The sequence below is a fragment of the Diplotaxodon limnothrissa genome, linkage group LG22, assembly GCF_057381915.1.
Source record: "Diplotaxodon limnothrissa isolate DT_005_m linkage group LG22, D_limnothrissa_male_GT1.1, whole genome shotgun sequence".
Taxonomy (NCBI): domain Eukaryota; kingdom Metazoa; phylum Chordata; class Actinopteri; order Cichliformes; family Cichlidae; genus Diplotaxodon; species Diplotaxodon limnothrissa.
In genome coordinates, this window is record NC_140616.1 from 7435062 (window position 1) to 7673151 (window position 238090).

Genomic DNA, 238090 nt, shown 5'->3' on the forward strand with positions numbered 1-238090 from the left:
TCCTTAAATAAAAACTAATGATAACAAAAAACAAGGAAAACAAGCTGGAAATATCACTTTAAGACCTGAAAAAAAAGTCAATGTACTCACAAAAATACCCCTAACTGACCAAGTGATGCTACCCATCTCACAAAATCAGCAGACTTTCATTTTTAATATCATGTAAATGAAGAAATATTATCCATTTATCGAGTGCAGTTATTATTTTTTTAAATGGTCAGTCATTCAGTGCAGGAGTATCTGACTCTCTGGTCTTTGGGAGTTTGAATTTAGGTGGGCGGGGCTAGTTAAAGCCATGCATAAAAGCCACACGGCTTCCATTCTTGCAGTGCAGGGGTCTCAAACTTCAATGAGCTGTGAGCCACTGCTGGCACGGTCACCTCATTGTTCATGCAGTACAAAAAGACCCCAAACAAACAAGAAAACTCCCACAAATATTTCCAAAAATCTAGTGTTTTGTTTTGTTAATTTTTCAAATATTGTGTAACAAGACAAAACTGCAAACGTGAACACATTTTTTCTCTCACCTCTTACTGAACTGAAGCTTTTCATTGAACTACTAAATAAACCAATGGCTACTCTTTCTGGCCAGACACGTGGCAGCACTTCTGCTATAAATTTGTTTGTATTTAACAAAACAAAAATGCAGACATAAGTGTGCACGTTAGTTTTGGACTCTCTCACTGAACTAACACGGCCAATCCCTCAACACGTTTGTGCTCTCTGCTCATGTTGCCTTCATATTAAATCATTTTTTACTTTTAAAGACTTTATTTTAACATTGCACTCAACAATACACAAATCCTCCCTGACAAAAAAGTTACTTCTGGGGCCAAATTGCATTACATTTCTTCAGGTCAATATAAGGGCCGCAAGTAGGGGTGAGGTGGGCCGAAAGTGGCCCCTGGGCCACAAGTTTAAGACCCCTGTTGTAGTGTAAAGAGGTATTTTGGGAGCAGATTTAATAAACTGCCCGTTTACAGATCAAATGATCAGAGTACTCTTGCCCTTAACAACAGTATGGCTCTTATTTCTTTATGACCAGAGCTATGAGAGAGTCCTGGCACTCAAACATCCCAGCTCAGTTGTGCAGTGGGGCAGATTTGGTGCTAGCAGAATAACCTCCAACTAAAACCTTATCTTGGGGCAGCTTTTAAATCAGGTTCGTCCAGTGATCATAAACGTGAAACCTTTATGTACGGATGATCATTAAAATTAAAGTTACTTTAGATGTTTAATGCTTTAAATAAGTGAACACACACATATTAGTGTTGCTTCTAGGACTTTGGATAAGATTAAATACCTCGTAGAGATCAGGAAACACCTTTAAAGGGGTTTTGTGTAGTTCATGCATTAGAACACACAGAACAGCAGAGCACTGAGAATTTTCTATGATTTATGATTGCAAAGTCTGAAATTTACAGCAAAGTCATCTGCTGATGCATATGAGCCACATGTTTGATGCCCCTGACCTGGTGCATAAATCAGGGCTTCAGTTCAGGTTGGAGTTGTTGGGACCGGTGACCTCTTGCTTATATTAATAATAACTAATAAGTTGTGGGTGCTTCGGGTCACATTCACACATCAAACTCGGCTGCTCTTACATACACAGACGCAAAAGACAAGAGGTTTTACTGCAAGCATAATTTTAATACAAAAACAGAACAAAAAAATTGTTTATAATTTTAGTTTTTTTTTGTTGTTTTAATTTTACACAAGTGACTCATAGTAACACCCCCTCCCCTCCCTCCATGTTCTTATCACACAGAGTAGCACAGCATCAAAAGGTGGTGGACTCGTCTCCCGATCCCTCCCCCCTCAGAGAGACAATAAATAAATAAAAATCACCTTATGATGTCTTCTTCTTCTTCCTTATTGTAAATTCATTAGTTTTCATAAACTTCATCTCTTACACCGAGATAACACAGAGACAAACTCGAGCCCCGCCAAAGATGGAGCATTTGGAAAAAAAAAAAGAAAAGCCTAGAAGAAGAGACGCTGGGGAGGGACACGAGGGAGGACGCCCGCTCTCATTGGTCCGCTCAGCCCAGGTCCCCTGTCATTCATATTTGTAGTTCTCTCTACACATGAAGGGCAACCCCCTTTGGTCGTGGTCAGGAAAACTGTAGTCATTAGCTTTAAAGAAAATGTAACAAAAAGGCTGCCACTAGAATCAGCGACCTAGTGAATGATGTCATGTTACAACAGAGTAGAAACACACGTTACACACAGATCACGTCGAAACAGCGGAGTGGGCATCTTCTCGGTACAAAAAAAGAGAAAAAAAACTTTCACCATAATACTAAATCACTCTCTGCCAACGGTGATATGACGTGAAAAATAAATAGATCTTTCTCTCAAGCTAGAAAACAAAACTGGATTATAAATTAACCAGAAAACAACGAGAAGAAAAAAAAACAAAAAGACATTCGCAAATTAAACGTTTGCATACAGTGACTCAAGTCATTGACCTTTATTCTTTCCTATAAGAAAGACACACGCGACACACACATGCGCGCACACACCTTTTGAGTTTGAGAGTGCGCGTATGTGCTGCTGGGCTGCAGAGGAAGAGACAATTAGTGCATGCTGGTTGTCGGACTCTCCGAACGCGCTCGTTTACGTCAGGTTACGCATGTCGTGTATTGTCAGTAATGTGCTGTTAGTTGAGTGTGTCGCCATAAAAATAGTCCTCTCTATTGCCAGTTTGTGATTTCTTATTTCTGTGTGTGTCGGATTGTAACGCAGACATGTGACAAAACCGCCGAGACGCACACCCGCGAGGCCCGTCTTAACGTTCCAGCGGTCGGGAGGAGTCGGCTCTGCGGCGTTTGAGTGTGTGAGAGTTTGCCCTCAGCTGCAGCAGCGCCACCGCCGATCCTCCGAGTCTGAGGTTGGCCGCTGTGGGAGCCAGACAGCGTTTCCCGCCTCCGTAGATCTGCTGAGGTGACTCTTTTTCTCGCCAACCAACGCAGGGGAAGCGACATGGCAGTCGTTGCATATTTTCTTTTTTAACTCATCGCTGAGGCATCTGGCCCACAAGCCAAAATAATAACCCACAAATTCCTTCTTTTTTTTTTTTTTTTTTCCTGAATGCCACTTGAGCTTTTTTTGTTTTTGTAGCTGTGGCGGCGGCGGTGGCGGCGTGTCCCACTCCCTGCACCGGCTCTGTGTTAAAATGTGTGTTTGTGTGTCTGATCGGGACAGGAGTTTGTAACACAAAGTAAGGCAGCATCACATCGGGTCGGTCTGTGTTTGGTTCCTCGCTGGTGGGGAACTTCTGAAAGACGAAGCAGGAGACTGGAAGGCAAACTGGGGTCGCTTCTTAAAGGGGAACAGTCTTTTTTTTTCACCCCACAGACTCTGGCCTGAGACCGCCAGACCAGAATCTTCTCCTCTTGTGCAGGTTTTCAGTCGGCTGGGGAAAGAACGAGACGGAGATTCACTCAGCTCATCCACCTCCTTCTTTCTCCTGGAAAGTATCAGTCATAGTGCACACATTCTAGACAAGCCCTATGGATGGATGCTCAGAGTGACGCTGGTACACCCAAAATGGCAGATAATAGTGGCCCACCCACTGCAAGTTCCTCCAGTTTCTCTGTGGGTGGGTTTATTTCTTCGCAGATCCCGGGGTTTTTGGGCTGGGGGTCTTCTTGGAGATGGTGGGGATCTTGGAGGGTTTGGCCCCACTGCCCGGTCGTCGCGGGGTATCTGAAGTGTCGGAGCAGACGGACCGAGCGTCCTGGAGCTCTGATGCGTCTGAGGCGTCGCTGCCACGGCGACTGCTGGCCCTGCTGCCGGCTCGGCTGCCGGCTCGGCTGGTGGGACCGCTGGCTGTGGACCCCCCTCGCTTGGGATCTAACAGGAGAAAAGAGGGAAACGAGAAAAAAAAAGACAGTAAAAATGTGCTGACAAAAGCAGAGCATGCATTTGTGCAGATTCACATTTAGTTTGCAGCACTGTGGCTGTGGAGGCTGCCATGTCTGTGGGTTGGCCGAGACCACAGACTGCATATACAAGATAGACGCAGCCTCTTTGATGTCACCCAGTGGTTTGTGAATTTTCTTTGATCTTCAACCACAGCTGTCATCATCTTGGCTTTTTGTGGGGTCAGAGTAGCCATATTTGTACGAAAAGGGCAGACTGCTGCAGACTGTTGGCTAACAGTAGCTAGCCTGGTTTGTAAGCTTAATTTATGGACTAGACACAGACACCCAATAATGAATCTTAACAAGCAAATAAAATACTAGTATTTCACTCTCAGTAACAACCTGTGCATAAACCTTTTGGACATGGCCTATTAGTGCAATTAAGCTATTATTATTTGACATATAACCGCGTTAAAATGCTGCAGAAGTTACCGAAATAATTAGTCTACTACAACATCAACAGGTGACTTCACAACATAAATCACTCAGTGAACAGCTGCCATGAAGGGGAAAACTATGACTCATGTTTCTTTCTGCTGTAACGCTGGACATTTTAACCCTGGAGTGCATGGAGGCTAACTCACTTCAGGGGACAGCCTCCAAGTGGCCGTTAGAGGAACTGCAGTTTTTGGCATTTTTACGTTTTAGTCTCAGATGTTGACACAAATTTATGAGTAGAACTGAATTCAGTTATCTGAGAGTAAATATCTCAGCAGCAACAATGCTGTGAATTGGCTGTGAATTAACACATTCGCTGACGTCTGTTGGTCACAGAAGTAGGAATTTTAAAACCTGCCCTGCATTCAAGGAGAGAAGCCCCACCCACTTTACAATCAAACCTCCTGGTAAGTCTGGTCTTAGCAGGGACAGGGGCTTACTTTGAACTGTGAGTCCTGCAAAGCTAATCTAGTAGAGTTAATGAATAAAAATATAGAGCTTGCAATTAGCAGGTCTTCCTTAATGAAGTAGATAAGTAGCCAGGACACATGGCTGGTGTCTCACCCGTCCGCGATGGTTTGCTGGTGTGCGTCGTTCCACCGTTCTCCCCGGTTAGCGAGCCTCGGCTCGAGTGGAAGGTCGGTCTCTTTAACTTGGACCCAGATGGCGCCCCCTGCAGGAGCACATGGCAGACGTCAGCTGAGGATAATTTCATTGTTATCACTTTAGACACGCACACAGACACACACACACACACAGGGGATTTAACACAACATATCACATCCACATGGACATGAACAAAAACAGATCTACAAATAAATAATAAACAACACAAAGAAACGTGTTAAACACAAAAACACCAACAACATATGAACACTATATTAAACACTACTATTAATTGTGAAGGTATGTGTTTATAAAACTATGTGACCACATGAAACTATATGTAATAAATCTGCTGATTAGTCCTTTAATTTTTTTTCTTTATTATTTGCTCTTTTTTTAATACAGAGGATATCTCATCAACTTGCTTTTATCTAATCAAGAGTTAAAAGCCACAAAATAATAATTTTACTGTCATTTCAGTTAAAGAAATGAAGCGACTCAGCTGAGAAATGATAAATAAATGCACTAAACTGTGCAGGTTTTATCCTTATTCTCCTATTTTGACACAAAAAAAAACAAAACAATTCAAGCAAAGCTCAAAATCACCCCAGCCAAAGTAAAGCTTCCCATGTGAGAGCACCTGCAAGTGTGCATTAGTGCATTAGCGCGTTCAGTGGAGTGGGGTTGGGTGGGGCAGGGGAGTTGGTTGGGTGGGTGGGTGGGTGTGTTACCTCGTGCCCAGGAGTGGTGTGGCTGTGACCGAGATCTGGGCAGCAGTGGCACTTGGTTGGCGTTGGAGTTTTACTGTGTGCCAGCCAGGGCTTGGCATAGTCACGCGAGTGAGTATGGGACGACTGAAGGGAGGAAGGGAAGCAAGGAAGGAAGGAAGGGTGGAGGAGAGCAAAGCAGCGTAGGGAAGAAGCAAATGAAGGAGGGGGTGTGGGGAGGAGGTGTGGGGGCATTGGATGGACAGTTCAGCGCAGCAGATTAATGTGTAAGAGTGGATCATTCATTTTTTTTCCCATAAAGAGAGACCGCATCAATGCAGGAAGGACACGTTTGCAGCGAGGTTAGCAGGGTTGAATAAGAGGAACGTGGGGAAAAGGCAAAAAGATGAAAGAAAAAAGAACAAAACATAAAATTTCACAGTTAGGGATGCGGTGATTTCTGACAAACAACAGGAGGATGACAACAAATCAACTATGTTACAATGCATAAAAACACAGTTACAAATGTGCACCACCTCGCACACACACAGCGTTCACATGACAAACAGAAACATCACTGACATCAGATGACGACACTAAGAAATAACAATGGTCTGTTTGTCCTGACAATGACGATGTTTCCATTTAACAAACACTCCAACACACAACAGAAGATGAGCATGAAAGACTGTGTGTGTGTGTGTGTGTGTGTGTGTGTGTGTGTGTGTGTGTGTGTGTGTGTGTGTGTGTGTGTGTGTGTGTGTGTGAGCTACAAAAATCTAGGGACCCTAGGGAAGGGTCAGGGAACTCCAGGCCTCAAGGCCCAGTGTCCTGCAGGTTTTAGATGCATCCTTGATCACAGCTTGAACACAGCTGATTTAAAATACCTCCTCAACATGTCTTGAAGTTCTCCAGAGCTGATAATGAGCTAATCATTTGATTCAGGTGAGTTGACACAGGCGGATATTTAAAACCTGGAGGACACAGCCCTTGAGGCCTGGAGTTCCCCACCCTCGCTCTAGGGGGAGACTCCTTGGAAAGGCCGATCAGCCAGCTCTGGAAAATTTAAAAGCATAAATTTTGGACTTTCCTACTGACAAAGAGCTCCCCCTTTCATATTACACCAAAGTTATTAAGTAATATATAGCAAAAATTACATTTGTTTTTCTTGACATTCCCTAACCAGAATAAAACAGGTGGTTAAAGTAGGGCATGCTTTAAGGCGTGTCTGACAGCGTTCCCTGATTTCTCAGTAAGATCAACGCTACGTTTATTACGTCTGAAAACTAACTTCATACTGCCAAGGCCATCTTTTATATCTTTAGGTCGAGGGCACTTCTACACTTCATGCAGAATGTTTGCTTTTAAGTAACAAGCACATTTCAGCATGTGCAGTGGGATTCAAGGCTTTTAATGTTTTGGGTAGATAACTTGATCAAGTAATAAGAAGTTTCATTTCCTATGATAGTATCAGATGTGTGTTTAACCATATTTTCTAGTATTTTGAATATTACTTAAAAGTGTTACAAAACCAACTTTTAAACCACTATTAGTTCAAAATTTACTGTAAATGTTTATTACTCAGTGCTTATATCCCTGCTCTGTCATTAATGCTGTGTAATGACTCGAGGGAAAAACCTTACCCTGGATGATGCAGAGGCCGTCGGGGTGGCTGGGGCAGAGGGAGCAGAGGGGAGGGAAGCTCCACTGTGGGAGGCCGAGGAAGAGGAGCGGGTGGGCGAGGCGTTCCGAGAGCCCGGCTTGGAGCGACGGCCCCGGGACCGGAAGGCGGCCAGACCCTGAGACGCTCCTTCAGGAAGGATGAACTTCTCCCTTAGCTCCAGGTTGGTGCGACCTCGAGCTGGACATAAAGAGACGGACAGGGAAGGGAACAATGAGTCTGGGTTCGAGTCGGCTCGGAGGTTTCCTCCAGTAGGGGGCGGCAGAGGGAGCGAGCAGAGTGAGGGAGAAAGTCAGTGCTTCCTTGGCTGCAGACGTCAGAGTCGGTGCATGTTTCTTTGAGAGTGCGCGTGAGCAGAGCAGGTGTTTGGTCGGGTGGGGTTTCGGGGACTGAGGGACTGTTAAGTGCACTTCGGTTGAGTCATTTTTAAGGTGGGAGGCGAGCGAGGGGCGTGTTTTGTTTGAGTGCAAAGGTGGGAGCAAATTAATTACTGCGATACGCAACGAAAGTCAGCTAGTCATCGACACTGGTGGACACGAGTTCGGAGACACAATGCCATTGCTTCAGAGAAAGACTATAAAACTTGGTGGTTATTTCAAACTTATTTTCCTTTATTGTAAATAACTTCTTGAGGCCCACCTGCAGTACTGTTCTCACCCAGCAGGGGGCCACATTGCAAATCATTTATGAAATAAAGGGAAACTATCAATATTATTGGAAATGTAATGTTTATGCCAAAAAAATAAAACTGAATAAACAGGTAGTTTAATTGTGTGGCTAAGAAGCAGGCCACCATGCATGCTTCGTAACACCTGTATGAGCAAACTTTACAGGTACTGACAGCAGCCCACTCGCTGCTTCCTGATGCTGTAAACAGAGAAATAAGACTGATAGACTATTCTATAGATCACATATAAAAGTGAAAGACTCCTCCTTAAATAACTCCTTAAGCAACAGCACGCGTCTCTGCTCTCATAATCTGCAAACTGTGACTGAGTGCCACACTTTCGTTGCGTATCTGCTTAAAATCGTCTGAGCGCGCTGGAAGCAAAGTGCAGCTGCTCTTATGCTGTTTGTCAACAAGATCTCAAGTAGTTTTTCACTTCTTGCTGCAAAGGAGCATCTCAGCTCTGCTGTATACACACAGATTGTGTATAAATACATGTGGGGGTCATGCCTGGTTTATGCTTAGCAGGAGAGAACCCAGAGATTCAGGGTTTCTCCCGTCTTCAAAAAACACTCAGCGGCATTCTTGGACAAAAAGTGGTGCAGCAGCCCCAGCAGACAACAGCAAGCCTGGAGAAGCCAGCCACAAAAAGAGAGAGTGGAGAGACCGAGGACAACGGGAGGGTTCAAGAGAGAACAAATAAATACAGAAAGAAAGAGAGAGGGAGAGAGGACACAGATTCAGAGTGGAGGAGAAATGGAGTGAAAGAAAAGAGTGGAAAAAATCTTAAAAAGAAGAAGAAGGAGAGGAGGGCTGCAGCTAGCTCGTCCCGAGCAACTGAATAGCAAGGCCAGTCAATTAAACGGGTGCACCCTGTAATTATGTCCCCCCTCAAAGCCAGCCAGCCAGGTGCACCCTGTAATTGTGTCTCCCACCAACCAGCCATCACATTTAAAGGAGCCGCGTTGGAAAGCCAGCGTTATTAGAAACCCAGGCTGGCCACGCCCAGGTCTAAGACACCAATATTTTTCTCCTACAAATCAAGAGTTTTTACGTTCTTCTCTACGAAGCAGACAAAAGAGCAGCTCTGTCTTTACTTAGTACTCATAGTGACCGCTGTATTTTTTTTCTGTGTTTATTCATTTAGTTTTACACACGCTCTCTTCTTGTCTCAATAATGTCTTATTTACGGATTTACTTTGTAAAAATCAGCAAACCTCGAGTTACATCTAAAGACCAGGGGGTTGGCCAAATCCTGCTTTTTACTGTGAGTGAGGAAAGCATGACGCAAACATGTGCCACACAGACGGGACTGACATGAATGCCTTCAACGCACAAACCTGACCACGGTTATAAAGAGCACACACACGTGAACAAACACACATATATAGACACACAGAGGACAGCTGTGGTTAAAGATGGAGATGAATGGATGGATGGATGGATGGTGAGTGAGAGACAGAGAGGAAGTGTAGATACCTCGGCAGCAGAAATAGCCAGGAGTGACTGTCACTAAGAGACACAAGAGACAACGTGAAATAACTGCATGCTGGAAGTGGAATGAAGAAAGTCTCTCTCTCACACACACACAATCCTAAGACTGTTTAACCAATCTGTTAAAAAACAGCTTTAGATACACACGAGCCCTAAACACACACAAACACACACACAGCTGAACTCTTGGGGTCCGGACGAGTGTCGGAGACCCCTGAAAGGTGTTGGAAAAAGGGAACAGATCAGGATTTCAGGGCTGGAGCCAGCAGCAACAGTAGGGGAGGAACAGTGGGGAGACATAATGTTAGTCAGGTGATCACAGTCAGCAAGGCACAGCAATAAGGCCAAACCACCAAACCAAGGAAGAAGAAGAGAAAGGGGAGAACGATAAAGATAAGAGCAACAAAAAAAGAATGAAGAAGAAGAGAAAAAAAGAAAGGTGGAAGCCCAGGGGAACACAAAAAAACAATCAAAACCAAACCAGACGGAGGAAACACAGGCAGCTAAGAGAAAGCGTGAGAGAGAGAGGAGAAATCCAACCTATACGAGATGAGATGGAGCTACTCGAATCGGAGCGGAGAATCTTTATTCCTGGATGTTGCACTGAGAAGAGAGAAAAAAGGGAGAGAGGGAAAAAAAGAAAGGGAATAAAGAGAAACTGAGGATCATGCACCATGCAATACTACGTTTTTTATTTAAGAAAGAATGAACAGAGAGAGGCCGAGGAGAGGACGTGTGTGTATACAGAAATAAAACGTGACGAGATAAGATGATGATGAAGATTGAGTCCTTTGGGATCGACAGAGGATGGGCTCGGAGGGAAATGACAGATTGGGGAAGAGAGATGGAGACAGGGAGAGAGAAACACCACTCCGAGGAGCACAACAATTACACCGACGTCACTGGAAGAAAACACTGGATAGAAAAATGAGACGGTGCGCTTCACTGCATCACCTGCTGACAGAAAAACTAAAGAAACTTGAGTCGGTTTGTGTGTTTTGTCCTTTATTTCGTGTTTTGTCTCCGTTTGCGTTCAGCCACTTGTGTTCGGCGTTGTAAACATGTTGAGAAACATCTTTGAGGGTTTGTTTGCTTTGGTGTGATGGTGTCTTAAGTGCTTGTGCCTGACCGATATATACCACTGGATATTTTTTCTCAAGATGGTGCCCCATTCATTTAAAAAAGCATCTTAGTCCCCATAAATGGCTTCAAGTTTTAATGATGAGGCTTTTTTAAAGATCCTTTTCAGACCTAAAGCCTACAACTAAAGCTAAACTAAAAAGAACTGATACTTAGTAATAATAAAACTGCATAAATGATCTAATCAGATTTTAAAAAGTTTTTTAAAAATAAAAAAAAAATATATGTAAAAGCAGTTAGAATCATGAGATAAAATAAATTGTCAACTAAACCTGACAGACAAATGACTAAAAGAGATAAAAGTATCAATATAAAGTTGGAAAATGTTAGCTAATCATAATGGAAGTTTAAACTGTTGCTTAAACATAACAGATAAACATTTGAAAAAGAATTAAATTAAAAAACTAATTAACACATGTGGTTAGGAGTTAACTGTTAAGAGATAAACAGTTACAAAAAGATTTAAGTAGGAATGAGAAGCTGGAAAATATCAGCTTAACGTACGAGCTAACAGTTTACTAATGCTAATGCTAGCTAAAGCTAAAAAGTTCATAATTACTAACTTGAAAGTTATAGTTAATGGTTTGAGTTAGCTTAAAATATATAAGAATCAAAAATTGTATTAATCATAACTGACACGTTTCTAAATAAAATCAGGAATAAAAAGTTATAAAAGTTATTAGCTAAAAGCACGATTTGCAGTTAAAATTCTTAGCCACAAAGCTAAAGTATAGATAGTGTATTAAAAGTTTTAGCTAAAAATAAAATGTTGAAAATCGTCACTACACATAATGAAAAGTTGTTTAGTAGAGTGCTAACTGAAAGTTAATCATATAAATTTAAAAGTTTGCCAACAAACAAATTCTGATTATAAAAGCTAAGAATAAGATATATGCTAATAACAAAGCAGATCTAATTTAAGTTTAATTGAGGTGAAAATGTAGAATTATTATGTCAGAATTATTTCCAGTGTATACACTAATCAATATAATTATTTTTCACAGCTAATTATTTACTTTTTATTATTTATTTTTACTTTTTTCCAATCAAAAATGCATGTGTCAAATTGAAATTGTGCTGATATGCCTAAAAAAAAGCCCCATTGTAATCCAGTATCAGTCAGGCTCGTGTGTGTGTGTATAAATGAGAGGAGGCTGATCTGTTTGTGTGCCCACTTTGCTCACCTCTGCATGGATCGTTCTTGACCAGAAACTCGTCTAGAGCCATCCAACCTCCTCCGACTCTCACCATCACCGTGCTGCGCAAAATCCTCACCAAACGCAGCTGCTGAGAGTCTCCAAACTGGGGCAGGTGACATAAAAACGGAGGGAAGAAGGGCCAAAAAGAGTGGAAACAGAAGAGGGAATCAGGGGGAAAAAAATTAATGAGTAAAAACAACTATTTGGTTTCTAAAGATTTACAACCATCACACCAAGAAGCCCAAGTACCAAATCTGAGCATCGTTTCTACTCCATGCACTGACAGAAAAACCATGCACTGACAGAAGTTACAGATCTCAGCCCAGTTCACCCAGCCACTCATATCCACGCATCGTCACACACAATATAAATCAATCATGTATTTATATTCAGTCTTTGAAGTTTTCTAACGTGTTATTGTTTTTCAAACCGCCCAGCGAAGCAGACCTCCAAGCGATACCAGCACAGAAGGAATTTTCTGGATCTCTCTCCAAGCAGCTTGATTTGTTTCCCAGCTTCAGTCCCAAGCACACTATATATCACCGAACCACTAATTACCCCTTCAGCCATGTCACTGTCGCCAGCTTCGCATTGTGCAATTTGTCACTCTCAACACCAAACAAATCACAGCAGAAACACGAGCGGACGGTGAAACCCGCTTACACGTTGCAAAGCCACAAAGGAGTGCTTCTTCCTTGAAAACGTAAAATTAAATAAATACAGATTTACTGTATCATAACGGTATTTTCTTCAAGTATACGGAAACAGGAAGCGGTGCACTCCTTCAGTGGAGAACGGGGAAGCAGCTTTCACACGTCCACTCGCAGCAGCGGACGTCACTTTACCTGGTTTCCGAGGAAGAACTACAATAAATCCAGAAGACACGGAGCAGAGGAAGACAAAGGGAAGAGAAAGAGAGAATGAAACAACAAATACCGACAACTTGAATCTGTGATGTATGAAAGGACACCATTTATCTGTGTGCAGTGTTTTCGGAAAACTCAAACTTGGGCTCACAATTAGTGGTGAAAGCAAAAAGAAGCCGTGTGCGGCAGTTACGTCAGCGATGTGAAAATGGGTGACGATGAAGTCGAGACAGGAGATGGAGTCAAAGACAGAGAAGAAAAGAGAAGCCAGACACACACAGAGGAGCAGAGAGACAAACACTGTGACGATTAGTATCCCCAGCGTCCTGCAGTCTGACGCTGGATGTCATTACCCACTGGGTAATGATGGAGTGGACACAAACTGTAGCAGTGGTAGTGATGGCCGATCCAGGAAATGCTGCTGAAAACGGTCAGAGCTGAGGTCTGCTGTATAATGCTGCACAGACACACACAGACTGCTGCTGTCTGCCACGTTGTGTGAAGTTCAGTCTACAGATAATGCAAGTGCACTCACATTTATATGACTTTCTAGTCTTACTGACCAAGCAGCTTATATTGCAAGACACATTTAACCATAGAGCGCCTCATCTACCTCATAACTACAGCCAATTTAAATTCATCAATAACCAGTGCTAACCCCTACACCAACGTCCGGAGAATTTTCCTAAAAGGTGCAGTAACAAGGCACCTCCTCTGTAGTTAGATTTTGGATTAAAATTAAATATATTCAGTCATTTTTCACTTAATCTGTTCATGTTGGTCCAGTTTTTTGGTGACCCGTACAGTTAGGTTCACATCTACTCCTCTATTTTGATTTTATTTTAGTTTCAAGCCAAGCAAGCATAGTTTCTGAAACTAGAAGAAATTACTGTTTAAACTGAGTTCTTACAGGTATTTTTGCTTTTGGTTCAATAAGGTTTTACTGTGTTTATGCCAAGAAAACACATCTTCCACATAAGAAGGCAGATTTTAACCAGGTTACTGGTGATCTATGAATGTAAAGGTTTATAAAAAAATATTCATGCATGCTTGGGTGTACCAAAATACTGGCTGTTACCTCCAAAAGGGTAAAGGATTACAATACAGCCAATGATCTCCCACAGCACAGTCTTTAAAGTCTTTCATCTTTATGGCGTTCATAAAAACAAATACAGGAAAACACTTTGGCTCCGGGTCCATATCAGCGGTTCTCAGACACTGAATAAACTTTACTCCTCACAACCCAGAATTTAAATATCCCCAACAATTAAACAAAAATGTATTTCAGTGACATAAAATTTAGAACGACATCATCAAAAACTCTGTTAACTAGTTTAAGATTCACTCCACATTTTTCCTGCAGAGAACCAGGTTTTACAGTCCAACAGTAATTCAGTTACAGCTCCTAATTCCCACCCTGCTGTGTGTATCTGTGCTGTCGCATTTACAGGATTATTAATGCTTTGTGATGAAAAAGACAGCCATCCCGCAGTTGTTATAAACATGTTCTATCGATGTTATGACATATTATGACAGCGACAGCGTAAACACTTAAATACACCATGATTATCATGATGTGAGATGGACACACGTGCGTGAAATGCTGTGAAGTTAAGTTGAGAAGTTAATGAAGTGCAGTCACAGTCAGTAATGAATAATGAACCAATCAGAACAGAGTCAAATGGGATTCACGGGTAAATCTTAGCAGTCATGCTTAGATTTCTACTTCCTTCTCTTCGTTCGCTTCACACATTAAAATAATCTTTGTTTAAACATTGATTTTGGGTGCTGTCACACCCACTCTTGTGTTAGGTGTAAATTTGAACCTGAGTGTTTGTTTATACTACTTCGACCTCATATGCACCTCAAAAGGTTGCATACTGCTACACAATCAAAGTAAATCCCCTTTGACCCAGTTTTTTAAAACAATTCCTGTTAAAATATCTTTTTTCCAAAAGTTATTATTTGAATCTTTATTTTATCTCTAACAGTAGATCGATAAATAAAGCTGAACTTACCCGGTATTTGTTCTCGCCTATCTGCTCCACCTGGAACCTCTTGGCACATTTACACTGGGCTACCTGCCGCGTCACCTGCACAACCACAGACCAGACAAGACGTAAATAACTGACATGTTTTGAGCTAAATTTATAGCGAGACGTTTTTCTAAGCTCCCTCTTACCTCATCCTCGATCTTGTCGGCGTCAGTGGTCGGCCTGTAGGCATCCTTGTTGGGGTGCAGAGCAGCAACAAACTCGTAGTAGTCTATGTAACCGTCTCCATCCCTGTCAAAGATGTCTGCCACGGCCGTCATCTCCAGCTTACTGGTTGGAAATTCTGAGGATATTAGATATGATATTTACCGTCTTTGAAATATAAAACAAAACAACAATATAAACACAAAACAAAACCACTGCAGCTTCGTACTCGAGGCCAAGATGCCGTCGATGAACTCCTGCCGTGTGATCTTTCCATCCTGGTCTTTGTCGATGCGTCTGAAGAAATCCATGACGCGGGACTTCTTGTGGTTCATCCAGCGCATGTACTTCTTCCTCCACACGTCAAAGTCAAAGTTGGCAAACTCCTTGAGCTGAAAATGGACAACAGTGGCATTAATTAGGATTCAAAGTACACAACAGATGCAAATTAGCTTAAGCTAACTCTGCTACAAAGCATTTAATGGCAATATTTATGTTAATGCTCTGCATGGTCCCTTTTCAAATAAAATTAATTAACAACAATAATAAAAAAAATACATAAAGTTTAATGTTTAGTGAGTGTGGGTAGCTTTGCTTGACCAAATTTAATGTACCTCCTCCAGCCTGTCCAGAGCATCGTTGAGTTTGCGCTGCCGGTCGAGAGCTAGCAGCCACACCTGCTGCCACCTGGCACACAGCTGGTTGAGTCGTGGGTTTCCCCCAGAAACCTGCATGGCCGCCTGCTGCTGTTGCTGCTGCTGGTGTTTTCCTGCAGAGAACAGGTAAAGCTAAACGAAACGGCACCTGCACCTTTCGACCACATTCACTAGCGTCAGTGTGAAACAGACGTGGGAGATGATAATATTTGTTCGCTGAGAGGTAAACACAGGAGACTTACGAGCGCCTCTCCTCTCCGCCAGGCTGCTGGGAGGCTCGGCTGGCTTTCTTTTGTAGGTTTTTGTCACTTTGTCGACATCCGGCTGCTTCCTCGTCATCTCCTCCATAAACATCTGAGTACAGCAAACAGCAACAGACAGTAACTCAAATGTGCGTCCAAACATAGTCAGTCTTAGAGTGTAATACATTAAAATACTACGTCTGCGAGTTTAGTAAAAAGACAAACAACTGATGAGTCACTGAGGCTACTGAAGGACTCACCTGATGCTCTGTGATGAGGTTTTTGAGTTGTGGGATGTCCTGAGGCAGTGGTTCAGTGTCTCTTTGGACCAGTGTGGTCTCAGCCCACTGTAGCCATGACAGGAGCTCCTCCAGCAGGTTGGCATTGTTGAGCACTTCGGTCAGAGCCGTTTCCAGCCGCTGCTCGTGCTGTTTAGCCCAAGTCAGCACCTGCAGATTGAAAACGGTTATTAATTAGTCAGAAATCTCAACAACAAAGCAATACTTGTGACAAATATTGATTTATTTCTTCGTCACCTCCTCGAAGCGTGCCCTGATGATAGTGATCCAGTGTTTGATGGTGGTGATGGAGTCGGGGTGACACACGGTCAGGATGCCCTCTCCCATGCCAGCAGCCTTGTTCACGTCAGTCCTCTTCTCCTCCACTGTGCCCATGAAGTCCCGGTGTGTGTGGAGCAGCGCCTGCAGAGTCTCCGCCTCTTCGGGGAGGACGCCGCGGAAACGAAGCGTCTGCTCCGCCTCTGAGAGCCACTCCAGGAGCAGCTGCACCGCTGTGCGAAAGTCCTCCGCCTGACAGGCACACAGAGCATTTTTTTATGGATCTGCGATTGTCTGATTACGGAAAAATGTGGAGAAAAGTTTGACAGTGAAAGCAGCTGTGCAGCCGCCTTTCTGACCTGTTTGAGCGCCTGCTGCAGGCGCGTCTGCTTGGTGACTGATAGGGCACAGACTGTGTCCCAGCGGTTGCTGAGCTCCTGAAGCTGAACTTTGACCCACGCTGTGTCATCGCGGCCGGTCTCCATCAGGTCACGGGCCGAACGCTTCAGAGCCTGAACGCTGCTGGTTCTCTTCCCCAGTTCTTTTTGGAAAGCCTGTAAGTGGGAAAGTTACCAGTCATGAGTGAACATAGCACACATGTTCACATAACAGTATAGTTCTGTTTGTTCTAATATACACACCTTATGCGAGTCCATGAGGTTGGACACCAAATCCAGGTCCCCGTGGACGGGCTGGTCTTCTGCTAGCTGAGGCTCCACTCGGTACAGCCAGTCCACCAAAGCCTGAAGAGCTTCAGCAAACTGACCAGAGAACAGCAGAGCCTCCTCCAGCTTGTGTTGTCTTGATGGAGAAAAGAAGATGACGGCTATTACTCAACAGATTTTATTTTTCACAGTAATGCAAACCTGTCCGGTGAAGCCGAGCACACCAGTTTCAGTGTTCATCTTCTCGTTACCTCTCCACGCTCTTGCCGCAGACGGTGTCCCATTTGTCACGAACTTCTCCCAAAAGGTTATCCAGTTTCTGCGTGTCTGCAGGCAGCTGAGCTTTGTCCCTCATGGCCCTCCCTGACCTCACCGTGGTGTCGTAGACTGGCTGTTTTGATCCCAGTGCTTTCTGAAACTCCTGGAGAGGCGGAAAAATGATGGGAGAGAAAAGACTGTAGCAGGAAATGGAGCAGTAAAGAAAACTGAATATTTGATGATGCATTTTTCTTCTTGTACCTTGTGCTTTGTCAGCTGTACTTTGATCTTATCCGGCTCGTTGGAGATCTCCAGCTCTGAGTCCAGCCTTTTCTCGGCTTCTTCTAACCAGTCTGTCAGCTTCCTCCAGGCCTCGTGGAACTAAAGAAAACAATTTGATGAAAACTTGTTTTAATGCACTTTTTTCTGAAGTTTTAGTCAAAGTCAATATAAGAGAGAAAACCACAGCGCTGAAACAATCCTCAGACTGACACAAAAGTTTAAATAGTCTTCATGTAGCCGCAACAAACCATCTTTAAAGAGCCTGTTTCTACCTGTTTGGCTCTTTTGCGGGCCTCATCCAGGTGTCGGCCTCGGTCCAGTGACCTCTGGACCAGCTTGTCCCAGCGGGCCTGGACGCTGAGCAGCAGGTTCTTGATCAGAACCACGTCCTGCTTCAGGCTGGCAAAGCGAAGCTGAGAGCCGGCCTTCTCCAGAGCCAGGACCTGCTCTCTGTGGGTGTTCACCTCATTGACAAAGACCTGGACAGACACAAAGGGTGGAAAGAGTTACACGCAACGCAAACAGCATGTTCATGACAATATCGAGAAACAAACAGGATCTGAAAAGTAAGCGATCTAAGATAAGTATTTTTAATGTTGCTACCTTGTGCTCATCAATCTGGAAGAGGACGGTGTCTAGTATGAGGCTGGGGGGCTGGGCCATGTTCAGGGTCTGCTCAGCCTGGGTCAGCCAGTTGATGGTGTCCTGCAGAGAAGTCTGAAAACCCGTGGCCAAAGAAACGGCCTCGTCCAGTTTTGCCTGGAAAGTTTCGAGAGTTCAGAGTTAACGAAAGAGCTGCAGAACACATGAGCAAAACAAAGAGAAGTGTATTCGTAAAGATTTACCCTGCGGTCGTCCATCTTGGTGTTGAGGCTGCCCCACTTGTTCTGCAGCATGGCCAGGTTCTGCTGGGTCTGGGTGGTACCAGGTCCTGCTTCTTCTCCTCCACGAGCCAGCAGCATGGACTCTCCCTGATCCAGCAGGCGATTGTACTGCTCTGCACGTAGAGTCACCTGGGCTTGGAGCTCCTGCAGACAGCGAGAGCACAAACAGAAGATGATGAAAAGGTGAGCTTCATCGTGTCTAACAGGCCGTTATAGAACAATACAAGCTATTAAACTTTTATAGCCTCCATATGCCAAGTGTCTCTCTGTGTGAAATGAAGAGTGCGTTTGTAAGTCGATACTCTGCAGCTGCACAAATTTTGGAGTCAAAGCACTCCGGCACTGTTACAGAATCCCGTCCTAACACTGAATTAGATATGTGCAGAAGACTTTTTTGCAACATTCGTTTGTGATCTGCGATAGGAAAGCATTCCTCAGCTGCAGTAACAACAACTAATGCACACGTGCATAATGTCACACAAACCCTAAAATGCTTCCTCTACACATGAATGTTTTTAAGCAGTTAATTATTTTGTTCACAGAGGCACCAAAAATACTCCAACATGTGAGACGTAAAACACTTCAGAAACATGCAAGAGAGACTTTAAATGGTGTAAATTGGCAACGTTGATAAATTCTAACAATTCAGTCACGCGGCAGATCGAATTCAGCTAGTTTCACTTTGGTTTTTATTACCGTGACGTGGATGTTATGGCCCAATCTCAATATCTGATAGCATGATAACACGTCACATAGACATCCCAGGCTGTACTTCAATGTTTATTTATTTTTTATTCTATAAAGTATTTTTTTTCCCTTTTTCAGAGTTATAACACCAATGTGTCTAACCACTGTGGGCTGTGACGTGTGCCTGTGTATTGTCCCTGATGATGTGAGTATGAAGGTGTAACGTTACCATGTGTTGCTGTAACTGCTCCCTGGCGGTTTCAGGGAGACCGCCTGTTGGCTTGGCGGCAGACAGCTGGCTCTCGGTCCTCCTCAGCCACTGGAGGAACTCCTCCAACTCCCCATGGAAACCTTCAGCCTACAAAGACACCAGTGAGACACCAACAAGCATGAACAAGTTGAACCTAAACTGAAAATCATGTCATGAAACAATCAAATAGACCTATTATGATGAAATTAATGACAGAGCATCACAATCAACACTTCACAACCATTCAGATGATATAAGATCTACATCTAGCTCAAAAACAATCTAAACAATCACTATGAAATATATATTTTGTTAATTACCAGTCAAGTTAAATCTAACTAAAGCAAGCACAGATCTAATTTTCTGCTTCTTTGCAGTACCTGCTGCAGGGCGGCCTCCAGCAGTTTTTGTCGCTCCTGGGTTTTGAGCAGTAGACTCCCCCAGCTCTGGTTGAGCTGATCGAGCTGATCCCTCAGGTTGCCCGCCTCATCGCCAGGAGAGGACTCCAGCAGCTCAGCGGCAGCGTTGTTCACAGTGTCCACTGTGGCATGATGGGACAGCACATCATTACGTAAAACCTGGGAAGGAAAGAGGAAGAAAGATTTGAATGCTGGGATGGAAAAATATACGCATAAGTGCTCTTCAGAAAGTTAAAACTGATTACAGAGATACACTTCCTGCAGGTAATAACAGGACATACATGGTGTTTAGCCAGCTCAATTTCGATGGCCTTGGGGTCAGAGCTGACGGGTCGCTGTGTGTCCAGAGTGGTGTGTGTGTGGGTCAGCCAGGCCTGCAGCTCAGACAAGGCATGCTGGAACTGACCCAGAGCCAGCAGGGCAGCCTCCAGTTTGTGCTGTGGTAGAAGAAAGACAGTCAAATACACGCAATTCTACAGGATACCAACAAAAAGAACAATATCAACAGCTTCCTCGGGAGAAACAGAAGAGCTGAGACGAAGAACAAATTTCAGATTTTAAATGTTAAGATGTGCTTTCAACACCTGTCGTTGGGTGATTTTATCCCCCAGGTTTTCCCACAGGTGTCGGAGTTCGGTCAGCGGCTCCTGGATCATGTCTCTGTCGGTCTGGTCTGACACTTTCTTTAACAGCAGCTCCCCCTGGTGGCTCAGCTTCTCCATGTCAATCTGCTGCTGGTAAACCTCCACCTTGTACTGCTGCTCAGGTCAGTGGAGGCGCAAGTAGAAGAGCGAGGTGCGAAATAAGACAGAGAACAGCTTGTTGTTAGGCACTGATATACATCTGACTTTAAAAAGTGTTTGTAAGATATCTAGATTTTATACACAACTAGTGAAAAATCCAACTATCATTCCAACCTTAAGCTCCTCAATCTGTTGTTTGACAGTTCCCAGGTCAGTTCCCACAGTTGACATTTCACACAGCTTGATCACTGCGTTGTCCAGATAGTCAAACATGGACTGGAAAAATTACACAGAAATTATTCCAACAGTAATCCACGGGAACGTCCTGATCGCCACAGTTAAACTGGTACAAAAACAACTGAGCTTTTTATGGTAGCACTGCTATACAGCTGTATCAAGAAAGGGCACAAACCTGCAGTGCATCCTGATACTGAACTGAGGCAGTCATGGCTTCCTCCAGTCTCTCCATCCTCTCTCTCCATGTTCGGTTCAGTCCCTCCCAAGCAGCATTCATCTGAGAGAGCGATAAAAAGAGTCACCGTTTAGTAAAACGTTTCAGAAGGAAGTGGTCACTTTTTCACAACAACGTGATCCTGGTTTAAGAATCAGATATACTTTATTAATCTCAGAGGAAATTGTGATTTCTAACCTCATCTATGGTCTTCTTGACTTCAGGCTTCTCAGTTTCTCCACAAGCGAAGATGAGGTCAGCTCCGAGGGTCCTGACAAACTCCAGCTCTTCCCTCAGGCCATCCGTCTCCGCCTTGATGGCCTAGCACATGCACAGAGGGACATCATAATGACTCGTTTAGCATAAAAATGTGGAGGACAAAGACAAAAACAAACATTTCAGCTGTTGATGAACTCTTTCGTCTTCACGAAGCATGTTTCTGCCTCCTCCATACCTCAGCAGCCTCAATCTGTTGTTTGATGAGCGATGGGTCCACTCCGGGGTCCTCCAGGTCTTTCACGATATCTTGGGAGTCTCGGAGCGTGCTCAGTAGCGCCGCCACGTCGGCCCAGAATTTCCCAGCCAGGTCCAAGACATCATTGAGTTTCCCCTCTCGCTCTTCAGCACGCTGCCGGATCTCATCCCATAGAGAGCGCAGGCGGAGGAGGCGGGAACGGACAGCTGCATGAAAACAGGAAAAGAGGGAAGTGACATTTTAAAGAGGTTCATATAGAAACGCTGCTGGTCAGACTGGGAAACACTTCTTAGGTCACACAATGCAGTCTGGTATCAGTTTCATATGTCATATTAGTTTGGATCCTGACATCTCATGTACTGCACTGGTATGTTTGGTCTATTCACTCCCACTACCAGTGCACAGTGAGGCCTTTCATGTTGAGGAGGGCTGCAGGGCATCAAAGCAGAAAGGCCAACACAACAAAGATGTGTGTGTTCTGTCTCACAATGTGCTGAGCAGAACTTCACTGCTGGTTCTCCTCTTTTCCTTTTCTTTTTAAGATTTGCGAACTGACCTGGTGACAATTAGAGACCCACTCTCTTCAGCTAGTGAACTTACTGGACTGGAGCCCACAATAAGATTGTAATGGTTTTTACAAAGGTTACAGAAGCCTCTTTATTCTGAACCACTCCGAATTTTGATGCCCTGTACTCTTAGACAGGGAAATGTTTTGTTCCAGTCAGAGCCTGAATTTTCCATTTCCAGTAAAAGGTGTCAGAGCTGCACTGTTCAGTTTGTAGCTTGTTTATAAGCCAGTTATACGGAGGACTGACACTGCCGAATTAAAACTAAATGACTAATTCAGTATAATCATTAATATGACATTAAATCCTTAATAATGCAATTATAATTGAATTAAAATATAGGCATTTGTTGATTTCTGAAATGTCAAACTGATCATTTTTTCTGAATTAATTAAATTACATTTCAGTCTTTTTATTTATTCAATTCAAATCATATACAGATCGCTCTCTCTCTCCCTCTCTCTATAAAAAACTTTTTATTTATTCAATTCAATTCATATCATATATCTATATCTATCTATCTATAAAAAAAATTTTGTGTGTGAATTGATCGTTTATTTATGATTTTGGCAGTTTTAGTCCTCCATAAACAAGATGTCATGAGATCAGTTAATCCAGCCCCTCATCGCTGGATGCAGAATATGCGACAAATACAACTTTGTGACCTGCCTGCTTCTTTTATGTCTACACATTGTGAAGCTGTCACTGACAGACAGCTTCATCCTCGAGTCACTCACCCTGAGCAGCAGGGTCGTCATGAGCCGCTCGGCCGATGAGCTCCTCGCCGCGGGCGCAGAGGGCGGAGAAGCTTGGCAGCAGTTTGTCCAGCTCTAGTCCCTGGGCTCGGTGCTCTGCCAGCTGCTCCCTGATCTTCTCCACCTCTGCAGCCACGGGGGGAGGCTGCCGAAGCCGCTGCACCGCCCCCTCCAGAGTCTCCAACAGTGGGTCCATCTTGTCGTGAAACTGAGGGCAGAAGGAGACGTGTAAGAGGACGTTTTGACGGAGGAGAGAATTTGATAGAGTTCGATAGCTGGGCGACATGTTGAAAGCGGGAAAATACTGAGATATCGCGTAGGTGGGCAGCCATCTGTGGCAGACTGCTCAAACTTTTTTTTAATTATAATTTTTATTATAATTTCATTTCAGATTTCAAGAGAAAATGTAATAAAATATCACTTCTTCACTTTCAACAAGCCAGCCAGGTTATGTAACTATGACAACGCGGGACTCAAACCTACCACACAAAAGGGAACTATAAATGTAGCAGACGTGTTACAGAAGAAAGAACTCGTGGTTCAATTCCTAAGAGGATAATCTTTCTAGAGGGAAATCAAACTGCTTGATTATGACAAAACAAATCTCATCTAACCACGAGGAGAGCGCTACATGATACAGAAGGACCTCTAGGACTTGAATCAAGCCTGGTGTAGACGCTTTATTCAAGCTTGCAATCATAAACCAAAGGGACCGATCTGATTCAATGTTTTGGTCACTCAGGGTGAGAAACAACATGATTCTTATGAATGTTTCAATCAATAAAACTGTAGCTGACACAAATCAATTCAAGTTAATTTTCCAGTGAATAAACGATTACTTTCAATACTGAACTTTAATCATTTATTTAAAAAAAAATCGATAACAGCTTTCATCCTGCAAATGTGAAATAAAAAGAAAGCCCAATGATTAGCACTTGATTTGTGAAAGTTTTATTGCTTTAGTATTGATTCATTTTTTGTTATTTGATCCAATCATGTGGCCCAAACACACCCTGAGTGTCGGTTTCATGTCAGTCAGGGGTCTTACCTCTACCAGCTGGGTGATTGCAGTGAGCAGTGACCGTGGAGAAAATGGTGGTGAGGGGCAACACGCACAGCACATCCACAATGAACAAGGGATGGAGGAAGGGATGGGGGTTGCAAGGATGAGAGGTGAACATAAGGTTAAGGATTAAAGAGGGAGAGACGAGGTGGTGTAGTTTGGAGTGAGGGATGAGAAGAAAGTGGTGGACAGTGCGGGTGGAGGGAGAGAGGGGAGCCACATGTGGATTGGTTTGAAGAGGGTGGAGAAACAATGCAATGAGTTAAATCAGAGTCATGCAAACGGTACAAACTGATACATCGAGGGCAGCAACACCCGTGATTCAGTGATGTCTCGTGAAATGAAATGCAAAGAAAAAGTTAAACGTCTGTAAAGAAGATTACTTGATAAGAAGATGAAATATGGCACAAAAAATTATGTTTTGCTATGAACGTATGATGAAACACAGTTACATGAGGCCACTTTGGCTAAACAACAAAAAAAATTCAAAATCTGAAAACGACTAAAATAAAATGTAGCTTTAACTGCACGTGTAAGTAAATGTAAATGTATCTCCATCAAATCGTGTATCATCTAGTGTAGAGCAGGCATTAGACACAAAAACACACTTGCATACATCTCATGCTGTTATCATGTCAGACGTACTCATTTAGTTGTGGGCTGCAGACACTGCATTAAAGCTCTAAACAGACCTGGGCTCAAAAGCACTTCTTTTATCTGTGCTGACGGCCACACTGGTGTAGCTACACAAATTTGGCACAGTTTACTAAAATTATTAGACCCAGGTCTGCAGCTGAGGCAAAAATGTCCAAACATTTAGTTTATCCTCCATACCTGTGCAGACTGGGACACCGCCTCATCTAGTACTGTAGCACGACCTTTGACCTCCTCTTTGATGGCCTGGTACCGTTTCTCGGCATCTGCGTAGCGCTGCGTCACACTCGCACCCTCCTGCAGGCTGAGCTCGGCCAGCTGAGGTCCGATTTTCAGCAGCTTGTCGATGTGTGGCTTGTGTTCTGCTATGGACTCCCTGAGCAGCTGGAGAGGAAATTAAAAACACGGATAGTGAGCATTTATTTTAATCAGAAAAGCACAACCAGGTTATGATATTCAAGGTCTTCGCTTACTCTCATCTGGTCCTGCTGCAGCCGGAGAGCATCTGTGTCAATAGCTGGTGGTGGAAGCTGGGCGATGAGGGTCTCAGTTTCACCCAGCCACGGCTCCAGTTCCTCGTAGGTTTCCCAGAACCGAGCCACAAGAACCTGGGCCTGCTCCAGAGCTGAGAACCGCTCGCTGTGGCTCTGACTCACTGCATCATAACGAGCGCTCAAAGAGCCCGTCTTGAGCTGAGGAAGAGGATGACGATTCAGATATAAGAGATTATTTCTGTTGCACTTCTTGAAGGTTCTCACTTTCCTTCCTGTTCACTCAGTACGCCCAGAACTGTGTCTGTGAGCATCTTACCATGAGTGCATCCTTCTGAGCATCACTGCATGCTTCTAAGATGTCGTCTCTGGTGCTGAGGAGCTGATCTACTGTGTCTTTGTGTCGGATGATGTCAATGTTGAACGCCCTCTGCACTTGCAGTTGGGCCACGGTCACGTCAGGCTCCAGACTCAGCGGCCCCAGAGATGCCAGTTTGCGCTCCGTCTCCCCAACCCAGGCCAGCTCTGCATCCACGGCCTCTTCATACTGAAGGGAGGAGTTAGCGTTCAGCCATTTTAACCAATCAAAGTAAAAAATAGAATGAAAATTTAGACTTATTAAACTACTTGCAGTACCTGCTGCGACCTCTGGATGGCAGCTTGTACCAGTTGAACCCGCTGAGTGATGGTTTCATCAGACTGTCGGTAGCGCTGGTTGGCGTCTGCGACGAGGCGGTCCAGGCCTTCCCGGGCTCGCCAAGGCACTAAATCCAGCAGAGCGCTGCCCACCTCGTTCACTGTATCCAACACCAGACGCTTCTCTGCTGACACTTTCTTCAACTCCTGCAACAGTGAAACTTTTAGTTTTATAGAGCACAATCTGCCAAAAAGCAGAAATATTTCCTATTTCAATTCTTTAATATGACCACATGCATCAACGTAAAGCTGAAATAAACTTGTCTAAATGGCATCGAGTGTATCATCTGTTTTTTTCTGCTGCTTGAGTCAAAATGAGAACACCGAAAATGTCACCGAAGAGTGAAAAAACTGGAACAAATTAAATGGCAATAATCCTTTCAATAGCTTTTACAAACTGTTATGGAGCTCCCAGAAATCAATGTTTCTATGGTAACTCAGCTGTGGGTAGGTTGAGATTGGAAAGGCTGAAAATGTCATTATAGACTGGAGTTAAATGAGCTTTTCAGACATTTTGTACAATTTCTTTATTATGAAAATGTTAAAAAATGATCTTTAAAAGCTGTAAAATGTGGTTGACTGAGCAGCGCACTGGTTACTAAAAAGCGCAAAAGCTGATCGTGTAGTAAAAAAAGATGACGATGCTTCATCGTAGCCTGTTTTAAAGGAGATTCTGGAGAAACTGAAAATCAGTGTGCACATAAGAATGCCTGCAACTGATGCATGCAGTGTTACAGCGATACTCCAAACACAAATTTTTGACCCACTCGCTTATTGGCAGAGGAACAAATACACGAGGAACCTGTGATTCTCGTGTGAAAAACTGGAGCACAAACATTAGATCATCGTGTCTAAATATTTAACTTAAGAAATCCAGTTAAGCTGCCTTTAATCCCTTCTGCGGTCTTCATGTTTGCACACGATTATTTTTGTGTTATTTTGGCTAAATGGAAACAGTTTACAACATCCATAAAAACACAATTAACAAAAAAGAAAAATGCTGCCGTTTAAATCTGAAAGTCTGTTTTTAAAAGAATAAGAATCGTAACTACACCCGACTCCTCCCACCTTTTGTCTCTCCTGGTAGGCGGGTGAGGCGTCGGGCTCAACAGTGTTAAGCTCCGTCTCCACACCGTCCAGCCACTGGTTGAGGTCGTCGTGGGCGCTGGCGAATCGCGTGGACAGCTGCAGGGCCTGCTCCAGGGTACGGAGGGCTTTACTGCTGCCGGCCGTCATCTCGGCGTAGCGAGACTTGATGCCGTCGAGCTTCTCCTGGATCAGGAGGACCTCCTCACCTGCAGGACAACGCAGAGGTCAGGTAACTGGGTTCAACCAGGATACGTCAACAAACCATGTGCAGAGTGTATAAAAATATGATCTCCTTCATTCCAGCCGAGCATATTATCTCTGCAGAATCTTTAGTGAGACACACAAACTTGTTCAATCTAAAAAAAAAAAAATCGATATATTCTGTAAAATCTCACAGGATCCTCAATTTGACAGCTTGGCGCTCCTTTTATGGCCACAACATTTGTCTAACGGCCTAAATATGACAATAAAAACACAAAATGCAGTCATGGGTAGACCAACAATCAACTCACTAAAGGGGAAACAGTCAGCATGGCTAATATCAAGATATACCAAGATAAACAAAAACCAGATGTTACAGTCTGGTTCACTGCTGATCAAAAAATATGTGGTTTGGATGCGAGTCTCTCCCCAAGCCTGGACTTTCTGCATCCGTAAAAAACACTGATTTAAGAGTTTCTTTATCCTTTGGCAGATTTAATGCACAACCCGACACCAGACCAACACTTTTAAGTACAAGCCGAAAAAGGAAGAAACTCCTGAGAAGATTCACAAAGACGTGAGCGATCACCTGTGGTCTGTTTGAGTAGAGCTTGTCCATTCTTGATGGCCTGGTCCACGGTTTTCTTCCTGCTCAAGATCTCTTCATTCAGAGCCTGAGGGAATAAAAGGAGTGAAAATGAACACTAACTGTTTTATTTTTGCAGCCAAAGACTTACTGGAAAAATGTAAGAAATAAAACAGCATCCAAGTTTTATTATACTCACTGAAACTCTGTTTATAATGTTTATTACACTTGATTTAAATGGGTTTAGCTCTGTTTCAGGCTTCTCGGTCCTTAAAGGAGACCTATTATGGTTAGGATCTGTCATATATGTACTGTTACAGTGATGGACGCTCATATTATAAATGACCTAAGAGGTCAATGTAGTCCTTCAAACTCTAAACCAGGGGTGTCAAACATAAGGCCCAGGGGCCAGAATCGGCTCAAAAACTGGAAAACATGAAGTAGTTAATCAATTTTAAACTTTTAACTTTATTTGCATAGGTTTTGCAGCTTTTCCTCATTGACACAACACCAAAGTAGGTAAATAATGGATAAACATGAAATGAAATGAAAATAATTAAATGTTTAATTAAACGTTTTGACACTGATAGAAGGGCAGCTGCACTGGTCTGACCCACTTAAGCTCTAAACGCTCCATTTCAGACAGTCACAGAGTGAGACTGTCCTTAACATCGTCACATGTGAACACTACTATTCACCCGACCCGCCTGCTTGAAACCTTTTGTTTGTGAGGGGCAGCGAGTAAGATGAAATGTGGCTTAAAGGGAGAGGAGTGGATATGAGGTCTTTTATAGCGGATGAACTGAGGGGCTACACCAGGGCTCAGTACGGGATAAATAAAGATTATTTTAAACTGTCAATTACACAAAGCTACTCTGGCAGAGTCCAATAATAAACATGTGGAGCTGGAAGCATAAACACAATAGGTCCACTTTAAATATTCATATTTTTTTATAGTATAAATTGTTGTGATTTTGGAAAATGTGTAACTGAAAGTGTTTAACGCCCATGACACAAACTGTTATCTTACTGAAGGGATCTTATATTTGTGCAGCTCTCTCAGAGACAGAGTTACTAAGTTCTTGAGTTTTGAGGAGATGAAGCGCTTCTAGTGACACTCAGCGTGTGTTCATCAAGTCGTACCAGAGTGTGTTTGTGCTGCTCGGCCAGCACCTGGGGCCGATAGCTCTGTACAGAGACCTGAGCCAGTCTCTGAGCCACCTCCGCCAGCCAGTTCAGCACCTCTACCTCGTCCTCCCCAAACAGCTGAGCGTTGGCCAGTGCCTGCTCCAGCAGGCCCGCCCGCCTGGAGCACCAATCAGCAAGCTCTGAGTGACCAGACCTCACCGATCCCACACGCTCGCTTAACCAATCGCGATCAGCCGCGCAGCTGAGCGGGCTCAGCGATTGGCTCAGCGACTCGAGGTGGTCAACCTCTGCTTCCCGGGAAGACACGTCATCTTGGAGCGCCTGGGAAGTGAAGGTGTGCGTGTGTGTGTGTGTGTGTGTGTGCGAGAGAGAGAGTGTTTTTGAAGTGAAGGGAGGTGAACAAAGAAAAGAAAAACACAAAGAACATGGATAAAAACTTAAAATATGAGCATGCAGATGATAAAATCATAACCGACAAACATCAATGGATGACTGAATGACTTAAAGAGAAAAAACTTGACACCACTGAAATAAAAACCAATAAAAGGAAACTCGTAGGAGGTCATGTTTTGATTGTAAATTAGTGCTTTGTGGTTCTAGGATGATTTTCATCAATGAAGATCGCCGACTCTGCTCGTCCGGATGGATGCGTCGTCTTTTCCCTCGACACACGGGGAATGAAAATCTATAAAATCTAAATGCAAGTCAGCGTCTTACCCTAATCGGGTCTCTGAGGGCAAACGGTACCTTGTGTTTGACGATCTGCTGGGTGATCTTTGCCGTCTGGGTTCCCATAGGCTCAGCAGAGCTTAGGCGTCTCTCCGTGGTGCTCAGCCATTCCCCGAGTGGCTCGAGGGCTTCGTGGAACTGAAGAGCCAAAACCTGCAGCTCCTCCAACTGCCTTTGTCTGAGAGACGAGAGGGGAGGAGGTGAGAAAACTCCATGATGAAGAGGAGGAGCGGCAGGAGGAGAGGGGTCTCTTTATTGCTTTCACAGTTTGTTTTTTGTGTCACTGACAGATTGGGTCTTGGATGTTTGTCATAAAGTGGTTATATCTTTGTTTATTAAATGTTTCTCATAAATAATTCAGCTTAAAAGTATTTCATGAAAAGATAAAACAGATTACTGTAGCTTGACTGAGGCAGAGGGAGGATTTGCAAAGTGGTAAGAAAACACGACTTTTGTGCGCAGATAAGTGAGAGTCATTGCCAAGAAAAGCTTATCGCGTGTTTGTACAGAAAGCAACACTGTGTGTGTGTGTGTGTGTGTGTGTGTGTGTGTGTGTGTGTGTGTGTGTGTGTGTGTTCAGGAAAGACGCTGTAATAAACTCCAGAGACATGTCAGAGATTCTTCTATCATCTGCTACAGCTTGCAGCCGGGCATGAATGTGTAGTAACATTATACATTATGACTCCTCTACTTTTCACGAGCAGACACATCAGAGGTATCAAACCTCTTAGCTGTGCTTTGTGTGTTGTGTATTTATGTGTATCATTTCCCTGGTGAACAAAAGAACCTCTAAAATTACACCACAGGAACCAAAAGTTATGATTCCAACATTTCTTCAGGGACAGAGGCGTTCGATGGAGCCACACAGAGATAACATGATGTTGAGGTAGACTTAAGTCACAACGTTACACGCAGCAAGGAACATCTTAACTCATAAATCATCTCTGCTGCGTTTTTCTTTAAAAAAGGATAAAGATTTAGACTTTAGCACTGACGACGCTGAAGGGGACTAAAAACAGAAAACACCATCAGAGCTTGGACCTGGGTTCTTCTCACAGAACCTGGTACAGTAGCTCTCAGGTATTTTGTAGGTGCAAAGCAAAGCAGACCCACATCTGCATGTTTTTATGTGGACTAATCAGAGCACTGTGTTGAAGATATGTGGACAACTCTTGAAAACGAGTATTAAACTATTGAAAACTGCTGCCAGTGTTTGTGCTTCTTGCATACTTTTCTGTTCAGCAAATCAGCGCTGGATTTAAGCGTATCGTCACCCAAATCAGGATACGCAGATCTGGCTTTTCAGAAGACCGCATGAGAGCGTCTTTCTGTCACCAGCAAAGACTGTAAATCCCACTTTGGGCCACCTTAGCTGTGAGGGGCTTTACCTGCCGCTGGCCTTGTCCAGCAGGTCAGACCATCTCTCTGCTAGACTCTGCAGCTGGGTCTGGATCTTCTCTCGGTCCTGAGAGTCTGCTGTGGCTGCAATCCTCTCTCCTTCAGCCTGGATCATGTCCACTGTCGGTCTGCGGTCATCTAACAATCTCTGGAGGAGCTGAAGGACAGGAACACACACTTAGCGAAGTTTGGAGTATGAACGAAATAACAGACCGCATTTCAACAGCAGTGGAGTCTGGAAATGGATCATAAAGTTAAGTAACACCTGATTAAAACAAAAACTGAACACAATAATGAAGTTGGCTTTAAAGCTTACGCATTAGAAGTCATCTGTTTATCTGCTCAATAACACTACCTAATTAAATTTGATAGTAATTACATTTCTGTCAACACGCTCTCATTTTCAAATCAGAACGTGAAAGCTAATCCGTCCATGTTTGTCAAAGGGCGGCGTGACTAAAATCAGAAAATATGCCTCAACAAAGCATGCAAGTCTGTGCTAATGTGTCTGAGGCATGAAAGGAGTGAAGGGAATCAGAGAAAGTCTCCTTTTTTAATAAAATCAATTTGTCTGATAGTGCAGGTTGGCCGATATCTTTTCCATCTAAACTGTTAAACATTAACAAAGGCTGTTGTCACCTTTGATCGGACTGTTTGCACATTAAGAAACGACGTCTCTCATTGTTAATTCCTTCCTGCTTAGATATCAGCCCCACTCTCCCTGCTTTGAACCTCTGCTGACAGCTCGGCTTCAGAACGCACCCCCCCTGCAGGTGACGTGACTCTCCGTCACGGAGGTAAACACATGTGATTGATCGCTGGCTGAGACTACGGCCCCATATGTGCACAAACACAGGAAATGTATGTAGGATAAACAAGGGAAGGAGTCTGACTGTGTCTCTGAAAACAATACAACTCCACCATGTGTGCACATATGTGTGTGTGTGTGTTTTTATGCCAGTCTCGCTGGCAGACGGTCAGCTGGGGCCGTTTGGATGCCAGTCAGACGGACCATTGACCGAGTGTACATGTGTTTGTGTGCATGCGCTCGTCATTCAAATAACTTTTTGAGGTTGTTTGAGGATGAAGGACACTGAGGACATCTGAATAGCATAAATAATGCTGCTTTAAATCTGTGAAATTTAAAATCAGAGCAGACGCGGAATGAAAGCCTCACTTATGACCTAAAGCAGGGGTGCCCAATCCCGGTCCTCGAGAGCTACCGTCCTGCAGCTTTTAGATGCATCCCTACTCCAACACAGCTGAATCAAATGGTTTGATCTCTACAGCATGCCATCATGTTTGGCAAAGGCCTGATAACAAGCCATTCATTTGATTCAGGTGTGTGGGAACAAGGATGCATCTAAAAGCTGCAGGACGGTAGCTCTTGAGGACCGGGATTGGGCACCCCTGACCTAAAGCAACTCTCACTGATGCTGCTGAGTGTTGTGCTGCTTTACTTTACACTGAAACTGTTCTTCATATTTTCCCTCCTCTCTCATCCCTCTCGTACCTTTTGCTCTTGGATCTGGGCCTTGACCACGCGGTACTCGGCCGATGGAGGCTTCTGATTCGCTACCAGCTCCTCTGTGTCGCTCAGCCAGCTGAGCAACGGCTCCAGAGCATCCTGGAATTTCCCACAATGCAGCAGGGCCTCCTGCAGCTGGGCGATCCGCTCTGCCACCTGAGGACAGCAGAGATGATTGTGAATAGGGAAACAAAAGTGATTCGTAGGTTTAATAGAGTCAAGAGGTTATATCTTGGGATAAAGAAAGAGCCAATAAGCTCCAAAGGAAGTCAATCCCTAAAGACTTTCATGTACTTATGCAGAATTAAAGAGAAGAAATAGTCATGTTAACAGCTTGGCACTTAACTAACAGATTTAAAGAATAGTGAGGCTTATGACGAGTTTACTTAATACAGACTCGTCCACTTGTCAGGTGGATTCTGAGTAAACTGCTAGCTGGTACCCTTCAACTCAGATATCTGGAGCCATGAACTGGACTGCATGTTTGTTTCTTGGTGCCTTTTGGAGCATTTTGAATCAAATTCACTCTAAAAACAGTTTTCACTGCTGTGTGGTTATTTATAGAAACACACAGTGCATGAAGTGAGAAATTCTTTTAACATCTTTCACCAGTTTGCACAGAATGTGGAGGCAGCTTTCTAACAAAGCTTCATTCACTTCACCCTCTCGGCAAACTATGATAACACCTGGCTCCAAAAACCCCCAAACAGCCCTGCTGAAAATGCTAAACTTAAGAAATCAAAAGAAAATCTGTGACTGTCTACATCCACCTTTTACATATACGGGTAAATATATATAGAGAAGTATAACAACAAGCTGCCACTGCAGCTACAGTAAAAGGCTGAACTCAAAATGTGATTTAAAAAAAAGGACAACGTTATAACTCTTAATTTTCTTAGTCTTTGATGTGATGCAGAAGACAGTGAAAATTAAACATCTTTGCTGAGATAATGAAAAGCACACAGGAGTCGAGACCAGTACAGATGCACCAGTGAGCTTTAAGTATTTGGTTTTACCTTTAAACCATCTCCAAGGCTGAGTGCTTACAGTGCTTACGCTGCTGATTTTGGCCTATTATCTGTTTTCCCTGCCTGATCCTGATGGTTTTGACCATCACTGGATCTTTTCTAGAGCCGTACCCGCTTGTTGAGTGAGTTCCATTGGAGGTTGGTGGTCTCCAGGTCGTGCTCCAGCGCCTGGGTGTCGGTGTGTTTGGCGGCGCTCTGGATGAGACCCTGACCCACTGCGTTGACGTGCTGCAGCTTTGGCTGAATGCTGTCTACCTGCTCTCTCTCCACAGCCTGAGAGGAGAAGGAAGAGAAAGAAAGGGGTTTGTCACTGACTGTTTGACTGACTTACTCCATCCATGAATTATTAAAAAAGAAAAGAAAAAATGCAGAAGGAAAGAAAGGGTTTCAACTGTTTATTTAAACACACAGTTCAGCAGCAGTCTGCAGCCAAAAATACACCACATACTCAATCTGCACGACAACAATTGGAAGTGAACCGTCCCACTTTATGTGCCTACATATAGAAGTGGATATACTGGATAGAGAGGAGTGGGAGACAGGAAGGGAACTGGAAAAACGAGGGTGGAGGGAGGAGGAGAAAAAAAGGAGGGGTGAGGGGGGGATTACGAGGATTAGAGGTTTAGACGAGTAACAGGATGGCTGGAAAAGGCTGAGTTGACAACACACACACACAAACCGTACCGTATGGGTGCACACAGCCCTCACTCGCTCACACCCCCAAATCCACACACAAACAGGCAGGCAGACCTACACCAACACACGTTTATAAAACATACACACACAACTTTGCCTGTCTGGCCACATTAATCACGCATGCACGTCACAGTGGAGGGCTGGAGCCATCTTGTGATGACAATAGAAGCAGCCATCCGACGCTAAAGACAACCAGACTTGACTTCCCAGGCCGAAAAAGACTGAGCGATAGCCAATAAGTCAGTCTCCCTCTCTCAGAGTAAAACTGTGTCACGGCTGTAAGCAAACACATTCTGCAGCGGTGACGGGTCCCGTTTGGCTCACCGATGGAAAACTGCAAAGCTCTCCAGCAGCTAAGGTGTCAGTAGTAAACTGAGCGATATTAATCTGCAAGTTATTTATCTCGAACTTGGGAAAAATAAAATATATTAGATTTTTGAAACCGTATATTGACAATCTAATATTATTACTCGTCCCGTGGTAACTGTGATGGGCGTTTTTCATATCCTACATTTCTTTCAAAGGCCCCACAAAAACATCACATGACAAACCTGTGTGACTTGACTATAATTTCCACATTTCAGAATCTGGAGTTCTTCCCAGACCTATAAATTCTTGTTCCTGTTTGGTTTATTAATGCTGTTTTTCTAGAGGGGTAAACAGTTTTCGCTGCAGCCTTACTGTGAAGAAAAATAGCCCCAAACCACGACCTAATGCAATAAAATGTCAGGACAAAAAGAATGACATTCTGCTAAATTCCAGTAAACCATCCTGTTATATCCAACAATTTGCCAAATCCGCAAGACAAGGTCGAAAATTTCACAGTATTCCACCAACTTTCTGACCAGTGGGAACGCTGCAAACCACCACAAAGGAAATCTTCTTGGCTGCCTCTGGGATGAAATCCCATCAAATGGGAATCCATGACAGTAATGCCGGGCTGAGGGGCGGGGAGGAGGGGGCTGTCGTGAAAACATTTGAGAAGTCCTGACATTTAGAATCGGTCCAAAAAGGGAGAATTAGGTCTGGTGGTGGTGGTTTGTGATGCTACTGCAGCCAAACCCCAATGGCCACACAAAGAGACACACACACACAATAACCAGATGTGCACATCCAGGCCACACATACACAAGACTGTGGTAAATCCAATGCCTGAGGGAAAATAGCTGGTGTTAAACACTGAGGAGAGGGGGGCTCACTTAAAGCGAGTGAGAGGAGAAAATGGGAAAATAAAGGTTTGGGTTTCAGGGAAATGCCACCACAGATTGGGAGCATTCACAGCTGAAAGTGTTACCAAAGTAATAATGTAATACTGTGTTAGATAAATGGGTCATTATTTTCACTATGAAATGTTAGATATGTTGTGTTTTTGTAAAATTGTAAGATGCAAAACAATCCTGCATTCATCGATTTAAAGTCAGGTGACAGTGAACAGGTGAAAGGTCAGAAAACTGAACTTTCCACAGATTTCTATTCAAAGTTTTTCTATTAGATTCACTAAGAATAATCAAAGGTTATCTTCAGATATCCGCATTCTGCTAAGTAATGTTTTTTTAACGTGATAAAATGTGGAACTAAAGAGTGAATTTTCTTCAGGCTTTTAAATTTATGATGAAAAATAAATCTCGAGAAGAAGAATTACCATTCAGGACATGATTTGTTGAAGTCTAAAGCTTTGAAATCCTTACACCCGGATTTATGATGTGCTGGAGACATTTACAGACTCGCTGTTGTAGCTGGACTGGAAGTTGTTGAGCTGCAGTTGGTCGTAATCAAAGGCTTTACAGGTTTCTGCTCATCTGGTTTATATATGGCATCAAACTACAAGTCGTCCATGCCAGCACGCACGTGTGCGTTTGTGCGTGTACTTCCATATCTGTGTGTTTATAGGATTCTTTTTTGTGCAGAAGTGCTAATCAGTGTGTGTAATTATGTGTGTGTGTACACGAAATGACTAAGTGTTCTACAGGTATTAGTCGCTGTGCATGATTAAATATGAATGAGCCGTTTTTGTGTGTGTGTATTCCCGTCCAGTTTGGACACAGCTGTATTGCGGCGATGGGCGTCATAGCTGCTTGGAACAGGAAGTCTGTCGGCCAGAACAACAATGACTTTAACCATGACCCGCTCCACCCTTCGCCTTATCCTGACGTGTGTGTGTTTGAGATAGAGGAGAGCAGAAAAGGAAAAAACAGGGAAAGTCCGCCCATTCATCACCTACACACACGCACGCATGCACAGAGATGTATATAAAAACGTTATAGGTTGTGTGCACTTGCATTTCTGTCTGCTCTCCCTCCTTTTTCTTTCTTTTCTTTCTGCCTCTACTTCAGCCGCCCTGCTCGCTCTCTTTCTCGCCAGCTCTGAGTAGCTGAATCTACTAAACCAGAGCTCTGGAAAATGTCCCACATACTTGTCATTCTTCTCTACCTCAGCCAGCAATGCAGCAAAAAAATAAGAATTAAAAATGCACCCAAACTCTCCGACTGATCTTACTTAGGCTTTACTGCCATACTCAACCTTTCTCCTCACGTCATGTCATCATTCATCTTTCTACCTCCTCTCATCTTCCTCTCGTTCTCCCCGCCATAGCCGCCTCCTCCTCCCGTCTCCCATACTTCCCCTTCTTCCTACTCAAACTCTCCATCTGGACTGCAAACCCACACTGGCTTTCTCACTTCAGCCGCAGTTCAGCGTGGACAGGCGATACAAAACACTGGGATGAAGGCGGATCTGAGTAAAGCTGGAGAAGGTTGTGAGGTGTTGATACAGGAGGCTAAATAAAGCTCCGTTTGCAGTATCTCAACAGTTTAAAGAGCTGGTGAAACGCTTAGAAATTTAGCAGCCAATTCCCAGATTTAAGTATTTGGCCTGTGCCTCAAAGGTTAACAGTTTGATAAGCGCATCTTTCAAAGAGGATAAATAAATAAAAGAAACTTGCCAAACATTAAATATTCACAAGTAAATAAGCAACAGAATCAAAGCTAAAAATACAAGATTTATAATTTATATATTAGAAATGTGACACCCAAAGACTCGCACTGTATCTGCTTCAACACAACCGAGTGGGAGCGGTGTGGTCACGTTCTGATTCAAACGAAAGCAGCTGACATCACTTTTTTCCTCCAAGGGAGCCACACCCAGTTAAAGAAAGCTCTGTTCAAACTGTTCAAATTATTTGTCTGTATGTGCACCCCCACTGCTCGCAGCTGGAGTCTGATTGAAAAAAAACATGCTTTCAGGCCCTCAAGGAAACATCCATCATGAGATCACAGGCAGATACTGTCACTTAGTGATTAGTAGATTAATGAAATCATGATTTTAATGACTCCCAATGACTATGAAAATGAGAAAATAGAAAAAAATGCTTATGTGCTCAATCTGTCTTGTGTCATTAATCCCTTTCAGCCCTTTCCCCCCTAAAAGCCCAAACTCACTCACCGTGGAGATGAGGGAAAAAGAGAGCCTTTGTTCAACAATAGTAACCTAGAGGTTAGCAAAAGCTTTAACATGGTTTCCAAAGGAGAATCCATGTTGGAAAAGGATTATTAATGATCGCCTGCTTGCCAGCACCTGTTGATTTTTCTGCACAAAAACATTCCCAACTCTGGGCATGCCTCCTGACCAAAACACCACAAAACAAAAACCCACAACTTTAACACATCCACTGGTTTAACTGGGCTGAAATTTATGTTGTTGCTGAAGTGAGCAGTCAAGCTATGATCTCAGTTCTGACCAAGAATAATGGCGAGCACAGTGAACATGTGACTGTGGCGCTGATGTTTAACAACACGGATGCAGAAAGAACTCGCGATCCCAGCAGGAATATTCTCACTGGATCTCGAACTGGAATTTCGCATCACGGTAGCTGCACGGCGCATCGATCGCACACACGGCTCAGATTTGGAGCTGTGCGATGGCATATGTCGAGAACATCAATTTCAGATCGCGGACATGCTGGCTGTTAACACACAGCAGCTTTCCTTTAACTGTTACCATTACGGTTACAAACATGCACGAAAGAAAAAAAAAAATAAGAAAAAGGAAATTAATAACACACAGCACTTGCATCTAAAAAGATCTGGGCTCTGCAGGATGTTGCTCAGCTTTTCCGACTTGTTATCGAGGCTTTAAAGTTGCTCTCTGAACTGCGTCCTCTCCTTTCATCTGCCTTTCCCTTCATAACTGATTTCTGTTACTATGAAACTTTGTGAGTGCTGGTGGTCAAATCACAAACATCTTCTTTAAGAGTGTCTGTGAAGCTACAACTGCTTGAAACTTGAGAGAAGGTGAGATGAACCTGCTGTGCGATGAAGAAGCGTACACGAGCAATAAAGAGAAAACCAACAGGAGAAAATGAGCACACACTGAACTGGTCCTGACAGCACTGCCCAGACTTGCTTTTCTTTCACCCCCATCCTTCCTCCTCCTCCTCCTCTCTCGCCCTTTCCCCTTCTCTTCCTGCCTCAGCTCTCGTCTCTCCTTCTCTTCCTGTCTTCCAGCCCTTATCCTTCCTCACTTGCTCCTTTCTCTCCTTTCTAATGGAACAAGAAAAGAGGAGAAAGGAGGAAGGGGAAGAAATCTGTTTCCCCACTAAACCGCAAAGTGAAAATGGTATTGTCGGTGAGGTTTTCCTTTAATCCACGGTCTAAATAAATCTGACACAGGGATGAAGGGAGCTAATAGGTTCATAAATCCCATTTGAAACCAGCCAACCTGTATTTGAACACCAACAAATAGATACAAATCTCATGCAAATGTGGACTGCATTCAAAACACACTGTCCCAAAACCTCGCCCCACTCCTTTTCTTCCCCCGTTCTGTCCAACCAGCAGTTTTTTTCAGGGGGGAGGGGATTTTTAAACATTTACTTCATTCACAGGATTAATCATCTTCTGCATATTTGTGGGATTTTTTTGTGCTAAATCACTCCCTGAGAGACAAAGAAATGGAGGAATTCTGAATTATTTCCATCTTTTTTTCCCCTCTCTGGTGTTTCTCTTGAAAAATCTCCCTGGATTTTAGTGCTCTGTGTTTTTAAGAGTTTGTCTTCTCGTTGATATCACAGAAAGAAAGAAAGAAAGAGAGAGAGGTGGGAGTGACACAGCATGAGGCAAAGGGGGAGGAAAAATATGTAAAAACCACTAAAAACACTGCAAACATTTGATGTACTATTGATGTATTTTAAACACAACTACCTTCAGTTCTAGTGGGAGATCAATGTCTCCCTGCTTTTGCTTTAATGCTCCACATCCCCCCTCCCTCTCTTCTCCGTCTTTTGCAGGTTTATCCCACAGGCGGATGTTCACAACCGGAATTATCACATCAATTGAAACACAAATGTATGAGCTGCAGACCTTAAGCCACCTGGCTCGATCTACCCCTGCTCGTCTGTCTCTCTGCTTTTTCATCTGCCTCTTCAGCCTGTTTGTTTCCACCGTTTCATCTTGTACTTGTTCTGATTTCAGCAACAGCTGAAAGCTACAGCAAATCTTTTTAAGACCCATTTATTAACGCCACACCGAACCTTTCAGAAGTCATTTCAAAAGAAATATTAAGGCGTTAAGCTGACAAAAGATGTCTTTCCTTCTAGCGGAACATAATTTATATGCAATGTGTAAAAACGTGCAGGATATAAAAAATATAATAATTCTAAAATGTTACAAATGTTTCAGATTTTGTTTTGACTGATCTGTACGGACTGAGAGAAGTTTGTCGCAACAAAGGGAAAAACCTCTTATGACTACAAACCAGCAAACTTTAGAACTGAAGAACGAAACCCAGCAAGCGCTACAACCTGCAGTTCCTCCAATGGCCACTGGAGGCCGACTCAAAAGCGGCGTTAACGCTTATGCACTGGTTAAAGACTTCATTTTTGGCCTCTAAAGCCAGTTTCCATTTCACAGCAACTATATGGTGGATGTCTGGATTTTTATTTTATTTTATGTTTTTAAAAGCTTTCTAGTCTAAATTTTATTAAGGCTTGAATTGAGGGCTGCACTGTATTTGTGATATTAGTGTTTTTTGGAGCATTTTTAATGCATTTACCTCCCAAATAATGTGTCCTGTTGTGTGTTTACTAGTGCTAACAAAAAACTCAAGCACAGACACGTAGCTGTGTCTGTGCAAAACGAGTTATAGTTTATGGGTGCAGCTTGCTCATAAAGCTTGGTCATAAACAAGTTGCTGTTAGCCTGGGTCAACACGTTCTTGCCACGTCTAAATACATTTTTATCCCAGGCCAGAATAAATATTTAGGCCCTCCTCAGATTTTTGCACTACATCTTGAAACAGTCTTCAGCGTGCAACAACAACAACAAGCGATGGCACTGTTGGGAGGGATGATCTGGATCTTGTTCCGTTTCAACATCAAAAGCACCACAACTAAATAAAAGGAAAACGATTCAGAGCATCAGATTTTATAGGAGCCAACAGAGACGAGTAGCTACACTCCTGAGGGAAGAGATCAACCCTAATCTCAGTGTCATTCACAGCATTATACAAGGTTGGATGCGGTCATCCGTGACGCTGTAAAACATCACAGAGCTGAGTCATTTTCACATATTTATTGACTCTTAAAAGTCTCCTGTTGTTCTCAGTAATCACCCCCCCCACCCAACCTTTTTGTTCACAAATTCCATTCTGCTCATGAAGCTTAACTTGAGGCTTCAACATGAGAGTCTATCAACCAATGAGCGATGTCATTCATCCATCTTTTACATCCACTCCGTAGTGACTACCTCTGATGTGAGCCTTTAATCATTTAAGACCCTTTTAAGAACTTCAAACCTGTGTCTGCAGAGAGCACCCAAAGACAACAAAATGTTAACCATGAAACAAACTCTTTCAGAACTGTCACTCAGTGCATAAGCTGCCATCGTTCAGCCTGTCTGTACTGTATGTTCCCTCGCTCCAGTTCATCAAACAGCATGCAAAGCTCGTCCATCTGTCTGTCTGTCTGTTTGCGGGACACGCATACACACACTGTGCTTTAAAATGAGCTCCATGCTAATCCAAAGACCTTCTGCTTGCGTCTGCCTGCCAGCGTGGCTCTCTTATCTTTGTACTAAGGCCTCGTGTACCACTAAAAGGTGCTTCCCTGTGAAAACAAAAGCTTCCTCCACCCTACCTCCCCTGTCGCCTGTGTTTTTGTGCCTGCTCCTTTGTCTTAATAAACTCTGTCAGTTCATCTGATGGTATCTGTCCTCCCCATGGTTGTCACATCATCCCTTTTCAATTAATTTCTATCAGCAACTTAACATGAAAATTGCCTGGTGTTTGTTTAAGTGTACGCACTGGTTTTAAACGAGAGCAGAATATTGAAGTGGGAGGGAAGAAATAAAGAAAGAAGAACAAAGAGCACGAAAAAAAAAAAGACGTGAAAAAGACGAGTTTAACGAAGAGGAAAAAAGTAAAAAGCAGAAGCAGAGGTGGACACACCGAGAGGCAAACAAGACAAAGACTTTAGAGGTCAAAAACAAGCAACAAAGTCCAGCCCACAGTTTGAGTGTTAGTCCTGACACATCCTTATCTGATATCTAAGTTTATACTCCCCGGACAACTTCACACACTGTTTGTGCAACCATGCTGGCAGAGGCAGGTCCACTCACAGAAAGCCGCAGTATTTACCTCTCACCTCTTTATCTCAGCGACAAAAGCATCCAAGCATGCATCCAAGCATGCAACAGTCAGTTGAGAAGAGGAAGTGTGAGTCTGAATACAAAACACACAAGCATGCATTGAAAAGAACCTCTTTGGTCACCTTTCAGGAACGTGAACAGAACCCTAGAGTCAAATTTCCCGATTGCTGTCCATTAGTCATTACTGTGAAACAATAAACAGCACAGTGTTTCCGTGGCAGCGGGGTGTTACTAATATGCATACTGAGGTTCAGGATCAGTGCAGTGATCTTTAAATTATTTTCTCAGAAAAAAACCCTGCTAAAGTAAATTCTAGTCATCTCCTTCATGAATGAAAGTTTTAATTGGAGCTCTTTGTATATCTAAGTTGTAAAAAGAATTATTACAGACCTGAAAAGGTCTCATACAGATTTAACAGCCTTCAAATTCTACACTACATAAATATTTAAAAGGTAAGTATAGTCAGGATGTTGGCTTGACGAGTGGCAATCCTAGTTTTACCATTTTTAGTCTTAAAAACATCATCCAGAGCCTTTTCTTTCCTCCTCTGCAACAGGCCTGGTGTCATTTCAGGTCACCTGGAGCTCAGCGCTCTGTCCTGCTGCAATTCTCCTGTTTTACATCTGAGGAGGGAGCGAACATGACATCTGATTGCATTAAACTGAGGCCAGAGCAGCTGTAACTGCAGGGAGAACAAACAAACGAGGACTGATAACACAGAAATCAGTTACACACCCAACCACACACTCACCAATACACGGCGTAATGTACTCTTAAACCCACACAGGGTACAATAATTCGGCCGTTACCCAAGAGCAGCCAACGTTTACCTGGATAAAAAATATAATGTAATAAAACACGACCAGGAGCCTGCGTCGTCAGCGTGGCAGCAGGTGCATCAGCGACCACTCAAACCGCACATTGCTCATACATAATGTACGCGATGAGAAGTAATTACCTTTTTTGCCTTACCTTAAACCGCTAGGGTCATCGTGTTAGAAGAATTTCCCAAAACAAGACGACATTTTTGTTTTATAAGCAATACACTCACACACAGACATTACAAACGGCTCGCCTCTCTTCATGTATGCAAACATCTCAAAGGAGATATGATAGATTTGCTAATATCTTTAATCTCTGAAACCAGCTTTACCCTGTTCGAGCAGCTACGGTTCATTATCAGAACTGCAGCACATTTTAAAAACACGTGAGGAGCAAAAATAAATAAATAAATTCTGAGTCAAGAAGCAAATCTAAGCCAGACGCTGACACCTAGAAAGCAGGACAAGCTGTCAAACGTGCCATCACGATGACATAAACCCATATAAATACACACCTCCGAGATAGAAGACCCGACGCAGACAAAACAAGTCGAATACTGAATGCAGATAAAGATGAGCGCGCTACAGTCACCGACAGGCCTCTGCTGCGAGTTTCAAGTCAGGCTAATTTTGCTGCATTTATAAAAAATTCATATCGGTAACTTGCCTGTGCTCCAACTCTGATCACAAACTCAGAAATCAAATCAATCCAAACAGAAAAGTCACCCAAAGGTCTCACTTGGTATACAAACACAGCCTCATAAAACACCTCAAGCACCTTTCTCACAAATAATTCAAACAACGGGGAAAACTTTGGCCTGTGTTACTCGGGAACACACACATACACAGACACACACAGCTGGGATACGAGCAGCTGCCCTGACTCTGTATGGAAAACAGGCGTTCGGTACTCTATATACAGACAGCATAAACACAACAGCAGCACGGCCTCGGGGGAAGAGGTTTTCAACTCTGCATTTGCGATCAGACACACACATATTATAGGTATAAACAGAGTAGCCCTGAGGCTAGTTTCCCATGAACAGCACAACCCCTGCCCCGCTTAGCATCATATTGCAATAATTTAAAGCCCTACTACTGAAACACAACTAGCTAATTATGGCGTCTACATAACTTCTCCACCACTCCCTCCCTCCACATACATTTTCCATGCCATGTCTACATCAGTTATTCTCAACACTCGGCTACCTGACCCAATTCTTTTTCCACGCTGTGCCTCTGTGTGCTCACATGTACACATCTAATGGATCATTGCTAAAAACACATTTTTGATCTTCTGCTGGCAAACTTTTTTTATTAGGGTAAATTTTGATACCAGTAAACCAGGAGTTTAATTTAATGCTTTCTCTTTGTCGGCATGGCATTTATAGACACTGGTCTGTTCCAAATCAATCGGTTTTAGTGCATTTACGCAATCCCAGATATCTAAATGGCACAATTAAACGACACAGCAGCACAATGTGTTATTGTAAATGGGTCATCTCCGAGCACAACACGAGTTTATGTACTCTAGATTTACCCTGGGTCAACTCAGAGTATGAGTCCAAAACACTCAAAAAGAAAAAAAAAAAAAAATCAAACACCTTGATGGTCAAACTTTCAAAATAAAAGCATACCTCTGATTGTGTATCAGGGTTGAAACACGGTAATGCAGTCGAGTCATTCTCTGATTCAGAACCACGTTCTATTTCTACACGGGGGTCTGCGGGTGAAGCTGTGGGGCGCTCGTCTTCCTGGGGCGCACAGGCTTGAGCTCGGCTCGTCTCCGTCTGTGCAAATAGACTCTGTAGCAGACCTGGCTCAAGTTGGTCCCAGGCCAGGTCTCTGCTCGTGAGGGGAGGAACGTCAAGAGCGGAGCCATCTGACTCCCAGTCACTGTCACCTGTCATAGAGCCCAGGACAAACTCCACCCCGTCCATCCCGGACTGGGTACCCTCAGAGTACGAGTCCAAGTCTTGCTCCTGAGTATCCTCACAGGCTGAGCCAACATCTGAAGGGCCGGGCTGGGGGCGTTCAGGTGCTGCCATGTAAACAAAGCTGTCAGGCGAAAGAAAGGATCCCTCTTCCTCCTCGGGGTCTTGGCAGCAGGGTGGTTTGGGGATAGGACTGGGAGGAATTGAGTCTTCAATTGGAGAAGGGGGATAGTCACTGGGGTACTGGGAAGGCGCAGACACAGCCAGGTAAACAAAACTATCTGATATTACAAAAGCTTCAGAGTCTTTAGAATCCAAACATGCGCCACAAGAGTCTGTGTTAGAAGGTGATTGAGGTGAAGAGGCAGGTGGTGCTGAGTGTGTATGCTCAGAGTCTGATCTGGGGGTGCTAGCAGTCATTTTGGGTGTGGCTTCTGGATCTGGGGCTAGTTCAGATGTGTCCAGTACTGAAGCTACATCTGTGGGGACATTTAAGTTTTCAGTGTCTGATCCAAAAGATGTCCCCTCTGGGTCAAATATTATTGCCACAGAAGGCTTAAAGTCTGAGGGGACAGGAGCGTCATGACAGGAAGTTTGAACGTCAACATCCTGTATACATTCATCGTCGATTTCTTTTGCAGCCATGTGCGGAGGCTCAAGGGAGTGATCCATGAGAACTCCCTCGCTACTGTCCAAACTCGGCTCAGATTGGTCATACACATCCCACTCTGTTTCTAACTCCTCTTCCTCTTTCAATTTCCCTTCATCGTGCTCAATCTCTTCCTCCACATGTTCCACCTCCTCAGCATAAGGGTTGAGAGGGCTTTGAGATGGAGAGGAGGCTCTCTCTTTGTAATCCTCTCCGTCATGCTCTGATGACGCCCCGCTGTCCAGGTCTGTCTCAGTCTGTGCAGCTTTGTCTTGTTCACAGTCTGTCTGAGTGAGGTTACTGGTACCAGTTCTGTCTGGCTGGGATAAACGGCCCCCGCTGGAGTCTGTATCCAGCTGCTGACCAAGTGCAGAGTCTGTTGGGTAACTCATCTCCTCTTCCTCTACCTTACTCTCCTCATTATAGTCAATGTCACAATCTTCATCTATGAAACCATGTTCTTTTTTGTGGTCTTGTGCTTTAATCAAGTCAAAGTTTATAATTTCTTCATTGTGCTCAGAGTGAATTATGTTCGAGTCTCGTGTGGTTTTATCTAAACCAGGATCAAGACCATCAGGCTCTGTAAAATTAAATGCATCTATAGGAAGAGTTCCTTCAAAATCTACACAGCCAGTCTTTGCTTCCACCTCTCTATCCTCTTCCTCCAAATAAGGAAGCGTGTATGGGTCGAGAGGCTCAGGGTCCACACTCATCTCCACTCCCTCCTCTCCTTCATCCTCTTGACATTGCCTCTCCAGCTCTAAAAAGAGGTCATCTGACTCTGCTCCCGAGCTGGGACAAGGTGAAGCACTGGGGACCTCAGGACCCCCAAATCCAGTAGGGGGAGTCAGCACAGGCCAATGTCCAGAAGAGCCCGTTAAATCCCATCCCTCTGATTCCAGTGTTTCCCTGTGCCATGCCTGTTCAATGATCTCCCTATTCTCTAATTTAAGAACAGCCTCCCACTCCCTTTCCTCTCGCTCAGCTCTCTCCTCCTCTGCTTTATCCCTTTCTTTTTTCCAGGCTTCCTCCTCCTCCTCAAGTATTCTTCTAACATTTCTCCGCTCCTCTTCTTCGAGCTCCTGAAGAATCCTGTGCTCATCCTCCTCAAATTTGAGTTCAGATGCTGTGCGTTCTCTGAGATCGCCACCCTGAGTACCCCATCCAAGCAGTCCCTCGTCACATCCCTCCTGACTGATACAGGGAGAGAGAGGCAGACCTCCATATATTAGCCCCTCTTCTTCCTTCAGGAAGGGAGATGGGGGGTCTAGAAGATAAAGTGACTCTTCATCTGTGTTATTATCCTCCCCAAGCAAGGGGGGTAAAGGAGGGAGTACAGGGAAGTTGTGTCTCAGGCCAACTTGAGTCCTTTTCCCTGTTGTTATGCTGCGGGGCCAGGTGCGGGCCTTGGTAGGGGGGCAGAAGACTGGTTTTGGTGGGATGAGAGGGGCATTGTCTCCCTGGTCCTGGTCCAAAAGAGGAGAATCCCTCTCTGAATCTGAAGTCTTGACCAACTCAAAATGCTCCTCTGGGATCTGTCTAACTCCAGCTTTAGAAGAGCTAGCAGTCCGTCTGTGCTCCTCTCGTTTTCGGTCTACCTGTCGAGACACACTGGGGCTGTGCTGTGGTGTATTTCCAGAAACCTGCAGTGCTCGAGTCTGACTAAGAGCAGGTAGCTGTTCTTTTGAAGGAGATGGCATTGCGTGGGCCTCCCTCTGTTGCTTCTGAAAAGCAGGATGAACCTGCTTTTGCCTGCTGAGAGGATGTTGAAGAGGAGGCAAAGGGCTGAGTGTGGGTGTCAGCGACGGTGAGGTGGGGACAGGAGGAGTGTGGGGCGCAGACGATAATGGAGAGGGTGTGTAAGGTGGCAAGGAAGGCATGGAGGACGTAGGGGTAGATGGAGGGAGGTGAGAAGGAACAGGTTGTAGAGGAGAGATGGGAATCCCTGCCCCAGACAAACGTTTCTCTGCCCCCTCAGCAGAGGACATCTCAAGTCTTTCTGCAAATTCAGGATAACTCGGGGGCATAAAGGCTTTCCAAGATCGCCGGTTTGGATTGTCTTTCTTATCGCTTCCCTGATGACGTCTCTTAGCCACTGCAGCCACCCCACCAACTGCTGATGAGGATGGAGCAATAGGCAAGCCTGAACCTACGATACTAACAGGAGGTGACATAATCTGAGCATCACCAGTTAGCTTTAAGGCATCAAAGATCACCCTTTCATCCAGTTTCCTCACACCTCCGGCATTGTCTGCACTCCTGGAGACGAAAACACCACCTAAATCAGCTGCAATAGTGCCATTGCTGGATAGCGTGCTTCCCTCTCCTCTCACCTCCCCACCTGAACCCAACGTACTCCTGGAAGGTTGACACAGTTTGGTCCCTTGGTCAATCTGCTCATTGATGCGCATGGTATCATAAATTGATCGCTGGGGGACGTAACAGTCCTCTATGTACGCCTCGTCCTCATCACCTTTTCCAAGGCAGCGAGGGTTCTGCCTCAGACAGTCTGGACGGCTCAGGGGCTTCCCCATTGTGCTGAGAGTTAAGATGCAGGTATGGCACAACACTTAAAGAAATTAACCGAGAAAAAAGGTAAATTAAAAAGGAATCTTTGTGGGAAAAGATGTCCTGTTCCTTTAATTGTCCCTGGTGTAATGATCCACAGAAATAGACAGTCCATGTGGCTGCAATCCTTCACATTTGGAAAAACAAAAAGAAAATTAAATTTTCCATCCACAGCGTCATGTCGACTATGCAGTCTTATGTTCTTTCTATGTCACTTCAACAGCTGAGCACTTCCTGTGTCTTTCTGAGATGCTGTGTGGCATCAGCGGGGGAGTGAGAGAGACAGCCCACCCCCTCGGCACCATATTAATCAGCAGCTCTGTTTATTTCAAAGACTGTTAGGAATGAAAAAAACGGTAGAGGGATGAGCACGGGGAGGAAGGGAAAGAAACGGTCGTCATTTCCCCCTCTGAGTAGTCCAAGGTGAGGCAAGCACCATGCAGATAACATCCCTTTGTTTTGCTGTCTGAAAGGCAAAGCAATCCCCTCTCCTTCATATTCAAGTATAGGCACAACAACTCATTCCTCGACTCCGGTTATACTCCCATGCAAGCTTCTAGCCTCCTTCCTTCCTTTCTGGCCTCCTCTTTTCTCTGTGGCACAACAGGAAAAGGCTAGAGCTTGGACAACTTCAGCAACCTCTGAGAGGCAGGCATGGAAGTGTAAAAGTCTCCTTTTAAGGTGAGAAAACCCACTCTCAGTTATATAAAAGAAAGGCTGCGTGGGGTGCAAGGAACAGCAAAGTACTAACTCCAAGAACACGTTTCACTATTATCTTCTTATTTTCAAAAATATTTCTTGCAGGGAAAATACAGATAAAATCCAGGAAAGAAGAGAAAAAGTTTGTATCTTTTAAAGGATTTTTAAGGCAAAAAAAAAAAAGGTGCAGAAGAAAATGCATGAAAATAGAAATTCCTTTACCAAGTCAATGCCACTTTGTGGTCCAGTCACTGTTCAGGCAGTCTTTTTCTGTCCTCCACTTTCATCACAAAGAGTCAGTGTTTATGCCTGCAGGAAAAACCCTGAATTTTTTCCAAAACGTCTCATCAGTATGATTATCAGTCATTCAGTCTTTAGTGAAAGAAAATCCACTCCATAATCCATACAACTATCCCGTATTTAATGAAAATGTATCCCGAACAAAGAGAAATCAGAAGAAATCCTTATCCATGCTTCAACTCCTTTCTTTTATCCTGCTGTCTTTCTCTCTTATCCTCGGATCATCTGCAGCTCCAGGGGAGAGCTGGTACCGTGGATCGAAAGCAGGCATGCTCCTGGAGGGGTGAGGCTGGAGTGAAAGAGGGCATCTGGGGGTAGAGAGGAGAAAGGAGGGGGGCTGGGGGTTGGATCCTGGACCAGCCAGGCAAGCAGGAAGGCAGGCGAGAAGGGCAGAGCGGTGAGTCGTGGGACTGTATCCAGAGGGCAAAGTCCCAGACAGCCCTCCCAGCTCCAGTCCGAGCTCTGCTTTGCAGGCAGGGTCTTCCCCCTCTCTACCAGCAGACAATCCCAGGATACGCTCCCTTCCCTTTCGCTCTCTCTCCGCAGCCTTCTTTCTCCTGTCTCGACTCCGTGGTGAGAATGAAACAAAGTGCCACGCAGTTCCTCCTCTCTGCCTTTGAAACGTGTGGGCTCCGCAAGCTTTCCTCTCCCTTTCCTTTCTCTCACAGCCTCTGTTCTCAGGCCACTACAGAGCTGAAATGGTTTGCAGCTGCTAAAAAAATCTCCCTCTTTTCCTCTCACTCTCGCTCTCTTGCTGCTCCCCCGCCTCACCTCACCCTCGCTCTCTCTCTCGCTGGCTGCCTCCCTCGCTACTCTCGCTGTTTGTGTTTGAATTCAGCTCCGTTTGTTCTGTTTCCTGCACTGGTTTTAAAACACAGGAAGTGCTCCAATCATGCTGGTTTCCTCTCCCTCAAAGAAAAAAAAAAAAAAAACCACACATGCGACAGAGGCAGAGAGAGAGGGAGAGAAAGAGAGAGAGAGAGGTGTTAGGGAGTTAAGTAGCGAGAGAAAAGGAGGCAGTGTGCTAAGAGGGAGCGTGGAGCCAGAGAGGGCTGTGCAGAAGAGGATTACCAAATAAAATTAGCAGATTAGATAAAGGGATGCTATTAAAACCGTTTTAAAATAAATAAAGGGGGGGGAAAGTATGAATTAAAAAACCAACTATATGATAACCCAGCTGAGAGTTTGCTTCATGCAGGCACTATAATACAGTATCTCACTAACACTGTCTGGCTGCCACTGTAGCCAGATTTGGTACTGTGGGAGAGAGAAAAAAAGAGAGAGAAGGGGGCTAGCGATGTGAGCAGGCTACATTCACGGCTGCATTCATCACAGCTTTGTAATCCACTCTTAATTCTCCGAAGGGTAAACCTCCTCCCTCCTCCTATGAGGACAAAAACACTGTCCACACAGAGGGAAATGATACAGAGTCAAAGAAAAAGAAAGAGAGGAGGGAGGAATGGAGGTAGGGAGAGGAGGGGGTGGGACTGTTAGCCGACGGCAGAGAATGAGGCTTATCAGCAATGAGCCGTCGCTCTCTTTTTTCTCTAAAGCAATAGTCCAGGCTGAAGGCAGACGAGGAAGTCCAGCCTGTTTTTATTCACTCCATTACTGCCCCTGTTGTCAAAGAGTTTTCCCACGTTTCAGTTGAGTCACAAGTTCTCTCGGTGTCCAGTCCAAGTGATGGTAGCAAGAAAAAAAGAGGGAAAAGAGCTGCTCGTGTAAAAAATAAATATGGAGAAGACACAGACACACAAAAGTCTGTGATATTCACAGGCTCCACTTGTGCATTCCCCGTCTGCGCCTTCACTGAAACCCAACACGGCAGAGGAGTGTGTGTGTGTGTGTGTGTGTGTGTGTGTGTGTGTGTGTGTGTGTGTGTGTGTGTGTGTGAGTGAGAGAGAGTGTGAGAGTGTGTCAGAGGGAGACACCAAGGGGCCAAGAGGAAAAGGGGCTGTGCACAAAAAAAAAACAGGAGAGGAGGAGGAGGGAGCTTCTTCAGGTGGCCGCAATAAACCACCGAGCAGCAACCCACTCAGTCAGAAGGGGGATACCAGCTAACATGGCAACATGCCAAAGGTAGAGAACTTTAAGCCACTTTGTTTTTCTTCTCCTCATCCAAAGTTACAGGCTGCTCAGTGCCAGTTGTGGTGGTTCTCGTCCTCCTCCTCATTCTCTGGTTCGTCTTCCTTTTTCAACACAACTGTTTGTTTAAAGCAGCCTGGCAGCTGATCTGAATCGAGGAAAGCCTACTTTCTTTCTCTCTAGCTTACTCCACTGCTTTGCAACGCCTCACAGCTCCCTCATTCTCAACTGTTGCACAGATCAACCCGTGGCTTGCATGTCAAATATGCTAAATACTCCACTCTTTCTTTTTAACTGCCCTCCCTCCAAATACCCACCCCCTCTCTGTCAGTTGCCCTGCAGCTGTCATTGCCGCGTCCAAGGCAAACGTCTTCATAGAAACAAAAGGGGTTTGTCACAGAGTTCGCTACACACACCCACACGCGCGCGCATGCATGCAGCGCTCGCAAAATCTCGCGTGACCCACGGCTAACTGACAATCCCCTCTACACAGACCACAACAAGGTTTAAAGCCAAGCATTCGCAGATGTGGGCCAGCTACCAGGAGAGGAGGAAGGACAGGCACTGAGGGGGAAAAGTAAAAACAAAAAATGAAGAGTGGAGGAGCCAAAAAGGACGATGAGGGGCTGGTAATTAGATTAGGCTAGTTTAATTTATTCATTTAAATTAACCCTACCCCCTCTTTACCTCATTGACTACTGACAGGCCGCATTGTCTGTGCCTCCACCCGTGCCCCCCTGGATTGGCTAAAGATTAAATTTGATTAGTCAAGTCCTCTGCGGATCCACTTGCGCTGCCCTGCTTTACTATGATTTCCACTCATTCCTCAGTCGTCTCAGCTAGTTTAACAGTCACACAGTTGATGGGATGAGCAGTAGCGAGGCTGTTTAGAGGCGGAGAGGAGTAAAAGAGCGTAAGGATTAGGGCTTTAATTTTCCCCGGGGCCGATCCTGTGGTGCAAACTTTACCGAGGTGCAGTGTGCACTAAATGGCCTGCTTTCCGAGTTAAAGGCTCACACTGCCTTTGTCTGCACCTAGAGGCTTGAAACCACTTAGTGTGGCTAAGTGACATTAACACAAACACAGGTGGAGGGCATAGAGTATGTATTATTGACTTTTCTGGGTCGTTTATTTGCTCTTGGGGGAACACCTGTCGACAGGAAAATATACTTTTTTCCCCCCTCTCCCTCCTCCTCCACGAGCCAAAGTAAATCTATAATCCGTCTCTTCAAACCGCTGCCATTTAATGTCATTTTCCTCGTCAACATCTTGCTTTTCAAGCTCCCTCCCCCTCTGTAGTAACCTGGTAGCAGGAAAAAAAAAGTAACTGCCATCTCCATCACCCTCCCTTTTTCCAACTCTCAGGGGTAGTTTTATATTAACTAGCAGAGCGTTTCACCTGCCTGTGTGCATGTGAAAGCATTTATTGTTCTCAAGCTTCCTCAGTCTGAGAGAGAGAGACACACAAAGAGGACAAGGACCCACATACAAAAACACCACGAACACCTCTGAGTAAAAACAGGCACGCACATCCACCATCGCGCACAACATGTTCAATAAAAGCACCTGCCAATCACATAAACACACCAATGATGGTCATAATGGTAGTTTGAAACTTTGCAGATTTTCGGGGCCGATTTGCTTTGTGTGTGTTGCAGGTAGGCAGCTGCTTGTGTGCATTTCAATTTAACGGTAAATTAGCCTGCATGTGAACACACACACATGCATAAACACAAACACACACACACTCTTTTAGGAAAACAAGAACTTCACACTCTCCCCAGCCAAACCCTGCAGTGTGTTTTCATTCAGCTGGCAGCCAGCAGTCTATGTTACAGATGGAGTTTAACGTCCATGTGCGATTAATGCAGGAAGGACTTTCCACATTATAAACACTTTGGAGGTCAGCTCTCTGAGGTGGATTACACCATTTGATCAGTTTTAGTGTGTAAAAATAGGCTGATCCTCCGTTTTCAGTGACCTCATGTTTCTCTCTCTCACCCACACACAGCACCTGTGAGGCAGCCTGCCAAGGAGTCAAATCCAGAGGTCATCCCCCTTTTTCTTTCTGGCATGCCTCCTCTGCTGTTTTTATTCGAGCCTCTTCCTCCTCCCACACATCCACGTTCACACACCTGACTCGCACTCACTGGGATCTTACACCACCCTCCTGGCCCAAAAATCTCTCATTCAGTGTGTTTGCTCTCAGCCATGGCATTTATTTATTGTTTATTATATGCCATCATAAGGCGGATGACAGTCGCAATAAGCACAAGGTAAACAACCACCATTACAAGCTTTACGGTTGACTACATCACGAAACAGCAAGAATTATATTTGATACTTGTTAGGGTTCACTGTGCTAATGTTATGCTAACATAGCTGTTTTGCTAGCGATCATGTAGCGCATCATTATATACCAGCTAGTCCAACTTCAGTAACCCCACAAACGTCACTGCTGTTTACTTTTCTGTCTTCATTTATGTTGGAAGTGATAGCAGAGCAGTACGTTTGAATTTTTCAGAAATCTCAGTCAGAACATGCTATATCACGTTTAGGTGGAAACTAGCGAGCTAACTTCCTGCTAACTTCTAACTCCGCTGAATTTAATAAATTCTGTTTTCATGGATGCCTGGATGTTAAACTTAATTGTTACACCTGGTAAAGCAGCAATGCTGATCATTTTATTAAAGATGAAAGAATTTAGACAGTTTTTAACTCTCAGTCATGCCGCAGTGTTCGTTTGACTTTGGGACCTGAAGCATTGCTGGAAAAAGCCGGTAAGCGCCAATAACTTTTCCCACGCCACACACAGATCTTATTTACTGTGATAACACAAAAATGAAAGCTTTTTGTCTAGGAAGCCAGCATGGCACCAACTTCTGGGTTTGCCTAGAAAAACAAGTAAAAGCTGCACAGATCTGCTGTGTTTTACATCAAAACTCACAATCTGACTCAAAACGACAGTTTGTTTCTTTTATTTTTGGCAGCGCTGCTGTAACGCATGAAGAAAATGGTTTGCTGGTATGAGCAAGACCTTTTGTAAAAAAAAAAAGACAAGTTGTTTGAAAGGCTGTATACGTTGGTCTGAAACGTGTCTATAAAGTTTAGCAAATATTATATTACACTGTTAGCTTTAATGCCTCGATATTTGGTGCAGAGGTCATAAGAATAAATGTTACACTAATTCTTTTCTAAACATTTTCAAGTGTCAAGGAAGTCTATCTTGGCTTGACCTGCAGCATTATTCAGTTTTATTATGTTTATTTTATTATGCCCAGTATTTGGAGAGAGAAGAATGATATCGAGTTCCATCTTATCGGGTCCTGTTGGACAAGTTTTGTGAAAATATTTATGTCAGTATTGTCGAATTTCTCTGAACTGAGAGAAAGAGTGAGGAAAAAAGCGAGAGCGAGAAGACCGGGCTGAGCTGTGGCATACCTTTCTAATTCACAACAGCTGAAACAATATAGGACCTGAGAGGAGGGAGGCCAAGACACACACACACACACACGTATATATGCGTTAACTCACACCATCCCGGACACATTTTGATCACAGACAAAACAGTTGCTCACTTCTCAGTCGTTTTCAGATGTATACTGAAGTGAAACATCTGTGTAAATGTGTGTGTTATAAAAAGGTCCAGCCGAAAGGCTCAGGTTTTAGGATAAGATAAATTATATTACTTTGATCCAATCGGCCTCTCAGAGGGACAAAAAGAAAATGCAGCAGTAAAAATAAGAGTCATGACCTCAGACACACACTGAATCTGTCTTTGGCTTACACACAGACTCACACACACACACATTAGACACGAATATGCAGACAGAAAGAGATCAGAGAGACAGAAAGTAGTCCAGGAAAATTCAGAGAGCCAGTAAACAGAGTTGCCGTCCAGATGATGTATGACTTGGATTAGGCGGGGAGTCATGGGAGGGTTACTGGGTTCTGACACACTGAACTCTACTGACAGCACACAAACTTTTCAGTTCCATTAGACAAGCCGAACTTCAAAAATATAAGGCTGGGAGCATCGACTGGATTCACTCTTTCAGTATCATATGTTTTCTATTTGTCAGATTAAGTGCAATTAATCACCTAAACGGTTTTTACTGAATCCACTGAAGGTGACTTCACTGCTCCTGCTTTTGATCAGGACTTGTTTTGATGTTTCAGGTTTTTTTTTTTAGCTTTAACATTAATAATAAGTTTTTATATTACACCTTTACATTTGTACGCTGACTCTGTGTGTTTGTGAGTGTATTAGTAATATTACCACTGTTCTTGTAGTGCAAAAGAATTTTGCTTTTCTCTCAAGAGTCATGGTTAGCTGGTTAAATTACAAAGAAATTACACAATCATAAATATGTGAAAGTCAAAAAAATCTTCCCAAGAAGTTTTATCTAGGAATGTATGACTAACTGGAAAACAGCACAACATTTGGGGCGCTGAAAGGTTCAATATCTGCATCCACCTTACTGCTGCTTACCGAAGGATAAAGGACTAAATGCGCAAACAACCTTATAGGTGAAAATAGGCCATGTTCCAGCTTCACAGCGGACCAAATGACGACCAGTGAGCTACTGGCCCAGTTTGGCTCGACTTCTACACCCATCATTAAATAGCTGCTGACACAGTCGGTGCGGGGAAGGACAGTGAGTCACAGGCTTGCAGATTCTTGGAGGACTGAAAACTAGCGCATGGCGAGGTGGAGAGGAGAGACGAAGGAGGCTGACACAGCGGAGAGGAGGAAAAAGGTGCGAGGGAGGAGGATATGGAAGGGGTGAAGACAGAGGAGGTGCGCAGGCATGATTTAGAACTGGGATTTTAACAAAAACGTGTGCACACAAGGACACACCAGCCCTTCCCAGGAATGTCCATCTGCAGTTATGGGTTTAGAGCCTCCTAACGCCCCTCTGCTAAATCACCAGTGTGAATATGTGTGCGCGCCTTCTCATCCCACCCAGAGACTATGTCAGCTGCTTAGGGACGAGGGGAGCCAGGGGCATGCAGAGAGATGTTGAAGCCACACCCTGATGTGCGTGTGTGCGTACTTGTGTGTGAGGGTGGGGTGAGCAGACAGCTGAGATTCCGGTTGCAACCCGAAAAAGACTGGAATTAGAAGCATCCTCTGATGCGCAGTGCATACACACCTCTCATCAGGCCACAGAGCAACCCTAAATACAAACACAGATTCCACGGTAGCGCATATGTGAAAACAGGATGGCCAAGTATAAACATGTACATGATAAATGGCAAAACTCTTGCTGGGAACAGAGAGCCAGGCAGGCAGCAGCACTGCCGGCTCAATACATCGTACATGTTCTCTTAAAGGCATATTATTAAATCAGTTCCAATGCAACAAGGGTTTGAGAACGAACACATAGACCAGACTGAAACGTTTTATGATTTACTGGAACCTTTTGAATAGACTTGGACAAAGAGCAAACATTTATGCACCCACTGATAAATGAACTGCATTAACTTTTGTTAGCCTCCCTTTTTTCATCTGGCACGATAATCAGATCAAAGTCCAATAATGTGTTTCATGAGAAAACTAATGTCTCGTTCTGATTAGCTATTTTAAGAATACTGAGACAGTAAAAATGGTAAACATCAGTATGTTAGTACACTGATGTTACTTTTTAGCTCTGCTTACCCGAACAAAGCTGCTACTGGCTTCTTGATTTGAGAGATATAAACAAGCTTTCGGGGTTAAAAATGAGCAAAACAAAGTAGTAAAGCTGCAGTTCTTCTAGTGGCCACTTGAGGCCGACTCGTTAAAATGCATAGTCTCATTATTAAAAAAGATTTGGTCTTTAAAGCTACTTTTTTCCATCATGACAACTCTGCATGGGATTTCTTAACACTCACCTGCCTAAATATTATTAAGACTTCCTCATTAGGGGCGTGTCTGCTTTCTCTGTTAACTCCGTTACTAAACTCAACCTCTCAGCCCAATTCATGGTTTTAATGAACTGAACAGTCTGTTCAAGAAGTTTGTGCCCTGGTTATAGTTAAATACTAGTTTAATTTAGATGTTACTTAGCACTAATTAACAGGTATATGTGCATGTGTGCCCATACAGTCTAGTGATGGAGCTTGATAACCTAGCTCACACATTAGCACTTCTTGGTTTGAAATAACAACACAGTGAAGGTCAAAATGCTAAAATCGAGATTCAAAATGAGGCTTCACAAACCCGTGGGTGACATCGAGGTGGCGGTTTCTTGGATTTTCAACCCCTGCCAAAAAACTTTTACATTAAACATCACATTTTTCAGTCAGTGACATCTGCTCACTTTCAGTTTCTCACAGCCAAACTTTTAGATGTTTATCTAAGAACAAAATGATGTTTCCGAGGCTCGGAGTGTCTTGAATAAATCGCAGTGTAACAGGAATGCTAATAAAGAGACAAAGAGCAGAAGGAGACTGCTCTCTCGCACCCTCATTGACTCAGTAAGCCTCTGTGAGATCACCATTGGGAACTTTAAACAATAATCTGACAACATCACCACCCACTCCCACGGCTAGCCTCCACCCATACCCCCCCCCCCCCCCCCCCACACACACACACACACACACCTCATCTTGAGCCCACTGGTCTTTTTAAGCATTGGCATGACATCATCTCTCTGGATTGGAAAAGGGGTCTGTTGGGGGAGGGGAAGGGGGCTGAAGAGAGGGGAGAGGGGTGGCCCGGTCTGTTTTAGAGCCAGACAGACATGTTTAGGTTTGAAATGAGCCTGGATCGGTTACAGAGAGAGTGAAACAGAGAGAGAGGTGGAGGGGAAAAAAACAAAACCAGGAGGGCTGGTTCACAAAAGTGGACGAAAGACATTTTCTCATCTCAAGACTATTAGAAGACACAGGACAAGATATTCTTCAGCTACCAAGAAAAAAAATGAAAAAAGTCAAAACGGGGTCAGACAGAAGACCAGAGCAACGTAAACCGTCTATCACAAAATTCCTCATCTTTCCCTGTGTATCTGTAATCCTGCCCGATAGTTTGTCTTTTTCTCGATTCTTCACAATATCCCCCCTGCTATCCTCTCTTCGGTGCCCTCCTATAAATACCCCCCCCTGCCCCCAGATAGAGTGACAGACCATTTCTCCATGCTCTACATACCCTGCAGACAGTAGCTATTATACATTCTGCCCGTGATATTTTTGCAGTCTGTCTGCACCTCGGCTCACAGTTCACAGCTTTAATAGAGGAAAGGTCTTCATCACTGAAAAACAACACAAACTATTTACCTCTTAAATAACACATACAGACACGCGATGGAATATTTGACTTATATTTTGATTGCGTCTGTTTCACTACAGCTGAAATGCTGCAATTTCACACTGTAGCAAATAGAGTAGACCATTTATCAGGTCTACAGCCATGCTCGTGGCTTTTTAAGGCGGTATGGGCATTTTATTGTCGTGTGTCAAGTTATGTAGCTGTATGTATGTTTCTTTATTTGATCGGAGATTGAGCTTGAGCGATGCTGCAGCTTTGCTTCATCATCTGAGAACAATGAAATCTGTATAGACATTATAGGGAAGATCCCGAGGGCCAGATTTACTAACCAGGGAAAAATAGCGTGTGAGCGTAATCCATTTTTTCTTGTCACCATGCGTATGATGCGTGCTTGTGTAAACTCATTTAAGGGCTAAAATCTTGTTAAGCGATTTCTTTTCTGCATCAAAATGAAAATATGCTGGAAAAGCTGCTTATTATTAATATGAAACATGCTTTATTTGATAAAAAAATAATATCAGTTGCCTCTTTAAACCTTGTAAACACTGAAATATTGCTTTGACCTAATTACTCCCAGTCATATGGCGCATTAGTACACCTGCAGATCTGCTCGCTAACATGATTAATTCAAGTGCAAAATATTTGACGGAGCTTCAGACTCTTTGATGTGGCTCCGTTTTTCAAGTGTAGCCTATTTATCTGGATCTCTCCTCTCATCCTTCCCTTCTTCTTTCAGCAGCTCTTTATCTCCTCTATTTGTTTGTTCTCTGCTACACATTCCCTCGGCTCGCTCTCATTAAGAGCCCGGTGAGGGGGAAGAAGAGAGAAAAACCCAGAAACGCACACAAAGAAAGGTTAGTAGGCCAAGAAGGAGGCGCACCGGAAATTAAGATGTTTCAATGTATCCGAATAATCAAATTAGGATGGAAGAAAACAAGAAAGGTGCAGAGGTTTAAAAAGTTGAGGATGAAGAGAAACAGGAACAAAGAGTCACATGGAATGAGTAAAAACTCTTCTTTGATCCACCCACGCATCTCGACAACAGCGGAGATGATCGTTCTCAAGGGGACGAGGACGACTCAGACTAAATTTGTCGTGTGCAAAAAAATGATTAGCGCCCATATTATGCGAGTCATCGATCATCCTGAAAAAGCAGGACCTTCCTGGAGCGCCACAAGCTGCAGATGGCAGAAAATGCACTGACTGTGCGTGGGACTCCTTGCTTTCTACTCCTGAGCTCTCACATACAGTGGGGCAAAAAAGTATTTAGTCAGCCACCGATTGTGCAAGTTCCCCCACCTAAAATGATGACAGAGGTCAGTAATTTGCACCAGAGGTACACTTCAACTGTGAGAGACAGAATGTGAAAAAAAAATCCATGAATTCACATGGTAGGATTTGTAAAGAATTTATTCGTAAATCAGGGTGGAAAATAAGTATTTGGTCAATAACAAAAATACAACTCAATACTTTGTAACATAACCTTTGTTGGCAATAACAGAGGTCAAACGTTTACTATAGGTCTTTACCAGGTTTGCACACACAGTAGCTGGTATTTTGGCCCATTCCTCCATGCAGATCTTCTCGAGAGCAGTGATGTTTTGGGGCTGTCGCCGAGCAACACGGACTTTCAACTCCCGCCACAGATTTTCTATGGGGTTGAGGTCTGGAGACTGGCTAGGCCACTCCAGGACTTTCAAATGCTTCTTACGGAGTCACTCCTTTGTTGCCCGGGCGGTGTGTTTTGGATCATTGTCATGTTGGAAGACCCAGCCTCGTTTCATCTTCAAAGATGGGGCAGGGATAGCTCAGTAGGTAGAGTGGTTGCCCCATGATCGGAAGGTCGGGGGTTCGATTCCCCTTAACAGCTACCCTGAGGTACCCCTGAGCAAGGTACCGTCCCTACACACTGCTCCCCGGGCGCCCAATGGCTGCCCACTGCTTCACTGAGTGAATGGGTTAAATGCAGAGAGCAATTTCCCCACGGGGCTCAATAAAGTACAATAATGTACACACTTTCTTTCTTTCTTTCTTTCTTTCTAAAGTTCTCACTGATGGAAGGAGGTTTTGGCTCAAAATCTCACGATACATGGCCCCATTCATTCTGTCCTTAACACGGATCAGTCGTCCTGTCCCCTTGGCAGAAAAACAGCCCCATAGCATGATGTTTCCACCCCCATGCTTCACAGTAGGTATGGTGTTCTTGGGATGCAACTCAGTATTCTTCGTCCTCCAAACACGACGAGTTGAGTTTATACCAAAAAGTTCTACTTTGGTTTCATCTGACCACATGACATTCTCCCAATCCTCTGCTGTATCATCCATGTGCTCTCTGGCAAACTTCAGACGGGCCTGGACATGCACTGGCTTCAGCAGCGGAACACGTCTGGCACTGCGGGATTTGATTCCCTGCCGTTTTAGTGTGTTACTGATGGTGACCTTTGTTACTTTGGTCCCAGCTCTCTGCAGGTCATTCACCAGGTCCTCCCGTGTGGTTCTGGGATCTTTGCTCACCGTTCTCATGATCATTTTGACCCCACGGGATGAGATCTTGCGTGGAGTCCCAGATCGTGGGAGATTATCAGTGGTCTTGTATAGGGCTGGGCCATATTATACCGTTCACGGTAATACCGGTATAATGTTAGGCAACGATAGGAAAATGAAATATCGCGATAGAATATGAGTAAAACGCGCATGCGCAGTGCCTTTGTTTTCATACGCACATGGCCGATTGTTGAGTGAAACAGATGAACCAGAATTGGTTTGTAAAAATGGTGCAACTTCAGTGATGTGGAACTGGTTTGGTGTTTGTCCGTCAGATACACAACAAAGCACATTTTTTTGCAGAACATGCAAGCGGCCGTCGTTATTGTTGTATTTGTCGGACTAAGATGCTCTTAAATCTGGGAGTAATCTGGGTCCTAAACTCAGTACACTTCAGGTCAAACAACACTGCAGCATCACTGAGAGTTAACTGTCTAAATTCTTTCATCTTTAATAAAACGATCAGCATTGCTGCTTTACCAGGTGTAACAATTCAGTTTAACTTCCAGGCATCCATGAAAACAAAATTTATTACATTTAACGGAGTTAGAAGTTAGCAGGAAGCTAGCGGAAGTTAGCTCGCTAGTTTCGCTAGTTACCTAAGCATGATATAGCATGTTCTGACTGAGAGATTTCTGAAAAAATTCAAACGTACAGCTCTGCTATCACTTCCAACATAAATGAAGGCAGGAAACTAAACAGCAGTGACGTTTGTAGGGTTACTGAAGTTGGGCTAGCTGGTATATAATGATGTGCTACGTGATCGCTAGCGACACAGCTATGTTAGCATAACATAAACAGTGAAGCTGGAGGACGAACACTAAGGTTCCTCATGGTTAGAGACAAATGCAATCGCATGGCAGGATGCTGTAAACGGACCAAACGTCAGTCAGGAGAACAACTGAGATAATCCATCCACAATACAAGGCTAGTCATTAATATACTGCAACAACATGGGAATAGAGCAGCTGCCAGAGAATTCAACATCAATGAATCAATGGTACAGAAGTGGAGGAAGCAAGAAGAATGAGTTTAATAAAGTTTGATTTATCTGACTGCTTTGTTTAGCTCAATGTGCCTTATGGTCCAAAAAATACGTACTGCACACTACAGTTTAATGTTGCAAAGCACCTCTTTTTAACTTCAGTGGATATTATATATGGTTATGCTCAGGATATGTCAGCCCATTTCTACTGGAAATGCCTTTTGGTTAAACTTTCAGCAAGGAATTTGCATTTGCACTGTTACATTTTTATAAAGCTTTAATGTACATAAAAACCAGCTTCTTGTTTAAGTGAAAATTAATGGAAGGTTGTCTTTTTGCGCTAGTAATGTTGTGGAGTATTTTGTCTCGCATCAATTATATCGTCAGTTATATCGTTATCGCAAATTTTCAAATGTATATCGTGATAAATATTTTTGGCCATATCGCCCTGCTCTAGTCTTGTATGTCTTCCATTTTCTGATGATTGCTCCCACAGTTGATTTTTTCACACCAAGCTGCTTGCCTATTGTAGATTCACTCTTCCCAGTCTGGTGCAGGTCTACAATACTTTTCCTGGTGTCCTTCGAAAGCTCTTTGGTCTTGGCCATGGCGGAGTTTGGAGTCTGACTGTTTGAGGCTGTGGACAGGTGTCTTTTATACAGATGATGAGTTCAAACAGGTGCCATTCATACAGGTAACGAGTGGGGGACAGAAAAGCGTCTTACAGAAGACGTTACAGGTCTGTGAGAGCCAGAGATTTTCCTTGTTTGAGGTGACCAAATACTTATTTTCCACCCTGATTTACGAATAAATTCTTTACAAATCCTACCATGTGAATTCATGGATTTTTTTTTCACGTTCTGTCTCTCACAGTTGACGTGTACCTCTGGTGCAAATTACTGACCTCTGTCATCATTTTAAGTGGGGGAACTTGCACAATCGGTGGCTGACTAAATACTTTTTTGCCCCACTGTAGTTGTCTAAAGTGGACAGGATATTACATCATGTCAAGAAAATGTACTCGTTAACGAGAGAAGTCAGACTGAAAGACTAGCCTAGGCCTGTGAACCGAACACTGGAGGTGCCAGGAGTTTCTCCCAGCGGGATTTTTTTCTTTAAATGCAGAACGAGCTGTAAACAGTTATGTCTTAATGACAACTTACAGTATTACAGTACATACAGGATTAAGGATTTCATTATTTAGGTTAATACCTCACTGTAAACATGCGGTGTGTAAACAGTCAGATCCTAAATTTGGATCCACTGGCTCAGAATTATCACATTTCTTACTCCAGTATTTATTTTCCTGCAGTTCAGTCTTCTGCCACAATAAGTCAGCTGTCGATTGAAGTTGTGAAGCAACTTGAAAAGAATGTGCTGTGTTTGTGTCGTTGTAAATCCAGAAACTTTGGGTTATGGGCTGTTAACAGGACAAAATAAACTTCTTACAGAGGTCACGTCTTCAGGAGTCCTTCCAGTAATTTTACAGGCAATTTAATTTCTACTCAGCAAATGTGTCATTTGCTTTATTTTTCTTTTCTAATCTTTCAGCTCCAGCCTCTTAGTAATTGTTAAACCCGTAAACTGTAAATTTGCAACACAGGATTCAAAATATTTGATCAAATCTTGGTTTGATTGAAGTCTGAAGCTGGGTGGTTCTGTGGTGGCTAGCAGCCTCTCAGTATCTAATGTTGTATGTTATAAGCTTAAAACCGCACTCTCTGTGTAGTGCAAGCTGTATTTATATGGTTTAGAAAGTTTATGTAACGCCCAGACTACCACCGAAGACTCACGCTGGGAAACGTGTCCTCAAACGCCTCAAATCCTCGAGGTAAAAAGGAGCAGCACAAACAAAGACAGTACAGCCATTCCTTGTGTTTACAGAACCCGAGCTCGTCTCAACCACAAGAAAAGGAAAAAATAGACTCGTTTTGCCTCGGCATCAAATTTAGATCATTTTCCATCACCACAGTGACGAGGCTAACGAGGTAAAAACGCTAGCTGGGCGGGGCTTGAACATCACGAGGAGGGAGGGGCGTCATAAGTATTTGAGGGAGGGAGAGTGCGTTCACATATTGGCTGGAAATGTTGACAGAACCACAACTATCCTTAAAAGAACAGGAGCTGCGTGATTCAGCAGCGTGTCAGGCGTTTCAAAGAGACATGTGACTCAGCTAATCACCGTGTCCGAGTCCTGATGCACAACAGGAGTCCCCCCCACACACACACACACTCACCCCCACCCATGTACCTCATGGTCTCTAGAGAGATGAGCAAGAGGAAGAGCACAGATACAGACCCCCTCAGAGACACATATTGAATGTCACTATTCATAACTCACTCACACACACGCAGCTCTAAATCAAAGCTCATGTTACGCTGAAGAGTCGCTGTGTATCTGTGCAATTTCATTTCAATGGCATCATGAGAAGGGAGACACACAAACACGAACAACCCGTTCACCCAGAGCTATTTTAGATTCTTGCATGTCGTCGACGAGCAGACACAATACCCGCCTGAGCCGATGATAAACTCTTGTCTTCTCAGAATCATACATATACTGTAGTCATAACAACGAACAGTGGAAATCACACAATCGAGCTGAATGTAACAAGGAAAAAAGAAGATTTGGTACAAACTACTGCAAATCTGATTCCTTGTTGAAAAACCTCAAAACATTCAGTGACAACGAATTCAGTGGCTGCAAACTCGCTGCTTTCACAGTCACACACACAGACTGCACACATCCACGTTAATAACCAGTGAGTCCTACCTTGAACTCCTGCAGCTGCTGCTTAATCATCTCCACCTCTGTGCCAACCAGGCCCTGCGCATTCAGATTCTCTTCTGCTCTTCCCAGCAGGCCTTGCAGCTCAGCCACCAGCCTGTAGAAATCACGAACACGGTCCGCAGCATCCTCGATTTGGTCCAACCTGGCCTGGCCGCGTTCACTCAGCTAGAGAGCAGAAAACACAAATCAAGGATGTTACTAACATTTACCAAAGCCGCCACGAGTCAGGATAACCTCCATCACATCAGCGTCCTCTTCACTCACCTTGCCGGCCTGGCGGCTCAAAGCCTCCGTCTCCCTCCTGAGTGCGAGGAGGTCGGGAGAGGAGCCTTCGCGCCGCAGCATGGTGGTACACTCTGACGCGTGGCCCTCCAGCTCAGTCCTGAGGTTGGCCAGACGGGAGAGGAAGCCCTTCAGGGCGTCGGCCTGAGAGGCCAAGGAGTCCGCGTCGCGTCCAACGGGACTGAAGGAGTCCAGTTCATCATCAAGGTCGGCGAGACGTGAGAAGACGTCCCGCACGTGAGCCTGGACCTCGCCGACGCCCTGCAGCCGTGACTCCAGGGAGGAGCAGCACTGCTCGATCTGATGGAGGAGGATAACAAGTATTTAACTATGATTGTACTTGACCTTAAAATGCATTAATTTAACAACACACGTTAAAGAGATTTAAAAATACAGCAGCATCTGCCTTACAACTGAAAGACCATCTCCCCACGTTTTACTCTGACATGAAATCTCTTTTCTCTGAAGCGTCAAACCAGAAAACATCACAAATGAAAGGGCAGAAAGAGCATGACGACTTTTTGCTTTTCAGTGCAGTGACTACTTTTTTGGAAATATTTTCTTTTTTTTTTAAAAAGCAACAAAAGCAACAAACAAGAACCAGAAATTTAATAAGAATAGAGACCCAGTAATGATATCAGCTTAGAACAGAAGACTGCTTGTTCAAACCACAAATTAATCAGACAGAGAGAAGCCTGTGTGGTAATATTTTCTGTCCAAAGCAACAGCTCAAGGCTAGAGAACAACGTGTAACCAAACCAGAAAATGATGCAACACAGCAGCGAGTATAAATAGATTTCGTCTGTGTAGGTGCAAGGAAGGGACAGTAGAAGCATCATTGCGCAAAGCACCGCAGAACTGTTTCCTCGGCAGCAATGTCATCAGATCGATAGTTTGTCTTGTTTTAAAAAAGGTAAATAAAACATCTTAGAGGATCCCAGCGTAGCCTGATGGCTTCGATACTGTATACAGTGAGAAGTTGTGTGGTAGTTGTGACCTTAAATGGAATATATGGAAGCTGGATTGCAGAAATAAGATGAAACGTTATGGGCGCTGAATTCTGAACGCTCTGGTTTACATTTCAAACTGTGACAAAGTGCTGAACGTCCACACCGACCATACACAGCATCACTACTATAACATTAACAGCCAAACTCCTCTGACAGCTATAGCTGTTCTGCTCTCCCTCAGTTCACTGGCACACTCACTAGATCAGACACCCTCTCACACAATGACCCTTGGAATAAATCGTTCGTCCGGTGGTAAAACATGTCTTCAGTCCAGATTGCAAAAATTGCTGGTTGGGTTTCATCAACTTTTATGGCTCCTTTCATCACTGCCCCTTTGTCACATCCTGCTGTTTTACCAAAGCATGTTCCCGGGTGGCAGATTTGGCACTTTAATATGTGCATCAAGTATATTTTAGACAATTCCAGGCCACGTACAGGTAATCAGGGAATAGGAAGTTCACCCTTTTTGATAAACACAGATGTATCTGATGCCCGAGTACATTAAAGAAACTTTAACAAACCCCCTCCCTTTTTAATTACAATGACCCTGCTCCCCACCTTGTCAGTAACATCTTCATACTCTTTCTCTGCATCTTTGGCCTGCTCCTGGAGTCTCCGTGTTCCCTCTGTGCTGCCTCCTGGTGTCTGGGGTGCATCCTGCACCAGCCCCTGAGCCAGGTCTCTCAGGTAGACCACCTGAGGCTGCAAGGATCTCAGACTCTCCTGCTGACTTCTCAACCTCTCCAGGCTTTTGGCACTGCATGCCTGAATGTGAAAGAAGGCGATGTGGTCACTGCTGGCAATAACGTAAGTGTGAAGGTTAATGATCAATGCTTTTCAGTACCTGAGGTCCTAGAGCCTCCTGCACTTCGATTTGGTGCTTGGCAGCCTCCAGTCTCCTCTCCACTGCCTGTCTACCTTCTTCAAACTCCTTCAGACGGCTGGCCAGCTCCTCCAGCTGGGCGGTGCGATTGTGGAGGCTTTCGCCCAGTCCATCTACCCTCCGGTTCAGCTGAGCCTTCTCATCACGTACCTACAAAAAAACATGTGTTTATCATTTACTGAACTTTAGATTTTTTCATACATTTTAATCTTGCATCGCCAATCAGATGAATGGATTTATCAGTCTCCATATTTCAGTCCATACCTCTTCCTCCCCGATGCAGCACTGCTCCAGCAGCTGATCAGATGCAGCATTAAAGGCTTCAAGTAGAGGTTGTCGTCTCTCGATGTCCAGGGACAGATTTCGTGCTTTCTGCGAGGCTTCATCCAGGGCAGACGAGTCAAGTGATGGTTGTAGCTCTTTTTCTTTCCCTTCGCAGTCTGCTAACCACGGTACCAGCTCAGCCTTGTGCTGCTGGTAAGTTTCTGCTTTGTTCAGAGTGTTTTTCAGTCTTGCCTCCCTGTCTGAGATCCTGTGGTTCAGGCCCTCCCAGTCCTGTCTCAAGGAGGTCAGACGGGCCTGCAGGGCTGAGCGCTCGTCTACTGGTAGAGTGGCGAGGAGCGACGCTCCCTCAGCCTGGATCAGCTCGTAGGAGCCTCGCTGACTGGCAATCCCACGCTGGAGCTCATCTGTCTCTGCCAGCAGGGAGCGAATGGCCTCCGGCTGACAGGGCAGGGCGACGGTTGATGATTCTCTAGGATCTGTCTGCTTGTCAAGCCAGGAGCGCAACTCCTCAAACATCTGCTGGAACTGCTGGGTGGACGACAGGGCAGCCTGGAGCTGAGACAGACCGTCAGCTAAAGGAAAGAAAAGCAGAGCAAGAGGAATTAGAAACAAACACCAAACAAGTACATTAATAAAAATGACAAAAAGGACTTCAGAAGGTTCTGATGTATTTATCAGTGAGTTAGTTAGTAGCAGGTTTTTGCATCAACAATTATCAATCATAACAATAATAAAAATTGTAAAATAGTAATGATAATCATTCAATGTGCCACATAAACTCCACATACCTGCACGCTCCTCCAAACTCTTGAGCGGCCCGCTGACACCCTCCAGTCGTTTGCTCAGCTCTTCTTTCAGGTAGGGTTCAGCCACGATGGCGCTCAGCTCCTGACAGAGCTTCTCCGCCTCGGCAAGCTCGGTCCGCCTTCTCTCCAGCACAGATCGGATCTCTCCGGTTTCCTGCAGGCGGCGTTTCAGTGCCTCGGGTTGAGCGCTCAGTGAGGCCTGAGCATCCAACCTCTCACTCAGAGCAGACAGACTGGAGGAAAGATCTCGGAGCAAGGCCTGAATGGGAGATTAGAAATGTTTACCACCACATGAGGAATGTGACTCAAGATTCTGCTGAAACCTCTCGACTTGTCTCAGTCTTACCTGGTACCGTTCGCTGGTTCCTTGGGCCTGATCGATGTGGTTCGACCTCTGTGTCAATTTGCTCGTTAGGTCCTCCCACTGCTGGGAGATGGAGCCCAGTTCAGAACGCACCTCTGCCAGGTCCTTGGGGTCCTGAGCAGAGTCACCGGTCTGGGAGAGGATGCCCTCAGCTGACTGAGTCAGCTGGTCAAACTGTGGCCGCCGGGTCTCAAACTCCCGCAGCATGAACTGAAGGAAAGAGGAAAGATCAAAGGCATCATTACAAATTCAATGAAGTAACCTGTCGATATCAAAAACATACAATCTGTCTAAGAATTGAAAGCCTGCAGAAACCCCCCCACTTTTTCTTGTGCTGGATTTTCATTGAACATCACTGTTTCACCTACTCAGAGCTTTAATTCTTTTTACATTTTCTGCCACGTACTTGTAACCTGACACAGCAGATGGTTTGTTAGACAGAACCATCTGGGAACTTGTCCGTGTAAACTGTTGCGAAAAGAGCTGGCACTTTCAAAAATACTTGGCAGGTGATCTGTCTATCACCGTTCACCACGGGCAAACTTCAACCTATTAAATCAGCGAACCAGAAGATGAAGAGAAATTTGCACATAGGACCACATGGCCAACAGCACTTCCGGCTTTATAAGGTGAGCATACCTGTGCTTGCTGTTTCTGTGTGTTGAGCATGTTGGGGTCGATGCTCAGGGGTCCAAGAACGCTCATCATCAGCTCCTTCTCCCTCAGCCAAGGACCCAACTGATTGGCCGCTGAGGCAAAGCTGCCCAGCCTATCAGCGCACGTCTCGAGCTCAGTCTGCCTCTGAGCCGCGGTCTGATTAGCCGTTTGCCAGCGGGAGTCTGAGGAAGTAATCAAAGCAGACGTGAGAAAACTTCAGTCAAACTGTTGATGAACGTGTTTGTATATTCCTCATCTAAAAACTAACCAAAGGGAACAGATTGTTTAGGGAATATTTTTTCATTTAGCTGTGCAACATTACAGCTCAGTCATATTAGATTTTTCTTCCCCTGCCCCTCCTACCTCTTCTGTCTCCTTCACTGACTCATGTTCTGGGCATCCTGCAGTGCGTGTGTGTGTACTCGGTCCACATGGCTTTGAAAAGACTTTATGAAATATGAAATATAAAGGCCTCCTTCTTGGATTTCACCTTACATATTTCTGTCTCTGTTCGCTCATAGGGTAAAAATATCAAGTATTCGAGTGAACAAACAGCTCCGACAGGAACGCTTCCCACTCTCTCCCTGGACGGTATTGATTTCACCTTCTCGTCATCTCATATAAAAGTTATTACAAATTCTGAAGTAACGTGCAAGTTTCCTTCAGAGCCATTTTCAACTAAGCAAAAAAAACCGTCATCTTTTAAGGCCATTTAAAGAAGTCTGGAAAGATTACGTTTCCAGCACAGTCTACATCTACAGTCATCTGCATTTTTATCTGTTTCTTATTGTCCTCTCATATTTATCAAACTTGACATGAGGGAACATAAACTCCCTGACTGCTACGGGTATCACAAGTCATATTTCTCTAAATCAGCGTTTCTTTGTGTCAAGCCCCTCAGGCAGTGTTTGTTCTCTACATCACTGACTTGCATCTCCTCTGCGTGAGTCGCTCAGGCTTTGACACAGTGCATCGTCTTCATAATGAATCTCTCCAAAAGTACTGCACAGTGCAGTGCTCATTCCCGTTTCCTACACACAGGATTTACTTGGGGTGTACTGCACAGGTAAGTGCATACTTGGCAACTCATTGAGCATCCTTCATACATTTTTTTTTTTTCATCCAACGGAAACACTCCCATCACATTATTTTAAAACTACGCTAAGCTCAGCCGTTCCCGTCTCTTGTCTCCATACTAGAGGCTTGTCCAGTCCTACATCATCTTTTCCGCCGTCACCTACAGCACATACCTATCTCTTGCAGCTGTTGTCTCCAGGTGTCTGCTTCTGGTGAATCTGGGTTTTCAGCAATCAGTTTCCTCAGCGTGTTCTTCAGCTCCTCCACCTTTCCTGAGTGCTCGGCCAATTCTGACAGCAGGGCCTGCAGAAGAAAAACAACGTCTGCATATCAAAGCTATTCAATAAAGCAAACAAAACTTGGTTATAACAGACAACAGATGACTTTGCTGCATCTTTACCAAAGAAAAAAAGGCACCACAAAGCATTAGAGTCTATCCTTTACCTTGTTCTCCTGGGCCTGAGCTCGTACCACCTCCGGTTTGGAGGGAGAGGCGGTCTGTGCCTGTTTCAGGCTTTCCTCTCTGTCTGTCAGCCAGCTCTTAAGCTCTTCTGTGCCCTGCCTGGCCTTCTGCCTCAGCTCCAGCAAGGCCTGCTGCTGACCAAGACGCTCCTTTAACTCCCCGCCCAAAGCGTCATATCGACTGTTCACATCAGACACTGCTACCTGGAGCTCTGTCAGATCTGAGGGCCAAAAAAGGCATAAACCCTGAACATATTAGAAAACCCCGGATACACCAAAACAGAGAAAACCAGCAAACAAGCAAAATCTCAGAGCAAAAGGATAGGAAGACCCACAACTGTACATAAAGAGAAACTTTGGAGTGAAGCAGTGGAGACACCAGTATTTTTTTTAATGTAATAAATATACCTGCTGTGTTTTGGATGGACAGAAAGCCAGCAGTGACAGGACAGAGTGGGGGCACAGGAAAGGGTAAAACAGAGAACACTCTCTAAAAGCACCACTAATGTAGGTGGTGGTCAACTCTCTGAGGTTCATGTTAGACTCTCATTTTAACCATGTGGGGTCTGCTGCTTCTGACTACACAAAGGTTGTGCAGCGGCGTCTCGCTGGCCTTTGTGAATACGCGTGCTGCTGAGATGTTATATAATAAACAGCGAGTGAAAAGACACCACACGGTTAAGTCGGGCTTGATGGAGAAAAAGGACAGAGAGCGAGCTGGAGGGAGAGCTCACCTTTACAGGTGTGAATGCCATTGACACTGCTGGGACCTGCTGAGCCATTGATGTGAGGAGCACCTGGGAGAAAAACACACACAGCTGACTGAGTACAACATGCTCATGCAAACACCGTCGCACAAACATCAACGTGGCGAGCGACGAACCAACGGGTTTGAAAAAAGGTTCAGACACAGGTGCTCAACGGTACCAAAAACATCTGCCAGCGTGCAAACAATATCAGCACAGGATGCTCGGGAGGAAGTGAGGAACGCTGAGAGACAGACTTGGGAGAAAAAGACAGTCTGAACATGGACACAGGAATCTAATGTGTGTAACACACAGCAAGATAAACACTCACACCATTCGCCTACTTCTGTTTTGGTTTTATTTGACTTAACTATTAAGATGTGTACACAAGAATCTCCAACCATGTAACCAGAGGGCAGAACACCTAGAAGTGAGTGGATACAAATGTTTCTGATGTGGTCCAAAGCCGGAGAAAATAACTGGAAAAGTCTGGGATTTAGTTTGTGGTTTTGTTGGGTTTCCCTGCAAAGTCTGCAGGTAACAAACTGTTTTAGAAGTTGGCAGCGCTCCCTGTTTCCTTCATTATTTAAACGTGCCGTCATAGCTTAGCTGTATCACAGGAATGTACCGCGACAGGTCTGATTATTAATACAGATTCATTACACTTGTTGTTTTTGTCGTCGCCTTCCTGCAGTTCTTAATTCATGATTTGTTTTTCATATCTGTTTACCTCAGGTCAAATTACTTTATAAATCCGCCGATGATTCCCCCCCGCCCACACCGTCTGTAATTCTCACTTAAAAGCGCTCTCATGCGTAAACAAAGTCATTTAAACTGAAGCAGAGTGTGAGAGTGCTTATTGATTGGCAGCTTCTGCATCCTCGTTCTTACCCGTTTTGGTCTGAGGAGCGGTGATATCGATGATGAGTGATTCCAGCTCGGAGCCCGTCTTGTTTAGCTCTTGAACTCGGGATCCCTGCGACTCCCAGTCGTGCAACAAGTCCTGAAGTCATAAAGCATTTTAAGGAGTCGTTTCAAGTAGCATGGATATTTTTTTTTCCCATGATTCACATTGTATGAATCATTTACAGCCAAATTAATTAACCTTAAGCTGCTGAACTCTCCTCTGCAGGCCCTCGGTGTTGAGGTTGGCCTCTTTGGAGGGCAGCTGGTCCTGTGCTGTCTGAAGCCACCTGACGAGGGAGCTGGAGAGGCCGCGGAACTGGAGCAGCTGTTGCTCGCAGGCCTGAATGGCAGCAAACCTGTGTGTGGAAAAACAGACGATGAGGAAGGAAGACGACAACGTGAAGAAAACAAGTCGTAGACAGAGACCAGAGAACGTACGGAGAACCAGAGCAGGGAAAGTTCTGCTTAAAAAACACATTTTTTAATTTTCATTTTAATGTCAAGTAATCATGTGATCCATTACAGTATAAACAGTTACCCACTGTAATTTTTTAAAGACAGAAAAATGCCCAGACAAAACACTGCTGACATGAACCAGTCAAGGTCCAGCCTTGACCTCCCTCTGCGTATGTGATCTGTGTCGGGCTAAAGCTGGAAAAGTGCTGACTGCCTGCAGACAAAACAGCTCTGAGAAGACGTCTGGCATGGAGCAGTATCATTATCACGCTGCTATTTTCTCTCCCTCGGGATTCGAGGCTGGGAGTTATCTGAGCGGGCAGTTTATAGGACGGACAATGAGCCATGTGAACTCTGCTTATATTAGTACCCCGGTCAACACATCAGTTCTCACTCATTTGAATACAGTAGGCTCACACAGAGAGACACAGTACTGTACCCCAGTACTGAGAAACATCACGTAAGATTAAAACAAACCCACATCCTACAGTACGTCGTATGAGTGCCGTTTAGCCACTATAAAATTAGAAATAATATGTTGATTTTACAGAAGGCTGACTGCCCCACCAATCTGAACTATAATCCAATAAATCTGCACCAGACTGATGGTATTTATAAATTCCCAACCCCCTGCTGACAGGCTTTAAGTGTGGCTGCTCACTGATACAACGTCAGGCCTTGTAGGCATAGCAACCGGTGCCTTGTGAAGGTTACAGATTTAGAAAACAAAATTTGGAAACCGCTCCACTCACACAGTGTTTTAAAAGTAGATAAAACTCAATCTTAGACGAATCAAACCACATCCTAGGTTTGCTCTGAATTCATCTCCAAGGTCGTCTCATTTGAAGTAAGTCTAGAACGGGCTGACATTTTTATGATTCACACATCTGGGAGCAAATGGTAAATAAAGGAGCCATGGCACTGTTCAGAGATTTGTATCTGGGGCCCTCTTGTGTATTTTATAGTGAACCTGGCAACTGATGAGACAGGAGCTGCATCATCCTCTTTTAGGAAACTTGCACACTTGAATTTAAATTCTATATTATACTGTTATAAAAAAAAAGTCTTAAATTACCAAGTTATCTAAATTTAAAGGGACATTAGCTGTAAAAGTTTCTGTTTTCTATGATTTTTATTACTCAAAAAACAAACAAACACCAAAAAAACCCAAAAACTTGTGAGCATGAACTCTTTCCTTACAACACAGTTTGGGTCCCTTTAAAAACACTTATTCACATTTACAGCTGCACAACCTGAAAGTGCATTTTTCACATTGGTGTTTTTACCTTTCGTTTACATTTTCTTCCAGTTGGTTGAATTCATCAGTGACCTCTTTGACATTGTCCAATAAGCTTTGAGTATTACTGAAGGGTTTTGATTGGCTGAGCTCGGTGCCAAGGTTGCAGAAGGATTTCAGCTGCCCGGCTTCCTGTTCCAGCTCCGATCGGACCTCCTGAGAAAACACACACAGACAAAAATGTTGGACGGAGCCACCGTATGACCAATCCACTGACCTATTAATGAAAATCTGTCGACCCTGCTAACCTCAATGGTCTGCCTGTAGTCGTCCACGCTGCGGTCCGGTTGACCGACAGGACTCAGAGCCTTCACTCGGCTCTGGGTGAAGACCTGGAGGTCTGACCCCAGCCGCTCGTAGCTCTCCAGCTTGGGCAGCAGCCCTTTGAGCTCAGCTTCCCTCTCAGCCTGGCTGGCCTGTGCTGCAGTGAAGCGCTGAGTCAGATCTTCTAAACTCCCCTGAAGGCCTGAAGCCGTGGAGGCGTCTGAGGTGTGAAGCAGTTTGGAAACAGAGTCTCGTGTTGCGTCCACACTGCCCTGCCGGGAGAGTAATTCCTGCCGAAGTTTCTGAACAAGAAAGATGAAAAAAAAGAGGTCCTTTTAGAGTAGGATGGATATTTATTATAACTATAAACCTACAAAATTCAGGCAATTTGTTTTCAGATGTTTTATACTTTGTGAAAAAATTCAGCATTTTTCTTTTGGTAATTATCCCACCTGGTTCTGAGTAAGGGCATCCTGTACAGCCTGTGCAGTGGGTTCAATTGGTCCAGGGCTCAGAGCCAGTTTGTCCAACCAGCTCAGCAGACCCTTGAGGCCCTCCTGGACGCTGACAGATTGGGCCACAGCTGTCTGCAGCTGCTCGGCCCGTTCTGAGACAGATGTGGAAAGGGAGTCGAATCTCTTCTCCAAGCCATCTAAAGAGAAAGTGTGCGAAACAAGTCAAGCTGTGAAAGAGCCCAAATAAAGGCTCTGTGGTCTGTGATTATAACTGAAGTCAACGTGTTTGGCAGATTAAATCACCTGCAGCACACAGGATGTCAACAGCTTTCAGGGAAGGAGATTCATCTGTGCTGACCAGATCTCTTCCTGCCCTCTTCACCTTCTCCAGCTGCACCGAGCGCTCTGCCAGCTCATCCTGAAGCAGCTGGAAATAGAGATACCCATAAAACCCATAAATATTTCCTATAATCCTCACAAATATTACAGCCTTTTTTCGTTATCTGAAAAATTAAATTAATGTTTTTCATAATTTCTTTGCATGGTATACAGCTATGGAATGAAGACTGCAAACTAAGCCATGTTTTTGAATGTGTCTCAATTGCATAATTTCTCTTTTCTCTGTCATTTTGTGCTCATTAATGCAGGTGTTGGTCATTGCATGCTTCACCTGTACTTGTCGTAGTGTGTTCTGTAGGTTCTGCGGGTCTGTCTCTGCGCTGGCCTTCGCTATGCTTTGGTTCTGTTCCTGAGTGCTGAGCCAGGAGTGGAGGGAGACGACCTCATCCTGGTACTGCTGGTATCTCTCCAACAGGCCGGACAAACGGCTGCCCAACTCTGTTGACTGCACATAGCACACAAAGGTTTTTAAGCATATACATGAACCAAATGTGGCGTTTAGCACAGTTCCTAATGATTATCAGAACTTCCTTCACCTTGGTGTGTAGAGTGGTGTATCTGTGGTTGGCATCCTGTAGATTGTCAGTTACCAGCTGCTTGGTGCTCTCCAGAGATGCATCTGAACCACCACCTTGCTCCAGAGCTCCCTGAACAGAGTCCAGAACTTTCTGACCCGAGATGGAAACGAAGCGCAAGTCCGCCTTGTGGCAAATCACATCTTCGGCAAGCTGGAATTACAGATATATTTACAGGTCAATTGGGAATAAATTCACAGAGTTTAAGTGGAAAATATAATTTTAAGTTTTCATGGAAAGCACGATTATATCAGAAGGTCATCAGTTCAAATTTCAAGAATGGGTGGGAAAAACGTGTAAGGAAAACACATAAAACACTGTAAATGAGGTACCAGGGGACTCTTCATGAGTAAATTATCCTAAACTGGTAAAGTGGAATTTCCCTCCCCCTCCCACATGTGAGACTATATAAAAACATATGGATAACTTGAACTGGAGCGTGGAAACTTAGTCACCCATGGATAATTAAAGAAAAACAACAACAACAAAACATACATTAGAACAGTGATTTCAATCTGGGCCCAGCCCATTTACTTCAGTTCAAAGCAGCAAAAACCACGTTCGGCTAATTCATTCAAACTGCAGAGCCACAACGCCACAAGCAAACTTGTCTGCCTGGAGAATTTTCTGCTCAGTAGTAGATGCAGTACAGAGTTTGAACTTCTAAAGGTTTGCTTTTTCCTTCTTTTTTGAGAGGGAAAAAAGGCTTTACAGATGTGCAGCTCACCCAGTGGCATCACCACCTTGTCTCTATCTGCAGGACTGAGGTCAGCATCATGTGAAAAATTAATTTGATACAACAGCTCCCTCTTGTGGAGAAATACTGGCATCCCATTTGGAAACAGTCCATATGTATAAGTTTGTGATCTTCATGAGAAACTTCATATTGAAATATATAAAAGCGTTGAACATAACAGATGAAAACAGGTAAGGTTTTAATGCTGTAACATGTACTTTCTCCTAGACTTTTTAAAATTGATGCAACATACATACAAAAGGTTGGTTTTATTTTGAAAAGGCTTATTGTCTTAACTTTCACAGTGTAGATAATAACCCAACATGAAGACAAAGCTCAACTCTGCACCCCTGCCTGCTGAGCTCCGATGATTGTTCTCACAGTATTGTAAACGCTGGAGATGCTGTCGCTCTAGTGTAAAAACTATGTCATAACATCATTTCCAAATTATCTTAAGCATTTTCTTTCTGTAAAAAACAAAAAACCTTTCATAATGAAGGAAACCATCTGTGTTAGCAACGACTGGCTGGACTCTACTTCAATGTACCTTTCTGTGCTCGTCTAGCCTGCCCTTAAGTCCTTGTGCATCTGTTTCTCCTTCGCCAAGAGAACGAAGATCCCGTTCACTTTGTTCCAGCCAGGTACCCAAACTTCCATGTTCCTGGAGGAATTTTGTCAGCTCATCTTTCAGAGCCTCAGACTTTCTCAGACGGTCCTACAAGATAAACGATACAGGAGAGGCAGTCAGTTACCACAGGGGCTAAACACAAATCACTAATTACCTCATTAAGTTGCAACTGAACAAAAAAGATATTCCTAGACAGTGCACATATTATGTATGGAGAATAGCACACTATTTATACACATATTTATACTTTTAGTACCTGGCAGCTCTTCAGTTTGTCCTGGTGCTGAGCCTGCAGCTGGTCCAGGGCAGCCCTGAGTCGCTGTTTCTCTTCAGGAGGAACTGTTGTGTCAGGCTGCTCCAAAAGGGACCGAGTCGACTGGGTGATCTGCAGCAGCTGTGCCTGCTGAGCCTGGAGCTGCTGAAGCTCCGCCTGGCAGAAAGATGATATCGGTCAGAACTCTGAAATATTGTAAGGCATTTAAATCAAAATGTGCCAAACATAGATCAGAGAGTTAACCTGTAGCATCTCAGTATGTGACATCACAGCGCCCTCTGGTGGTGAAAAAGGGGAATCAATAACATCCTGGGCTGCTGAAGATCCAGCTAGAGTCTTTCCAGGTTGGTTAAGGGTGGACAGTTCATTCAGGAGGGAGTCTATATGAGTTCGGGTCTCCTGTAGTTCCTCCACTGCTTTCGCCTGGAGAGGAGAAGACAGGAGCAGAGTGGAGGGTGGAAGACGTTAAATTAAAACCTAGTTGCTTTAAATGTCAGGTTTTAACTTTTAAAATGTCTTTAATGTATGAAAAAATATCTTCAGAAATGGGTAAAAATAGTTGTTTTAACAAGGGGATTTTTAAAATTCTGACAGATGTACGACCACATTGCTGCTCTTACCCTTTGTGTGTTCTGCTGCACAGTGTTATTAATGGCTGTGTCGAGCTCAGACAGCGTGGTGCTGGTTGAATCTGTCAGAGCACTGTACTGCTCCTTCATTCTTGTTAGCGCCGCCTGGAGGTTCTCCCTCTCCTCTGGGCTCAGGGTTTCTCCTTGCTCTGACAGGAGCTCCTCCACAGACCTGATGGCCTCAGCTATGCCCTCGCCTTTAGTGTGGAGGTCTTTCTGGACTTCCTGAAGACAGAAACAAAGAAATAGAAATATTCCGTTAAATATTAAGGATTTAAATGACTAAAATTTTTAATGATATAAGTGCGATATCCAGAATTACTGAGCTGAATCTTATACACAAAAACAAGAAAGATAGATTAATGTAGGACTTTCACACCTTTAGTTTCCTCTGCTTCTCCTGCAGGATATCCACATCACCTGACTCTGCTCCTGGTCTCTGACTGGCCAGCAGGCTGGCAGCTCCAGCCAACCACATGCTGAGGCCTTCCAGTTTCTGAGAGCACTCTGCTTTCTGCTGCTGAACCACCTGAGAGAAATGGAAGAGAGAAGGAAAAGCAAAGATCCAGAAAGAAAGAAAATGTGAGGAAAACTGATCCTGACCAAACCTCGTACGGACGAGTCCATCATAAACACTTCAGGAACGGCCCACTCGTGATTTTGTTTTACCATTTTTATACCTCTTAACAGAAGCACAGACTACTAAGATGCTATACGTTTGTAGTGCACATTGCCAAGCTTTGAGCAGATTGTGTCCAGAGTTCACACTTAAAACACACACAGAGGCAGACACACATACACATTTACATCAACGTGTCTGACAAGCAACAAACAAACAATACAAAGAGAAATCAAACAAGTATCTGTTTTATTTTTGCTGTTTTTCCTCTTTCTCCCAGGTATTCAGATGAGACAAGAGGAAAAACAGTGACGCGCTGTAGCCAGCAAGGCTTTACTTTACCGCCGTGACACAAGCGATTTTCTTCAGTGGCAATCTGGAACAGCAAGGCAAACAGGTTAATAATACACATGTTATAGAGACATGCAGAGGAGCAAACACACTTGCATAAAAAGTTTCGGTAGTAGAAGTGAGGGTGGTGATACTGTCAAGTAGCAAAGCATTTGCAAAAACAGCAGCAGTGGTCCGAGTACAAACCCGAGACGAGGAGATCAGGTCTGAGTCGATGTGTAATGGCACTACAAGCTGAAACTATGGTGGAGGTTAGCGAGATTATGTTGGGCTTTTCTAATCCGACACATCAGATTTCATGAAACATGAGCTTTTTTAGCATGATGACAGTTAACAGCATGGCAACAAACGATGTTAAATATGAAAGCTAACCGAGTGTTTGCGCAGCGTTTAAAACCATCTCAATCATCGTTTTCCAAACCTCTCTCTCCCTCGCACTCTGCCTCTCTTTCTCCTTCTCTTCTTCTTTCTCCTTCTCTTTGCACTGCCGCTCCTCTTCCCTGTCTCTCTGGGCTGAGAGGGCGTCGGCCCAGGCATGGGCTTGACCGGAAGCTCTGTGGAAGGCCTTCTGCAGCTGCTGAAGCTGCCCCAGAAGATGCCTGCTTTGCTCAGGGGCCAGGTCCTGCGCCCGCTCTGAGATGAACACCTGAATGTCAAACACTACGTTGTTGACCTCGCTAGAGCGAGCCATCAGAGAGGACTGGAGCTCCTGAAGGAAAGTTTCACACAAACAAATGAATGCTCAGCAGAACAAATCAGTGAACCAGTGTCCCCACCCCTCCATATGATCCATGTTTACGATACCAAGCAATAATACTGCTAATTATTTAAATCCACAGGTTCAAAGCATGACAAATGTATATATGCTTATAATACAATTTATTCTTTCTAGAAAACTTGCCTTGCAAAGAGTCAGCTGCTGCGTGAGCTGATCTGAACCGTCATTTTTCTTCTCTTTCTCCATCTGAGTCTCTGTCTCTGTCAGCCAAGACAGCAAGCTCTCCACGTGTTGTCCCAGTGACTTCTGCTCAGCTGTGACTGCATCCTGAAGGAAAAGTCGGAGCACCGTCAGTGATGCCTTTGTCTATTATATATGTGTGCTACCCTCTGTTATTTATCTGTTTCTGCTACCTTATAAGAGTCTCTGTGGTCTCGTAGACTTTGCAGAATGCCCTCAGAAAGAGCCCTGGCAGCCTCGTATCCTCGAGCCAAGCTCCGCCCATCCTTTTCCAGGGCCAATAGGAGTTGAGGAGGAACATTTTTCGGTTGGGGCTTCAGCAGTCGCTCAGCCGCCTCCGCCTCTTTGTTGATCTCAGGCTCCATGTCGCGCAGTTCGAGGTCCAGAGTCTGCGAGACAGATTAGGAAAAGAAAACAAAAGTTTTCTTGATTCTTGATTAAGACACTAATCCTTAAACCGGCTGACCGGTTTGTCTCGCACGGAAAACAAATGCCAATCTAAGCTGCAAACCAAATTTAAGCATTAAAAGCAGTGTGCATGTTTGTGTGTGTGAATTTCACCTCAGTCTGTCTGATGATGTCCTCCAATGTGATGAGGCTGCGACCAACAGACTGCTGCTGCTGCTGCTTCAGTTGGACCTCGATGTGTCTAACCATGGAGAGCAGGGCCACCATTCGCTGGTCGTGCTCCAAGCATTCTTGACGCATCAATGATGACTGTGGGAAGAAAACAAAACACACTTTAAAGATGCTTTGACCAACCGAAGGGCTTTAAAATAAATAAATAAAAATATTTATAACTTCACAAGTTTTCCTCTTGCCTTGCCAGTCACAGATGATGCTTCCTCTTTCTTTGACACCTGTTGGGGACTCTCGCTGGCGTCATCCTCTGCCCAGGTCTCAGTGGTGGTCTCAGACTGTGGGACTACAGGTGATCCAGACTCAGCTGCAGCATCTTCTGAGAGCAAAGCCGGCGTTTCTGAAGATTCAAGATGTTGCTGTTGGTTTTTTAAAGATTCTGATGCAGGAGTATCGGTGCCTTCTTCTTTGACTGGTTGGTGCTTTTTCTTCTTTCTGCCTTTGCCAGCTGTTTTATCAGGCTGTGGATCAGAAGCTGTGGGCTGAGCTGTGGACAGAGCAGCGGACAGAGCTGTGGACTGAGTCTCCACTTTGTGTCCATCGTGAGAAAGGTCAGCTTCGATCACACCTCCAGTGCCTGAATGGGATTTGTCTTTCCCGCCACTGATCTCTTCCGCTTGTACGATGTCCTGCACGTGATAACTGGGCCTCTGTGGTGAAGTTTGTTCAAGAGTCTCAACTGTTGGAATAATAATTGCAGGGGTCTCCACCTCAACTGTCTCTTCACCAGCCGAAGGTGAGAGGACATCCCTCGTTAGTGACCGACTCTCAGAATCTACCTTCTGCTCCTGAATCAAACCTGAGCTTTCCAAATCTGTTCTTTCCAGAGTGGATTTTGGGGTAATTTCTGTTGCAGTCACTTCCACTTTTTCCTTGCTCAGTGCCTTCTCAGTATCAGGCTCAGCTTTTTCAGCCACTTTCAGCCTCTTGGATCTTTTGCTCTTCTTACTTTGTTTACTAGGCTGGGCTTCTTTAGATTGGACCGATGCAGCTGTCTTAATATCTTTTTGTGTCTCTTCCATTCCAAAAGTTGCATCCTTTTCTTTTTCATTTGAAGAAACTTCCAGCGGTTCAGCCTCCGTGGTCTCCTCGACCAACGGTTTCTCCACAGGCAGATTTTCTTTGACTTCTCTCAGTTTCATTTTGTCCACCTTGACACTCATCTCTTCTTCTTTACTTTCTTCAGATAAACCATCGGATGTCTTGACAGTGTCTTCTTTTACAGCTCGACTCTCCACTCCATCCTCCTTAGCGTGCCGAGTTTGTGCCTTTACATCACTAACAGTTATACCTTTACCCTCCTTCTTCCCCACCTCCTTGCGCAGCGCCTGCAGCTCCTCAGCAGCCTGTTTCTCACTCACACCTTTTTCAAACACCTTTTTAAGAATACTCTCTTTGGCCTTCAGGATCAAGGCCGCTTTCTCAGTGTCTGGCAGAGGGGATTTCTGAGGCAGCTCATGCTCTTTCCTTTCCTTCACCTCCTGAATGCTCTCTGGTTTTTCTGGTTGCTGAGCGACAGAATCCTTTTCTTCAGACTTCCCTTTCATCTCCTCTCTCTTATCAGCCTTTGCTGTAGCTGTTAATATTTTATTTGCCTCTTTCTCTGGTTCAGCGATTGGTTTTAAGGCTTCTTTCTGTCCCTGTCTCACCAAATTACTCTCAACCTCAAATTTCTCATCAGTCCCTATGCCTTCGATTGGCCCTTCAGAAGCTCCCTGACCATGAATCTGTGATTTCATGTCTACGTCTTGTGATGCAAACTCAACTGTAGTCGCATTAACAGCTCCAGACTTTCCTTCCATCTCCTCCTCAGTTTGATAAATTTGAGATGCATGCTTTATCTCTGAAGGGTGTGTTTCGCCCTCTGTCTCTTTACCTTTTCCCTTCTTTTTATTTTTCCTCTTCTTTTTGCTTTTGTTTTCTGACTCTTTGGAAGCAGATGTCAATGACTGTGCTGACTCTTCAGAACGAGTGCTGGTTTTGATCTCTAAATCTTCAACCTTTAAGGGCTTCGCTTTCTCCACCACTTGGACCTTCTCTCTTATGCCATCATCTTTCTGCACTGCCACATCATCCTTTCTAGATTCCTCTTCGCCCAAATTTGACACTTCATCACCCTCTTTGCTTTCCTTGTCATCTATAACCATTGCTGCCACAGGACTCGTTGTCTTAGGCTTCAATCTTCCATCCTCGGGAACACGCTCTTTTTCCCCACCCTGCACAGGTTCCCCATTGACACCTGTTCTATCCTTTTCCTGTAAATCTTTGTCAGCATGATAGATTTGTGTCGGCTTGACTTCTACAGAATCTCTGATAATGCTTTTCCTTTGTTCATCATTTATTTGCAGTCTCTCATCTGCCTCCTGTTCAGGAAGACTCTGTGATTTAGTGGTGTCTTTCTGTGGTTTAATTTCTTTTATGGCTTGCTGGATTCTTTTCTCAACATTAGTTGCAAACTTAAATAAGATGTCCATGGACTCGTCCGGCTGCCTTGAAGTCTTTTCTTTCCCTGACTCAGGTTTGTCCACTTTGTCCTCATCTGCAATCGTGTCATATAACTTTAACTGATCTGAAAGTACAGATGTCAGTGTTTTCTCTTCATCTTGCACTGCTTCTCTCTTTGAAGGTGGAGATTTCGTGGGCTCCTCAGTGTTCACATCAGACCAGTTTGATGGACTGTCTGGACTTGATGCTGAAAATTTGATAGCAGGGCTGTACGTACTATCTGATGAGGCAACGGGTGTAGAGCTTTCTTCACCACCCTCTGTCTCTACCGACATCACTTTCTCCTGAATCTCCAAAGCCACATTGTTAGATATCAGTCCTAAAGCAGTTGCAACATTGAGACCTGAGACTCGTTGTCCAGTTGAAGGATCAACTAAGCCTCCTTTCAAAAACTGGTTTGTAGCTATTTCTGTGACCATATCATCTCCAACTAAACCTCTCTTAGAAGCTTCAGGCAGCGAGAGCCTTTCTCCAGTTCTGATATCAATGATCCCACCGCTGTCTGCCTGGCTTTGGAGAAGTCTAAATGCTGGAGCTGGATCAACTTTCTTTAATGCAACTGCTTCGGGAAGGGTCAGTGTTTCCTTTGATTGTTTATCCTGAACACCACGGAATGGTTTCACCTCCAAGAAGCGTTTACCTGTTTCAATATCTATCTTACCCTGGTTTACAAGTTCTGAATAGGGCACAATCCGTGCTGTTTGGGGGTCAAGAACTCCTTGAGTTACTGTAGGAGAAGCCATGACTTCACTGGCTTTGTTCTTATCTAGAAGACCCTTAGTAACAGCCTCTGTCAAAGTAAGTTTGATTCCAGTGTCAGGGTCTGAAATAGCTCCGGTTGATGCTTGGAAAACAAAAGCTTCTGGGCGATGTGAAGGACTGACTTTTCCTTGGTAGACCCACTCAAGTTCCTCTAACCCAGGAGCAACGGACCGATCTACTAGTCCTCTATCAACAGCATCAGAAACTGGAAGCCTCATGCCTGAAGGATGGTGAATTATACCACCTTCAGCCACTTGCCTAGCCACGACCTGATAAGCTTCCTCTGGTCTAATTAAGCCTTTGTGAATAGCTTGTTCTATAGGAACTGGAGACTTGGACTCTGGGTCGAGAACACCTTCCATCTGAAGCTGCAAACTGGCTTTCTTGAGGAATGTTGAGGAATCTGCATCCTTTCCCTTGCATGCCTTCTCCAGTGCTACAAGTTCTTCTCTATGATCATCTTCAATCAGCCCCAGGTTTGCTGCTAGAGTCACAGAGACTTTCTTATCCCTACGCAGGTCAACAATCCCCCCAGATGCCACCTGGGCTTCCAGAAGTCGAGAGGCTGTGTTGGGATCAATCAACCCTGCCTGAGCTGCCTCCCTCACCCCACAGATCTGCCTTTTCTCCACATCAACAACCCCTGCAAGGGTTTTATCTGACTTTAGGACACCCCACATTAGATCTTCATCTAGTAAACCCTCCTGCATAACTTCCTCCATGGTAAGTGACTCCCCACTGCTGGCATCTAGGAAGCCCCCAAACAAACCGGCTTGAGCCATTAATTTAACAGCTGTATGGCCAGGAAGGACACCCTGGGCTACTGCCTCATCTGGCAGCAGCTTTTCCCCTTCTTCTGTCATTAGACCTCCCTGTTTGAGCTGCATGACCATCCTCTCCAGTTCAGCATCCTCTTCTTGCTTTTCCACTACTGCTTCAGAGATATCAACTTGTGGTTTAGCTTGCTTTGAGTCTGTCTCTTTTACAGCCACGTTTTGTTTTATAATTTCTGATTCAGCCTGGGAATCTTTTATATCTTTCCTTTCTTGGGATGCTGTTAATTTAACATCTTCATTTGGTTTTTCCCCTGGGATGAGCTCTTTGAATGTCTTCCTTTCAACATTATCCTCTGATTTGAGTGGTGCTGTGGCCATTTCAATAACTTCTGTTGCAGTTGTACTTCCACTGTCTCGCACAGGACTATCCATGGGTTGGTATTCAGTTTGTATTATTTCATTTGGGCTCTTTGTTATTTCATCGTTGAGGTATTTAGCTGAAGCTAAACTGTCCCAACTGGTCATTTCTTTCTTTTGTTCATCTACCTTTTCACTTTTATCACCAGCAATTTCATATTTAGCTGAAATGGCTAAGTCTTCTTCTATGGGTTCTGATGGTTGCTGCAGTGATTTGTTGTCTCCTTCCCCATCATGCATTTCTTCTAGGCCACTTCTATCGTTAATCTCAAAATCCTTACTTGGTGTGACTAAACTGGAACTGTCGTTGACACCTTCACTCACTCCATTACCTGCCAAACTAATCTTTTCCCCCATTTCCAGTTTATCTAGCTTATCTGTAGCCACACTGCTTAGCGGCTCAACCTGACGAGCAGATTCTCCAGCAACCATGTCAGCGTCCTTGATCATTATCATTAGCTCAGGGTCAAGCAGCACGAGGCGCTTTCCAGAATGAGCATCTACATAGCTGTGAGTCATGAGGTGAAACACCAGCTTGTGTTTGGCTTGTTCCTCAGGATCCTTCCCATTAGTTGATGTAGTTTCCCACACAAGGCCTGTGGGAGATGATGGAGGCAGGGGAGAGGATGGAGGAGAGGAGGAGCTAGTGGAACCCCAGCTGTGGCGGTTTAGAGATGGGTTACCTGACTGGGTCATGTTGGAAAGAACATCTGGTATGTGGATTTCTTTGAGAAAACTGACCGCACTGGGATCTAATTCATTTTCAGCAGTCCTGTTCAGGGGCAGCACCTGAAGGGTTTCTGGGTTGTACAAAGCCCCAATGGCATGTCGTTGTCTCAGGGTGCTCCTTGCTAGATCCCCCGAGATCACACCTTGTTGAACAGCCTCAGCAATGGGTAAAACCTCTCCAGTTTCAGGCCAGAGCAAGCCCATAAAAGTCCAGAGAGACTCAAGGACCAACAGAGCCAAACGAGGGGAGAGAAGGTCCCTGCGAATACTCTCTTCTAAGTCCAGGCGCTCTCCACTGAAAGGGTCTAGAATGCCCCCATTTTGCAGTTGACGTGCCAACATGGCACAGGCTAGATCCTGGTCCATAAGCCCATGGCGAACTGCTTCATCAACTGTCAGTCGATGGCCAGATCGTGGGTCTGCAATACCACCGGCAAAAAGCTGAGCTTCAAGAAGTCGTACGGTAACTTTCCGATCAATCAGTCCCTCCTGCACAGCACGGAAAATACCGACTTTTCTTCCAGAACGGAGGCAAACTGTTCCTCCAGGCTGCTGCTTGACAGGGAAGAGAAGAAGCCCTGAATCATCATCGAGAACACACTGGAGCTGCAGCTCACAGAGATTTACTTTTTCAGCTGTGTTTGGATCAATCAGCTCTCTGTGTTGTAGTCTCGACTGGAGCTTGGTAATAATTCTGGGAGACAAAAGTCTCTTGTCTTCTGCTTGCTCCAAACTCAACATTTTTCCAGTTGAATGTCTCAATCCTCCAGTGTTCATCTGGAGTTGGAGAATGCGAAGTCCCACTTCCTCTCTGATTAGCCCGGTCTCCATGGCTCTAACTATAGGCAAGGCATTTTCTTGTTGTTCATCACTCACAGTCTTGGTGTTTTCCACCAAATACAGGGCGCTCTCAAGCTCAGACAGGGACTGTCTGGTATGGCTGTCAATTAGGCCTCGAGTTAGAGCTTGCTCCAGTGAAAGTTTGACAGGAGAGTCAGGTTGAAGGAGCCCACCCATAATGAGCTGGGTCTCTAGCAGAACATGGCAGGTGTCCTGGTCAATAAGACCACGTTGAGCTGCTGGGAATACTGGGAATGTTTCCACTGTACTCAGGTCAATCACTCCAGCAATGGCAATCTCATTCTGCAAAAAGAAAGAAACCAAAATCCCAGTTGATATTCATTCTCTTTTCTTTATGACCTGGCAGTTTTAGCCAGCACGCATATTACGTAATGTTAATTTGTTATTATGTGACACTACACTATGACAGATCGTAGAATCAGGAAAAAAAAAAGAGAAGAAAACCCACAACCACTTGCCACAAAACAGCTTATCCATGTTTAAAAATGCCACTATATATATTTCTGTTAGCAATTTGATAATTTATATTTTGAACTTGTTTTAATTTCTACTAAATTAAAAGGCATTTTAATACTTACCATCACTATTCTAGGACAAGCAGTAAGCATGCAACAAAGCATATTCCTAACAAAAATGCAGAAAGAAGCGCTAGATAAGGGGAAACAACAGCAGAAAAAGGAACACACAAGTATTCAGAAGTTGAGGAGAATAAGAAAAACTACATGAGAAAAACTTAAAGGCAACGGTAAGAGAGAAAGCGAGCGCTACTTACCGTTTGGGCCCGTCCTGCTGTGCACACACTACTGGGCCAGTTTATGGCTCGGCAGAGCGAGGCGCGACAGGTGAGAAGCTGGTTGTTAGCGTTCTGCATGCCACTCTTCATTCAGACTCCTAACACTGCTTTGACGTCAAAACCTCAAACTGACCTAATGTTAAACTGACTAAGGTACAAACTGAAACTATACTAAACCATGACTGCTCAGTGAAAGCTGATCGGGAGTGGGGCAAATATGCGGCAAATAGTGATAAATAACAAATATTTATCAGTATTTCCACATTTCTGATAGTAAGTTTACCTGCTGATTTGCACAGATTATGATTATTATTGCAGATTTGTATCTTTAACTGCATCACACATTACATAATACATTTCCATGAGACTGGATGGCACTAAAACTAACCATGCAGCTGCTCTAACCTGCAATCACAAAATAGACTAATGATGTTTATCAAAGTCCTGTTTTGCTTTGTTTTCTGATCCTTGGATGTCCACAACTCTCCGTTGGCAGCTGTTAGTGATTTTCAAGCAAAATGCTGGTTTAAAAGTTTCACACATTAATAGTATGCATTAGAACAAACACAAAAACGTCATTCTCTCTCACACACACTCTTGTGATCTGGACACAACATGCTCAAATGGTGACGTTGTTTTTTTTGTTTTTGCATAGCTGGCCTTTGGTGCACTTACACTCTAAAATACAAAAGTGACTTCTTGAAAAGTTCTACTTTACCTTTTAGTGAGCATTTTTAGTAAAACCATAAAACATTTACACAAAAATCAACTATGAGTGCAACTGTTAAAAACTAGGAAGTGTCATAAATGAGAGCTTCAAACCTGAAATTCTCTCACACATCCAGGGATGATGTAATGTATTTCAAATGAAGGGAAGGAACACTTGTATGAGAGTGTGAGGGCTGGGAATGTGTGATTCCCCTTGGATGACTGTACATCTACATGGGGTAAACGTATGCAGAAAAATGCTAAAAAGCAATGCTGACTTTATGCAGTGGCATTTCACCACCGTATAAAGAAAAGTAACATTTTACTTTTTCGATGCTGGGATGACATAAAAATGTGGATGTACCTTTTTTTGACAGTTTCTAAGAATGAAAAGCAAAGCTCTACAGCTTTCCCCTCACTAGCGTCACCTGGGAAGCTCTGATCTAGTGCGGCACCACTAAGGCCGTGTATTAACCATGTTAGCAGCTCAGCAGATGTATTTTCTGATGATAATGATGATGACGGTGACAATGAGGATGATAAAAATCAGGGTTGGTGATAGTTAATGACATGAATGCAGGCTTTTATATGATAATGTGAGAGTGGATCACTCCATGCTGAGGCCCAGTTCAGACGGTGTATTCCAGTTGTTTTCTGTCCTTTTGACATTTCCCTTTAACACCCATATATTGATTAATGAGCTGCAGAGGTTTCTTATACCAAAAACAAAACACTGCAGTGTATTCTAGATGTATAAATTATTTTAGCAACCCTTATTTCTCCAGTGATGACCAAAAAGATGGTCATCCTGGTAGAAATGGTTATTACAGAGGATCTGAATACACATCTGAACAGGATCCGTCGGTGTTTGTTAAACCAAACCAAGTCAATGAGTGACATTCGTCAAGACTGGTGATGTTTTTCAGAAATGCAAATCGGTGAACACACAACATGCTGAACAACATAGATGATAATTTGCTGGCCCACATATAAACTCACGCTTCGCTCGCAAAGATATTCAGACTCAAGGAACATTTTATAAAAGTACCTTTGTGGTTATTTTTGTTTAAGCTCGCATAAGCAGAATACATGTTTGCCATAAATCTGCAGACACCCTTCTCCCCGCTCGGCCCACCCCAGCCAAACCGATCTACCTTTCTTTCCTCCTCTTTGGCCAGTTGCTGCTCCAGCTGCTGCAGCTGTTGGGTGGAGCTGTCGCACAGCTGGTTGTAGGTGGTCTTCAGCTCGTCCAGCTGAGCCTCCACGTGTGCCCGCTCCTCTGGGGACAACCTACAGAAGAAAAAAGGGACAAGGTTAACAGGTGTAGTTAGGTGTTTAACATTAGTCTGCATGTGTGTTGGAAAGATGCTTTACAGTGGCTTTGACATAAAATTTATAATGTGATTGTTTGAAGTTGGCAGTTATCATCATCTAATCCTAACTTCTATTTACCCGCTGGTTGCTACAGAAGTGGCCCCTGTGGTGCGTGCACTGCTGGCTGGGAGGACAATTTAAAAATCACTGCTCTCTGTGAGGAGTCCATGCATGTTAACTTACTTGCTGGCCTGTTTCGACAGAAGGAAGACCTGTGTGCTCCTTATAGCTTCAGCCACCTGATCTTTCTTGGCTGCTAGCTGTTCATTGATGGCCTGCAGAAAAAAACAGATGAAGAATCTATTTGACAACATAACAACCTTCATGTACCACTAAACGAGGTACCAACATAACAGTCTCCTTCGCATTCATTGCATATGTATAAACAGTACCTGTTGAGCAGCCAGAGAAGACTCGGCGTTGGGGCCACCAGCGCGTCCCTGGAGGCCTTTGACCCAGCCCAGAAGGTCTGAAACCTGCCCCACCCTGGCCTGTTTCTCCTCCTCCACCTCTTTCTGCACAGATAGAGGCAAGAAAGCAAAAATTAATGACACTAAACAGTAGATTTCACATAAGATCCCTTTTTGTCAATTCACCTGTGCAGCACATACAGTATGAGATATCACACCTCTGTGTCTCCTGACCAAAGACGCCTCTATTCACAACTTTCAGGCAGATGACCTGTGATGACATATCACAGGCACCACCTGCAGACATACACCCTTCTCATCACAAACATCCCTCAGTTCTTATACAGGTTTTGACACGGTACTCTCTGCCTGTGGTGTCGCGTCACCTCCTCCGGAGGCTTCTGATAACTGCACCTTGCATGTTAACTCTAGACACCCAGTATGGGGATGCATTGCGAGCGGTTTGGACTGCAGTGCCAGCTGCACATCAATTATTTGGAGCTGCTAGCTGCTTTTCCAGCTTTCAAGCATTTCTGCCCAGTTCTGATAGACCAGTATGTCCTGGACAGAACAATTAAATCTACACTTCCCAGTTAAAGTTTTCTCACTTTCTGTTGTTATGTTGCAGTGTTGCTTCTCTGTGTTGCCTGCCGAGAGGTCAGATTTGATAGCCAGATCTCTGCTAGTCTGGTGGCAATACTCAAAAGCATAGGAGCTTCATCCACTCAGGGAACAGAAGTTATAATAGCAACTCTTCGATTCAGTGAGCTACAGCAACCACAAGTAGTGTCTAAGTAAATTAAACAGTTAATAATAGATGACCGCTGTGTAAAGCAAGAAAGTCACTGAAAGAGAATCAAAGTGTCACCTCCTCCTCCTCCAGTCTTCTCAGAGCATCGCTGATGTACTTCACATGCTGGGTTGTTAAGGTCACTAAGGCTGTGTAGCGTGTGCGCAAGTCCATGAACTGAAGAGATAATAAAAACCCCAAACAAACATCACTAACTGCGGGATATTAGATTCAGACAAATACAAAACACACAAACTTTATTTACTTAAAACAATAAAGCTCCTGCAATGATCACGATGGTAAACAGTTATCCAATTACCTCCTGAGTGATAGCGTCAGAGGAAGAGTGCATCCTTCTCCTCTTGACAGGTGATTTGTGCATCGACTCTACAAAGGCTCTGAATGTCATCAGCTGTAGTTCATAATCCTACAAGATAAAAGCACGAGAGCAATCAAGTTTCCTGCGTACCTTCACTCCGAGACACGTCTGTCACGGTTTCTCACCTTCACTGAGGCACAGTATTGTTTGGAATGAGTCTGGCACTCGTCTAGTTTGGTCTGATTCTGTTCGATCTCAGCTACCAAGGCCTGGAAAGAAAAACAATCAGAATTTATAAATGTTTAGGCTCAAGTCGTTTTTCTCATCTGGACACATGTTGTAAGTCAGAGGATTCAGCGGCACTAACAGTCTGCTGGGCCAGTTGTTCCGACAGCGCTTTGCTGTCCATCTGTCCCGGCTGTGTGTTTTCTTGTCTCTCCGTCGTCTCTTCGATCCACTTGATCAAAGCGGAGTGGCCGTCTCTGTACTGCTGCAGGGAGGAGCCCAGAGCTTCAAGATCCACTCGTCTGCAGAAAAAAAGAAAACTACCTTCAGATCCTTTTCCACACTAACGTCCTGATAAGTTCAGCATCCAGTTAGTTTTTCTAAGCAGATCGTTACATCGTTTGTCACAACACACATGAATCGTGCTCCTCCTTTTCTTTTTAGGCATCTTCACTCACCGTGTCTCCATCTGTCTTTTGATTCCACTCCATCTTTCTGTTATCTGATTGGCTTTGTCCTGGTAGCGCTCGAGCTCAGGGCTGCGGTCCGGGTGGAGCCTGTTGAGCTTAGACCCCGCCTCTTTGGCCTGACGTACCTCCACCTGCAGAGACTGGAAGACTCCTTCCTGCTCACCAAGCTCAGCCTGCCACTTCTGAAAGTTAGAGGTTAGAGGGTCAGAGGTTCATCTTTATAGAGACATGAGAGGACTTTATGTGATGGTGAGGCTTACCCCCAGTTGATCTCTGAGGTTCTGAATGGCTGTTGTGTCAGCAGGAACAATGTCTTCCTCACTTAGTCTGTTCTCGTACTTCCTGACTTGGCTCTCTGCTTCATCCAGGCTACGGATCAGGACATCCACTGTTTTTAACCTAAAGATGTAAAAGGACAACAAATCGTATCATCTGGGGAAACAAAAAGAACAGAGAAGTTTCACATGACTTCTAAAAATCTAACTAACTTTTCAAGGTAGACAGCTGAGAGGTTGTGCAGTTTGTCCATCTTCTCCACAGCGTGATTGAGCTCCGACCGGAGGACAGGAACGCTGGACGAGGTGGGCTTCTCCTCGAAGAACTTAACGCAGCGATGAGACACGTCACCCAAACTGGAGCGCAGGCTGTCCAGCTCAGACTGCAGCTTCTGCATAAAAAGGAACCATCTTTATTTTTAAACTACATGGTGACAATCTTTAAAATTTAAATAAAAACTGCTTTGCTTCATCAAAATAGCTTCCTCTGTGGTAAATGTTTCGAAACTTCCAGACCACAGCCATACTACTCAATACCAGTTGTAATCATCATCGCTTATTTGCTTATTTATAAGGAACCCCAATAGCTTCCACAACAGTGGTTGCTAAATGTTTGCTCAAATAAAATATTACTCAATAAAGTGGATGCAAAATAGCGTCTTACATCCACAGTCAGGTTTTACTATTGTGAAAATATAAACATAAATATCAATAACATTGAGACAAAATACACAAATTTCCATTATTGCCCTCTTACAATATTTACAGTAATTAAAAGCTGCCTAAATAGACTTTTAAGTGTTTTTTGAAATTATGAATAGAAGCCAATTCTCTAAATGCATAAGGCTATTTATTTCGCTTAAAAGATGCTTTAAATATATATATTATATATATTTATTATAAATATATATATTTTTGGCCGCCTTATTCTGGACTAACTGAAGTCTGTTAAGATCTGTCTTGTTAGCTGCTCACCAAAAAGGCTGACTTGTATGATGAGTATTTGCTGTGATATTTCTTGGTTAATCCAAAAACAAATCTATCAATGGACGAGCGCTTCTTCCTCTGGCTTTATAGACAACGACAACAATATATTGCAAAAAACCCTCAGTTCTTTATAACATGGGTAATAACTGTGTGCAAGCAGCAGATGGAGCTCAAACTCACCTCCTGCTCTCTAATCTGGACCGTGTTGTCAGCACCATCACCTGACAACAGGATGGGAGGCGGAGTCTCAATACTTCTCATCAGTCTCTGCTCAGCCTCGTTAATACAAAGGGTGATGTTCTGCAGCTCTGACAGGTACGACCGAGAGACTGACTCATCCTTCTCCACTGGAGAAAAATAAAAGATGAGGAACGAGGTGGATTATTTTCATTAACAGATTAAGACGGTCATTTTGAGACACGCAGAGCTATTATTTGCATCAGTTTGACTGGTCAGAGGTCAGCAAGAGATTAACTAAATGTATCCGTGTGTGAGCCCGTCCATCTTCACTCACCGGTCTCCATGTTGAGCAGCAGGTCCTGGCAGTGTTGCTGGGCCTGCTGAACGTCCTTCTCGAGCTCTCGTCTTTCGGCCGGCGTGAACAGCGAGCTCTCTTTGCTGTCTGACAGAAAGTCGGCCATCTGGGACTCCAGGTGATTGAGGACGTGCTCCCGCTCTGATGGAGACTGACTCTGAACCTGAAAGGTGAGACAAGGAGGGAGAAGATAAATATAACGGAAGAGAAGAAAAGAACCACAAATTGAAATCATCACGGCGAGAGAATAAAATCCAAATTCATAGCCGTCACATTTAAACGCATGGAGAGGATCTCACCGTGTCCAAGTTCCACCCAGATACAGTCTTGATGTCTTTGAGCAGGTAGTGCCACGATACCACACTCTTCATGTTCACATGGAGCTGATGCCACAGGGACATGACCTTCTGGTACAGCTGCTCAGCTCTGTAGACAAAACACAAGGAACATGAACATTAGTCTCTAAAATACTAAACAAAATAGATTCAGATTAAAAGGACGTCATTTTATAAACCAAGCTCAAGCTCAACAGTCAGATAATCTCTAGGAAACAGTTTCTTAGGATTTTGGACTGATGTGAAGGCCGAACTTTCCTACTCTGTAGTGCTTCCTGAAGTCTACGGCCTCGCTGCGCTACGTATTGTGGAAAATTGTGGCTTTTGTGCATTAAAGACTTAAAGAAAATCAACTATAAAAAAGTAAATAATCAGCACAGTGCTATCCACAACAAATGTTTAATACATTCGCAACACCAATGCACGTTTCCAGTACGTGGCTCACCTGCTGGCTGTGTCGATGGCCTCCTGGTTTGGAGGCGGGACGGTGAAACACACCGAGGGGACCATGGCTTCGTTCCCCGTCGGACTGATCACTTTCCACTTGGTCCTCTGAGAGTTGTCCTGCAGCACACACTCCTCTCCTCGGCTTATCGTGATCTGAGAGTATGAGGCGAGGCGCAGGGAAGGACAGATGAGAGCGGAAATGGAGGTTATGAAAATGATGTTGGAAATGATGTAGAGAACAGGGTTGACAGCAAGAGAGAATATTAAGAGAAAGATTCACAAAGCGAGGGAGTTGCAAAAGATGATGGAGAAAGAATGGAAGGAGAAATGCCCAGAAGAAAGCAAGGGAGGAGAAAAAAGGGGAAAAAACGCGTAAATCAAAAGCGAACAGCAAAAAAACTCATAATGCAACACAAAATGCAAAAATTCATGGACTTCATGAAATTAGCAGGAGCCCTAACATGACGTGATATTAGAGAAGCTGAGCGAGGACAATGCCATGTGGTGTGAAAGCTGCTTTGCACCAGTAAAGGCTTTTATTGTGAAAGCAGCAAATATATTCCAAACTCAAAGCGAAACTTCCTAAAACCTGAGCTGGGTTTGAATAATTTAACGAGGAAATAAACATTAGTGACACGTTATCTGCAGGAAACCCAGCAGAGGATATAAACAGAAGACAAACGAGTTTGGCTTTAAATTTCAGCGTTAGGGCTGCACAGCCATCCCCACCCGCCACCCTCTCTCACCCCTTCCCTGCACACACACACATACAACCATAATGCAAAGCTGTGCACAAACACTTAATACATGAAGATATATTGAAACGGAAATGTTATTTTCTGACTGACTGAATGAGCCTGAGGGGCACAGACGGGTTAAATTCAGTTCAGTTCAGCGATTACCACCTGCTCTTATCAACTGATCTCAGTCTGACACAAATCTGTGACTAAACATACGAAACTAAACTGATTCTGCATAAATATATGAAATCTGCAGAATTTTTTTTTTTTTCTGTTTGTATCAATCATATCTGAGCTGGATTTTACTGCATAAAGATAAACATCTATGCAAAAGAGTGACGCATTTTCCAAAAGACAATCTCCAAACCACTGGGTATTGTCTGACAACAATGCATCCAGCATTTTGGCAGCCTATTAAAAAGCATGTGCATTCAGACACAATAACCTGTACACAGAACAGGAAGTCTTGGCCCGGGTAGCAGCTGGCTATACCGGAAACACCGAATCATTTGCAGTAATTCCCAGAGGCTAAGTTAGTACTTGGTTACTGATTTACAGATTGTTGCCATAATCAACTTTTGTGAGATTATCCTATCACCTGATTCTGGCTATGAGAACACCATAAACATATGCACATATAGAAAGAGTCACTTGGACTTTATAATGAAACACTTAAATAAACATAATTGGCTGATTTGATTAGGAAAACACCACTAAATTATATTTTCCTGTAAAAACATAAAACACAATAAGCTTTCAGATTTTTGTTCCAGGGAGGAAATCCAGTAAAAGGTACTCTGAACCATTTCATGGGTAATTTCATCTAATTTATTCCAAGAAGTCTGAGAGTGCAGGCATAAAGTTTATTACCAATTATACAACCTGAAATCAGCTGATAAGAAAGCGGCACCTGGGGCAGTACAGTGTGTGCAGTGTCAAAATCTGAGGTGAGAGAGGGAGAATATAGGCAGCTATACCTGAACGTTTGTCTTGCCAGCCCAGCCGACAGACGAGGGGGAAGAGAGGGAAGAGAATGAGGAGGAGGAAGAGGAGGGAGTGAGAGGGGAGAGGCCAAAAAAAGGTACATGAGGGTATGGAAAGAAAGGAGAAGACACAGGAAAGTGAAGGAGAGAAAGATTACTTTTGGTTCATGTGCACGTTTGTCCAGATGTTTTTTTATAACTGTCAGCTGTGTGCGAGGTTTCGTCACGTTGCTTTAGATCAGTGATGTGGACCAAACCACCTTCATCCTTTACCTGGAAACAAGACCTCACATCTGGTATGCTTCAGGGAGCAAACCACCCTGGGCAATCTAACACATAGTAGACTAAATATAGCAGCGCTGGGGGCAGCTGTATGTCCGTGCCAAGCTCTCAGGGTGCAAAGAGGATGGGACAGATGTATAATTGATTAGCTTTTAGATTCCCAGAGGTCATCACAGCTGAATCTGAGAGTGAATCTCATAATGCCTGAGTTATCTTTCTTAAAGACTCAGAGTGTTTTCTGAGGAGGACAAAGGCAAAGGTCATAAGTTCTGGTTAATTATGTCCATTCAGTTTCCAAATTTCGACATGCTGGTTTTAAAAAAAAGAAAAGAAAAAGAAGAAAACTGGAGCTGTGTGAAAAAAAGAAGAAATCCACTGCTGTGCGATATTCATCGTTATGGAGGAAACTGTTCATGTAGATGTTTACATCAATCTAAATTTCACAAGCAGAAAACAGTAGCTGAGTAAGGACTTTGTGGGGAAGTGCAGGGCGGGGGGGGGGGGGGGGGGGGGGGGCGCCTGGTTGGTGGTGAGGGGCGAAACAATCGAGAGGTGAGGTCAGAGGTGAGTCGGTGCTAAATATGCACACTTTTTTCTTAAACAAAGTCACAGATTTGAGGGACATGCCCACATGTTCATGAGGTGTAATGATACTGCTCTGGGTGCCGTACCTCGATCTGCTTGTAGTCACAGATGGCTTTGATGGGTGTTGTAGTTCCCAGAGTGCTCTCTGCACTGCGGGGGCGCAGCTGCACCACCGTCTTGGCCCGGCCCACCAGGCTAGCTACTGTACTCCGATACTCAATGAGCTGCTCTTTCTCCTCCTACAGGAAGGAAAACAACGACAACATTAAACATTGAAACTCTTTATGAAGACTGTACATGTGTGGATTTACAATAACATTCATCTAAAGGCATTTTTTCCATTGTAAGGTAAAGATCTATGTATCTGAGAACTTAAAGCAGGGATGTTAACAGCATGCTGACCTTTCCATTAGGTAATTATTTGATAATTACCCATGTCACACGCCATAAATAATAAACAATGTTAAAAAACTACGGCAGATCTATCAGGTTGCATTTTAGATACATTTTAACAGATAAATATGTAATTAAACACCAAATATATAAAAATTCTAAATATCTGTAGCAAAATGCAGTGTATGGAAGTCAATCCAGCAGCTACGGTGGCCCTGAGAGGCCAAACGGAGTGCAACTTAAGAAAACACCAGCAACAAGAAAAACGCTCCAAAAGCACACAAAACACAACAAAAATATGCCTATAATTGCACTGGGAGACACTTAAAAGAAGTGGAGGATCTATCAGTTTTGTGAGGAAAGCAAAGATGAGAGGTAAGTGCGTCATCAGTATTATATGAATCATGATAAAACACGCCTACCATGTTTTGGGTTCCTGCAACTGGTCCGTCGGGTTATTGTCTCCCCAGAAACACTTATCTTGTGTTTTTTCCCCATTTCTGTTTTTGTTTTTCCTATTTCCATTGTGTTTTGTGTGCTTTTGCAGCATTTTTCTTATTGCAGTCCGTTTGACCTCTCAGGGCCACCGTAAGCAGCAGACGTTTCAGTCTAAATCACAAATAACGCTGGAGAAATCCGTGAATGAGTTTACAAAATCTTCAGAAAATCCTTCCAGTAGACATTTAGATGTTTCACCCTATATCATCTTTCCTCAAGTTTTTCATTTTCACACCACAAAATCCACCCAAATGATATTTAAGCAACATTTTCTGTCTGAAGTCCTTCAACACATAATCAGCTTAACGGCCTATTAGCCTGTAGCTGCTGAGATGAGTGGGCCTGCTGCTTCCTGACTCAGCTGCCCATGTTAGCCTGACCACTAAGCATTAAACATTTAACATGGGCTTTTCACCCTGACAGGTAGAATTACACTTCACTTCTCTCTCGCCCCTAAAGCAGAAGCAGAGAGAGTCATTAAGTATTCATTAGAGAGGGAGACAACAAGGAGACAGTTACAGGTACAGGAAAGAAAACATTGAATGGAGCCGAGAGTTAGACACAGTCTGAGGCAGAGAGCTAATAACGTCATACATCACACCCCAGGAATGAATTTCACAGTGAGATGGCATTCGCTGCAGTCAGCAGGACCAGTGACAAACATAATTTACACAGACATAAATTAAAATGTGGATGCATGAGGAATTCTAGTTAATTACAACCACAGGGTGTCAAGGACTTCTTTAAAACAAATTAGATCACCAGAGAAGCCTTGCACTAAAAGAAGACCGTGGATAACATGTATGACAGCATTATGATAGCAAGAAATTGTAGTAACACAGGCTGCAAGTTAGCTTGAATGATTACAGTCATGTTATTTCATTATTGGCACTGGATTGCCCAATCAAATTTCTTAACGTAACCAGCTTTTCCTTACCTTACCTGTGAACTCATTAACCAGTTCTTTTCATTTTTACAACAGAGTTTAAACTTCCATTGTTTTCATTCAAATTCTATTCTTTTCATTCAAATTCCGTTCTTTTCATTGAAATTCTGTTGTTTTCATTCTAATTCCGTTGTTTTCATTCAAATTCCATTGTTTTCATTCTAATTCTGTTGTTTGTTTTAAACTTCCATTGTTTGTTTTCAAATTCTGTTGTTTTCATTCAAATTCTGTTCTGTTCATTCAAATTCCGTTGTTTTCATTCAAATTCTGTTCTGTTCATTCAAATTCCGTTGTTTTCATTCTAATTCTGTTCTTTTCATTCTATTTCCATTGTTTTGATTCAAATTCCATTGTTTGTTTTCAAATTCTGTTGTTTTCATTAAAATTCCGTCGTTTTCATGTTAATTCTGTTCTTTTCATTCTATTTCCGTTGTTTTGATTCAAATTCCATTGTTTTGATTCAAATTCCATTGTTTTGATTCAAATTCCATTGTTTTGATTCAAATTCCGTTGTTTTCATTCAAATTCCGTTGTTTTCATTCAAATTCCGTTGTTTTGATTCAAATTCCGTTGTTTTGATTCAAATTCCGTTGTTTTGATTCAAATTCCGTTGTTTTCATTCAAATTCCATTGTTTTGATTCAAATTCCGTTGTTTTGATTCAAATTCCGTTGTTTTGATTCAAATTCCGTTGTTTTGATTCAAATTCCGTTGTTTTGATTCAAATTCCATTGTTTTCATTCTAATTCTGTTTGTTTTAAACTTCCATTGTTTTCATTCAAATTCAGTTGTTTTCATTCAAATTCAGTTGTTTTCATTCAAATTCAGTTGTTTTCATTCTATTTCCATTGTTTTCATTCAAATTCCATTGTTTTCATTCAAATTCCATTGTTTTGATTCAAATTCTGTTGTTTTCATTCAAATTCCATTGTTTTCATTCAAATTCTGTTCTATTCATTCTAATTCCGTTGTTTTCATTCAAATTCCGTTCTGTACATTCTAATTCCGTTGTTTTCATTCAAATTCCATTGTTTTCATTCAAATTCCATTGTTTTCATTCTAATTCCGTTGTTTTCATTCAAATTCCGTTGTTTTCATTCAAATTCCGTTGTTTTCATTCAAATTCCGTTGTTTTCATTCAAATTCCGTTGTTTTGATTCAAATTCAGTTGTTTTCATTCAAGTTCTGTTCTTTTCATTCTATTTCCATTGTTTTCATTCAAATTCCATTGTTTGTTCTAAAATTCCGTTGTTTTCATGTTAATTCCGTTGTTTTCATTCAAATTCCGTTGTTTTCATTCAAATTCCATTGTTTTCATTCAAATTCCATTGTTTTCATTCAAATTCCATTGTTTTCATTCAAATTCAGTTGTTTTCATTCAAGTTCTGTTCTTTTCATTCTATTTCCATTGTTTTCATTCAAATTCCATTGTTTGTTCTAAAATTCCGTCGTTTTCATGTTAATTCCGTTGTTTTCATTCAAATTCCGTTGTTTTCATTCAAATTCCATTGTTTTCATTCAAATTCCATTGTTTTCATTCAAATTCCATTGTTTTGATTCAAATTCCGTTGTTTTCATCCAAATTCCATTGTTTTGATTCAAATTCCATTGTTTTGATTCAAATTCTGTTCTGTTCATTCAAATTCCATTGTTTTCATTCAAATTCCGTTGTTTGTATATTATAGTGTTATAGTGGAGTGAGACAACTGCAAGATACAGACTGCAACTAACAGCATAATCCAGCGCGCCAGCCGTGATCGTATAGTGGTTAGTACTCTGCATTGTGGCCGCAGCAACCCCGGTTTGAATCCGGGTCACGGCAGCGTGGTCTGACGGTAAATAATGTCTGCTGTTCTTTTGCGCATCGTACAGGTCACTGTTCAGGTATATCAATCAATCAGAACTTTATTTGTCACATGCAAGTTGCCCTGCAGTGAAATGGGAAACACCCCCCCCCCCCCCCCCCCCCACACACACACACACCCCTTACATACACAACACAGACATCACATGGGGAGACAGGTCGGAGATCGGTAGTATTACGGGAAAAACACTGAATTGCACAATACAATGGGAAAGTCCAAGAGTGAAAAAAGAGACCTCTACTCATGTTGGGCTCATATGGGAGGACAGCATGAGAACAGTAAACAAAAAAACACCTCTGCACAGAAAGCACATAAATGTCCACAGCACAACATTGTGGAGCACGTGACAAGCAACAGGGGTGGGTGGGGGGTGAGGAGTAATCCGAAACAAACACTGCAGCCATCCTGCCCTGCGCTATTATTCCAGTGCTGGGCCCAGACCCGCCGTGTTCTCCAGGAGGGAACAAGCATAGAAGAGGTTGGAAAGGGAGGCGGGGATCAGTGAGTGCGTATCAGTGTATGTGTGTGCGTGTCCAGAGTTCAGCTGAGACAGTGTCCTTCGCCCTGCCAGGCTAAGTAAACAGTCTTCCAGCCAACCCAGGTGGCCTTGCATACAATGGGAAGAACAGTCTAAACACAGTCGTTATCAGGGTGTTTTTGTTCAGCTCCAGCCTTGAGACCGCAGCTGGCACCGAAGGGATAGCTGCATGAAGTGATGGTGGTTTTTACTTTAGTGCGAACAACTCATGAGAATTTCAAAGCTGTTCTAACAGTCCGACACTGGTCTCTCAATCTCCCGTTGGAGATCCGCCCTGTTCTGACGGTAAATAATGTCTGCTGTTCTTTTGCACATAGTACAGGTCACTGTTCGGGTATATATAGTGGAGCATATTAGGGAGAGGTTCCTGAACAAGGAGATAATACGTATTTTATCTTACTTCAAAGGCAACAAATGCCTGTGGTATCTAACCACATATGAAGAAGTCATTCAGTGACAGTCCACAAAGGAAAGATTAGGCAGGAAACAAGTCAGAATGGAGGGAGAGGTCTGATCAAACGGACACTGCTAAACACCAATCTCCACCTTAAAGAAGCTGAATAGGATGATTCAATGTTCCTGTCTCAGTTATTATCTCTGTCAAACAAAAGTTCAGCTGCTTCTTTGTTATGTCATTTAAAGGTACCTGCAGGACCGGCCTAAGAAAAGCATCTGTTTGTGACACCCGCTCTCTCGCACACCTCTTTAATAAGAGGACATGGATGCTGCTCTGGCCTGTGGAGCGATGCCCACACTAACCCTGCCATCTGCTCGAAGTCAGAGGTAGGTGTGTGTGTGTGTGTGTGTGTGTGTGTGTGTGTGTGTGTGTGTGTGTGTGTGTGTGTGTGTGAGAAGTAGGTGCAAATATGGCAGGCTTGCAAATGTGCCATGGGGGGGAGATGATTCAGGACTCTGTAACAGATTACTTTGCCCTGTCACATGAGGTGCTGCAGCCGCCCGAGGCAGAGCAAAAACAATCAGGAGGACGCTGCAACACCAGCAGCTCAGCTACTGCAGGTCTCTGATGCTATAGTGGTTAGAAAAATGCTGTATCATTCCTGATAATATGTCAGTCTGGGAGTATACTGAATGTTCGAGTTTGCACTTTGTGCACACGGTGGAAGCAGAGATTGAGGACGCTCAGTTATCTGGGATAGAAATGTGCTACTTAAAATGTTCATTGTACAATATTTTCTGGTTTGCACATGACTCTGCAGCTGTGACTGAGTGGTACGTTTGATGGTTTGAAACCTGGTTCTTCTAGTACTTAGGTCAGAGTGGCTCCAGGTAAGACACCACCTTCATAATTTGCCCCTGGGGTGTGTTAAAGGTGTGTGAGTGAAACCAAAGCACTGTCTGTGTAGTAGTTAGGGAAAAGTGCTTTTTTAAAAATAAATCCTAAATATCAAGTAAAGTTGAGATGTTGACACAGAGTTAGAGAAGGAAACAAAGACCCTTCTTAGATTAGAAGTGGCCACTCTCAACTAGTCTCTTACGCACAAGGGGTTGCCACAGCAGGTAGCTGTGCATGTTTGATTTGGTGTTACACCAGATGGCCTCTTCCTCCCAGGATCAAATTGGGGATGTTTGTTAAGCACTACACTATGGAGCCGCTTCTTGAAATTATCTCGCTAAATGGAGACATGATGTCAAACAACCTCTGTTATTGTCTCTCTGTTATCGGTCACTGAGCTCCAGTAGAGGTTAACATGACACAATTCTTTGCAGTAAATCTAGTGAAAATATAAAACCACAGTCGGTCTTTCCTTCAGCACCATAAATCTGTCTGGCATAGAAGAAACTGAATATTATTCGTAAGACAGAAAGCAAATGTGTAGATACCATTGAGTCCTGCAGCAGGTCTTCCAGTTTGCTGAGCCTGCTGTTCTTATCACAGGTATATTGTCTCTTGATGGTTTCCTGGAGCTGGCGGAGGTATGACTCACAGTCCCGGGCGTCAGTCATGAACTGACAAAAGTAAAAATGGATTTGCATGTAATAATACAAAATCATTTTAATATAAGCCTAATTATATATGTGGATGAATTCTTTTGCCAAACTCAGAAAAATAAGAATTTCAGCCTCACCTGGAAGTACGCCGTGTTGTCTTTGAGATGCTGCTCCACACACAAGCAGAGCTGGTCCACCCACTGCCACTGGGTCTGCAGGGCTGCACTGTAAGCCTGATAACAGGGAGATGGATGGATATTGAAAGTTGGTGCCATGCTAAACTTATGTAAGAGGTCCTTTAGGGGAAATAAGTGAGATTTTTACAGTCTCCGATCATATAAACTGCCTGTAATCTATCTGCAAGGCTCTAACTGGGATGTTAATCAGCACAGACAGAGTCAGCGTTTCACCCAGCCAGGGGTTTCTGGCTCTCAGCAGTGATAGGGGACAAGCAGCATTAGCATGAAACTGGTATGAAAACCATATCCCAAATAAGTGTAGCTACACCAGTATTTTAAAATGTACATAGTAATTCCTGCTCGTCGCCAAGGAAGGCTTAGAAAAAGTGAGTGCAAAGTGAATAAAAGAGCATTTTAACAAAAGCAACGTGGTTGATTTGTTCCAGACAAGCGAGCCACGGATACGGAAACCCAGCATCTTTAAAGGTCATCCAGCCCGAATGAATAAAAATCATGAAATTCACCTCCACGGTCTGCTTGGCAGGATGGTTCTCCTGACACAGACGGCTGGCCGTTTCCTGGAGTGACCGCATCACATCTCGTTTTTCATCCAGCTCTAACCTCATTTCCTGCAGGCAGAACAGGAAGCGGGGAAGGTTAAAGGTGAAGACAAACAGTCTAATGCAAAGTTACTCTTTATATGTTGGGAGGTAAACAAGACTTTTATCTTGACTTTAAATACACGTGGAAACCAAGTGAGGTTAAAGGTTTGCAATTTGTGACGGAGGAAACCGTCCGTGTGTGCGTCTCTCCTCTTCCTCACACTCACACTGTATAATTCTTTCTTTGCGTTCGTGTTGGTGTTGTTGTCGCTCCAGTCGTAGGCGATCTCCTCCTCCTCCCTCTCGTTGAGCCAGATCAGCTCGTCAGTGCATTGCGACACAAACATGTGCAGGCTCTCCAAGCTCCGCAGGCGCCATGACGAACGTTCCTATGGCAACCACACAAACAAAGCCCCATGCTAATCAGCAGTGCAGAAGCAAATACTGCAAAAGGATCCCTCTTACTTGGAAATTTGAATTACACTGACGATCCAGATGCATCTTCCCAGAAAACTAATGACAAACACTGCCCCATGTAAGAGCCCAATGTCCCGCATGTAATTCCTTAAAGGGTGCTGAACGCTAAAATCAAATTTGGATAGTGTTGTGATGGCAATTGTTTTAGTGCAAGTTGCCCATGTATGCAGGTGTAGAAATATTTGCCTTTTCTTCACTTGTGGTGGGAAAAAGTAATTTAGAAAGACTCTGAAATAATGTCTATTTACAGAAATCGTGACCTGTAAAGAGGTGGAGTAAATTTTAAAAAGTAAATAAATCTGAAAACCTTTTCATGAGCAGAGAACTCTTTTCTTTCTAACAAACTACACTCACTGAGCGTCCATCTACACTTGACAGGATATAAACTCAACTGCGGCTCCCTCGGCTGAGCTGTAACGTTAGCCAGCCGCACATTTTATTTTGGTTGGTGACATAGACAGATGGATAAATGGCGATACAGGCCAGAGGAGAAATGCATAAATATTTCAAAGTGAGCTGTGCCTGTGGTTTATTTTCCCCTTCTTTGTCCTGAATGTTATTAATGCATTTAATACATTTAAAATAGCTTTTTTAGAGGTAAATCTACAAGCACATACTTCTTAAAAACCCACAGAAGCCAAGAAGAAAAACAGATTGAGAGGAATAAGTATGGATGTGATTACAAATATATTATGGGATGAATAGAAAACAGAGGACACAGAGAAGAGACAGAAAGGGGGGACATTTAGGGGCAGCAGGAGAAGACAGCGCAGATGCAGATTTGTGCCACGCTATAATGGGATTAACTGAGGATGCTGGGTGAGCTGGGGAAACAAAGAAGTGCAGAGGAACTCAAACACACACAAACAAAGCCACAAGCCCCTCTGAGCTGAGACTGACCAGTAGTTTGCAGTATTGGTTCTCCAGCTTGGCCAGCGTCTCAGAGTAACTGCTCTTGAAGTTGGGAGAGACTTTAGCCTGGAGGAGAGAAAGAGAAGCCTCGTTACAAAGACCATCACTGCACGGACGCCCGTGTTTGCAAAGGGAGGAGGGATGTGTGAACCTCGTAGCTGCGTGCCTCCTGCAGGCTGTTCATCAGCTCTTCAATCGCAGTGTGTATGTTGTTGTGCTCGTCGAGGTTTTTTTCTACAGAGGTGAGGTCTGCACCCCACTCGGCGCGCTCCAACAGCTCCTAAAACACAAACACAGAATGACTTACAGATATCTTCTATTATATGTCTTTGAATGCTTTTAACACCTCGCTTCAGTTGAATGTGATGTTTTTAGGCTTGTGACGACTTCTGAATCCATATGTGACTTTTTTACAAATTCTGATTCATGTTTTATGATATTTAGGATGCTTTAAATTCATATTTCACCAAATTACTACATTTTATTTTCAGTATTTAAATAATTTAATAATAAAACAGCGTATAAAATAATCAGCAGTAAAAACAACAGCCCTAATTTTAAGAGAGGCTGACAGAGACTGACCTGCGTCTCCTCCACCCATCCGAGCAGCTCGTAGATGAACCTCAGGCTTCCTTCGTCCTCTGATGAAGACATGGCCACCAGCTGGGACCGAGCCATCGGTCGCCGCAGGAGTGCGGCTCCGACCGCTCCCACAGCTCCCAGCAGCGTCTGACCCAGAGACAGGCCCGTATCAGGGGGTCTCTGGTGGGTGTGCTCTGTCCCCGTGGTGCCCAGGGCCTGAGAGAAGTGGCCTTTCCTGTAGACGCTGGAGCACTGCAGTCTGAGGGAGACCAGCTCCTCTTGTAGGCGGGAAACTCTGATGAAAGAAAAGAAAAAAAGCACATAACTGATCACATTATTATAAACCTATGAAACATTTAATAATCTTTGACAGTATGATCCTGCTACAAAGCTGAGTTATTTTTTTAAAGGTACTGCTGCTTTAAAGGGCAGCACACAGTGGCAGATTTACAAAATAGTTGTTTCATTAGCTTTCATAACAGCAGTGCAAATTAGACGGAGCAGCATGCTGATGAGACGCAAAATGAGGACACGCTTTCCATCATTTTTTGACACCACTGGTTTATATCAGTGAACACTAGATGCAGAGGAGGATACAATAGGTATTAATACAAAACAAAAACACAACAGGCAACTTGTTGACCTATAATGAGTAGCTTGTATTCCCAGCTATTAATCTAAATTGTCCAGATCATAACAATTAATTGAAGACTGCTGTGATAGAGCTGAAACTGCCTAAATCATTTTAGGTCTATAAAATAATGCAGAAATCACAAAAACTATAATAAATTAAACCAACATTAAATTAAGGAATATAAAGAAATTAAAAGGTGTAATAAGAAAAGATTAAGGTTAAAAAAATGAAATAAGTAAATAAATTAAATTAAATAGATTTATAGATATATATTTTTGGGACATTTAATTACTTTAAAAATAAATAAAACAGAATCACTAAGAGGGTTTTTTTGTATTAATTTTTGAAATGCTGGCATGTTTGGTCCTTCAAAAAGACCAAGCCACTGACTCCATCCCACCACCATGACTCACCTGAACACCAGCTGCTCCACCTGGTAGTATTTCTCATCTCTCAGGATTTTGAGCTCCTGGTAGAGTTGTTGAATCAGAGACTCGCAGTCCTGCAGGTAACAGGCCAGCTCTCTCTCGCACTGCACGCCCTCGCCGCTCTCCGCTCGAGACATGTCCTGGAGACCAGGGGAGGGATCATTGATCAGTTTTGTTTGGCTTTTCTGTTATTATGAAGTATGACGACCTGAGGATTCGTGTTTACACAGAGATAAATTCAGTAAACAGTAAAGTGGAATCAAAGTGGACAGCAGCAAATACTAGCAGGAGCAATAAAGTGAAAACAAATATATAAAAATCAGGGTACAAAGAAACTCCAGACCCAGCACATCACTTATTCTGTCTAACGTCCCTTCATTCAGGCAGGAAGTTGTGCTCAGGCCGAGGAACACAGTCAAAGGAAGGAGTGAGCATGTTTGCAGAGGGCAGGGGAAGTGGTGTGTAAATATTTACAGTCCCAAAAGAGCGCTCACGTTTACGGCTTGGTCACATTAACACCCTGTAAAATACTCGGCCAAATTATTAAACAGTTACCCAACATAAACCCAGGGACTCTGTGTGTGTGAGAGGAAATTAAATGGATGTGAAGTGAGAGAGGTTCAGCGCTCACAGCCTGGAGTGTGTTCTTAGCGAGGGTGAGTTTCTCCTCGCAGTCCAGAGACATGTTCTGGATCTTATTGGCTCTCTGGAGCAGCAGGTCTAGCCTGTAAATGCACACAGAAGATGATGAAAAAAAAAATGGGATCAGCAGTTATGATTTAATTATATGCAACATGTGAAGAGATTTGTGTGTGTGTGTGTGTGTGTGTGTGTGTGTGTGTGTGTACCTTTCCACAGCTGGCCGGAGAACCTTTTCTCTCTCCAGCATCTCCAGGATGAGTTTACCCCAATCCTCCTCCAGGTCATTGGGATGAAGGCCCTGAGGAAGCTTAATGCGACCAAACTCTATCCACACCTGGAATAAACAAACACACACGCAGCGTAAATACATGCCAAACATCCCAACATCTGTTAGTACAAGCCAGCTATGGTTCCCACATTTTTCATAATTGTTTGGAGGGTGATTCTTTTAAATAGCGCTCCCATTAAATTGCATTGCATTGGAGTACTTCTAAAAAACTAAAATAAAAGCTGCTACAGTCTGTGGAGGCAGCTTTTTAACAGAGCTCGCTAAGGTCAAAATATGGTCACCTCTACCTCCTAAAAATCCAAAGCCGTGAAGCTCAAGACGAGGCTTCAAAGTGGGACGCGCTACCAAAGCCATTACATCAGTGACCCCATTTATGAGCAATCATAAGTCACGCCGCAGAAAAACCCCGGTAACATCAGCTGAGTGAGAATAAAATGGGAACTATTATCGGCTATCATGTGTTTGTTTACAATCAAACAATCTGCTGCTTTGATAACAGCTCGACGAAAGAAACGACTTCGCTTCGGGAGGCGAACGTGTGACTCAGCGCACACAAACACGCTGCCAACAATGTTCTCTAACTTCCTCTCGTTGACACAATCCCCCTGAGCTCGACCTCATGATGCACGGAAAGGTGCCAAGTGCTGGTCGCCTTTTCCTTCCTCGTCTCCACTCTTCATTTGTTCTTACCTCCAGCAGTTTGTAGAGGTGTTCGATGTGACCTTTCTCGATCTCCTTCGCGGGGATCTCCGTCTCTTTGAAATGGACGTACTCATTGTAAAGTGCCTGAAGAAGGAGAGAAACAGCGTTATGGAGTCGGTGTTAACGCAGGCTTTGTTTGAAGCCAGCACCTGTTTTCAAAGGTTACAGCTTCCTAATCACCGCCTGCCTGAGGGGTCATTCGTGACGTGAATCGGCTCTTTTTCTCCACATCTCGAGACACTTCGTCAACCATTATTCTTTCTACTTCAATCTAACGCCTTCTTCTGCAAACTAACTCACTGACTCTTCCTTTATTTCGCCTTTAATCTGAATACACTGCTGTGTGAAGTTTCCACATTATTAAACCCTTCTACTCTCCCTCCTTGTGTCCTCCCTTTATTTGCTCTCTCAAGGTTTCACTGAAATTGTTTGTCAGCTGCCTTATTCAAGGCTACACGTCTGTGGGATTGCAGATACAAAGCTGGGAAGACATACAGGGATTCGATTACCACCACAGTCAAATGCATTCATGTTGCTGTCAAGCAAATTTGCATAAAAAACACCAGTTAGAATGAAGGTAAATCTGTATGTCACCAATTTTCCCAATGCTGGGTGAAACATTACGCATTTTAAGTGCCGTTTGTCGGTTTATCAGCAACATTATGCAAAAACCACCAAACTGAATCTCATGAAACTGAGATTCAGTTTCATGAGCAAAGTAGAGAGTCGCAAAATATGGTGCGGGTGCAGATCAAAGAGCGGGTCTAGGAATTATCATAATTACTATTTAATATTACAAGATTGAGCTTCTTTTTTTCATAGACTTACAAACCATCAGACAAATTTAATGAAACTTGGAGAGCAAGGCCAAAGAACGAGCTCGTTAAATTCTGGCTGGTGTCCAGATCACATTATTAGGAATAATAAAGTTCGGGGGATGGGTACTGACCTTACGGGGGGACGTCCTGAGTGCTCTTCTAATATATAATTTAGAATAATGATCACTTCAACTTACTCGAGTCTCCTTTATTTGGCTTATTAGGTGGTTTTCTTAAACATGGACTCTCGCACATCTAAATATTTAAAAGAAAACTGTCGTGTTCACCTTGAGTTCTACGGGGTTTTGTGGGAAGTTCTTGTTGGCCATGAGGGCCGTGTGCTGGCGGCTCCACTGGAGCAGAGACGAGAACCTGGACTGGTACTCCGACCAGCGCTGATCCACCTCCTGAGGATGGGGGAGAGAAAGAAAATGTCGCAGACGTGACAGAAGCTGTTCATTAGTGGGAAATCATGCATCACACATTCACACACTGCCTGGCAACAGGTAGGCTGGCTCATAATGAATGGCTGGAACAGTTTTAAATTAACTGCATGCTTATTTAAAGGTTTTGGCTCATTACTCAAAAAGGTCCACAGTGAACTAATAATAACCTGCCTAAATGTATTCATGTTTTAATGTTAACAGGATATGGAGGAACAGTACTGCAGGAATGTGCTACGAACTGCACGGCATGCATGCTAACAAATCACATGCAGTCCTGGGAAGTGTAGTGCATGCTTTAAACTGAACAAATTATAAATAAATAAATAAATAAATAAATAAATAAATAAATAAATAAATAAATAAATAAAGGCATGAATGGTAAACAAGACCGTGACGTACGTGTGCGCCGATGCCCTCTCCACCCTCGGGGATTTTAGGGAAGGCATCGTAGATTGAGGATACATAAGTGATGACTGACTTCTCATCTGGAGAGGGAACATCAACGTCTGGGGAGAAAATGAGAGGGGATGAAGTGAAAAGCTGCGGGAATTATGCAGATAGTTTGGTGCTTGTTACATTATCAGTTAGAGAGAGAGAAAAAACAGCCTCTGAGGTTTTCAGATATTTGGCTCAGTGTTAAACCCAAACCCACACGTGAATCAGTTAATGAACTGTAACCATAAATCAAGCAGCCAGTAAGATTTAGGAAGGCTCAGTGTTTATATGAACATTTTCACAGCTGTGTCCGTCTGTAACAAGATAAAAGGAACAATTAAGTTGCATCTGAAGTACCGACTTTCAGTCTTGAACTGTTTGAGAGACTGACGAAAAGCATTACTTAGTCTATTTTCTGATGCTCAAATGTAGCCGTTTCTTGGTCAGGCATGTAGCATTTTTCATGATTTTATTGATAAATTAAGCAGATCAAAGGTTTGGGAATAAGTCCAGGTCCTGCAGTTGTATCTGGAAACTTGATGTGAAATCAAAACACGGGGTCAAAAGAGCCCTTCCAAGTGAAACAGGCCGTCTATTCAGATCTGTTGTGGTGGTGTGGATTAAAAAACCAAACTGTCAATTAAAGCAAAAGTAATCACTTAATATAAGCCTTATAAATACAACAGGAAAAAATACAGGCTGTAGAAACAGCCTGTATTGTTTGTGCCAACAAACACTTCTCTAAGGTCTCTGGAGGTCTTCAGCAGCTTTTCCTGGAATGACTGGTCTATGATGAGTCTTTGAGGCGTTTTTTTCTTCAGGGGAAACAGACCTAAATATATAAAAGGGTTTTCCACACAGAGCCAGGGTCTGGAGCTAGAGCCATTAAAGATACAGTTGTAAATATGAAAGTGTATGCTTGTGGGTCATTACTGGTTGCCTGGGAGGTTGGCAAGCTTTCAAAATAAAAGCTGGAAGACAATAGGACAGCCTAATTTGAATTTCAAGTTTACAACTTTCGTTAAATATAAGAAGCTCAGTTAGTAAAACACTGAAGACCTGTCTGTGCTCGGCCATGAACAAGCTGGCCAGATTACTCAACAGTGGATCAACAGTCTCACCCTCAGCATCCAGCAGTCTGGTCACACCTAACGACTCAGCGATCTCGAAGGCCTGCTCCAGGTTCTCACGGTTACTCTGCCGTGACACCACCTCCATGTCGATCAGGTCGGGCCTGAAAAAGGAGTTGGAACAAAAAAAAGCTTTGTTTTGCTTTTTTCCTGTTTGTTTGTGGTCGTCAGACTCTGTTTATGTTTATCAGATTTTACAGATCATTTCTGCTGCGTCTGCTGTGAAAATATCACCCAACATTAGCATGAGATCATGAATTACTGTCCTTGTCTAATGATTTCAGATCAGATTAAAATCAAACCACTTCAATCACACAACCAGATACATTGTTACAAGTATTTGTTGAAACTATATTAACCATTTTGACATCACCAATTAATATTTTGTGTGTTGAAGTCAGTCTGTGTGTCTCTCAGAAGGACATTTTAATCACGCCCTTCGTCGTCTAACCTGTATCTGTGCAGCAGAGCGTTGAACATGCGTCCGTCGCTCCACGATGAGGTGAAGTTGACGCAGCGGAGGCCGGGGTAGCCTTCTATCGCCTGCTGGCTCCATAACAGCAGCTTCTCTTTGGCTGTGAGGTCAGCTGACTCGCCGCACACGTAGATTTCTGAAATCTGAGGGAGAGAGAGAGAGACGGGGTTACGACTGGTATTCGCCATCCCCCCCCTCACCTCTGCAGAGCTGTGATCTGAGAGTCAAAATGTTTCGGGCTTCGTTGCCAAATGTACTGAAACACATTAAAACAATATTCAGACTCACAAAAACAAATCTAATCAGGATCCAGCATGTGGGGACTTTTCTCATTATTTTCTGTGCACTGATGCATTCAGCCTCTCTCCATCAGCTTCATTGCAGACACACAGACGCAGCTACAGTGAGTTGGCAGAAACGTTCTCTCTCCCTCTCTGTATGAAACTAACTCACTGCAGAGATTTTATTTCCTTTTATTCAACCCGCTCGCTCTTTTCAGACCATCACTTTCCTGACACTTAATGACTGAGTGCATGTGTGATATCTGGATGTGTTCGTTTCAGAGGCGTTTTTATTAATGTTTATTAATGCCTTCTCCCATTTCCCGTCTGCAGCGTCTACAGTCTATCCTGCTCATTAGCTCACGTACACCCCCTACCCCCCAACCCTGTTCATCTGTCTCATGCCCCCCCGCCCAACCTCAATCTGTCTCTTCAGTTTTTCATGTCCTTTCATCTGCTCTGCTTCTTATTCTGATCAATCTGCTCTTCCTTCTCATCCTCTTCCTCCTCTACATAAACTCAGAGTCCTCGTATCGTCTCCCCTGCTGTTTGTTTCACGGAGTTCAGAGACGACGTCAAATGCACACGATCTGACGGTTAAATATGTTAAACAAAATGCACTTGGCCACAAATAGGTTTGATTTTTGCATCGTCAGTGGGCCTTTACCAGTAATTGTTTAATTGATTAAGCTCGTTTCTTTTTAAAACATTGGGGATCCTTAAATTGCGCTTGTAGTAACTAACTGAAAAACACATTAAGAAAAAAATTAATTATTTTTTAATAATTTGGGGGCAAAAAACAACTAAGAAGCCTAAACACTAATAATTTTCACAAACAAAAGAAGACATTTAACAGCCTTTAACCAGCCAGCTCCGGAGCACAAAACCCATAAGAGTTTTCAGTCTCGTGTATTCACAGCGAGCCAGAGGTTGTCGTCCTCCACTAAGGAGCTCCCTGAATTACATTAGCAAGAATTTTCAAATGGGAGAGCACGACTCATGCCAACTACCGTCTGTAATGACAGCTTCAGATAAACTCCTGCCTACAAACTGTATATAAACTATGAACACAGCTTCCAGTTCTGAAAAGTGACACCAGTATAAAAGTGTTTAAAACCACATAAGTACCGTACAGACATTCACAGGTGTCAACTCTCTTTAAACACTGTTCTGATGGGTTCATAATCTCAGTTTCTGGTTTCAAGTCTTACTGAATAGAACAAGAAGTTAATTTTCTACATTACAGTTCAATTTGTTGTCTGAATGGATGATAAAGCAGAGTGAGTGTGCTCTACTGCGTAAAAATGAAAAACCAGCTGTGTGTGAGCATGCATTTTCTACTAACATTTCAGGAGTCTGTGTGTGCAAACGCCTCTAAACACCACAGATGCAGCAGCACACGGCTCCTGAAAGCTCTTCTAACGACGTGCATGCTTATTAGGGGTGGATCTAAAAGAAAGTCTTCCACAAAGACTGACGGCTTCCTAACGCTTGGTTCGGTTCACTTAGCTACACGACCACTCAGCCATTTACCCCCTGCGTTCTTCTTCCTCTCAGTTGGAGCTCTTTGGATCCATCTGCCCAGAGCAACAAAGGCAGAGTGACGTATAGGCGGTTACTGTCAGTGCTAGGCTGCCGCTACTGTCATCTGTATTCTTCTGTCATCTCTCTTTCCCTAACTCAGCTACAGTCCGACACTCCACCCTCTCTCAGTCTTTCAGTTTTTCTCTCACTGCTGCTAATACAGAGCAGTATGAAAGTCCAGCGCGTGCCAGGAGACCGCAGCAACAGCCAAAAAGACGAGGAACGGGAGGGAGAGGAGAGAGAAGGAAACGTGATGAAGATGAGCAAGGTCGGCAACAGCACTGTGCATGTATAGCTTCCAGCTTCTCGTAAAGTAACATCTATTGAGTCCTCATTCACTCAGTGAAAATGACATATGCCAAAGATTCTGCATCACTAAAGGAGCCTCTCAACCACGATGTAAACACAAAACTGAGACGAACAAACGCTTCTGCTACATGACAACTCGTCATTATTCACACCACACATGCCTGCACTGAGACGTGGGGGCTACAGCGAGCAGGTTAGCATTTCTTACAGTTACTCCATGACTACACTGTCACTCAAACAGCAATCAACAAATATGTGTTTCGTGCACATGCAGCCTCCTTTGCAGGGAAATGCAGAGCATCGACTCCTCCATCTTAATATTGACACTGCACTCTGTGTGAGGTCTGCATCTGTGCACAGAGCCTGCACTCCCACTGCTACAGCACTTCATCCTCTTTTCCCCATTGTGCACGTCTGCCGTTCCCTCATGCATCAGGTGAATTAGTAAGTTTCAGAAGCTTTCAAACACAGCTTGTTATTTTGTGAGCTGCAGTACAATTTCTGTCAGGCCATTTGCTGCAGAGATACGGGTGACAGCGCCTGATAAAGCAGGTGAACCTTGAGTTTACGATATGAATGAGGCATGAACAGCAGAACAAGAGTGTCCTTCAAGTCGGCCCACGCTTCATAAATGCGTTTGCTTTAACCTACGGAGGATCAGAGGTACCAAAAATCACAAAATAATTTTATAAAAATGATTCACTAAATCATTAAATCTCTCTCTTGCTTTTCTGCCCATTTATTTCCCTAACCTCTTACTTCTGCATCTCTTTATGCTCTCCTTCTTTAGTGTGCAGAGGAAAAGGTTGTCATTTAAAGCATGTCATATTGTCAGCTGACTCAAAATGCCAGCTCACAGCAGAAATGGCTGAGACGCCTACAGTAATGCGACTTAAAAAAAAAGAGAGACACATTTTATAAAATTAATGCTTATTCTGAAATTTTGATTTTCAAAGTTTTGCTCCTCAATGATCCAAAAAAAAAAACAAACTATAAGTTTATTACTGCTATCTCGCTGTAAACAAGTCTGCTTAGCCCAGTAGTTTATGTCTTTTGCGAACAGTCTCCGCAGTCATTAAACCATGTCGGCTTAACATTTAGCTTTCCTAAATTAGTCTGTTGGGTATTCGGCTAACGAACGAAGACAAAACCGTTCAACTTTACAACTGTTTAATTAACTCGACCGAGTCTCCTGAAGCTCAGAGTCTAAAAATGTCCCCTGTCAACGCAACTTCAATGTAATCATTTAATACAGTTTTCTTCTTTTCCAATCATAAGTAAACAAACTCAAACTAAAAACTCAAACTTTCTGCCTCCATAATAACCGTGAAAACACGAATGACTGCGTGACATGGTGACATCAGCGTGGATCTTAACAGAGATTAAACGAAATAAAGGGATTTGAAACAACAAATTTGAACGTGTGAACAAGATACTCGCTAATTTCTACGCACAGTGAGTAAAGTTAAGATAAAAGTACAGGTTAATGTCAGGTCACATGACATGTATGGCTTCTCCAGTTGAGCTAAAGGCCTGATTATATGTTCACTAAACACAGTTTATCTTCACGGTATGTGCAGGTGTGAAGTGCGGGTATGAACTTGTGAAGATGTGACGCTCATGCGTGACCCAGCCGTGTGAACGTTACTCCAGCTAAAGTATAAACAGACGCACACAGACTAGAGATTAGATCAGGTAGCAGCAGTGCTCAGTGCAGCTATGATCCAGTCACAAGCATCCATGATCCACTAGCAGCCCCCTGGGGCTCTGGACCAGCCCTCTTTTAGAAACATGGCCTCTTTGAAGTTTGCAGGGAGAGGAGGGAGGAGAGGGAGGGGTGAGTGCTGGATAGGAAAAATAAAAAAAGAATAAAAGATGGATTAATTGATTTATTTGACTTAAACATGAAGCACCTCTGCAAAATCATGTTTAAAGGCTGAAAAGATGGATGGGTGCATGAAGGCCAGAAAGATAAATGTTGGATGGATAGCTTCAGACACAGCAGGATGGGGGTAAACGGGTAAATTTGGGTGGTGTTTTCAGTGTGCGGTAGGAATCCCCTCTGGGCTCAATGAAGCAGCCGTCTCACTGATGAATGCACATTTCAAATCCCTTTTTTATGCAGACAAGGGCAACACACACCCACACACAAAGGACAGCTGCACTTTAAACTGAACACAGACACATCCTGACACTCACCCACCGTGACATGACGCAGGAGCACGCTCGACACACGAGTATTGATTATCGCTGCCCAGTAAAGCAGCATTTTAAACCGGGGAACTCTGCAGAGCCACGATCTATAGCAAACGCGTGTTTCTCATGACTCAGCAGCAGCTGTGCACCAAATGAGATCACGTACAGCCTAACACAACCCGACAGCATCCCCTTACTGTACCGCCTTCAGCATGTGATGGAGAAGTGAACAAACCACAGCAGCCGTGGTAAAAAAGTGCCCATCATCTTTAAGCAGTATTACTGCAGTGGCTGCAGCAGGCTCTCTTATTTTCAAGGTTAAGGAGAGCTGAGCAGCTGTAAGCTAGCAGAGGAAGCCTCCCTCTTTCTGTTTTGGATCCCTCCTGCAAGTGTGTGCTGTAATAAGCCGAGGCCTGAGCAACAACCTGCATGTTTGCTTTTCAACACATTAAGTCGCTATTGCATCATCGACTTTTGGAGACTAATGTTTTATAGATTGATTCTCCTCTAGAAGCTCTTGTTATTTCTCAGTTATATCTGATCACATGTTAATGGGATTGCTGGTCTGCTATCAGAAAACAACACACTTAGCACTCAGATCTCAGCATCTGCACTATGGCTGGATTATGCAAAAGATTTAGAGCAGAACCGGCCCACCGGATGGTTTTGCAAAGTCTAAGAAATTGCAGAGAATTCATTAAAATTTCACATATTTCGATAAAAAGCACGGCTATTCCTGGTGTGGTGACGCAAGCATTTTTACACAGAAGTGGAAAATTAAAGTAAAATTTAAGTTATTTCTAGATCTTAACTTCAAACTTGTTTGAATCACATTTAATACCATGTTGTTAAATTCCCAAATACTTTATATATTAAAAGTGTCGTACTCTGATCTGTAAATGGAACTGGACATACTATGATTAAATATTATCCAGTAGCTTTACTGGTCCATCACACTTGAGACCAACATGGCCTGTATGCGGTCCATGACCTAAAAAGAGTATGACACTCTGGTTTAGAGGCAGATTTATTTTTGAGATATCATATTGTGGCAGTAAAAGTAAATAACCTTCATGGTTCTGAACTTTTAGGACCTACTATGTGTTTGCAGTAGTAAACAATCCTGGCTCAGAATGGGTTTTTGGGTTGTGGCATTAAGAGTAATCCCTGAGCACAGAAAAGTTTGTCTGTTACTGTATAATAAAGAAATCGGTGCATTTTCCTGTTACTTCTGGCTACTTTATAGCTAATTTAGCAAGATTAAAAGGAATATCAAATTAACAAAACTGGTTAAAAAAATACAATTTATTTCACTGCTTTGGATTTTTCTCTGGCTCTGGTTAAAACTTCTTTAATGAGGTGCCAAAACTTCCTGTAGGCAGGAAAAAGCCTGTCCCCAAAGTCTCTTACCCAGCCAATACTGAGTAAGATGCATATTAGGAACTGACTGAAATTAAAGTTCCAGCCACACATTTTCTACTGCTTATCTGGGTGGAGTCAGCAGACAAAGCAGAGGTGCCCAGACCTTCCTCTCCCCAGCCACCTCCTTCAGCTATTCTGGGGGAACGCCAAGGAGTTCCCAAACCAGCTAAGAGACTTAATCTCATCAGAGTGCCTTGGGTCTACCCTGGAGCTTCCGCTCAGTTGGACAAAATGAAACACCTCCTAGTCAGATCTCCAAACCCCTCCAGGGTGATTCACTGGTCCCACTATGGTCCTGCTCTGTGCTCCAGCCACAAGCTGTGGGCAGTAATCAAACAACTGAGGATATGAACGGGCAAAATTTTAGACCAGTGCATTCAAAGTTTAACTGACCGAGGAATACAACTTGCATTTTATTAACCGCTGCATTTAAACCTCATAAACAATAGTTAGACATGCTGGTAGGAAAGAGCGAGTCTAGAAATTACAAAATGATATGATAAAAGCGTGGACATCTAATATTTCAATGAAGCTGAAGTTAACTGATCTCACTTTTCTGATTAACCCTGAATAACCGCTTCCAGCTAAAATCATTGGAGCTAGACCCAAACACAGATGTGCTGTGTGCTATTTAAAATGACAAGTTTCAGTTTACATTAAGAGGAAACCCTGTCATTTGAAGCAATGACCCTCCTTCTCTGTCTCACACACACACACAGCTTGTGCGCCTCTCACACTCTGACAGACGTCAGCAATGAGCGAGTACGTGTGCTGTGAGAAAAATAAGAAAGGGAGGGCGCAGAGACGGATCCTGAGACTGAGGGGCACAGTCTGTGCTGCGCTGATTAGGCTGCAGGAACAAAGGCGGAAAGAACGGAGAGACTTATAGTGCTTTTCTAGAGCCGATAACGGCGCGCACACATAAACCTTCACGGCTGCAAACATGGTGCACACATGACAACAAAAGCACCCTTAAAAAAAAGGAAAGAAAGATATCAAGTGCTGTAAATGGCTCTCTTAGCGCTACAGAACACCAGTTTGAAAAATGCTGTTCAACTCAAAAACACTGCTCAGTCCTGGAAGCAAACATCCGTGGTCAGTGACTAGAGTCCAAAAGTAAAACTATTCCCTTTTCCTTAGGAGCGGTGGGAAGTTCGGACACAGTGGATGTCACAATTAGGGCTAAAACTAACAGTGTTTACATAAATTACTGTTAGTCTGTGAAATATCTGACAAATTCTGATACTTTAAAACCAATATAATAATTATGATCTAATTAGTGAGCATGTTTCCTTAATCTGCTAACTTCTTAATGTAGGGGCTCTGTACTTTTTGCACCTTTGGATCAGTCATCCTGCCTTCCTGAAACCCTGCACTACCAAGGATGGTATTTGCACATGTATGAAACTCTTGTTCACACTAGCTGTCTCGGATCTTTGTTTTTCTTGGCTTGAGGATTTGGATTGTGGTCAGGACACAAACCTGTGGCAGGCATTTCCTAGTTGCCTGATGCTGTAGGGACAGCGGGCTCTCAATCATGGAGTCCAGCCTCTCGGACGAGCTGCTGGTCAGCCCTCCCCAGTCTGTCTGACTGGGAGTGGTGCCCGCTGTTTCCGGAGAGGTCAGCGGCAGGTCGCTGGCATAGCCTGACTCCAAAAGAGACGCCCTCTCTTGTGCCCACGCTGGAGAGTCCAATCGAAATCCTTTGACAGCCGACGTCTCCTGAATCTGCAAGTAGCTTGAGGACGTGGGGAAATCCCCTGCAGATATTTTGGTTCTGCTTTTGTCCTGCTCAGACAGTTGGACTTTGAGAATATTCTCTGTAACTGGAGATGGCGTTGGAGACTCTTTGTGGACCTCCACCTCTCCATCACTTTCACCCCTCCACACTGGAGAGCCATAGTCACTGGGGTACACCGTCCTCACCACACAGAGTTTACCGTCCACCTCCTTGATGTGGACCACACCTTTTCTGTCCCTGTCTGAAGGCGTCTTCACCACCTGTACAGCCCCTTCTCCTCCACCTTTTTCCCCTCCATGCTCCCTTTCATTTTTATCCTCTCTCCTGCCCTTGTCTTTTTTCTCCTTCTTCTGCCGGAGTATCCAAGGCTTCTCCAGGACCCCTTGGACTTTCTCCCTAACACGATAGACCCTCCCTCCGCCCGGAGTGGTGCTCCCCAGAGCTGGGGCTGTGTTGACTGGGGTGGTAGTGGTGGTTTGGCTCGGGATACTGGAGACATCTATGATTGCACTGACGGTGTCTTCCTCCCCTGGAAAGCAGAAGACCCCTTTCCAGGCTGGGCTGGGTTTGGGGGTCCCTTCAAGTAATATGTTGCCCAAAAGCCCCCCAGCGCTGGTGCTCACAGAGCCGGGGGAAAGAGTATTGCTGTGGGGATTCGTTTTGGAATAATGTGTATCAGGCACTGGTATTTGAGTCCTAGCTCTGCTGTTAAAATCTGAACCAAATGTTTCTCTGACAGCAGCTTTTTCCTCCTCGTCTTCCTCCTCCTCCTCCTCTTTTTCATCAGGCTCGAGGCTTCTCTGCCGCTCACTGTCCTCTAGCTCTGCCTCGCCTTTCCTGGTCTTCTTGCCCTTGTGCTTACGTCTGAAACGCAGACGCTTCTTTGGTGAAAGTGGGGGGGCTCCACCAAGCTCTCCCTCCCGAGGAGGCCGAACACAGCCCATGGAGTTCCCCATGACTTCAATGTCGATGAAGAAGAGCGTAGAAAAAAAAAGAAAGGCAGTTATTTTATAAGACCTAAAGTGATGCTCATTTAGGTTTATTCCACTTGTTTACAAAAAGAGGAACTGTAAGGCTCCCTCGTTAATCTGACCTATGAGGGTAGTTTCAAGTTAAGACGAGGAGGCTTTGCTCCATTTTCTGTGGCACTGTCTTAAATTTAACCCGTTGAAAATAAAGGTGGAAGAAGAGAAAAAGTCAGTCTTTTCCTCAGGCAGTTATTGGTCCAATCACGTGGCAGGCTGTTGTGTCAAAGGACCTCGGCATCCTTTATCTTTCCTCTGCCTGTCCTGACTCAGACTCGGGTAGTGTAGTCGCCAGACACTCACTCTCTAAGAACACAGGTTTACTCTTCCTGTTTTCTCAATCTGAAAAGACTTGTGGTCGGAGTCAAGGACATGAGGACACAGTTGTGTCAGCAGAGCCACACGAGAGAGGAAAATAAATTCAGTTTGGGTCAGATGTCTGATTTATCACGGGTCCTCTGGCAGGTGAGCTATAACCTGGTGTAAGGGAAGCTGTCAGGCAGGATGATGAGTTGCTGGAGAGAGAAAAATATAGTACAGTCCAGTGCTGCTCAGCCCATTAGTGATAATCCAGAGGTCTCACACACACTGTATGCACCTGCAGGTGACAAGCAAAAGAATGGCAGAATTTCTGGGTCTCATCTCACTTCTCAGTTCAGTGTTGTGAGTCTAAATATAAGAGATGATGTGAGGAAAAACACTTTCGTCAGCTTCAGTTTCACCGCGATACTTCCATCATCAACAACCCAAAAACAGATTTAATGTCAGGTACAGGTGCTGGTGTTATCCAGGAGCTCTAGTATCTATCTGAGCTCATGAATTAATGATGCCCTCTCCTTCCCTGGTAATGTTGATACAGTGCAAGATAAGAGAAGTAAGATCAGTGGGAATCCCGTCAATTTGCTCCTAGCGGAAGCAGTATTAATGGTGATACTGTCGATATCCCTCGTAGTAATGGCACGCTCAGAGTCTCATTCTGTCGAGGCAGCGCACTGTCCAGACTGGTTGTGGCGGACAGAGTGTGTAGTCAGCCAATGCCACTGCAGATTGCAGGAAGAATCAGCCAATACACTGACAGCTTCCTAAATACTCAAATCAGAGCATCAGCTTCCGCCTCGATGCTTCTCGTCATCCTCCCACGACTTACGCTGTTCAATGAGCTGGTTTCTCACATGATGTGTCAATCCTTCTGCCATGTGTCTGTTCAACATCCACACCTCGAGCTGCTGCTGTCAATATGTCAGGATTCAAAACTGCTGGCATTAATTTCTCCTACTGACAGGATTGGCAGGAAAGTTGACAGTTTTTCTAGTGATTATCTGGGGTGACCAATGTAAATGCAGCTGTTAGCCTCAGCAGAGCATCTGTCTAAATCTGGAAGCAGACAAATACAGGCAGACTCCACCTTGAGCTCCCCAGACAGCTCAGCATCGTGTCTATCTCTGCTTTGAATACCTGGGCACAGACTGTCCCCAATTGATGTTAGATTCCCCGAGGATCAAAGTTGACTTGTGCTTCAGTACTATCCAATCATGCTGCTGTGTCCTGCTGTCAGTCTGCCAAGCGTCCCCTTCATCAGGTGGTGCAGTGCGACGATGCAACAGCCTGACACCATCCACACTTTGCAGGAGTAATGGTTGGGGGTATTTAGATCAGGTCTTACCCTAAAAAACTAAAAAGCCTCTCACTGTTTCTCCTCTCGGGTGCCTTTTTCTCCTTTTAATAGCTTCTCACATCCACCAGGTCTAATTAGAATTTAGGCATGTGGTGTGGGAAGTGGAGCTTGCACTCTGAGGCTGAAGAAGACGTGGGTCCTCTGTCGGCTTAGGTGAGGTCTTGCAAAGATCAAGATCTAGTAGCGGACCTAGTTCATGTGCAGATGTGTACTGCACCTGGAAGAGAGCCAGAGGGATATAGCATCCAGTAAAGGGCAGTCCCAAACATCACACAGCACAGCGCCAGAGGTTAGGACAAAAGAGTACGCAGCCCATGTCCCCTTAAAAGACCGACAAGAGGGGAAAGGAAAAAAAAGAAACACAGGGCGTCTCCAGTTAAAATGAAACTGTGGCTCCCTCAGACAAGCATGGCTGGACTGATCCGATTGATACCGTGGAGCAACTGTCCAAAAGGGAGTACGAATGTATGTTTAGTGCCCGCCAGGTTGGGCGGTCCCCCCGGTCAGCTGTGTGAGCTCTTTCTGCATACGTGTCCACGAGTGTGTCTTGTCCTGCTGTGTATTTGTGGTCTGAGGCCTGCTGATCAGGGGAAGCCGGGAGCTCCAGTGACAGCAGGCAGCCTGGATCGGTCTCTCCCTCGACTGCCTCTGCTCCTCCGCTTTATCCTTCGCTGGCAGACACCGACAGAGGGAGAGAAAAGCTTTTATCTCCCGGCTGCTGCAGCTTCACACTCTCTTCTGCGCGATCTCTCACTCTCACAGTCCACCCCTCCCTCCTTGGCTCTCCTCCTCCTCCTATCCGCTTCCTCGTTACTCCCGTCACTCTCTCTCTCTCTCTCTCTCTAGCTCTCTCTCTTGGCTGTTAGTGAGCAGCTTTCCATGCTACAAACACACACACACACAGACACACACACACACACTTGACCCAAAAGCTTTCCTGAATGACAGGCTGCAACAGGGACAGAGACAAAAAACAGCCATCCAGGCAGACAGGAGAGAAATCAAATCGGAATCAGACCGTCACATCTGTGATAATAAATGAGGAGCTGGTAAGCATTTCAATTTCTCTCTCTCCATCTATTCCCTTCAATCTCCACCTGCCTGTGAAGCTACAGGTTATGAATGGTGTGGGAAAAATGTCATAGAAGGGGAAGAGGGAAGGAGTGAGGAGAGAAATTTAAAGGAATCAGGGGAGAGCTAAAAAAGAGAGAACGATAAGGATGCAGGGAGGAAGCAAAATCCAAGAGGGGAGTGAAATGGAGGCACAGACTGATAACAGAGATACTTCTGCACAATTCAGACCGAGCAAAGCCTTCAATATCAATAGCTGTATCAGGTCAGTCTGTGCACAATTACAGCCATATGGAAGCTGCAGCATTTTTGCATTAAAGTGATGAAGTACCTGGATTTAAAGGGCAGTTAATCCAGTGGATTTGCTGGAAAATCCTCCTTTTCAATCTGGCTGTTAAAACCCATAAACAGTTAATGCTTTGACACAAATGATTGTTTCAGCAACGAAAAACGTGCACACACAGACTGCAACAGCTTTAATCTCTTTGATTATCAGATGTATTTTTGGAGTTTTGGGAAATTTCGATATGCATCTTATTTTCTAACTGACAGAAAATACTCAGCGTTAGCCCTCAATATAAAATTCCACTGAAATCGGATCCATATTTCCAACCCAAAACAGTCATCAATCGCTCTAATTCAAACGCACACATTTATCCCCCCCTCCTCCCCACCTACAGTTTTTAAGCCTCTATAGGCCACTTCCACCCACCATCTCTCCACATAAGTTGAATAAAACCGCTTATGCACGTGATTCTGTACAGTACAGCATGGCAATAACTCTGCAGGAGAAAGATTCATCAGTCACTGGCACCAACACTGCAGACGTCTGAACACACAACATTCGCCTGATCTATGGTGAATGCTTTCACAGAGACACATATGGATGGAGACCTCCAAAAATGCAATACTCCCGAGTGGCGGTGAGGCCAGCGGTAATCCATCTTCACTCATTAACCACAAGCATAAGCGAACACACAAACGCACATGGAAAATTCATGAACCAATAGGAGGAAAGCACTAATCAAGTCCCAGAGGCTTTCATCCCTTCGTGGTGGCGACATGCCATCGTGAGCCCTGGAAATCTCAGGCCGCAAGCGTTGCCTGCTGAACCCAGCTTTACATACAAATCTCAGAAGCTCTAATAATATATTTAGCAGCTCTTTAGACGATGACGCCCTCTTAAACAGAGATTTGAAGATGTTTTAAGATGTTGACCCTTAATGATAAATGTTTATAAAATACTGGAAGACTCGTGACCAGCTGTTGCCACATTATGCTGCAAAGCACAGCTAAAGAGACAAAGAGATTTTTGTGTTGACGATTTTGCCCAAATCCCTTTCTTTGGTATTCTGAAACTCTAAATGTCAGCTTGTGTATTATTATTATGATTGCACAGAACAATCAGAATAATAATCAGAATAATGTAAATAGATGGGTCAAGCCAGGAGCTATGCAAGCCCTTTTAAACCAACAGAAGATAATTTTTTACTTTAGAGAATTAAACTGCAGCTCACACGGCCGTCAGATTTATCCGACACAAATGGTGATCAACCTGTTCAATAAAACCATGACTACCTCTGAGGACACAACAAACTGAGCCCGCTTGCTCACCTGTCTTGTAGCAGGGCAATGAAACTAAAAATTTCTTGAAAATGAACTCACTGGCAGTCACACAAAGCTGCTTTGGCCAATCACAGCCAGACACAGTGCAGCTGGAGGAGGATCCATAACAAACACAACCATCTGCGATACGGAGCTTAACTGTGACATCTAGTGGTCTGGCAGGGTAACTACAACCAAGACTCACTAGTGCAAATCAGAAATTCTAATAATTAGTTTTAGGATCATTTTCTGTTGATAATTGTTTAAGAGGTGTTTTTGGATGTTTCTACAATCCCAGTACAACAGATATGAGAAAACAAGTTAAAAAAAAAACTTTTATCCCCATCTCAGAGAAGAAGGACTAACAAAGTCCTCATCTGGACATTCAAGAGAACAAAAAGGAAGCCACACATTAGCGTATAAACACTGAGAAGATGTGTCTAAAGCTGGACAGTTGAGGTTTTCTGAGATAAAACAGACTGAGGCTCATTTGTATCTTGTATGTGCTAGTAAAGTAACTTAAATTGCTAATTGCTAAAATGATAGCCCGGTGAGAGTTCCTATAATTAGCCGATGTGCTGAGTCACTCATTTGCACACGTCCTGGTCTCAAAGACCTGCAGGGCTTCTTTCCAAAAACGACTTCTTCATCTTCATTATAATCATCATCAGTCCAAAACGACCAGTGGAAATAATGTAAACGTTACACATTTCCCTTCTGTGGACCACACTTCTTTCATTTTCTGTTTTCATGTTGTTATGATGAGTGGCTCATTAAAAAACCATCTCAATCATTGCATGAAGATATTTTTTGTAACTGTTGTACATTATGATCTGATTTCTTGGCTTTAATTGAGCCTAAGGACTGAGCAACATTAGGCTAAACCTCCTACCTACTCTGTCACTGTTTAACAGCTGCCATGATTAACACTCCTCTACAGTAAATGCTGTTTCGTGGGATATGCTCCTGATAGTGCACTCTGGCCACGCAAGAAGCTTCAGGGCAGAGTTGAGCTTATTTTCCCCCCTCCAAAATTCTGATATTCATAAGCAGAATTAATATCAGCTCTTTGTTTTCTGTCTTAAGCTCTATTAAGTTGCTTTGCATGGCTCACAGATTTCATTTCTCATATTGGGTTTTGATGCAAGCACTCAGTTCATCCTGCATCAAGCATTAGCTCCTCCCCCTTTAAGGCTACTTCCAAGCACTCCGTTCATCCTGCATCTGAAACAAAGAGCATTAGCCCCCCCCCCCCCCCCTTTAAGGCTACTTCTTCCGATTGGCTGCTCCTCACAAACAGAAGGTTTGAGCAGCAAGTGGGTGGGGCTTCTATGCTTACATCTAGAACTGCATGCCTAAAATGACCGTGTTATACCTGCTCTCAGTGACATCACATAGAGCCAACAGTAGGAAAAGAAACTGTCTAAAATCTAAAAAAAAAAAAATCCCCCCAAAACAGCTCTATGAAGACAAAAAATTACGCAAAGCAAAACATTTTAATGTGCATCCATTTCGTCCCATGTCTCCTTTTGTTAGGATAGTTTTTATAATATTGGTAACCTTGAAATTTCTAGGGCCTTGTGGTAACACTTTCTGTTTATTTGACAAGCACTAAATCAAGTCCAGCTAGTCCGAGTCCAGCAGCAGAGCCATGTGACTGGAGTTTCCCACACCAGCTCTAAAAACTGTCCTCATCTAGTGAACTCGCTGAACTCCTGAAACTCAAACTATCTGCTGCTGTGAGCCAATTCCCTCCTTCCCACTGATTCATTTTTAGCACTCGTTCATTTCTTCCGTCCGGAGCTCCTGCAGTCCGCTTCACATCCCCGTCCTGTCCTCCAGCACTCTTTCACCCTTCATCTCTTTACCAAACTCATTGATGTCTTGCTGAGTCATGCAGGGGTGTCGTGCATTGCTGTTTCTATGGCAACCAGCTGGCAATGTCACCCTGCTGAGGGTCATATTACAGCACAACCTAGTGGCCGACTGAGACAACTGCAGCTTCTCCTTTCTGTCCAGTACTGAATATGACAAAAGCAAAGAGTTGAGTCCACGCCATGAAAATAAGAAACAGGGACACGGAAAAAGTTTTGATCGATTTCAAAAGTCTTGCTTTGGTTTCTAGCTTTGTTGTCACGCATGACTCGGGCCCAGCGGTACAAGGCAACCCACAGTAATGATTTAATAGAGAACAACGCTGTCTGCAGGCAAAACTGGTGCAGAAACATTTGGTGGACATGATTCTACGTCAGGATCCCAAGAGCCGGCTGTCTAGACTAAACAAGCTGTCCTTGAGACAACATTCAGTCACGAGTTGCACACTGTTGAGCTCTGCGGTCCAAACTTTAGACATTTATATTCACTTTGAATGTTTTTGATAGCAATGCAAAGAATGTCTAGCAATCTTAGCCAAAACTGCTTCAGTGTAAAACATCTGTGATTTGAACTAACCCCTAAAACTAAATATATCATTAGCTAATAACATCAACTCCTGATCCAACACCAGAGAAAAGGGCACACACTGCAATTTATTTATTGCTTCTTCTCACACAGTGACTCGTGGTCTAACTTTGAAGCTACCTTTGACATAATATTACAGATGGCAAAGGATAAGGGCCCTGATGGAACCTTAACATGTTGCTTTGTGTGCTCCAAAGTAAATCCTTATGTTGGGTTTAAGATGAAGCACTCGGGCAAGGCCCGGCTCAGAGCTTACATATACTTAGGGCAATAACATCAGTTATACATAAGTCACACATAAGCCTGACTGCCTTAGTGCACCTGGCCTTGTTCAGATTGGGGCAAAACAATATAATGTATATGAATCTGCTCGATGATTACTGAGGCACTAAAGAAAACTAGAATGCAGTTAATACCCAGAATGCATCTTGATCAGATTCCACAGCAGACCATGAATACACACACAAACACACTTTGTTTTAACCACTCAAACAATTCTTCAGTTTCATAACTACAAACCAGTTTGCCAGGATGCAAATGTCCAGCCAAGCTCAACATGGCAGCAATAAAACTCTAATCCTGACTCAGAGTAATGCCGATATTTGGACCAATCCATTTAAACCCCAGTTAGCAGTAATGATGCAAACCATAACTTGGTTATTATGTAATTAATTAGTGGTATTACATCATTCTAAAGCCTTCCTGCCCATTACGTCCCTCTAATGCTGACTTTAAGGACTTTGCAGATGCTGGTTTGACCACATCGGCTACAAATCAGAGGAGAACACAGAGCGCCAGAAACAAAGATGCCAAGTGAAGGACACAGACCTGGAAGTGAAGGATGATGGTCCAGATGAGTCCTAATGTCAGTTTGGGGTTCCCATCAGTGATGTCATCGTTCCTGATATTCACAAGTTTGACCTAGAAAACAGACCAGAGTATTTGTTTCTGACACAAAGGCACCTGACTGGATTCAAGACAAGAGAAAACATAACTTATTCTTTTTTCCTTGCAAGTATTAAGAACAGTCTCCCCTTCACCTATCATGCTCATTAATTGTACAAAGCTCTCTGAGATCTTATTAAATCATGTAGCTCCGCCTAAGCTCAGCTATCCGGTCTGCATAATTAGACCTGCGATGAAACTAAGAAGAAAAGGTCAGTCCTCCTCTCTCTGGGGAATGAGATGGAGACAAGGGAGGCGGTTTAAGAAAGATGGGGACTGTTCAGATAAGGAGGAGGAAGAGCTGCAGTTTGGCAGCAAAACAGTGAGAGATTAATTTGAGGCAGCAAGAGAGGGAGGAAGGAAACAATGGAAAAGATGAAAGCAGAGAGGAGCAGATAAAAAAAGATGATGCTGTGTGATAAGACAGCACGAGGAGGAGATATGGCACTGCAGGTTAACCATTTTTACTTCAAGCCTGCGCTGCCACATACATTAAAACACCTTTGAACTTCACTGTTCAAAGGTGAAGTTTTACCTTGGTATACATTATTATTGAAATATATGGCATTAAAAGGGACATTAAAACCAGCAGCTATCCCACTTGTGTCCCCTGAGAGCTTAATGTGTAACACATTAGCTAACCATGTTACTACGTAGACACATGAGCACAGTGGAGATTCATGATCGTGTCAGCTGTGGGGTGGGGAAATGATCTTTTGAATCATTATCTCAGTGAAAGCAAAGATAATTGCATGTTTTTCATGTACTGAGAGTTAGCATGGACATTTGTTCAGTACTCTCGTGGGATGAGTCTGTCACTGTGCCGTTTCTCTGAGCTGCTAATGAAGATGCAACGTGACGAAATTTGTGCATAAATAGCGGAAGAAAAACTTGTGAGGGAAAAACAATTATTCAAAATTCAAAATAACCTTCCAGTGGTTTAAGATAGCTGTCGTGCTGCGAGAATATACTAGTATGTAGAATGTACTGATGTTAAGTTTTGCAAAAAAAGAGACAATTTGAAGCATATCTGAAGCTACTTTCAGCCGCTAACCCTAAAAGAAGACTTGTGTCTCTTCCTGGAATCGAACACTACTTTTTTCCCCTGATCAGCTGTTATATAGAAATGAATTAACTCATGTGCTCAAATTAAGGACAGTACTGTTTTATAAAAGGGTTATCAAGCCAATAATAAAAATATTTATCATTCAGAAGGGTGATGAAGACAAATGCTGTGTGTGTCCACATGTGAGCTTACCTGTCTCTGTTTGAGGAAGTCCAGCGCTATTTGGACATTCTGTAGTCGATGAAATCTCATTCGGCCCTTTTCTCTGGGCTGCAACAAGAGAGCAGAGATAAGAATCGTAAAGATGGTGAAACAGGAAATTAAATTCAGTGTTTTTCAAGACAGAGAAAACACAAAGGAGGCAGCAGTGAGTGCAAATAAAGCCGATCTCAATCAACAGTGCAGTGAGGTCAAAACACAGAGCAGTTTTATTGATGTGAAATGATCCTCTGGAGGGCGCTGTCTTCAACAGGAGCCGTTAAAGACATGCCAACGTTGTGGAGGCTCAAACCATGCTGGTTTAGCATGAAAAATGCAGACTTCACATCAGACCGTCTTTTCTTTAATCGTAAACAGATTTTCACAAACAAACATCCAAGTTGAAGTTCAGATGGAGAAAAGACTGAGTTTAAGAGAAAGAAAGACAGAAAATCACACACACAATCACACACACACTTTGGCTGTAAGGAGTAGACGAGTAAAGTGCGGGATGCAGATATGGTTCACACCGTGCTGGTAAAGAGAAGGTTCACTCAGGATTAATCATTACAGACTGAAAGGAGAGGAGAGTTTTTTCCACTTTATTCATTACTGTGTTTGTATTATTTAACTGACATATAATAAATCTTACATTTTACCTTTTTTCCACCTGTACAAAGCTACATTTCTAATGTATGTAAAATTCAATCAGGATTAAACAGGGATGCGCTTATTTACTGGCCAGTACAAAGACATCACGAGGAAAACTGGAATTAAAATAAATCAACTGCTAATGGAAAATTTATAATGCGCCCAGAATTTAACACCATTTGCCCAATGAGAAAGAAATACTTTTAATTAGTTTTATAATTATTCACAATTTGTGTAACATTTGAGTTCCTGGACTCAGTTTTGATCATTTTCATCTTTACTCTTCAAAGGAAACAGATTTGCTTTATAAATTAAATAGAAGTAAGAAATATTTGTGTCATATCACAGGCTATACATAAAAGATGGATGCAGTTTTTTTTTAAAACTAGGTATCATATGCAGTGTGGATCTCACAGAGAAACTTCTTACAAAAATGAGTTCTTAACCATGAGGCAACCAGGCGCTGCACCATACTCCTTTTTATCTTCTATTTTACTCTCAGTCGGACCATAATTTAGAAAATGATCATCATCTTGTCTTCCCTAAGATTTAAAACAATCGACTGACATCATAAACTAACCAGGAAATTGTTTACAGTGCCCATAAATCCAATGAGAAGTAGGCTAACCTTCCCATAGACTTCAACACAATCTGACTTCTTTTTGCTATCACAGTCGCCGCCACCTGCTGGCCATTAGAAACAATGCAGGTACAGGCACTTCCGCATACGCTACATTTTGCTGTGACATGCAAAATAGCAGCTATCTGTTGAGTGAAAACACACTTTAATAACGCTGTTTTTGAAAGTTTATGATATTTCGTTTTATATTTATTTATATATTTATCAATCTAACAGTCAAAGAGAAGAAAGTGTAAAATTTAACTAGGAGTATCGATGCTATCACCCAACAGAAACGGCGACGCCCTGTAGTGACACAGTAATGCAGCACTGACTCGTGCCATGTACAGTTTTGTAGGTCAAAAGTCAGTGGCACAGCACTCTCATGCGGCCTCGCAGCTCCGCCTATGGGAGCAGAGGGTGAAGCTGAAGGGGTCAAAGGTCAGGAGTGAGAGTGTGAACGGTGGCGGGTGGAGGTGCAGAGGGCTTCGAGTTCGAACATACTCCCTGAGCTCCTTCCTCCTCCTCATCCTCCCCTCCGAGCGAGATGAGAGGGGGGGCCCGCGAGGCGTATGCCCTTTTCAATGGAGGGCCGCTCTTCTGTTGCTATGGTAACAGAAGGGTGGAAATGCACAAGAAGAGGAAAGGGGAAAAAAAAAAAACAGAGGAAGAAGAGATGCAGGATGAGAACGGCTGAATAACAGAACAGAATGAGGATGAAACATAAAAGCTCAGTAGCTGTAAATTAAGGAAAGAATATAAATGGCTCAAAAGGATCACTCAGCATAAACAGACAATTCAAATCAGCTGGGCACATCCGTCTGCTGACAGGCCCACGTCCATCTACTGAAGCCTACAAAACAAACTCTGTGGTAGGACTGTTTAGTCAATGACTCTTTACACATTCATGCATGAACCTCAAATAGTTGCAGCACACCACGTGAAACCGTCGTGTTAACCTCTGGTGGTTTGACACGGACGCCAGGACACAGTGACAGCTGTGGTTTGGTGTGATGCAACAACTAAGCTCTCTCTACACCAAAGGTTAAGAGATGAAACAAGCAAAAAAGCAGTGCACTTCATCCTGGAAAGTTCACCTGTAAATGCACACGGGCAGAAATGTCTGGATATGGAAAAACAGGAATTTTAATATCTAATTCCATCACAGCTAAGCCTGCATACAAATAGTCTAGTATTGAATATTTGTTTCATATGTAGTTGATTTGGATAGCCTACTTGTTGAACATCCCTCTCTATCACAGAAGTGATTATTATGCTTCAGTTCACCTCATCGCTGCTAACTTTAGCCTCTTTTAACACCTCTAACAGATTTTTATTATTAAATTAGGGCTAGCAAAGAAGCTATGGACAGTATCCTCCTTCTGTGTTACATCTTGCTCTACAGGCACAGGAACAGCTCTCTCTTGCTGTTGTGTTTATTGGGCGAGGCCTTGGAAAGTGTGAGGGGGGAAAAGTAAGACCTGCGTCTGCTTCCAATTTTCTCTATAAGAAATAATTTTACAGGTAAATGCCAAAGTTATGCTGAAGCTAATTTTGTTGCAGTTAGGAAATTATACAACTTAATGCCCCCACAGCAGCTCTGAGGCTCAAAAAAAGGGCAGTGGGTAAAGCCCTAATCAGTGAGACTCTACAACAGTGAGGAAATGGTGATGGCCTCATCACAGTTTGTCCTCTTCTCTATGAAACACTTATTATGTCTGACTGTTGCGCTGTCAGTCTCCCTCAATCCGATCTGATGTCCTGAAGGTGACGTCGTCAGGTGACACTGTCCCCTGTGTGCGTGTGCTCCTGCAGACCTGAGTCAGCAGTCCCTTTACATTAATCTACCTGTCTGCAACTAGACCATTCAGAGACTGACTCGTAGATTCTTACATCATCATCAAAAACAGGAGGGAAACTGAGGACGATGTCCCGACATCATTGTCCCAAAATTGCCCAAGAAGTCATGTGTGAAACCGGCTTACATAACAGTCACTGGATTTGTATGCTTGGAATTGGAACAACAGCGTGTGCGTGATGGAAAATATCGCAGTGAGATACGAGATGAATGTGTGTGTCAGAGATAAAAATCCCTTACCAGGGTGACTCCAGAGAGGACTTCCAGCAAGGAAATCAGGTTGTGTCCATCTCTCAGGTCCTCATACAGGTCTGTGATGTGCTTCCTCACCTAAGAGAGAGGCAGGGATGTAAAGGAAGGAGAGAGGGAGCAGGGACAGACAGGAAATGAACAGGGAGGAGGAAGAAAAGGGAGAAAGAAAAAAAAAAGTTAATTTTACACTGCAGTCATCCCTCTGTTGACATCTGTCAGGCCGATTGCCCCACAGCTGACAGGCCTGGTGACAGCGGTTGCCTGGCCAACAGAGATGAAGCACCAGCTGTGCCCTCTTGTCTCCGTTGCCATGATGTTGCCTTGAAATAAACCAGGGTGGCAGCGGGTCGTCACTGCTGGCGGTCACTGACACAGTGACTCAGCGAGCGGGCCGAGCAGAGCGATCAGCATCAGTGGCGGTTTTGTGTGAAAGTGGGACACTCAGTGGGACGGATGGACGGACAGACAAACGGAGACTGTTTGAGGCTCAGCAGAGAGGGAAAACTGGATCAAGCAGCGAAGAGTGAGCAAAGCTTTACGGGAAAGAGGAAAAAAGAGACTAATACGACAGCTGCACCATGCTGAAACCTCCGAGGCAGAAAAAAAATTCAATGCAGGAAACAAAAACAGGTGTCCAGTTCCTCTAGAGCCTCAAATCCCCACAGATACCCACGTTAAAGTGCCCAGCTGAACGGCATTAAAAAGCAGCATTAAAAAACATTGTGATTGCTAATATGCTAATGCTGAAGCTTTAAATGCGGATCCCATCAACTAACAGGTGATGTCATGAGGCATCCATCTTTCATATACAGTTTATTAGCTCTTAAATTGGTTAAAAGTGTTTTACTTACAGTCCCATCTGCCACTGATAAACTTTGTAATGATGTAACAATTTACAGTGTAATTACTGTCAACATGGAATGAAATCTACATATTTTTGCTTTGATGCTTCTGTTTCTAAAAGACAGACAAGTGGCAACTTTGTCTCTCACCTGTGAAATATTAATTACGGCATCCTGCCCTGCACATTAGAATTTAGCGAGCAGACGTGAACCTGACATGAATTAACCATGTCTAAAACTAGGTTGTTTCCCCAGCATAGACCTCCTTTCTAAATCTCCAGTTTGAAATACAGGCACTAGACAGACTCTTAAAAGGCACAGCCAAACAAGAACAAAAGCTTTTCTTTTGTAAATAAAACATTTCAGTGCGAGCGTTCTTCATCAGAAAGAGCGAGGAAAGTGAGAAAAACTGGCAGGCGGCAAAGGTCGACCGAAGTGCTTCAAAAATGCAGACCCACTTATGTAAGCAAGGACAAACGTCCACCTGCATTAGAGGGATTTTTACTGCTTCGCGCAGCACCAGCAGGAACTCGGGTTTGCTGCATTCCTGGAAAATGCACTGCCATGTGTTTCCAGAAGAGGGCAAGACAGGCACAAGAGTAGGCTGCCGGAACATGACTGCAGACTCACCGAATCAGGTACAAATAATAAAGATATAATCTAAAATAAATAACATCACCTTTAAGTTAATGCAGAGTATCATTACATAACTTATCACCCATTCTTGTTAAAGATAAGATACCCCGAGGGCTTCAGTTTTAATCAGCAGTCACAGAAGTAGCAGCACTCCACCCTTTGTCCTCAATAACCTCTTCTCCTAAACCTCATTTCATTGTCTATTTTTCTCTCCCTCGCTCATCTGTGTCACTTCCTCACCCTCCTCTCGCTGCCTCCGCGTCTCTGTGGAAGGGTGACACGAGCTGCTTCGGAGGCACGCTGATGTAACGAGTGTTAATTAGATGACAGGAAGACATGGTGTATCCACCAGTGCCTGGAAATGAGGTGCAGTTTATTGTCTAATAGTGCCCGAGTGTGTCACAGGCTCAACATGGCACACAGTTCATAGCCCTCATCCTCAGTTTACTGTAAGCTCTGCATGTCACTGCCAATAAACCATCATCCTAATACCTTCAGTCACTTTCAGTAATTCAGATGGACATGCTAGCTGCTGCAGCAACACTGCAACAACTTCACCTTCTTCAGCAGCTTTTTAGACCATAAATAACTACAACAAATCTGTATCTGAAATTGACTTCTGCTCAGAAAGGACTGTTATTTTGAGCTTAACACTGAGTTTAACCGCCTTTTGTATATTATAATACAGCAGTGCATGAACCAAATCTTGGCTAACAAAGTTTAAATTCGGTTCCTCGTTCTTCTGTTTGTCAGGGGAAACAAAGACATTATTTGAGTTCAGCTCCACAGAGTCATTGAAGGTGCTGTTGACCGTATGAGCTCAGAAAATATTTTAAAACAAAGTCTCAGCAATTAGTGGATAAAAAAAATGAACATTCAGCCTGACTTTTTGGGCTAAAATGTAAAACTATTCACATTGTTGGAATTACTTCTCATTGAAAATGAAATTAGCTGCTATAAGATGCAACAGAGCTCAGCGCTGTGCCACTGTCACTGAATTTAAAACTGCAATTTAAACCCAAATTGATCTTTTGATCAGCTGTTTTAAGGGACGCCGCTCCCTAAGCCAGCTGTGCCTGATGTGCAGTGACAGCAGATGCTTCTGGCACTAAAGCATACTGTCATACAGAGCCAATGTTAAAATACCCCAGGCTGCCTGACAGCACCTGGAGCTTCCGGCACAGTGAACACAAATGTAGGTCACGCTGATTTTGGACAAAAATACAAGACCTATCAGTTCAAACAGCATTTTGTCACATTTGGATACATTTGGATTGAAAGCTATAGTAAGACAACAGAATAGATGATGGAAATTATTTGATGCCAGTTATAAACGTGTTTCGTGGACTGACATGCCGTTTAATGTGATAGGACTTGCATGATCAGCCAAAACAAACAAAATCCGTGTGTTGCCACACAAGGGTCACAGAAATGGATAACCTGTGCTATAAGGTGGCAGTTCAGTCTTTGCCTTGGGCGCAGTCCGTGATCATTTCAGTGTTTTCTTCAAGCTCAGACAGAGATTTGAGTGGGTGACGACACACTGCACTAATCGATGAGTGATGAGCCCAAAGTTTTTTTGAGAGAAGCATAAACAAGCTTGCTGCTATGTTTGAGTCCATGAAACACAACATCTGTCGCCTCAGGACCTCATATTTTACGTTTTAAGTAAACTACACAAGTCCTCTTCTCAACCTTTCAACCCTAGTAACAGATAAACAGTTTTTTTAATCCATTCTTCTAAAACATGTGTCTAGAATTTGTACTCTAGTTCAGGAGTTAGAGGGTTGGTAGTTTGACCCCTGCTCCTCCAATCAGCATGCTTAAGTGTTTTTTCTGCAAGAAACTAAACACACGTGTACGATTGGTAAATTAAAAGTTGTAAAATAAAGCTCTTTTTTTCCACTCTGAGTGCACATTAAGAATAGAAAAGCACCAAGTGCCAGTCAATTACCAGTTTCAGCCAACCTCTTTATATATTTGGAAGTATGAAATGAGACTTCCTCCGACAGCAGCTTCTTGGGTAGTTTTTTCTGATGTTAAAACTTAAGTTTCCCTTAACATGGACAGGAGACAGACTGCATGACTTCTTAATCCATAGCTGCCGTATTTGTCTTCACTGTGTCAACAAACTGCTGGGTCAAAGTGTGTCACTGCATGCCAGCAGGTAGCCTGGAGGACAGTGTTTACATTGGCCCCTGTGTGCACTGTATACACCAGAATACCTGAGCACACCTCAGCAGCCAGAAATAAACCAGACTTGGCGCACATACACAGACATCAACAACAAACAGGAAGTGAAGAGCCATTATGCTATCTAACGTCCCTTTATCTTTTCTTTAACAGGCTCTTTGTTTTTATCTCCAGAGTTTAGTTTTGATTCTGCCTTCCGTTCTTCATCTTTTGTCTCGCTCAGCCTTGTTTTCTCTGCATTTCTCCCAGCTGACAGGGCGGAGGTTTGTAGGTTTAACAGTGCTGGCTGAGAGTCGATATATGACGCAAAGCACACAACTATTTCACACTTCTGTCTATTCAAGCGCACAGCATTGTTTCCAATACATTTTCTTAGGTCTTACGTCCTTATGGGTAAGTTTTGATTGAACAAAATTCACCAAAACAATAAGTCAGAACTCACTTTACTAATACAACTCAAAATAAACTGTCCAATGTAATGGCTCGCACTGTGCAAGCATACAAAAATACACATTTCAACTGATTAATCGGTCATTATGTGTTTTGATCAATTAGAACAGTGGTCCCCAACCCCCGGGCCACGGACCAGTACGTGACTCATTTGGTACTGGGCCGCGAGGGTGAGACTCGGGTGTGAAATGTATGGTTTTAAGGGTTTTTAGCGTTATTTTGTTATCGGTTTTTTTTCGTTAACTCTATTTTCCTGGGTCTTTTCACGTGTGTTATGAGTAAATCTTCTTTTTTTCGGTACCGGTACTAGTTTTATTTTGTTGTATTTATCCGCGACACCTTAAAGGCCGGTCCGTGAAAATATTGTCGGGCACAAACCGGTCCGTGGCGCAAAAAAGGTTGGGGACCGCTGAATTAGAAAACAGATAATAACAAAACAACAAACAGCCTAAATAAATGTAATTTTTCCTGTCACAGAGAACAGAGATGCTGCAACTCATTATCAATTCTGCCTAAAGGCCCGACATAGAGTTTCAGCTTATTTTGAAACCAAAACTGTTGTGCAGACACCATCACTGATTAAAATGAACCGATAAGATTCAAGAAAATGTGACAGACCGGATCATCGCTCAACTAAAACCAGCTCATTCACATTGGCAGTTTAATACTCTGTGACGTTAATAACTGATTAATTCAACATTTGAACAACACTTTAAACTTGTATGACTGCACAGATGACGTGACCTCCCATTAGAAAATATAAGCTGAATTTCGAGCTCTCAAAAAGAGAAGAAAAAAAAAAATCATTAACATCTCTCGCGGCCGCTCTGTCTCTTCATCTCTGACCTACATTCACAGTCGGCGTTGGCCTGGCAGCGCCAGCTGATACAGAGTTACATTTTCAGGCTGGGCAGCTCTGACGACAGTTGCTCCAGAGTTATGGGGTCAGACAGACGTTTCCCTGCCCGGGTCATGTGACAGAAATGCTCTGCATTCTCCTTACGGCCTGTGTGACACATGGCGTACACACTGTACTTTATGGATGTGACAGAAACCGTGTGAATGAACGCTGATGTGATGCTATGCAGACAGAACGGGCAGCTGTTTGTGGCCTATAGAAAGACATATATAAAAAAAAAAAAAAAAAAATATATATATATATATATATATATATATATATATATATTTATTTAAGCGACAAATGTTTTACGTTCAGCTTAATTTCATATTTGAGCATGACTGAAAGTCTCCAGGCATCCAGTCATGGAGGATTTAGTCTCCAGGGTGTTATGGCACCTTGGTTTGTGCATTGTGAAAGAAGAACAGTGAATATCATTTACATGAATGTTGGCTCTCACAGCTGCTCATTCAGATTTATTAAAATGGGATGTTTCTTTTCTAATGCCCTAAAAATCAACAAACATATTCAAAAACTTAGCCATAAATAATTAAATATCTGCCTTCCTCTAAGCATTTGTAAATACACAACCGCATTCAAATATTCATTTAGGACTCTTGTTCAGTTCATTCTCAACTGTGTTTTCTCTGTTAAACATTAGGGAGGGAAGGCATTTAACAAGCTGTAGTTTCAGAGCCGCTAACGGTGATAAAACAGGGGCTAAATGATGCAGACAGATGCTCATCCATCGATGGAGCAGTGCCGCTCGCACACAGTCACATTAACGCTGATCATTACACACCAGCCTGATGCAACAGCACTGACAGCTCAGATAAAAGGATGGAGAAGAATGGGACCAGCAGGAAGTCTTAGTGGAAAAAATATATATTGTTAGTTTTATGCCAGAAGATAGGAAACGTGAGAACGAGATGAAGAGCTGCAGGACAATTTCAGAAGGAGTAAATCAGGCGGAACATCTAGAGGAGCTTTTTCTGAAGCTATTACTCTGCTCCCGCTGGACTGAAGATGTACAGTCCAGCTGCTTTATGACCCGAGACTGCTCACTTCATTGATTATCAAATAAATGTTGTCTGGGATGGTACACGAGGTCAGAGTGCGGAGCACTGATTTCATACACAGTACACAAACAACCACTGAAACGTGATTGATGTAAGTTGTTACAATTTATAGTGTGATTTCTATTGAAGATCTTTTCTCAGAACTATTACCATTCATTCAAAAATAACCTGGAAATCCCAGCTGAGCAATCCCAGCAGTAAAAGTTAATGATACATACCTTGATGAGATGTTTGTTGACCCATTTTGTGAAGGTTTTCTTCTGCACCCTGTCCCGCTCATCTGCACAAAGAGAAATAAAAGGAGAGAAAGAGAGAGAGGTAAATTACATAATCCAAATCTTGCAAAGATGCTGCAGCCACTGCGATTATTTAGTGCATTACGTAGATGAAGAGGTCACACTGTGTTTGTGTCTGCAATGATTATGTGTTTTATACAAAAAGAAGAGTTTTTTTCCCTCTACTATATTGAATGAATTTGCATCAGCCAATCAGAAAAAAGGTTGCTCCAGGTACCTCACTTCTTCATCTGCTGTTTACGTGCTGCCACCATGTGAGAGCGCGACCATGGGGAAAGAGTATCACTTCCTTCTTAAGCATCTTATTATCTCTCTGTCTGACACCCACACCTATGCAAACACACACTCAGTGACACACACACCCTCTCAGACCTCCACAATGCTGTCGAACAGCTCCGACAGCATTGTGGAGATTTCAAAAAGAGTAAGTCTGATTTAGGCTTTAGGTTCAAACATCTCAACTGGATAAAAGTCAAAGATGCCCTAAACCCTGAAAAACACACCCACCCAGACTCGCACAGAGTGACCCCTCTAAGGAGTTTACATAGACGGAAGAGCCTCTCAGCAAAGAGCGCAAATTTCAACATCTCTTGCAAAATAGTTTCACCACTGCCACACGCCTTGATTCCCAAACCTGCCCGGGTAGTCCGGCTTGTTAACCCAGAGGAAAAACTTAGGTTACAAACCTAAAGTCCTTAATGATCGTGTAATGATTCATCAGGTTCATCCAGGCGTGGCAGCTGGGGTTAGTAATCCCAGATATGCGGGTTATAGGATTTAAAAACCAGAGACATGTGGAGATGTGTGAGTGGCAGCCACAGAAAGGCAAACACACATGCACAGCAGAGTGCATTGTTAAGCCGTACACACCCCCTTCCAGGCTCTCTAAACACAGGAAGTGCACACACTTCACCCTTTGCGTTCAGACGAACAATGATTAATAGAGACAACCTTTAGCATAACTGCTGTCACCGGCATGTGCACAAATGGGAACTGTTCAAACACACACATAAACACGTGCTCACAGGAGACTCTCTGCAACATGTAAACATGCACTGCACACACTCTACAGCTTCCCTGTTGACATGAACTGTACACACACACACAAACACACACACACAGGTAGGGGCTCACACTGACCTGCACAGCACATGAGCGAGTACAGGTGAGCGTTGAGGTTACACTCATTCCTGTAGTCGGGCCACATGTTCTACTGTTTCACTCCTCCGCCTCTACTCAGACCTTGAATTGATGTCAGTGACGCATAATCCGAGACAGAAGTCAGATAATGATAGCAGTGAGACGTCTTTTTGGTAACAAGCTGTCCCCATGTATCCGAAACTGAAAGCCGTGGCCGACAGGAGCGCACCGGACGGTACCACCAGTTTCAGTCTCAGCGCCGCTCTCTCCCCCTCTCTATGGTTCACCCGTTCCCTCTTCCCTTGATCCCTGCCGTCGCTGCCATGTCTCCGGCCTACAGTCACTCTTTCCCAAGCGCAGTTGCTCTCACACACGTGTGTGTCAAAGTCAGCTGGCAGCTCCTCCCCTGAGTATGAAAAGGACAGCCTCCTTCACTCCCTAATCTCACTTCCTCACTAAGCTACGACTCTCTCTCTCTGTGTCACTTATTCTGTAGCTCACTCGCCCTCTGTTTGCAGGCCACAACAGACGGTGTGTTCTCCGACTGCAGCTGACGGTGGCTCTGCAGAGCTGCAGGGGTGCTGTCGTGTTCATCTCCTCTGTTTTCTCTCTTTTATTTCTGCCTTTCCTCTTCAATGCGTACGCAGGAACCTCTCAAGGAAAATCCTGGAGGGACAAATTGTGTTTCTCGTAAAGCTGACTCCTTTAAAGGAAATTTTTAGAAGGGAAGTATATGCACGTGTCCCACAGTGATGTCGTTTAATAAAAATGTCTTTTTTCGCTCCAGCCACGTCCATTTAGGATGATGTAATCCACTCCCTGAATGTTTCGAAAACAAAAGCACTCATACAATCAAGGCTTGTTCTTCCACGCTTTGCAAACACCCATGCATTCTTTTGCTTTCCAGCAGTGCCACCAGCTTACTGATATCACAGGTTTCCTTCCCCAAAGATGCACACACAAACTTCACAGCTGGCTTTTGTAAAAACAATCCTGCTAGCTAGAAGAAAACTGAGGAGAAGGCCAGGACTTGAGCTGAGGTGGACTTTAATTAAATACTGACAGGAAAACCAGCTTGAGTGGAATCAGTCATCTCATTAGTGCACGAGTCTGTTCGTGTAACAGCCATGAGATGACGAGCCCAACTGAGCCAGGCCTGGATCACAGCTGAAGCTCAGATCCAGGTGAGTGCTTAATAAGAGCCCACTAGCTGCTCTTTAGCTCTCAACTGGCTGGTATTCGACATGTGACATAAGATTACACATCCCGGCAATAAAAAACCAACAAATACAAAAAAAATAAAAGAGTGTCCTGCTTGCGTCCTCACAGCTGACAGACTAAACGCACATTTTTACGAAGCCTCTTCGCTTGTTCTTTGCCGTCTCTTAAAATAGCTCAGCTGTGCCAGACAGCGCCAACGCAGGTTTGAATAATCTCAGCTGTGTGGAAGCAATGAGTCTGCACCGCTCTGGCTAAAAGCTCTGAGTCAAACAATATCCACCGACAGGTCATGTGACCCGGACCCAGGCGGTGAGGAAGGGCGGACGTTAAAGCGAGCTCCTGATGCTTGCAGGATGTGTACTGTGGACAGTGTTGTACAGTACAGGTACACACACTTATCCAGGCGAGGCAGTGACTCACAAACACTCTTATAGTCACAACAAGCTCAGACAGAGCCACACAAGCTCCTCCCCTTTCCCCCCCTTTCCCTCCAACAGCAGCCTTATTCCTTCAGCTCCATCCCTCCTCATGTCGTGTCCTCTTCCTCTCTGGTATTCTTCTCCTCCTCAGTCTTCACAGTGGTTCTCTCTTTCTGTCACTAAGGGACCATCCACACTAAAAATACCAGACGGAGCTTACGCCTCTAATACCACGCAGCATGCTTATCCCTCGCTCCCTCCTTCTCTGCCGTTATCGCCACTAATCTCTAACACACTCTCTCTTCTGCCCGGTCTTCCAGTGGTCTGGCGTTCTCCTCCTCTGATTCAATTTAAATTAAAGGTGGAAGTGAAGGATGCTTCCAAGTGTCCTGCTTTTCCTCTTCTAGCCTGCCTGGTTGTCTGTCACTTCTTTCACTTTCTCTTTCGTTTTCCATTTTTCTTGCAGCCGGCCTGTTTCCCAGGGCTCATTTAGCCCATTTCTGGTGACACTTGAAGCCTGGCACCACTCTGTCCCTTCTCTTTCATTTTATTCTTTCTTCTCTTCCGCTTCTCATCCCATTTCTGTCTCTTTCATTGGCAGCTACAAACACTGCATGTTAAATATTTGGCAGTTTGTCATTTTCTTCAATTTTCAAATCTAAACTTTCCCTGCTGGGTGGCTAAGATGTCCCAATTGCACACTAACAAGCTGTCCAGTTCGCCCCTTCAGCAGATTAAGATCACATTCAATTTGCCCTCCTGTGGCCACAGACGACAGACACCTGAGGGCTTAAATGCAGACTCCTGGACTCCTACTGTGCATTAAATACTACACAGATGCGTGTTAGATCAGCACCTTCAACGTTTCTACACGTGACTTTAATCAATTCAAATTAGTTTTACAAACTGTTTCTGCTCGGGTCAGAGTGATACAGTTTGTAAAACCCTGTTAGGAAGTGAAGCTGATTCAGGGTCACTGTGGCTTTGTTATCGACCCACATCTAAATAAAGACTTCATCATCCTGTTCAGTGGTCATGACATTAAAGCAGACATTGCTTTAACTTGTTTTCAATTTAGTACGTTTTCTTTTTACAGTGAGACGATTGAATTTTCATTTTTTCTGACAACTGGAAATCACTCCAGCAGGCTTCAGCATTTACAAGCAAAGCAGAGCTGATTCAGACCAGTTAGCTAACTATGAAGAACTACAGTCCAATATGGCTGCAGCCATGGGAGGTTTTAGATATTTAGTTATTTTTACGGTGACTTATGCACACATTTTCACTTTTATCTAGACACATTGTTTGTGTGCTTACAGAGCTTGTAGATTCAGATCTAACTGGTTAAAATTTGCCTCTGGTAGATGGTGACAGACAGATCGGTCATATAATTACAAGCCAAGCAGTTTAGTGAAAGTTCAAACTTTTTGGAAGATTTTCCACAAAAGACCTGACTCTTCATCTCACAGAAAATTCCCTCCAAATCATAAATGCGTTGAGTCCCTTTGTCATTTTGTCCTGAGAACAACAACAGTTTGCCCCATTCTCACAAAGAATCCTTCTAAAAGCTTCTAAATCCTGATATATTCAAAATAATTAAATTGAATATAAGTTAAGCTAAACTATTACTAGTAAAATACTACTACTAAACAACTTTGGTAACACTTTAATTCTTTTTCATTCAACCCAGAGTAATCCTAACAAACAGACAGATTATTAACTTCTCTTTGGTGCAGGTTTTTAAATCTACTGAAGCCTTATTTATTATTTACTGATGTTGCGCTGTTGGACAGGCTGTACGCGTAAACAACAAACCCTGTGCTCAATAAAAAGCGTAGTAATTTCAAAGAAAGCATAAACCACTGACATTTAAGTAGTATGTCAACTTTTACCACATCATGTACTTTCTATATAAAAACCCATGCATCCACACACCCTGGCATGCTTGACAGACACACACACACACACACACACACACACACACACACACACACACACACACCAGCTGTGTTACACAGTAGCAGCTCCTCTATAAACTGGAAACAACAAGTAAATCAACATGAAAGTCAAATATGATGCTTCATAACGTCCAACCACACCCAACATCTCCAAATGACTAAAGTAGTTGCATTCCTACAAGTGCACAGTCATTGTGACACCCACATGTAACCGAATTACTGCACGCACCTAAACGCAGACAGCCAAGTGTTCACACTCCTTTTATGTATTATGAGACGTATTATCTGTTAGTGACACTTACACCTAATTCCGCTCACATCCATCTTTGAATGAGCTTCAAAAAGATCAAATCACGGTGAGAAAGTCACACTTTCACCGCCTTGCAGCCATACAGAGGGTGAGTGCACTCAAAGGAAATATTACATATGTGTAAGGAAACATATCTTGCATCTTGTTTATTTAGCAGCATTAATTATCTAACCACACCTCATATTTTTGTGTCTATCAATAACCATCCAGGGCTTTTTTTCAGTAAAAACTTTGCTTATTTCAGTAGGTAAATGCCAGACCACATATGCTAAGCCAGGGGTAGGCAACTCCAGGCCTGGAGTGCACACCTGAATCAAATGATTAGTTGATTTTGAGGCCTCTGGAGAACTTCAAGACATGTTGGGGAGGTAATTTAGCAATTTGAATCAACTGTGTTGGATCGAGACACATCTAAAATCTGCAGGACACCGGCACTCGAGGCCTGGAGTCGCCGACCCCTGTGCTAAACCAAAGTGAAATCCTACATTAAGCAAATGAGTTCAACCATATTCTGGCCACCTTCCATCACTAATTATCTTCATAGCAGCCATGTTTCCCGCCGGCCTTTTCACTGCCCGCTTTTCTCTCTTACCACAACTCAATCGTGATCAGAGATGATCTGGCCTCACCCCCCCAGTACCGATCGACCTCATTGATTCACACTGTGACATCATGGCAGATACTGCTCCGCTTGTGAATCCCAGTCAGTCACTGCAGTCAGATAAAATTAGCCACAGTCCCAAAACCAAACATAGAAATTGGTTCAGTTTTTCCGCTCATGAGACACAAGCTTTGACAGAACAGCAGCTACTGAGCGTGAGTGTAAAGGTTACCATCAATATGTCAAAACGATGTAGTCATCCCAGACTTTAGACAGGTACAGCATTAATTATGCAACTCGAGCAGGCTTTAAAGGAGCGTTAGCACCAAGGCTACATTACAAAACACAAAAGGAATTTCCCTAATGCAAGACAAAGGTATGAATAATTGGACACATGACCAAACTTAGCAGCTTACTGGCAGCACAGCGTTTCATTGTTTACTGTAGAGTATGAAGATTTAAACACAGAGCATAGCTCATGCAAGCAGCTGAAGATGCACATAAATGCGACGATATAACATCTTTTTCATGGATTCTCCTCCACTGACTCATGTAGATACAACAATAAAGTCCCTGCAGCACAAAAGCATGAAGTGTCTCAGTGTAACAGGAGATGAAACAGGAGGAACCTTCATGCTCTTACAGCACAAGCTGCTTTACATTCCAGTAAAGCTAAAATAGAAAAACTGCACGGTTAATACAAACACCCATTACAAGCCAAGAAAACACTAAAGGTACTAATATAAAGGGGGGAAAAAGACACTGACATGCTAACAAAGAAGCAGAAGAGGCGGAGCCTAAACAGGAAGCACATGGATCTTGACATATAAGTCAGAACTGAAGCAGTGAGGAGGAGGAAAACTGTAGTCGACAGTGACCATTTACCTGCGTCAGTGATGGGCATCTGACGGCGGCGGCGGCGGTAGTACCAAAACCCAGCTGCAGTCAGAAAGTGAAAAGCCACCACCAGGATTGGCGTTATGACATCAGGGTCTGACAGAAAATCCATCTTGTCGTACCGAGCGATGACAAAGTGCTCCTAGTCTGTCTGAACTTCCACAAAATACCACTTAAATAACAACCAAGTGAAGTTCCTGAAAGTCCAACAACTGAATCCCTCCAGGTTACGTCCCAACGCTAGCAGCATCCACGCAGATTCACACAAGCCTTCTAAGGTCCGCGCACAGAATCATGACGATCCTTGGCCTGCTTTCACTTCTTCCCTTCCTTCCTCCAGCAGCATCTCTCAACTTCCTACACAAACTCCTGCAGCTACAAACTTCTGAGTCCCTCTCTCCATTCAGATGCCCTCCCTCTCCCCCCTATGCCTCTCTCTCTCTCGCTGCGTTTTAACCTCACTCGCTCTCTGACACTCTAACAGTGAATTCCATTCCCCTGAAACAAGCGACCAGACTGTAGCCGTTGCTCAGTGCGCCGTTAGAAAAGCAGTAAATAAAAGAAATGGGACTAAAAGGACGGAAATGTGTGTATGCCACGTGTGTGTGTGTGTGGTTGCCTCACACTCAGAAGGAAACCACATGGGAGATACCATACCATCTTCCTGTGTGCATTCTCTGCATTACCATTTTAGCATGTTAAAATAGATTTTTGTATGTATGTATGTATATATGTGTATATATACATATATATATATATACATATATATATATATACATATATACATATATATATATATACATATATACATATATATATATATATATATATATATATATTAGTATGCACACATGCATATAACTTTCTAAGTGGGTGCACACGCTGGCAGAATTTGTTGATGATGATGATGATGATGATGATGTGAGTGTGTCTGTGAGTGCGAGTGTGCACCCCTGTTGAGAAGGTGAGTGTGTATGCGTGTTTACCTCTGTTGCCATGAGTGAGCAATGCATCCTGTCTGTGATATTTATTAACGGCTATCTTTGAGTGATGTCTGCTGACTGTGACGGTGCGTTCAAAAGCTTTGGACACAAGGGGAGAGAGTGTGTGTGTGTGTGTGTGTGTGTGTGTGTGTGTGTGTGTGTGTGTGTGTGTGTGTGTGTGTAAGAGACATTACAGAGTGATTCAGCATGATTCAGGCTGCACACTAAAAGGCAGGGGGTCCCACAGCTGCTCTCACCTCGCAGAGAATTGTGTGTCTGTGCCTGAGTGTCTGTGTGAGTGTCTGTGCGTCTGACTCTGTGGTCAAGTTATCATGTCACCTCTGAAAAAGCTGCTGAGGTTTTTGGTCCTAGCAACCTCGAGACAAAACAACACACAACCACAACAAATCTGATGCTCTATTTGTGGGGTGAAAAACTTCACCGCCTCAGACTGTTCTAACTGTCGTGTTGATTTGAGTTCATGTGATTTAACACACTGATTTAAAGACGAGGAGTGAGTCTTTCTTTGTCATTTCCTGAACATCACAATTACCAGATAACATGAGGTGATGGACGTGTGTTCAAGATCCCGACTAACTGTCCGGTACTTTCCACTGTAGTTTAGTTAGTGCTATGCACTGACTACATTACCCAGAGTCCTTTTTGTCCCAAGATTATGGCCTGCACTCAGATGAGAGTCAGACTGACAGTTTCAACACTGAACAAGAAAATTCACTGAAAATTTAAGGTTTGTACATTTTCCAAGTTAATTAAAGCTACTACACACGCACAGACATGGGAGTTGTGATGTTCTGTGCTACAAATTCAGCAAAAACATGCTAATATTGCCAAGAGTTTGACAAAGTGATTCAACAAACAATAATTATGAACAACTTTACATTTATCATCACGATGACTTGTCCACAGAACAACTTCACAAACTTTACAGACACTGATGAAATGCAAAATATGTTCCTTTACTTGAATTATCATCAAGATTTTCTGTGCAGTTATATAGTAGTTATATAATAACATGATTATATAAAAGCCAGGTTTTAATTTGTCAGTGCCGTGCTCTTTGAGATGTTGCTGATAGTTTCTGACAACGTTAAACACGAAACACCAAAGTACCACAAAAGGAAAGTAATGGACAGTTTAACACGATTGTTTTCACAGGGAGGAAATTAAGTGACCTATTATTTCAAAGTATTGAGAGGATGAGCATATGTAAATGGGAACCTTAAAACTTGACAAAGCTGAGATAAAACCTGAAATAAAAGCCTGTTTGGGATTTCCAGCTTCCCACTTTAATGGGAATGGAGCACTTTAGTTTGCAGAAAAGCAGAAACTGGATGTTGCGTTTACTTATTTATAGTTTCTCACAGTTGCGAAAAGGAAATTACAATAATAGATTAACTAAAACAGAAAAAAAGTGAGAAAAGAAACTGTGTGAAGCAGACATGTCTTGTGTGGGAAAGTTTGTTGCTACCACTGTGGGGCAGAAGAGACCAACATGTGTGTGTTAGGCTAGATGACATAACACTCACACCACTGAGAACACACAAGTCGGGTGTTACACTCAGCAGCCTGAAACCAACCATCTCTGAAAGAATCTTTTTATGTTGTTGTTTACACACTTAAACCATCTTTAAGAATCCTTCACTGCTTAATATCAGGTCTTTAAGGAGGAAAATTACAGTTACATCTGCTTTTATATCGCCCCTCTGCACACAAAACGCCTCCTCTAAGCTAATTTTCACATCATCTTCACGCACACTTAATTCACACCTGCAAAAACATCAATAATTCACATGCATAAATGCACTTCAACAGTATAATACCACTTACACTCCCAGGACCTTCAATGAATTAAAGGCTGCTGTTTTTGCTTGTGTGTGCATGCTGTCAGGGTCAAGAGGTCAGGGATCTGCGTCACGCAAAAAGTTTTACAAATGGAAGATTTACAACAAAACCCGGGGATGATGTGAGACTACAGTATAAGCAGGAAACAGGAGAAGAAGAAAGATGGAGGGATAAAGATGGAAGAGTACAGGAAGCATTGAGAGGAGAGATGGAGGAAAGCTACAGTGTTATTACAAGGCTCTGTGCCGGAGAGTGAAAGACTCTTTTCTTTCTGATATCAGAGGGAGAAATCTCACAGTCACTGACACACACACACACACACACACACACACACACACACACACACACAGAAAGCCTTTTGTGACCGTCAGCTTCACTGCTGACTATATTAGCATAATTAAATCCCTCCAGAAACTCAGAAAACCCTCAAATGACACAAACAATTAAATAATGTAAATATCTCCCTTTACGTGACAGGTCTATACGATGCTCGCAACAGCCTGTCACGTCTTCCCGTCTCTCCCTCCCCCAGTAAAACTCAATCCTTGCAGTCAGTACCAAGGTCACCCTGACACACAGAAGTACGCGGGCACACACGCTCCACATCTCCCAGAAATATGCCGTACCTTTGTGCGCACCTATTACTGCCTTGGGCCAGCACATGATAATACTCCACAAACAAATTTCTCTCCTCACTCCCACAAAGAGACACACACACACACACACACACACACACACACACACACACACACACACACACACACACGCCGAGCCATAAACTGCATCTGCATATGCAAATACCCTGCAGGCCGAGCACACCTAAGAGCATGTGCAATCGCAGGTGCATTGCTGCACAAGTGGCTGCAGTAAATGACCATAAGCCATAACCATAATTTGTTCCTGCGGTATATTTCACCATCAAAGTGGATCTATTATGCACATTTATAGTTCAATATATTTTACTCTTAGACTCCATTAAAGCCTCTTTGCAATATAAGCCTTATTTATTTTGTGCAGGACCTCAGTGAAGTGAAACACACTCCCAGGCCTTAATCTAGTAATATTTCTAACGGCCAGCAGAGGGCGATTAAAAAAATCTACATATATCAAAGCCTATGGGAAGACTCCCTTGCACTGTAAACACTGTCCTGATGGATTTATGAGCTCAACTGCTGGTTTCAGGTCATAGTGAATAAACTACGAAGTTATTTTGTCATGTAATTGGCTAAATTTGTCTTTTGTAGTGTTTTATGCTCTGATTGGCTGCCCCTCACAAACAGAGGCTTGAACAGCAGAGCGTCTGTGTTAACAAACAGAGCCGAGTGCCTCAGCTGACCATATAAAGATATCTGCATGCCATGAGATCATACAGCGCCTAAAGTGGCAAAACATCTCAGAAACAGGGCATTGAGAGCAGTTTAAGCTGTTGCTTACACATATAGAGGTATACTTACACATATATTTAATAATAAACTTACCCTAAAAAAACAAAAGGACATTTCTATCACATATGGCCACCGTAAAAACCTTCATTTTATGATAGCTGGTTTATGGTAGCAATAGCAGGGATGAATTATTAAGATAGTGTTTTGGCAATATTTAACAACGAAGTGCAGCATCCCAGCTGTTTGAGAGCCAATGCCAACTGCAGGAGGAAACACAGAGGGCAGAGGGGAGGATGAGCAGCAGGGAGCAGGATGAGGAAAATGACGATCACATCACAGTGATGAATCCTCTAGCCTTGGACTTTCATGTCCAGATTTCATGGTGACAAAAACTTCCCATCTCCCCCTTCCTCCTCCTCCTCCTCTCTGGCTCCTTTTAGTCCTTCTGAATCCAAATCCCATGTGCCAGAATGAACTCAATTACCTCTGCATCTAAACCAGCTTCTACTTGTGCAAGCATCCCCTATCAAACAGTGCTAAACCAAAATGTAATAGTTTTGTGTTGAGAATTAGCTATATAAAAGATGAAAAATGGAAACTGTCCTCCCTTATGAGCCCAATGCCTCTGTTATCTTTATAAAAAGATAACAGTGAAGAGAAACTGTTCTGAAAGAGCTGCTGTAAACTATTTCTTTTATATCTGAATAAAGCAGCTATTTTCAGAGTCCAGTCATTGCACAGCTGCATGTTGTGTGACCATGAAAACATCACAACTGACTGTCAGCCTCCCACACTGTTCCCCGGCAGCTGCGTGACCTCTGACATCTCTACTGGCAACATGCCACAGAAACTCTTCCCGTCTGGAAACTGAGCCGGCAGCCACAGTCCCGACCTGCCAGTCTGAGGCTGACGATTCAGACAAAAATACCACGAGGATTCAGACTCAGGAGGTGGATACTGACGAGAGGAAGAAAACACTTGTACATGTTTTGATGAAATATATTTCCACCAGCAGCGTGCTCTGCAGAGGCACCGGACTTTCTCGTGTCACTAAATCACACAGTAAAATTGTCCCTGTGATCCTGAAGAGTGATTAAGCTGTAATTCTGTTTGCACTGCAATGACAAACAGATGATGTATGGCCTGCAGGCAAAGTTGGAGCTATGTTGACATAGAGCCAAACTTCGAGATGACCTCAGAGGGACGCTGCTTCCCTCTGCAGCACTGAACCCTGCAGTTAGGGGGCAGACTGGGTCCAGTTACAGAGCAGCACAGCTCCACTCGTTCCCAGTGTTTCAGCATTTATTCTCAAACATCTTATTCAGCTGAAAACAAAGTTTAGCCACATACGTAAAACAGTGAACTTCAGTTCTTCCTGAAGACTTAAACTTAGAGAAGTGAACATGAAGTTCACTAGAGTTGATTGAGACTTCATAGACAGACCAGTTATCTGATGCTCATGCTGTGACTCTTCAGTTCATTTGCTGTCTGAAATTAGCGGTTTTAACTCGTCTACCTTTAAGCCAGCTTTCTTCTGATTGGCTGCCCCTCACAGTCGGAGTGTTTAAACATCAGAGCAGTGTGCTGTCTGTGCTCACATCCAGGGCTGTATTCATGAGATTAATGATATCACCTCTCTATGAAATCATAAGAAGCAAAGAGTGTTCAGAGCCGTCTGAAATCTGAGCTTTTGACTGCTGGGAATTTACTGACCTAAATATTTGAAACTTTAACTGTGCTTAACAGGAGCATCACCCACTGTAACCGTACATTTATGACAGAAAATAAAGAAAACCTCAATAGGTCCCCTTTAACTACAGTACTATTTTCATCAGGTTAGAAACACTGGTAAGTTTCTTTGCGGTCCTCTTTATAAACTAGAGAACTTTGTTTCACTTCCACCTTCATCTCTGTGTAAAAAACAAAACAAAAAGCCTTTTTATTCAGGTATGCATTTCTATGTTGCACATACGTTGTTAGTGTTACGTCAAAGTAGGAGTGCCCTGGGTTCAAACCCATCTGAACCTTTTGTTCCGCACAAAAGCTTCAGAAGCATTAGTTTAGCATTAATGCTACATTACGGTTATTTAAAGAGGCATTAAAGAAAAATCATGTGCGACATTTACAGGAAGTACACGTTTCTTTGTTGGTATTCAACCTTGAGCTACTAAAGATTTTATCTAACATCATTCTTTCCAGGTTGGAAGAGTTACAGGAATCTTGACTGACTGTTTTATTTATTTACACATCAGACAACATGTAAAACTGCATTTTTAATTTGTTTTAGTTAGTTCATCTCACAATCTACAAATCACATACTGGTGAAGTAATATACTGGTATTTATTTCACAAGCATGGAGGTAATGCATTTTTAATGATTAGTAATTTACTCTTACATCCAGCTTGACAGGGAGCACTGTGTCTACTGTGCTGGCTATACAAGCGTCTCTTAGTGCGAGATGAACACATCAAACTCTCCCGGTGCTTGGAAAGTAAGTTTCGTTTTGACATGAGAACTAAGCGGATCGCTGCACCCATTCCAAAGATGACGGGAACAGAGCCAGGAGTCATCAGACAGAGAGAGAGAGAGAGAGAGAGAGAGAGACGCAGACAGCGATACCTCGAGATGCCATTACGAGATTAAAGTACAGGAGAGAGGTAAAGGATAACACAGGAGGGGGGAGAGGACGAGGGTGGTTCCCCAGATGAACCAACAAGGATGGATTAACAGGAGGACGCACACAAAACACAGGGATGGAGGAGAAAAACGAGTGATGACAGACGGGAAGCTGACCCACCTGGAGACCAGCAAGAGGTGAAAAACTAAAGTTTCCCAGCTAAAAGCTTCAGCCGGTGGAATCACGCGGAAGCTCCCTTCCTCTGATAAAGGCTTTCATCTGTGTTGGTTAAACACAGGTTGTTATTAGAACATTTCCCAAAAAGCTTACTGTGTTTCAGGAAGTGACCTGGGGTTTTCTAAGATATGAGGCCATCTCATGATATGAGAAAAATGAGGAAAAACTCTTCAGGCGACTGTGCTTAAACACTAAAGGAGTCAAACTGGGTCATTAGCCCTGCAGCCTTGCTGCTGAGTCTGAATAAATGTCAGGAGAGCATACAACTCTTTTTCTGGAATTCCTGCATAGCAAAATTTAATTATATGGCTGAGAAAACAGGAAACGTTTCTGGGCCTGCACACGCAGAAATACAGACACATACACACGTGTGAAAGTTTTTGTTTTCAGCAAACAAAGCCCAATTACCCCTGTCCTCTCTTTCACCCTGCATATAAAAGAACAAGGATGTGAACATTAACATCTCTGCTCTACTCCCTTTGGGCCACGCCGACACACACAGCAGATCTTTTTTAGCATATAACTAATATCAATAGGATGCAAAGCTTATAACAAGAAGCTACATCAACACAACATACAGATGCAACTACTAACAAGCAGTTAGCTGAGCTATGAGTGGCACAAAGAGCGAGACAACATCAACATGAACTGAGTTTTCCTGCCAGTAAGAAATTCACTGAGCCTGATGAAAGCACCTCCGGCTGTCAGAAGCACATCCAGGTTTAAATATGAAATCTAAAGGTCCTCGGGCCACAGTGATAACTAGTACTGATGAATATGACGTTCCCCTTCCTGCTGTCACAAAGGCTAACCTATGCATCTACAGTAGCTTTAGGCAACATGAAGCACATGTGAGAGGAAAAGGAAAACATGCTAATCTTCTTTCTTGGTAGTAGCAGGTGATACAATCAACACTGCTCTTATATGAAAAAGGAAGCTTCAGCCAGGAAACTGCTGGCTCAGTTTAACATAAAAATCATGTTGTCAGAGTCTAAAATAAACTTCAATATGTCTACTTGCTATTTTAAAAGCATTTACACAGACATTTAAAACCCAGATCTTTGACTTGTAACTGTGTTGCTTCATAGACACGACTTCATTTCATTTACCTACATTCAACAACGGGAAAAACCGACCTCTTTTAAAGGAGATCTCCTATTCTATTGTATCTATCATGGTAAAAATAAAAATCAGAATTGAAATCAGACAAAATTATTTTTTAAACACTGGTATCAATCCAAGATTAGCAGTTAGTCCCACACTGCCACACACACTTTACAAATCAGACCTTTGGCACAGAAAGGCGTCCACTGATGTATGTATGAATGTAGCTACAGTAACTACTAACCATCTCCAAAAAACTGATTCTGTTCATCTGGACGTAGCATTTTCAGAGCATGCTGTTCATGTTATCTTCACTTTGGCAAAATCAAACTATGCAAAGTGACTTGTAGTAGGTTGAGCCTCTCAGAATAGAATACACATGTTCAGCAATACACATTGCAATTTGTTACATGATCGATGGATTGCAATGAAGCTTGACTGAGCCCGGGTGGAAGCAGGAAGCCTGCGTGACCTACGTGACCCGACTCTGACGCCGCCTCATTCTCACCCTTCAGGCTCAGGAGGTCCATGAAAACAGTGATGTTGACCTCTGGATCATTAAATGCTGGGTCAAAGCCCTCCTCAGATTATAGGCCAGGGATCATGGGGTGTGCATGTGCTGACATGAGTGCAAGCAAATCACCCAGCTAATCTTATCACACAGTTTGTAGGTAAACATTTCAAACCATCGCTCTGACATGGCTGCTTAAATATGGTTCTTCACAGCTACAGCAGAGAAACAGAGCTGTCAGCCCTGCATGGATAGATGGTGGGAAAGGAGGGAGGGGGGCATATAGAGCAGTAGATTTATGACCTTGTAAGAAAAGAGAAGCTTCATTTATCATTTGGTTTTAGGGTCTTGGTTAATCACAGGTTAATGAGCAGGAGAGGGAAGGGCAGAAGAAAACAGAGAAACACAAAGAATAAGAGTTGAACGAGGAAGAGGAATAAAAACTATTTAAATGGAGACAGATGGAGTAAGCAGCGTTCACTAAAGGAATAGGGTGGGAAGATTATGCAGAAGAGCATGGGATGACGAGGACAAGATAAGGAAAGATAAAAGATCAAAGTCCAGGAGGAACAAACATGAGATAAATGGGAAAGTGAAGACAGGTGAAAGTGAAATAAAAGGGGGGAAAAAAACAGCAACAACAGCAGATGACTCAAAGCGGAATCATTTCCAGAAGCTGAAACATGTTTCCTTACTGTTATGTTATTAGGTTTTAATTTGTAACTGGACATAAAAGAATATAGTGTGTTAGCAGCCCAGTGAGGCACTATTAATGCTAAAGAGCTTTAAGCCAAACGCACATAACATTAAAGCTATTGATTTTTATCATGTACTCTGTTTATCATTTACTGTGCTGTGGAGCTGAGGCTGATGGGAAAGTCAATGTCAAGCTGTCCACGTACTCTCATCCACATCACTCACCTTTCACTATGCAGTCAGTTTTTCCATTTTGCACTGCTGCACGACGAAAAAGTGCAAAAACTTTAATAGAACTACTTTGTACCAGTAATCTATTAATTAAAAAAGCTTGGTATGAAACGCAGTTATTATTAAATGCATGTTCAGAAAATCAGGAACAGTACAAGGAAACAGACCTGTGTCTGAAAACTGTCTAAATAGGGACTGAAAAGATGACCTGATGGCGCTACGTGAAAAGTTTGGTGATCACCAAAGTCCTTGGAGCCATGGACGCCTAATACCCCTTTCATACTAGGACAATACCCGTGCACAATCAATAATTTCTGATCCATGGAGACCGACTTTCATGGCTATGGGAGGGGCTAAGCAATATTTGGGATCCCACAGGATCCGTCTGCCCCAGTTTTCTTCCCACGGACGTTACCTCAACTTCTCATAACAGCATTATGTAATAATTGGTTCTGAAACATGAAAAATATGTGGGCTGTTTCTCCAAAGGCACTGGCATATAACTGGTTCTGTACCAGTACCAGCATTGCTTTGGTCTAATGAAAACATTTTGGGTCAAGTGGACCGAGTGACAAAGCCACAGACTGCTAACAACAGTTAGCAACAAGCACCGGTGCTACGTTGGCTCCTCCTTTATCCAAACAGGTTCAGAGCCGAGAAACAACGAGAGACTAAAGCAGGAGCAAGGGCAGGTGTGTTTGCGAGAGCCGAGAGGAAAGAGTGAGACATCTATGAAGGAACCGTGAGAGAGATGAAGCTGAAGAAGAAAAACACTTTGATGATGAGGTCAGCTGATGGGAAAAGACGGGGCAGAGCGAGAAAGACAAAAGGTGAGGCGATGACAGGGCCAGGGGCAAAGAATGTGAAGAGTGTACACAAATACAGGGGACCCTACCACATAACCACGGTAACCGGGCCTTTAACCCCAGCTGTTCCCGTCGCCATGGACACCTCTCAATTAGGACCCTTCCTCCACCCTATCCCATCCTCTGGCCTTTCATTCAGGCACTTGACCTGACCTCCTGAAATAGCTGTAATTATCAGACTGTCAAAGGCATCTGCGGCGTCCACGCCACCAGGACGTCAACGTTTACGCCCAGTCACTCTTTAAAAATGTTCTTTTCTTCCCCAATTAGTTATTTAATCCAATATGTTAGGATGAAACATTAACACAGCACAGACTCAGGAGTCACCTTCAATTTCTAATATACTTTCTATTTGACATAAAGCAGGATAAAATATTTATGTGAGCAAAAATTAGACATATAAAAATGATGACCATGGCCTCCTTATTGTTCAAAATATAATAAATAAGAAGAGACTCACTAAGTGTACGGCCTTCCACTAAAAGCTGCATTTTTATCAGCTGGTGCTCGTTTGGTTCAGTTTGACTTCCTAATGGTTTCGGTAGTAAAACTGTCTTGAATGCAGCTTGTTAAATGAATCAAGTAGCCTGGAAAGCTAAACACAAATCCCTCTCACTCACGGAAGACTTTCACTTCTGTTTTATGGCTCTGATTTCACGTGTGTGTTGCACACAGGCAGGTGTGTGTGCACGCCGAATTCAGGCTGTGTCACTGTAGCATTCGGCAAGATAGGCTTACGAGTGTGAGAGAGAGCGCAATCGAGAGACAGTGGATTATTGTGTTTGTGTGCGTGAGTGTTAATCTCACTGACGTAAAGCCAAAGACCACCTAGGCTGACCATCGAACACGAGGGGAGGGGAGGAGTGCTCGCACATCAGAGACAAACCGAAGCTCCTTTCTGCAAAGATCACCACACACAAACACCTACACCAAACGGACACCATTAAAACCAACAGCAGCCAACACGGAGTAATTCCATCACCACTGATTTTCCAAGTACAATACAACCTTCCACATGGAAACGTGTCAGTTTGACACGAAGCTCCTACCCAAACCAGTAGCACCAAGCACAACCACTGTGGCAACAGTTTATCCTCCAATGATAATTACATGAAAACTGCTCACGAATACCTTAGTGTTTTTCTTTCTGATATTACCTTGAAATACATCAATGTTGTAGACACTTTGGAGCATGACAGCTACACGTTTTTACTTTGCAAAAAGCTCCACAACCATAACTTGCCCCCATCCAATTATTCGACACGCAACCCAATAAATGTTCTTACTCCCTCTGGTTCAGATCCAGTGCTTTCTAGTACACAGTGTTTCTCTCAGAAGGGATGCTTAAAGTTTTTAAGTGCCTCTTTAGCTTTCTTGGCATGATGTTCACTTCAGTTTAATCCCCTCCAACAAATGATGCACACAGGCTGAAGGCCGTTAACATCCCCACTTCAGCTGAAGAATCAAAGCAGTGGCTCTCACAGTAATGTCTCAATTTTTCCCCATCTTTGTTTGATTTTATCTGCAAAAAAGTGATCGGTTTTATGTTCTCACAAATGTTACCCTACTCAAAAGTGTACAAATATTCCTCTTTTTCTTGAGGTTTCAAATTAAACAAATTACTTTTGAGCAATTAAAACAATACTCTTTGATTGACACTAAACCTCAGCCCACCCTGACTTGTCTTATAGCACACTGGGTTAAGGTATCCAAAGAAAGAGTAAGTTAGCCCAGCCTCCAACCTCAGAATCCAGTCGACGATTAATAATATGTGGTGTCAAAAAACCTGATCGACACAGGATCCAAACTGCACGACCCAATGGACCCGCTTACAAAATCCTGGTCCAAGACACCACATGACATCATGTGTGTTGTGGTTACACCAGCTATTATAGCGGTGGTTTTAATGTGGTGGCAGATCAGGAAATGAATGGTCCTGAGTGGGAATCTTGGAGACAGCAGGAATGTGAATTGTGCCCGACAAGCACAAAAACATAGAAAGTGATCAATGGCAGCCTTAATTGCTTTGCATTGCACAGGTTCATTAAGGAGTCAGGTATGTTAATGCTCAGTCTTTTTACAAGCACAGACAGTAATCCTCTTTTAATGAGCTCCCACAGAGAGGAGACAAAAGACAGTATTTGAACAATTTTAAGAAAACTGGCATTTTGTTTTAAAGCACAGAGTCCAGCGATGAGGGGGTTGAATGTGACTTTAGGTCAACACTACGCTAAAAACTAAACAAATGAAGTCGATGTGAACTTCCTATTTTAAGGGAAGCTGTAGCCGATTCAAATTTGAGTTCTATTATCACGGTTTTGTGTAACACTCTCTCATATTTGCTTAGAACAGCTGTGTACTCTCAATTTTTGAATGAATTTGCATGAAAACTGGTCAGTCACAGGTTCTAATAAGACCATGAGTTATTCCTCCATAGTACAATATTTGAAGCAATGTTCAGCTATTTCAGTTTATGAGGTGTCTAATCTGTAATCTGTTAGATTAATAAAACGTGACAAACAAATAATCGATCATTAAAATGGATGGATTGACGCAAAAAAGCTATTTTATTGGAACGTCGAGGGGAGATGAATCAGATAATCCAAAACTGTCTGTTCTTATTGCCTGTGGAAAAACGTGGACTGAAGGCTTTCAATAAAACACAAACAACACTTTATAAAAGAGATCGAAGCATGATGAGACTGTGTGAAGAAAAAGTGGGCTGAGGTCAGGAACCTGCCAAAAATGCTCAACTTAAAGACTGAAATGAGTGAAGAACACACAGGACGGAAAGAGGAATTAATGAGATCATATGCATAATCGAGAGCACAATAGAAAGCAATTATATTTTACTTCCATCCGCAGAAATGCAACCACAAGCGCTCTGCACACAGTAAACTCTGCTGAGATTACCCGCTTTTCTCTGTGACCAAACACGAACAGGAAACAAATCCCTGTGTCCCATTTCAAGTGTTGACGCAGCCCTTGAAGCGCCACAGCGCGTTTCTCCAACTTCAAAAGCTCGGAAAATAATTCTAAATAGAACCATTTCTATCTCGGAAATGAACCAGAGGGCAAAGCAAAGCAGGTCGAAATGCATCCTCACAACCTTCCCGAGCTTCGCTCAAACTGTGTAAATCACAGAGCAGAGAGCAGCCGGCTCACTATCACACAGAGATAACACCAGGTTTCCCACGCTGTCTGTTGTCTCCAGGAAGTGGAGCCAGCTGAGCTCTTTGAGGTAGCGCTTGTAGCCCCTGATCGAGTCTGGGGGCAACGGGAAGCAAACAGGAAGCAGAAGCAAGGAACAGACAGCGATCTGCCCCTCTAAGACAGCTGAGACAAAAACACAGCTCAGGGAAAAAGTTTGCCATTTTGTCTGGGAAATCATCTACATCCAATGGGAACAGAACATGCTAATGGATCTATAAATAAGATACTTGGCTAGAATTAGACTATTTGAAGTATTAAACTGCATTTAATGTTTTCAAAACATTTTCGTATTCTGACAGTTTAAGAGAATTTGCATTAAACTCTGACAGCTGAGTTGGCAAATGAGCCAAGTAAGACTTCCTCAGGGCACTGGATATAACTTGAGACACAGAATATATTCAAATATTATCGTTCTGTAAGTATTTATGAGCCATAAATAAGCTGCAGTGCGATTTAGTGCCCTAGAGTCAAAAATTATGCTTTTAAAAAAACAAAACAAAGAAAATGCACGACTGTGACGCTGAAGGAGCAGAGTGTTGAATGATTTAAAGAGAGACTCCAAGTCTGTCTAGTTCTTACTGAAACGCCCATTTAAAACAGTGGAAACATTTTGGACCCTTAGACGTTCATCAAGTTTTTGGAGACAGGATCCAAACGTAAAAATAAAAACTGCGCTTAACCACCTCTCGTTTCCTATTCCTCAGATCATAAATCATTAACACGAAGAAGTGTCTAGACATTTGAGGGACTTTATCTTTTCTTTATTGAAAACTTTAAACTTTGTTTGCAAAGTGTCACATCTGCTGATGAGATTCAAGCATACGTAACAGACACACCTCCAAGTGCTGGCGCGCAGGTCGAAGCATGTGAACGCCGGATTAACATTGAGCCATAACTGCACTTCAACATTCATGTGGGAGCCTGGATCACAGACTACAATACAGCTGTGGTTAAGGCTGATAAATCATTAGCATTCAGGGCCTGCTGATGGTGAAAGTCCTGCGGTGAACGGCCGAGCCAGATTGAATTAGACCAAACTCCAGACGTTCAGGTAAACAAAATAACGAATTCAATGGATCTAAACAAATTAACTGCCCACAAGCAAACAGAGGAACATTTGCTGAGCCAAGGAAGAGGAATTAATGACCAGAAGACAATTGGTGGCTTAAAAACCTGATTAACTTCAGGTCAGCGAGCTAATAAAACATCCATCCATTCTGGTGCCGAGATCATCTCATTCCTTCCGCCCGATTCGGCAAAAGTAATTTAAAACCCGAGACCGGGCCCAAAACGCACAATGCAGGGCCAGCAAACAGCACCAGTGGAAAACAAGCTGAAACTCGACAGAGCCACAGTGAAGCTCTGTGACATTTCCAGCCATTCTCCGTGGTGCCTTGACATTTCGGGGCTCGACTGAGGAGCATTTCAAGTCTTGAATGAGAAGTAGGGAGTGTTGATGGGGGCTTGATGAACCAAACATTGTTCTCTCACACTAATCAAGCTTTTATAGTCATTATTTAGGTGAAAATGAATTGAGAAGAGACTGCTTTTATCTTTGTGTTACTGACTTACTCAAAAGCCTTTAACACACAACCAGCATGCATCTTTCTCCTGTATATGAAGCCAAGACCTGCAGCCAGTCTTATACAGTACAAAAGACAGACATAGCCTCCAATCGTGAAAGGTGAATATTAATAAAAGATCTACTAGCATCCCTGCAGTGCTGGGAAAACAAGTAGTGCTTCTTTGACATTTCACCTTTCACTTTTCCAAAAACACACTTCTCTCCCTCAATATTCTCTTTATCTCCCCCTCCATCCATCTCCTCCCACTGCTCCTCCTCTCCCTTTTTACCGCCTTGTTCCCTCGCCCACACAGACAGTGTCAGCCAGCACACATCACCTCTCACACACACACAGTAATTACATGAACTAACTGTGTGTTATCCTATGTGATTACAGCCCTGTCAGAGCAGGCAGAGGGCTGCGGTTAGAAAGTCGAGGCTGCAAAAGGACGGCGCAGAGAGAGGTGGTGATAAAGTGTTAACAAAATGGTCAACGGCCACGTGTGGATGCATTAAAACGATTCCAACATCTCTCAAAGCAAATTTTAAAGAAGCTAATTGTCTGATTAACAAGTGACTGGAGGTTTAGTTTCCCCTGACCCCAAAAAACTCGACGACTGGTCAAAAAATCCATCCAATGGAGGGCGCTACAGCCTCACCGGCCACAGTCAGGGGCTTGGAAGGCTGGTTAGGAGCTGGTGTCACACTAACGGACCAGTTCACATGCCTGGAAGCAAACACTGAAGCTCCGAGAGGCAACAGTGGAGCCGCACCCATCTCGGTTGATGCTGATAAATGCTAAGAGCGCTTATCACACTGAGTACATCTGGGTGGCTGCTACTGGAGACATGTATGAGTGTCAATGTGACACCGGGCAGCAGGGTGACGATCAAACACTAAAGAAAAAAATAAATGAATAAAAATAGGAGACGCAGATAAGGATTCACCCTGCTGAAGCCTCTGCACCAGCTCCTGGGATGATTCTGGGAGCTGTCACTATCCACCCAAAAACTACAGTACATTCATGCTCTGTCATACGCCAGCAGAGACACGTCAGCTGTCTGTGACATTTTAAAGACGTCTCATGGACTGCAAAAAGTGCCGTTATTTATAACAAACATTTTAAAAAAAAAGGAACTGATCGAGCACATTTAGGTGAATAAGAGTTTTTAGCAGCTTTCTGTTTTTGTTACATCTTTGCTTTCATAGTGTCCATTTAATTGTGCTTTAACTCAAAGCACCTTCACATACAGCACTCTGAAATTGTGTTGTACAGACAATACATTTTTATTTTCAATCTAACCTTGATTTTTGGCACAAAACGACATAATCGGGATCTGAAAGCATCCAGAGTCGTGATGACTGGGGTCAAAAACCTTTTATTAGGGTCCAATTTAAAAATTTGGCTGGAGCTGAGAGGATTTGAGTAATCTCATCTCTTTGGCGTATCCGTCTCTGCTTCACACACAGGCAGATAAACCACACATCATGGTTTCTCTCTTTCCTCATTCTGCTGCCATAAAAAAAAGGAAAAGGAAAAACTCAATAAAAAGCTATTATTAGCACCAGTGGCTACAGGCAGATTCATTTAGATATTTTATGGTCCGGTCTTCGTTTGTAAAAGGACAACACATCAAGGACACAATATGCTGCTGTTAAATGGATATTCCTGGATGATTAAATACATATTTATACATCAACTGCTTCTTGTACAACACTGATTTTTAATCGTTCAATCTGTCACAATGCTTTAATGCCAAAATAAAATCCTAAATAACGATCAGGTAAGTCCGACACCACTTTAATGGCAGCTCTGGCCATTTTTACTGAAATCTGCTTAACATGACTCCAGTTGGTCCCACTGACATCAGCGCCATGCTGAAAGTGTAGTAATACGCCTGCTACCTGCAAAAATGCTTTACTGACATGTCTTGAAATGACTTTACCGCCACGTTTGAACGTTTCACACAAGCCCGTGCGTTCTGTGTTTAAAGCCCGGCTGCTACAGTAAGTCTTCCTGTGCTAATTCTGGCAGTCTAGCCGGTCTCATATTAACATGGAAACAGCCCCCAGACGTTTATGTAACCCGATCAACAGGCTTTTAAGTTCAGTCGGGCGACTTTGTCTGCTTGTGACACAAAACAATGCTAAGCTATTGACTCGCTCAGTAACAGTTTGTTCTTTCAACGCTGATCTGAAGCATTTGCTCAAAACAGGTATAAATTAATCATTAATTGTCATATGATTTGATTTCTTTAGCTGCCATATGTGAGCACTGTGACATTTGAATTCAGGGAAAAAACAAAAACAGCTTCAGGCAACAATGTTTTCAGCTTTTCTTCAGTGTAATAAAATCTGTGGTTTTGTGGTTGAGATCTCTTAAAGACAAGGTCAGTGAATTCAATTATCTTTTAGACTGAGCTGAGCATGTGCCATATGTGGGACCTAATTATTTATCTACTAAATTATATAAATGGCAAGATTAAAGACACTTAGTCTTGGCATGGGCTCCACTAATTATAACCAAACACTTCCCAGAAAGGCAGTCGTTTCTCACCGAATGATTTTAGCGTTGACTCACTGATATTTTTATCATTTTAGTTATATTAGGGTATTTTTGAAGCTTTACTCGCACAGCAATTTCCTTCACAGACTTGGGTAAAAACAATAAATAATAATATTAAGTTCAGCATTAAAGTCAACCTCATGTTTTTCCTGCATAAATTCCTCCAGATGAAAGACAGGCCACGCAGCCAGCTGAATATCCACACAGACCACAGAGCTGCTGGAGCAGAGTGTGTTTTGTCTGTCTTTATTTGGGGCGTTTGGGACTTTATAAATACAAATGCTGTAATGGAGATGGAACTTGAAAAATCCAAGCCAAACTAACCAGCGGTTTGGAGGAGGATGCTGAAACGGGCCCGTTCCCGTCTCCATTCAAACATCCAGCTGATCTGAGATTGACAGCAGCGGCCTCGCAGGAAATGCAGCTTACACGCACACGTACACACAGGGGAGGTGGAGAGGGAGGTGTGTCCGTGTGTGTGTAGGAGCGCATCCAACTAGAGCTCACAAAGCTGATTAAAGGCCTGACAGTAAATTGTGTAACTTATTTACTAGGCAAAAACATTTCTTTGGTTCAGTTTCTCGCATTGTAAGATTTGTGTGATTGTACAGTTTTTTTGTGAGGATTAATAATAAGCAACAGGCAGGTTTGGGCTACTTTTATGGATGTTGTGAACAAGAGGTTTAAGCTAAATGGGCTGTTCAGACACACAAACACTTGAGAGGGTTGTATATTAGCTTCATCTACTCCCTGTACTTTTCTTGGAGGCCACCAAACACAGATCCAAACACCCAACACTTTACACTCTTCGACCTCATGTCTGAACAGCCCTGACCTTTGTCTCCACCTTTGAAAAACACACATGCCCCAGCATCTCCCTCCCATTAAGGTAATTTTCACAGCATGGCACCGCTCCACTGGCGTCTGATGTCATTCACGTAATCACATCAGACGATTCCCTTTGGGGAAAAAAAAAAAAAAAAAAAAAAAACATGTTTTCAAACCTCAACTTGTTTTTTCATCAAGTCAAAGAAAAAAGCAAATAAGGTATTTATAATCCACAAATGTATTCCTTTAATCCAAATTAATCTACTTTGGAGGGGGGGAAAAATTAAGTTTCCACACATGACTGAGGGCGAAAGATAAAAACTCATGACAGCAGAGACACAATGGAGCTAATGTTGAGTTTAAAACAGAGTTAAAAACCACTCATATGACTGGATTATTATAAACTGAGCCACACAGGCCAGCATGCTGCTTTTTAACAGGGTGTGAGCTGCTGAAACAAAGACAACCTGTATGTGAATGTGATGTTGGCCGAGGGTTTGGTCCACTGTAATCTCGATAAACACGTATCTGCATATAGATATGTGCACAAGCAGCAAAACTGTTGGTGCTGTTTCACTATCTGATTTTTACTGACCGGTTACAATAGTAAACACTTTGAGACATGCTTTGCTGTAGTTACATTCCCCCAGTGACTTTCCAAAGTCCAGGCTTCCCGTCCATCGTTCCGCATCGCTGATGGTGATTCAGAATGATGATGATGATGCACAGAAAGATAAATCATCTGATGCCCAGTTCTGCAATCTGTTCCTGAGATTCGGTAAGGTTACCTCATTTCTCTTAAAACTGTCAGCCTTTAGCATCAAATGTATCCGCGTCTGTTTGTTGGCGTGTTAGCTTAAAGGTGGTGTAGAGGTGTCGTCTAATACAGCGGTCCCCAACCTTTTTTGCACCAGCGACCGGTTTAATGTCAGATAATATTTTCATGGACCGGCCTTTTAGGTGTTGTGGATAAATACAACAAAATAAAATGTAACGACCAAGACAAAAACTGTGGTGTTTTGTAAATATAATAATAAACGCGAATTCACTCTTTGTAATTGTGTAACTTTATTAGCAGCGTCCTCCTGAAATGGGCCGTCAACATTCAGAGCAACATCCTCCTTTCTTCCCCTTAATGCTGTCTGGTCGCTATGGTAACACCTAAATATTTCTTTCAAAATAAGACACAACTACTAAACAAATATAAAGTACATGAAATATATAGAAAATTTATTCATAACACACAGGTAAAGACCCAGAGAAACCGAGTTAACGATTAAAACTCTCGTGGCTGAGTACCAAACGACTCACGGACTGGTACCCTGTGGCCCAGGCATTGGGGACCTCTGGTCTAATATACAATGCATTGACCATTATGCAAACTGTAGCTACAACTAAGCAGGTTAAAACCTATTGAGATATCTAAGTGATATGGAGGACATTTGACCTCTGACCCTGGAACATGGACTGGCAGGGCTTTTAAGTCTTACTGATCACTTAAAGAGTGCATGTACCTACTATATAGTTACTTTATTTGACACACTTTAAGCATTTAGAAATTCAAAACAGAACCTTGTGAGGCAAAAGTGTTAAAAAAAAAAAAAAGTGCATTACTGCGCTACCCCTCCTGTGGTTAAACTGCCCTCTAACCTTCTCAGCAGCACTTCAGCCACGTGAACCACATGCCTGAACAAAATTATCTGACTAACAGGAAACACTGCATAAGCATTTCTATTTATCTCGAATCAGACCATGTTTTTGTTTCCAAATAGCAACAAAGGGGAAGGGTGAGGAATACAGAAAAGGACGTTTATTGTTTTTTCTTTGATAAGACACAATTAAACTAAAGTGTATTTCACATTTTTCAAAAATTACATAATAACCGAAAGAGTTTGTTTTAACGGATGAATGAAGAGGAACAGTGACTCAGATATAGCAGCTAAAAGCAGCAAGGGGAGAACAAGAGTCGCATAGGAAACACAGATAATGGATAAATATGCACTAAAATAATGGGTGACTCAGTGTCACACACACACATGCACACACACACACACACACACACACACACACACACACACACACACACACACACACACACACACACACACACACACACACACACACACGCGTTACTTTTCCATTCATAAAGTCAAAGAATCAATAAAGAAGTTACACAACTGCTTTATTGAAGCCTGAAATTATTAAACTTAATTATTTAAGTGACTTCTAAGTTAACTTGATGTACTGTATAGTAAATGTAATATCCTCTTTCTAGCATTTCCTTATGTTTTATAGACCAAGCTACTCCTAAATTTACAAAATAATTATAAAATCAACAGATTTGTGAATGTGAGGAGCTTCAGTCAGGCATTGGTCAAAAAGCTTTTTGACAATTTGATCAAATGTTGCAGGCTGCAAATGTTCCAAAGTAACAGATTTTTATTAGCGTTTTAAAAGCTAAAAGACAATCAGGTATATTGGAGACCTTTGGACCTTTGTGCATAAACTTGAAAACATAACCTTGCTGTCAGCACTGGGGACATTGACACAAATTTGGTCTGACACAGAAACAAAGGTAAACAGAAAAGAAAAGTGAAGCTCATGCAGATAAACATGGCCAACATGAGGCTGGAGCACATGTCACATAACCTCAGTGAGCAGACAGAAGGAGCGAGAGCAGAAAGTGACAGCTACTCCTTCCTAAACAAATGGTGAGCAGACACTCAGACAGCTCAAACGTCCCTGCCACAGAGATATTTGTACCAGCGCTCTCCTGTGACAGGTGATGGGCAGATAATCATGATCTGAAACAAAGAACTACTACTAGAGAAAACACTGTCCCGGGCCCCGTCACTGAGGTTAAAGGGGAAAAGAAAGGGGCTGCAGCTCCACGATGAGTGGTCACACAAAGAAAAGTAAAAAAAAAACCTGTATTCTCGAGAGTAACACCAACTTTCAGACAGATTTATGTTTATCCTTGTGACAACTATGCGTCACTAAAATCTCAAATATCTTTGTATTCATTCAAAATTTAGTGGCGAGATAGATTAACTTGGTTTTTGTCTTCCACGACATCCTTGTGACGTAATGTGTTTGCACATGATTATGTGTTTGTTCTCATGCCTGTCAGTGTTTGATGCATTAATTACATTCCTGATGGTTACATTTCCCCACTGGCTTTAAAAGTGGTTAAGGAGTTTAACCTCAACTATAATTTAGGGGGTTAAAGGAGATTGTAAGTGATTGTAAGCCAGTCTGACATGCAGCACTGTAAGACCTCAGACGGAGCAGCTGTTTTCGTTGGGGAGGGGCTGCCTACTGTGCCGCCTAATATCACCGAACCACAAGGAGCAGCAGGTGTGGCCATGGCTGCTGTAATGCTATCGGGGAAAAGACAAAAAGACAAAGCTGTGGGGTCAGACTTAGAAAAGGTTTCAGTCGAGGAGGTGAGCAGTCCATGGTTCGCACTACAGGATTGGTTTAAATAGTTCTTCAAAAACTGCACCACAATTCACCACAGACCAACGAGCGAGTGCCCCCTTTCCTCTTTAAACAAAGCACATTTGCATGCCAAAAGAAGGTGGGCAAAGAGCAGATAGGGATGAAGAGGTTGTTGGAAAACAGGTGTTGTGAAACTATTCAGACATTGTTTGGATTTGACCAAATACAGACGTCAGCTTTTCAAGTGGAGACAAAGTCTGAAAAGGTTTAAGCTCCAGTCTCTGACGCGAGTATCTCCACCAGTGTAGTAAAAGAAAATCCACCTGTGATGAAAAAGCCAAATGCAAAGTATAAAGAAAATAAATATTTCAAGAGGAACTTGACTCAGGTCAGAAACTCGAGGCTTGCTTTGTGCTATGTGTGATAACAGCTGCTGGAGCGAAGCATCCCTGCCTGCTCCCACACGTCACCTGACACTTCCAACCATCCCACGGCCGGCTTTTCCGTTCGGCGTCTGACTTTTGCTCCCACCGAGCTCGAGTGTCAGCGAAAGACAAAAAGCAGAGACGTCCTGACGCAACAACGAAACAATAACAAACAATTAGCAACAACAGAAAATTAGCCACAGAAGCTAATTAAGAGCTTAGAGACCCCCAGGGTGCTGTTAATGCATTCAGGGTGATAGCAGACACCTGCGCTGTTAGCCAATATGAAAGCAAGCAGCCATTTGTCCTTCACTGACCCACGGCTTATCTGGACACCACGCAGTAACTAAACACGCACAGATAAATGCATGAAGTTGAAGCAAAAAGACCCAAGAAAATAAACCAGCAGATGGTTGTGCTGCACGGTTTAAATGAATGTAAATAAAGACCAATGGCTTATTTTTTTTTCCATCTCTGCTCCTCTGAAGCAAACTGAAGGATTTAAACCCAGCACGATCTGGGCGACCACTGATTGTTTCCCCCCCTGTAATACCTTAAAGCAAATGGGTGTTCAATCCGCACGAAGTCTCCAAACAAAAGTAAAATCTCAACATTACTGTGAGGCCGAAGGTTGAAAAAACACAGTGCAGTTTCTGATTGCATAAGGATCCCTGAGGAGCAGGTATTACACCTGCAGCCCAACCCACAGTTTTGGTTTATGTTGATTCAAAGCCCTGTTGAGCGACCCACACGTGCAACATGTCACTCTGTTGATATGTGCCAATCCCACAAAAAGATAAGAGATAGGAAACTGCTCTCATTAAAACATTATAACACTAAGACAGCCCCTGTAAAGTATAATCATTCTCTTTTTTTAATCATTATCACATGCTTTAAAAGGACAGGTGACAAGGAAGAAGGTGAGGGTGGGGTGGGGTACCAACCTCTTTTCTCCTCTAAATCCTGGAGGAACTGCCTGTAAGCAGCCGTGGCGCTCATCCCTCCCTCCCAGAAAAGCGGTGAAAAGAGAGGGAGGTAAAGAAGTGATAAAAGCGAGAAATGATTAGAAGAAGTGAAAAGGAAGTGAAGGAAACTGGTGACAAGCAGCAAAAAGGGAGGGAAAGGGTTCGAGAAACCTCAAGGAAATTAACAGAAGTCAGTTTGTGAAAAAAGGTGAATGAAAAGGCGACAGTAAATGAGTAAAAGAGGAGGAGGAGGAGGAGGAAGGGGGAGAGTTTAGCTGAGCTGTTCGCCACGCAGGATCCAGTTTGTCAAAGGAGAGGCATCCTTAATCACGTAGATAATCCCTCATCTCCCACTCGCTTCTTTTCTTCTTCTTCTACACGTCTTCTGTCTGGCGTGTGTGCGTCTGTGGTTAGGGTAGCTGCGAGTGTGGCTGTGTGTTAACAGCTCTAAGCCGGATAGAGGAACTGGACTTTGACCACAAGGCGGGTGATGTCACTGCCAGCGCTAGAGACATGTGCGTCTGTAGTGAGTGCATATGAGTGTGTCACAGAAGGAAATGAAATAAAAAAAAAAATTAAAAAAAAGGAGGCGTGGTTTTATTAGTCACTGCTCAGCTGTGCTCTTTTTTTCCTACTCAGCAGTATGGTATGTTGGCCGTGAGGTTTATTCAAGAAATACCACATGTGTCATTCATTCTGCTTCACAATGTGTGTGTACAGTAACTGCCGTGCTGGGTGAACCAACTGGAGCCGATAACAGAGCAGCAGACATGAAAAAGCCTCTCACACGCCCACTTTTCACCCTATGTCTAATTTCACCGCTCAGTCACTTTCTCTGTTCTCAGGCGTGTGTTCCTGCGCTGATATTTTAGCTGACATTTAGCCTCACATATTATCTGTCACAAAGCCAAACTGTCACTGTTCACTGATGCAAGTTTGGAGAATGAAGTCATCGCAAGTCTAAAGCAGTTTCAGGTGAAAACTTATTAGTATATTGGATGTAGTATATACACTACTATAGTATAGTAATAATCTGTGTTTCTTCCACAGCATGTCTTTTATCCCGTCTTCCTTCTCTCACCCCAACCGGTGGCGGCAGATGGCCCCGCCCCTCCCTGAGCCTGGCTCTGCCGGATGTTTCTTTCTGTTAAAAGGGAGTTTTTCCTTCCCACTGTTGCCAAAGTGATTGCTCATAGGGGGTCATATGTTGGTTGGGTTTTTCTCTGTATGTATTATTGTAGGGTCTACCTTGAAATACAAAGCAACTTGAGGCGACTGTTGTTGTGATTTGGCACTGTATAAATAAAATTGTATTGAATTGAATAACACAAAAAAAAAAAAAAAAAGCTTAAAGACCTGTCCATGACTTCCTCCACCCGTCACCCAATGACAGCTGTGAGATGGTCTAGCTCACCTGCGACCCTAAACTGGATAAGTAGAAGAAAATGACTGGATAGATGGATGGATGCTGTGGTTGACAAAGTTCCTTCCACCTGAAAAATCACTTCCTGTGTGTCAAAGTCAGACCACCTCTGTGGCGTAGGCCCAGGTTCAGTTCTTACCCTCGGTTTATGCTCACAGTTGTTGATTGTGTGGACTGTTTTTTAACCTCTTTAACCTTTTAAACCCACTCGACTGGAGGCACGAGTGTACGAGCGGAGATCAGAGGGTTCAGACAGACATGGGGCAAACATTGTGTAGAAAACTGAAAAACCCACAATCACTTTGCTCCTATCTCACATTTTGCTGTGTGACCATATACATATCTTTCTCCTGACTTCAGACACACCTCTGTTGGTGCAAGTGAGAGTTAGAGGTAAATGATTTAGCCTGACGTCATTTTTTCTAACTTGAGTGGATGGATAACAGCCAAACAAATGAAGGTAAATATTTTCTGGTCCTTTTTTTCCTACTTCTTTTAGTTTAGTTGCACCAAGTCTTTGAGGCTTTGTGTAAAACATAATAAAACACCTCAAAAAACACCCTAAAACTGTCAGTTTAGCTCCAACAGGAGGGAGCTGCGGCCCATTAAGTATAATCAAAGCACACAATTCTGTATTTAATTTATATTTTGGCCTATTGTCACAGTTTCATGAGATACAACCAGTCTTCTAAGTCTTTGGAGAAACTAACTAACAACTAACTAATGACTAATGGTAATGAACAACGAAAATCAGGCCAAGGCTGAAGCCACAAATACATGGGATTAAGTAGGAATGATTTTAACTTTCATGATAATCAAAAGCTCCATTAATCCTTTCAGCACCAGTTTGAGAAGCCAAAGGACGGCCCATTAAAAACAATTATCATAAGCCCAAAAAAACCCCACCGCATGTGATTAATTGAACATTGTTTACAACTATATTTTAATGGCCCAGGACTGACTGATCAAATATTATATTTCTATGTGAATAATCTTTATCCCTCAGTGCTCCCCCGTCGTTTTTATTCCACCTCATGAAATGCTAAACACCACATGGTAAATACTTACCTGGTTTATAACATGTACACGCACTAAAACTCAGGCAGGGCGGAGTGGGCACGATGAGGTCTACTGTCATGACAACTAGCAGCCGGCCTTCAAACACCTCTCAATGGTTTCCTTCACGTCAGAACTTATAAACACCAGAAGTGCAAACAGAGCAACAAAGGCAGTGCCATTAAACACCTCGCTTCACATTAGTGTATTTAAACAAGCGCTCTAATAACTGCAGGAAGCCCTGGATAAGGAAATCGACAACTGCTCAAATTCACAAGCTCAAAGCTGCAGAGGCCTTAACATTCAATATCTAATCCATGATGTTCAACCAGTAGGAACTGTTGAACCACAAAGTCCGCTAACGCTACGCAGAAACAGTCTGCCATGAAAAAACGACTCAATGAACCATACTGATTAACATAATGTCATTTTACTATGATGTAACACAAGCTACTTATAACATCAGAAATGCTACTGGTGGACATATCTACATGTCAAAAAGAAGTAAATGTGCTTAGTGTTTCTCTTGGCTTACCATCTTTAGTGAATTAAAGGTGGGAGAAGCCAGAAATGCCGATTCTGTCTGTCTGAGCTGGAAGTGTACGTGTAACTCTATAAAAAGTCTGCTGTGCATCCATGAAGTCGCCAAACTTTTCAGCACTTTTACAGATCTGACTGGTGATTCCTTACACTTTATGACCTGGTAGGTGTTAATAAAGACAGGGATCTTGTTGATCAACTGTTAACCAGTTCTCTATTTTTTATGCACATCCCACTTCTAAAAGGCGTGTCTCTCCAAAGTTTAATCAATTTTTAGCTAAACTATTTATATTTAGTGTTTACTTTCTCATTTTTACATTTTCTAGAGCATAAACAAAGTGAAGTTTGCATTGGGTGAGGCTGTTAAGTTGTTTAGTCTTACCTTACATCAGCAATGGAAGCAGGTTTCATGTTTTCTATTGTCTATAAATTCTATTGTTGTTACATCGAAGTGTGAGCTCACTGCTTTGGGGTCGTGTACAAAATAAAGACATTAGAATAGATCTGAAATGCTCTATAAAAGTCAGGCCTGACAGGAATCTGAGCGTTCTTTCTCATAAATCAGATTACTAGAAATGATCTTGTCATGTTTTAAATTCACCTTCCTCCTTCTCTCTCCAGCTCCGTTAGAGTCACAACAAACACTGTACCATCAAACATAACCTTTCACACACTAAGAAGTTCAAGTAAACACACAAACGCACACACACAAAGAAAAAGAGCTCACCGGCTTCTAATAGCTGAGGTCAGGACGGCCAATAGCATTTCTGTTTTGCAATTACAGATCAATATCAGAACAGATAAATGGAGGGTGTGTTTCAGCGGGATTTGAGATGGCCTCAGATACAAAGCAGCAAGAAGCACAGAGGTGACGGCTGAAGATTTCTCTCCATGAATGAATTTCTCCACGCACTAGTGAAACTAGAGGGCATACGCATTTCTGGGTGTATTTAAACTCACATGGTATTGTTTGTCTTCCCAGTGCTGCTCTTTCTTGAACAGATATGAAAACTATTTCTATAAACACTTCATGTATGCAAAAGCTGGAGGCCATATGAAAACATCATCCACAACACACACGCACATGCAGCTCAAAACCACGCATGGACCACGAGGCGGTGCGGTTCAAAGCCAACATGCTCTATTCAACAACTCTTAAGTTTAGAAATCCTGACACAGAAATGCTGAAAACTGCTCAGCGATCCTGAACGCTCGCCTGGGAGTCTCCTCTTTCACATGACCCCGTCAACAGCAGCCAGCATCATCAAAGGCCGGCCTGGACACGCACACAAACACCGACTCACACACACTCCTCCTTAGACCGTCACACACCGGGACAGGCGAGGTGGTGGTGTGACTGGGAACCATGGCAACAGGACAGGGGCTAGCTGCTGGTGTCTTTTTTTCCACCTTCTCCACCAGTTCCTTTGGATTAAAGGGCCCGGGGCTGCATAGCACACTACAACCCTGTTGAGAGGTGTTAACAACTAACAACAAGTATACTGGGAAACATCTGACTGAATCAAGTGCACACAAACAGCACACGTTAAATCATCAAATTCAGCCCATCAAATGTGTCCTCTCCAAGACTCAAGAGGACAGAAATGTACTTAAAACCTCAAGCTAGCACATAAAAAGATGAACCTCTGGGAAGAGAACAAAAGCAGCTGAGGAGCTTTTGTTCCAAAAGAAAAAAAAGAAACAGGTTTTTATCACCATTTGGCCACAGAGCCAGTGGTCTCAGCCAAAAAACAAAACAAAAAATTAAAAACAAGAATCTGATGTATTTACCTTTGTTGGAGAAAGTCAGCAGGAAGAACAGCAGCGACATGGAAGAGAAAACAGGACAAGAACAGATTGGTTAGTCTCGAGATTGTACAATATATAAAACACAAGTCAGGATCAAAACAAATGCAGAGCAAGTATAAAGTTACCGTCAACACCTCAGTGATTTAGGACTCGGCTGCTATTACGAGTTCAAATTCAGGTCTGCTTAACCAACTTTCTGGAGCTCTCAGCGTCATCGCAGAAACTTCAATTTCATCATGCGAGCAGAAACTCAAATCTTTGGCCATGTGATGACATGTTAAGCTCATTCCACACATTGTGAGATCAGATGTGGTCGACGGCTCTAGAAAAGAGCAACACTTGATCTGATAGAGTATTCTGTGACAGTTACAGCAGTAACGTTTACATTAATTTCAATACAGGCAAAGTGAAGGGCTAATATCCAGATTAGTGGGAAAACATAGTGATTAATATCCTGCTTGAGTTCATATTTATATTACATATAAATATGAACTCAAGCATCTTCATATTACTTGTTGCCCCATCTAAACCACTCCATGCATGAGTGAAGTGGGTTCAGAGTTAAAATGTTTTTATTTACCACTGCATTGCTTGCAGCAACACTGAGGAAGAAATAAACATTTTAGCTGTACTCTAAACACAAAATTGGTCCATGCTGTTTAGTATTCACCCTCTTTGTGCTTTAGACTTCCACTCTAAGGCCGCCTAAGAGCCGAGACACAAAAGAAATCACGGCATCTAAACACAAATTGATTGTTTTTTTTGCGAGTTTGTGTTATCTTGTATCGCTTTCTTCGATATTGAGCGCGTGTGCGTGTGATACAGATTCTCTAAAATGCCAAGCGCTTTCTGGTTGAGCAGCTAAAGTGAAACCACGCGCAGCACTAATCAGAGACTGTGTTCAGCCTCCTCTGTCAGCTGGCTGATGGGGCAGCATCAGCATGCAGGCGCACGCACGCGCAATCTAAATGCTAATACAGCAGAAATAAATATGCCACAGCCAGCACGGAGACAGCGGTGCAGGAGGTAAAAGAGCACCACAACAATGCAACAATATTAACGGTGCTAGCTGATTCTGTGGTAGAATCGCTGGCACTGTGGTAGTTTGTAGACTAAAATTCAGGAATTTTAGAATTTTACTAATATTATTAATAAATACTGCTTCTTAAACAGTTTTCATGCAAGACAAATGTAATTCAAATTCATAACAAGACCACAGTCTTCTTGCTTCTGTACTTCAGCACACTGAAGAAAAGCCTAAACCCCTTGAAGTCAGGTTGTTATTAGTTTAATCGTGCTGACATTGCTGGATTCCATCAGATCCTCTGGCTCTTTCCTTTTCTGTCATATTTCTACACTCTCCACATTTCTGCACTCTCTTTTTGTCCAAAACAGGAGAAAATGCAGGAGGAAGACAGACATCAGTATTTCACATCTTTTGATGTGCCTCGCATCAACACAAATTGCCTCTCCGGGGGAAGTGGAGTCTAAATCCAAGCACGGCCTCATTAAACACAAAGGACCACAAGTCATTAAGCAGAAGGAAAGGCGAAAATAAGAGAAGGTGGCACGTTGAGTGGATGGATGTGGACAGAGTGATGTGTCAGAGGGTGAGGAGGTGAAACAACTGCAGCCTCTGATAGCTGAGAGTGTACAGAGATGCAGTTATGAAACAAAGAGGCATTCATCGGAAGCCGCAGAGCAGAGAGAGCTGGTTAGCTCTGTCACCAGAGAGAAAAGGACAAACTCAACTTCACTGAGGGAGAAATGCGAGAGTGAGTAAGAGAATAGACTAGGCAGAAGCTAAGGATGTATAATTTTCTATAGAGTTGGCCAAGCTTTTAGTTTCTACATATCTCATCTTCTCAACCAAATGGGGGAAGATGAGATATGAGATTAGGCGGCCTTAGAGTGGAAGTCTGTATCTGCAGATACATGTAGGTCAGCTCGAGCGGAGATAGTCCAGTGAACTGCAGGAAGAACAATAATGAGCACTGACAGGAAACAGAAAACAGCTACAAAACAACATGTACGTCTACACAGGCAAAAATAGCCCAGACCATATATTTCATGTATAATCTCATAAATTAATGAATGACTGCAGGATTAATCAAAGTAAGGTTCAAAGTAAAGTTAAAGGTTACAGGAAACAATAACACGGTGTTCAATGAGGCAGAACTGGGTGGGTACTGAGACCAAGATTATTTAAGACAGTCACACAAGTCTAGAGACCAGTTGGCAACCACCAGTTTCTGTGAATAAAAAAAAAAAAAAAAAAAAAAAAAGGTCATCAGAAATCTCCTTGCAATTGCTTTGGTTGCTACAGCTGCACATATTGTGTGTGAAAGGCACCAACTTGTCTGGAAACACTCGCAAACTACTCGCTAAGCAGCTGTGAAACTATGCAAAGTGTGACAAATTGGAAACGCAGACCAGTTAATCTCTGGAAAAAGTAAAAGATCCCGGCAACCTACCACTGACTAAAAAAAATGAAATTATAAGACCTGCTGAGGAATACACATTTTCCCCTAGCAACCAGAAGCTGCCAGAGGATTGGTTACCGGTATCCACAGGTACCGGAACTTGAAAATCATTAAGTTGTTGAACCTTTAAGTAAAATATTCATCAAATTATAGCCAGTGTTTCCAAATGGCTGAATCGGTTTTGGGTAACAGTCACTGATCCTGTCATCATGGCTTGAGTTGACCTAAAGTTACCACAGCCCACACAGGAGTGAGACTGGGGTTTTAGAGAAGGGTGAAAATACATAGTTGTAAAGGACAGGCAAAGGGAGCTCCTTTGCAAAAAAGACTGCAGAAAGACTCATGAGAAGACGGTTATTCAATGTCGAAATATTTGCTGGTTAAGTACTCTTTTCATGCCGTATTAAATAAACATCATTACACGCAGCGCGGTTCCCATGCTACTCTCTTAATCTCCTCTAATCATTTGGGGGCAATTTAGAAAGCAACCTTTTGTCCATTCATGTCTAAACCGACTCTCTCACTGACACTGAGTGTGTGTGTCTGTGTGTATGTGTTGTTCATTTGATCCACTTCCAAGTCATATCACCCGATTTGTCATCTCACGCCAGATGAAAGTGATTCCCAGCCTTTGTTTTACCATGTGTAACCTCTCTGTCCAAAGAAAAGCACAGTCACCTGTGATTAAGTCACCTTTTCTTTTCACTTTCATGACGGACACTTCATCTAATAATTCAGGATTATTATGTGCCTGTAGCTGGAAATCCTGCCTGTGTTAATGTGCTCCGAGTCCTGTTAGAAAGCTGTTACGAAACTCTGCTAAAAGAGGAGCCGGGATGTCAACAATATTCATGATCTCATGGTCCGCTACACAAAAATCACCACTATTCCACTGCAGTGCAACACATGTTATGTCAGACTTGTGCTCCCTATTTGGTGGTCTGAGAGAGAAAGGAAGGGCAAAAAATTAAGAGAAACAGATGACAAACAAAGGAATAAAAGGCTTGGAGGCAGAAATGAAAAACAATGCAGAAAAAAGAAAAAAAAATATAAAAAATAAAGTGGACGAGGTCCCAAACAGAGTGCAGACACACATACAGTCACGAGGGAGGTAAACACAGAGATAAGCTGAGACAATAGAAAGGAGAGGTCACACAGGAAGAAAGCAGGGCTGTGATTATGGCTCCAACATAAAATCCCCTTACGTCTCTGTGAATGTCCATAAAAAGCTCAGAGCCTTTGTTTCTATAAGTAGGTAAAACGCTCTGGCCTCCACAGGCGTAACAAACCTTCTTACTCTCACTGAAAACTGACGTTTTCTAAATTTTTAAGCAGGAATCAACACTCAAAATCTCAAATTTATCCAAGTAGAGCCTGTGAAGTAGATATGTGCATTTTGCATATATGCATATAAACAAATGAACATCCACAGTTCACTTCTTGTTGTACATGTTACCTATGAAACTACACAAAACGCTGCATGTAATTCCTGAGTCACACAAACGCATTTCAGTGTTTGCACATCTACAAATAATTAAGTGTGCATATGTTGACGTGCACACAATGACTGTCAGGGAGGGGCTGGCACTAAAACACATGAGAACCCAAACACACAGGCCTCAACAAGCCCACCGACAAACCATTACATTACAAGTACAGCATGACAGGGGCTGCAGGCTACAGACAGTGTATGTTCATTGTCATTTCTCTTTAACGTGGTCTTTAGAAATGAAGATTCAAAGAAAGCATGATACACTAGATGTCTCGTTAAAAGCTACATCTGTTCAGCTCCCTGCAAAATCATTTAGTGGTTGTTTTTTTAAGCAGACCACGCTTCTCATAATATATGGGGCAAGCTACAACGGCTGAACAGATAAAGTAGAGAGCAGCACACTGACTCACAAACAGGCAGGAACAATCAGTTACACCAAGGTAATCAAGCCGCTGCTGAGCTTTACTTCACAAACTGACAGCTTACTTTAGAATTCTTGTAAATGCAAATAATAATAGTGCATCGTTGCAATGAAAGCTCTGAGTGATGCAGCTGTGCAGACAAGCAGACCAGAGGTGGGAATGAAAGAAGAGGTGGTTCTAAAATAAAACCACAGGTCTGAATATCAATGGAGGGCTGGAGAGAGAAGAGAAAGGGGGCGAAAAGTTGAAATGGAGTTAATAATGTGCATGAGAGACAGAGAATGAGTGGGTAGATTGAGTGGCTGGGAAAAGGAATGATGTTAGAGAGATGAGAGAAAGCAAAACATACTGCTCTGTGACAGAAAGAGACAAATGAGACCAAGGCTCCAGAGGAAACAAAGAAACAGACTTTTACTTTGGAAGGAGACAAATCAGAGCCCCACAATAACATTAAACACACACACACACACACACACACACACACACACCATGACAAATGTCATGTAGTTTTCTGATCATTTTCTTCAGTGTTGGTATCATTATTGAGCTGTGACCTCCTTAAAGACTGCAGAAAGAAAATCTCCCACATGTGTCAATAATAATAAATTATATTCACACTGATGTTCATATGGTTCGAATTGTTTGCACGGGTAACTGATACTTGGACATATTAACAGCAGAAAAACTCAATGACTATATGAGGAAAACATGCAGACACACAAAGAATCAGAGCTGGAAAACAAACCTGGTGTCAAAATTTAGATAAAAAGGACACAATTTAGATGCTGTCATTTGTTTTTAACCAGCCACCTATCCCATGTGGAGCTATGACTTTTAAAGGTTTTTGCAAAATGAACGCAGGTCTGTAGTGTTATCAAAATATTATCAAACATCCAGGGTATTCTTAACATCACAGGTATTTTATTACTACTGAAGCTACAATGTAATCCATGATACTGATGCTCAAAGTTGGCCACAGTTAAAAAAAGAGATTTTATCTTTAGATTATGACATATGGAAATTTTCAGCTCTGATAAATAGTCAAACAAATATCTGAGATCCACAGTTTGTCTCCAACTTCACATTAAATTACACGGTTGTTTAAAAAACTCAGAGATAAAGTTGTACCTCATGCACACTCAGGGGCGTAATTTCCAGGGGGGTTAGGGGGGGTTGTGGCTGCACGGGTTGCATGATTAACCATGCAAATAGTTGCATGGTTAATCATCTGGGAATTTACCCAGATTTATTTATTCAGACAGATCTTGGACCCCCCCCCCCCCCAATGTTCAGCACAAAGTTACGTCGATGTGCACACTGGATCACATCTCTATACCGCAGGTCTGTGTGTGTCACATGACTGTAATGCACGATAACCCTACAGTCTCACATTCTCTCACTTATTGACTGGCAGTTAATTTAAAACGCTGAGAAATTAGTTTGGTTCATTTCTTACTCTGTGCATTCACCTCTATCATATATCAGCTTTTGGCCACACCACAATGAGCAGAGGCTGTAGTTTACAGCCGACTGTGCGTTTGTGTGCGTCTAACAGAGTGATAACAGAAGGCCAGTGTGCGGTGGGCGAGTGGATGACTGTGAGAGTCAGAGAGAGACAGGTGCGATTTGAATGGAGTCCACGAGTCCAATAAGCTGAAAGATTAAACTTCAGTGACGCTGCCTCGGTAGACTCCCCTGTCAGCAGGAGTTCCCACACAGAGAGCACATTTTATTAAATATTCATACATTCATGTTTTTAAGTCTTCAAAGAAACACAGTCAGCAAAAAATGAGCATCAGGGGGAATCACTCTGCACTTTTATGTTGTGTTATGAGAGGCCATGCTTTGGGGGAAAACACATTTCAGGCTTTTTTTAGTGGAAGCTTCATTAGGAGAAAAAGAAGTCTCCTTAAGAAATGCTGTGTTTCAAAGGCTTCTTTCCTTCTAATGAGGGAAGTGCTTAATAGTGGGAATCTATACACTGGCAATTTCTTCAGGTCTCAGGTTATCTTTTTCCTATTTCACATCGCGTTTTGTAATTCTCATCGTCTGCTCTGTCTTCAGTTTGGTGCCTCTGATTCCTCTTGTCCCCGTGACTCTTCTGTGATATCAGCACCCCAACACCAGTGTTTACAAGTCAAGATCAAGCCACACATACACTCTGACCTGAAACTCCCGATAATTTACATTTTTAATCATTTAAGTTCAGTGTTCATTGAGTCATGCTTTATCCGACAAAACCAGGACGTCCCGTTATCTTGAGGAGGATATCAAGGCTTTAAAATGATTAATGGTGTTTGATTGGCAGGTGTGTCCAGCCTCTGGGGTAGTGACTCACCCGTGTCCATCCAACACCGGATTATTTTTCCTATCACACCTACAGCTCATGCAAACGTCAAACATAATGGATGTCCTTGGGGTGTACACAGTGTTATTATTAACCATCTTGCTGGTTAGGAGGATCAAATAAATGGACCAAAAGGATTTTTGCAGATACGGTTTCCTACAGTGTTCCTCTCGTTAAGGAACAAAGTGACACATTTTAGCAACAGACTTATAAAAATGCCAAAAAATTAAAAATTAACAAAAGGGTCAGTGTGAGTCCATCTGGCAAGAAAAACTGTTTCACATCAAAGAACTAAAAGAGACGAGAGAGGAGGAGGAGGAGGAGGAGGAGGGTGACGCAGTCGCTTTCTCCTAAAAATGACTTTGTAAAAAGCGTAAATCCGTGCCCAGAGAAACCATTAACTCTGGTCATGCTTAAAGAGGATTTCTGCAACATGAATACTCGGAGACTGCAGAGTGCCAGCTAGTAGCCAGCTGAAAGCCTCTCATTTCATTACAGTGCAATTAATAACCAGTAGCAAAAAAGCCAGGATGAACAGCTGGAGAGAAAGAAGAGAAGAGAAGCAAAAGGACGCAGAGATCAGATTTAAAAGAGAGGAAAACAAACACGCATGAAGGAGGAGAAGATGACAGCTGACTCACAGTCATCTATTAAGTCATCCACTTGTTGCTTTAACGTTATTCATAGTAAAGAAATGTTGCAACTTCACGACAGTCTGAGTTATTTACTCATTAACAGCAGTTTTCTTTTTGAGCATCTCCATCTGCCTCATTCATTACACCTTCATCTTTGATTCAGATGGAAACTGGATCTGAGAGCTAATATTAGCCTTCATCTGGTCAACATTAACACCGCTAAAGCATAAACGGTTCTCTAAAGATCGCAGCTGCAGGTCAAGTTGATGAAGTTACCAACACTTTAAAAGTATTTGCTCGCGGTAATCTCCTGATCTGACCGGGATAAATCAGTAGAGTATACATTAGGTGAGAGAAGCTGGGATCTCATCACTGCCAACTGCAGGAAAAATAACCTCAAAGTCGCCCTCTCTGCTTTATTAGTCACCTCTGTCTAAACTGACACCCTAAGAGGCAGCTATTTCCAGGCTGTGTGAAAGAGCAAGCACTCTGTCAACTACACAGGCTGAAATCACAAATGCAACTTTTGCCTTTGACATCACGCTCGTCTCAGACCTTCACTTCAGCTACACTTTAAATATCTCAGGCACTGATCTTTAATCTACTCCCGTGATTACTTTGAACTCCTTGAATATTCTCTTCCAAACTATTCTAGCTACACTGAACTTAAACATACTCCTTTAATCTTACTGTATTATTTAGTTATTAAAGTTATTCTAATTCAGTCTCATATAACCACCTCAAATTGAATTACACATATTTCTATTTAATCTCTAAACCAAAGCTGCATGTAGAAGACAATGAAAATATTTTAACTGTAAAAACATTCGACTGGGCTGATACACAAATCTGATAACATCCTGTAATAACTTCATGATTTTATGCTTTACAAGACAAACAAAAGCAGATAGAGAAAACTAATCTAACAGCACGGTTTCTTCTGTGCTGTCCCTTATGTTATTATCAGTATCAGTAAGCATCCACGCCCTGTAATGTTACAGCAGTCAGTCATAACGCACAACATGCAAATACTGATCTGAATGCAGCCGGCGGACCCCTGACACACCCTGTAACCACAAACAGCTGTGGCGTGAGGGGGTCTGTGGCTGAGGCCATGTCAGCATAGCACAGGAGGAGTCTGACACCATCAGAATGTGGGCTAGTAAAAAGAGGAAGAGCTCAGTATGTAAAAAGCCATCTTTGGCTTGGCATCCCTGAGCTATGTGCATTTGGATGAGTTCAACAGCCAGAAAGGGGTGTGTCTCAAACCCTCACCAGCTTTATGTGATAGGAGGCATTTGCGGCTGATCGGGGAACAGTTACAAGGAACATTTCTGAATCATCACTTCCTGTGATAGCGACAGCTTTAGTGGATTTAAAAGGAATCATCTCAGCTAAAACTGGGCTTAAATTCTCAGTTTCATATTTATATCTATATACAAGTAGCTATGAGTGACTTATATAAAATGTAATTTATTATTCATTCATCTTTATTTATACTGAAGCTTGGTGTTTCAGCTCCTCTCCCTTTAGGACAGGGTGGGGAACTCCAGGCCTCGAGGGCCGGTGTCCTGCAGGTTTTAGATCTCACCCTGGGTCAACACACCTGAATCAAATGATTAGTTCATTACCAGGCCTCTGGAGAACTTCAAGACATGTTGAGGAGGCAATTTAGCCATTTAAATCAACGGTGTTGGATCAAGGACACATCTAAAACCTGCAGGACACCGGCCCTCGAGGCCTGGAGTTCCCCCACTCCTGCTTTAGGGCAAAAGTTATTGGCTGCCCCTTGCAAAGAAATGTTTTGACACCAGTTGGGTTGGACTGCAGTGTTCACAGCTCAAGCTGTGTGCCTGAGATGATCTATTTATTTTAAACTCAGTGAATCACAGTCAGATGAGAGAGTTGGTGTTGTTGGTTGAGAGCAGATCATTATGAGGGGGTATATGCAGGTTTCTTAGATTTATGGGACTCTGGGGAGTGAAACGGTATATAAACGGATGCATTTAACTTCAGATCCAGTTTCTGTGTTTGTGTACCAGCCTCAGTTTTCTGCATTATGTTAAATTTACAGTAAATCTAAGAACTGCCCCTGACTCATACTGACTGTTGTGCCACTCCAGTATTTTCTTTAAAAAATATTTACCCATGTTTAATCTGAAAAAAATATCTGAACCTGGGTGATAAGAGCAGTCTCAGAGGTTTAATATGGGCATCTATCACTTTAACAATCTATCTGACAAAAAAGGACAAGGGTAAGAGGTCCCCATGAAGCACAAGCTGTTATTTTTCATCAGTGGAAAGATGGTGAAAGACGTGTTTGAGGGGCTCTGACAGTGAGCAGTAGTATATGTTTCATACAGCAGGAGCAGGGAAACACCCAGCAGCCCGAGGGTGCCAAGAGAGACAGGTGGGCTTCAAGAGACTGTAACAACTGGGGAAAACATATGACACACATATATCACATTCACCCCACACCCTCTTCATCAATCACTCACATCACATCAATCATCGTGCCTTTCGCTCTCTATCGGTTTCCACTCGATGCGTCGAAGGACGTTTTGGGGAAGGGCTGGGCATATGTCAGTTGTTGCCGTGGTTTGTTTCCAGGCGTGAGGAAGAATTTAGGCTGGACACACCTGTTAAGACCTCTCTCTCACTTAAGCTCCTCTGCTTTCTGTCAGAATACAGAAGTGGACTTCTGCTCATCACTCATTTAAGCACAGGGAAGCTTCTCATTCACACATCAGCTGTTTTTAAAGAAATCCAGTGCAGGGCATTGAATTTGGAAGAGTACTGAACAGGCAGAAAGGAAGAAAACTGAAGGAGTTGCATTAAGTGAGTAAGCACGGTGCGCCAAAGGACGCCAAATATGTCCAGCTGAAAGACCTGTGGCTTAAAATGTGTGGCTCTGTCCACAGCAGTGTGTAACTGAACACCTAACTTAATCTTTAATGAGTGGTTAGGTCTGTTGAAACTATAATGAACCTCTGCTGTTCACATGCAGCAATGAAACAACACAATTGGCCCACAGGTTTCCTGGTTCAGCTGTTGATTGGCTCTTTGGTGACAGGAGCAGGAATACTGCCATCTTTACCTTTACAGAACTATCCTGTACATTTCCCTGCCATGTCCCCTCCTTGTATACCGTCTCTCATACTGCTACTTATTAGAGATAAGCAAAACCTATAAATTAAATGTCAGGGATTCCAACAAAGAAGCAGAAGACTGTCTGAATGAAGTGTCATGTGGTCATGCAAAAAGCCGATGCGTAAACCCCAGTACAACATCACATCGCACTGGCTTGCAAGACCTTTTAAGATTGTGCGTCTGTAAAAGCCTTTAAGGAAAGTCTAGCATCCAGCTTGACTCCTGACAGACAATAAAAATCAGCATTTCCTTCTCTTCTACTGACATTAAACTTTTTTCGGAAACCTAATTTTAAGAAAGTGCATGTCAACATCATTAGAGAGCACCTATAAATGATAGTTTCCTTTTCTTTCTTTGCTGTGCAGCACAAAATGTGCACTTTCAGACATATCCAAGGGCACTATTAATATACTGTACGTGCCATCCAGGAAACTCTGCTCATACAGAAAGGGAGCCATGGGGGCAATTCAGTAGCTTTGAGTGCAAACAGGAATTTGAAAGCTGCATGAAAATGAGAAGAAGTCTCCTCTGGAGCCACACCACTACATTCCACCATGTGACTTAACCTCAAACAGTGAATCGACCTCTTATGCAGAGGACAAAAAGCAGCTGAAACATGCGACTGTGAAAACTGCCGTGTTAAAGTAATAATGCAGAACCATTGCGTCAGCGTGGCTGCGAGGCAGCAGAGTCATGGGCGATGCTTTTCAGTCTCAGACAAAAACAAAGACGGCTGCTGGAGCGGAGAGCTACACATGGCTGCAAAACGGATGGTGCAAAAATAGGCCTTTGTTCAACTTCCAGCTCGCTACCTCCCTCTTCTGATCCATTCAGCCCACAGAGCCACCTCCCTCTGTCCTTATCCTCATTTCTCTTCATCCACCACTCCATCCAGCCTTCTTATATCACCTCTCATATCTATCAAGCTCTCTTTAAATTTCCTCTGTGCTATCCTTCAAAACCCTGGGTAGTAAAGTTTATATACATTACAGGTTAAAAACAATTAGACTGCATTCCTCCACACGTCTTTTCTCCTTCTGTCAGCAGCTCTCATTACACAAACGTTTTTGCTCACAACACCTCTCTGCATTCCTGCAGTAATGCAAACACACAGCCTTCTCGCCCGGCTCATTAAATCTCTTTGGAGGCGCAGCATGTAGTTTTGTATAACAGGCGTGCAAATACACAACACAAGGGGAGAAAAACGTTACTGCAGGTGAAAAGAGTACTCAGCTGAGTGTCAGAGTGCTAGTGTGAGAATTCCAACATGCTAGTGCTCCTTTATTTTGAGAACATTACACACAAGTGGTTTTATCTGGAATGCCTGAAATAACAGCTGCTGTTTCCAGTGCAGTCCTGCTGACACCTTCTCCTCAGAAATCACCAGCAAGTTGCTTAGCCATGACACCATTTGGTCATGAACATTAACTACTAGCAGGATGTGGAACAACATAATGCATCCTCGTGTAAAATTATTGAATTTATTAATGTTTAAATGGGTTTTTTCACACATTTCTTGAAGACCTGAACGCTGAAACTTAATAACTGGTGAAAAATGTCAATAAGTTTTCATGCACCATTCTGCTTAGCTGACTCGCAGAAATAAACGCAAATATAATCAACAAGGGTGAAACTAAAACACATTTTTTCACAGCCCAATTTGAAAGATGGACCTTTAGTCTTCCCACCCACTATGCAGCCAAGATGGCAACCTTTGAGCGTGAGACGTGTTCATACTCAGCTTTTAGACTCCTTCAAATACGTGTAGTTACAGCATGTGAGAGCAAGTGATCTGAGAACAGAAGCCTGATGAAGGCCACAAGTCCAACAATAAAACTGGTTTGTAAACTGGGAGTTTTGCTCAAGCTCTTCTCCATGCATCTGGGAAGCAGGCGTTTCTAATCCAAATTTCCACCTGCACCTAATCCTATAAAACGGCACATTTTTCCATTTCAAAGCTAACTGTTGTGTTTATGGATACTTTGTGTCGGCAATAAAAGCAAACAAGATGCTCATCTCCAGCAATGCTCTTTTCCCATGCAGGTTCAGACACTGTTAAGTTTGCATTATGTAACACTAATGAACAAGTTCTTACTTTACAGCAAGCCCTCAACGCCAAGAGTCATTCAGGCGTCAGTTCAAGTGGAACTCTGAGGTTTCCCACAGGGTGAGAATTTATTTAGGGTCGACCCCGAGTGCAGCAAAATGCATTCAGCATTGAGAGCTGAACGGAAAACAAGTGTGAATTGAAGTTCATGCGGGATTGCACATAAATGCACAATTAAGCAAGACCTTTCAATTGCTCACTTTCAGTTACTATTTAAAGCAGGTTTCTTTAACAAGGGAAGTTACACAAAACAACATTTGATGGTGTTTTGTGTAACTTCCCGTCCCGTCCTATCAAAATCATCTACTTTTTTATAAAAAAAACAAACAAACAACCTAATTACAGGATTGATTAGGTGATAAGCGGTTTCTTTTCCCCTCCATCTTAACAGAACAGCGCTAAGGAATAAATAACAGGCTTGAGTTTGTGCATTTTTCTACAACAATAGTCGTTTTCTTAACGGATTGATGGTGTCAGTCTTGTTAAATTAGCTGAAACACAAACAGAGTTTCTATTTGACATTCTGCTACACAAATAGTTGGAAGTTGTGGGCGTATTGAAAAAAAAAAAAAAAAAAGAAAAAGAAAAGTTATTGGTTTGTAATTTCCTGTTTTCTCCAGGGGCAAAAAGGCAGGAAAGGAAAAGCCAGGGAGATAAAAAGAAAGCGCTGTCCGACCTCCACCAGGGGGCTGAGTTCAGAAAGGATGGAGAAGGGAGGGACAGGGAAGGGGCGAGGAGAGATAAGGAGCAGGGAGTTACAGTAAATGTCAGAGAGAAAGAGAAAGAACGAGGAGGACAGCGTGAATAGAAGCAAAAGTGCAGGAGAAAGACAAATACGTGAGGAAATGTGTGAGGAGATGAAATGTGAGAGCAACCGTGCCTCCTTTGCATCAGAGATAAAGATTTCATTCATTGGCCTCGGACAAACACCAACACTCTGTGCCCTACTCTCCCCACCTCCTCTCCGTTCCCTTCTCTTGGCCTTTGTTGTGCTTCTCTCTCTCTCTCCCTCTCTCTCTTTTGCCCTGCTTCTCCATCCTATTGATGTGAACAAAGTGAAAGGGAAATCGCCTGGTGCAGGGCTGTGATCTCGTTCTGCTCACACCCACCCACTCTACAGTTCTCAGAGGGAGCCAGCAGAGCAAGAAGCACGCCGGAGCCTTGATGCAGACAAGTCACACCCCTTCCCAGTACTGACGGGAGGGGAAACAAACCACTGCGGCACTGCTGAGGCCCAGAACCGTGAACCTCCTGAGACCAACAGAGGTTCTGACGGGCAGATCTGAGTCTCTGGAGGAGCCACAGGGTGAAGTTAACTTCACACTGAACAGTATCTTATTAGAATAAATGAATGATGCAAGTGTAGAAGCCAGAGCTGATATGTTCACTCATCCCTGAGACCCGAAGGAGCCCAGTAAGGCGACCAAACATCACTGTCAGCAGAAAAACACACACACACACTACAGCTACTGTTAGGTCAAATTGGACCCCTGAAGCCGTGGAAAAAGAAAGAAACTGAGTGTCAGATGCTGATGATTTAACCATGATCATAAGCATGCATCTAGGAGCGGGGAAAACATCCTTTAACTGGACAATTGGAGGAACTTCATGCATCTGAATCATAAGCTACTGCTGAAAAGTCCTAAAGCATGACTCTGCAGCATTGTCTGACCTCTGTTCTCCTTATAGGGAGCAGATGAAAAGACAAATCTGTAAAGTGGAACACATTCCAGCAATCTGCTGATGAGCAAAGCTTCATATTCCTATTCTTGGACTTTACTAGAGTAGTTTTACATGACTTGCAGAACTGGTGTAACAGTTCACCTACTGTCTGGGGGGGAAAGTTGTAGCTCCCCCCCATTAATTCAGCTTTGTTCTGACTGGCTTCCTCTCAAAAACAGAAAGTCTGACCAGCAGCTGTATGCTTCAGATAACAGTATCAAGGATAAAGGCTCTCTCTGACATCATAAAGTTTCTAGCGTAGAAAAACAAAAAACAAAATAACTTTCTTATCATACACTTTCACCATGTTTAATGTCAAGATTCAAACTGTCTGGTTACAAAGGGGGTGAATATTGATAAAAACTGTATTAATATTTGATCCATTACTGAATCTTTTAGTGTTGATTCTTTACAGATTCCTTTATAGACTCATCTGTGTATGAACAGGCCTAAAGAAGTTTTATGTTTAGATCTGATTCTGAGCCCGAGTGCATAAAGTGAGTAAACAGTCTGAACTGCCTGGATTTTTGAGAGAAGTAGTAGAAAACTCGTTATTTGAGGTACATGGTTCCAATGAATTGACTGATACAGAATCAGTTTCCTACTTGTTAGTTGCATCAGTTGTAAGTTAACATGAGAAATATCTTATATTCAATTAACTACCAATAAGGCTGTTGTCATTATGAGCATTTAAATTGACTAAACAGAGTGTTCAATAACTTGCTTCATGTTTTATCAGTTAATAGTTAAAAACAAAAACAAAAGACATTCATATTAACACAGAAATCATATCAGTGTCACCACAGTTTGACTTGGCTGAGCAGCTCAGGTCTTTGGTATCTCCTTGTTAGCAAGCACAGGGAAGGGAAAGTCAGGCCTTAATTAGGAAACTTTACAATAACAGAACATGTAAACAGGCATTTAATCTGAAGACAGTTTTATTTAGACGTAGTTCAAGAGCAGAGGATATACTGGGGATATTTACGTCACCAATTTCCTCTGTTGTTGCGGAGGTGGTCAGTAACTATAAGTGGTTAGCTTTGTGTACAACCCTAAAGAAAACCAAAAAAAAAAAACCCACACACACACACACACACATGTAAACAGTCGGTGCAACAGCAGCAGCACTTCTTTACTGCATTAAAATCATCATTGGTTTACACGGGCCTGTAAATGCTCTCATTTAATCATAAACGTACAGTTGTCGTCATCTATTTACAGCTCCAGTCAAATGAAATATTTTAAATGAACTGAGGCTTCCCAGAATCATTGTGCAATTAGACAAAACCAAACAATATTTATGGTCTCCAAACGGTAAGCTTTAAAAAAGTCAACAGCCAAACAGACTGAAAGATGGGACATGCAAATGTGGACGACTCCGGAGGGCTGAGAAACAGAAAGACGATTGTGCAGGGAAATACCATGAAGGAAGCGGTGAGTGATGACTGGGGAAAAAGAGAGAGAGAGAGAGAGAGATGTTACGTTTTCAAGGAAAGAGAAAGCAGTCAGAAGAGGAAATATAAGTGAAAGAGAGCTCAAAGAATCAGACACATGTGAAAATACAAACACTAAACTGTGAAGGGAGAGTGAGGAGAGCATGTGTGACAGCTCAGAGGACCGTCAGCCTGAAACCTCCCTGTAGATCAGATAGCTAGCTGGGACTTCCCGAGGTCACATAAACCAAAAAATACCAGAAAGTTTCACATAAAGAAAAATACAAGGACGCCCCAGCTTACTTGGTTACACACACACACACACACCTCAAGAGTCAAGTGTTGTCTATGACGCAAGTTATCTGAATACCTGAAGAGACATTTCCTTAAATGATTGTCCAGCAGCTCCCCAGTAACGGCTCTTCAAAGGAGATTATTGCCACACATCAATATTCTGACTGAGCCCGAGGCAACAGAGCAAAACGTCTTCATTTCTAATGAAATCCATTAAAAACAATAAAATAAAAAGGACGCCAGAGATCTCTGCAGCAGCAGGATCTGGATTTTTGTGCCATTGAAATTTTTTTTTTTTTTTTTTTTTTTTTAAAATTGCTAAATTGGCTTTTTCCCCCTCTCATTTCAAATGCTGTCAAGTACGGCCCAGTCAGCATTATAGTCCTAATGTGGGAATAAAATAATATTTTGTTGCGTTTTGTTTCTGTTACAAATTCAGTTGAGTTGCATTTGAAATATTTTAGAACAGTTTGAATCACATCAATGTCACCGACTCATTTTAAGAATTTTTGATGAGGAAGCTGAAATAAAAGCCATTTTCGGTACATTTTAAAATGTTATGTTTCATATCCACAATCAGGCTTCTTTAATCCTTCATTCTATTGTATTACCTTTAAAGAAACCTGTTCATGTTAATGTCACCTCTATACATTTAAGAAATAAAAATATATGTAAGCTCCAAAAACTTGAAGGACAAAATATGGCTTTGGACAGTTGCTCATAGAAAGCAATGCATATTTATGAGTATTTTTAAAGGTTTCCTCTTGTTTTCTAATGTTGTTCCAATCAGCCATAGCAAACACAAGTACACCACAAAGTCTAAATGCCTTCTTGAAAGCAAGGTGAGCCTTGCAGGTCAGATTTTGGCACACTTAAAGGCACATACACGTGTTATAAAGCTACATAAGACCCTACAGACTGCACTTTCAAGAGCTATGAGACGCCATGTCTGTGTCCTCAGTAAAAACGGTGAGGCAGGTCACGAGTATCTCGAGCAAACAGTGAGTTTAAATACTCGAAAGGTAAACGTAGGAGTGTACGTTTAAATTTACTGGTCATGTTATCAAATCATCGGGCTGCAAAACAAGCAGGAAGGCGAGTATCCGACTGAGAACGAGTGGACGTCTTCATCAGAGGCAGACAGATTAATAAACAGACACGGCTGTGGACAGACAGGGGGGCCAGCGCGCTCACACACAAATGTTTGTGTGTCTGCGTCTGGGTGTGTGTGTGTGTGTGTTCCCGCCATACAGGATGATGGTATTTGCTCTACAAAGTCAGGCATGTCTAATCTTTTAAACACAGAAAACCCTGCAAGGGGACATGCCGCAACTGGACCTGTGTAACTGCTGCGGCAGGTAGAGCCAGATGGCGCCAAGTTTACAGATAAACACTGATAAATATAAGTGTAATGGTACATAATACATCCCCCAGCTTCTGGACCATGACCTCCAGCAACTCTGAACCCACACCAACCATTTCTGCACACCCACACATGCCATCTTATCTTTAACATCCAAGGAAATAAATTCATTTTGTTTCTTTGTGGCAGCAGTTAGACAGTTTTTGGTATTAGTAACAGTCTGCCAACTAGCACGCTACTCAAGGAAGAAACCCGCCATAACAAATGACAAATCAAAACCACAAACTATTTGACTTTCTTGCCGAAATAAAAATCATGGCCACTAAAAATGTCATGCAAACAGCCCACTGATGCCAGTTTAACACATGAACAGCATCAATGGCTGAGTAAACCCTACAGGCTCTGACACGCATGCACCCACTCACCCACAGAGTGACCTGATTTCAGAGAACCACAAGATGTGCATACACCCACAAAAACAGGAGAAAAAAGGACAGTCTGTGCTTTTTTGCTGTGCTAATTCAATATTCATAACTTTATTTAAAAAAAAAAACCAAACATTTTCAGGAAACAGAGAGCAGAGGCTGTTTGCAATTAGCTTCTAACAAGCAGATGAAACATCCTGTTGTTCACGTTAAAAGAAACCGGCAGAGAAAAGAGAATAAAAATATATCAAAATCACATTTCGGGACAAATTCAGTTCTGAAAATGCATGATAGATGAGCATATGATGAAGGGTGTGTAACGAATTAGTTTAACAGTATTAAACGGACAACTAAGGAAATTCTGTGTTTGAGAGATGCTGCAACAAATTTTCTAAAACTAATCAACTATAATGTGGACAGGACAGGTTTAAATCATCTTTTCCAGCCTCTGATCCTGTTCTGTCCTGTAAGACTAGACCTTCCTCTGTCTCTTGTGAACATCATGCAAAATTAATCACTGAAGTACAATAGCAAGGCCAACCGCAGGAACACCACGAGGACCTCTTCCATACGAGCGCACCCTGTTATCACTGATGCTAAGCTACATTCATGTTATTTTAAGTTTCCTATGCAGCATGTTATAATCATACACAAATCTGGTGATATTACAGAAGATCAAAGACTTGGTTTGGCCAACTGTCATTATTTGAAATTTAGTGATCCAATGATGTGGTGTTTGTATTCGATATAGGTCCAATATTGATCCCACTGTGTGTTTGGAGATGCACAAGTTTAGCTGAAGCCTCAAATGTGTAGTCCAGATGTTCCATCTTTTATATACAGTCTATGAGAGAAACCAGTGAGACCATAACTGGCAGCAGCTCACTCTCAAAATGGCCTGAAATTGAATGGGGTGCAAATAAATTAGTTGAATAAAACAATTTGATCATTTTCTATTGCTATGCATCATTTTTCTGATACATTTATTTCACTGTGTTTTGCAAAGTTTGGAGAGCCTGTTTAAAGTCAAGCCTGATGCTGCCTTACAGATGTTTCCAGCCTCTCACTGAGCAACACAGCTTATTAAATAACACTGATACTGAATAGCTACTCAGCATCAGCAGGCACATAAAAGCAAAGGTGGGAATTTAGAAAGTTGGAAGGGTGCATTCCTGGCAAATACAGCTCTGTTTCATGCTTACGGCTATTAATCGTGTGCATAAAATATTCAGAGAACTGAGAAACAGCAGAGTCAGCAGCAGAAACAAACGCCGATGACTGACAGACACTCCAGTGAGGGCCAGCTGCCATAAAACTGAGCCGCCACATCATTACGTATACATCAAAGGAAATGAAGGCTGCTTCTCAAGGGAAGATCAGGATGTGGGTCAAAGCAACAACAAGAAGAATAAAACAGATGTGCATATGAATACATACAGCATGATCGGGAATGCAGACAAGATGCCAGGACAGAAAATACAGGAAGAGAGGTCAATAAACAGCAAAGGGGCAGGAAATGGTGGAAATATGAACCACAAGAAAATATAATTAATGCTGACAAACTAAATTATGTCCAGATGTGAATGCTTTATCTTAGGCACATAGTTTAAAAAGGCAGGATGAACAGCAGTTTAGATTAAGTCGGACAGAAACTGATTTATTTAGTGTGTTGTATGTATGTACATCAGGTCATCGGAAAAACTGGCACAGGTCTCAGATGGCTAACATGAGCTCGAGAAAGCAGACAAATGCTGAGCAGAGGATCATTTACCAACTGCTGGCATCTATAAACATGAAACATAACCAGAGACCATCTGGGGATAAAATGTTTAGAAAGGATTGGACCAGACTGCTGGCATCCATTCTTAAATTTCTGCTCTCATTAAGATGTACTTGCAAAGTTAAAGGATGGACGTCTTTAAAAAGTAAAAAGAGTGAATTATCTGTCATCTTTAATGCCCATCGCATCATCATAAAACTTTATATATCTGCGTGCGGATCTTTTCCCACCCTCGACTTCTGGCTGCCTCTTTAAGAACAGTAAAAGAAAACAGTCCCAACTTCCTCTCTCCTCCTTCCATCATGTTTGTTATTTCAGGAATGTTCTCCCCCTGTTCTGCTGTGTCACTGCTGTCTGGCACAGAAACGCAGAAAAACCTCACGCTAACCAGTTGCCCTCTCTCAGGTGTTTATATTAAATTAAATGCTTCCACCTGAGAGTGCACAGATGAGTGTTTGCACTCAAATAATGTGAAAATATTGTGCGCTTAAAGCAGAAAACGTGGCTCCTGCAGCTCTAAAGCACACACGCAGCTAAAGAGCAGCCTTGAAAAAGATTGTAAGGCAGGACTGTCATAACAGCTGTCCCCTCAGGGCGCCAATCAGCAAACAATGATACACGAGAGCGACTTCGCTCCCTCGTCTCGTTTTACTCGTAGGACTTGAAAGTAACGTTTAAAGTTGTAATGAAACGTGCCTTCGGGATTTCTTGCGCAAACGTGCCGAGCAGACTGGACAATGTACTCATTGTGATGAAACCGTTGCGATTAATCGTAGTTGTATTAGCGCCGGTAAGTCTCATTTTCATCGAGCAAAGCATTTGTTTTTGTGCGGTCTGCAGCACAAATCACTCTGCTGCTAGTTGCGACTTGCACAGTTTCTCATTAAATGTCTGAATAGGTCAATAACACCTTCAGCCAGCCATGTGATAGGTGTAACTGATAGTTTGGAGTGTTATCCTGAGCTGTGCGTCTGCCAAAACATAATGACGACAGAAAAACCTGACAATTCACGACCTGAGAGCACGGCTGCTGGATTAGAGCAAAAGCCACATTTGCAATTATTCCTTCCTCAATGACACAATTATTTAACATAAAAAAGGTTTGTGTCCTTTTCATTTAAACAGATTTGTATTAATTATAATTTAACTGGATAATCAAAATAAATAACTGGAACAATCCGGTGAAAGTTTGGCTTTTAGTTTGTCATATTACTGAAAACTGTTGCCAATTATTGATTTTCCTGGCTCAAAATGGGCTTCAGTGGGGTGTTGGGCTCTGTGGGGGAAAAAGTAAAGGCACAAGAGAGATTTATTGCAAAACAGAATGCCGCATATTAACTGCTTTATCTCGATTTTCTCATTTTAATAAATGTCCGAGGCCAAATTTGTGACTTAAATTAAAATGTGATTCATAGCCGAGCCCTATTTGAATCTGTAATTGTGGTACAATCCTCAGGGTCACATGTTTGATGGCTTCTCTTATATCAGTGCTGCTTTTTCTCAATAGCAGAAAAACACTTAATCGCATTCATTTATTGCACAGAAGAAGCTCTTTGTTAAACCTTCACAGTTATCAAATCGTCAAAATTGTCAGATTGATATTATTAAAAAGACAGTTTCATTGTTTACCTTCATAAGCGACAACTGATCAATACGACCAAATATATTTGACGCTTTTTGAGCATCGGTTTTGTTCACATTTGTGTCAAAACATTGCCGGTAGTCCTCTCATTGGAAACTGACACAGTGCACTCAGCTGACCTATTATATTCACATGTTCTCATTGTCCCCCACCCCCACCTCTGAACACCTTCACACCTCTAACAGCCAGCCGCCATCTCCCCTCCCTGCTTCTATCCATGTATTCATCCATACAGCCGTTCATCCATCCCCCTTCAGGAATGTCAGATTAAATTCTCAGATTATAATCAAAGAGAGGAAGCAAAGTGAGGGAACGTCGAGGCTGGGGTGGAGGAATGGGCAGAGGGCGGGGTGAGGATTAGCAAAAGAGGGGTGACAGACGGGAAATCCGGTAAGACCTGCTAACGTGGAAGAGAGCAGGAGAGATACCCTCCCCCTCTTATTATCCGTCAGTGTTTGGATGGTGGCATGCTCTAATGCCAAATGAGACCGCTCTGAATCTTAAAGGGGTTGTTTTGGTTCCAAAAACACGATATTTCTGTAGACTCTTTCCCCTTTCTCTGAAAACGTTTTATCCTGAATCAACTTTCTGACATATTCCATGCAGATGTGGATTTGTGAGCCATCAGATGATGCAAATGAGTGTACCATAAGGCTGCTAAAAAACACACAAAAAAGAAAAAGATATCAAACTCCACAAAGTCACAATCTGAACTGTGACTACAGAAGAAGAAAGATGTCCACACTGGCCGTCAAACAGAGCAGGGGTCTCCAGCCAGGCAGGTCTTAGGGCTCCGTGGGTGATGTCTGGTGATTAAAGGATGCAAAGACCCTCTGACAGATTGAGCAGGTCACCGAGTGGGGGACGTTTCAGGTCGCACAGAGAGGCACACACAGCACAAATTCATGTGTGCATTTACATGCATAATCTCACTCTTTCACATGCACCCACCCACACACAAGCATCCATACTACATGTAAGCAAGTGGCTGCATGAAAAACAGACCTCCAAGGGCACAGCTGTTACTGAACAAGGGCAAGAATCAAAGTCCGAGCTCAAAAGCAGGTATAGGCAGGCAGGTAGTCAGAGTGCAGGTACAAAACACTCCCCACAAATGATCTGTCAGTCAGCATTTTAAACCTTTCTCCTAAAATACGCAGACATAACAAAACTGTGTAGCCTTCATTAAATAAAGCAGCACAGGACCCCGCTGGCATTTAAACTAATGAAACGCCATTTAGAGAGCCTCAAGCCTCGTTATACATCAACAGGCTTCCTGTCGAAACACCAAACAATGCTCAGAGAACAGAGGGGGAATTACATGTTGGTTGGATTGGAAATATAGGAGGTAAAAAAAATAAGGTGAAGAATTAATCTAAAGCTATGAAGGCATTCAACTGACACACTTTCAGTCTAGAATTAAAATTACACAACACTGCGTGGTATATTTAAAAAGCAAATAATTATGTCAGCTGAAACACAGCAGTAGACACAATCCAAACTGTCCTTGCATCTCTAGGTCTATTCAGTTTCTACTCTCTTCTATGAGATAAAGCAGATTATTTAAGTTAAAATTAGTCAAGCTTCTCATATCTGCAATGGCTAATGATCAGCTCTGACTTCAAACTATTCAGGATAAATCCTACAACCAAAGGCACACACACTCAGCAGAATCAATACACTAGTGATCTGATCCTAGCTGGATATGAATAGCAAATGAGAGCATGTCCTTAATGAGGACAGCGCAATGATAATGTTCTTGTGGTCGATGCTGATAAAGTGAGCAAGCGTGCCATTAAAGAGGAAATTATTAATTGGAAACTGATGACACACAACAGTTGATCTATAATATATATTCTATATTGATCATCTGTTATCTGAACAGGGACGGTCCATGTGCTAAAAAGCACTCACTCTGGTGCTAAGAAAGTGAGGCAGTAAATGAAACACACACACCCTGAGTGACAGTCATACTCATCCATGCCCGCAGGATGGTAATTTTAGAGATTCTCAATTAGGAGCAAAGCCTTTTAGGAGAAGTAGCTGGAGCTATACGAGATTAACAACAGCTCTGACTACTGACCTAGTAAAGACAGACAGTGGAGGAAATGAGAAAGGAAAAGACCGTAAGAAAAACAACATGGCGATAAGAAGAGAGAGCGATGGTGATCACTAAAATCTGGGATGAAAGTAAAACATGACAGTACAAAAACAGGATGAACGTGAAAAACAAAAACATGATGTCTGTAAAAGGTAAACTCATGAAAGGACAGAGGGATGGGGGAAGTAAAAGAGAGGAGCGTCTCATGACGATGGTATGATGAGGGGTTTATCAAGGACAGATAAAAATAAGATGATGAATCAGAAGTCTTCACGCTCACAAGACCACACACACACACACACACACACACACACACACCTTTAACTCAGTGTCGCAAAGCATTAGCGGTGTGTGTTACTGCAGTGAGAACCAGACCGTTTCACAACTCTGGTCAATTCATTTGAACTGTCCAAAACTACATTTCTCACATTTTCCTTTTTACGTACAGTTTCATTAACCCTAAAGTGACCAGGCGATTTTAGCAAATAAAGTTATCATATTATGTAATTACCAGCCACTTAATTTGGTACACCTTTTCAAGCACTCAATGTTATCTAATCAGCTAATCACATAGCAGGGAATCAGTGCATTTAGGCATGTAGACATGGTCACGTTTAAACTGAGTTTCACAATGGGGAATAAAGGTGATTGATTTCAACGTGATATGGTTGTTGGTGTCAGACAGGTTTCTCTGAGTATTTTAGTACGAACTTGGATTTTCCCCACACAGGGAATAGTGAGAAAATACTCACTAAGCAGCAGTCAGCTAGGAGAAAACACCCTGAGGGCACACTAGAGGTCACAGGAGAATGTGTCCACTGCTTCAAACTGGTAAGAAAGAAACAATAACTCCAGTAACCACTCGTTACCATCGAGGTATATAGGAGAGCATCTCTGAGCTGATGGGCCACAGCAGCAGAAGAGCACACTGGGAGCCATTCATGTCTAAGAACAGGAAACTGAGGGGTTCACCAAGTGTGGCAACAGATTGGAGAAATGTTGCCAGACCTGATGAGTCACAATTTCTGCTGTAATACTGGACAGTAGGATCAGAATTTAGCGTAAACAACAAAAGCATGGATCCATCCTCCCTTGTATCAACGATCCAGACTGCTGCTGGTGGTGTAATGGTGTGTGGAATATTTTCTTGGCAAACTCTGAGCCCTTTTTACCAACTGGGCATGAATTAATGTTACAGCCTAGTGAGCATTGTTGGTAAACATGACTATCCCTTTATGAGCACAATGTAAACATCTTTTGATGGCTGGTTCCAGCAGAATAATGTGCCATGTCCCAAAGCTAAAATTAGCTCAAACTGGTTTCTTCTTCATTCAATGACAAGGAGCTGCTGTACCCAAATAGCCTCCACAGTCACCAGATCTCAATCTAACAGAGCACATTTGTGATCTGGTGCAATGGGAGATTTGCATCACTGATGTGCACCAATCTGCAGCGACCGTGAGACTCTATCACGTCAACATAGACCAAAGTCTTTGACGAATGTTTCCCACACCTTGTTCAACACCATGAAGACTTAAGGCAAAAGCGGGTCTAACCACCCAGTACTAGCAAGATAACCAATGACATGACCAGTGAGTCAACCAGATCAAGTAACTAAAATCAACAGGCCAAATTTTGCCAAATTTGATTTGTGTTTAAAACAGAAAATAACTAAAGTTGAATGCATTAAAATAAACACAAATACTTCTTCAAATGTAAAAATCTGGGATAAATGTACTAAAGTTTTCTCTTTGGAAGCCATGATTTAAGAGAGAATTTACAACCCATTATCCACACCACCTTAAAAAATGGTCTCTGTAGAGGTGGGAGGAGGGAAAGGACAATGCTGCTGACACATAAAAAGGCAAGAAGCTTACAGAGGGATTGCTGGGATTTTGAATAGCTCTGCACTAAAAAGAACAGCATTTAAAATAGTGCATCCTGATTGCAGCTCCTGCGGAGGAGTGCAGTGCTGCAGTTCAGTGTTTAATGTGAACGAATCGCAACTGCGGCCGCCATGCTGTCAGAGACATTACGGCAAAGAGGGAGAAGACTGTGGTAATACGACTCAACTCACTTTGATCCATCCCAACAGGATCTGTTAAATAGCCACATTATCTCTCTGAAAGACAATCAGTATTACATTCATCCAGGAATCCAATCAAAGGCCAGGCTACTCCATGATGTCAGTGCCACAATGAATTACATAAGAACCACAGTGAACCCCCTGTAGCTGAGCCCTCTTGGTACAGGCCTTACACTGACGACATGTGAGAGAATGGACCAGTGCACAGTGACGGGGGTGTCCAGTTTCCTCGCCTCCGCGTTGGCATAGTAAAGTAGATGAATGGGATTAGGGCTCGGGCCCCTGCTGGGGGGCTGTCTGTGTGACATCCCGCCAGGACCAACCAGATTACCCTCACAGCCTCATTTGCATGGCAAATCCTCACACCACCTCGCATGCACGAGCACACACGCAAACAGTAATGTATGAGGCTAATGGAGCGTGGACTGTAAGCAATACACTGCAACACCATCAACACTGGGCAGAGAAATAAATGGCCTTAATTCATGGAAATTAGCTCAAATTCATCAGACATTAAAAACAAAACGAATCTATAAATATCTTTGAAAATTGAATGAAAATACTGTTAAACTGCTTGTCTTAGTCAACCAACAGTCCAAAGGTACTAAAATTAAAAATAATTAATAATAAAAGATATACAAGGTCAGGAAAGCTCAAATTCTTCGATGTGAAAAAGGGAAACAAGGAAAGTCTGTTATTCTGTTTTAAACATTAGTATGAAATTCACAGATTATCAAATTGGTATTCTGTGTGAAGTTTGCGTGTTCTTCCCATGTGTGCGTGGGTTCTCTCTGGCTTCCTCCCACAGTCCAAAGACATGCAGTTAGTGGGGTTAGGTTAACTGGTCATTCTAAATTGCCCATAGGTGTGAATGTGAGCATGAATGGGTTAGCCCTGTGACAGACTGGCAACCAGTCCAGTGTGTACACTCCTTCTCGCCTTATGGTAGCTGGGATAGGAGCCAGCTCCCCTGTGACCCTGATAAAGATAAGAGGGTGGAAGGATGGATGGATGAAATTATTGGGAATTAATTGCTATTCAATCAACTTACTGAGGTTTATCTAGGCTTAAAATCAATCACCCTGTGCACCCAATCATGACTGACCCACATATTTAAAGGTCAAACTTTTTCCAATCTGTGGGTTATGATCAAGTCAGTCACAGAGTGGGAGAATTAGCATTTCTCAAGGTAGGAAACGCAAGCATACGTGTGATGTGTGATGTACCTGCAGTGATTCATGTACGTCACACACTTCATTCTGACTCTGTCCACCTTCCTTTGTTGTGTTTACGGTGTGTGAACCTGTTCCGGTGTGTGTGCGCGTGTTGCGCAGTCAGCTGAGAGTCACAGGCTGAAGGAATTGGAGCAGATTAAAAGTCACCCTGCCTCTCTCGCGGTCACAAGCCGGGCTTGACACTCAGAGCCGCTCTGCGCGTCCTTTCATCTCACGGGATTTAAACAAAGCGCACACGTCCGACAGGATGGGACTGACAGTTCACACAGTTATACTTTATACACATTACTCTTAATAAGTTTCTCGCCTCAGTTAATAAAATAAACTTCCTTCTCATCTTAGCAACAAGATACTGTTCTTAGACGAGCTACCGTAGATTACACGCGCACACCAATCTGCAGATTTAAAACACTTTGCTTCCATTGTGCTACAACTGGATGTAAACAGGATTTTTAAAAAACCCACCAGCTACTTAGTTCCTCCGCAGCAGTCCCCATCTAATCTCCCTTTCTAAAAGAAACATTTGTTCAAACTTTTTCATGTTTCAACAACTCGGCATGACTTAAAAAGAAACACCTCTGCTCTAACATTTATTGCCCAAGGCGCTGACGCTTTTCAGACTCTCGCTGAACATATACACGTCAAATCATATCCAGATATCATACAGTGGTTCACTCTGCCGCACATCAGTGTGGCTCCAAATGTCTCATTTTTATTCACCTGCCTACAGCTGGATTTTTACTATGTTTATGCATAAGCCTGATTTTAAGTGTCACGTCTCCAGAATCAGCCATGTGAAATCATTTCATACCTATATGAAATTTAAGAATAGAGGCACCGCACCTCACATCCCTCTACACTCTCCTCTAGCATCTTATCACTCAGCCTCAAACTGACCAGCATGAAGATTTATTGAGAATCATTTATCTGTTACTGGAGCTACCAAGGCTTCCAGATTTGATTTTAAAATACTCTCTCGTATATGAAGCCTGATATGATCTTACATCTGATCCTTCACTGCCAAACTGTTAGACATCCAGTACTCCTCCCGGAGAAAAATCCGGGATGAGCTTTTCCCATCTATGACCCTAACCTTTGAATATTTCTACCTCACTAGAAGTAATCAGATGGATCTAGAGAAAATTATTCCCTTATACCCAAGTTTGTTCTTTCAGCTTTCTTCTCTTTATTAGGTTTTATGGTTGTGAAGCCCTTTGAACCTCTACATGTGATAGCGGGCTCTACAAATAAAATCGATCTGACTGACAGGATGATGGAGAGACAAGAGGAGGTATAGATCTACCTTTCAGCTACCAGAAGCTTCCTGCCCACTCTAGATAATTAACAAGGGGGGCGCAAAGGAGAAGATGATGAAGATTAAGAAGAAACTATAAGCCTTGTGTATAAGGTGATAGATATGAACAGACATCAAGAGGATGACACAGGAAGGGGAAAAAAAAAAGAGCAGGAAAAGACATGAAGGAGAGAAGTGGCATCAACTGCTTAGCCCTGCCAACTGAATTAGCGCTAAAACTAAATGTCTGCATTTCCCAAAACACAAATCAGATAGTGGGGGCGGAGAAATAAAGATACAAAGGTGACGGATTAAAGAGGAAAAACGAGAGGAAGGATTCAGTGTATGCTTCACAGAGATGATGAACTATAGGGGACAGAGCTGCAGGACCAGCTGTGTGTGCGCGTCTCAGCCCCAGTGCAGCAGTGTGCAATCGATGCACGCTAACCGCTGTCCCCTATATTGCTTTTAGAGCAGCCACCATGATTTATTCATTAACCGCTTCTCTCCCATCTCACTTCATCTCGACATCTCTGCTGCGTCTTACAGCCCTCGCGTTCTTCTAGCAAAAAGAAGCATCCAGGAACAGAGAAGACACAAGGCTTCATTCACAAAAAGCTTGCTAAATTTGAAAAACAGCAGAATCTCCAAACAAAACCAGCTTCAGAGGAAACACCTGGTGACAAGTGAGACAGCCACAGCCCTGCTGCAGTCTGCGCAGCGTAAATATCTCTTATGTCCCTTCTGCTCGTTATTTCCAGCCAAGCTGTGGGGGGTTAGAAAGGCTCTCCATCTTAAAGTGGAAGGGTGAACGTATCCACTGCTGACAGCGTTTCTGAAAAATGCTTGCCAAGTGAGGACTGAAGGTCAACACAGAGAGAAAAGATGACTTTTTAAATTACACCAGCTGCGAGCAGACACAGTCTGAGCCGGGACGTGACCGTGTGTGTGAGATTGCGTCTCACAGAGGTCAAAGCAGCAGCAGCACTGGTTTCCTCTGTCCGTTTCCTTTTGGGGGATCTTTTTCTAGATTATTTTGAGAATTTTTATGTCTTTGGCTGAAACACAGCATTTCTGTCCCTGGACAGGAAAGGTTGGAAAGCACGCTTTGCCAATCAGGGCATCTGCATCCATGTGCTTCCCTAACCTCTTGGTTGCTTTTTGCAGCCTTTTTACCAATTCAACCCACACACACGCCTTGATATCATGCAAGGCAACATCTACTGGTATTCCTGACCCATTTTTCCCCCCCATCAAGTTAGTGTGCACGCTGACACACAGCAGCCAGAGATTCCTCCCCCCACTTTTCTGTGATTACACCGAGCGCCCAGGAAGCAGCCGACAGAGATGGGATGCACATCGCTCTACTATATCAGAGCAAAAACTACGAGAGCTTTGACAACCGCCACGCAACCCCGGAGAAAGGTTTTCAGAGATGTGCCACACAGCCTTCCCTGTCTGTCATGAATACAGGCCCTGTGTGCTGCTAAGAGAGACGGCCACTGTTACCACACAAATATGCCCACATTTATGCATCAACGCAAATATTTCACACTCGCTAGCTGCTCCCCTCACGACTATTCAACTCGATTTCCTCCCCTAACGCACAATCACAATGAACCTCATTGATTATTTGACTAGAAATCAGCTGGGTGCTGGTTATGTAAGAACCCCGAGGGGAGAACTGCTGCAAACAGTAAGAAAAGAGGGGATTTTTAAAAAAAAAAAAAAAAAAGGTGGAAAAACACGAAGAACGGGGAGGAGAGACGTCATTGTGGCAGATTTATTGCATGCGAATAGAAAATGTGGAGAATGCAGGAGAGACTGAGTGCCAGAGGGATCACATTTTGACACTGCAGTATTTTTCTTTCAGCAGCTTCACTAAAACGCCGTTATTATTGTGTTTATGTTATACACTCATTTTTTTTGCATGCGCTTACTGTAAATATGATACTACTAAAGCTACAAAGAAGAATCGTTCCCTCCAAGTTTTGCATGTTACTATAAAAGGGACTGAAAAACAGAAGAAGTGCATGGTTTTATCGCTTAATTACTTTTGCTGCCACTGATATGCCTGGAATTTATCTCCTCTGGTGCTGGATTTCATTTCCGTTTTCCTTCATATTCTCTTCTTAATTTATGTGCTTTAATATTCTTCAAAGCATCCTAAATGTTCCCTCAGTTATGAGCATCCAAAAGATTGCAGAGTGTAAACAGTTTCCCACATTTCTGAGGTTCAACCTCACTGCATTAACAACAACACAGCGGGGCAGAAAGGCCCAGGAGATGTCCCCGAAGCCCCCCTCCACCCGGCCTCCCTTCGCTCTCCATCTGCAGTTAGCAGTGCAGGCTTTCTAGCTCGGCCAGCGTTTGGTTCTGCCTGCCGCAGCTCTGGCAGCGCTTGGTTTTCCTGCCGACACGATCAGGTGCTGCTGGAGAATGTGACTAAACAGGAAGTAATGTGGGAAAGGATGGGAGGGTGGAGCAGAGAGGGGAGGAGGCGGGGAAAGAGAAAGAACAGAAGGATAGAGACAGAGCAGAATAATTAGGAGGTAATGAAATAAGCAAGTGAGAATGCGAGGAAAAGGCAGACAAGGAGGAGGCTGAATGCGAGACGGGAGAAGGAAAAAAAAAATCAATACCAAGAAGAGCAGAGCAGCCACGAGATGTTTAATATTAAAATGTGAAGAAAAGCTGCTGATGATCTGGTTAGGGCACAGTAAGATCTGAAGGACGGAGACTGTGCTCAATGACTGAGAGAAACAAGAGAGAATTGAAGGAGGACGAAGAGGAGGAGGAGGTTGTGTTCTTGGGGGCAGAGATCTACTGTGAGAGGAGACCAGGACTGAGGGAGCTGGAAAGCAAAAACTAGGCCACATGGAAAAATCCAGCTGCAATGATCCAACTCTGGGACCAGCGCATAGCTCCCATGTCTGCCTCTCCTCCTGTCTATCTGTCCATCATCTGTGGTCTTCTGTTAAACTGCTCTGTCCTTCTTCCTCTCCTGAGACTGCAGCTGTTTGTCTCCATCTCTATGTTTTTGACTGCTTTTCCTCTCTTGCTTCTCTAATGGATCCTGTACTTCCTCCAGTGTCAGAGATCAATCGTCTAATTACCAGTCCGCGGAAGTAAAGAATAATTTTCCTCTGACTTTTTCCACAGTCTAATCTCGACATTTCAAACTCTGATTTTACCTTAAATGGGATCACATTATTCCAGGAGCAGAACATTTCTCTGAGAGGCACAGAGAAAGCAAACAGACCGAGCTGATGGCATATTCAAAGCAGGAACAGATACAGTTTAATAGGATTCACAAGATGGCAAAGCACATGTGTGTGGAGGAGTAGAGAGGGCGGCACTAAGAGAGATCTGGAAAGAAGGGAAGAGCTGCCCCAACACTTCCTGAACTCAATGAAAATGTAGGACGTCAGCAAACACTCAACTCCAAACCCTTCCTGTTACTCTGTGCACTTCCTGTGTCTTTCTGTCTAAGCCCTTGACCTGTGTAAGAATGAAGCCAGACTACATGACCAGGGATGGAAATACTGTAATTTTACAGGCTCCAGTGGGGCTGGGTAATAAGTCACTATTATTACATCCAATTTTGTTTTATAGTGTTTGAAAATTGTGTCGTCCAGACTAATCATTTCAAGCAAAAAGTGCTTTAAACTTTGGTGCTTTGTTTTATTTATTTTTCAATTAAAGGCACCGACTATAGCACCATATCCAAATTTCACTGCCCCAGCTATATACAGAGCAATCTTTCTATGCACAGTCACAGTCAAGAAGTCCATTTAGAAACAGGAAAATGAAGAAAAATGCTTGTGAATTTGTATATTATCAACTTTCTTGTGCTTTATATGACTTAATATTGCAGTAATATTAGTATCATATTACTTGGTCTTTCAGTATTGATCAATGTTGCCACATTTAGCTCAGGAAAATGAGCACTTTTCACACACATATTGAGGTAGCAACATGTATCCTGAAGAGCAGGGAATATGGTTTATATATGTGAATAGGTCACATAAAAAGGAGAAATCCTGAGCTTTTGGGGAGTGAAAGGCTGCTACATTTGTTGACAAAATTCATCACCTTTGATTTCTCTTGTGTGAATGTCAGCGCTGATGACATTTAGAAAAGAAAAAAAAAGTATCAGTGAACTCGTGTGTGACCCTGCATGACTTACAAACAGTACAGTAAAACATTAATCCTGAGGGGTGGAAAAATGACACTGAATGTTTGCTTCTCTACCACACGCACACAAACACAGAGGGCAGCAGTAGCACTGAGCTGCCAGAAGTTGGCACTGCCTGTAGACGGATGAATTAGAGGTGGTAAGTATACAGTACAGAGCGGATATCGTGATAGACGCAGAGGACCACACACACTCGACATATTACATAAAAGCCTTAATGTGGAAAAACATGGAGTTTATCTACACAAAAGCAGCATCTGAATTGAATTTTAAGTAGATTTGTAGGTCAGAAACACACATTTCCTACCATCTATATTTAAGTCAGCGGGTTTCCTGACAATCTTCTTCTTCTAAGCTCTGAAATTGTTCTGCTTCCTTCCAGGTTTTCTGGCTTATATTCGGCTCTGAAAGGATTTTCGTGACACTCTACCTGACCCGTCATGTTTTAATGAACACTTTTTGCTTTTAAGCTGCTCTTAAGCTTACATAAGTGTTATTATACATGTCTAATTAGGATTATTAGAGTGAAAAAAAAAGCAGAGAAGCAGAAATCCATAGAGTGCTGCTTCATATGTGGTAATTACAGCGCTATTTGAGTAAACATAATGCTCAAATGTTGGTGTCAATGTGCCTGAAACCATCTGCTTTGCCACTGACTCACAGTACGTCTATGAGTGTTTCTGAGTGTTCCAGTATTTTTCCATGTATGACCTTGTCACTCTTGCTTTAGATATCCTGTCATTGTTACACAGCAGTTACACTCATGGCTGCGAACACAAATGCCAAGAAAAATACAAACACACACAAACACCGCACCCGCTGCCTGTGAATGATTTAAACCCTATCACATGTCGACCTCCAGTTTTAGTGACATGATGCTACAGCGAGCAGGACGCCAAGTTCCCATTTCTCCCTATATAGCTCTGAGTGACTCAGTCACAGGTGACAGAGTAACGAACACTTACATACATACGGGAACGCTGTTTACAGGATCAGCAGATCATAGAAACCACTATAATCCCAGCTATCAGGGGACAGAGGGGAACAGGCAGGACAATGCATGACAACGTAAAAGGGTAAATGACAGGGGGGAACTTGATATCGCTCAAGACAGTAGACATGCTGACACCTCAAAGAGCAAAACGTGATTAGGCAGTGACACACAGCAGCAGGAGCAGCAGCATAGGTCCTATTGTGGTGGAGTGAGTGCAGAGGACACAGGGTTTAGCCTATAGGGTTACAGCCTCATTATAGCACTGATGAGGGAGGCGAGCTGGGACTGCGACGCTTGGAAGGGTTGAAAACCTGCAGCCTCACAGGGCCAGAAAACAGACCTCAGTCTAACAGGAGTGCTATAACCCAGAAACAGGTCGAAAACGTCCACATTACTACAGTACCGCGATCCCCACGTGGAGCTGTTGTGTTTAGAGATTGTTTGTGGAGTGGAGTGAATATATATCAGAATAATAGAGACTATGTGTACTGTGATTAACATTATCAACTTATCAAGTGTGTGGCAAAATGTTTTTGAACCTGATGCTCACATTCTCTGTCAGGACTGCACTCCCTGTTTATGTAGCGTTTGAAACCAACACTCAGGACAAGCACACTTGGCATCACTGGACTTTTTGTTATTAGGAGAAAAACGATTCTGAAACCAGGAGCAGTGCAGTAAAACCATGATAGCAATGCTGGCTAAGGGCAGCCCTGTAAGATAAGGCATCCAAGTGGAAACAGAGAGCGTAACAAACTGTATCAATACCAATTTCTGTTACTGTACCTGTGGGAAATTACAACGCATCTACATGGAGACAACGTGTTAGGCACACCTCAGTGCACCTGCACATTTATCCTCTGGCTGTTCCGGTTTATCACTAGCGCTGATTGGCTGCAGAGGGTCACCTGCATGAATATAAAGTAAGGGTGTGTGTGTGTGTGTGGGGGGGGGGGGGGGTCTCTCTCCTCCATCAACACTAGCTGCACAGTTCTCCACACGTGCTTTTGCCTCTTTTTGCTTTGTTTTGTTTAATAACATTAATCGAGGTGATGGGCGTGAATGTGATGGCTAAATATTTTGCATTAATAAAATGTTTTGCAGCATTAAATGCATCAACTGATCATGGCTGCAGGAATAGCAGCCAAACAAAAAACAAAAAAAACCTCCAAATTATGCAAAGCTGCTTTGCTTGTATCAAAATAAGAGCATAAACAGTTTTTCAAGGAAATATTAAAATTCAGATGTTTTGCTTTGCAGCTTCTGGATTTCTACACACAGCATAGCTGGAGTGATCCTCTCACTGATGAAGGAGGTGAGCTGAGATCGTGCTTGTGCAGATACTAATTAAACATCCTGGACTTTACCTCTACATTTACCAAAACAGCTCCCAGGTCACTGCTTGCTCCTGTCAGATAAAGGGCTAACAGCAGGCATGTGGTTATATCAATACCACATTTGGAGGGGACTGACATATGATGGAGCTGTTGGGCTATTATGCATTGATATTTCCAATGGGGGGGAAAGAGCCCTCAGAGACCCACGTTCAGCTCCACTTTAATCAATGTGCTCACGTTCCCTTCCTTTTAATCTCACATAATAATAATAATAATAATAATAATAATAATAATGGATTGGATTTATATAGCGCTTTTCAAGGCACCCAAAGCGCTTTACAATACCACTATTCATTCACTCTCGCATTCACACACTGGTGGAGGCAAGCTACGGTTGTAGCCACAGCTGCCCTGGGGCAGACTGACAGAAGCGAGGCTGCCATATCGCGCCATCGGCCCCTCTGGCCAACACCAGTAGGCAAGTAGGGTAAAGTGTCTTGCCCAGGGACACAACAACCAGGACAGAGAGCCCAGGGATCGAACCGGGCTCTCTGTCCTGGTTACAGATGCGATTCCCAACCCCCTGAGCCACGGTCGCCACGGTCCCATTCACATGGGAAAAAAAACAGCTCTGATGCACCTTATTTGTTTATCAAAGTAAAGCCATCCTGCTCGCAGATAAAACTGGACGACGGCTGCGATCAACGTGAAGCACTTAAACGGAGAGCAATTGCTCTCTTCAGGATGAGAAATGGACTGTCGAATCCATCCCGAATGAACTGTTCTCTGTGAGTGAGAGCGAGGCAGATTTAATAGAAGCCCCATTGGCTCCCGAGGAAGTCTAACACCTATAATATGTGGATTTATTTTAGCACTAAAGCAGCCATTAATGCCAGACAGAAAAACAGAAAACCCTGCGCATATATAAAATATAACACTAAGAAAGTTAAGCTGTTCTAAGCAGTTTGAGTTATAAGTGGGTTTTGTTGAACAATATAGTCTGAGTGCTAGAAAAGCTAAAAATAATAATATACATGTGCAAACTAAATGTAACTGAATTTTCTGCTTTTTATTGCATGATATGAGCCTGAATGAGTGCATCTACAAGAAAGAAAGACCAATATTTGCAGCAAAGCTTCACTGATGTGTCGTTTACAAGAGGAGACGGTTACATATTATGGCTCAAGTAGATAAAGTCTGCATATTTCCTTCTGTAGACAGGTTATTGCACGGAGTGAGAGATAAGTTAAGCAAAGTGTTGGCATAGAAAAGATATTGCAAACTGTTAGTGAAACCTCCCAAAGGGCTTCTTTCTTTGTGCTTAGACAGGTGTGTTGAACACATACTTTATGTTGGAGGCTCGGATACGAAACTCCTCATCTCAACCTCCCTCCTCCTCTCACATATTTGACAGCAGCACATGGAGGCTATGTCCCAAACCCAGAGGAGTTTAGTTTCATTATAACAATCAATAATTCAAAACCACCTCCTTTTCATCAGTGCCAGCATCACAGATGTGACCCAAGTCTATTGGCTGTCTGCATCCCCATTCTGTCCCTCTGTAACGCGCACACACACACACACACACACCTCCTCCCAACAGTCAAGTTCAGCAGAGGCATTCATTTTTAAAGCGCCCCTGTCACCGGTATTATAAAATAGCAAGTCTCAGCCCTGGTTGTAAGACCTCTGCTGCAGGGCAGACACACATACACACACAGAAAAATAAATATAATGATTGTTTTCTTCACCTTAAAGTGTTTTAAAGCCACATCACAGCAAACTCAAACCATCCCAGTGCCCTGCACAGCAGCAGCTTTGATATTTACAGGCTAAACAGCAAACAAGGCGAAACCCGAGGCCATGTGGGGAAAACTCCTTACAGGAGTGGGCTGGGAGAACTTCATAAAACTGCTTCCTCTGGTGTCTCAAAAGCACACAAGTGATTAGGAGGGAGTCAGGGCATGCACTGTGGAGGCCAACAATGTGGCAAGGCTAGAAGTCCTGCTTTGCTTATCCAAAATACAAGGAAAAAATCCAGATTATGAAACTGGCAGAGTGGTGCTGGCTGCGTGCCTAAAAACCCACTTACACTTTCAGACATAATCTCGGAGTTTCTTTCATCATTTTCCCTTTCATTCCCTGACAATACAAACAAACGCCTTAACTATTCCCCGTGGGATAGCTTTTTTCATATTATCCTCTTGCATCCTGCTGAAGATCTCTGTACATTTACCTTTATATCTCTCCAGCACATCTTCATACGCCTGGGCGAACTCCTTCTCCTGTGAGTGGTTTGAAGGCAGCAGACCCGGTACGAAACCGGCCATGGTGGCTCACAAGCCGGCTTGTGAAGAAGAGAGGGGTCGGCCTGCGGACTACCGCAGTAACCCGTTCCGCTGGTGTTGCTGCTGCTTCTGCTGCCCGTCCGGACCCCAGCTCCGGCTCCCTGTGCTTCCTTCTCCCTCCTCCGGTGTCCAATACAAACACCACGGTGCGTGAAACTAGTGAATATGATGCATTGGCGCACACCAAAAGCCCCGCAGCTCACTTTTGGAGCGCGGTTAGATAATCCTCAGGGACACTTGAGAGAATATAAAGGACAACAAAAAGCCTCAGTGAGCGTCTATCTGTGAAAATCTACTAAAATGAAGGTTACATAAACGCTATCTATCCATGACAGCCGTCAGTGTACGTGTGGGTGCGGGGCCACACGGTCGCATCGCTCGGTGCGTTTCCTCCAGCCAGTCCCTCCTTAAATATCGCCTTCCACCCGGTGACTGCTGCTTTTTGTGCCTCCTGTGCGTGTGTGTGAGAGAGAGAGGGAGGGAGGGAGTATATCCTAGTGACGGGAGGGGGCCGTGTGTCTCTTTCCGTCCGGAGCTCCAAACCAAACCGTATCCGGGCTCGGGCTTTCTATCCGAGGCTGAGTCGGCAGCGTCCTGTGGATCCGAAAAGAGTCGGGCGAGCTCCCAGCATGCTTCCCAGTCGTAATGGCTGCTTCTGTCCGAGGCTTTGCGGCCCCTGGGTCCGTGTGAATGTGTGTGCGTGTGTCTCTCTCCCTCCTATGCTCAGGTTTCTCGGTCCTTCCTGCAGTGGCTGTCTTCCATCCCTCTCTACCGGCCGCGCCAGGAACCTCCGCCACAGGAATTTGTAGAGCCGGGGAAGAGCTAGCTAGCCTAGCTGAACAGGTGGAAAATGGAGCTGGAGCGCCCTCAGACGGAGGTAGTGGCTCAGTGACAAATCTTGTTCAGGTGTTTTAAAATATTGTTTATCATTTCCCACTGTGACGGATATTAAACCAGCTTACTAAAGCAATAACCCCCTGATTGAAAACTACATGTAGCATGCTAACACTTAACGTTATTTTCCGTTAAACTGCTGAACTGAAAATCTATACCAGGGATGTCAAACTCATTTTGTATCGTGGGCCACATACAACCCCAGACTAAATACATTTAACCCCCATTTAATGTGATTAAAGTGGAATTTCTTCTTTTTTCATTTTTACTCCAAGATGAAGAAATTCTGCTTCAGTAAATGAAAGAAATTTGTCGGCACAATTAACTAATGTGTAAAATAACAGAAAGTTCTAGTACTTCGTTATTTTAGTACCTCATTGCCCAGGAGAGTAATTCACATTTATTCACATAGCGGAAAAAACAGGACATTTTCTCCATTTTAATTCTTATTGTTTATCTATTTACTTTGGTGTGCCATGAAGAGCCATGGTGGCAGTCTTTATATGTAGGAAAAAGCTGTAAAACCAATGCAAATACAGTTAAAAGTAAAAAATCTATGAGCTCATTCACAATTTCCAAAATAGTTCAGCGGGCTCCATGGTCTTCGGTGGGCCGATTCTGGCCCCTGGGCCTTATGTTTGACACTTGTGACTAATTAAATTTGTCAGTTTTTAACATTTTTTGTTTGTTTTGCAAAAGGCACGTACATGTTAAAGTCCCCCACAACTCAAGAGAAGTCCTTTTGTAATTTTATGTCTCTCTCTGTTAATTTTTCAGCATAACTTTGAACTTTGTTTGAGTCATTTTGTATATTTTAGAAATCTTTTTTTGTCTTTTTGGTGGTTTTAATTTTTCCTTCAATAGTCATATTTTATTTCTGTTCCTTGTTTTGAACCATTTTTTGTTTCCTTTTGGCTGTAGTTTTCCCCCCAGTTATTTTGTGTTTCTTTGTGATTGCTTTGAGCTTACTTTCAGAAGTCATCCTTCTCTGTGTAATCATTTTAATTCTCTATAGGTGGTTTTTTCAGTTTTAACCTTTTTGAGATGCATCTCACAAGCATAAATCGTTGTTTTCAGACTGTCATATTTGAATCACTTCAGTCTGTTTGTCATTTGTGTCTTTTTGCAGTTCCCTGATTTCACCCCCATAAGCTAATATTAACAGAAGGTCTGTCTCAAAAGCTCCCTGATCCCTTGTGGTCCCTGCAGGCTTGTTAAGTCATTTTTCTACAATTGTCAACCCCCAACTAATTGATCATGCATGAGGATTTGCAACCACATTGCATTTTTGCCATGGCAGGTAGTCACTGTAGTAACAAGTAGATGCATTTTGATTTATTATTTCTGAAAAATTCTGCAAACAACTTGTAAAACACACTAAATAAACTCAAGAATGTTTAAAGGAGTGGACTGAATGAATGGAGCACAGTGCAATCTAAAGGCTAAGTAAACATACAAAACCAGGAGCTCTGGCGAAATAATAAAATTTTAAACAACACCTTGTTAACAAGCTTTTAAACCAAAACTTATAAGCTTCTCCAGACACAGGAACAGTAAAACTAGGCGATTATATTTAATTGAAAAACAGGCACATCTTATTGTTCTGTATTTGACGCCATTAAATATGTATTTTATGTTAAGTAATCTGTGTGTCTGCCCTGTCCTGCTGTGGATAATCTCTCAATGCCAGTAAGGTCACAGTCCATAAAGCAGCATCATTGGTGCAGAGATTATGTCATTTAATCCCACAAAGACACATAAAGATAACCTTTATGTAAATCACAATACCATCTCCATTCTGTCAGAAGAAAAACATACATTTATGTGGTTGGAAACTAGAGTCCACAGAGTAAAAGAGGTGGAGATGTCAAGAGTGGAGGCAGGTGTAGATTGTAGATGTCTGTCTGAAGTCAATATTAGATCGAAACACAAATAAAAGATGCATGAGTGGCCCCACAAGGCAGATGACCAGTGACTGGGAAATCAAGAGCCAGATACATAAAAGGGCAGGAATGCAGCATATTTCCACTCATGTCTGCAGCCATGAATGGAAAGTAAATCACATAAAAAACTGTGTTTACACCACCAGGTTATTCAGATGGCAATGAGAGGAACAGCAAAGAAGCTTACATTCACTGAATGTGAAATTCAGAGCTTTGCTGCTGGAGCTGTTGGTGGTCTCAGTTATTACTTACAGGAATAAAGTCAACAGGAGAGTGGATAACACAGAAGCAGGGCAGCCATACTTATGCACAAATAAATAGAAATTAAAATATCAGCATTATTGTTGATAAGTTCAGTATGCACATCATTAATTTACGATGCAGCCTGTGAATATAATGCATTTAAATATCTTCAATTTGCAAGATTTTATGGATTTGGGTGTGCACATGGAAAGTATCCTCCCTTCTTACCCTATAAATTCTAGATTACGTCCTTAGCTTAATATATGGATATCATTTGGAAATGTAATGGGGCCTTATAAGGGCCTATAAGGAACATTTTTAAGATCCCTAACCTTTTCAAGTAAATTTAGAAATTCATCTTTCTCTAAATATATAAAGAGGATATTTCATGTATTTTAGCCTTTTCATTTTGCCCCTTTTCTAATCAAATTAATGCAAACAGGAAGAATATGTGTATGTACTGAATACTGAAGTGTGTTGGAACGGGTATTTACTGTCCGTCTGTCATGTGTGGGTCACGGCTGCTGTAACAGGTCTGGAAGTAGCTGCATATCATCATTTACGTCATGCATGCACACATGTGTACTCAGATGAATTTAAACCATGTAACATGACAAAAGATAAAAGGAAAGAGTGAAAGTGGCAGTAAATAAACCAGCCTCACAAGCTCATACAACATTTATCATATCAGCGGTTCAATGACCCAGGAGCCATTCATACATCTTACTGTGACCCTCTTTTCCTTCCTTCCTTGAAGCCTTTAATCTCAACACATCATCAGTGAGCAAGGCCAACACCAACAAACTGGCAGTCTCTGCAGAAATATACTGCTTTGCTGCATTGCAAGAGCTCATTTCTGAAGGTAGCAGAATAAGTAGGAGGTCACAGGTTCAATAAAAAAACATCCTATTTGTGCAAAAAGGAAAACGTTCAGGAGCTTTCCCGCACCAAAGGAAATGTTGGTTAATTATAAAAGCATCACTAGTCTGGCTTAAAACACCTTAAGCGATTTAGAAAAGACTAATTTCTTTATAATAATTACACAAAGATATTATCAGTTTCAAAGTGAATGATTAGATTCGTCTCTCTGCAGAGATCTGACCCCATCTTTCATTACTCTAACATCCTGTTTGTGTCTCCTCACTCTGCCTCTCCCTCATTACAGGACCGACACACATCACATTAACATTACCCCAGTGATGTAAACACAAACAGACACTTTAGGGATACAGATCTGGCACCCTCTGTATCTACAGGAAGTCAAGGAAGATGAATCCAAAATGCGAGAACTGAAAGAAAAACATTCCAACAGATGTTTTTGTCTTAAAAAACAAATAAACTCGGGCTAATGTGACTCTGGTCTCATGGTCCAGTCGTTTCTATTGTACTTTACAGCATTGAACAGCCAGAGAAAAACATCTTTCACTCTATAAAGTCCAGACAGAGTTTCACTGATAAAATGAGGAAAAGCAGGTGATTCCTCCTAAAAATGAACCTGTCGGTGTGTGAAACCATTATATCTCCGTCTAGTGGTGGAGAACGGAAATTACAGATGAGTCAGAGTTGGCCTGAATGACCTCTTGTTTATGTTTCTCCACTTGTATGTTTTCATCTTCATGTCATGATGTGTATTAATAGTAAATACATAAGCGTGAACTTAAATAAAAGTAGTAAAATATGTGTTCAAGTGTATTTTTCACTGTTTTCTTCCCGCAGTGCGAGTCTTCTGCATGTGTTTGTTAGCATGTGTATTGTTGTGTGTCTGTGCTACATGCAGAGTCCAGCTGCACTGTGAATGTGCCAAAAGTACACAAAGTCCTCAACACAACAGCATGACCAAACACTTCAGCTGCAGAGCTCCACCTTGGCTTCTAACTTTAACGTCAGCCACAAACATTTCACACAGAAACCTCTCTGCTGCTTACGTGCCTACTCATGAAACATCTAAAAAATGAAAGCTAACATCAAACAGTCTGATCTCATTATCCACGCCTGCATTTTTGTGTAAATTACTTCCTAATAATGCAGCTGAGCGCCCTTAATAACCAGCTGAGAGATTAAATCAAATCTATTGTGAGTGACTTGGATTTAAGTTAAAACTCTTTACAGGGTCTGACCTTTGCTCTACTGTTTTGACTTTCACAAATAAACAAATTCAATCATAGATAAAAATGCACTTAAAAGATTATAACAACAAAGCCTGAGTATAAACTCTTAACTGGTTCAAGTGTAGTCGGTGATGTCTGCAATCAGATGTTTCCAATCAATGAGAAAATATGAATGGCATGAGAAGCAGTTTAATGCATCTAATTTGGGTAAGTGCTTTAGCTTTGATCCAAATACTTGTAGATTCATACTAGTAACCACTTTAGCTTACCTCTTATTAATTTATAAAGACTGTTAGTCCAAAATGTGATTATTTAAAATTGTCCTGGTTTTCTTATGTTTCAGTTTCATTGTAACATAAAATTTAAAAAAGAACAGATTTAAATGTGTCCATAATATTTTTCTGTAAATGAATAGATTTAGTGTCTTAATTGAAAACACATTTAACACTCTGCTGTAAAAATCTTTGTTAGTTCTGAACCTTTAGCCCCATAAGTTGAGAAATTAATCCCAGGATATGACACTGCTTAAACGTCTGTCAAGTTTATTTTTAGTTTTATATTCAGTTGATTTCCAGACCAGCAGGTATCTTACAGTACATGTCATCACAGATCTATCACAATCACACTCTAAAACATATTTTGTCTTTAGAAACCATACATTACGAGCTCTTGGTGCATCTTAAAGTATACCCTTCTTTGCTGCCCATTTTACTCTAAATTAGCCCATCACTGACAAAATGAACATCATGTTGTAATAAACATGACTTTAAACTGGTGACTGAGACCATAAATTTAACAGAAAAATGTTTACTGTGGTCACAGAATAAGATAGAAATAGAACTAGTTTCCGCTATATTTCTGTACAGTTTGACCTCTCTTTGCAGCCAGGTTTCGCCCCCTGCTGGACACTGGAAGAAGTACAGGTTTAAGGCATTTGAGCATTGGCAGGTCATGAACAGTTTATACCAAAGACACTATCTACTTGCTTTCCTCCCAAAAAAGGAAAAAAGAACCTGTAAAACTTTATAGTGCTTAGAGAATGTAGCCTACTGGCACATCACGGCCAACCGAAAAAGGTTTGTTGGGTGGTGCTTTTTTCTTTTTTTAAACTTTATGTTTCTCTTGCTTTCAAAGTTTCCTTTTCACCACACAATCACTTTTATTTCCCTTTAGTCTCCTTGCTTTATTCCCTTCCTTCTTTCTTTACAATCCTATCTTGCCCATCTCTTTCTGTTTTAAGCTCTTCTACTGTTTCCTCTCATCTTTACTTCTTTCTTATTCATAGCAGTCGTTCTCCTTTTGTTTTTCCGTCTTGTTCCTCGAGCTCATTTCTCTTTCCAAGTTCTTTTTTTAAGTTGTCAGTGCTTGTCTTCATCCTCCTGTTAATCATTCTCTTCTCTGTGTTATGACCTCCTTCACCCTCACATCTATTCACAGAGTCACCCTTTCTTTCCCCTCTTTAAATTCTCCCCCTCTCTCTCCGACTCCATTTCTCTCCTCTCTTCATTACTTTCTAAACTCACACGATCATTCACTCCTCGGTCTCTCTCTCCCTCCTTTCTCCACTCCAAATTAAAATTCGGACACTCTCTCACTCCTTCGCTATTTGTTTTGCGCCCCTTTTATATCCAGTGTCAGTCTCTCTCACCCTTGCCGCCATTGCTTCTCCTAGCCTTGCATAACCATGGAAACAGAGTAGACCACGTCACCATGGCAACAGGGTAATAGCCAGGGCCTTGAGCCGAGGCTTCCTTTCAGTTTGCCTGCAAAAAAAAAAAAAAAAATGCAGCAGGCAGGATGGCGGACGCCTAAGTTACATGCAGGCAAAGACATCTGAGGTCCTGATGCTCATATGCATAAATTATCACTGCTGCTGCCTCACTCACACTGAGCAAATGTATCACACGGTGTCATTTCCTTTCTTATTTTGTTGTACAAATAATTTCCAAACAATCCTTTATTTGTTGTGTCTCTCCATTACTGCATCTCCATGTAAGTAAAACAAGAAAACCTAAATGTTCAGCATTCATGAGGAATTTTGAAGTCAGAAAGCCTTTTTTGTGATTTAATTGGATGTGATGTAATTACGTCACAACCAAAACCTGAAGAAGAGTAGCAACTCTTGTAAAAATATGCACAAAAACGTCCTTCTAGTTACAGAAATATATAAGAAAATTATCCCATTTCTAACCTAATTTGTGACCTCAGTAAAAAAATTTCAGTTTATGGTTTTAAGTCTTACTTAATGCAACTTGACGTTTAGTTTTTTAATTTATGGTCCAATGAAGAGTAAAAAAGATGTTAAAGCCACCTTATGATTGAAAAGTCAGCACACTATGGGTATGCAGTGCCCTGAGGTTAATGCTCATCAAAAACAAAATTGCAACACAAAGATGGGAGATATCGCATTAGCTATGACCATCTTTTATATACAGTCTAAGACTAACAAACTACTTTTAAAATATTTTTATTCTGGTCTGTGTTTACAGCCCCCAATTAGTTCAAAATGTAATTTGGTGGGAAAATACTGAATTTTCACTCACGTACACAGAAAAACTAGCAGCTGTTGGTCGGTTTCATTGACATTCAGATTCAGCAGACAGGCAGTGCAACCCAAAGTGTCTGAATAACAGAGTCCAGTCACTACAGCAGTGTCTCTCTTTATCCTCTCCAGTATTCACAAAGCTCCCAGTGTTTCCTCCCCTCGTCCTCCACTTCTTCTGCCTGCTCTTTCTTCAGATGTGTAAGGATGCAACTTTTGCCAAAATAAAAATAGATATTTTCCGAGAGAAAAGAATACCTTCTTCCTAGCACTACATCTCTGTGCTGCGTGTCCTTAGTCTGTATGAATATGTTATCATGGGGCTAAACTGTGTGGCTTATAAGCAGGCTAATATATTCACATTCTGACCTCTGTTTGACTGGAAATTGAGGTCAGTGTAAACACGCCGTACAGATTATTTAAAATGTAAAATCATCACAATAGGCTGCACACGCCTGAGCGAGCACTGAACAAGCCTGGGAGATACAGGATGTTACCAGAAGCATGAGCTTTAAATGAAAGCCTCTGCAGAGTGAATTCGACAGCGTCAGTATTACAGAGACACTCGTGCTCTGCTTGTCACATCAAACCATTTAGCAGACAGGATATAAAAATGTACAGCATGCTTTACTCAGCAACAAGAACTTATCAAAGCTGACAAGGGGCAAGTGCAAGGTTGCACCTCATAGCGCAAACACAGACAACCATTAACATTTAAACCTATAACTATGTTGGATGACCAGTTAATCTGACATTTACATCTCTGGATGGACGCCAGGTTTGAACCCAGAACCTCCTTTCTGAGCACTTACCACCATGTATTTCCACTATATCATTTGAATGGACTGAAGAAGCTTCAGTTAGTCACATGATTTCTGATCTAAATGATTTCTCCTTTAAAATATTTTAATGCAGGACTCAACATGGGGTGCAAAAGGAAACAACTGTGGATCAAGACAGAGGAGAAAGTATTTTGCACAAGTAAAACCATTTAAATTCACATAATCATGAATCAAAAAACAAAAACAATGTAAAACAGGAAAAAACTAAAAGTCACACTAATCAAGACAAGAAGAGATGCAGAAAGAACGACAATAAGAAGAACATACAGGGAAACTACCACTAATAATAATCTAAATATAGCAGGATAAGAGAGACACAAGAAGAATACTAAAATCTCCAAACTGATAGATAAAAATAAATAAATGATGAACTCAAGGGGTAAAAACAAAAACTGGACAAAATCTCAAATAACACAAAATCAGGACCATGTGCAGAAGCATAGCAGAAAACATAGACACAGCTTCAAACTGGGACTTCACTAACCTGTCAGTGAAATCTTGTTGGTTATATCTATTTTTAATTTACAGTCTTACATATTACTGAATCATCGGCCCATCTTATATCAGGACCCTGTAGTCCTGTGATTTTTTTGTTCCACAGTAAAGCTCTTTATTGTCTGTACTTCTGGAACACAGTATGGGTACACACTTTACAGACTGGTAACAGGCAGTTGTGAGGTAACTGTACTGCTCTGTACTGCATTAAAAGAGGCTTACAACTACTTTTTGTCCCCCACACCCACTCTATATGTTTTTATTTAGCTGTGGCAAAGTGTCTTTGGATCTCCTTTAACCTTCTTGGGGTTTAAAACAAAAAGAAAAGAGTTGTGTTGAGTTAGATGTAATGGTTGAGTTCATAGGATCAGTTGCTATTTGTTGCATTGCTGTAAATTCACAGTGAGTCTGGACATAAAGTCAAATGTTTCGTTGGCAGGTGGAGAGAAAAATGCCACACAGCAGACTTTGGCAGTGTTAGTTAGGTGTTGCCTGTGTTTCAGCCCCAGGGTGGTTTGTGGCGACGCCAACATTTACTCGACTGCGACCTGCTGCCGCCAGAACTGAATGATCTCCACGCAATCGAGTCTGACTCGCTGACTCACCCGCAAGGCGCTGCCAGGAAAGCTCCAGGTCTAAGTGTTTGGTTTAATAACTGGAGATAATAATCCTTAAATGTTTTTAACCTTTCCCAGCTCTTCTCTCTACACGCACACATGCATGCACTCTAAACAACCATCTGCACAGCTGTGAATTTCAACTACATGATGCATGTTTATCCAAAAAGGCATGAAAAAGTGGAAAAAGCCAAGTGTTCATTAAGAACATATGAGATCATTTGTATTTTCTTCCTCACACCTGAGAGCAGAAATAAATCTGAGAGAAAAGTGTCCTCAAAATGTAAAAGATGCACATAAAATTAACCATAAACTAAATTCACAGTGTGAGCAAGTCAGACTTACAAAGACATTTTTTCCTTCATTTTCTCTGCTTTAAAAGAAGAACTGTGATGATGATGATGATGATGATGGTGTAATTAACATTTAAACATTGTGTGACTTTACTGCATGTAGTTTTGATCATCTGTGATAAAACGATGACCAGAGAACATAAAAGTGACGCCAGATCTCTTAAACCAGACTCCAGCAATAATGAAGATTCCACATCTGTCCTCAGATCTGGTTGTAATTAGATGTGTAACAGTAACAAAAAGGAGAACGTTTATATCTGTTATGTTATATTGTTATTAAGGCTCAATAAGTGATTCTTGAAGGTTTTAGTTCTGTATTTTTGGACTTTTTAATATCACAGTTTTGCAGTAAAGCTGAACACAGTGGATTTTACTTAAAGTGGACATGTGTTTTAGGAGCTGCTAATATTAGACATGTCTAATCTGCAAACAATGAGATCAGTGTACGTCCAAGGAATATCTGTGTTTCACACTCACACACAGATATTTTTTCTACTCTTGGCTCTGTATGATGTCAGAGATGGGATATCCCTTATATGGTCATCTCCGTCACACTGCTGTGGCTGTGAGCACAGATGCCACCTGTTGTTCAAACCTTCTGTTTATGTAGGGCAGCCAATCAGAAGGATGTTGCCTTAAAAGGGGAGGAGCTAAAACAGTTTCAGACAGTGGATAAACTGCTCTCAGGCTCAGGGAAATCAGGATGATTTTGAGCTGTGACTCATACAAAGCTAGTCTAGTAAAGTCCGTAAATATCTATAAATGGATTTATTTATTTTCTTGTTTCACCTTTACTTATCAGTTGGTTCCAGCTGTTTTCATGATTGTGTCAAATTGTATTTCACATGACATTATTCACAGGTTTATCCTTTAACCACACGCTGCCTTCATTTCACCTCCTTTTGATCTATTATCCTTATTTCAAAAGCCATGCATGTGTAGATGTGTGCATGTGAGAGCCAGTCTTACACGCACTCTCACTTACCTAGTGTACAAATTGAATTCCCCTTTTGCTCTTTGTCATCTTCCTTTCCTCCACAAAGCTTGCACATCTAACTTTATTTTTACTTGGCAGGAAACACCGGGCTTGTTCAGATAAACTCATTATATACATACAGACACTCACTGTCTTCACACTAACATCAAAACAAGTGAACACTCACATGGTCCTCTGTTCTGTGAATTAAGTACATTAATAAAACATAAAAGGTCTTTAATGGGAGCTCTACTGCAGCGTCAGGCAACAGATTCCTTTCTCCAAACATTTGCTGACAGATTTAGGAAGGACAAGAAAGTGAAAGCTTCTCTAAAAACAGCCATAAAAGTATCTGACGGGCTTCTCCTGTGAATGGAAGAGAGTCTAAAACATTAATGTGGGAGGCCTTGAAATGGTTCCAGGGCAGGAAATATCCCAAACTTTCTCCATGTCTATGTTGTAAGAGAATCAGCATTGAGATACACACACACACGCAGAGTGAGCCATCTCTCTTGACCTGATTGTGTTGATGATATGAACTCCTTCACCCGGCCCTGACCTACATGCTGTTTTCATGTCTGAAACGTAGACTTTCCATGCCTCTTATCGCCTCCCTGCTTCAACATCCCAACCAACATATTTCCTCACAGAACAAGAGCAAACCTCACTGGAAGAATGTAAACAAATAGCAGGGGTGTGCATGTAACACTTTTGGTTCTCTTAAAAAATTTAAGGTATTTATGAAAGAAGGTGATTTGATGATGTCATTAAATTGAACATAAATGTAGAAATCACAACAAATGAATAACAGACTAATAATAATGATAAATCATTTAAATCCTCAGTGGAACAGAAGCACTGTGTGTTGCCTAATGCAAGTTAGCAATGCTGAAAGGGTTATTGATGATGTCAGACAGCTTAAAATTGGTGCGCTGATTATAGAAGCAATAAATCTGGCTCCTCGAGGTTTCTGGAGCGCCCGCCTTTTTGGGTTTCAATTATAGTCTCAAAAAAACAAGGAGAGTGCAAAGTGAAGGCATTAAGAAAGTATAATTCACTTTGAGAAGAAACCTCCTGAGTGGTAATCAATATTCTGATGTCAAAATAAATATTGAAAAAAAATCAAATATACCTTCTATATTGATTGAACTAAAAGTAATTTAAGGGAAACATAAGATTAAGAAAAGTGTGATAAGAGAAAAAATGCTGAACAAAGATGTAGGTTGCCAAATAATCTAAAAATTGCTTGTTATTGGCAGCCGTCCTGTTGTTGATAAGATGCTGTGATTGTTGCCTCATTGGAGAGCTGTTAAGCTGCTATATGATGTGCTATGATCAGAGTTTCCTCTACTGCTGGACCAGCTGTAGGCCAGCAGAGTTATAGAGCATGCTGACGAAGCTGGAGGCCTTACTGTCCATCCACTGAAGCGCATTTATATAAAAGCCTCAAACTGAAAAAATAAGCACAACTATTAGACGCCATCAGAGGGGAAAGCCACAGATGAGCTTGCTTTTACTTCATTTCCCTCAATTATCAAACTCGAGGTCCCCTCTTCTCTGTATTTAAAAAAAGGCGTGCTGCCAGTGATCCATTACGTGAGCAGGGGAGCCCCGGCCTCTCTAGAGAACTGAGTAACCTACGTTTCTCCTCCATCTTCTGTTACCACAAATACGAGAGGATGATACTGGCTCCTGACTTTGACATGTGATCCCTGCACGTAGGAATGTACACAATAAAAATGAGATAAAGCTCATCTCTGCTGCCTTCACAATGAAACTAAGCGTTTTCTTGTATTCAAGGTTCATGTTGCTCACAGCTCTTTATTGACATTTGCTAACCACCATTATTAAAACCGATAACTAAGAAAACAGTGATTATTACATCTGAGTGTTACACGATAACACTTTTAATAACAAGCCGCAGACGTCTTTATCCATCCCATAAATAAAAGACTAGAAATTTCTTCTCATTTCTTTGACATTTAAGGAGATGAGGCTTTTTTCAGAGGATGCTTAATGACTGTTTGAAAGAAGCCCTGTGATTAGTGAAAATGTCAGTGTGCATGTGAGAGTGGATGCATGAGGAATAATTCACGACAAGAAGAAAAAAACCTTTTTGCAGAGATATTTGGTGATAAAAAGACAAATAATATGAGAGCGACGTGTTTCCTTTTAAAGACTCTTTTCAGGAGCAAAAGGTTGGTCCAATGTCAGCTTTTCTACATTAGAGCTGTAGATGCCCTGCCTATGCAATTCTTATTACTTATTGATTCAAGTCTGTTAATATAAGGGACTGTAAAGCCTATATCAGTTATACTCAACTCACCACCAATGGCCTAGGGGTGACACGGGATGTTCTCAACAAAGATACAAACAGGAGGAGAAACTACACATGACTGAAAACCTAAAGTCAAGGAACTCATCACAAGGGCAGGTAGATGTAGGCACAGTGGGTAAACTAAACTACAGAAGTGTGGAAACACTTGGTTTCTGGCAATAATTATGAACAGTGGGATGTCACACTGACAGGAAGTAAATATGCTGAGAACACTTAACTTATGAAATATTTTCAAACTAAAATGGGGAACAAAAAGTAACCAAAAACTCTGGAACTCTTAACCGTTTTGGTTGTTTATTCATTTCCTTTGATACATATATCCATCCATTTGAGTCTGAGTCACTGGGCAGAAGACTTCCTTCACCCCAGCCAAATGTTCCACTGGGGGACGCTGAGTCGTTCCAAAGCCAGCTGAGAGATATAATCTCTTCAGCATCCAGGAGGCGTCCTGATCAGATACCTGAACAACCTCTATTACTTGTATATTTCTTTATTAATTGGTGCAAAAGCATTTCCTGAGCAAAGCAACCTGAATGTCCCCATGCTGCTGACGTTGCTTATATTTTATGTTTTGTATAAAGCTTCATTTTGATTGAAAATGACACACTACATCCATTTTCTAAACTTCTTATCCAACCATGACATCAGGGGGCTGCGCTGCACCCTAATCCCAGCTGACACAGGGAAAGCGGCAGCAAACACCTAATCCGTGACAAAGGCAGGGCTAAATACAGACAATCATTCATGCTCACATCCACACACCTTGCAGTCAGCTTTGAAATGTCCAACCAATCTCACGTCAGGATCCAGCTGACCAGGAACGTTCAAACTAAGAACCTTTGATGGGCAGCAACTGTGCTTTGCTCCTGTCAGTTTTAATGTTACATCAGAGTGCATTTTTCAGCAGTTTTCCCCTTGTAGCACTCACGCTACAAACCAGACACATATATTTAAAGATTACTTAAAACTGTGGTTATCCAAACTAAGCTTTCATTGACTCACAAAAAAGGCAAAAGGAAGAACTCGGACAGAACCAGGAAAAGGCAGAAGAGAGACAGTAACACTGTCGTCTCTTATGCAGCAGGTTTTTCATAGAAACTCAGAAGATTTTTCTCAGAGCATGACGTCCCAGCACATTTCAGACCCAGCAACACCCTCAGACAAAAATAAACAAAGCAGGTAGTGTGTGTGCAATGCAGTGAGGAGTGCTCGGACCTTTACACAGGAAGAACCAAACAACCACTCCACAGACACATGGCACAATTACATGGGTCACATCTTGACCCATGTAAGCGTAATAGCTCACAGGATGTTGGGAGGCAATGCCTCACAAACGACCCTGTGATGGCAATGACCCATGAAGCTTCTGAAGACCTCTCTGTATAGTTTCCCTCCTTCATGAAAGCAGGTAAAGTTGTGCCTGAAAGCCCCACTCTGCTTTTATAGAGTTCAATCAGCAAAATTCTGCCTCTTCACCATCTCCTGGAAGCTTCCCTTGAGTGTTGCTCAAAGGCAGAAAGATAAAGTATTACATTTATCAACTCACCTGCGACCCGAACCACCGCCCTCTCTGCTGGGTCCAACACTGAATCTTGGCTCTTCCTCTTCTTCCTCTCATGCTTAGACAGGTTCCATGGCAAAGTGTCTCCCGGTGGGCCCACAAGTCCTGATGTACACGGGGATAACGACCCCCCTGAACGCTCGCTACGGAATGACGGCTCGCTGACGCAGGAGCGCTCACTCAGAGTATCATCATCCGAAGACTCCATCTCTGCTTAGGGCTGCAAGGAGGAGAAGGAAGGAGAGGAAGGATGGTAGGAGGAAAAAGGGATGTGGGAAGGGTGGGAAGAGAAAAGAGGTCAGAAACGAAGGACAACGGGGAAACACTCGATAATTTATTGCTTGCTTAAAGTGTGATCACGCAGGGGTCATGAATGATGCAAAGTTGTAACATAACAACAGTAGTAATGTAGCAAGACGGATGAGAGAAATGAGGAAGGAGAATGAACTGGGTTAAACTAATCATTGTGTCCAGATGATAGCTTCAGTGTTCAGGAAGCTGCAGATGTGCAGCGACAGCTGGATGGAAGCGAAACAGCGGCTCAGAGAAGAAGACGACACACATCGCACTGGAAATGTCTGAGGCTTGCTCGAATAAACAAAACATGAAAGATGTAACTTTGAGACACAGATGAAATTTCATCCTTAGCTTCAGTTGATCAGAACGCATAAAGCGGACCGCTTGCTTTACCCTCTTAAATCGCTATTTATGTGCTCGGACCGACACATAAATAATGCACAGACTGCTTCTGCAACACGGAGGCGCGGTGGTTTGAACTGTGCCTCACAGCAAGAAGGCTCTGTGTTCAAACCTTGTGATTAGCTGATGCTTTTCTATGTGTTTACATGTTCTCCCTGTGCCTGCATGGGTTTCAGCACTCTGGCTTCCTCTCAGAGGCCAAAGATGGCATCATGTGACATTAACTGTCTAAACTGGCCATAGATGTAGTTATCCAATCACAGTCCTAACACTGTTGACCTGTACATCACCTCTCGGATGGATGCTTCTAAAATAGATGTGGTCCATGTTCCTACATTACTGAAAAAGCTTCTTATTTTGTACATTTTGTGGATTTCTTTACCCCACATGGCATTTTTGCAACATCTATTATTTAAAAAAAAATCTTTCAAGCTTTTTAAAAACACAATTTTCTTCGAAGTTGTGGGTGCACTGACAAATTGCTCAAATGGGAACTCATTCCAAACTGTTATTTATTTATATTTTTCCTCTATCTTAGTGTGCTCTTTAGACATCCAGATAGATGTCTGCGTTTTCCTAATTACAGTGGAACTCAATGACACTCGCTTCGTGGTGCTCAAACTTTTGATAAACTCCACAGTAATATTTCTTTCCAAAAATCACAACCAGATTGCACAAACAAGTCTGCAAGCTTGTCGTGAGCAGACTCACACTGTTTCCCTTTGGCTGAATCAGACTGCCAGCTACATCACAGCGCTGAAGCATCTATCCGTGATGAGGGGGGTCATGCTCCTGACAGCGTAAACACTGACGCTGTCCTCCCTCAGCTGAGCTGTAAGGTTACAGCTACATTTACAGCCCCCGGACAAACACAAAGATCATGCAAACTTTTAAGGCATAAAAAGAGATAGAAGCTGGTGTAACTGCTCCAGTTTGGACACACACCAGTTTTTATAGATATATGGAAGATTCCAGGTGTGATGGAAGAAAGTAATCTCTGAGCTGAGGTGGGGGGATGGGAAACAGTTCAGCAGGCTGAGCAGAGGCAGTGATGAAAAAGGAGCAGCGAGATGAGATTTAAAAGTCTGAGTAGCGTTTCTATTTTTAAAGAAGAGTCAATATGCAGGAAGACAGAAGAGAGCTTTTCCCTTTGTCTTCGTCTCGCTTTCACTCCTTATACCTTCTCACGTTTCTACACTTCTATCTGTTGCTCATCTCCACTCTTTAACCTACCTCTCTAAAGCGAATTAGGGGCTGCAGGCGTCACACACACAAGAAGGAAGTGTGTGTGTGTGTGTGTTTGTAGGACTCTGGAGACCCGATGAACTGATCCGTCCATCTCAGGATCAATACATCAATAACTCTAAACTCAGCACCTCTATTCTGAGAGAATGAATTGCCTTATATCAGCTCTTATATTTCAGCTCCACAGGGAGTCCCAGCAGTTCTGTGCTGAGGATAAAAACGGGGGACAATAATATCAAATGCAGCTGAATGCATGAGAGAGCAGCAGGATGCTAGCTTGTTATTGTGAAAAAGTACATAAAAGTACAGGTGTTACTAACAGCACTAACAGCTGCTTTGTTCTAATCAAATGAGTCTGTGGCCTGTGCATAAAAGCAGAACCCTGAAACTGAAAGCAGCTAAATGGAATTCAGCCTTGATTAACGTCATCATTTATGACATTTCCTCCCCATTTAAATCAGTGCAGTGGGTAAAATATGCAGACTTTGACCTCAGCAGTAACTATAAAGTGGACTCAGCACAAAGTATAAATTATGGCAGAGCTGTTGTATTTGAATGCACAAATAAATTATGTTTTTCTTGTTTATGTCAGTGTTTATTTTAAACAAGAGTAGAATAAGTTATAATCTTTAAATAATTAGAGATGACATATTACTTTTATTTCCTTGTTTTCAAAAGCCCGCCAACTTCACTAGACGGGGATACTGTTTGTTCTACAGTTCATCCACCGACAGTTAGAGCTAAAAGCGAACACTGCGACCTCTGAGAAATTCTCCTCAGCAAACAATCGGCTTAACCCTCAAAGTGTTGCAGATTGTCGCTGAATAACTTCTGCTGGCTGCCAAAGACTTCGTCACAGTAGATCTGTGTTTACCCCCTCCATGCTGTAGCAGACTACACTGTGGAATGACCTGAGAGGTGGTCACAGAGTGGGAATGATTCACTGCACGACGTGTGAGTCCAACACAACGGCTGAGATTTCCATCTGCTCCGCTGCTGCCAAAAATCCTCCTCCTCCTCCTCCACCTCCGCTGACTGGCCTCTGGCTAAACCGCTGGCAAAACCCCACTTCCTGAATCCCTCCGTCTCCCCAGCAACGCCGCGAGGAAGAGGTTAAATGCCTTCCCAGAATTCTCAGCGACCTCACTGGTGTATAGCTGTGTGTGTAAGTCTGGTTCCCTGCCGCTTTCTGACAGTGAGTCAGTGCCACTGCAACAAGCGGTTTTATAAATAGAGCCAGAACTGAGGCTTCAAAGCCGCACCGTGTCATTACAGCTCCGTGAAGACAGAATGAGAACTTTGAAGAAAAAGAAACTACCAGGAGGAGAAACGCGAGCAAGAGCGAGCTCACTCCTTCTGTGATGAGACCCTCACCAAGGCGTTTTTACTCACAGACACAGCTTTCCTCAATAAGACCATCAAACAAAAGCACACACACAGTTTGGTGAATTCCAGCCATTACACTTTAAAATATACACTGAAAAGGGGCCATCACAGGTTAATTTGAGCCCTAGTTTCTCAAAAGTGCTTAACTTAATCATTGCTTTCTGACACACCAACTGTTTAATCTTTGCTTCATGTCTACAGAAGAATTACCACCTTTCGGGTGTACACCTTAACCAACCAGTGAAGTTACAGGTTGCCTCTCTTCCTGTTCACACTTACATATCTATTTATATGGAAGATTTTGAAGGAATTTAATTGGTGGCCAGAAAAGATTTGAGTCACCAATTTAATATCTGACCAAACATGCTCACACTTGGCACTTCTTAATAAAAGTCAGAGTTTTATGTCGTATTATTTCGTCATGGTAAAGATAACTATTGAACTTTTAGAAATAAATATCACTTCAGATTTTTTCCAGTGAGACATTTGTGTACAGTCTGCTAGAATTATTGGAGAAATGTGTGATTTATGGTTAAATATTGAGGTTTTTTTGTAAAGTGACAGTGACCTTTAACCTCCGCTCACCAAATTCTAATCAGTACCTTCAGTCCAAGGTACTCAGGTGATGTGCTGCCATGATTGTTGCTGTCATTAATCACTGGTCTATGAGTCGTCACTCCATGAGAAGCACAGGTCAGTGATGAGTCCCTGCCACTGCACTCAGCTCTGGGTAATCTGCTCCAAATCCCTGCAGGAACATCCATTCCTCTGCATTTCTGCCTCTGTGCCCTTGGGCCTTTCCTCCTTCCTATTAAACTTATTATATCCTATTAATTATGACTTAAAAAAGCAAATGACCAGCAACATGCAATCCAAACACAGAGAGGCCAGCGGGTTCAAACCCAGAACCTTCTTGGTGTTTGGCACTAACCAACACATGACTGTGGTTCATAAAAACTAACCCTGTTCCTCTTGATTTGATTTTAGACTTTCAGTTAAACATTTTTAGACAATCAATATAAAAATGTGCCCCAGATTGAAACTATTTGTTAGATGATTTTTGTTATTAATTTTACAAATCTACTAACTGATAGATCTAAGAGGTATCACGCGACTCTGAAATGACCCACAAATGTTCTTCGAGCCTGAATAAATGTCTTTAAATTATTTGCCTGGTTTAACAAAAGTCAAAAACATCCCATTTACAAAAGGGAGAAAAGCACTGAAAGGTTAAACAACACTGCTGTTGCTTAGGTTTTCTATCAAACAATAATATTGTAATACAGGCGTATTTGTATATATAGGACATATATACACGCAGAGCTTTTGGCCTCTTCCTGTGACAGACTGTAGCAGTTCAATCAAACCAAACAAAGGTACTGGATGGTTGACTGGCCTGATTTATAACTCGCAGCCAGGATTTACATGGACACGGTCTGTTCCCACAGCTTAGTCTCAGCAGCGTGTGTGTGTCTGAATGTGTGTGTGTGTGTGCTGCAGGAAACAAAAGTAACATAAAACAGAGAGAGACTGTGACAGAGATGTAGAGTGAGAAAACGCGACGAGGGAAGACAGGAAAAGAGATTTGAGGAGCGAGAGAAATCCAGACATTTGCAGACTAACGGTCGTAACTGCCGGTGAAACTCTAGTCTCTTCAGGGCAGCATTCCAGCATGGTAACAGCCACTGATGAGAGTTTCACTGACATTCATGCTCATTGGACAAAAACAATCCCTGACACACACCGTAACATGAAGCCACCAAACAAGAAAACACAACTGATTAACATGTGACTCATTGTGTACATCCTGCAAAATCTGGGAACCTGCATGCTCCCAACTAACCCAGTAAAACCTGAAACAACCCCCCAAAATAGACTGAGATATGAAGTCTGACAAAGAAACTACAAACTGTAGTTGATTGAAACTAAGTTATTACCTTAACCTGACCTTTTTTTGTATTCTATATATTCTAAATATTATAATGACATCGAAATATACACAAAAAAATTCAAAAAAGAGCATTCAAACTGCTTTGATTGCACTTATGGAAAAGTACGAAAAACATTGATCATTGTTTTCACTTGTAAACCCTTAAAACTTAGTGTCAAGTGCAAATGAAAACTTTCACAGACTACGCTGAGTATTGTGAAGACTAATGTACACTCTCTGGTGTGCTGCTAATCAAATGCACTTAAACAGCTGATTATCAGTAAGTATGGCCACTTCTATAAAAGCAGATGTTTTGACAGTGTGCTGGTCTGGAGCACGTAAGTGATTCACAACGTCACAATCTTCCCAGGAGTGGATGTCCCACCAAATTCCCCCTGAGGTCAGACCGTATAATGCTCAGAGAAACTGTAAAAAACTAAGAGCTACATCTCAGACTCTACAGGCTTCAGTTAGCATGTTAAAGTTAATGACAGTCCAATTAGTGAAAAAATTAACAAATAAAATATGTTAATTTTTTAGAATCAAGAATCAAAGTACAGCAATGACGCAGTGAAAGTACAGACCTTAGCCAGAAATGCTGTGGTGGGACCTTATGAGAGCTATGCATAAAAGAGTGTGAAGAAAACGAAGAAAGTTTAGCAAGTTTAGCTCAACAATATGAAATACTGACAGAGGCACACAGGATACTGCTACTAAAGCTGCTGAATTATGAGATAAGCTTAGTTTTTCCTGTAGCTGTACATGTCTTATACTGTGGTTTAATATAGTCACATTTATACAAACTACATTTTTCTATTTCCTTTTTATAAGGATGCACTGATTAGCTTTATTCAGTAATGCAAGTAGCTTTAGCAAATGCTAGCTTACCCACTGTTTCTATTTCTGATGATTAAAATTAAATACATTGAATTTATTATTTGGTTGACTGACCTGATTTATGTGGTGCTGCAAAATCCAGTCAGAGGGGGGGAATCCCAGATAAACATACGCAACTTAAAAGCTAAAAGCTAACTAGTCTAGCTTATTGAAAAAGGACCTGCCATATTTTATGCTTTTAGTTTTAAGGTTTTCCAGTTTAAGTTGGCTTAAATCCCTTTAGATCATACTTACATTTATTATATTACAGATAAACAATATAAGTTTGGAAATATATGTATATAAAAAACTAGAGTCAGCAATCAGTGCTTAGCTTAGCATAAGGAAAAAAGGCTAACATTACTAACTGTAAAACTTCAATTTAATTCATTTTTCTTTTGCTTTTAAAAAAAATATTGCATAAAAAGATGATACTTGCTCCCATGTCTGTATTTAACATATAAAGGTTGACAAGATTATTGTTTGTTTTTGTTTCTTTGTGTATAAATTAGATAAATTACATATTAAGTAAGAAAGATCAGCATGTCACTGAGCTGAAGGGTACAACCCTGTGTCCAAAAAGCTGAGATTCTGTGTAAAATGCAAATAAAACCTGATGTAATGATCTAAAAATCAGTAAAGCTCCTGGAAACAAAACAAAGATAATATATCATATGCTGGAAATAAGATTTATTGTTAAAAAAAACCTGCTTAAAGTTTATGTTTGTTTAAAAAAAAAAAAAGGTTAGCAAAGGGGCATGTTTACATCTGTGTTGCATCACCGTCTCACTGTGAGAATCTGGGAAATAAGGAGAGCCATATCTATAGTTTCCAAAGCAAAACCTTTTCCCATTTTGTCTTATATAGGATGTAGCATTTCAACACTTCCACGCTTGTGCTGCGTGTCTTCTAAAGGACATATTTGAATAAGATAAGTCAGAAAAAATGGAGAAAGGTAGGACAATGTAAGTGATGCAACTTCTTTCCCTCCCATGCATAAATGTAATAAGCATATCTAAAGCGTGTTCCTTACGTCAGTTATTAAAAGTGTAAATAGTCAGTGTAATATAAGAATGAATGAGAAATGCCTCCCTTTAAACTGCAGCTGCCAGCTATGATGAGTAACACACCAACGACTGACTGACTGGATAAATGAATGGCTAGACTGAGCTCCCCCACGCGTGCACACACAGACATACATTAATACACATGCAGACACACACACGAAAGTATGCATGCATAAATACACAAATGGGACTGGACTGCCAACAAAGCTGCTTGGCATGAGTGTACTGGAGTCCATCAACATGAGAGTGAAAAAAAAGGACAGCTAAACAAAAGAAAGAAAAGTATGTGCATAGATGAGCAAGGATGACACAAGAAACAGGATCTCTTATTTGAATGACCTGATCGTTTGTCATCGTATGCCTGTCTTGTATACGCTCGTCAATATTTACTGCTCCAGGATGTGGCGATAAGCAATGTTAGTGTGTCTGGCTTTGTTCCACCTTTATTCACTCATGGTAAAAATGCTCTCTGCAGACCAGAAAGCTGCAGGGAGAAGAAAATCAACACAGACAGACAGGCAGACAGACAGAAGGGTGGAGGTGCCAGTCGTGAATTTCACAAAGAGCAGAGGGACGATTTCAGCACCATGAAAACAATGCTGAATGACTAAATGGATAAGTCACTTTGTTCCCAAACAAGTCCCAGGATAAAAATATCACACTGGCAACAAGCTAGTGAACAGGATGGAAAATATAGTTGATAAAATGCTGGATGTTTACCCTCGGAAGCTGACGGAGACTAAAGTAAAGCTAAAATGTGAATGAAGTTCATTCATCAGGTGGACACCACACTCCAAATGAATGATAACATGCCCACTGGTTCTCAAATGGGGGTAATCCTAGCCTGATAACAGCCAGAACCACTTGAAGAGGAAGGATTTAAAGCTCTGAAATGAGGCAAGGATCATACTATATGCTTGGAAAGTCTTCATTTTTCCTCACCATCAGGCTTTTTAAAATAAAGAAGATAGGTTATAATCAGCCAAAAAGTGACTTGTGTCCACACCAAAGCCATAACCTGTAATGAAGCAAATGAGGCACGGTGGAAACTACATGTTTGGTATAAAAAAAAAGAAAAAAAAAAGGAGAGATGAGTAAAAATCCAAACATCCGCTGGCTCCCAGTGTCTCAGATGTTCAGATTTTGCTGCTTTTATTGTTTTAGTTTTTTAGTTTATCAAAATGAGCAGTTTAGATATATTTATATATTCCAGCATGGATTAATTAGTCTTTTGTTTTTATTTTATTTCATTATAAATTGAGCATCTCTTGGCTTTCAACTGCTGGACGTACAAAAACAGGAAACCTGGAGGTGTCACCTTGAGCTCTAGGCGCCTATAATGTCCACTTTTCACTTGTTTATGACAGTAAGCAACAACAGCTTCCACTGCTGTTAGTCTAAATTGGATGATCTGATTGAAATAAACCAGACATTCCACAATTCATTGCAAATTAAATAACAACCACGTCTCCCACTATAACAGTCCTGTCTTCTATCCCCATCCTCACAGACATGTTGGTGCTTTCCTGCACTGTAACGTGCAGTAGTAAGGAGGTGTGTCGTGGCAGTGCAGAGGAAAAAATGGAAGAAACCAATTTAAAACGACCATTTAAATGGAAATGAAGGTTTGAGAGTGTTAGGAGTGTAGTAGTCTGAAAGCTGAATGTCCAGCATAAGGCTAGAGGGAGATGTATATTTGACCATCTGGTGCTGAACGGCAGGAGGGGACTCCTGCTTGAATCCTGTTTTTCCCTCCCTCTGGCTGCACCTTGCACATTATATCCAGTATTTTCCAGACAGATAGACAGCCTGCAGTTATGGAGCCCACTGGGATTCATGCAGCAGGTAGAGATGGAGGTGCTGCTGGTGATGATGGGGTGTCTCTGGATATAATTGGCTGCAGGGATGCACGGATCAATAATGGCAGCCTCTCACGGGGCGTGTTGGTGCACATATAACAGAGATATAGCTGCAGCTGGTGTTTCGTGTCACCAGCGTTGCACGCTTGCCTCGCTCTCTCTCTGTCTGTCTTTCCCTTTGATTGTGAGGAGGGAATGTGTTTGCATGAATGGACATCAGACATGGAGCCCAAACGCTGTGTGCGCGCACTGAAAGGCTGGAAAGCAGGGAGCTCTTTGTCCAACACACGGCCACTGCTTGGATGGATAACACCAACTAATTACATTTATCCATTTGTGGTTGGCACTGTTGACTAAATGCTGCTTCCATACTGCTGCTGCTGAGTGTCTCATTAGGAGAAACAGCCACGGCAGCCTTCTCACGACCCAGAAACCCCCTCTATATCTCTCTCAGTGTGAATGTCCGCTGGTTATTTCCAGCCCAGCCCTTCAGCACACAAATCATGAGCAGTGTGCTTAGAAACAGGGCGGATGTATGAGATTACTAAAACTTGCAGTGCATCTCCTGGAAATCACGCCAATAAACGCAGAGCTAATGAGCAACACGTTGAGTCTGGGGGAAAAAAACAACAACTCCATCCATATATTATAACCTGTGCACAAGTTATGATTGGTCTGCAGTTCTTATTGAACATGTCTGTAAATTTCTTTTAAAGTGAGTAACAGCGATCCGTTTTGAGCTAATAAGCATCAGTGTTTTGTCCCTGTAAACACTCCATAACAGCAGCGGGCCTGACAGCTCGTGAAAACACATGATCACGATGGTTTGAACGCGCACGAGAGTGTGAAGCACAGACAAGAGCTGCCTGCCTGCATGAGCTCCGGAGCGCTTACCTTCCCCGGGGCAGCAGCGGTCCTGGAATCCGAGCACAGCGCGAGGGAGGCCGGGGATGCTGCCGCCGCTGCTCCCTCTCCTCCTGGGGGTAGATGGGTGGATGGAAGCTTGGATGTTTTCTGGCTTTGTATTCAAGGTTTTTTGCTCCAAAACCGAACCGACACGCAGCCGGTGGGATGAGGCTGGAGAGAACAGCGGGCAACGTGATCCTGAATGGTAATGGCTGTCCTATTCCTCCTCCTTTCCCCCCTCTCTCAGTCTCTGCTTCTCTCTCTCTCTCTGCTCCTCTCGCCTTCAGCAACCCCCCACCAGCCCTCCTCTCCCGGTCCGCTTTCACACACACACAACCTCTCTTTTCTGTTAAATAGGCAGTTTTCACGGCTACGATACTTAACCCATGACTACTGAGTGTGTAAGTGTCGCGGAAATTGAGATTTCGGGTGTACTCCTGCGTCATCTGTGGCTCAGCAGCACCGCCAAACCTGGACCGACACACACACACACACACACACACACACACACACACACACATACTTTCTCTTAAATCTCTTAGAGAATAGGGAAACCACAGGCGTTCACAGTGGTGCATTTGCTCCATTCACATATTTCGGGATTATGTAAAAGAAGCAGCGCTTGATCTGGTCCGCGCTTTTACGCCACATGCGATCGTATTAATCTGGGATTTTATAATCCCTCCATACTACCATCGCCACCCCTCCTCTCCCTTCTCCAAACAGCTGGAGGAAGGCAGGGAGTATCTTAAAAAGCAATTGATTACAGCTGGAGGAAGGGAGCGCAGTGGAAAGCATTGGGAGAGTTTGGGGTGCCGCTCCCAGTCTTCTGGGAGGAGATCCTTCACAGTCTGAGCTGACGCTGGAGTCCCGCATTACTCATTTGGAGAAAACTGGACTCCTGGAACAGACCGGACTTCACCGCTCTGTATCTAAACATATATAATTTAATTAAATAAAAGGGAAAAAAAAGGATTATATGAAGGTATCTCTAATATGAAACCACAGAAGATCAACACAGATTCATGCAGTTATCACTTTGGCCCCATGTGGCATTTTCATGTCTTTTAGCTCACTGATTTGGGGTTGCCAATCACTATCATGCTCCAGTTTGCCTCCAGAAAAACACAAAAAGGCTCCAGGAAAAGGCCTCTAAAACAAATTAGTCTTCACCTGATTTAAATGTCACCATCCTCCCTTTCAAGATCATCTTCTCATGCAGCTCTCGATCATGTTAAACACTGCTTCTCTTTTTAAATTGCTCTGTGGAACTTTTTACCGCTCTGGTCTGGGATCTGTTTCAATCTTCTCTTTTCACTAAACTGACCGTCAGGTTGCATGTGATGATAAAAGCTAAAGTCTGAAGTGGGGTGATATATGTGGGTTTCATTAAGGAGCGTACTAACCAACCTGTAGTGGTAATGTTCAGTGCAGTGAGTAAAAATGATGTTTTTTAAGGTATCAGTGTATTTGGCGCTCAGGCTGATAAGACGTTGGTTTAAATCGGTACCACTGTAATACCTGGATGTATGGCAGGTTGGGTTGTCCAGCCACTGCTGCAGGATAATCCCAGTTTTCACCCTCCCTCCGTCACAGCTGATCAGCCCGGTCACAGAAGGAGAAGCACAGCTGGATTATCTGCACTGCTGCCAGTTTCACCAAACAGCGCATGAACCACCAGCTACACAAAGTGTAAAGTTCACTGATCTCAAGATTCTTTCACTTGCAGTTAATTATTGACCAATGCTGAACTGATCATCGTTACATTGTGTAAAACGTTGTTCACAGCTGGAATGTTGTGATAATGGGAAGCATAAATCATTTCTGGAAATCTTTTGCAGCGCAGGCGGGATTATCTTTAATTTCCAGTTTAATAAAGCCAATCTGGATTTGAACTGGAAAACAGTGGGACCAGCTGCTTTCAGAGTGTGTGACTCAGTCCTCATGGAAAAACATTCACCCACACGTGAGGACAAACAGTCAAAACCTCAGAGGAGGTTGGTGAGACTTTAACACTCTGGGGACTTAGCTGAAACAAAAAGATAGAGGGATACAGAAGCTATCAAGCAATCATTGTGACGAGTCACATTTCTTTCTGTTGCAAAAAAAAATCTACCATGTTTGACCTTCAAATGACCTTAAAAACAAGACCTGATGTCAGGAATATAGGCAGATCACTGGTAAACTAAACTCACTCAGCTTTGGTATACAAATCTGAGAATCAGTGTGTGAAAAAACATACAAATATAGGATAAACTCATCTCCATGTCATGAACCATGAACCCCCCACCATTAATTTTGCAGAGGATCTGACCTCTGTGTCCTCACTGGTGGCTACAGGGATGCATATAATTAAATCTCACGGTGGAGTCTGCATGTATAAAAGAACCAGAGGACGAATAAACAAAGAATTACCATAAATGCAGCCATGAAACTCGAGTGGGTTGAAGAAGAAGTGCCTGGGTGTAAAATCTGAGGAACCTGAGTGTTTTATCTGTGCTCCTGCTCCATCTTGTGGTGGCTCATGAAGCCTCCTAACCCCATCAGCCTGATTTAAAGGCTGCTTATTGACTCAAGGATGTCAGGGAGCATCCATTCAGATCTATCTCTCATCAGGGTGGTTGAGCTGTCCCTCGGGAGCACTCACTCACTGATCCACAGTACACTTTACTAAAATTAGGTCAGTGGGTTAAGAAAATAGAC

The 238090-nt window shown here is 42.8% G+C and overlaps 1 protein-coding gene across 7 annotated transcripts; it reads right to left on the reverse strand.

The window, feature by feature from the left end:
* Positions 1 to 1640: 1640 nt before the first annotated feature.
* Positions 1641 to 235818, reverse strand: macf1a (microtubule actin crosslinking factor 1a). 7 transcript variants are annotated; one of them, XM_085346501.1, is made up of 107 exons: positions 235376 to 235818; positions 225405 to 225639; positions 138672 to 138733; positions 132344 to 132433; positions 130750 to 130851; positions 128970 to 129047; positions 127595 to 127687; positions 111374 to 111540; positions 110914 to 111026; positions 109757 to 109863; positions 109199 to 109318; positions 108082 to 108177; positions 107309 to 107436; positions 107092 to 107185; positions 106446 to 106600; positions 105399 to 105693; positions 104968 to 105096; positions 104805 to 104882; positions 103655 to 103816; positions 103350 to 103454; positions 102784 to 102879; positions 102539 to 102664; positions 96544 to 96696; positions 93866 to 94020; positions 93385 to 93511; positions 93065 to 93248; positions 92731 to 92897; positions 91777 to 91955; positions 91549 to 91687; positions 91277 to 91470; positions 90961 to 91120; positions 90779 to 90862; positions 90594 to 90701; positions 90353 to 90451; positions 89467 to 89589; positions 89258 to 89349; positions 88855 to 88990; positions 80332 to 86481; positions 80072 to 80227; positions 79684 to 79899; positions 79454 to 79597; positions 78974 to 79261; positions 77962 to 78111; positions 77574 to 77807; positions 77197 to 77376; positions 76936 to 77109; positions 76599 to 76766; positions 75277 to 75468; positions 75012 to 75185; positions 74645 to 74768; positions 74339 to 74538; positions 73871 to 74188; positions 73612 to 73778; positions 72069 to 72225; positions 71855 to 71966; positions 70952 to 71014; positions 70200 to 70438; positions 69929 to 70058; positions 68661 to 68860; positions 68004 to 68231; positions 67640 to 67916; positions 66831 to 67423; positions 66528 to 66716; positions 66242 to 66448; positions 64656 to 64973; positions 64374 to 64556; positions 33539 to 33700; positions 32385 to 32555; positions 30862 to 31028; positions 29492 to 29651; positions 28739 to 29065; positions 27599 to 27683; positions 26788 to 27014; positions 25660 to 25866; positions 25343 to 25570; positions 25006 to 25224; positions 24713 to 24916; positions 22798 to 23023; positions 21474 to 21700; positions 21218 to 21340; positions 20981 to 21082; positions 20743 to 20844; positions 20410 to 20583; positions 20107 to 20262; positions 19787 to 19984; positions 19386 to 19514; positions 18431 to 18613; positions 18189 to 18344; positions 17858 to 18064; positions 17565 to 17684; positions 17297 to 17466; positions 17022 to 17181; positions 16740 to 16934; positions 16360 to 16632; positions 16084 to 16272; positions 15824 to 15935; positions 15540 to 15694; positions 15155 to 15317; positions 14910 to 15064; positions 14746 to 14820; positions 12707 to 12724; positions 11847 to 11964; positions 10063 to 10125; positions 7324 to 7541; positions 5705 to 5827; positions 4932 to 5040; positions 1641 to 3858 (listed from the first exon to the last, which is right to left on the reverse strand). In XM_085346501.1, exons 2-107 carry the CDS (start codon positions 225625 to 225627, stop codon positions 3611 to 3613), a joined length of 23454 nt encoding a protein of 7817 aa, XP_085202627.1. In that variant the 5' UTR covers positions 225628 to 225639; positions 235376 to 235818; the 3' UTR covers positions 1641 to 3610. The 7 variants fall into 7 exon arrangements, with proteins under 7 accessions (XP_085202627.1, XP_085202629.1, XP_085202628.1 ...); XM_085346503.1 differs by lacking the exon at positions 130750 to 130851; XM_085346502.1 differs by lacking the exon at positions 10063 to 10125.
* Positions 235819 to 238090: the final 2272 nt, after the last annotated feature.

Bases quoted from the DNA above. Each gene is read 5' to 3' on its own strand.
- macf1a (XM_085346501.1), bottom strand. From the start codon at position 225,627: ATGGAGTCTTCGGATGATGATACTCTGAGTGAGCGCTCCTGCGTCAGC. The intron at 77,377-77,573 runs GTAAGAGCAGCA...TCTCCTCTCCAG, and splicing joins TGCAGCAGAACACACAAAGG to GCGAAAGCAGTGGAGGAACT. The intron at 24,917-25,005 runs GTAAGCGAAGAC...TTTCCTCTCCAG, and splicing joins TGCAGCAGGACCAGATGAGA to CTGCTCAGGGAGTCCATAGC.